This window comes from Rhamphochromis sp. 'chilingali' (assembly GCF_963969265.1).
Source record: "Rhamphochromis sp. 'chilingali' genome assembly, chromosome: 2".
Lineage (NCBI taxonomy): Eukaryota > Metazoa > Chordata > Actinopteri > Cichliformes > Cichlidae > Rhamphochromis > Rhamphochromis sp. 'chilingali'.
In genome coordinates, this window is record NC_137930.1 from 2132373 (window position 1) to 2344518 (window position 212146).

At 44.3% G+C, this 212146-nt stretch overlaps 10 protein-coding genes and 2 pseudogenes across 16 annotated transcripts; 4 read left to right on the forward strand and 8 right to left on the reverse strand.

Annotated features, from left to right (window-relative positions):
* The first annotated feature begins 555 nt into the window (after window positions 1–555).
* Window positions 556–5094, forward strand: pdcd2l (programmed cell death 2-like). Its single transcript, XM_080875111.1, has 2 exons — window positions 556–2235; window positions 4488–5094. Exons 1-2 carry the CDS (start codon window positions 1752–1754, stop codon window positions 5087–5089), a joined length of 1086 nt encoding a protein of 361 aa, XP_080731237.1. The 5' UTR covers window positions 556–1751; the 3' UTR covers window positions 5090–5094.
* A 1049-nt stretch (window positions 5095–6143) lies between these two features.
* Window positions 6144–34692, reverse strand: LOC308392188 (nuclear factor of activated T-cells, cytoplasmic 3-like). The gene is made up of 10 exons (XM_080875110.1): window positions 34195–34692; window positions 21472–22150; window positions 19706–20104; window positions 19463–19622; window positions 15428–15627; window positions 13424–13596; window positions 13110–13250; window positions 12949–13004; window positions 9487–10180; window positions 6144–6282 (listed from the first exon to the last, which is right to left on the reverse strand). The coding sequence occupies exons 1-10, from the start codon at window positions 34265–34267 to the stop codon at window positions 6164–6166; spliced, it is 2694 nt and encodes an 897-aa protein (XP_080731236.1). The 5' UTR covers window positions 34268–34692; the 3' UTR covers window positions 6144–6163.
* A 2513-nt stretch (window positions 34693–37205) lies between these two features.
* Window positions 37206–45470, reverse strand: dus2 (dihydrouridine synthase 2). 2 transcript variants are annotated; one of them, XM_080871267.1, is made up of 17 exons: window positions 45375–45470; window positions 44994–45041; window positions 44611–44748; window positions 43709–43754; window positions 43541–43632; window positions 43176–43219; window positions 42998–43058; window positions 42874–42921; window positions 42735–42800; window positions 42066–42136; window positions 41650–41736; window positions 41268–41436; window positions 41033–41154; window positions 40804–40944; window positions 40165–40252; window positions 39988–40061; window positions 37206–38901 (listed from the first exon to the last, which is right to left on the reverse strand). In XM_080871267.1, exons 3-17 carry the CDS (start codon window positions 44728–44730, stop codon window positions 38634–38636), a joined length of 1497 nt encoding a protein of 498 aa, XP_080727393.1. In that variant the 5' UTR covers window positions 44731–44748; window positions 44994–45041; window positions 45375–45470; the 3' UTR covers window positions 37206–38633. The 2 variants fall into 2 exon arrangements, with proteins under 2 accessions (XP_080727393.1, XP_080727394.1); XM_080871268.1 differs by lacking the exon at window positions 44994–45041 and having other exon boundaries at window positions 45375–45456.
* A 1338-nt stretch (window positions 45471–46808) lies between these two features.
* slc7a10b (solute carrier family 7 member 10b) lies at window positions 46809–65241 on the reverse strand (the record flags this gene model as incomplete). The annotated part of the gene is given in 12 exon segments (XM_080869204.1): window positions 46809–50058; window positions 50137–50314; window positions 50418–50567; window positions 51365–51461; window positions 51541–51644; window positions 52347–52470; window positions 54226–54379; window positions 54466–54591; window positions 59066–59217; window positions 60093–60297; window positions 65024–65169; window positions 65171–65241. Coding segments are annotated over 12 exon segments (1638 nt in total). The 3' UTR covers window positions 46809–49927.
* Window positions 65242–65740: 499 nt separating this feature from the next.
* Window positions 65741–68736, reverse strand: faap24 (FA core complex associated protein 24). Its single transcript, XM_080874558.1, has 4 exons — window positions 68523–68736; window positions 67310–67452; window positions 67075–67230; window positions 65741–66857 (listed from the first exon to the last, which is right to left on the reverse strand). Exons 1-4 carry the CDS (start codon window positions 68623–68625, stop codon window positions 66609–66611), a joined length of 651 nt encoding a protein of 216 aa, XP_080730684.1. The 5' UTR covers window positions 68626–68736; the 3' UTR covers window positions 65741–66608.
* A 1514-nt stretch (window positions 68737–70250) lies between these two features.
* Window positions 70251–105190, forward strand: tdrd12 (tudor domain containing 12). Of its 4 annotated transcripts, none has more exons than XM_080876410.1 (37): window positions 70251–70321; window positions 70541–70596; window positions 71300–71461; window positions 71544–71680; window positions 79266–79385; window positions 79463–79518; window positions 79614–79699; window positions 79786–79948; window positions 80332–80399; window positions 80485–80594; window positions 80671–80736; window positions 80819–80870; window positions 82076–82101; window positions 82194–82262; window positions 83325–83399; window positions 84452–84512; window positions 84692–84799; window positions 86908–87090; window positions 87164–87317; window positions 87421–87548; window positions 89002–89190; window positions 93183–93311; window positions 93983–94100; window positions 94217–94356; window positions 94876–95093; window positions 95359–95440; window positions 95612–95793; window positions 95904–96111; window positions 96804–96896; window positions 97072–97238; window positions 97335–97577; window positions 98129–98193; window positions 98647–98719; window positions 98822–98935; window positions 101536–101689; window positions 101827–101890; window positions 102661–105190. In XM_080876410.1, exons 2-37 carry the CDS (start codon window positions 70573–70575, stop codon window positions 102741–102743), a joined length of 4170 nt encoding a protein of 1389 aa, XP_080732536.1. In that variant the 5' UTR covers window positions 70251–70321; window positions 70541–70572; the 3' UTR covers window positions 102744–105190. The 4 variants fall into 4 exon arrangements, with proteins under 4 accessions (XP_080732536.1, XP_080732537.1, XP_080732538.1 ...); XM_080876411.1 differs by having other exon boundaries at window positions 83328–83399; XM_080876412.1 differs by having other exon boundaries at window positions 82197–82262.
* A 201-nt stretch (window positions 105191–105391) lies between these two features.
* ankrd27 (ankyrin repeat domain 27 (VPS9 domain)) lies at window positions 105392–135861 on the forward strand. The gene is made up of 28 exons (XM_080869663.1): window positions 105392–105668; window positions 112405–112527; window positions 116082–116192; window positions 116333–116641; window positions 117283–117342; window positions 118650–118703; window positions 119045–119110; window positions 119446–119522; window positions 120044–120165; window positions 121576–121654; window positions 122520–122646; window positions 122743–122835; window positions 124291–124412; window positions 125107–125189; window positions 125315–125430; window positions 125926–126018; window positions 126151–126348; window positions 126797–126856; window positions 127222–127338; window positions 129934–129978; window positions 130065–130181; window positions 130252–130446; window positions 131437–131556; window positions 131626–131799; window positions 132408–132501; window positions 132622–132700; window positions 133350–133413; window positions 133509–135861. The coding sequence occupies exons 2-28, from the start codon at window positions 112426–112428 to the stop codon at window positions 134037–134039; spliced, it is 3408 nt and encodes a 1135-aa protein (XP_080725789.1). The 5' UTR covers window positions 105392–105668; window positions 112405–112425; the 3' UTR covers window positions 134040–135861.
* A 162-nt stretch (window positions 135862–136023) lies between these two features.
* Window positions 136024–143653, reverse strand: LOC308388778 (mixed lineage kinase domain-like protein; annotated as a pseudogene). The gene is made up of 11 exons (XR_013974759.1): window positions 143576–143653; window positions 141835–142267; window positions 141587–141664; window positions 141269–141446; window positions 141003–141103; window positions 138640–138775; window positions 137697–137781; window positions 137475–137617; window positions 137170–137219; window positions 136933–137073; window positions 136024–136849 (listed from the first exon to the last, which is right to left on the reverse strand). The product of XR_013974759.1 is annotated as a mixed lineage kinase domain-like protein (transcript).
* Window positions 143654–148304: 4651 nt separating this feature from the next.
* On the forward strand, window positions 148305–158219 carry LOC308391834 (mixed lineage kinase domain-like protein). The gene is made up of 11 exons (XM_080874591.1): window positions 148305–148374; window positions 154674–155106; window positions 155277–155354; window positions 155495–155672; window positions 155838–155938; window positions 156114–156249; window positions 157110–157194; window positions 157274–157416; window positions 157672–157721; window positions 157818–157958; window positions 158059–158219. Exons 2-11 carry the CDS (start codon window positions 154680–154682, stop codon window positions 158112–158114), a joined length of 1395 nt encoding a protein of 464 aa, XP_080730717.1. The 5' UTR covers window positions 148305–148374; window positions 154674–154679; the 3' UTR covers window positions 158115–158219.
* A 17620-nt stretch (window positions 158220–175839) lies between these two features.
* Window positions 175840–177982, reverse strand: LOC308392019 (uncharacterized protein). Its single transcript, XM_080874862.1, has 4 exons — window positions 177449–177982; window positions 177056–177307; window positions 176402–176488; window positions 175840–176227 (listed from the first exon to the last, which is right to left on the reverse strand). Exons 1-4 carry the CDS (start codon window positions 177576–177578, stop codon window positions 176139–176141), a joined length of 558 nt encoding a protein of 185 aa, XP_080730988.1. The 5' UTR covers window positions 177579–177982; the 3' UTR covers window positions 175840–176138.
* A 5311-nt stretch (window positions 177983–183293) lies between these two features.
* On the reverse strand, window positions 183294–188617 carry LOC308392343 (zinc finger protein 277-like; annotated as a pseudogene). The gene is made up of 11 exons (XR_013974760.1): window positions 188575–188617; window positions 187860–188054; window positions 187497–187585; window positions 187301–187383; window positions 186837–186928; window positions 186024–186134; window positions 185876–185945; window positions 185526–185660; window positions 184454–184496; window positions 184194–184368; window positions 183294–183999 (listed from the first exon to the last, which is right to left on the reverse strand). The product of XR_013974760.1 is annotated as a zinc finger protein 277-like (transcript).
* Window positions 188618–197210: 8593 nt separating this feature from the next.
* tmed6 (transmembrane p24 trafficking protein 6) lies at window positions 197211–201155 on the reverse strand. The gene is made up of 4 exons (XM_080875662.1): window positions 200940–201155; window positions 200589–200715; window positions 198627–198799; window positions 197211–198390 (listed from the first exon to the last, which is right to left on the reverse strand). Exons 1-4 carry the CDS (start codon window positions 201150–201152, stop codon window positions 198157–198159), a joined length of 747 nt encoding a protein of 248 aa, XP_080731788.1. The 5' UTR covers window positions 201153–201155; the 3' UTR covers window positions 197211–198156.
* Between the last annotated feature and the right edge of the window lie 10991 nt (window positions 201156–212146).

Genomic DNA, 212146 nt, shown 5'->3' on the forward strand with positions numbered 1-212146 from the left:
GCTTTGCAGTAAATGGGCTAAAACGTGTTGATTCACAGAAACCTCTGCTGTGGTTTCACTAACGGAGGCTCCACTCAGAGGCTCCTCACACTGGAGCTAATTAGCAGAGAAAGGAGAGGACAGAGGCGGTTACACACCATGGGAAATCATTTCACAGCTCCCGCAGCAGCCCTGAGGGGGAAACGGTCAATGTAGAGAAAAATGTATACACGAGGAGGGATTACGTGTAATTACATTAGGCCGTAAATTATGCAGCCAGCCAGCTCTTTACTGCTTTATAGTGAGAAATCGGTCTGTTCTAACTTTGTTTAAATCATTCAGGGACATGTTCTTCAGACTGAAACCAGAACACTCGGCTCGCTCCCAGAGATCATTTTTAAAGGCTCTGGCTGTACGTAGATATTAAAATCCTGTTATTACCAGCTTCTGTCAAATCATTCATTTAATCCCTGAAGGATTTGTGCAGGGTTTCAAAGCCACTGCAGCTGTTTTATCATCTGATCTAAAAAACACAGAAGCTCCAATAATGGTGCAGTGAAGTGAGTTTATTCTTACAGGACAGGGCGCAGACCATCAAACAGCAGCAGAAAAGATAGATAAATTAATAAATAACTCACTAATAATTGAGAATAATAATCAGGTGAGGAAGAGCGAAGAATAGAGAGATGAAAAATATTCTTAAAACCAATTATTTAATGTGTCTAATGTTTGTTTTGTTCTTGAATTTCTGAGTTCATTCTCATAAATTTGCAGATTTTGTTTTCCTTCTAATAAAATTATTGTCAGTTTTCTTGTAAACTGACCATTTTCCTCATAAATGTGTAATTTATTTGAACAAATCTCATAATTTTACTATCTCTCATACATTTAAACATTCTCCTTATAAATTTGCCGGCTTTTATGTTAGAAAGGTTTCGTATCAATTTCCTTTTCATCCTCTAATTTTAGTTTTCATTTTTTTTCTGTTTTATTTCTTGGTTTGCAAGTTTCTCCACACAATATTTTACATTTTCTCGTAAATTTGCCAATTTTTCCTCGTAACATTTTCATATTCTCCTAAATTCTTATAAAGAGTGGAAAGAAAGAGAGCAACTAGTGCTGAACATTTGTTTGAATACACACAGCAGTTTAAAAACTGATGAAATGTATTTATTGGTTAAAAAAAAATCTATAAAACTGTAAATAACTTTGATAAATTCAAGTTGTTTTTTTCTTTTTAGCTTTCACTTTGGAAGCTGCTTTTAATTTGAAAGTGCTACACCCGGAAATTGCTTGTCACGGCGTCGGAAGTCGAGACTTCTATTTATTTATTTATTTTAAAATAACTTTATTGAACACACAATGAGCATACAACATACGGAGACTTCAATTTTTCATCTCTTCGCTGTTTTCACTCTTATTTTCAAAGTCTTGAATTTGGCCCCTCATGAAACACAAGCGCTTATATTTGGACCGATGACTGTTTTCTACAGTAATTTTAAAAGTTAAAATCTTTAAAAGCTGTGAAAATGTAAACTAACGGCGTATATAAATAGTTATATATTATAATAAATATAAAATATTTAGAATATTGATAAAACAATGGTTTCGTTTTATCGTGTAATTTCGTGTATCGTGTGATTTATAGTTCAGTGACACACTTCCCGTGTCTATATTTTCATTTGACTCCAGTCGGTGGTATTTTGGTGAGGGACCTCCCACGCTGAACTCCACTTCCGGTCGGCGTTTTTTTTGTTTTGTTTTTTTAAAAGATGGCCTCACGCGCTCAGGAGGTGTCTCTGCTCGGGCTGTGTGACGGAGAGATCGACTCCAAGAAGCACCGGTGCTCCTATCTGACCAACAAAGTAGGGGGTCGGCCGGACTGGCCGCCGGGCATCGCTGCCCGGTCACCGCGATGCGGCCGCTGCAGAGTCCCGCTAGTCCACGTGGTGCAGGTGTACTGCCCCGTGGACACGTCTCCGCACCACAGGAACCTCCACGTCTTCGCGTGCCCGGGAGCTGAGTGCAGCGGTCGGTCAGAGTGCTGGGCGGTGCTCCGCTCACAGTGCCTGGAGGCAGAGGTGCGGACACCCGGGCCGCCTGCACCGGCTCAGGAGGCTCCTATGCGGGTCACTGACTGGTGTGACACCGCTGACGACTGGGGGATGGGGGGAGAGGAAGATAATGATGGATGGGGAGGAGGTGCGAAGCAGAACACAGCTGTGAAGGAGGAGACAGGAGCTGCAGAGGCAGCAGGTAGGGCTGGACAGAGTTGCATTTTTATCAAAGATTTGACGCTTTTTTTTTCTCTTAAAATGTGAAAGTTTTATTCTAAAGGATGCCATATTTTATATATAGATTATAAATTCATAGCCATTTTTTCATTAATTTAAAGTTTTTCTCCTCGTGCCTTTGAGGTTCTTGTAAATTTGAAGATCTTTTCTCGTTACACTACAAAGGACCAAGGATAGAGGTCGTCTTTCAGCACTACTTCTTAGCCAACAGTTCATCTCAGGGTGGTTCAAACATGCTTCTTAGAGGAGCCCTGCCCAGACGCAGAACAGCCACTATGCAATAAAATAGAGATTTCAGGCCTACCATTCACAGAAACATCAAAGGACATGTATGCTTCAATAGCATCAGCTCCTCTGACAGCATAGTTAATAAAAATGACTGACTTCATTAATCCCATGCAAATCACACCTATGTGGAAGAACCCCGACATACTACAGAACAATAATATGATTAACTCCCCAGATTGGAGTAGTAAAGGAATTAAATACTTGGAACATATATTAGAAGGAACAGACTTTATCCCATTTGACAGACTAGTTTTACTATATGAGATTAACAAGAATAGATTTTCACAATATCAACAAGTCTATAATAAAAGGAAATTTAAGCCTAATAAAGTCAAATTACAAACACCATCGAGTGTGGTACAATTCCTTAATCTCAAAACCTCCAAATTCCTGTCCAAAATATACAAGATGCTCTCCAAAACAGGTGAATCTATATCTCTTCCTATTATGAAATGGGAGGCAGATCTATCAGTCAGCTTGGACCACCTTAACACACAGGTGTACACACAGGTGTACTCACAGATACACACTATGGCTGTCTCCCAATTCAGGGTCTGCAGCCTTAAAGTACGCATTTCAAGGCCGATTACGTCACAGCGGCGCGCCTAAGGCTGTCCCAATTCGAAGGCTGCTCGAAATGCGGCCCTCAAATGCGTCCTTCATTTCCCTGAATTTTAAGGATGTGGCGGTGTAGACTTCGTGGCCCAACATATCCCAGAATGCATAGCGCAGCGATGGGTGTGGATAAATTTGCAGAAAAAAAAACGGCGGATGAGGGGCGGCCGAAGAGTAAACTTTAAGTACTGAATATTATGTCACTTATTTATGTGCAAATGTTTAATAACGAAGAACATTAAACATTACTGTTGGCCACATGTCGGCAAAGTTATGTGACATTAGTGACGTTTGTACTAACTTGGTTTTAAAGCCTTTACTTTAAAATATACGCCGTCCAATAGCTGAGCTTAATCTTACAGAGAATGAGAAAGATTTTCTCCTTCATCTCTGTCAAACACAGCTGTATGACACGTTTCCAGTGGTTAGTATCATGGTTGCTAGGCTACCTGGGCAGCGCGACGGAGGCTTTTTTTTAAAAAACTTTATTGACAAACAACAGTATCAGCGCAACGGAGGCTAGACCGTCCCATTACACAAGCCTCGCACTTCCGGCCTTAGCGGTCTTTTAGTACGCGGCCCTTGAGGATCGTTGAGGCTGCGTACTTTAAGGCTGCAGACCCTGAATTGGGATACAGCCTATCTTGGTCGGCTGCTGTCTTTATCCTGTCTTCCTTCTCTCACACCAACCAATCACAGCAGATGGCCCCGCCCCTCCCTGAGCCTGGTTCTGCTGGAGGTTTCTTCCTTTTAAAAGGGAGTTTTTCCTTCCCACTGTCACCAAAGTGCTGCTCATAGGGGGTCATGATTGTTGGGTTTTTCTCTGTATTATTGTGCGATCTACTGTACAATATAAAGTGCCACAACTGTTGTTGTGATTTGGTGCAACTGAACTGAATTAAAAATCTCTTGTATTGTTAGTTCTGTGTGCTGCTCAGTTACATTTATTATTTGCTGTCATGTTAGCGTTTGCTGTGGTCTCTGTTATTATTTTCCTTCCTCGGCAGGCGTCTCTCTCCATCCCTCTTCTCCTCTATTTTTCCCTCCCCCTCTCTTCCTGTTAACCATCTTCACCTTTATTTATTTTTTTCCTTTTCCCCAGGCCTCTCTGTTATGGTTGTAATAATCCAAAATAAAGTGTATGGAAGTCTGAGACAGTGAGCCTATTGCTCAGCTCATCTCTGGTTCTAATAAATGATAAAGTGAAGCTCCTGTTAGAGTCAGACTGAGAGCAGGGAGCGCTGTAGTGCGAACTACCTTCTGACGGGCAGGTGAGGTCGTCTTATGGTTCTTTTTTTTTTCCCCTGACAGCTGGTGAGACGGACGTCAGCAGCCGTCTTTGTGACCTCAGTCTGGGGGACTCCCAGGAGGACGTGACCGCCTTCTGTCCATTCTTCATCAGCGTGGTGGAGGAGACGGATGTGTGCGGGGAGGACGGCGACCTGGAGCACGCTCAGGAGCTGCTGAGGGAGTACGAGAGGCGGGAGGGCGTGGCAGTGGGGGAGTTAGAGGGAAGCGGAGGAGGCGGGGACGAGAAGTATGAGAAGACCGGAGCCCGACACGGAGACGCCGTCTTCTCCAGGTTCATGAAGATTATCTCGGTGTGTCCGCAGCAGATCCTGCGCTACTGCCGCGGCGGGAAGCCGCTCTTCATCTCTGAGCCGCCGTCCAACGTGGCGCAGCTGGTGCCAGCGTGTGGCTCCTGCGGAGGATCCCGGACATTCGAGCTGCAGCTGATGCCCGCGCTGGTAAGCCTGCTGCAGGGGGAGCGCGGCGGTGCAGGGGTGGAGCTGGAATTTGGGACGGTGCTAGTCTACACCTGCGCCGACAGCTGCTGGACATCCAGGTCGGACTCGGCCGTGGAGGAATTCTGCTTCGTTCAAACCGACCCAGACCAGCAGCTCTTTGTGTGACGGACTAACCTGAAGCTCGCCGTCGCCATCATGGTGGGATCGCGGTTTATTTATACCCGGTCATGATGTCAGAAGATCAAAAATCTGAGGCGAGCTCGTGTTAAAAAAGGACCAAGCAGCAGCTTTTGTTACTTCAAGGCTTTAAAGGTTTTGCCTTAAAATGTGAAAATATAAGATGTGCCTTAGTCATCGGGCCTGGGCAGAGCGTTACAGCTGCTTACGGCCACACGAGGGCGGGACACTGAACCATAGCTGCTCTTATTGGTCCTTCAGACTTCATGGTGCTGAACACAGGAGCTCCAAAGACGACATCAACACGAGTGTTAGAAAAGATTAAAAGTCTCTGCTGCAGCTCGTTTGTTCGTCATCTTTTCTTTTCTAAAATCTTTTACTGCTGCAAACACAGCAGCAGCTGTCGTCATGCGCGAGTCATGCTTTAACTCCAAGCAGCTTCTGGTTGTTCCTGTAGAGAGGAATATTACCAACCGTGACCTCTGACCTCCCTGTAATGAAACGTTGCTGTTTCAGCGCACGTGTTGGTCGTCGGGCTCTGAAATCCTCTGAAAGAAAAGACTCGGACACACAACAAGTTTGTTTTTCTTTTTACTTCAACCGTAAACATGTTTCTAAAACGCCGTGTCACACCACAACAGTTCGGTCGAGAAGCGTCAACGTTAAACCGGGCGAAGGAAATGTAAACGAGTGTAAAACAAAGCTATAAAAATGTAAATCAGCTGAAGGATTTCAGGTTTGAGGATCAGATCCAGAGTATCAAAAATAGATTATTTGTAATTTACTGGCCAATAAATAACAGAATTTTCTTATTTTACGTCTGACGTTACCGATTGTTAGAATTATTATAACAAAGTTAAATTTCAGCCCTTTAATCTTCCTCCAATTCGCTCATGAAAAGTTAAATCTTTGGTTTGTCTGTGAGGTACGAGTCGGTTTCTCTCTAAAATTCCTGAGACAGACGAGGAAACGGTCATCTGACGTTTTCAGGCACTTGAAGATCAGTTTGGAGCACTTTGTGCAAACAGCAGAAGAAAAACGACGTTCCTGAGAGCGCTGGTGCTACTGAGGGCCTCCGCAGAACGGTAAGGTGCCGGCGCCGGATTTTGGCTCCCAGTCGTACCGGTCGGGTTGGTCGCCGCCAACCAGGCCACCGATGTCCCTGTCGATGATCTCGTTCACTGCAAACAAAACAGAAACGTTGTGGTCTGTTTATTCCAATAAAACAAACGTTGCTGAGCACCTGTGTCGGTTTGTTGGTCTCATGCAGCAACTGCGTCACCATTTGCAGACGAGTTGGATTCAGACCTGAGGCTGGACTCTGCAGACCTTTTGCAGATTAAGCAGTTAACTGCTTTGTTATCAGACTGCATGTAATCGCCAACTCGATCCCATTCAACTGCAAACTGAACCCGATCCCTGTCTTTGAAGGAGTGAGACTGCAGCGTGGTCGTGCTGTTTGGGAGGGGCAGCCCCAGCCAATCAGAGGGAAACTTTCTTGGAAGGGGGAGGAGCTAGGATGGCTAGTTTTGAACGATGCTTAACCTCAGGGGTTGCAGTGGGGCTCAGCATAAGAAGGAGGGATTACTCTGAGGTGTGACTCATGCAAAGCTACCCTCAAAGTGTACCCCGCCTCTTGCCCTATGACAGCTGGGATAGGCTCCAGCGCCCCCGCGACCCTGAAAAGGATAAGCGGAAGCGAATGGATGGATGGAATTTCAGCTTCTCTGCTGCTGTGTTGGCAGAGAAGCTGAAATTCACCAGCCATATTTTGATTTTTGGGCTCTTTGAGGGTAAAATTAAAATAACACGACACAGTTTACTGGACAGAGGTCAGTTTGATTTGAAGGCTCTGCAGTCACAATCAGTGCTTCAAGCATGACCTGCACCGATGGTGCTTTCCTTTCATGAAGGATGCTCCAGTCTCCATGAGCACTAAGAAGGAGTTAATAAAGGAAGCACTTAAGCACCTTTCCTTAGGTTTAGTTCTGATTGTGGCTGCAGACTCTAACACTTCACCTTCCCAGTTAGGAACTCTGTTACAGTACCGAGCACGGCCACACGGGGGCACAGCAGGACAAAGTGCTTTAAACGAATTCTCCAAACGCTTTAATCCATCACATTCAGCTCCCTGATTCACTCCAACAGCAACAAATTAAACAAACTGGCTTTCTTTAACTCCTCTGCTCTGCTTTTCTAACCCGTCCATTAAATACCAAACTGTTCCCACATCATGAAGCAGCAGGACTGAAATGTGCTGAGCAGGTGTGGCGGTCACACTGCAGTGCGCTCGTTATGAGCAGCAAAAGATAAAACTGAGTTCATCTGCAGAGCAGCAAACAGCTCGGTCTATTCATAGCTCTGCAGTGAAACCTGAGGCGCGCACACACACACACACACACACTTTAGAGTCACCGATTAACCAAAACAGAGGAAGCCGATATAGCCACGGGGAAACGCTTGCTCCACACAAAGGCAGGTTCTAACCTTTGAACCTCCTGTGATGGTGCTAACCACTGCACCATTGTGCCGCTCCTGCTGCTAGGACCTCAAGGACGACAGAAACCTTAAGCTGGATTTCCAGCATGAATGCAGACAGTAAAAGCAGGGTCCCAGGCTGTGTCCATGGCAACATCACTTTATCAATCTTTTAATGAAAGGTCAGGTCAGGTGTTAAATTCTAATTTAGTATAAAAAAGTACCAAAAGTGTCCATCATGCAGGCACGGAGAACATTCATTATCCAGATTTTCATTTTTAATGTGTTTCAGAATCGTGTAAATACACTTCTATCAGCCACCGCACGCACACAGATATTGTATAACCAGTCATAGTTTTCTTACCGGTGTGCTGATGCGGTGAGCATAACAATGTTTTTGAACATCCTGAACATTAAACTTTATTATGTCGCACTTCTACTCTCTGCACTGACAGACTGATTTAAATATCTGAAATAAATCACATCTCCAAACCAGATCAATCTCTCAGGAGTCACATAACTCAAAAGCCACAAACTCCCTGTGGTGCCCTCCACAAAGAGAATGGGATGCCAGAGAAGCTCCTGTAGGTGCTTCAGTTTGTGAGCAGGCTGCCGTTCCTCTGGGGGGGGGGGGGTTCTGATTTTCGGGGTTTTAAATTCGAGCTGAAAGGCTATGGAGGAAGACAGCGTGAAGATCAGACGCCCCGAGGACAGCTGCTGCCTGTGCCAACAAATTTAACCTCCACCTGCACCATTCAGAGCAGCAAATACAGCTATTATTAACCCAGATCAAACGCAATACGCACGCACACAGCCAACATCACAGAGCGACAGAGTGCACACATGGTGTCACTGACATGAGAAGAACAGACTGAAACAAGCAGGTTTACGAGGTAAAAAGACGAACGCTGCTCATGCTTTGATACTTTGACTCCACCACGGCAGCTTTGCATCATTCAGAGTTCACAATAATCCTTCTTTATCTCATAATGAGTCTTTGTGCAGCCCCTCAGTTCAATCAGAAACAAGCAGTTTTAGCTCCTCCTCCTTTAAGCAAATTGGCTGCCCCTTAAAAAATAGCAAGTAGGTGGAGCTTCTGTGCCTGAGATGACTGTGTCACGAATAACTCGTCAGGCCTGGACTCTGCAGTCTATTCACACCTACAGGCCAGTGGACACTCTTTCAATGATGAGGATGTAACATCCTGGACAGGGAGGAACGCTGGTTTGAGGGCGGAGTCAAGGAGGCCATTTACGTGAAAAGGGAAAGACCGTCTCTGAATCGAGGAGGGGGCCTAAGGGTACATCTGTCACCATCTTACAATGCTGTGATTGCAGCCATTGCCCACCTCTCTGTGAATGGGACTCATGGACATCAGTGGTTGTTGATCAATGTTCATGAGAATTTGCATAATTAAGATGAAGGAACTGACCTCCCAGCCCATTGTTCCTTCAGTGGGCTGGAAACCTGCAGTCAGCTGAGACTGAAGACGTCACCTGATGATGACGAAACATTTCTCCCACAAAACGCTACGTCCAGATAAACAGAATCAACCTTTGGAGGTATCGTTTCATGCATCGGTTAAAACACTGGACTCCAGGTAAAGGACGCGCAGCTGGAAACACTTCACGCAAGTCGAGCTGCCCAAGATTCACAGAATTTACATACAATGTTACCTTTTTGTGATTTATATCGTTGTCAGGACGATAAATGTCTTATATCGGGATATGAGATTTTGGTCCTATCGCACAGCTGTCACTTCCATAATTTAAAATGATTAAAATTACTTTGACCTCACATCTGTATATTATGTTGATAAATATAAATGTATATTATTGTGAAAAAAACAGGAAGAAGCTTTTTTGTTTTTATCAAGAGTAAATCTGGGTCAACATCCAGCTTCCTACCATCATCCAGCGTGATCTCCTGGAGGCCTAAAGATCCCAGAGGCGGCTGCTCCTCCGGCTCCTGCTTGATGATGAGCGCCTCCCCCGGCCCGGCCAGCACAGAGTCCTTCTGGGGGTTGGCGGGTGTCACAAAGGTACTCCTGGGACTCAGAGACAGGTCCCTCTGAGATCCACCAGGGGAGGAGTGTGGAGGGACGGAGAAGGTCTGAAGTGGGACAGAAGAGGCTGGAGGAGGAATCGTGGTGATCTGAGGAGCCATGACGGAGGTCTGAAGGGGAATCAAGGTGGTCTGCGAAGGCAAGGAGACTTGGAGCGGGACCGAGGACGTCTGAGGATACATTAAAGGGGTCTGAAGAGGAGCAGAGGAGTGAGGATGGTGGAGATGGGGGTTGCTTTGGGGACCACACTGCACCAGGAGGTCACAGGAACCATAGTACGCCACGTCAGGACTGAGCGTGCCGTTGCGCGAGGCCGTCAAGCTGAAGCCAGGTGGATTCTGGGAGATGCGATCTGGCTCCCAGCGTTCCTGCTTGACTGTGGCGACAGCGGGAGGACCGTGGTGTCTGACTCCAGGCAGGTAGGTGAAGCTCTGCGTCACACTTTTCCTTCTCTTCCCGTTAGTGACGTAGAACTGGACCTGGACCGGCGACGTCGCCTTCTTATTGTACACAGGAACCTCCACCACGATGCTGGACTGGAACACACACACACGTTTATAAAACATGAGCATTTGTTGCTTTTCTGCTTTACATACTAATGCATTTTGTATTTTGGGCGTTTGGACCTAAATGATGTGGTTTAACACATGCGCTGCACTCTGATCTGCAGCCACACGGAGGCTCTGAGCGCGTCAGCAAAACGCACTTAAAAGGAAGGAGGAGGAGCTTCGGCAAGAAGGCTTCATGGCACTACGAAAAAGGGGAAACAGTATTTATATGAATGTCTGAAATTTATCGTGGTAACGCTGGAGGTTTCAGCTTGTAACTTCCTCTTTCCACTTCCTATAAAGGGAATCTTGGTCCCCATCTTAAGAGACGTTCAAATGCTCAGAGAAAAAACCTGAGCAAAATTCTGTGAGCTCGACACTTCAGGGCCCGAGGGGAGACTACAAATATTAGACCCAAATATTTTCCCTCCGCTCACTGTGCAGCCGGACATCAGGAGGCAAACAAAGAAACATTACAGCTGAAATCACACTCGGACACCGAGAAGCAACAAAAGCACGTCGCTGCATGCACTGACGAAGATCAACGCACCAACACAACTGAGCAGGATCCTGCAATAAAACTAAGATCGCAGTACCGTGCTGCTATGAAGCAAAAGTACTCCGGGCAAAAGTTTCTTCATCCTGAGGTCGAGCTGTTTTCAGTAAGCATCAGTCTGAGTGTAGAAGAAAGACGGCATCTCCACAGTGACACACCTCGCTGTAAAACCTCGGGAGGTTGCAGACGCCTGACTGCTTTCACTGATTTTAATTATGCTTGCAACACCATTTATCACATATTTAACTTAGAAAGACTTTTGTCCTTATTAAGCAGCAGAGGTCAAATCTAATTCAGTCATTAGTGCCACAAACAGATGTTTCTTGTAGTTGGTCACCAGGTTTGTACTCGTCTCAGATGTTGGTCTGCTGCTCTTTACAGAAACTCTGAAGCTCTCTTGGCTGCCACTTCACCTCCCTCCACAGAAAATCTGTGGAGGTCTGGAGGCTGGCCAGGCCACTCCAGGACCCGTCTTCAGCTGCTCTCTGTTGCCTTAGTTTTGGGTCACCGCCATGCTGGAAGACCCATCTTGATTGTTCTGGCTAATGGTTAATTAACGATGCGTGTTCACACACGTCCGTCGAGTTGATGCCAAAGAGCCGCCTCTGACTCATTCACACGTTCACTGGAAACTTGAAACACGCCTGAACATGTGTTCTTGAAGATCTCGGTCCGTTGCAGCGTAGCGCGTTACAGTCGTGTTCTTGGTTCTTCTTCTTCGGATATTTATATAGAGATCCTCCATCTTCAAACTGTATAAATATCCGATAGCAGCTAGGTCCCCTAACGTTCAGAAGCTGTTGAAAGGATAAAGTTGTGCTATATCAGTGGTTAGAAATACCATCATTACTTTAGGATTAGTTTAACACAAAGTCAGGGCTGACCCGGGACCATGGCTGTGAGTCACAGTGCGCAGCATAAAAGTCCTTTCACATCAGAGCAGGATGTGCTGCTAATGCTAACCGCTAACTAAAAGCCAAGGATCCAGAATTTGTTGCTGTCTGCTGGGCTCTGTGGGTTTTTGCAGCAGCTCTGTTTTTTTTTAAGAGTTTTTGGTTTTTTTTGCTAGTTCTTCAAATGTTCAATAAAAACATGTATGCTAATTCATAACGAAGAAAGCTTTGTAAGTATCCCCACTGGAGAAGACTGTCATTTCCACAACACTGGCACTGGCATGTAAAAGGCCATTTATTCCCTTCAAAGACCTGAAGCTCCATAAAGCACCCCTCCAATAGCCAAACCCATCTGTTCTCTGATTGGATAGTTAAATTTGTGATTGACATGACATTGGCCAATCAGATGAAAGGAAGAAAAATGGGGTCAAAATTCGTACTTGTAACTTGAAACTTGAGTGCAGAGTTTCTCACGTATTTTTTGGCTGAGTCCACACACAAATCTGTTTTACACACACACAAATTCTTTTTACACTTACAAATCCTGATTTACAAGTACAAAATATTTATGACCACAATTTGAGCCCATATCGTTCCCTGACTCATACACTCATGTTCTTCTGTGCTTCTAACAGTCACACTCCAGTGGACGCATCGGAGAGCAACTTGGGGTTAGCATCTCACCGTGCAGACGGGATCAAACCACCAACTTCCCAATTAGTAAATACCTCCTGCTCTATGTCAAGGACTTTTGACAAATAAAATTGGACTGATTGATTGGAGCCAACAAACATTTGAGCTGAGCTCTGCCTAAAGCTGACTGAGCGAGAGACGCTCAGACATCTGCAAACATTACTGATCCTTCCTGTCGAAACGTTGCTCATCCGTCCCGATCTCAGATCCAGCTGAACAAACTCAGAGTGAACTTGAGCCTTCAGAGCGGGGTCAAAGCGTACAGCTGTATATGGGAGGGTGCGCTTGATTTACAGCACAAGTCAGAACAAGAACTTTGTTGTGAGAACCCAGTCACTTTGTTTTTTATCATCGCTGGAAGTCAGGATGGTAACTGAACTGAAACATGAAGAGTTCAGTTTCTGTTTGAGGAAAAAAAGAAATAAATGTAAACTTTTTGGTTTTCCCGTGTCTCAAAGATGCCGACGCTGCCTCGATGAGCGTTTGCAGTGATTTACTGCAACAGCTGCTCGAGTTGGAGCTCATTCTCGAGGGAGAACAAAAAGTTTTGGATTCTTAAATCGTTCACTCTTTCTCCGTCTGTGTGCTGCATCACCATCACTCCTCGTACTTACTCCGCTGCATTTTTCAGGCACGACTCTGGCATCGGTTTCCCACAGCGATCTTCCATCTGAGGGGACAAAACACACGAGTTAGACCTTCAGACAAATCATCAGGCTCACAGAAGTTTATGTAACCTTATTAAAGTTGCAGTAAATTAATAAGGCGATCTTACCGGGCCCTCTCTCCATGAAAACAACCCTGGACTGAGCGGAAATGTTGGGTCCGCTGATGAGCAGCTCCTGTCCTCCCTCCACGGAGCCGCTGGCTGGACTGAAGCTGTCCACCTGAGGGAGCTCCTGACCTGAGCGCTGGGCTGAAAAGCAACAGGTTTATTTTAGGACTTTATTACAGATCTCTGTGCTGCAGAGGAAACAGAACGGAGAAGGTAACTCGAGCATTAACAAACATGCAGTATATTTTTGCCTCTGCGTCTTCTTCTACGATCGTGCTTTAAAGGAACACAAGCTTCCTGTTTGCGAGACTCACAGCACTCCACGGGAATCGACGCCGTCTGCAGCCACAGAATCTGGCCGTCCGGCTGAGGGATGGCGACCCTGAACACCACCCGCACCCTCGTGTTCTTCCGCCCGATGTCCGTCTCTCCTTTCTTCAGCTCGATGTCGGCGTTACGCAGCTTCAGGATGCCGGCGCAGTCGATGCTACGAGAAAAAAGGCACCGTTTATCAGAACGCATCGTCTCAACTGCTAACTACCTGTCCACACGTGGACCAGAGCTCGCGCAGTGTGCACTGTGGTTCAGGTCCACATTCCTGCCAGCTGCAGAGAAGACTGTGCAAGGTATGAAGCTGAAGTGTGGGAGCGAGAAACTGGTGAAACAAGATCCACAGAGGAGCGACCCATCTGACTACAAACACCTCCGCTTATTAGTTTTGTTAAATGAGCCTGACGTGCCTGAAAACCACAGCGTGGCTGAAAGTTGCTGACGCGAGAACAAAAGGCCTCAAGGATCTGTACAAACCGTTTTGTGAACACAAGGTCCTTATTCACAGCTCTAACCCAACACCACCATATATGGCTAGTACTACTACTAGTTACTGAATAATTGAGCTCACAGCAAAGCCATCCTGTGGCCATGACCACTTAAAGCTCACTCACGCTGCCTGCAAACAAGCAGCAGACTAACGTTATCGACTTATGTACATGCTTCCTTCTTTAAATGTTTGAGATTACGGTGACATTATTTACATGCTTCCTGCCTCCTCTACAGTGTGTCTAGACTCTGTACCACAGCTCTTTATTTTTTGCTGCGCTTTCTAATCTGGCTTCCTGACCTTCGTTAAGCCTAAAGAGACAGCGGCCGTGTATTTGTATGTTTTTAAAACCATGCTGAGTTCTTATCGATGTTATTTCCTGTCACAAACAGCTGATCTTTGTAATTTCCCCTCCTCTAAAAGGAGGGCTCGAAACCTCGTAGATGCCTCAGTCACGAAACACCTTCAGAACAAACGTCCTGAGTGTTTCCGTCTTTGTGTTCAAAGTAAAATTGCTCTCTCCAGTTTTGGGATCATTTCGATCATTTTTGGGGAAATTGTTACCGTGTTTTGTTGCTCAGATGAAGAAAAAACAGTAACATGAAAGGTTTTCTGGCAGCGAGGCTGGTGTGAAGATCGATATCATTGGGAACGTGATAAAGACTCAGCTACCCAGGGTGTGGGTAGCTGAGCATTAAGTATAATTAGCAGCTGTATGTAAATGGTTTGATATGCTGTGCAAAAGTATTGAGACACCATAATTGCTTAGTAGTGTCATGTAGTCAGTGTAAGAGGTCAACTAACCCTAAGCTGCCGCTGGTTGACCATTTCTCGGGTCCTCAAAATGACTTGCAGGGGGACAGATCGTGTGTAGAACCACCACTCAGACCTGCACCCCTTGCTAACAAACTTGCCTGTACCCCTGTCCTGAAGAAACACCTGAAAACTGTTCCAGTAAGGTCTTCTGACTGCCTGCTCCACATGTGAGGCTCAAAAAAAAGCCCTGGCTATCACATGGGACATTGTTTTGAAGGTCTGGGGCCACCCTCAGTCAGTATTTTGAACCCATTGAGATGGGGTTGGCAGCTTCCACAGGCGATGCCTAACCGTTGCTATGGTGTCTGGTAGGTGGAAAGTTTGTTTCCTTAAATGGTGATAGCGGCTTATCCGTCTCTTTTAGCTGAGCTACTTTAATAAAACTCTTTAATTTAACCCTTTTGCCTCCTTGACTCCTTTTTCTGACCCGGACACTTTTTGTTACTTCCCCCTAACCGCCTAGACCCCTCAGGGGAACGTAACAACACCCGCCCGTTCTTTACACGTTGTTAGGAAAAAATCAGAAATATACATGGAGAAGCAGCAAGTTTAAAAGTCAATATTTGATTTGATCGTCTTTCTTCAGGCTCCTTGAAGGACATTCGAAGCTCTTCTCTGTGCTGAAACAATATGAGGAGCACCTGAGTGACGGTGCATGGCTTATAGGGTTCGTGATCGTTACCTGGCAGACATGTCGTTCTCTGGAAGCAGAGGGATCTCCAGCACTTTGATGGAATCCATAGTTTTCTCCTGACACATGGTGGTGACCGTCTTCCCCGTCACTCGGTGGACCTGGTAGAAGGGGTGAGGACGAATGTATCGGTCGTCCGCGGTGCCGATGAACAGCACCAGACCGACCCGCTGCTCGCTGCATCCGTGCAACTACAGGAAAGGAAGAAAGACGAGCTGATAAGCAGCTGCTCATCCTGACGAACACCTTGACACCACTGCAACCTGAAACGTCACGCTCTGGACTCCAAATTACTTTAAACTGTTGGATGTGAAGCCGACATGTGATATCTCACAGTACAGTTTTACAATGATTCATTTCGTGCTGGCTGGATCAGTGCAGGGAATTTTTCCATGGGGAAAAACACAGATGTGTAGTTTAGCATGAAGGCCACCTGAGGGATAGACGCAAGTGGTCAGACCTTTATTTAAAGAAATGGTTTGATGGTTTTTGGACAATGATGTATTTTTACCACCAAACAAAAGTCCTGCATCAGCTGTTTAGGAAGTACCGTCGCTTTTATACAGAGGCCCATTTTCAGAGGCTCAGAAGTAAGTTTCATGGTCTGGTGAAGCCTACTTCCTAAATATTATCCAAATAATATCCAGGAGAACTTAAGCAGATAAAAGACTTGGAGGTGATTCCATGTGTTAGCCGTTCACTCTCAGCATGAGGTCCAAAGAGATGAAGTGAGGGAGGCCATCACTAGGCTGGTTAACTGGTTTCAGAGAGGAACTAATCCCAGGACATTATTTGGAAATTTCCTGTAATGGGAGAAATGTTTTTTCTCCTTCAGCATCTTCCTGCCTGCCAGCTGTTCTTTCTCCAGCTCGGCTGTTATTTTGGAAAGATTTGTATCCATTTCTTTACTGAACTGGAAACATCTGCCTGCATCTTTGTTCAAAAACCTCTTTCTGGTTTTGTAAAGTTTCGAGAGCTTCCAGTTACTCCTGCTAATGTTGGACCTGAGCTCTACCTGTGACACTGGTGACCATCACATTATGCTCGACAGGTGGAGATACTGGGTGGGTGTATCAGGCTCTGCTTTGGAGAGGTTCTCCTCTCGAGGTTCTCGTCACTTCTATGCTGATGACATCCTGTAAAGCCCCAGGATGTTACAGATCTTGCTTAGATTCTACTAAAACTTAGATCGCTGAGAGTTTTCTCGATTGAAAAAACAAAGAAGTCTGTTTGTGTCCAAGGGTAATGGGAACTCTTGGTCCTCTTGCCACATTTTCTGGAAGATTTGATTGATTTGTTCTACATCAGAGAGTAGTTAACTACCAACGTACTGGGGCGATCGTGGCTCAAGAGTTAGGAGTTCGCCTTGTAATTGGAAGGTTGCCGGTTTGAGCCCCGGCTTGGACAGTCTCGGTCGTTGTGTCCTTGGGCAAGACACTTCACCCGTTGCCTACTGGTGGTGGTCAGAGGGCCTGGTGGCGCCAGTGTCCGGCAGCCTCGCCTCTGTCAGTGCGCCCCAGGGTGGCTGTGGCTACAATGTAGCTGCCATCACCAGTGTGTGCATGTGTGTGTGACTGGATATGTAAAGCACTTTGGGGTCCTTAGGGACGAGTAAAGCGCTATATAAATACAGGCCATTTACATCGTGACCTAAGGTCATGTGATCAGGGCCTGTGCATCAAGGCTGAGAGCTAAAGGAGACAAAGCATTTGTTTTTTAGCATTTTGTTGCAAAGCAATTTGTGATATTTGTCTTGAAAAGGTAGAAAAACAACAACACAAAAACATCTGGACAGATGAAACCAGGAATAACTTACAGAGGAGGAGAGGCCTGATGACAATATCCTCCGAACACGGAGGAGGCAGCATTATGTGCATGTTCAGCTGTAAGTGGCCTTGATCATTGGTGTCACACGTCCTCAGGAAGGGTGTTGATATTAAAAAGGTTATCGCAAAGCAAAAGTGATATCTGAACTGAAAAGCTCCCGGCCACAAATAAAGCTGGAGTGAACACATGAAGCATGTTTGAGACGGAGAGAAAACGACTGTGGTCACATAAGCAGAAGGAAAAGAAGGAGAACTGAAAGAGAAATCTAACAGTTACTATTTTAATCTCTTGCAAATTTCCTTCTTAGCGAGTATTAGAGGGCACTGCAGGGCAACCTGCACGAGGCGAATAAAGCCTTGATTGATTGATTGATTGATTGAGGTGTTATGTGTGTTTTTGACCTTTGGACAGGCGAGCCTGGCTTACATTTATACCTCCAATTGTTATATAAAAAGTCCAAACAAATTTTAGCACGTCTTGCAGCAGGAAGCTTTTCTAGCCTTGGCGGCGGCCTGAGAATGTGCCACCCAGAATAGCCCTGCTGGTGTCCGTTACATGCGAGGCCTTGATGGAGGCTTTACTTGTCTCAGGCCGCCTCTGTTGTCTGATCCACAGGCTCCGCGGGGCCGCTCACTCGACACATCGGCAAAGCACGCAACCTCAGTCGACCTGTGATTCCATCTCCCGTGGGTCACCACAGGCTCGGTGCTTTCAGCTTTTTATTAAAATTATTATTTATGCCACAGACTCACACTTAACTGTTTGAAGAGTACCAAAAACTGAACGAGCAGGCACAGAAGCTTGTTTTCATCTACCTGAACTGTTTTCATTTTCAGAAACCTAAACTTACCACAGCCTAAACAAAAAACGAAGTCAAACCTGCAGTTCCTCTAATGGCCACTAGAGGCCTCAGACGTCCCCATAGACTCCCATGTTAAATTGTTACAGCAGTATTAAACACGTTTATAGCATGAAACAGGGGGAAAAGGTGTTTTGGTCTTTAAAGATAATTTCACCCTTCATAACGACTCACCTGTTTAAACTGTGTGAAGCCTTAAAATTTGCATTATTAGGGGCGTGGCCTCTGACAGGTGGATGGTGACACAGGCAACGTCCACACTGGCCCGGATAGATTTGAAAACTGCGTTTTCGTCTGAAAACGCTCCGCGTCCACACAAGCGTTTTCCGTCGTTTTCCCAGAGTTGTGCGTCCACATTGAAACGGCCGAAAACGCTTACGTTTCAGTACTGTGCAAGCGCAAAACGCAAGAAGATTTGGCCTGCCTCATTTCAGTCTGCAGCTTATTTAATTTCCGGCTCTTTGAAACGTCGCGGAAAAGCACAGAGTTTTTTAAATGGACTCACAATGAGGTGGAGTTGTTGCTGCGAGTAACACAACAGTACAAAGTTGCAAAAGTGAGTGAGAAATAAAGAATTTGAAGAAAAGCTCTCTGAAGCGCGTACAGACTGATATTAATCCTTAACAGGGCTGTCAAACAAAACAACTGCTGTATAATACCCCCGCTATCTTAGTTTAATTGGTCACATGACTGCATCACATGACTACAATGTGTCATCGTTTTCAAAAAGGCTCTGGGTTCGCTGTCCACACTGCGACGCAAAAACTGAATTCAAATGTATCCGCTTTGGAGAGCGTTTTCAAAACGCTGCGTTTTCCTTGACTGAAAACGGCGTCTCAGTGTGGACGGGAGGTCAAAACAGAGAGAAAACGACCCCAGACCGCTGTAGCTGCTAGCTGTCTGTTAGGCGGGATATGTTTGTGCTGTTGAAGCCTTTTGGAGCATTTTAATGGCATTGTCTGACTAACAACATGGCTGTGGTGAGAACAGTGAAAATGCATCCAGTTTTTATTTTAATGTTGACCCATCACATGCACCCTCTTCTATCACACCAACACTGAAAGCTCTTACTTTCATTTCAGCTGGTAATAGCCTTAGTGGCTGTTCTCACTGTAGTTTGCCTCAGTAAACTTTTGCACCAGTGCCCCGAGCGTCCTTATTCTATTGTTTATTAGTTTAAAGACTCCAATATCATTTCAGTTTATTTCTATAATACCCTTGAATCTCACATATTAAGTCAGTGCCAAGGTAACTCACCTTAAAGTAAATCGAGAACAAGCTTAGATTAAACAAACTCGGTGACAAAAAAGGTTAATATGAAAGTGATAGTGAGGACGCACCTTAACGATAGGATGTCCAGCAGCTGCCTTGATGGATCCGCGGCTGCCCTCCGTCTCGTAATGCGCCCTGTGGTAGGACTTGGGCTGGACCTCCACCTTCAGCTCGCACTGGTCATACTGGCTGGGCAGAGGCCAGTCCAAAGGAGGGGGCGATGAGGTCCTGAAGGCAGAGAAAACAGATGTGATCATCAGCTAGTAACCGAACTACACCCAAATCTATTTGCTGAATGCTGTAAGGCCCACCTGAACAGAGGGGCGTTTCCGGGTTTGGGTTTGTTCCAGGTAAAGTGGGAGGGCACCTGAAGGAAGAGCTCGGCCAGGCCCTCTTGTTCCCGCCCCTCTTCTGCGGGAGGATCCTGGAAGGACTCCAGACTGGAGTCTACTTGACCTGCCAGGAGGACCAACTGACTCCCCGACGTCCTCCTAGTCTTGGAGGGAACGTCCAGCTCAGGGAATCCGCACATGAGGAGGGGTCCGAGGGCGCCGGCAGGGCTTCCCACCCAGGTTTCATCTGTCACGCTGCCCCGTGGGGAGGCGCCTGGTGTGGGGCTGGGTGAGTGGTGAGGGGACGGAGAGCGGGCATGAGGGTCGGCGCTGGAGTGGCGTCTCTTACCACAGGGGGAGGTTGGCCTGGATGACGGCCTGAGAAAGCAGAGCGGGATCAACGACTCAGACATGCACATCTGAATGTGTTTAGGCCAGGGGTCACAACCTTTAAGACCCAAACAGCCATTTGGAGCCGGTTTCCACGCAAAAGAAAACAGAGCCGCAAATACTTGTTGACATCTAAAATGAAGATAACACTGTATATATTGTTTTTACCTTTGTGTGAACAACTAAGGTGTGCTGCTTATGAAATCCATGAAGTGCTACAGAGAAAATTACATTTTATTTATGTAATTAACACATTTTGAACTCTTAAAGAAATATAACAAAAGCAAAGCTGAACTAAAATGATCCAGAAACGAAAACTGTTGTATCGCCTTTGGGCTTTTGGAGCCTTGACCTGACTTTTAAAAATAACTTAAAAAAAAAAAAAAAAAAAAAAAAGCACTTTGCTGCTAAAGAAATGAAAAATAAATATTTACAAAATTCTAAATATGTATTTTACCTGGTTAAAAGTGTGGCGGGGCGTGGTCTGCAGCGCCGCTGCAGGGGAGGAGGACGCACCTGAGCAGCACCCGCAATCACGCCTCGCCGCCTTAACGTCTGTGCTGTTGTGTTGGTGTGTGTCGGGCTGTGAGCTGCAAAGCTACAGCCGGCTGTGTGCGTCAGCAACCGTGTGTGAAAAGCGTGTTCATGGAAACATCGTCGGGTCTGCCGTGATATGTTTACAACGGGACTTCTGCTCCTGAACCTCTGCGCACAGCGTCTGCAGGTCGGGGCTGTACGAAGTCACTTTCATCTTTACAGGACTGTAAGCTGTCGTCTGTGAGGCGTGAGCGGCGTTTGTCTTTAACAAAGTTCACGGTGGAGCTGCTGACATAATGTGGATCCGAAGATCCATAATTGGCCTACCTGGGGTTGAAAGTCTCGATAAATGCAGGCGTTTCGGCGGCTACACTGGCTTCCACGAGTGTGACGCTTATTTTGAGCGATGAAAAAATAATAAAATATAATTTTATATTTATATGTCAATATCACAATAATCTTCCAATGTAGAACTACAAGTTAAAAAAAGAACTAATTTAAATATAATACACTTCAGCTAAATACTTTAAATTATTTTCCCAAACCAGGCGGAGCCGCACTATAAGGACTAAAGAGCCGCATGCGGCTCCGGAGCCGTCCCCTGACTCGCTAAACAAGCGCTTCCCAAAATTCACACCTTTAATCACAACTCTGACTATTCAGTTAATTATTAGGAGTTCATTATTTATTAATATATAATAATATGTTTATTTTTTTAATTTTAAAGTATCGATTACTTAAGGGTCCTGTTGTGATTTTATCTTGAAATGGTTGAAATGAACCAAATTAAGACATCTGGTCTCCATGGCGATATCTACCTGGAAGTGGGCCGGCGGTTGAGCCAACTCTCGTCTGTCACGCTGGTGCGAGGAGAGTGGCACGGTGACTGGCGGGGCGACTGGCGAGGTGACTGATGGGGCGAGAGCGCCGGGTTGAAGGCCAAAGGATGCTGGTACTTCTGCTGCCACAACTCTACCCCAAAGGCTCCGCCCCCACAGCCCGGAGAACCAAAAGGCGAGCCGAGGGGGGAACCCATAGCGAGGCGGGCGGCATCAGGTAGCTCCCCCTCCACATCATCGTAGGTATGCGAGAAAGACTCACAAGAGGAGAGGTCGGAGATCCAGCTCCTGGAGGAGAGGCTGCTGCACGGGCTCGGGCACAGAGCCGGATCCCGGTAGCGGGGCTCCAGAGAGAGGTACAGCTGGTCTCTGGACCAGGATGCATCGCTGTAACCCCCCTCTGCCCCGCCCACTGCCAAAACATCCTGGCTACTGTCGGGCTCCAAATGGTTGTTTGGTGCTATGGAGGTAATCTGAATGCTGGGGCAGTCAAAGGCTCTGGGGTTCACCTGGGCACCGTACTGGGGCCCCTGAAGTTGGTATCCAACATGTGGGTCTGAGGTGAAACATGAGGGGGAACTCTGCAGCTCCTGGATGAAGGGCTGCTCGACCAGAGCCTGCGCGGAGGAGGGAAACGTCCTCACATCGAGATCTGGACCTGCGAAGCGGAGTAAAGAAAACAACATGTAAATCAGGCAGGAGATCATTTGCATTGCAAATGTGTGGTTTTCTTTTTATGGTGTAGCTGTCCTGCAGCAGACGACTGCACCTGACAGGTAATATTCATCAGTCGCTGGGAGAGAACCTGCAGGAAAGCGGTGAGGAAATGAAGTCCACAGGGTTTCCTGCAGAGTTTAACAGGATTTCAAAAACAAGACCATCCTCACATCCCAAGAATGTGACCTTCATAGAGCAAAGACTTAGATATCTTCTCTGAGGGCCGTACTGGGAAATGAGTGTTTGGCACGTATAGATTACTCAGAGTTTAGATATTATGTGTGCAGTCACATCCCCGGGGTGCTGCTTTGAGGCTGAAAAACACTCGTCGATATGTTATCATTTAATGTAAAAATGACTGTCATGTCATTTGGCTACAGATGTAACAGCAACATGATTAAGCTTCAATTTTGCTCTTGCACAGTTTCACAATTTCAACATCTTTGAGTATTTTACATGTTTGATGCAGGCTGACTTCCTGTCATTACATCATTCGACATAAAAACCTCCAAAAAAGGCAAAAAGAAACCAACGTGTGTAAAGATCACTACAACAAAACAGAATGTGATAAAACATTGCTTCAGCCCAATTATCACAACTGTGATCACCACATCAGCCCGCCGTGACGCATTTCCTCCTCCTCTGTCGATTCATTTTGATCTTCTGTTCATTTGCTTGATTGAAGCTTCAACTTCATTTCAGTTCTCTCACCAACGATGAGATGCGTCATGATTTCAGGTTAAAAAAAAGGTACAAAAGTGATGAATAGCGTCATTTTTTAAAACTCTCGTTGATTTGTTTCATTGGTTCTGTACGGTGGCCCCTAGAGACAAAGCATGTATAAACTCCAAAACACTTACAAATTCCAAATAGCACGCACAAACTCCTCAACACATACAAAATCCAAAACACATGCAAAATCCAAAACACATGCAAACTCCAAAACACGTACAAAATTCAAAACACATGCAAACTCCAAAACACATGCAAAATCCAAAACACATGCAAACTCCAAATCACAACGGAAGTGCTCCAGGACGCTAGGGGCAGTGTTGAGCTCGATTTGTAAAATAAACGGCAAGTTTGTTGCAAACACATGGGCTCTAGTCTCCGTTGCGCTTCCCAGGTTGCCTAGCAACTATGATACTAACAGCTGGAAACGTGTCATACAACTTTTTTTGACAGAAATGAAGGAGAACATATTTTTTTTCATTTGTTTGTTTGTTTCTACAAGAGCTTTGTGTGATTTGATAAGTATCTGAGGCTGAGACCACAGGACAGTAAAACATGATTTTTGGGCTTCATTTCTGTACTGAACAGTCATTTAAGATTAGCTAGTAAATAACAATTAGCTAATGTTGTTCATGAGACTAAAGTCATATCACTTTGGTAATGTAAATATAATATGGACAATATTATGGTTTATTATATTAGTCATTATTAGGTATTACAGCAGTGAACATGAACTCTTTGTCAAATACTGAGCTTCAGTACAGATTCAAGTTGCAGTTATTTACATGTCTTACCACCTTAAATCTTCACTCAAAGACAAGTATATAGGAATGACTGCCAAATTTATTTGCCACTGAAGCCGAAGGATGGCATCTGAATAAAACCTCTCTTGACATGCCTAGATGACATTAAAGCTTGGTTGGCTCTAAACTTTTTAAATTTGAATGAAAAGAAAACAGATTTGTTGGTGTTTGGACCCAGTGGCCCCTGTGAGTCCTCTTCTTTTCATTTGGAACCCCTGGAGGTTTATTTTAAACCTGTTGTTACTGCCCTTGGTTTTAAGTTGGACCAGTCCATTTTTATCATTTAAGGCGACTGGCAAGAGTGAAATCGTTTCTTTCTAGGCAGCACTTTGAAACCGTGATCCATGCTTTTATTTCTTCCCCTGTGGACTACTGTAACGCACTTTATGTGGGGGTCAGTCAGTTGTTACTCTGACATCTGCAGCTGGTTCAAAATGTATATTGACAGTGCATATATAGGTGTATCATATATAAGAGACAAATGTTGTTCCTTCAGTATGTTGGCATTACTAAATTTGGCTCAAATGCTTACATACATGTGTAAAAAGAAAATGTACAAGCTGTGAGCTGTTTCAAATCAAATCACTTTTATTGTCACATCACATGTGCAGGTACATTGGTACAGCACATGTGAGTGAAATTCTTGTGTGCGAGCTTCACAAGCAACAGAGTTGTGCAAAATACAATAATGTAAACAAGCAAAATACAAGAATGGCTACATCTGAAACTAATAAATATATGTACAATATATAATAGTATATATATGTTTCTGATAAAATGAAGAGTAGACTGATGTATTAAATATTCCTTTATTGGGTGAGAAAATCAGACCATGTCATAACTGCTGTAAGTCACACAGAATAGATATCAGAGCTTTAAACAGGCTGACGTCTGCTAAATGGGTCAAACTGGGCAGAAAGTATACAAACACATAACATCCTTATAGAATATGATGTAACACTATAGATCAACTTAGCTCAGAATATATAAAGCATATAAACAGTTACAGCAATATGATGCAACAAACACAGCAGCTACTGATCCAAAATACTCAAAGCTTCATAGAACTGAAACCAACATTTATTTTAGCTCCATTCTGCTGCTGATACAGACTTTAGGTTTCTGAACATTAAACTTGTTGCTGCCTTTCATAGTGTGTAACTTGAAGGCCCTGAGTACTCTGAGTACTTTCTCCCACACTGGAAACACTGGGATGATCACATTATTTGAACATTACCTAATAAGACTGATTCAGCACAGACAGTTCTGTTAAACTTTCCTAGCAGTCCTTCACAAACAGGGAACAGTCTGTCTATTCTCTCCATCTGTCAGCTGCTGCTGGCTCTTCCTCCTCCTCTTCCTCACACACTGCTGAGATTGTCCTGGTGGATCATCAGGGCTGCAAAGCCTCACAGATGATGTGCAGCAGTGGGTCCCTCAGTCTGTTCTCACTCTGGACACTTGCAGTCGTCACACATAGAAATCAAATGTGTGATAAGCTGCAGGATTCAAACACAAGTGTAACTTATAAACACACGTTCATACTTTTATTCCACAATCAGAGAGAAAGAAACAGAGAGAGAGTGCAGGACAGACAGACAGGTGACAGTCTCAGGTGTACACACTGCTACACAACAGCACAGAGAAGCAGGATTTAGTGTTTGTGTTATTACGAGTGTAAACAAGAAGAGTTCCAGATGGTGCAGTGGACACATGTGTGACTGCTGTGATTGAAGCATCTTTCTTTCAGCTTAAGGAGTGAACCGTCAGCTGACTGACATGACTGACTTTAATTACGCATAAAATCATCACATTCTCTGTAAGATTAAAGTCAGCTATTGAACGGCGAATATTTTGAAGTGAAGGCTTTAAAACCAAGTTAGTACAAATGTCGCTAATGTCACATAACTTTCCCGACATGTTGCCAACAGTAATGTTTTAATGTTCTTCATTATAAAAACATTTGCGCATAAATAAGTGACATAATATTCAGTACTTACTTCTGGAAGTTTACTCTTCGTCCGCTCCGCTTCCGCCGTTTTTTTTCGGCAAAATTATCCAAACCACCGCCGCGCTATGAAGTCTGGGATATGTTGGACCATGAAGGCTACACAGACCCATCCTTAAAATTCAGGGAAATTAAGGACGCATTTGAGGGCCGCATTTCGAGCAGCCTTTGAATTGGGACAGTCTTTGTCGTGTCGCTGTGACATAATCGGCCTTAAAATGCGGCCTTTAAGGCTGCAGACCCCAAATCCGGTCATTGGTACTTCCTGGCTTGTGTAGTTACTAGGTAACAAAAGCTCAACACTGCCCCTAGCGTCCTGGAGCACTTCCGTTGTGTTTTGGATTTTGCACGTGTTTTGGAGTTTGCACGTGTTTTGTATATTGTACGTGTTTTGTATTTTGTACGTGTTTTGTATTTTGCATGTGTTTTTTATTTTGTAAGTGTTTTGGAGTTTGCACGTGTTTTGTATTTTGTACGTGTTTTGGATTTTGTACGTGCTTTGTCTCTAGGGGCCACCGTAGTTCTGCTACTTTTTTTAATGCAATCATTTAACAGCAATTTTATATTTAATTCAAAGCAGAAATTTTCAAGTTTTTCTTTTTAATGTAGTACTTTTAGCCCCGCTGCAGTTCCCTGACAGTTTGGGAACCACTGCTCTTTGCAAATCATTTAAGTGATGAGGCAAACTTTTATGTGAATGGTGAAGTTAACAAACAAAACCAGCGCTATTGGTCTGACACTAACCCACATTGGATGGATCCCTCCAAGACTGTTGGAACAACAAAAGTGATGGTTTGGTGTGGTATATGGAATACAACGATAGTGGGTCCATTCTTCATCAATGGAAACCTCAAGGCCACTGGATATTTGAAATTGCTACATGATGATGTGTTTCCCTCTTCATGCACTGAAGCTGGCACGTTCCCTGAGTTTTTCCAGCAAGATGGTGCACCACCACATTATGGGTGCAGGTCCGAGCATTCCTAGATGAACAGTTTCCTGGAAAGTGGATTGGTCGTCGTGGGCCAGTTGAATGGCCCCCAAGGTCTCCCGATCTGACCCCCTTTAGACTTTTATCTTTGGGGTCATCTGAAGGCAATTGTCTATGATGTGAAGATACGAGATGTGCAGCACCTGAAACTACGGATACTGGATGCCTGTGCTGGCATTTCTCCTGCGGTGTTGCTATCAGTGTGTGAAGAGTGGGAGAAGAGGGTTGCATTGACAATCCAACACAATGGGCAGCACATTGAACACATTTTATAAGTGGTCAGAAACTTGTAAATAAAGAAAGAATAAAGTTACGTTGAAACCAAGCACACCATTGTTTTTCTTGTGACATTACCAATAAGTTTGATGTGTCACATGGCCCTCTTCCTATTGAAAAAACAAAAGTTGTATCCAAGATGGCCGACTTCTAAATGGCCACCATTAGAGATGGCGCGATACCACTTTTTTATGTCCGATACCGATATCATAAATTGGTATATCGGCCGATACCGATATGAATCTGATATAGTGTTTTTTTAATATCTTGCTGCATTTGGTATAAGTTCATACTCAAGTTTAAATAAACAACAACACTAAAGCTATTCTGTTATACCTGTATGTAAAAAATACACTGCACCCAAAATATTTCATAGTTCAGCAAAACTGATCAATCTAATAAACTTAAACCTGCTCCATCCTCCCTATTCTGGTATTTTAAAGAGTAAGCAACCTAACTAATAGGGTTTCAAACTCCCAGCAAAAAAAAAAAAAAATAAAAAAATAATAATAATGATAATAATAATAATAATAATAATAATAATAATAATAATAATAGGGAACCACCCCCCACCTCATGATGCTTAATCGATGTAATCAACTTTAATTTAATGCACAGAAATTAATTATTCTTGAAAAATAATTTAATAGATTCAACATCTTTCTTCAACAGAACTGCAGACTGCACAGATCGTACCTTCCCAAAGGAAAAAGTACTATAGCTTACTAGGGTATATTAGACTTAATAGTTACTATATACAGTAATGGACTTCTATACATTTTACATCAGATTAAAACTTTGGGTGTAAGATTCAGATAATTATTTATTAAAAGCTAGACATTTTAAATGACAATAAGAAAGAAAAGTATGTCTTTGTGCCCCCTTTTCCCAGTTAATGCCCTATCGGCCCCCCTGGCTAAACTTTGCTAGATCCGGCCCTGCACAGTTACCAGCGTCAGCTACGTAGAAAAAGATCCTGGAGTAGAAAGTAATATTAAATAAATTCTAACAACAGCTGATCAAGCTTAAACGTGCTGCTGCTGTTCAGCCGCTGGTTTCCTCTTTCTGGTGCAAAGTGGGCCAAAAACAAAGAAGAGAGAAAAGCCGATCAGCTGATCATTGATCAGTTTCATGATTGAAGTAGCAGCAAGAAGAGGCAGTCGCTCCATATATCTGTTGTTAAGCTTTACAAACATTCAGAGATGAACTTACACACTTGCTTTACTTCTCTCTGGGAAAACTTCCTCGGAGATGAAATGCTGGATTGGTAGCGAGGCTACAAATACACACAGCCGCTCTATCACGTGAGCATACTGCTCCGACGTGCTACGGTAATGAGCCGAGTTACGCCGTGTCGCAAGTTTTGTGAGGTGCTTTTTTGCTATTTAATGGATCGGATTACATTTTTTATTTCTCTCCGATCCAGTAATTTACGTCAGTATCGGACCGATACCGATACGTAATATCGGATCGGCCCATCTCTACCCACCATGGTCACCACCCACCTTGAGGAGTTTGCCCCCTCACATATACTAATGTGCCACAAACAGGACTTTAATATCACCAACCATTCCCATGTTATTACGCTGTATCCATATAAATGGCCCACCCTGTAGTATAAGCCGGGATATTTTCATTTTTTTTGATCAAATTAAAGTTGGCAATAAACCACAAAGGTCTGTGAGAGATGGAAATGAGCATCTTGTGTGACCACAGAGGTCCTGACACACTGATGCTCTGATTTGTGGTTATTTATACTTTTTTAGATGCCCAAAAATGAGATCCAATAAGGGAACTGATACTGAATGTGGTTTAAAAAAGTTTTATGAAATCCCAAACCAGCCAAACAACCTCCAGAGGAGAACCACTTCCTGTCTGCCTGCTGATTGTTTACCATTTGCTGTATAGTGTCTGTGACGACGCGTATTCGTGATGCATTATTCAGCTATTTTCAGTAACGCCGTCTCGGTCCGACTCTACTTGCACCGAGGTAATTATGGTGACAGATTATCTCCAACAGTTGAGTAAATGCATTCACACAGCTGCACACACGCCATACTACAACACTACTATTAATACCCCCCCTTCACCCACCCACACACACACACACCTTGCAGTGTGTATGCAAAAAAGGCATAAAAGCTCCAACTGTGATCTGCTTCAGTAGCTCCACTCGCTGAGTAGAAATAAATGAGATCTGATGCAACAGTTACCCCGTTTGAGTGCAGACAGAGGGGGAGGAGGTGATACCCGCCAGCAGCTGGGTGTCACAGAGCGGTTAAAACAAACAAAAAAAACAAGCAAACCAGGAAGTAAAACCTGCCAGCAGTGATGCACGGCAGCACGCTGCCTGAAGCGCATGCAGACAACGAACACATCTGCAGTAGCCATCTGCTGACCTGTCCGTAATCTATCTGCACATCTAATCACCTCACAGTCTATGCATCCATTCATCCATCAGAGCTGCTGAAGCTGCTTATCTGCCAGTCTTTCAAAGTCAGCCTGCAGGACATTCAGAACAGCTGAAAGAAGCGTCAAGAATTAAAGAGAAACCAGTGAAAACTTTTCAGAGGTGCAGACGATTCCTTCAGTGTCTGTTTGACTAAAGAACCAATGAAAGAGTATAAAAATAGCTGCTCGCTGTTTTTCTGTCCATCTACAAACAAGTGTCTCAACTTTAATTTCATGACCTATGAGCTGCCAATAACATCACATCTGCTCAAAATCACAACTGATTATTCCACCAAGTCCAAGGATTTACTTTAGTTTACTGTGTCAGCAGTCTGATATAAAACTGTCAAAGTAAGAACCGACTGGTGGGAAATAATAAAGTGTTATTACATATAATAGTAGGACAAAATTTGTCAGGAGCAAACCACAGCTTTGTCTTCATTAGTCATTATTGGCTCAAAATACTCCTTCAAACAAACTCTGAGAAACCACAGAGTGAAAAATGGTCCAAATTCTTTCAGCTAAAAACGATCCCCGTGTTCTCCCAAAGCTCCTGCTGAGGGTCCACCGCAAACGCCATCGAACAGCAGGAAGAAGACGCCAAAAACAGACCAAACATCTGAGAACCTCCGTCCACAAGACGAGGTTAATCAATAATATGTTATTAATATTAGGGCTGCCACGATTAGTCGACTAGTCACGATTACGTCGACTATCAAAATTGTCGATGACCTATTTAATAGTCGACGCGTCGTTTGAAGCTTTGTAAGATCACAAAAGACGCAGGAATAAGTAGCAGGATTTAAGAGTGTAATAACGGACTGAAACAGAAGATGGCAGCACTGCATGTACAAGGATGTCAGCTGCCGTTAAACCCCGAAGAAGAAGAAGCTGTGTCCCAGAATTCATAGCGCGGCCCAGCGCAGTTTCCAACAATGGCGGCAGCTAGTTAGTTTTAATATTACTCTTATTATTCTTTCTGGGTCACAAAATAAACGTTTAACATATTTTCAGGCGAGAATGTAGCTGTGTAAACCTCAAATATCGGCTCAGTTTATCAGGACACCACATATTTTCAAAAGCGCTCCGACGTTTTCGGAGACGTCTGTTACCCACTAGCTCGATAGCTAGCCGGGGGCTAGGCTCACTAGCGCCGTGAGAACACCGGACTCCCGGCAAATCGTTTTCAAACCCACCGCCGTCTTTCGCTACTTAGGTTAAATATATATAAGTCACTTAGATAACTTAAAATGTTGTTGTTTGGCTTTTTTCAGTATTTTATTTGTTCCTGAGTAAATCGGTTTAGCTGAGATTAAAGTTATAGTTTTTACACAGCTGAATAAACGTCAAGCAGACAGCTGATTATCAGAAGTGTGAGATGCTGGAGAATTTACTCCGGTGTCCTGTTATATTTTAGATAGCAAGGAGTTTATTAAACTTCACCGAAACAATCTGCAAATTTCATTAAAAATTAATAAACTATCATCTTGTCTTTATTTTTAGTTAGAACATACCTTAAACACTTAAAGCTGTAAGCTAATGATAGTTATATAAGAGCAGATGCTGCTGGTGCAATAAGCTGTACGCTGTACGTCCAATGGATGATGATCTGACTAGTCGACTAATCGCAAAAATAATCGGTGACTAGTCGACTATCAAAACAATCGTTTGTGGCAGCCCTAATTAATATATTATCATTAACCTCAGTTATGATACGGAAAACACTCCGCCAACAGAAACGACACTACATTGAACGACAGACACACAAACAAAGAGCAAACGTCTGGCACAGCAGAAGGAAAGCAGCTTGTTTCTAAAAGCAGAATCGGCCATTATGTGGAAACACTTTGGATTTAGCACAGGTGATGTCAACTAAGAACAAACCTAACATCCAAATGAGACGCAGATGTTACAGATGTTACTGTACAGTGGATCAAATCTGACTTTCATCAGTTTTAACAAAGATCTGCGACAGCACTGGCTGAAACCATGACCGAGCCTCCACCGTGTCTCACAGGCTGGAGCCTCACTGTTGGACCTCTCTCCTGACCTCCTCCATCTATACTGGATCTGGATCCATCGCTCCATCAGACCCATTTCAGTCCAATTCTTGTATACGTTTCATACCTCAGCCTTTCCTCCTGCTTCCCTTAATTAAGAATGGATTCTTCTTTTGACACTTTTCATAGATTTAACTAAAGACACAGGTATTTTTGAAACAGGCTCCTAGTAAAGTGTCTGAAGAGCCAATTTAGACCTTCAGAAAGCTTGAACTATTGATAAAGAAAAGCGAGAGGGTGGGACCTCCAGCAGGTTAAACATCAAACACAGAAAACACTCAGATCAGGAAACGGCGTCAGCACATCAGCAAGCAGATAATCAAAGTTATAGCATGAAGGCAGAAGCTGAGCCAGCTGAAGACCCAGCCCTCTGAAAACAAACATCACTCCTAACTTGACCTGCTGACAGTGTGAAACTGACAAGGAGACAAAGGCAGGTTTGGAGCTTGTTGCAATGCAGAAACATGCCAGTTAGGTGCTTTTAGCTGATGATAAAACTCAGAAGTACCGACAGCACGTCACGCAGGCTTTTCTGCACAGGTATGAGTATGAGGCCTGAAAATATCTCGTCTATGGTGCATCAAATGCATAAATGTTTGAAAAATATGACAATTTAAAGTGACCTCTTCTGCTTCGTTCCAGCTTCATGCTTTTATTCTTGGACTCTACTACAGCAGCTGTGCATCAGTAGAACTTCAATACAATCTTTTTATGTTATTCTATGAAAGGAAGTCGGTTATAATTTTTTATTTTATATCAGGGCTGTCACAGGCAATGCGTTTGTGGAGCTATAGCTACAGACTCTTAATAAATGAAGTTGGAGAAAACCAAACAAAGCGTACTTTCTTCAAGTGTTAGACATATTAGACAGCTAGAGTCTACGCTCCGTCTGTTGTATTCTTTCACATTTTATCCAATTAAATTCAATTTTATTTATACAGTGCCAAATCACAACAACAGTCGCCTAAAGGCGCTGCAATATCTGGCATCATCTATTTCTATGACAGATGCCATACAGAAGTGTATTCCAGTCCCCTTTCTGATTGGTTGCCCCTCAGTAACCAAGCATTTAAACAGCATGCTGTTATGAGTATATCAGCCACGAGAAACTAAAAATACGACTAATTCTCAATTTCCGGAACGTTGCAAAAAGACTTCTTAGTCAGGGGGTTTTTCCATTTAAATCAGAGTTTTTGGGCGACGTCTTTGTTATCATAGTGAAAAGCATCTTCCTGTTATTTCTGACCGTTTGATAAACAAATGTATTTTATGCATGAGTGAATTAAACCCTCCCTTTGTATTTTGGTTTTTAAAATGACGATCTGGTGATTTTCCTTCCAACATGATTGGTGGGGAGTAAATTTTTAACGAGCAGGAAACCACCCGATAGATTTCGGGTTACACACACAAGACTTAAAGCCACAAACACGCCACATACGTTGCTATTCGTGGACATTAATTCAAAACTGCAACTTCCTCTTACTTCGATGTGTTATAAATGTTTGCCCATTGGCTATTTGATGAGTCAACTGATTACCTTTTTTTTTTTCAAATCAAGTTTGAACAAAGTTGATATTTCTGACTTTTACGCTGAAGTCTGGGGTAAAGTGAAGATTCTGTGATTTTTTTCTTCTATTTTCTGAATCTTATTTTCCATAAATTGATTTATTGAAAAATAAAATGAAGATAAGATGTTAAAAAAAAGCCAACATTAAGAGCTTTTGCAGTAAAGGTCAGATGACGTAAATGTTAAAATATCTGTTAATGGTTTTCAGTTCAGACATCATTGATCTGCTGATTAATCGGTAAGTCTATCAATAAGTCAGGCAGGAAGTGAAGAAGCTGGTTTGGCCCTCTATTCACCTCCTGATCCACATTTATCAGCAGACAGCTGATGTGTCACGTCGACCAAAACACAAAATCACAACATCCGGTCGGGATTTTCAAAGTAAATTCGCGCAAAGTATTCGACTATGGTGACGTGTTTCTGGACTGTTTTCGGATTATAAACCGATTACCGACTAAAATAATCATTAATCACTGTCGTAGCTGCTTGAAATACGGGAACTGTAATCCTTGTCATTAGACAAACAGCTACAGGTCATTAAATCTGTCATTTAGACAAACGGCTACAGTTTACACAGTAAATTTAGTAGATTATTACAAAGCTGTTTATTATTACACCATAAAATACAGTTCATGGAGATAAAACTGTGCCAGTCATGCTCATATTTCTATTTTAGCATTTTAACATTTTAAACAATGAATATGTTTTGAGACTATTTCAAATGAGTAGAGTACTTTATAGGAGAAGGAACTGTATATATTTGGCTAACATTTTAAGGAAATGTAAAAGAACATCTCAGATAGTCCAATGTCTACTTGCTACTGGTGGAACATTTATTAAAAAATGTAATGTAATGGCTTGATTATACTGATTTAAACCTTATGGGGAACCCAGCGGGAAAAAAAATCTAGAAATAGTCACCACAAAATAAAAATGAACATCTGACACAAGTTTTGCGGCAGCTTCAAAAGTCTGTCCAGTTTCGTGCCGTGTTTTATTTTGAAGGCCAAAGCCGGTCACCTCCGGTGGCGCCCCCTTTAGCTCTAGCTTGACGCCGCCGACAAATTGCTAACTAACGTCGAGAAAATGACACGTACCTGCCGTTTGCCTGCCGTCGTCCTCAAAGATGAGTCTGAAGTCCAGCTCCTCCGCGCAGTTTACTGTGGACATTGAAGTGAACAGAGCCGAAAATGTCCCCCAGCGGAAGCCGTGCAGCCGACCTGTCTGCCTGCCTGTCTTTAAAAGTGACCTGTCTCACTCACTGACATCCGACTGAAAGCAGAACTCTGTTTTTAACTGACCCGCCGAACGAAACGACGACTGAATCCGAGCTAAAAGTTGGCCGGCGGCATGTGACGGCTCAGTAAACACGCCTGCGGTCTGCCTTGCTGGAGCACAATGGTCCCATTATCCGCGCTAACTTGTTGTCCTCGCGGCTCCTGCTCGCGTTCACTTTTTACGCTCCTCCAGCTTGATCCGTTTGCTGCCTTCATGGCCGCCTCGGAAACCCCAATACATCGTGTTTACGCGTGACCGGGGCTTTTTGAAAACGGTCCCATTCAGCCAAAAGTGAAAATGGGCAGGGTTTATATACTGCCAAAAGTGGAAATAAAGAGTTCGATCTAAACGTTGTTTACTTTTTATGTTTGTTTATTTTTTCTAAATAAACCTTAGCTGTGATATCTTGGTGTGGCATGTCATAAATGGGTGTGGCAAGTATCAAACAGGAAGTTAACCCTGAAAACAAAAAACTTTACCATTTATTTAACAATTTAAAAGAATATATTTTTATTTATCTATTTATTTATTTTGACTGCATGAGGAAGTCAGGAGTAGCAGAGAAGCATATGAAGTGGTGCTGTGTGTGTGATGGGAGGGGATTCCCATTTGGATGGGGTCAAGCATCCAAAGTAACGAAGGAGGAAGGAAAAGAAGGAAGACCTCAGAGGTTCGATGATGTAGTGCAGGACAACATGCAGAGGGATGGAGTGACAGAAGAGCATGCTGGGATAGGAGAAGATGGAGGCAGATGGTCGACTGCGACAACCCCTGAAGAGAGCAGCCAATAGAAGATGATGACTAGTGTCATAACAGGTTTTCAATTCATAAAAATAAAGATTACACCAGTCAGATATTCAGAACCCTCGAATTCCTTTTAAAAACAGCTAATGTGTTTCATCATGTCTGAGCTATAATTTCAAAATAAGATCTTTAAGACATGGTTCATTTGTCTCCAGCTGCTGTAAGAATACATCTGTTTTTGTAAGCAGAGCATTTATTATTACTGCCTCTTTTTATATAAGCCGATAATTGATTCATGAACAGAAATATAACTTAAATATGCTCCCCCCGCTTTTGTAGTCAGAAACTGCTGATCTGTAGCAGTTCCTGTGTTCATATTTAAAGTGCAGCACTGTAGTATCTCTCCATGCACACTGCTGCTAACCTTGCACTTCCTTTTTCAGCTGTGAGACGTTAGTTTCCTGTGTGGCCTCACCCAACTTCATCTTGTTTTCCACTGAGCAGCTGACAGAAAGCTGACATGTGCTTTTAGAAAGCCTCCACAGGGTGTTCCTCTCCTTAATTATGACCATTTTTTCAGACACACAGCTTCACATTGCACCTTCTTTGAGTCCCCTCCCAGAGATCAGCATGCGCCTGGAAACCGTATTTCGCAGCGCCCCTGAAGGCACCATCAGATCGCCCTAATTTGACGTCAGCAGCAGCAGGATGTCTTCACCTCACAGGTTCAGCTCAGGACTTCACGGGACTCGTTAAACACAAGGGGCGGTTTTATTTTAACACCATGCGGCACACCTGTGTAGTGACGCTCGTGTTCTGCGTGCAGAAGCTCTGACCTCACCTGAACTCACCTGAGGTCAGGTGAAGCAAGTACAGGCCCAGGCTACTTGAAACATGTCACACAGGAAGCTAAAGGTTTTAAAACTGCATGAATTTCGAAGGAAAACTCGCACCTGCCGGTTCATGAACCGGACCTCAGGTTCAGGTGTGGGTTGGGTGACCAGGTGACCCTCTTTATGAGGGACTGCCGAGCATTGTTATGCCCGGGCCTCCACATCATACAGCGACACCAGAGATGTGCTGATCTGTGGATGAAGGTCGACACAAATAACAGAAAATTGAGAAATATTTTTTAATAATTATTGATCGCATTCTCCTGAGATTTTCTGAGCACGTCCTGAACCGAAAGTTGATCAAATACGAGTTAATAAAACCACAGAATCTTTCTTTTTTAATGTCATGCTCATGTTTGCTAAAGATCAGAACAGTGAGAAGAGGAGAGGCATAGACTGTATGTGAAAGATGGACACAGCTCACATGTTGGTTCATGAGTGAATATTAAAGCCTCCGTTTTAACATTTTTGGCTGCCACCATGCTGGTTAGTGGGACCCAGAAGTGACCATGTTTAGACAACAGTGTGGAGTATTCATTTATCAGCTAATGAGAACGAGCTGCATTCATAAACAGTATGAGAGCGCCTGCAAATTAGTGCGGAAATAGAATTTCACTCATGACAAAAAAACAAACAAACAAAAAAAAAATGCTCCAAACATCACACGGTCCAGTTCAGGGACTCCAGTTACCAGAGGTGAAGCCTAACAGACAGCTAGCAGCTACAGCTGCCTGTGTCACCATCCGCCTATCAGGCCAGAGAGGCCACGCCCCGAATAGTTCGAACTTTCAGCCTTAATGCACTTTACACAGTGACTCCCCACCTGCACAGGTGTTATATAGAGATCACATCTGTAGAGACCGAAGTTTGTGTATCAGGCTGTAAACGTGTTCATATCTCCAGCAAAGTTTTAACATGGGAGTCTATGGGATGGACTGACTGCGGGAGCCTCTAGTGGATGTTAGAGGAACTGCAGCTTTCTGTGCCTCATCGCTGGATTCAATAATTGTAAAAACAGTCAGTCATGTTTTTGGGTTTAGCTAGTTTGATAATTATTTTTCTTTCATCTGACTGTGCAGAAAGTTCTGAACACGAGCAGAAATCCTGCTGCAACAAAACAAGCGATTAAAGTTCTGGGTTTAAAATCCAATTAAATTCAGATATTACTGAGGGGGAAATGAGCCACATGCACATTTGGTTAACAGAGACGACCTCTTTAATGGAGGCAAACATAGCCTGAGCCAGTGTTAATGAAAAGTGTCCAAAATGTCATTATGAACAGCTGAGCTCTGTGAGGACAGATCCACCAGGCTGCACATGCTTTAATTCAACTTGCAGACAAAGAAAAGCACAGGTTGTTCCTTTGGCATGAACATAAAACATGACATCATTTGGCAGATTTTATACCTTAAGACAAAGAAGATCATGAGATCAAAACAAGTTCACAAAGTGTGACAGTCAGTGTTTACTGAGCGGCGAGAAGCCGCACAAATCACAGACGTCTTCTCCATCAGCACACGGTGCGTTTGAGGCTCTTCCACAAATCATGAACAAAAGACAGAGTAAGGCACCGGGTGTTAAAACGGCTTTCTGCAACGCTCTACAGATTCAACTTTGAACTGAAAAGTTGAGCACCGCCCTCTTCTTTCACCTGTCCAGCACAGAGACATCTACAGGCAGACGCTCTGATGCTCCAGCTGCGCCGCGTCGTCGACTCAGCTCATACCAGGCTGACAGGAATCACTAACGAGCAGCCACAGGATTGCATTTATTCCAGGATCTGACTCAGATTTTAGGCGAGCCCTGAAACCGTCGCTCACCTGCTGCAGGACGCGTGTGTGAAATGTTCGTGTGGCACCTCTGGTGAGGTTTTTCATTAAAGCCTCACATGTAGGAGCTCGATGTTTGTGCCAGCTTTCCTTTATCCAACAGCCGTTTGTCTGTAAATTATAAGGACCCGGGCTGGAGACGAGCAGCTGCAGTGATGAAACTGTAACGGTGAAGCTGCTGATTGTTGTTGTTACCCTCACCTGTGGCTGGGAGAGATCGGGGTTACTAACGGGAGAAATGAGCTTCTTCTGAAGGGGGCGGGGCTCTCCCTCAGAGACAGAGTGGCGCTCCTCCTGGCAGGTGAGGTGTTCTGGACCCAGGAGGAGACCCTTCCTGGAGAGATCTTGCCCTCCCCACCACCCCAGAAGAGAGCTGGAGGAGGTCTGTGTTTAATTTAATCTTCTCTTATCAAACACCCGAGGCTCTCACACTGGATAGCGTCTGTTCTGCAGGTCGGACACCGTGTGATGGCTACGCCACGCGCGAGACGTTTCATATAAAACCCAGCGAGTTCTGATGGGTTTTAACCGCGTGCATTAGGAGGCGTGGCTCCCCGCACACGTGCAGACATCCACAGGACAGAGGCGGATGAGCGGCGTGGTTAACGGGACTAAACGATCAGACCTGAGCTGTGAGACGTATGTCAGCCGTGCTGGGTTTAAAAAATATTTACTTTGAGTTTAAATCAGATGAAGTGATGAATAATAAAAAAATAAAACTGAGCACAAACTCAGAGTTCATTTCTGGGTTAAATGTCTGATCATGCAGGTCACTGCCAGCTGTTAAACTCCTCACAGGCTCTCCCGCTGGCTCGGAGGCGGAGCCTCTTGGTGACTGCCACTGTTCGTTACCACAGCAACCTCTGAGGTTTGTTGCAGGACGTCGTTTACGTGCCGTTTCCTACTCCTCTCTTCCTCTGCGGCGCCGTTCACCTTCCCCTCCCTCTTCCTTTTGCAGACCAGGCCGGAGTCTTCCTCGCCGATCCGTCCCTCTGGTACTCCCAGAACTCGCAGGCAGACGATGGCGGCCGCTTGCTCTGCAAACTTCTTTGACTTTTCCCTGAAAGACGGCGAGATAGTTTTAGCCCAAAGCGCAGCAGACTCAAGAAATCACGACTGCGATCAAATTTTCAATTGCGGCTCATTTCTTGGAGGGTTTCCGCACTCTGAGCTGGAAAAACATCCTCACGATGTCTTTAAATAAACATATTCTAATTCTCTTCAGTTACTTTGTGTCATTTCAAAATGAAATCTGGAGCTGAAATGAGTCACTTGGTGTCAGACGGGGACAACACCGAGTCTACTTTTGATAATCTGTATGAAACTTTCTATTTTCACACTTTCAGTCGTGCCTGTTGTGAGAAGCTAATGTGGTCAGAACAGTAGGAGGGGCGCTCAACCACACGAGACGTCACAATAACCGTAGGAAATGAGCGAGCACAGATATTTGTGAGGAGGCGGGAGCGCTCAGAGGATCAGAGCCGTGCAGTTTATTCCACAAGCTGACATTTATATTTAAATGTTCATTTGCTATTTCACCTAGGGTTTGAGAGTAACGAAATTTCTATTCTCTGTATGTCCTGTACATGTGGCAGAATTGACAAATAAAGTTGACTTGATTTTGTCACTGAGGTGCTTAAAGAGGGCTCAGAGACGCCATTCCTGTCATCTTTCAGCGTTCCCGACTCTTCACAACTTACTTCAGGAGTATAGATTCCCTGTTGGCTGTTCAGCTGCTAAATGACGCAACTATCCAAACAGCCAATCACACGGCAGCAATTCAGTGCATGTAGCAACAGAAAAGAGCATCAATGAAAAAGGTGGAGGCGGGTTGCAAAACGGCTTGCATGCAGGCTAAAAATCAGATTTGAGATTTGTCAGCTGGACATGAAGCAGGACAACAGCTGAGTTCTCCAGGATTGAGCCAAAGCTCGGCACAGTCCACCCGTCCAAAAACAGAAGCCTGAACCACCGCTCAACAACCGGTGAACCCAGGAGACTTTCAGAGCTGCTCAGAAGAACCCAACAAGAAACTTTGCCGGTTGTGTGGAGGGAAAGAGATGAGCCTCGCTGGTGTTTTAGCACATTAGCGGCTCGCTGTGACTGAACACAGCTACAGAGCAGAAGCACTGAAGTTTGTACTCACCACAGTGAAGATCTGTACTTCTTCTGCGCGACGGTCACTGTGGACTGAAAGGCTCGGTCCTGAGCGCGCTGCACCTGAAACACACACACCTCTTAGAACCGCACAAATCATTCACGCCGTCACATTCAGGAACGAAGGCGAACATTTCTGTGGACGTGAAGCTTTGCGTTTGCTCACCGTCTCGTACTGCGGCTGCTCCACTTTCTCCTTACGGCTCCACTCGAGCAGGAACATCTTCGGAGTGATTTGAGGAGGATACTCTCTCCTGCAAACACATCAAATCCACCAAGTTTCACTTTAGTCCACGCAGGCAGACGGGCAGCGGTGTCCAGCCCGCTGTCATACAGCTGCTCGTTTTCTCTCGAGGCGGCGTTTGGTGCATGTAACACTGACACGTTCCCTGAACCTACTGAGTAGTTCTCGGTGCCCAAACATAACCAGCAGGTGGACGTGAACAAGCTGCGTGTCCACACCGCCCGCTGGTCTTCAGGCTGACGGCCAAATCCTGATTTTTAGATAAAAATAAAGCGGTCTGGTTCCTTAAGGTTAAACTGGGGAACAGAAGTTAGAAGAACCCCCAGACCGTGTTTATCAACGGTGGAAAAATCAGCCACAAGCTCATTTCCAGTTAAGAGTCGTGGCATGAATTCATCAAATAACACTACATAAATATTGTGCTGAGGTCTCTGGAAAACCACAACGCCTCTAAAAGCGTGGTGCACTGGCCTTTCACGGCCGGCTCTACGAGCCGCTGCGTCAACCATGAGAATCATCTCCAGCTGCAAACGAGGAGCTGAAAACGTGTTTTTCACTCACCGTTCGAACTTGACGGCCATGGTGGTGACGTCTCCGTCCGTGACGGGTCGCTCCGGCTGGCTGCCGCTCTGCAGGGCGTCCCTCCGAGCCTGCAGCTGTTCCCGAGTCTGCCGGTAAAACTCCTGCAGCCCGTACGCCTCGCTGCAACACGTCAGCACCACATCACACCACACCCACCCTACGTACATACACATCTGACACTGCTGCAAACAAACAAACAGTGCTGCACCTGATCTCAGCGTTGGTCTGCGCCGCCTGCACCTGCTTCCCCAGAGGAGACTCCACCTTGTCTCTGAGCATCTGACACAGACAGTACTTTGTGTTGAAGGCATTGTTGTCGTATTGAATCGCCTGTGAAGCATCAAACAACATCTGTGGTAATCAACAAAACGCCAAACATGCTCAAAGCTTCCCCAAAGATTGAATTTTATTCTGCATCTTCACGAGCTGCACTTCAAACTCACGTATTTGAGGTAGTCCTCCATGACCTTCTCCAAAGGAAGCGCTCCCTGGCTGCGGAACAGTGACGCGTTCCACATGGCGGCGCGGGCCAGCATCACCGACGAGGCGCCCGTCGCCTTTCTGAACTCCTCTATGTCGGCGTTGGTCTTCACGTGATCCAGAGAGCCTCCGCTGAAGGAGACACAGGACAGCGGACGGTTTAATGACTCCAGGTCTTAGTGTTGCGTTTAGGAACGCTGGTACTTAAGATTCTATTTACTGAGGACAGAAACCACACGGCTCTGTCCTCAGAGGAGCTGCCGCTCTCCCCTAACAGGGCCAAACTCTCGATCTCAAGCCGAGAATGGCGTTCAAACACATGAGCGGGAGCTGACTGTTACTCACTTTGCGATGACGGGGATGGAGACGGCCTGAGCGACGGCCTGAATGTAATCACAGTGGACAGGATGTCTGGGACGCTCGTCCTTAAACCTGAACAACAACGAGACAGACGTCCGTCAGCGACAGCCAAAAGAAATCCAACAGGAAGCAGTTCGAGACTTTTCCAGGCTCCTTATTGGCTCCTTCTGTTTGGCACCGTAAACAGATTGTTCGGTTGTTTGGTTTTGTGCAGTAAAAGTTATTTTTAAAAATATTATGAGATGTTTTTCTAACTTTCTCATATTTTAGATGCAAAGCAAAGACAATCAGAGGATGAACTGGCCTCATTATAATTAATTATGTATACGAGTTGAATGACTGCATGAAACTGTACTCTGCTTCTCTGTAACTGAAGTTTTCACACTCCTGACGCAGTTTACCTGCCGTGAACGGCGACCGCAGCGACGCCCGTCCTCTCGATCCTTCGGACCAGACTGACTGTTTCCTCCAGCTGGAACCAAAGAACAGCGAAGATTAAACATCTGCAGTAAGTATTTACCCCCCCCATGTATTCTTCTGCACATGTGGCCCACTGAAGGGACCACAAACACCTGACTTCTCAGTGTCGAGGCTGGAACAGTTATCAGGTTTAGGGGGCAGTTACTTTTGCACACGGGCAGTTAGGTTTGGATAACTTTGTTCTCTTAATGAATGAAACCATCATTTAAAAACTGCGCGTAGCGTGCAGCCAACCACGATCAGACGTCCAAACACACAGAGCTGAGGCGAAACAGAAAGCTGGGCGTCTCTGAGCGAGCACTTTGACTGCACGGTGCAAGGCAGCAAGTAAAACACGCACTTGCAGATTTGCTGCTGCATATTACCGCATGCTGCAACAAACAGGGCAGAGGTGGGGCTGTGTGCATGCAGAGGGTGCAAGGCACATGACATTTCATTTTTTAAGGATGGGGTCTCACAAGACCTTAAAATACGAGGTAAAGGGAACCCCCTCCACAGTGCACAGGGGTGAGCTCACATTAACACTGAAACATACAGCTATGAATAAGATAACAGAGTGAAGGTGAGGAAGTGAAACGTTCACGTCTTACTGAGGGCAGGATTCGGATTTTACACGTCACCGGGATGGAAACTCCTGTCACGAGCGTCCTCAGGATCTGAGGTGAAGACCAAAGTCAGAATTAAAAACATTCCTTTTATCCTGACGTGATCTCTTAGCTCACAGCTCACCGCTTCGATCTTATCAGGATCCGACAGGAGAGCAGCTCCCATCCCGCCCTGCAGGACAGCAGAGGTCAGAGGTCAGCCACAGGGACAGAGGGTCACAGCGTCAGTGGGGGGCGACTGGACTCACCTTGGTGGAATACTCCTTTGGACAGCCCATGTTCACGTCGACAGCAGCCACATCCTTCTCCCTGTGAGGAAGCAGCTTGTTATCACAAAGTTTAAAGTTACTGTGACGAGGAAGGCGGTGCAGAGCTTGACGGCACGAGCACTTCACTCGCAACACAAAGAGTCAACTTTGAACTCACACAAGTCGGGCCACAGCCAACGCTCTGTCCGGGTCAGCGGTTCCCTGAAAGACAAAAGGAAGACTGTTCGAGGTGTCCCCTTACACACTGTTCATATTTCATGTCTTCACAGCACGTTGAACCTCCCCAACAATAAGTGCCAATCCTGAATTTTGAACTACAGATGTCTGACATAATAAATGGAAGATTAATCCTTCAATACTGTTTGGGTCAAACAGTATGTGAGATTGACCCTGTGACCAGTCTCTGCAGAGGACCAATCAGACTTATCGTTTCCATAGCAAACAATAAGCACAAAGCCAATAAAGTAATTTTGTTTCTCCACGTCGATGCCATTCTGCTCGCTCATAAGCTTCCAGTCTCACCATCTGGAAGACGACGTTGCCCTTCTCCCTCTCACAGGTCCTGAACATCACTCGGTCATCCGGAGCCACGAAATCCACCGTCTCCAGCACGTCTGATGCACACACAGTTATGAGAAAGGTCTGAATGAACAGCCGGTATGAAGGGCAGCGAAGGGCACAGATTCTTACCGTTTACCACTCTCTGACACTGGGCCATTTTGATGTCAATCAGCTCCTGCAACAGACACCAAAGGGTCAAGGGGGAACTATTCGGATTTTACTTATTTCTTATCAAACATTTCCCTCTTCTTGTGGTCAACACGTGACCCAAGTTCCGTCAGGTTGCTGTAAACACTCCATCTTAGCAGTTTTTCATTTAAGAAATGTGGCTAAGTTAAGCCCTATTTTATCTCACTCTGAACTGGAGATTGCTATACTTGAGATTGCTTATTTCCTCACGCTTGGACTATTGTAACTCTTTGTTTATGTGTCTAAGCAAAGGTTCCCTGGATCGTCTGCAGGCTGTGCAAAATGCTGCAGCCAGGCTTTTAACAAAGTATTCACATGTGACACCGTTGCTATTTCAGCTACACTGGCTTCCTGTTGAACTTAGAGTTCATTTTAAGACCCTGGTCTTGACATTTAGAGCCTTGCCTGGACTGGCACCAGCCTACATCTCTGATCTGCCACAGCCCGATGTCCCCAGCAGGTCCCTGAGGTCATCTGATCAGGGCTTACTTGCTATAAAACAAGCTAAGATGAGAACTAAGGGTGAAGCTTTTGCCACTGTGGCCCCGAGACTGTGGCCCTCTCCCCCCAAACCTTAAGAACTGTGGACTCAGTAGCTGTTTTTAAAAAAAACAACTCAAAACTCTTTTTAAAACAGTTTTTGGTTAAATTTGTGCCTGTTTTATATTGTCTGTTTTACCTTTGTATTATTTGTCATCTTATGTGCAGCACTTTGTGACTGTCTAGAAAGATGCTGTATAAATATAATTTTATTTATTTTTTCACCACTCTTTGCTCTGTATGATGTCACAGAGAGGGGATAATCCAAATATGGTCACCAAGGATACAGCCTCTGTCCTCACCTCACAGTAAACCACATCAGCCCCGTAGTCCAGAGCGAGCAGCCTCATGGGCAGAGTCCCCACTCGCACCATGGGAGCCAGGGCGGTGATGTTATTGAAGCTCAGCCGGCCTGCTGCCATCGTGGCGGCTCAGTCGTCCTGCCAAGACCACACAGGACCCAACGGTCAGAGACCCTCCTCTTAAACAGCTGGGCTTCAACTATCCAGAGGTGCTGGCATGTTTAGCCGCATTTTCACAACAACACAAAACTCCCTTACAAAAAAAAATCAGCTGATTTAAGGCGGTTTCGGTTCTAACACAACTGGATATAACTGAAAGAAGTATGTTTAATGCATTAATTGACACCACTGAAATAAATCAATACAAATAACAACATTCCTACCTTTTAGTGTTGCTTTGGATCAATTAGCTTCTCCTACAGGTCGACAACCTGGTCAGATTATCAGACCTAAAGTTAGAATTTCACTTGAATATTTTCAATTATCTGCTAACTATCTGCGCCGAATTAACCTTATTGAGATGCTTATTGTAGAAAAGTTAGTTTCATGCTCTCTGGTAGCTTTCCGACAGCGAACAAGCGATAAACGTTTTAACTGCAATTCTTGTGCACAGAGTTTGGCAGAGCGGCTAGCCAAGCTACGTTAGCATTCTAGCTAATTGCTTAACTGTGTTTCCGTCACGAGCTGAAAACAGGCGTTAGTACGGAAGCGACAGCTGCGATCATGCAGAGGTTTTTATCTCTACGTTTAAATCAAATCTTTACCGGCATTTGTTCTCAGGTGCTGACGACAGCGGCTCTCGTGCTCATGTGGGGAAGAATAAAGCGTGCTGCAGTTTAAACTTCCTGTTTAGGTATCTACGTCATCACGTCGTTCATCTTCGCGACACCTTCAGTAGAGCAGAATCTATATTTATAGTTTTCATTTTAAATAAAAATAATAATAAAAATAAAATTCAGCAAAAACAAAAAAACCTCAGAGGTTAAGGAAACAGAAATATATAATATTACAAAAATTACAAATTTAATCAATATATTTAACTTTTTTTTGTTGCTGTTGTTGATTTGCCTCTCTGCTCTCTATTCAGGAATTTTCTCTTGCGTTTTAATCTTATAAAATCAGATTTTTTCCCCACCCAGAATCGCTTTTAATCACCTGCCGCATAATTTCTTGGCTCCACCCCCAGCAGCTGTGACGCATCCACAGCCGGCACAGCTCAGAGAGACAGACACCACCAGTGCAGGTCTGCCTCATTCTGCATTTATTTATAGTTATTTTCTCAAAGTGCAGTAACACACATCCAAGTTAACATCCAGTGTGATGATCCCACTGTAAACACCGAATGCTTTACAAGAAATTTACAACATGAAAATGTGTGTATCAATACGAGTGGAGACACCAGCTATAATTTGCAAAGTGAATACAGCTGGATTTTAGATTTTTTTTTATTGTTGTCTGAACAGAATTAGGCCCCTCTACTGATATACTTCATTCCCTCTTTTTAAGTCCACCCTCAAAACTCACCTGTTTAAAATAGCTTATGTTTAAACCTCTGCATGCTTTTAACTTTTATCTGTTACTCTTATTATTGTGTATTTATTGTACAGTGTCCTTGGGTGCTCTGAAAGGCGCTATTTTTAAATAAAATGCATTATTATTATTATTATTATTATTATTATTATATAGCCAATCTGAAGTTGGGTCTATGGTAAAACCGCCCTCAGCATCCTCTCTCTGTGACTGCAACAAACATGCTCCTGATGACTTCCTGATTTAATCATTAGTTTCAAGTCTCATTCAATAAAAAATGATATTAATTTTGTAATTTCTAGTCCCTCTGTGACTTGCATTGATCTGTTGTGGCTCTTCATCATAACGGAGCGATACAGCGTCTGCATCACTGCAGAGGCTGCGTCAGTCTCTTGCTCTCCTCTTACTCAAGAACAGCACACAAGATACTGCAGCTTCTCATCAGCACAGAGCCCAGCCCTGCGTCTGGATAACAACCATGGCCTCTGACTTGGACGTGTGAATTCTCATCCCTGCTGCTTTACACTGCAAATTGCCATAACCTGAGGGATTAAAAATCATTTGGGATAACTATGACTCATTAAGTGCACAGTGTAGTGGATTATACTATATGGTGTAACAAAAAACACATGAATAAAAGGGCGCACATAGACATGTTAAGGCTTCCTCGTACTGTTATTGTCCAACAGCACAGCTGCTTGAGAGCAAACACAGAAAAACACACAGTCATAAAAAGAAAGTACACTCTCTTTTAATTTTAGGGTAGACATCATAAAAACTCAGCTGGTCCTTAGAAGGTTTTAAAATTAGGTCAGCTTCAGATGAACAGTATTACACATCACACTGTGTCAGTATTTACTGAACAAATGAGGCCAAAACACAGAAGCAGTGTGTGAAAAAGTCCATCCTCACTGCTTCCATAGGAATTAAAAGGTGAGTTAATCAGATGCACCTGAGCAGATGATCCTCAGCCGGTGTAAGCAGCTCTATAAAAGCTGAAGTTGTGGCAGTTTGCTGGTTTGGAGGTGAAAACCCCCCCATCAAGATCTCCATCTCTGACTCTACAGGCTTCAGTAGAGTCAGGGACAGCATCACAGCATGGCTCAGGTTTATGAAGCTGAAATCGAACAAACCTCGAGGCAATGTCCTTTGGACAGGTGGAGATATCTCTCCATAATTTACAAAACTGAACACCCCATAGCAGCTGTCAGCATGGTGGTGGAGGGATGATGATCTGATTAGACCACAAACTCCTCTGTATACCAAAGTATTCTAGAGTCAGTGTGAGGCCGGGTGTCCCACAGCTGAAGCTTGGACCAAACTGGGTCTTCAGCAGGACGATGATCCAAGCACAGCAGCAGAACGGCTGAAGAAGAAAAGCATCGAGCTGCTGCAACGTTTCAAAGTCCAGTCCTCAAAGAGCTTAATGCTGCAAACCTCAATGAGGCAAAGAAACCAAAACTCCTCCACAGTGATGTGAGAGACTGATAAGTCACACAGGAAATCATCACTGCAACTTATTACTGCTAAAGGAGCTTCTCGAAGCTGCTGAATGCATGAGGCCCGTTTCTGCATGCTGCCTCGTGCTGCTGACACAGTGTAATATGTTTAGAACCTGCTAAAGACCAGATGATTTTTTATGTCCTAATCCAGAAAACCTTAGAACTGAAAGAGGGTCTTGTTCACAGTTTCTCAGAATAACACGTTGCATAATCAGAAACTGCACAGAGCAGGAAATTGAAGAAAGATGGTTTTGTACTGTTAGCAAAGGTGAGAAGCTTTGCTAACAGTACAGCTCCAACCTGACCAGCAGATGTGACTGCAAGAAGGGCCAATTCTGTCTCAGTAACATCCTGCATTAGCAACACTTTACATGCACAACATAAAGTGCCACAGCGTGTTAGACTGCTGTGGATTACACAAATCCTATGTCTGAATGCACTCACGGTCACAGCATCATGTGATCCATCCATGAGAGCAGCAGGTAACGTGAGCACAACTAGTTTGTTAGCAACATTTTTTAAGCTTGAGTTTGCCCTCGGTCTTTTGGATGTGCCAGTGCTTTGTGCTCCGTCTGGTTTATTTACAGCAGGTTTCTTTTTATAGTGACACAGAAACAGTCAACAGGACACCAAAGTAATTCTCAGACAATCTATGCAACAAACAAAGCAAAAAGGCACTCACAAATATATTAAAATCTCTAACAGTGAATCAGTTAATACACCACATTTTATACACATTTCACCAAATAAAGAGCTTTTCACACCAAGTCTGAAATTTTCACCAAACACCTGCTCTGACGTCTTGCACACAGTCTGTAATGTCATCCTTTCCTAACGTTACTTTTCTATTTATTTAAAAAGTAAAATCTGTAACTCATTCTGATTAACACATAACAGTTTGGGGGCTGATGTGGTGGTTTAACGTTTGTCTTACACACACAAGCTCCCTGGTTCAAGACCAGGAGGAGGAGCTACAAACCTACAGGGTTAAGATTATACCAATCCCAAACCTGGATTAAATGGGGGGGGGCTGCAGTTTCACCAAATGGAAATATGCAGCTCCATCTGCTGTGGTGGCTCCTTGGGACAACGACAAGGTGTTATTATTAATGTTGCAGCTCCATATTTACATTCAAGGACTCTTCTAGAGGAAAATAATCCTTTATTTTATGCTCGGCCTTGGTGAAGCCCCACATTTCATTCACTGTCTGAAACAAGACAGTAACTTTTTTCTGATTGGCTGCCCCAAATAGAAGGTTTGAACAGAAAGTGGGTGGAGTTTAGGTCTAAGATGGCCACATTAGGAATATCTGTGCTTGCTGACATCATACAGAGCCATGTGTGTGCCATTCCCAAATTTCCCATATTTCATATGAACTTCCAGCACAGCAGATGTATGACTACAAATAAGGAAAAGCAGAATCAGTCCACTTTACTAGAGCAGCAAGGAAAAAAAATCTCTCCCAGGACTCAAACTGTGAGCAGCGAAATGATTAATGCCAACGCCTCCTGCCTCCAAATGTGGATCATTTTCCCCATTTAAACATGTAAAATCTTCATTTTTAATGCATGGGAACTAATCAGCAGATAGTAGATTGGTCTGAAGAAAAATTTTGCTCAGGCAAATGAAAACGAATGGGGCAAATATCCAAGAAGACAGACAAAAAAAACAAAATTTATCACAACAGCTATCTTTGACTTCAGCCTAGGTTCTAAATCTAGCCAAATCTAAAGCATCTAGCCTGCTGTTCCAGTATCACTTCTTTATTGGTGCATCTTAAAAGAGCCCCGTGACACACTGGTGGCATGGATGGATCTGAAAATGAGAAAGGAGTTGGCTGTTTTTAGTGACTTTAACAAACAATGTGCAAGTTTTTTTTGCAGTTTTCCAACTGTAGGAAAAACTTGGTGTGAAAAGACCTGAAGGCACAATAAAATACCAGCAACATTCAGAGAGAGTCACTGTTCTGTCGTGTTACCAAAGGAGGAACAGATGGTTCCAAAGTGGAAATAAAAAGTCCGTCCACGGCGTGAAACTGTTGGCATTAGGATGGTGTACTTGAAGACTTAGTATAAAAGTAGATGGAGAGAAAAAACTGTACGCAGCCCACACAGAACAGCGGGCATTCCACTCAACTTTAGAAAAACAAAAATCAGAGTCTCAAAGGTTCAAAAATCAGACAGAGCTCCCATGACTGGAACAGGGTCTGGACTTGTTTGATGATCAGTAAAAACAGGATAAAAAAAACAAAACCAGAAGATCTTTTTGTTTCCAAATAAGAGTTTTAAGAATTGACAGACACGCTTCCCCTGCCTGATGAGCGGTCAGTCCACTCTGGAGGACTGGCGAGCTCGATGGGGTCGAGCTGAGGAAAGACCACAAAACACAACCTCTGGCCCACATGTGTCGCCCTCTCTGCAGAAAGATAAAATCACAAGTTGTATTAAAACAAGTCAAATTAAACCCTACAAAGTAATTTCTTTAGAAACTCACCAATGAAGTTATAGATACACTTTGGTTTCTCTTTCCAATGCACACCCAGGAAGTAGACAGGTACACCCGTAAGCATGATGACTAGTCCAACACCGCAAACCACTGGCTCAGAGTAAAGACTGAATCCCAGCAGCACTGCCCAGAACATCAAGTAGCACACAGGAACCAGCAGGTTCACCTGTAGAAGACAGCAAGTACATGATGGGAAGTCAGTGAAACCTGACGAGTTGCAGATATGAACAGTTAACAGGTAACAGATGGTAGAAGCCTGCTGGGTTCACCTTGATGGGTCGGTACAAGTTGGGTTTCTTCCAGCGGTAGTACAGCAGGCCTGCGATGGTAACACCGTATGACAGGTAGTTGATGAAGGAGACGTAGTTGATCAGATTGTGTGTCTCTCCAATGCAGAGTATGATGATGGTGGCTGTGCACTGTAACACAAGGTTAGACGTGACTGCGTGAACATGACTGAAGAAGAGTTTTTGAAAGTTTTTCCCACATGCAGACTTTGGTTGGACGGGCCACTTTGGTAACACCCAGCAAAGTCAATCTGGTGACCAACTTTAAGATTTTAAGTCTATATTTGCTGTATGTCCGCTTAAACCAGGATGTGGCTTTATTCTGAGAGTTATAAGAAAAACAAAAAATCAGAAAAATAATAAGAAAAATTTGATCGTTTTCTTTTTGTTTACCTTTGTTTAGCTATTGTAACAGGTTCTCTTGCCATCTATGGACACTTGTTTTAGAAACCATGCCAAGTTGCCAAGTTTTATCACAACACTGTGCCTCCCCAATTCAGCTCCTTTTGTCCTGGACAAACCCCCAAACTGGTTAAAGAAGGGAGTCCACACAAGCAGTTTGTTTAAATTAAAAAAAAAGGTTTTAAAAACCTTTGGTCCCAAATTGGTCACTCTCCTGCAGACTGACACATCTGTTTGTGAAAATCTATTTAACCGTAGCTGTAGGTTCTGGAGGAAAAGAAAATAATTATTTTTTTAAATATGCAAACACTTTTTGACTTTGTTTGATTTTTTAAAAGCTACAAATCTGATACGCTGATAGCGCTGGGTTCAGGGTTAGAGGTAATGGGACTTAAAGCTCACAGAGTTAGGGAGAAATTTTATAAAAATACTTAAAAACAGCACTGTGCAGTTAAAAACAATTAAAATACTGTTTATGTGTAGAAAGCACTGAAACTGAGACTTCTGTAATATCAATGTGTACATACGCAGACGAGCAGGGCGGGGATGGGCGTACATTTCTTATAGTGGATCATGGCCAGCAGGCTGGGGAGGTGACCTTCTCTAGCTCCCGAGAAGCACAACCTGTTGATAGGAAAACCAGCCCGAACTTAGCAGCTGCTTCATTATTCAAAACCACAGAAAAACAGGAAGTCCGGCTCACCTGGAAGACGTGAACAGGTAGCCGTTGATTCCTCCAAAGGTAGACAGAGCCACAGAGATCGGCATGATGACGGAGAACATTCCCAGCAGCTTCTCACCAAACGTCTGGAGAGCAGAACAACAGAAAGATTGACCAACACGCTCAGACCACAGCGGTGTTCTTTTAATCTGTTCCCGCAGACTCTGATTGGCTGAGCTAAGCTGAAATAGATTGCCTCACTTTTAAGCACACTGGAACAACGGGACAGGTACCCATGAGTCTGATTTAGTCAGAATCAACCAAACTTTCTTTTTCATCAGAACGTTGGGATATGAAGACACTTTTTGTTGAGTTTTATTTTCTTGACTTTGAGTCCTCTCCATAACCAAAGCTTAACACTGATTGGTTACTGATTGCATGTATACGTGTAAAGGTTTTACAATGTGTTGTGGGAGGGTTTTCAGTCTGTGTGTGCATATTTGACTACTTTGTCAATCCTAAATGTTAATGTATTTTATAGGGTATTTAGTATGTGGTGCTCTCTCCAACACTGGGGGATATAACTCAGCTGCATAACCAGCACAACATGTCAGAGGAAAAATGTGTAAATCTAGCTGTGGGAGGGCCTACCCCTTTAATAGTGGTTAACTTTACCTGGTTCATCAGGCTAGGTCTCCAAATGCAGGCTTTGTCTGTCTTTGTGTTACACATGACTGCTCCCTTTCTACCTTTCCCCTCGAAACACAATTTAAAAAGCAGTTTGGTTGCATGAACACGTCATTTTCAGCAGAGTTGGACATCGAGACCATGATTTCCATGTTACTCACTACAGCCACAGCATTGGATGACAGCAGCTCCTCAGGCGACATGGAGGAGAAGTAGGCGATGTTGGTGAGCGTGTACACAAAGGTCACCAATGGGATGGAGATGTAGATGGCACGAGGTAGATTCCTGACCGAGGCCACGCACCATGCACAAACGACACAGTCCAAACCAAAACATTTACAACCACATGTGAAGTTGAGGGATGAGCTTTTCAAGCAGGAAGGTCTGGTGGTCAGCTCACTGAAACGAGTGAGCTGACCACCAGACAGCAGACTCCTTTCAAAGTGGAAATATTCGGCTTATTTCCCGTCATATATGGCACGTCCCTGTGGTGCATGTTCGGAATACTTTAATTATCCCCAAGGAAATTATGTGGTTGCTCCAAGACATTAACAGTAACAGACTTAACTAATTAAATAATACAATACTTTACAAAGTTTACAGATTTAAGAAAAAGCACTAATATATTTTAACTCTAACCTGTGAAACTTTTACTGTAGAGCATGAAATTAAAGTTTTAGATCAATGTCTGCACAGGAAGTCCCTGTGAGACAGAATCTCAGGCTTCACAGGTTTTTTTTTACTCCTAGCTCTGTATGATGTCACGGACAGGGCATGTCCCTAATTTGATCATCTCAGGCAAAAAGAGCCCCACCCACTTCTCTTCCAATTTTCCATCAACCGATCAGAAGAAAGTTGATTTAAAAGGGGAGGAGCTAAACATCTCGTTTCAGACAGAGGATGAGCTGAGGGTCTGCAACACAGCCCAGTATGAGACAGAGGAGGATTATTTTGAACTGTGACTCATGCAAAGCTCCTCTAGCAGAGTCCAAGAATGAAAACATGGAAATGAGCAGAAAGGATCCACTTTAAAGGAAGTTGCATATATTTATATTTTACTCACATATTTGGTAACACGTCATAATAACCATCAGTGATAAATGGCAACCTGACAGTTAACTAAACTGTAGTACTGTTCCAAGCAGTGGAAAAATCATAAAATAATAAATAGTTAAATAATTATTTTACATGAAAACTGCTGCGGCCTCACAGGCCTTCAGCATCGGTCCTGTGTGTAATACATGACTTTTTTAAGTAACTCCAACAGTGAAGAGCCGAGGGGCAGACAAAAGGAAACAGAAGTCCCTCTGACTCATCAATGTACACCAGCTGTATGGTTTCCGATCCATTTACCTATTACTGAACATAAAAGTTAATTAACTAGAAATTTTCCATTTATTAACCCTGTCAGGTCTCAGTCATCATCAGCAATGACCTTAAGCCTCATTCTTTCCTACTAGATGTCATTTTTCTGTTGTTCTTGTGTGTCTTAGCAAACAGAAAGCAATAAATAAAGAAATAAAGAAAAGCGTGAACCTGTAAGCCTCACAGCCGGTTTTTATAAAGTGTTACCACGTCTTATTTAACACGGTCGTGGTGAATAAAAACGGAGAAATAATGAGGATCATGGAGCATCACTCTGCTGAAAAAAGAAAGTTGTAGCAGCCAAAAACAAACATTAAAGGAAGTGTTAGACATCATTTGGTTTGATTGACAGAGGATTACAAAAGTGCAAGATTAGTTTTCAGATTATATTTTGGTCTCAGCAGTTGTCGATTAATCTGCAGAACAAAAAAAAATTGCAGCACATTAACAATCTCATTTGCTAAGTAGGACCTTTTGATGAGTTGGTGGTGATCTGGTTACTGTAAGCAGGCTAGTTTCTCACTTTCCAGTCTCCTTGATTTTCCTTGATGTCTGACGTTTCCTTTAAAGTTTCATTTGGATGAAGTTCTCGTGTTTGGGCACTTACATATCTTCAGAACGTTCCCAATAATTTGTGAAAGCAAAACCACGGTGATGAGAAGTGTGAATATTCACCGTCTGGGTTCGACCACCTCCTCTGTCACGTAGTTGAGGAAGTTCCAGCCGCTGAAGGCGAAGGACGCCTGCAGGAAGGCGAGCGCGATCTGCCCAACCGACGGCGTCCTCTCCAGAGAGAAGGCCACCTGAGGCGTCAGCGCCTCGTAGTTTCCTGGTGGTTACATGAGACATCAGAGCTTTTAGCTTTACCTCAGGAAGTGGAAAAGCGTCAGATCTGTTGAGGGCTGGCAGATTTACCATTGAAGATCTGGACCAGACCAACTACAATGATGAGGCCCAACGCCATCAGCTTCCCCACCGTGAAGACGTCCTGGATCCTGGTGGCCATGCGGACGCTGGAGCAGTTCACCCAGGTCAGCAGCACTGAGGCGAGCACAGAACCTCGTTAACGACACACTCGGGAGGACAGAGAGTGCTCAGAACATCTCTACAGTTTAAAGGTCAAACTTGGCACGTCTCCATTAAAGATCAAAAACTATCAGCTGATTCTGAGGGGGGTTTATTACTGCAGAAAGCTCTCCTCAGGAAATGAATGCTTAGGATTTGTTATTTTCTTTCTGCACAGCTAAATAACCTCCACACATTAATGAAACTTTTAAATGAACCACCAATAAGCAGTAACGTGTCTCTAAGCTCAATCCTTCTGGGCTCAGGTGCTCCTGTTCACAGCTGCATGCTGGAGGTCACCGCTCTGTGGAGCCACATCTGGGCTGAGAGTTAAAAAATAATGATGGAAAAAAGTTTAAAATTTAAGCCCTCCTTCACATTTCCCAAAGCCCTATGGTGGGCCCTCGGGGCTTATGTTTGACAGCCCTGATTGGGGGGAAGGACAACTCTGATTTCTTTGAGAGTCAAGGAAAAGGCTATGGAAGTCAATCCAGACAGAAACATCTGGAGTGGAACCTCTAAGCTGCTAGCGATGGCCTTTCCTCAAGGCAAGGAGGAAAGGCCTCCTGGAGTAAGACCTGTCTGGGTAAGAGGACAACACAGGTTTGGATCACCAGTCCCCGTCTGACTGGGACTGAGCTGGACATCACTGGAGACTGACCAAAGGTTGCTGGTCTGGACTGAGATCAACACGTAAAGCCGGTGGAGTGCTCCTTTAATAAGATCAGCAGCAGTATCTGGTCTCCATCAGGCGGTCCCAGTGCGGGTACTCTCACCGGCAGTGGGCGGCAGCAGCCGGTTACCCTGGGAGGCAGGAATGTGGGAAAAGGCCGAGTGAGAGAGGGCGTGATTGTTTCACCTCGTCTATCACTGTCAGCGGCTTTCCCCTGCTCGCTCTCATGGTGGCCTCGCTCTCCGGCACAAAGGCAGGCTGTCAGCCACACAAAACAAACCACTTCCGTTGCGAAGGGCGAACAAAACCGTCTGGGTGCCCCTCGGCCACCCTCCGAGGAGGCCGGATCGAGCTCACGTTTCAGGATCCCGTTCCAAGAACGAGTGTGAAGGAGGGCGTCAGGAGTCCAGCTGTCTCTCTTCAGATTCCAGCTCAGACATTATTTACTCATTGATCAGGCATTTGCAGCCAGTTACAAGACATCAACCAATTAGGCAGCCCGAGGGGTCGTGACCTCTGCTCGGGCTGTCCTCACTGACTGTCCTTAAACGTCTAATGACACTCGCTATCTTTGAATCAATTCTTGATAAAAACAGCTGAATTTTTCGAGTCACACCCTGCTTTTAAGATTTTTTCTCAGATCTAAGAGTTTTTATTTTACCCCACTGGATTAGTGAACTTGCAGAGTTTTTATAGCCAGCCTTTCCAGTCACTCCATAGTGTAGTAGCTTACACATTTACCTAACAAGCCAAGGCCATCAGTCCAAACCCAGGAGGAGACAGTCCCCTCACGGACAACTTCACAGTGAAAGGAATGGGACCAAAGAGTTAGCTTATGTCCTCCATGTTAATGTGTCTAACAGCTTAATTCAGTGCTGACAAGCAGTAACTGTTTGAGACATTCAGACAGTCTTTGCAAAGGTCCAGGTAACATGGAAATGACCCTGTACTGACAGTTTACAGCCATCTATTAGATTCCTGTTGTTATGTGCTGGAGTACAAATGTATATAAAAACTGGCAAGTGTTAAAAGAGCTGCACTTCCTCTGATGTCCAAAGTTCAAACTACAGCAGAAAAACAAATGTTTGCAGCTGATACAAACACAGTTTTGCTCTCTATAGACAGACTTTATTGTCATTGTTCTTGACAATGACAATAAATAAATAAATACTTCGCTCAGCTAACTGGAGCGTCTGTGCTGTTGTCACTTCTACCTCCATAAAACACACACGGTGACCAAAATTTCAGCACTGAGGTTTCATGACTGGACCTCCCAAAACCAATCACGTGTGACTTTAATGCACTTTTATACAGAGTTTATAAATACATGAAACTGCCATGATTTGAACTGTATAACAGAAATGCTGGACAGCCGTGAGAGGGCAGAAAATCTGCAGAGCCGAAGAGCAGAGAAAGCAGCCGGGTCACTTTTCTCGCCGTCTTTCTTCTCGTTCTTTACACAGAGCTCACTTCATGTGTGAACAACTGAGTTTAACAGCATGAAAGCCTTCGACGAGGGTTTGTTCAAAAGTGTGTGCCATTATGCTCATTTCTACCATTCACTGCACTTTGTCGCTCTCTATGAAGGCAGACTTTTGACTCTGCTTTGGAGTGTAGCCTTTCAGAGCAGCTATAAACACTCAGCTTTGTGCAAACTGTTTGCTTTCAAGCAGAATGTGAAACAAACATCCCTCTGCTGCTGCTTCTTCAGTTCATTCACACCCTGAGCACCAAACCGCTCTATAGAAACTGTAAACTGCCACACACATGATGCTGAATAATGGACACACTGACAGACAAAACATGGATAATCTTTGATTCGGAGGGTTTAAATGATTTTAGCTCATCTCATCTCCTGGTCCTGCTCTTCTTCCTCCTCCAGGATTCCAATGCATTTTTTATTAGAAGCATTTTAACACACTTTACTCTCCTCCGACATTCAAGTAATGCTGCATCACTGCTCTCTGGAGCACAGAGGGAAGATGAGCACACAACGAGCAGCACGGCAGACTCGCAAGCCGCAATCTGCAGCTCCATGACGTAATTCTCCACGCTGCATCACACCGAACATGTGATTTTTTTTATTAAAGGCTTTTTTTACACAGAATTTCTGCCTTATTCATTCTTCCCGTTGGCCACTCCAGACAAAATCCCCCAAATCTGGAAACACATTCAAGCTCTGTTAAAAAGAGCAACCAGTATGTTTCTGATCAGCACAACTGTTTCTAAAGATGAATGCTGAGCAGCAGTATCAGCTGAGGTCAGAGGTTTCCATCCACTCGTCACAGGCTTGAACCTCACAGTCATTTTGGGCTTTTAATGATTTCTTTGAACGGTTCTTCTTCCAGCATGGACAGTTTTAAAAAACTTAAAAACAGGATCTGGGTGCTCAAGTCTGAATTGATTTTGATGTTTACGTGCACATGCTGAAAGCTTGTGATAAATGATGTTGGAGGTTCTACAATGTCTTTAAACTTGGCCGAGGCCTGTTAGCTTCTCATTAGTGATCATGGTTAATTACGACTGACAGATTCTCTCTGCAGCATAAAAAGGATTTGTTTGACAGCATTCACTGGATTGACCAATACTGGGAACAATGGGAAAGTCCAGCCATCTCAGTGAAGATCTGAAAAGCAGAACTGCAGATTTACACAAGTTGGGAAAGTCTCTCTGAGCCGTTTCTGAGCAAGGATCCAAGATCACACAAGTACAAGTTACTCAGATCTGTCCCCACTGAGGTCTGGGAGACACCCAGACTGTCCCCCTCAGATGACAGGAAACTGTTAGGATGTTCAGGAACTACCCGGGCCATTATTATGTTATGTTCAGGAACATAGCCTGCCATTGGACTAGAATCTGCTGGAACACCAGTGTCCCTTCCACAGTGAAGCCAGTCTCACATCTCCATGGACCTAGAAAGAAGCTCCTGCTCCAAAATCAACGAGCTCAACTGAAATCTGCCCACGTGGACGAGCCAAACGGCGTCTGGAGAAAAGTTTGATGGTCAGACGAGACAAAGATGGAGCTGATTGGAGGAGCAAAGGTGAGGCTTTCAACCCTGAGAACACTGCAGCTGTGACGCATGGCGGTGGCAGCATCACGCTCTGGGCTGTTTCACTGCCAGTGGTTCTGGTACATTAGACAAAGTGGATGGAATAAAGAAGGAGGACTACCTCCACAATCTTCAACTTCTCCAACCAACAGCTACACGGGTGAAACTTGGACACAGTCTTGGGTTCCAACAGGACAATGATCCCAAACACTGCATTTGGATAAACCAAGTTAGCATTAAGCTTATGGAATGGGCCTCCCAAAGCCTCGACCTCAACGCTGCTGAAAATTTGTGATATAAGCTTAACAGTTGAGTCTGTGACAGGAAACCAAACAATATACATGAACTCTACTGACTTTTCCAAGAAGAATTATACCAGAAGCCTGTTGATGGGTACCAAAAGGATCTTGGTTGAGGTACAACAAATATTAATGCAGGTGTATATTCTGATACGCCACGAAAATCTGCCATTTGAATCAAACAGTCTAAAGGCACCTTTTAGAAAAAGTTTCTGGGACAACGAATTTGGTTGGAAATGTGTTTCATCACTACAGCGTCCGAGGTGTTGCCTGTTATATACATCCCGATTCGTACTGCATCTCCTGTGGGCCTGAAGGATCGACCTTATAGGTTTTCCACAGAAGACAAAACAATGAAGCAATTCTTCTGACTTGATGAACTGGCCTCACACTGATCAAAGTGTGTTTGATAAAGTTATCACTCACGGAGACAGGTGGCAGACAGCATCCGTGTCGCCATGTACGGTGGAACGCAGTTTGGGAAGACCGGCTGCAGTATGTAGCTGGAGAAGGTAAGCGCGATGACGGCCAGCGTGGTCGGATACATGATGAGGACGGCGCTCCACAACAGGAGGAATCTGGAAGAGAGAAGGAGCTTCAGTGACAAACACAGATTCAGAAACTCTCCATAACTCAGCAGGACAGCAAAACACGAGGCAAAGCCCTCGCCGTGGATTTCACTGGTGAATATAAAAAAGACCACGTCCAGTGTGAGTGCAGCTAAAGAACCTCTAGACTTCTGGAGTCTTCATGGCACTCGTAAGACAGTCCAGAATAACCGGGCTCTGTGGCCCAAACTGTTTCCTTTTGTTCGTCATGTCTTTGACAGAAGGACTGTAACGGGTTTCTATTGCAGCGAAATCTCTTTCTGTATCATGACCCACTTTAGGCCATCCTCCAGTTTGATTTGAGGTGTGAAGCGAGCAGCAGCAGCAGCGTCCTGATGGCATCACCTTCATCCACCACAACGAGACGCTTCTGCTACACACATTCGAGTTAATGAGTCTGCGTCCTTCCAACGAAGTGTCGTAACTAGAAAAATTTACATGAACAACAACTCAGAAAGTTTTTGGTACACAACCTGCCTGTATGACGGCAGAACGTAAATGTTCGGTTGATGGTAAGAACCTGCTGGTTAGCTGTGCTAATTCATGTCTTCCATATCTGTCTCCATGTGTAGTATGAAGCTACACCCTTTACCTGTCCATGTAGACTGACCTACATTGGTCAAGAAAGTTATTTACTGGCATTAACCCTGATAAAAAGTCATATTTCTTTATTGTACAGTACTGTGGCAAAGAGTTTGCTCCTTTTCTCTTTTATGTTATTTCCACATTTGAACTTAAAAGCACTTATAGCGGTCTCAGGTTAGTCTCAGGCCCCTGACATTTAGATTTCCATCATCCTAATCCTAATTCAGTGAAGAGTACTGGACACACAAAGGGTCACTCACCCCGTCAGACCTCCAAATATCTCTGTGACGTAGGAGTAGTCGCCCCCAGATTTGGGAATGGTGACGCCCAGTTCAGCATAGCAGAGGGAGCCCAACGCAGCGATGCAGCCTCCCAGCACCCAGACCACTAAAGCCACTCCCACCGAGCCCGAGTGCTCCAGGACACCCTTAGGAGAGATGAAGATCCCGGAGCCGATGATGTTCCCTATCAGACACATTTAACAGGAGTCGAGATCTTTAATATCTTGTATGTTGAATAACCCAGGTCACATGAGGTATGTGTCACTTTGGGGTGCTTTGTTGGTGAGCTGTTATGGTTGCCATGGTTGCCATTAGTTTTTAATCATTCCTTGTGTTTTCTTACTTCTCATGCCTTTTTTCTTGTCCTGTCTATGTCATGTTTCATGTTAGTCTCCTGGTTACTTCCTGGTTTACTTTGTTAGTTTTTTCCTGGTTTTGTTAGGCCTGTGATAGATGGGTGACCTGTCCGGTGTGTGAGCCCTCCCACCTTGCCCTGGGACACCTGAATTTGATAACCAGAAGATGGATGGATGGATAATGTCTCATATTGTCAAACGCCTCAACTCCTCTCTCTTCATCTTTATTTTTGTTGTTGTTGTTGTTGTTGTTTTGGGCCGGGGACACATTGTACATTCATTTGTATTCATGTATTCTGGTGACACAAACATGAGGATCAGGGGTTAGTGTGCCTGTCTGCAAGTCAGGTAGAAGTCAGAATTGATTTTGCAGGGGACGCCCAAAGCATCAGCTCTAAGGAAGGATGAAGAGCTTCAAGCTTTATGAGATACATTCAGGAGAATTTGGCTTTTGCTTGCTGTCAGTCCAGAAATCTGCCAAATACTAAAAAAGAGTAAATGAGACCCAGAAAACAATGCAAAGAATGAAGCTGGAGGTAGAGACCCCACAGGTCCTGATTGTTCTCTTATTGGTCACATAGCACCATCCTTCTTGCACGTGCTTCTCACATGTGACTTCTTTGTCAGAGAACATCCTGAACATTTCTACTGCTCCAAAGTCCAAACTGGTCCCCTCTGAGTTTATATAGAGGACATAAAGACACAAAGAGCTCCATAACAGAGTGAGTTAGAGAAGGACATAAAGGCCATAACTCAGGATGGGAACAATTCCTCCTGCCCAGAGCCTCAGTATGCAGCGTGGAGTACCAGTAGATCCGACACATTCAGTCTACAGCACTACCAGTAGCGTGGCAGAAGGCAGCCAAGTGGCACACACAGCCATTACATAACCAGACATAAATTATCCACTCCAGTCTGCAGAGGTGGGAAGTGACCGACTCACCTTCTGCAGCAGCTCATTCCTGCAGCTTCCTCTCTGAAACATGTCAGCGTTGAAGGGATTAAAAGGTCAAGAAAAAAGATTTGAGTTTGTTTTAATCTACAGAAACATGACTTCAGATGCAGAGCTTCCTGCAGCGTGCAGAGCAGCCAGTTTGTTCCCTCCGTCTCTCTGTGAATGGAAAGGTGTTTCAGCATTCTGCACACAAAACCTTCCTCTTGTTCTGGAGGGAAAAAACATAAAGCCAAGTGTGGATGAGGTCCAGTTAGCCAAGACCTGCACCAACACCCACGGAGGCAGCAGGTTAGCAGCCTGGGTTCAATGCCTTGGAGCACTCCATTTACTCGATAATAAAACCACTGTAGGTCGGCCGTAACAGCTGGAATCCTCATTACACACCGGAAAACTGAACTGATCACTTGTGGTGAAAAAGAAATGAAAGACAGCTGCTTTAAACCACAGAAATGTTTCGTTGTGTGCAGAGTGTCGGCCTATCACAGCAGCTTGTTTAAGCCTATAAAACACATTTTAGTTACTCATTGTGTTTTTACCCTGAGGTGAAACCATGTGAGCTTCTTGGATAATAACATGGATGAGCTCGGTGAACTGAGAGACTCATCATGAGTGTAGTTTGATGTGTTTGATGGAGACATGGCTGCACTCACACCTCACAGACACAGTGTGGGTACCAGGCCTTTGGAGGTTTTGGGTGGACAGGGACGTTAATCCAAGCGGTAAGAAGGAGCTGAGGAACTGGAATAACAGCATGAACCCGGACACGTGACCATGAAGGAACATTGAGGAGACTGTTGTTGTGATTTGGCGTTGTATATAAAAATATAAAATAAAAATCGATTTGAACGTTACTGCTGCTCGGATGTTAAACCTCCGGCTAATGCATCCATATTGTTTGATGAGGGAATTTCCCCCCCATCACTGCTTAGATTCCTCCATCAGCTGATGCAGAGACCATCCACACGACTGTGGTGAACAGCTAGACATACATCTGAATACTTCCTCTAACATCTGTTTCTGCTGCCACAAGGACAGATGAGGAAAATCTTTCCCTGCATCATAAAGATCCTTGTTACAGTTTTTTCTTGGTGAGTTGTTAAAGATTTATTTCATTTCTATTAAATTCTGCTCCTTCTTTTGTGGAGTTTTTACCTTGTTGAGCTATTTTATTTTATTTAAGCTATACTGTTAGAAGGCATTTTGTGCCTGCTAGTAGACCACAAGGTTAAAATAACCCATCGTGATAACTTAGAGTAACTCTGGTAAGACAGCAAATAGAAAAGGAGACTTTCAGGGCTGTGAATGACTCCAGATCTGATTCTTGTCTTTCTTCCTTGGTCAGATCATCTGCCACCATAGTTTGTGCTTACATTCCTATGCTGATGATACACCTCTTTATCTCAGTACCTAACCCTCCACTCAGCTCCTCCCACAATCACTTGCAACTGTCTGCATGAAATCAAAACACGGATGTCATCTAACCTACTCAAACTCAACAGAAATAAAACACAGCTCTTGGTTGTGAGCCCCAGAGTCCGACTCCAGCAGACTAAAAATCTTCTCATTGACATGAACCCCGAGGTTTGCAATCTGGGTGTTGTTCTGGACGCTACGCTCATCATATCTGTCACCACAGCAGCTTTTTTACACCTTTCGATTTTGGCCATTACTCATTGATTCTGTAGCAGACTCTCCTCCGTGCCTCTGTCTCCACCTCGATTATTACAATGAAGTTCTGTTAGTGATTTCCAGCTCCAGTATGTCCAGAACTTATATGCCAGGCTTCTAACTCACGCTGACCTCTGGGAACATATCATCCCCACCTACAAAGCTCCACTAGCAAATCCGTTAATGCTCTGGCCCCTCGTTACCTACTAGGGAAAACCTGCTACTCCATGCTGCTAAGCCGTGGGCCTACTTTCTGTCCCTCACAAGAGAAAGGTCATTTATCCCCATACATCCTAAATGACGTTAATGGGAGTGTAAAATATGGCACAGGTATGTATGGTTGGGTTTATGCACAAAAACAAAATCAGTCTGTTGGTTTGAAAACGGAAAAAAACAACAAAATCCTGTGTTAAAGTCCAAAGTTCTGCCGACATATACACCAACCACAGCCTCCTCCCTGCATTGATCCACTTCACTGTTTTGCTCCTCTGTGCTATCTAAAGCCACCACGGCGGTCCTCTTGAACCTGGCTCCAGCAGTGAGTCCGTCCCCACAGACTCATGTAAAAACTTCACATTTTACAGCACATTTACAGTGATTTTATGTTGTTTTACATTTGACATGTAAAATCACAATTTATTTATGTAGATTTAATGATATTCTAAAATATCATTAAAAGCACACTGTAAAATACTTTTATATTACTTTTTTTTTTTTTTTACAGTGCAGAAATAAACATGTTTGCAGCCAAGAGACTCTCCAGAGAGGCCTGGGTCTGCTCTGGAACTCGTTTCAGAAGCACCTCACCAGGAGGCCTCCAGGTCTGATTATTGAGGGGGCCATAACCCTCCTAACCCCCTGGAAATTACGCCCCTGGAACCACCACAACTGGTTTCTTTCAGCGTGGGCAGTTCCTCGCTCTTCGTCCCTAAAGGAGAGCCCAGAAACCCTGGAGAGGAGGCTCATTTCCATTGCTCGTATCTGTGATGTCATTCTCACAGTCCCCACTCAGAGTTTGTGAGTGTAGACGTAGGTAAGAATGCAGATCGACACCTTTGCTTTCAGACTACGCTCTCATCATCACAGCACACCGTCAATGATCTTGAGGCCACCATAGTGCGCAGCATCCACTTCTTGGCTGTGTCCAACATTCTGTGGATAAAACCTTTGTACAGAAACTTCAGGCTGTAAACAAGTTTATTTCTCTGCGTGTAAAGCTGGACAGTTTAACATGAGAGTATCTGCCTCAAGTGGACATTAGAGGAACTGCACTTTTTGGCACTTCAGCACCAGGCTCAGTCCCTGAAGGATTCTGTCCGCCAGTGCTGAAGGAAACCTACAGCCATGTATGAGGCTCAGTACAATATAAAAGTTCCTCCTTGTGTCTGTGTGCCAAGCAGAAAAACACAGTTTATATATTTTTTAAAAAGTACTCATTTAGCTTAGATAAACTCTTTTTTGTGCACCACAAGCAGTTTGGGTGCTGATTGGCTCACTGCAAACATGCCCAGCATCAAACGGAGGAACAACAAGAGCCCGTTTGAAGCTGACAGTAGTTTTAAGTCAGACTTGAGCTCCTGCAGGCCTCCCCCCTCCATCCACCCTGGATGATGCTCCTCTTTAAAGCTCCCAGCTTCTCCTTCTGCTCCAGCAGACAATGATCTTCTGCTTCACCACAGCCTGCTCCTGGACTTCATGTATTTCAGCCACGTAAGCACTACAACTCAATTTGATGTGAACCCACAACAAATATGGACTCCCTCATTTTTCTACCCCCACAAGCTGTGAGTTTCCTGTGCAGCTTTCAGCTTATAATCAGCCACAGAGGAGCTGGTCCGTTTCAGCACAGCTCTGATAAAGAACGAGTTTCATGTAAAGTTCTGCTGCACTAAATCAAAAGAAGAAGGAATCTCCTTGTTTTTCAGCCTCACCTATGATGATGGTGCAGGCGCTCAGCAGCCCGATCTCCTTCTTCAGAGTCACTCTGTCGGGGATCTTCTTCTCCTCCTTCCTGCCGTGCGTCCCGGTGCCGTGCGGCCGGGAGCAGATGCTGCCGCTGTTCTGTCCATCCATGTCCGCCTACCCGGGTCCGGTCCGATCCTCCCAGTCCCAGTACTCCCAGTGCTCCTGTCCTCTCCTCACTCCGCATTCATGCAGACTGAATGGGCTGCGCTTGCGCAACAACCTGCCGCTGTCCAGGGTAGAATGTTAAATACCCAGGACTCACCAAGAGGCGTTCAAGGACACCGAGAGGAAAACGGCCCGAGCACTCTCACCTTCTCCCGGTCCTGCCGAAAGGGATTAGTGCAAGACGTTTAAGGACCAGAGTCTTCTTTTAGTCTAAGTGACAGAAAGAAACTCCCCAATTCTGTAAGGATTTAAAGACATTTCATATTTTCAAAAGTATTGTCATTAGCTCATTTGAAAATATATAGAAGAACGATGAGGTAATATAAAGTTACAGATATTAATGTAGTCGAGTGTGCCAAATTTCAAAGTGTAACACACACCCCAACATATGCAGTCTGTGCATGTGTTAGTATCCTCCGACTGAAATGAGTCGGTCACACAGGAATAACCTGCAGCTCATTTCATCAGAATAATACTTTCAGGTATTTTTAAAGCAATAAAAAGAAAAAATGCGAAACTTTGTTTTTATTTTTATTTCACAGGCGTAGAAAACAGTTTTGCATGCATTCAAAATCTGGAAACTTTTCTCTGCTCAGGAGGCAAACTGATGTCCGAGTCCGTCCTTTAAAACTGAACCATCATTCAGGTCAAAATAAATAATGCAGAGTAAAAATCGGCACATGAACCGAGTCGTGGAATTAGCTCAGGCTCAGCTCTGTGGCCAGTGACAGTTGGGAACACACTGGGCAACATGTTAGGTTAACGCTGCCTCCAACGCTTCCTGCTCACGCTGAAGGCTGCGCTGCAAACCGTCGTCTCAGAGACACAAATGTGCGAGTAATTCTCGCATCAGCCTGGCGCCTGGTTTAGAGCGACACACGTCAGGCAGTTTGCAGGAAGCCTTCGCTCTCACACATCTCAGGATGCAAACACCGTGAATGTCGATGAAGATGAGGAGCGTGCCTGACCTGAGGCACCACTGTGAAAAGTGCCGTTTGCTGTGCAGGTCATGGTCACCCGGCTCTGATCAGGAGTGATGGCCCTGATCGTCCAGTGACTGTTCTCATTCCTGGGGTGCCAAATAATCCTGATTTACTCGTCAATTTAAACTACGGTTTTTTTCTATTAGTGAGATGGATCAGGATTCCTGCTGCGACGGGGTTATTCTCCCCCAAACGCCAACCTTTACCTCATTTTAACCGTGCAGGTTTTATTGCTTCAACCTAACCAGCAACTGCAAGCCAGAGTAAAAACATTTTCTTCAGCCTCCTCGTGCAGACATCTCAGCTCTGGGAACCAGGACTGTTGTCTCTCAGTGTGAATCGATGCTGCAGGAACTTCAGTCTCAAGGCTGGATTTTGGCCACTGTAATCTGAACTGAGCTGTTCAGGTCCCGGCAGTGTGTTTGTGGAAGAAGCTATGGATCTGCTGAGCGCCAGCCTGGCCCACGATGGGCTCCAGCTCGCCGGGGGAGGCGTTGCAGAGCTGCTGGATGCTGGAGAAGTGCCGCAACAGCACCAGAGCTTTGACCTTGCCCACCCCGGGGATCTGCTGGACCAGAGCCAGGACCAGAGGGTCCAGCAGGCGGGACGAGCTCTTCCTCCTGAAGGGGTTCTCCCGACCCTCCCCGTGAACCTGGAGACAACAAGAACAAGCCTCAAATTCAACAAGAAGGCCAGCTTTGATTGGTCTTTTGTTCTGATTGGTTTGAATCCTTTTTGTTACGCAGGGTTTAATATTTTTATGACACACTTACAAAATGTGACATCATAGAGAAAAACAACGCAAAATGATTTTATGTACCGTAACCCAGAGTTAAGGACTAAAAATCAACACATTCTGGAAATCTTACCATCTGAGCGATGAGCTGTGAGGCGTCGGCCTGCCCGCTGATGGGCAGCAGAGACAGGCCGAGGTCAAACACCACAAACTTCTGCACAGCGGGGAAGTACTGCTCGCTGAGTCTGGTCTTCTCCACCAACACCAGCTCCTGGAAGCTGCTCCCAGCCTGAAAACAAACACGAGGAGCGCCTCCAATATCAACCTGAACATCATCGAGAAGCTTCCAGGTTCCACATCAAACTTACGTTCCTGTAGCGAACCACCTTCCTCTTGTAGCTGCTTCCTGCGATGATGTCACACTCAGAGACGTAGAGGACACTGCTTTTGTTGGGCAGGAGGAAATCTGCCACTCCGAGCTCAGTCTCAAAGATGATTTTCACACCTCCACCTGCAGCAGATGCAAATTCATTGCACTAAATACACAAACACTTTAGCCAGAGCGGGAAGCACTCACTGTGTGTGGATCTGTGGGTGCTAAAAGCATACTGTTACTAGAGCCATCCAGTCCTTCTCTAAAAGCAAACATTACATTTCTTAAAAGTGCTTTAAAAGTCCAAACACCCACAGCTACAAACATCTGACTGACACTGCCCCCTCACTGCATCATTACATGCAACAAGCGGCTTCTGCATTCTACGTTGCGCGTCAGACGACCACAAGGGGGCAGTATATAACGGTGTGCAATTAAAGCCGCTTTAACTGAAACTGAAGAGAAGCTGCCTGCACACAGAACTCACACCGCTGTCTGTATGTGTCGTCATCATTCATTTGATCAGTAATAAAGTGACTGAGGTATTTCACCGTACTGAACCTCAGGAGTGTTGTTGGACAGTTTAAACACAGGGAAATCGAGCTGTTCATGCTGCTGGGTTCTGCACATCGACACGACGCTTTTAAAGCACTGTACTTTATGTCAACTCACCAAATGCTTCCAGTCTGACCACCTCACTGATTCACATCTTAATAAGGGAAAAACTGCCAAGTTGCAGCCCTCTGCTGTTATTGCTCATAAAATACAGATTTTTGTGATGAAATCAAATAGCTATATTTACAGAGCTACGTAAGCTGTCATTCAATTTTAGGCCAAATATCTGATACTATGAGTTTTATGAATATATCATTTAAAAAGTGTAGCTGAAGTTTAATAATAAATTCTGAGAGCATGAATTTGTTTGAAAATATTATTATTATCATATTTGAACATTAACATTAAACTCTGGCATCAAAAAATATGTTCTATTGAAAATAAACTATACTTAACACAGTATAAATAATTCAGGAACTATAAAATAAGGCTTCACATCTACACGCGTTTTGCGTTTCATGCAGAACTCCCCCCCCATAAACACAACCTTAAAAGTATTAAAAGTCAGTACTTTTATAATAAAACGTTAAAGGCGGGTTCTCGTCTGATTTTTGGTGAATATTTATTACTCCGGGTTCGTGGTGCTTATTTACCTTTCAAACCCTGAATGAAGGACGAATTTCTCCATTTGTCGCTGCAGATCATGTGTCCGTAAGGAGGAACCGCGTTAAGCAGCTCAGGCGCTTTGTTCTCCATGCAGCTGAGCGCCACAGCGGGTTAAAGTTGCCTTGGGTGACTGTAGGACGTTAGCTACCAGGGTTCGCTTTTGCCTCCATAAGTTAACTCGCTTCCTCCTTCTTCTTCTTTATAGGGTTTATTGGCAGTTGGCAAACAGCAAAATGGTGCACTACCGCCACCAGCTGGTGTGGAGTGTGGACCGAAATGACAAAAAATTGGACTTTGTAAAACCATCGCCCTTTCCTCTCTTCCTCCGCTTGCTTTTGCCACCTTTCCTTCATTTTGTATCCCATTCTACTCTTGATCTCCGTCCCACTAACACTAATATCCATACCTACCATCGGTCTCCTTGTTGCTTCTTTTGCTGTCCTATTTGCCGTTTCATTTCCTTTAACTTCATGATGTGCTGGTAACCATAAGAATGTGACCACAAGCCCCATCATAATTATTCTGAGTAATGTTTGCTGGATCTCTATCAGAATGTCAGTCTGCATTCTGAGTGACTGTCTTGCAGACCGGCCGGTGATGAGCTCGAGTCTGAACATATCACAGAACTTAGTGGTTTTGTTTCTTCAACCCACTGGACTGCTAACAATAATGAAACCATTTCTCCTGTGCACACTGATAAATCGTCACTGATCCTTTTCCCTACTTTGATATTAAATTCAGGAACAATAAATGCTATCCCGCTTTGGTTGGCTGTATTCTTTGATGCATCTATGTAGATTTTGACATAACTACAATACTGATTAATATATTCCTGCGCTGTATGTGAAGATAAACCCCCTCTCCTTGTTCTTTTTGTTTAACAATGTGAAATATGCTACTGCATCAGGGAGCATCCATGGTGGTATTGTAGGCAACGGTGCTGTTTGACTTATGTTGATCTTGTCCAGATTAAGTTCAGCTGCTTTCTGTCCCACTGTCCACCCAAAGCTCTTCAGTTCACCTTTCTCTTTATCCCAGCACGGTTGGAAAACAGTTTTTGTCGGATGATCTTGACCATGTCCTTGTAAACTTGCCCAGTAATTCAATGCCAGTTTGTAATGTCACAATCCCCCATTTCTTTTCCTCCTTTCCTGCCTGTGTTCAGATGACGGACATACACCTCCACGTCGCCCCCTGGAGGACAGGAGGAAGAGCGCACCTGCACGGCCTAGATAATATAAGAACTTTATTTATCCCGAGGGAAGTTCTTTTGTCATCGGACAGTGTAAAAATGACAAAATGCGTGCTAAAAATATTTGTGTTTTTTTTCTCTCCTAGATCCCCCTCCGCCTCCCCCCCTTTTTTAAAGATTTTTTTCTAACGTTTTTTTGTGGGTTTTTCCTCTTAGGGAATCGGGTTTTATGGCGTTTTTTTCTTTTAAATTAAAATTATTTTATTATATTATATATTATTATTATATTTTAATATATTTTTTATAGGAATTTCTTAATCTTATTTTTATTCTCATTTATTATTTTTATTTTTTCTTGTAAATTATTAACCTTTCTTTCTTGGAATTTATTTGGTAAATTTCCCAGCCTTTTCTTCAATCATGTTTTATACACGAACATATTTTAATGGATAAAATTAATACAAAATAAATAAAATTTTTACAATAAGGAAAAGGCTGGCACCGTAGCGCCCTCTACCGGTCAGACTCGGCACTGACCCCTCCGTCTGCCTTTCTTCGCGCCTTACACTCGCTGCTGCTTTCGCCCACAAACAGGTACGTTCGACCTGCGAATTCGACGCTAAACAGAAACAAGTTACAGGGAAAAAGTTGTTTTAACCGAAGACTGAAAAATGTTTCTTCTTCTTTTTATCATTTGAAATTTCAGTAAAACGGAGCGTAGCTGGCGAGCTAACGTTAGCTAACGGGGCTCAAGTTTAAACAGTTGGCGTTCGAGAAACGGTAAATCTGTTAAATCCGACTGTTTTCTTCCAGTGTCGCTGCTTTCGGACTGACGAAATAAAGAAATGGTGAAAATATCTGTTCTGAAGGTACGTGATCCTTTAATGGCTGTGTTACTGCTTTAATTAGCTAAACGTGGCTCACGGGTTCAGTTTTGATGCCCAGCAGATGTAGTTGGTGTATTTAACCCTTTCACGCACAGTGGTCACTACAGTGGGCAGCTATTCAAAGGCTGTTTTCTTGTATTTGTGTCAGTGTTGATGGTGTATTTGCACATAAAACACTACATTGGACACATGTGTCCCTTCATACTCTGCCACCCACTGGTCAGCCCGTGGAGTGGTAGCCACCTAAGTGGACATGTAAAAAAAACCAACCAAATCTTAGAAAAGTATGTTTAAAAAAAATGAAATTCAAAAACCGTCTTTTCATGCCTAAAGATGAATAAAAAAATCCTGATTGTGGTTGTCATGATTCATGTGCTAAAGGGTTAAACCTTTAAAATATCACTTATCACAAAGGTGTTTCAGGTGTGATTACTTGTCACCTCCATAACAGAAGATAGCCTTTATTAGTTCCCCACGTGGGAAATTTGTCACATGTCACTGGGAGAGGGTGAAACAAAATAAGTGTAATAATGAAATGCAAAGATTGAAGACTTTATTTTCTTTAATTTGTCAAAATGTAAGTTAGTTATTTAAGTGAAGTTCAAGCTGAGCATCAAGAGGTGCAAAACATACCTTTCTATGCAGCACAGTGATGATGATGTGTACTTCAAACTGAACTCTGCAGGTGGAGAACCCATCGTGTCTCTGGGGTGCCATTTTGGGTCTCAGCGGCGATGTGGAGACTTCAGAACATTACAAAAAGCTACATTTTCAGATGAACCTCTTCTACCGCGACACCACGCAGGACGTGTGCACGCTAAAGCCTACGTCGTTGGAGGAAGGACGGGTATCAAGACGTCAGAAACAATGTTGCTCCTGCGTTGGGCGAGGTGATAGAGTAAGGAGATTTGTGTGTGCTTTCCTGTCAGGTGTATGTGGTGTACTGGGCGGTAAAGAAGTCGTGGTTTCGGGCCGTGGTGGAGTCGATCTTCGTGGACTCGGTTTCCTGTCAAGCTTGTTGCTTTCTGGTCGACCACGGAGAGAAAGTCGTCGTCCCCTCAGAGCAGTAAGACCAGAGCAGCTTGGGAAAAACTGCTTCCACCTCATATCACACACACAACAGTCGGGTCAGAATAGTGGACACAATATATCTTTAGGCTTCATGCAAGAACATTTTCAGCCTGTAATCTTAAACCTGTTGGGCCTTCAGTTAGACTTTGCAGCGCCTTTAAAGCTGGTTAGATTTAAGTGCTTCAGAATAAAATATAAGGTTTCAGGTTAAATCTAACTGATAATCCTCATATTTAACACATTTAACATAACTGATACTGCTAAAACATGGCTTCCCACACACAGACTTCAGAATCAGAGAGACTTTATTTATCCCCAAGGGGCAATTAAGATACAACAGAGCAGCATGACATTGAAGATAAGGACAGTGCCTAAACAGGCAAAAAGAGTGAGATAATAAATACACAGGATATACAGTATATACACAGTTTTAAAAGTACACAATTTCAAAATTAAAGTGACTGAAAGGTGAATAAATAACTGTAAGTGACTAAAATGGAGTAAAGTGTCGGCAGTATAAAGAGCGTAGAGTAGTTTATGTTTCTGGTGTTGGAAATGTTCTTATCGGCTGGAGCTAAAAAGCAGAGGGGCTTTGGGGACAAAGGTGGCGCTCCTCCTCTCAGTCCTGCAGGAAATGCAGCGGAGGCGCCGCCCAGAGGGGAGCATTGAAATTACAGGGTTCGTACGGGTGCTTGAAATCATTGAAAATACTTGGATTTTAATGTTGTCTTTTCAAGGTTTGAAAAGTGCTTGAATATCAGATGTGGTGCTTGAAAGTGTAACTGTATTTCATTCACCACAAATAACTATCTGATTGAATAGTTTTCTTATCAGATAGAGAAATAAAATGAGTCGCAAAATGTAGAGGCAAATTTTCCCCGCCTGGCTGCCTTGTGTCTGTTTCAATATGTGACCCCACCCCTCCCTCGGACAGTCGAGGATGAGTGCGCTAACACAGCGGTCCCCGGGCCTCGGACCGGTACCGGGCCGAGAGTTGAGGCTCAGGTGTGAAATGTGTGGTTTTCAGGGTTTTTATCGTTTACTTGGTTTTCCTGGGTCTTTTCACGTGTGTTATGAATAAATCTCCTTTTTTTCGGTACCGGTACTGGTTTTATTTTGTTGTATTTATCCGCGACACCTTAAAGGCCGGTCGGTGAAAATATTGTCGGGCATAAACCGGTCCGTGGCGCAAAAAATGTTGGAGACCGCTGCGCTAACATTCCTGTAGGTCGCTGTTTTAATGAGTGTTTGATGGAAAACAACAATGGCGGAGTTTGCGCTCTCCAGTCGCATGATAGTTGAGTCCTAGTAAATAATTTTCCAGTACGTGTACGTTACACACGCTATTTTTTAAAATTATGATTATTATTTTGCTATCAGACTCGCTGGAGAAATGATTGAAATGCACTGAGTGTGATGCAGTATGGCAGCGCTGTTATGGAATATGCTGTGAACTTAGCTAACATTATTTAGCAGTAATATGAGTTAATTTACTCAAGTGAAAGCTTTAAACATTAGCCTGATACATAACTAGCCAACTTAAGGCTTTCTGGTTAACCCTCTGGGGTCGACGGGCCCAGAGTCTCCATTTCAACTTGGGTCGAACGTGCGGACTTCAAACTGTATACCAGTGTTTAAATTGTGTGATAGGCCACGTAAAACCGATGTTTTTTGTTTTCAATAAAACAGTGGCGTTTACTCCGGGAAGAAACTGTAAAAGATAAGATAAGATAACCTTTATTAGTCCCACACGTGGGAAATTTGTTTTGTCACAGCAGGAAGTGGACAGTGCAAAATTTATGAGGCAAAAATTAGAATACAATAAGAATAAATACAGTACACAACTGTACAGAATAGAATAAAATAAAATACTATATACAGTAGAATAAAATAAAATAAATATACAATAAGATAAAAATAGAATACAAATACAAATACTATATACAACTGAGTAAAAATACAACGATGACAGAAAGGATTATTGCACTTAGTATTATTGCATATGTATGGATGTGTGTGTTTGTTCAGTTAAAGTCTTTATTATGGAGTCTGACAGCAGTGGGGAGGAAAGACCTGCGAAATCTCTCCGTCCCACACCGTGGGTGCCGCAGTCTCCCACTGAAGGAGCTGCTCAGTGCTGTCACAGTCTGCTGCATGGGGTGGGAGATGTTGTCCATCAGGGATGACAGCTTAGCCGCCGTTCTCCTGTCACTCACCACCTCCACTGGGTCCAGAGGGCATCCTAGAACAGAGCTGGCCCTTCGGATCACCCTGTTCAGTCTCTTCCTGTCCCCAGCAGAGATGCTGCCGCCCCAGCAGACCACGCCATAAAAGATAGCAGAAGCCACAACAGAGTCATAGAAGGTCTTCAGGAGTGGGCCCTCCACTCCAAACGACCTGAGTCTCCGCAGCAGGTACAGCCTGCTCTGCCCTTTCCTGTAGAGGGCGTCTGAGTTATGAGTCCAGTCCAGTCTGTTGTTCAGATGAACACCAAGGTACCTGTAGCTGTCCACAGCCTCAATGTCCATACCTTGGATGTTCAGTGGTTGCAGTGGAGAATGCTTGTGCCTGCGGAAGTCTACCACCAGTTCCTTGGTTTTACTGGCGTTGATCTGGAGGTAGTTCTGCTGGCACCAGTCCACAAAGTCTTGGGTCAGACCTCTGTACTCCTTGTCGTCCCCATCAGTGATGAGGCCGACTATTGCAGAGTCATCAGAGAACTTCTGCAGGAAGCACTGGGTGGAATTGTGGGAGAAGTCTGCAGTGTAGAAAACGGCGTTTTCTAAGCGCTAGCAAACACGCTTTGCTTGTGAGTGAAAAACAACAGTTATTGGTGAAAAAAGAAAACAACAACTCCTTCTCTATTGGTGGAAAAATGTACCATGTTGACCAATCAAAAAAATGATATGGCAACATGTGGCATCTGGTTGTTTGGGAAGAGGGGGAAGTTTTAGGAGTGAGCGAAAGAGAGAGACAGTTTTGATACGTGAGAAATTTGTGAGGTTTACCGTGTTTGGAGTCTCAAGTAGGGGTGGGCGATATAAACGATATACGATAGGAACGATATGAATTTGGCCAACAATAGAGATTTTGACTATATCGCGATAGCGCATGTTGATGATGTCATCTAGCTGTGCCTGTTGTGGTCGAAAGCATCGCAGCGGCTACAACCATTATCATTATAAGTGCCTGTTGGTTGAAAACCTGCGCCAGAGTTCTGGCAGGCAGGCCAATGATTTTAGAGCACACTGATGCAGTGTGCTGCAGTCTGTTCTTGTTCTGAAGGCTGAGGGAGTGGAACCAGCAGGTAATGGAGAAGGTCATGATGCTTTCCAGGAAGGCGTAGTAAAGTCATCATGATGGGTGTGCTGACTCCAAAGGAGTTGAGTTTCCTAAGGAGGTATAGCCATCGGTGGCACTTCCTGAGAATCTCCTCTGTCTTGGCAGAGAATTTCAGGAGGTTGTCAAAGATGGTTCCCAGGTATTTGTACTCCTCAACTACTTCCACTGGCTTCCCGTGGATGGTGGTGGTGGCTGCCTACTGGAGAAGGTCACCACCATCTCTTTGGTTTTGCTCACGTTCAGTTCAAGTTTGGATCTGTCACACCACTCTACAAACTCCTGCAGAGTGGGCCCGTGGTGCTGTGAGGGGCCTGACAGGAGAACTGTGTCGTCAGCATATTTCACCAGGTGACAGAGCTGTGTGGATCTGCAGTCATCGGTGTAGATGATGAAGAGCAGGGGGGAGCGCACACAGCCCTGGGGGGAGCCAGTGGAGGTGGAATGGAGACCGGAACGTTTACTGTTTAGAGAAGGATAGAAGGAGCTTCACGGTGTCCTTGGTCGTGTCCAAATTCATGGGCTGCATCCTCCTGGGGCCGCATTTGTAGACCGATTACGTCACAGCGACGCGCCGAAGGCTGTTCAAATTCGTAGACTCCTCCGAATGCAGCCGACGGGTGTGTCCTTCGTGGCCCACCATATCCCAGAATTCATAGCGCGGCCCAGCCAAACTCCAGTTTCCAATAATGGCGGCCGCTACTAAGTTTTAAAATTACTCATACTAATCTTTCTGGGTCACAAAATAAACTTTTAACATATTTTCAGGCGAGAAAGTAGCTGTGTAAACTTCAAATATCTGCTCGGTTTATCAAGATATCACATATTTGCAAAAGTGCTTCGACGTTTTCAGAGGCGTCTGCTACCCACCAGCTCGACAGCTAGCCGGGAGCTCGAGGGTTACTGATGCGGCCGAGAACGGCACAACTCCCGGCACATCATTTTCAGATCACCGCGGACTTTCGCTACTCGGGTTAAACGTGATATATAAGTCACTTAGACAACCTAAAAATGTTATTGTTGGGCTTTTTTCAATGTTTTGTTTGTTTGTGAGTAAATCGGTTTGACTGAGATTAAAGTTATTAGATTAGATAAAATAAAACTTTATTAATCCCCCTCCTCCTTGGTTTTCACACAGCTGAATAAACGTCAAACAGAAAACTGATTAAACGGAAGTGTGAGACGGTCGAGAATTTACGCCAGTGTCCTGACGGCTGAGTTTATTAAACTCCACCGAGACAGCGGTGACGCTAATCTGAAGGCTAGACCGTCCAATTTCACGGCCATTTACTTCCGGCCTACCCGACCCTCTGAGGACCCGGCCCACGTAGACCGCGAAGGCTGGGTCCTCAGGAGGATGCAGCCCATGAATTTGGACACGACCTTTGTGTGCCAAGAGAGGGACTGTGTTAGTGCATGAGAGGGTGGTGCAGACCACCTCCAGCTTATCTGGGGAACACTGAACACTTTGCTGTTACACTCAGCTCTCTCTTTACCACAACGAGCCGGTGCACAGTGTCTGCACCGCCGACCCAATCTGTCAGTTTTAAAATATTCCATAACCATCATCTCATATTATTTTGTCTTAAATGTTCTTGTCTTTCTTTAAAAATGGCTCCTATCATTTCTGGATGTCACTTACATTATAATTTCTTGGCACTATCCTATGGAGAACCTTTATTTCCTTTCTTTTTTTCCTTCTTTGCAGTGAGTGTGGGGTGTCAGATTAAGCTACGTGGTCCTCCACCTGTTTTCTTCCTTTTCTGTTAGTTTCTGTTAGTCTGTTAGTCTTGGTTTATGGGTTTGGAGACAAAAATACAGGAGGCCTATCTGTTACGGAGGAGAATAGGAAGACTTCAGGGGAGTTTTATGAGGACATGCAGACGGTTGGTATGACAGAGGAGGATGCTGGGATAGGAGGAGAGTGAGGTCCATTTTTAGATAATCCGTTACTGATTTATTCCCCTAGGCTCTTATTTTGAAAATCTAAATCTGTGGGGAGCTTTAAAAAAAAAAAGAGGAAAGAAAACTTTTTTTAAAACTGGTTCTGCTGCGTGATTCTAGACATGAAGGTGCAGAGAGCTGCGCTGCATTTACTACCAAATGTTATATGAATGATGAGAGGAAGACTCATGTCAGGGGTGTGTGAAAAAAACAAAACAAAAACAAACACCCAGCACGCCCCTACGGGCGGTTTGTCCTTGAAGCTCGGGTCCTCTACCAGAGGCCTGGGAGCTTGAGGGTCCTGCGCAGTATCTTAGCTGTTCCCAGGACTGCGCTCTTCTGGACAGAGATCTCCGATGTTATTCCCGGGATCTGCTGGAGCCACTCGCCTAGCTTGGGAGTCACCGCACCTAGTGCTCCGATTACCACGGGGACCACCGTTACCTTCACCCTCCACATCCTCTCGAGCTCTTCTCTGAGCCCTTGGTATTTCTCCAGCTTCTCGTGTTCCTTCTTCCTGATATTGCTGTCATTCGGAACCGCTACATCGATCACTACGGCCGTCTTCTTCTGTTTGTCTACCACCACTATGTCCGGTTGGTTAGCCACCACCATTTTGTCCGTCTGTATCTGGAAGTCCCACAGGATCTTAGCTCGGTCATTCTCCACCACCCTTGGGGGCATCTCCCATTTTGACCTCGGGACTTCCAGGTTATACTCGGCACAGATGTTTCTGTACACTATGCCGGCCACTTGGTTATGGCGTTCCATGTATGCCTTGCCTGCTAGCATCTTGCACCCTGCTGTTATGTGCTGGATTGTCTCTGGGGCATCTTTACACAGCCTGCACCTGCATCCTATTCATGTAACCCCGGCGGAAGGGGCTACATGAATAGGATGATGGACCTGTGTGTGTGTGTGTGTGTGTGTGTGTGTGTGTGTGTGTATTAGTGATGGGTCGTTCGCGAACGAAATGGCTCTTAGAGCCGGCTCTTTGACGTGAACGACGCGAGCCGGCTCCTTATCGCGAGCCGTCACGTGGGGTTTTTTTTTTTTTTCTTTCTCTCAGCCTCTCTCTCGCACCTTTTTTCCGCTTCACTCTGCACGCGAGCCTTGTGCTTTACGCTGGGCAGAGGGGGGAGGGGCGGTAGTTACACTCAGTAGCACAGGAACAGAGCCAGAGAGAGAGAAAGAGAGGCAGGGACAACAACATTAGAAAGGTATAGTAATCATCCACAACTATTTTCGGTTGCAGATGATAAAGGATTGAGAAAGTTTATTCATGCAGGTCCATATGACAGAGAATATGCATGTTCTTTTAGTTTTCATATTATAATTTATATTTAATTGTGTTGTGGTTTGCAGTGTTTTGTGTTCTTTTCACTTTAAATTTGTGAAAGGAAAAAGCTGAAAATTTAAATAGTTAAAACTTGAAATGTGAATAGTTGATTTTTGTATTATATGATTTATTTATTACATTTTATGTGGAGTGAATAAATAAAAGTATATTTACGGTGGCCCCTAGAGACAAAGCACATACAAACTTCAAATCACGTACGAACTCTGAAGCATGTACAAACTCCAAAACACGTAAAAACTCCAAAACACGTAAAAACACGTACAAACTCCGAAGCACGTAAAAACTCAGAAGCATTTAAAAACTCAGAAGCACATAAAAACTCAAAACACGTACAAAAGACAACAGAAGTGCTCCAGGATGCTGCGCGCAGTGTTGAGCCTTTGTTATCTTGTGGCTACACAAGCCAGCAAGTACCAACGACCGGATTTGGTGTGTGGTAGTAACAGGTAAATGAACTTTTTTTTTAAATTATTTGAATATATATACGAGTGCCTGTGTATAAATACACAAACAATACACACATGCTTTCAATTGTGTAATTTAAGTGATCTAGTAGCTCTGCTTTGGAAGTTCAGTTCATGCTAGAAATGTGTTTTGGAGTTTGTACGTGTTTTGTCTCTAGGGGCCACCGCATATATTTATATATAAACATATATAAATAAAACCACTTGTTTTTACGTTAGTAATTCCTTTTGTGCATAATTTTATATTATTGTTAATAATAAATTAATTAAAGCAACAAAACAACCTGAAGAGCCGGTTCGGAGCCGAAAGAGCCGGCTCTTTTTAGTGAGCCGAACCTAAAGAGCCGGATCTCTAAAAAGAGCCGGAAATCCCATCACTAGTGTGTGTATATATATATATATATGTGGTTTGTTTTGTTTTTTTGGGGTTTTTTTTGCATCTGTTTGGTTTTTAACTCTATCCCCTCTGAAAGGATCCGGGTGGCAATGGAAAACTTCCTTCAGCTGCCTTTCTGGGTGCAAAAGTTCCACCTGGCGGGAATCAAACCAACAACCCTGCGAGTGTCTCTGCTTGAGGAGAAGGCAGAGCTCAAGTAAGGCGAGCTCATCTCACGTAGTTTGGAGGCTACAACGGAGCACATTTGCAGATATTTATTGTGTTTTTCTGCAGACCGTCAGCTCGGTGGGACAGCTCTGCCACGCTCTTCCTGCACAAGCTGCTGCAAGGTGAGTGTTATTGCTGCTGCTTGAACGCCATTAACATTAGTTTTTATGTTTCGGTGCGATGCATCTCTGAGCTCGACTCGTCTTTCATCTCACAGCATCGACCCTAAAGGAGGCCGTGCTGCTTGAACCTGAGTCAGACTCTACCCCTATCAAGCTTTACGTGACTGTTGGTGACATCAAGGTGAAGTTTGACTAAAAAGCCTTTATTTTGCACGCAGACTTGTTTGGAGACATGTGATCACGTTTGTATTAACCTTTCTTAAACAGATCTGTGTGAATGACGACTTGGTGGCGAAGAGGTTTGCCTACTACAGCACAAAATCAGGCGACGGCCTGGAGGAGGGAGACCGACTTCCTGTGATGCTGTCCTACAGCATCTTAACCCAGAGCGTCTCCCCCAAGCCGACAGCACAAACCCAACCGCCTCCCGGTAAACAGATATATGAACTCTGGCTCACCGCTCTCAACACATGTTGGTTTCATCCATGTTTGATTTGTCTGCAACAAATCAAACATGGATCCATCTGCTGCGGTGGCCCCTCAGGAAACAAAGGAAATAAAATACCTGGTAGTTTGCATTAATGCTTAACAACACCTGCTCTTAACAATTGGCTACTTCTCTACCATCATTTCTGCTCTTATGAGCTTTTCAGTCTGAGCTCTGGATCGCTGCAGTGCCATGATTTGTTCTTTTGCATTCATCTTATTGCTGCCGAGCTTTATTTGTCGGGCTGATGGCCTGAAACATGAAAGAGAGTGCACCTTCTTATTCATATGACTGTATTTGTTCCGGTGCTTGTTTCTGTGTCCCAGATCAGCAGAGTCTGGTTGAAGCTGGGGGGGCAGCTGATTGGCTTACAGCTCCTTCCCTGCTTCCTCAGGTATGCAGCCCTGCTAGCTCACTCACTTTTATCTGTGTTCTAATGAAACAACCACATGTGCTGAACTCTCACGTCTCTGCTTTAGATTGTACAACACAAGCTGGTGAAGGCTGGAGGTGAACATCGGTCAGTGGTCACAAAACAACAGCTGTCTCCAAACAGCCAGTCAGGGAGCGGCTCAGACGCAGCTGAGAGGTGAGCGCCCGTTCAGTTGTTCAGTTCAGCAGAGTTCCGATTAAAAGCAACCAAGTGGCCTCTGTTCACTTTTCAGCAGCTCGTCAGACGACGCAGACTCGTCTCTGGCTGCAGCCCTCACAAAAAACCATCAGCTGTTCAGGTGAGTTGGCCACAGTCTCAGATCGCAGGCACATGATGTTTTATATCATCATGTGTGATGGGCTGTCGCCCCCTCCTCACAGGTTTCTACAGTTTATGAAGCCGGGCAGCAGTTCCGAGCTGGCAGCTCCCCAGGTGAGTGCATTTTCCAACATTGCAGGTGCAGGTTGGACCAACTAGGTTCTAACAGCTGAGCCCGCCGTGTACTCCAGCGGTGTCAGCAGGGGGCGCTCATTAATGTACACGTGTCGTGCAGGCATGAATCCTCCTGAAGGTTTGAGTTGATACTTCATGCAGGAGGAAGCATCTCAGTCAGCAGCTGGTTGTTGTAAATGTCCAGTCGGCTTGACGTGCTGCAGGTTTGCTGCACTCGTACAGAAAAAAGAGCAGCTTTTAGATGATGCGCCCACTCCTGACTGAGATTTGGATTTCCACCCGCTCATAGTAAGAACATTTGAGCCTGTGTGGTACGGCTGTGTCAATGGAAAATTGTATTTAGTAGTCAGTATAATCTTTTAGTGATATAAGTTTGCATATGGTAGAATGCTGCATGTAATCATTTGTGTGTAGAAGTATATAGTTGGTGGCATATTGAAAGAATGTCTCATCCTAGGAGGTCTGTAACATTCTAGAGCAGGGCTGCCCAATCCCGGTCCTCGAGAGCTACTATCCTGCAGCTTTTAGATGCATCCCTACTCCAACACAGCTCAATCAAATGGTTTGATTACCTCTTCAGCATGCCATCGTGTTTGGCAAAGGCCTGATAACAAGCCATTCATTTGATTCGGGTGTGTGGGAACAAGGATGCATCTAAAAGCTGCAGGACGGTAGCTCTCGAGGACCGGGATTGGGCACCCCTGTTCTAGAGTGTTCACCCCCACATCCTAGGAGCATGGGAGAGGTCGTATCTTGTTTTATTGTTTTATGGTAGGATTAACGTAGCTATATTTGTTTTAGTCTAAGTGCCTTTTGTTTTGATGAACTGTTGGACTTTGAGACCAGCAGGTTTAGGGAAGATTTTATGGGGTCACACTCTGACCCCACACACACACACACACACACACACACACACACACACACACACACTCACTCACTGAAGTATAAAATAAAGACAGGGGCAGTTTCTTAGGCGAGTCTCTCAGTCCGGAGGCCGCCCTTGCTAGCAAGAGTTCTGTGTGTTTCTCTTTGCTGAAGAAGTGTTTTAGAATATATTCCTTAACAGGCTGCTATGAGGTCAGACTCAGGACAGACTTGGTGCTGTTAGTGACTAAACTCTGTTCCATCCTGTGATGTTTCTGAAACTAAAATCCAGAATCTTGTTTGGTTTGTTTTCCCTGCAGGAAGCTGAGGTGTTGGATCTGATGAGGTAAAAGACAAAAATTAGCCCAGATAGTAGTCTTTATCTGAGCTGATTGCTTCATTTGTTGGGTTCCCCTCACTGACTGCAGTCTGTCCCAGCAGTGAGAAACCAGGAGCTGAGAATCTTCAGAGCTGTCAGGCTGAATCTTTGGTGGATGAAGAGGCAAGGTAGAGTACTCTGCATGAGGAAAAACCAAACCAAATGGTCATACTAAGTACTCTTAGGGGTATGTTGGAGTGCAACAACAGGACCTGCATTTTACATATATATTAGGGGTGCAACGATACTCGTATCGATATTGAACCGTTCGATACAGTGCTTTCGGTTCGGTACGCATATTTATCGAACAATACAACATTTTTAATTTATTTTATCAACTTTCCTTCTGACGATGCTGTCTGTGTTGAGCGCTCAGTGGATCTGCGTTCGACTACTCTGCCTAGGCTGCACTGTCGACGTGTTGGCCGTCCAGCCCCACGCACGGGGCGATCCGCGGTAGCGCGTTAACAGAGATTTGCCGTGTTGTAGCGTTAACGTCATTTCAGATTAACGCTGACAGCACTAGTGGGAACACAACGAATATGACTGCACATTTACTCCGACAGCATCCTAGTGCAAAGACAAGTGGAAGCAGACAAAAGCAACAAGCACGCATGCTACAAACTTTACCCGAGTCATTTAGACAGCCGTTAGCACAGGATTCTCCTTATGGGGACCTGATATGTTTAATATGCTGCTGAGAATATAGCCCAGAAGAAGCTATAGTATAGCTTTTATTTTGAAAGAGCCACTTCTCTGTAATAAACTCTCTTTTTCAAAGATGAGGGATTCCTCAATCAGATTAATTTTTTTATTACTTTTGTTTCAGCAACATTAAATTTAAAAACTGTACTTTTATAACTTTAATAAATAACAAATTAAAAAGGCATGAACATTTATTTGTATCGAAAAAAATATCGAACCGTGAATCTTTGCACCCGTAATATATTCTTAGATTCTACCAGAGTAAAAATTAGTGTTTCTGTGATGTCGGGCATTTGTGCAGCTCCTTCTCTGTGTAGTTCTTCCATCTTTATCCTTTTATACCTAAACAGAATTCCAGTAGACTGTTCCACATTCCCGGGAAAATCTGATGAGATTAATTAATATTAATAATAATGTGTGCTTTCTCCACATTCAGCATCTTTGTCTTCACTTTAAACGTGTTTCTGATTTTCTCTTTTAATCAGCAGCTCCAGCACATCTGTCGCCTCGGCTCCAGCAGAGGAGACCCAGCGCAGTGAGAAGGACTGGGCCTGTGCACGGTGAGCTGCAGTTTTTCTCTCTCAGGAAGCAACGACACAGGTCAACCTGATAGAAACACGTTACAGGATAGAAGCTCCTGCACACTGTGTTTTAACCATACTGCTCCTGTCTTTGAGCTTTCCTCGATCCCCATAAGACATAAACACTGAGTAAAGACATGAAATGTTTTTCATTTAATTCAATTTTATTTATTTTTTAAATTGTGTTAACTGCACCTGATGATGAAAATACAATTACTGGCTTGGATAAAAGGTGTGTTAATCATTTCTTTGAGTTTGCTTGTAAAATCCACTCACCGGCCACTGTATTAGACACACCTGTATCTAACTGCTTGTTAACAAATATCAGGCCCCGTGTGATTGGCTGATTAGTGAGCAGCAGTTCTCTGGGGAGAAAATGCCTTGTTTAAGGTCAGAGAAGGGCAGAACGGCTTCGAGTTGATAGGAAGGCCAATAGCAAGTCAACCAAGGTGTGCAGAAGAGCATCTCTGTCTTGAAGCAGAAGAGCTACACAGCAGAAACTGAGGCTTCTGTTTACACAGACTCGCCAAAAGTGGACAATAAAAGATAGAAAAACACTGTACGACCTGATGAATCTTTATATCTGCTGCAATGGTTCAGGGTCAAAGTTTGGCATGAACAACATAACAGCATGGATCCATCCTGCCTGTAACTCCACGCCGAGTGTTGTTGCTGACCGTGTCCATCCCTTTATGACCACAGCGTAGCATCCTCTCAGCATCATCTCAGCGGCCTCCACATTCACCAAATCTCACTCCAAAAGAGCATCTTTGAGACGTGGTGAAGCACGCAACAGCTGTGTGATGATGTCCTGTTAACATGGACCAAAATCTCTGAGGAGTGTTTGCAGAAGCTTGTTGAATCTGAGCCATGTAAAATGAAATCGGCTCTAAAGACAAAAGCAGCTCCAACCTGCCACTACCAAGGTGTACCTAATGAAGTGGCTGTGTAGTGTAGTACTATGTCAGGCAGTAATTTGTGTCCAGACTGTTCGACTGAAGTAGTTTCTTCATGTTCTGTCTGTGATGCAGCCTGTTGGAGTTGTTGAATCCACAGGCTCTGAACCCCGATCCCGACGCCCAAGACGCTGTGGTACGTTTACGCAGACAACTCTGATTTAGTTAGAGTGCAAATAAAATTTAAAAAATAATTATTTTACCTCTTAGAAAATATGAAAATGAAAGCCTGTAGATTTATTGGTTGTTACTCATGCAAACACTGCTCATGATGTTATTTAAAGCCTCCTTTGTCCTTTCACCTGGATGTCTCAGGTTTCTCCCCTCGACCCCTGCCGGAGTGGGATTCTGGTGCACGCTACCTCCCCAGCAGAGCCGTGGATCAGTGTGAATGACCCCGCCATCGCAGACACCCTCTGCTGGGTAAACAAGAATACGCCCTGAGTTTGTCATCAGGATCTTTAACATGCTAGGAAACGAGAGTTTAGTGACCTGAACATTCAGGTGTAATTGTAAATGTTGTGAAAGTGGTTTCGTTATTAACAACACAGCATCAGATTCAATTTCAAATTTGAAATGTTCTCAGAAATGGTTCAGAAATACAAATAAAGTTGTTGTTAATTTACTGATTATTTCCTTCATCTAGAGTATTTAAAAGATGGACACACTGCCGCACTTTTTTATTGTTTTTTCAATGAAAGCGTTGAGCATGGGGTTGATTTGAAGTTGAATCTGAGGACGAGTGTGTGCTTACACTTGACTCTGATTGACATAAAGGACATTTTAAATTCAGTAAGATTTTAAACTATCATGTGAGACCATAAGATCACGAGTGCAGGTTTAAGGCACTTGAGCATCAGCTTCCCTTATAGGACACGGGAGTGCTGCTGTCGCCATAATTTTAAAACGCAACGAGGCGCTGTCGCTGTCCATGAGGACCGAGCGATCAGACAGTGAGCGTAGCGATGCTGAGACTCGAGGCATCAGAGCCTGGCCGAAAAAAATCAGCGCCTGGATTTAACTAAGCAAACAGGTAAGAGTGATTCGTAGGTTTCAACTGGCAACAGGTTATTTAACCCTGAAGCAGTAAGTAGCTTCTCATTTCTTAACCTACCGTGTTTGAAGACATGGTCCTGGAGAAGAGAAGCTTTTACTCGAATTGGGATCAAATTATTGTCCTTCATCAAGCAAAGAAATAATGTGGGAGAAACTGAAAGTACAGAAACTGGGTTAAAAAAAAGAGTCCAGCATATTAAAACCTGGGAGGACAGAGGTGAACCATCATCTTTGACGAAGAAACGTGGTCATCATCGTGATCTGACATAACAAATGTTGGTGAAATGTGTACAACGCGAAGAGGACTTGGGACTGAGACTAAACTGCTGTGTTATAGTAACAAAAGCACTTGGTGGTTGGATGGTCTCATGAGTCCAGGTTTAACTGGGGTGGTGCTTCCAGCATTCATACAAACTGTGGAAGATGGTTCTGGAAGTCCAAAAAATGCATCCAACACCACAGAGGTCAGACCGAAGCCCCAGGAAGACTTCACACAGTTCGACTCTTGAATCATCAATTCAAGTTCTTGGTGAAAAATTACTGCAACTCTGGACGGAAGTAGATGTTTATGTGTATGTCAGCTTACCTAAAGGTTATTAGAGGGACAGGAATCCGCACTCATGCCTTTGGTCTCAACAGACTGTAATCCTTCAGTGTCTACAGCTGAAGTAGTTAAATTATAGCCATAAAAAAGAGCAGCTAGGAAGTAACTACTCCGCTAATTACTCATCCTCTGCTGAAAGCCCAGCAGAGGATGTACTTCCTGAGGCAGCTGAAGAAACTCAACCTGCCAACACGGACGATGATGCAATTCTACACTGCAGTCATCAAATCCATCTTCACCTCCTCCATCACCATGTGGTACGTTGGAGCCACTATCAGGGACAAACAGACTGCAGCGTGTTGTGCGCTCTGCTGAGAAGATGATTGACTGCAGGACCTGTACGCCTCCAAGACACTGGGGCGTGCAGCTCGGATCTCAGCTGACCCTTCTCACCCTGGACACAGTCTGTTTAATCTGCTCCCCTCAGGCAGGAGGCTCCGGTCCATCCGCACCAGAACCTCTCGCCATGAGAACAGTTTCTTCCCCTCTGCTGTTGGACTCATGAACCATATATATATACTTAGCACTTTTAATTTTTATTTAAGTGTTGTCTTACAGTATGTTTTCCTAATGTTGTAAACCTGTGCAACATTTGGCAATAAAACCCTTTCTGTATTACTGATCTTATTTGATAACTATCCGTTTCATCCGCGCTCTCATGTGACTGCTCAGTCTTCTCTTGTGTCAGTCCCTCGCCGCTCTTTAACCTCCATCTGAGTTTCAAACAGTCAGTAGAAAAGGTGGACGTAGACACCACGGCTCACGAAGCATCTGTGTTTTTTGAGTCGTAGTACTGAGACAGCATCTAGTGGGCATTAGAGGAAGTGCGGTTTTTTGGTGGTTTCCTCTCACAGTGACCGTTTGTCTCCAGGTGCAGCGGAAGCAGTACAGCACCTTGTCTCCAGCTGACTGTTACAGCTGGCCAGCTGTGGCTCGAGGATACCATACCCTTGTTATCTCCAGCAGCGCAGACCAGCCGCTCAGCTACCTTACCCCACTCCTTACCCACATCATGCTGAACTCCATCTTCACTTCCCACACCTCCAGCTCAGGGGTGAGTGCACACACAGGAGGCAGGAAGCATGGATGAATTCTGCTTTTGTCACTATCAATTCGTATGTTTGTAGCCCATAGCTGTGCTGCTGTGTCCCGGTTGGGAGAAGGTCCAAGCTGTATATGACCTCCTGGGGGTGAGTAAGGTCTCCCAAAAGCTCTACCCCACAACTGTGCTGCTGGGCATCAACAAGGACGAGGCTAAGAGTGTCAAGATCCCCAAAAACTGTGAGTTAAGCATAACGAGCATCATCGCAGTCTGCTAGGTGGTCGATAAATGATTGATTTACATCAGTAACTATTCAGAATCTTCTAATCTGATTAATTCCAGGCCTGCTGTTGGTGACCACTCCTTTCAGTCTGGTCCGTCTGCTGTCCTGCCACTGCTTCCTCTTCCTGCGGCTGTGCCACCTGGTGCTGGACGAAGCTGACCAGCTCTTCAGTCTGGCTCCAGATGAGGTGATGACTTATGATGTACAACTGTAAATGTGCACACATCGCGTCAGTTTTTAGTTCTGTTTTCATTGACGGGCATCAGATAGGATCAATTCAAATAGTAACCTGTAATAAAACTTATCAGAGGGGTTAGAGAGAATTATTTCCAGAAAATGCAATAGCTTACAAACCTGAATCCAAAAGATAAGCAGAGTACAATGTGCAGGGGTACAGAGGACGTGCAGACTGATTGTGGGGGCAGAAGCCTCGGCAGAGAAGCCCAGGTCTCCAGCCTCCAGCTCACTCAGTGTTCCCAGGACATCCTGGAGAGGCTCTGTAGCCCCCTCAGCTGGCTCAGCTGGCGATGTGGAATCATTGAACTCCTCATCCTGCCACTCTTAAAAGGACCTCATTTCCACTGCTTGTATCCACCGTCTCCGAGAGCTTGTGACCATAAGCAAGGGTTGGAAAATAACCAATGATTACATCACTAATGATTCTTCTGCTCCACTCTTGCCTCACTCCTGAACAAAACCCCAAGAGACTTAAAGCATATAATTAGTCTGTGACCCGGAGGCCATGGTCCTGCTCCGGCCTCAGACTTTGAGGTGCTAATTCACACGCAGATGTGAACTGCTCCAGTGTGAGCCTGAGGCTACCTGCTGATGAAGCCAACCGAACCATGCTATCTGTAAAACCCAGAAGTGAGATCCTGAAGCAGAAGCTTTCCACCCCCTGGCTACCCCTGGATGTTCTATCCATGACAGCTATGAACAGAATCTCTGTCAAAGATTCAGGTTTGTGTGTCCTTCGAACAGAGAGTGTTTCAGAATAAGAGTCTTTTATTTTGAAAATAGGCTAGATTCTCCAGGCCCTTCCTGCCCAGCTCACCTGCTCTGTGCAGGTTGATGCAGTTTCTGTAAAATACTACATCTAGTGCTATTTTACGTGACAGTTAGCAGAGAAACTCTTCTGCGATCCATCTGGTGAAATTAATATTGAAACTAGAATGTGCTGCAGTTACATCAATGTTATTCCCCGATAGCTGTGTTTGTTTCAAGGAAAAATATGATCTTCTGTTTTATTTGTGAAGTCGTATTTTGTAGTGACGGGAAGTGCTCATTATTGATGGGAATGAGCAGAACGGACAGGATTAGAAATCAGAGGGACAGCTCAGCTTGAGCTGAGGTTAACAAGAGCAGGTGCAACATGTCTGCACGGCCAGTCACACAGGTGGCAACACAAATGTAGAAAGTACAACACAGCATGACACAAAAGTGGCTTTTGAAACTGGAAACAACAGATTTTCAGGCCTGGTGTTCTTTAGCTACATTAAACCAAAAAAAAGTATTTTTTACCATTGATAATATTTTTAAGAGAGTAAACTGCTATTTTGTAGTTAGACGGTGTTTGTAGTTACAAAGAGTTTGATGGTTGGATTTTACCAAGCCTGAAATATTTTTGTTTCTTCTGTCAGATGACGACCATCTTGCAGCACTTCCAGGTCACCTCTGACAAGGAAAGTGATTCCTGTCCTCCACAGCTGATTGTTGTAGCCAAAAGATGGACAAATCACATGGAGGGTTTGTTATCCACTTACATGCCATGCCCCAGCATCGTCATAAGCGTTCCTGAGGAAGCCGCTCTCTATGGTAACGTTCAGCAGGTCAGTAAAAACTTTCCTGTTCAAATTGGGGTTAAACAGTGGTCTCAGTTACCTTTTTTTAAGTATCTGCATAAAATAAGAGTGAAGGGGAAGGAGCTGGGTGCAGTGTGAAGCTGGGCACACACTGTGTGATTTTTGGCCCAGTTTAAGATGATTTTTTAGTTGTGTTACCGTTTTAGGGATCGGCCCGAGTTTCGCCTTAATCACGTGTCGTGCATCGTGTAGTATAGACGGGGTAATAAGACCAGCTCCTGATAAGCAATAGTATGGTTACAAGAACATCAAACCTGTTTAAAATCCTGGTCACCCCTCGTGAGGCTATCACACAGTCTGCCCCAGGGCAGCTGTGGCTACAACTGTAGCTGCCTCCACCAGTGTGTGAATGGGTGGATGACTGGGTGTGTAAAGCGCTTTGGGGTCCCTAGGGGGGGCTAGTAAAAGCGCTATAGAAATACAGGCCAATTACCATTTTTAGCAGCGTCACAAGCCGATTTAGCGCAACCTCTGATACTGTAGATGCGCAAACACAGAAATGTCAGTGAAAAAGACGAAGCGACGCCACAGTGCAGCGTGTGATCTGGACACAAGCGATGGAGCCACAACTTGTAGAACTTTGGCAAGCTCGTCCGAGCCTTTTCGATGTGGCCTGACAAAATTATCACGACCACAATAACCGTGAAAAGAGTTGGATCGTGTGTGGGTGTGTGTTGTATTGTTGATTTTGTGTTGTATATTAGCCATATAATGTAAGTTTTGGTAACACTTCATGTTACCAAGCTAAAATCTGGACACAGTGTGAGCACTCGGGTCACATCGAGCCGTATAGTGCGAGAACATGCATCGTGACCTACAAACTTCTAACCCCTGCGAGTAGAGCAGGGCGATATGGCCAAAAATATTTATCACGATATATATTTGAAAATTTGCGATAATGATATACAGGGAGTGCAGAATTATTAGGCAAGTTGTATTTCTGAGGAATAATTTTATTATTGAACAACAACCATGTTCTCAATGAACCCAAAAAACTCATTAATATCAAAGCTGAATGTTTTTGGAAGTAGTTTTTAGTTTGTTTTTAGTTTTAGCTATTTTAGGGGGATATCTGTGTGTGCAGGTGACTATTACTGTGCATAATTATTAGGCAACTTATCAAAAACAAATATATACCCATTTCAATGATTTCTTTTTACCAGTGAAACCAATATAACATCTCCACATTCACAAATATACATTTCTGACATTCAAAAACAAAACAAAAACAAATCAGCGACCAATATAGCCACCTTTCTTTGCAAGGACACTCAAAAGCCTGCCATCCATGGATCCTGTCAGTGTTTTGATCTGTTCACCATCAACATTGCGTGCAGCAGCAACCACAGCCTCCCAGACACTGTTCAGAGAGGTGTACTGTTTTCCCTCCTTTAAATCTCACATTTGATGATGGACCACAGGTTCTCAATGGGGTTCAGATCAGGTGAACAAGGAGGCCATGTCATTAGTTTTTCTTCTTTTATACCCTTTCTTGCCAGCCACGCTGTGGAGTACTTGGACGCGTGTGATGGAGCATTGTCCTGCATGAAAATCATGTTTTTCTTGAAGGATGCAGACTTCTTCCTGTACCACTGCTTGAAGAAGGTGTCTTCCAGAAACTGGCAGTAGGACTGGGAGTTGAGCTTGACTCCATCCTCAACCCGAAAAGGCCCCACAAGCTCATCTTTGATGATACCAGCCCAAACCAGTACTCCACCTCCACCTTGCTGGCGTCTGAGTCGGACTGGAGCTCTCTGCCCTTTACCAATCCAGCCACGGGCCCATCCATCTGGCCCATCAAGACTCACTCTCATTTCATCAGTCCATAAAACCTTAGAAAAACCAGTCTTGAGATATTTCTTGGCCCAGTCTTGACGTTTCAGCTTGTGTGTCTTGTTCAGTGGTGGTCGTCTTTCAGCCTTTCTTACCTTGGCCATGTCTCTGAGTATTGCACACCTTGTGCTTTTGGGCACTCCAGTGATGTTGCAGCTCTGAAATATGGCCAAACTGGTGGCAAGTGGCATCTTGGCAGCTGCACGCTTGACTTTTCTCAGTTCATGGGCAGTTATTTTGCGCCTTGGGTTTTCCACACGCTTCTTGCGACCCTGTTGACTATTTTGAATGAAACGCTTGATTGTTCGATGATCACGCTTCAGAAGCTTTGCAATTTTGAGACTGCTGCATCCCTCTGCAAGATATCTCACTATTTTTGACTTTTCTGAGCCTGTCAAGTCCTTCTTTCGACCCATTTTGCCAAAGGAAAGGACGTTGCCTAATAATTATGCACACCTGATATAGGGTGTTGATGTCATTAGACCACACCCCTTCTCATTACAGAGATGCACATCACCTAATATGCTTAATTGGTAGTAGGCTTTCGAGCCTATACAGCTTGGAGTAAGACAACATGCATGAAGAGGATGATGTGGACAAAATACTCATTTGCCTAATAATTCTGCACTCCCTGTAACTGATGTGAGACAAAATACAACTGCACAACTTTACTAGCGCAAAAAAATTTTTTCACTTAAACAAGCAGCTGTTTTTATGTGCATTAAAGTTATATAAACATTTAACAGTGAAAATGCAAAATCCTTGCTGAAAGTTTAACCAAAAAACATTTCCAGTAGAAATGGGCTGACATATCCTGAGCATAACCATGTATAATATCCACTGAAGTTAAAAAGAGGTGCTTTGCAGCATTAAACTGCAGTGTGCCAAATAAAAAAGTCAAATACGGATTTTTCAGACCATAAGGTGCACGGGAATATAAGACACATTAAGCAAAACAAAGCAGTCAGATAAATCTAACTTTATTCAACTCATTCTTCTTGCTTCCTCCACTTCTGTACCATTGATTCATTAATGCTGTATTCTATCACAGCTGCTCTATTCCCATGTTGTTGCAGTATATTAATGACTAACCTTGTGTTGTGGATGGATTATCTCAGTTGTTCTCCTGACTGAAGTTTGATCCGTTCACAGCATCCTGCCATGCGATTGCATTTGTCCCTGACTATCAGGAACCCTCACGGTAACTTTTATCGAGTGGAAAAAAGTTAGCTTGTTTATATTATGCTAACATAGCTGTGTCGCTAGCGGTCACGTAGCACATCATTATATACCAGCTAGCCCAACTTCAGTAACCCTACAAACGTCACTGCTGTTTAGTTTTCAGTCTTCATTCATGTTGGAAGTGATAGCAGAGCTGTACGTTTGAATTTATTTCAGAAATCTCTCAGTCAGAACATGCTACATCATCTTTAGGTGGAAGCTAGCGAGCTAACTTCCTGCTAACTTCTAACTCCGTTAAATGTAATAAATTCTGTTTTCATGGATGCCTGGATGTTAAACTTCATAGTTACACCTGGTAGAGCAGAACGCTGATCATTTTATTAAAGATGAAAGAATTTAGACAGTTTTTAACTCTCAGTGATGCTGCAGTGTTCGTTTGACTTTGGGACCTGAAGTGGACAGAGTTTAGGACCCAGATTACTCGCAGATTTATGAGCACCTCAGTCCGACAGATACGGCAATAACGGCCGCTTGCATGTTCTACAAAAAAAAAGTGCTTTGTTGTGTATCTGACGGACAAACACCAAACCAGTTTCACATCACTGAAGTGGCACCATTTTTACAAACCAGTTCTGGTTCATCTGTTTCACTCAACGATCCGCCTTTCTCATTCTCCGTTACCGCCATGCTTTTTCTGCCATGTGTGTATGAAAACAAAGGCACGTTTTATGCGTTGCGCGTTTTACCCATATTATATCGCGAGATTTCATTTTCTTATCGTTGTCTAGCATTGTACCGGTATTACCGTGAACAGTATGATATGGCCCAGCTCTACCTACGATTCAGTCATACAGTTTGATCAGGAGCTGAATAACGCAACTGAAATAATCGCACAGTACATTAAGCGGAAGTCTCTACTGGCTTGTGTTTTGTTCCCCCTGCAGGTCATCCTCATGACTCTGGATATCAGTAAGATCTCAGTCCTGTTGGGAACGCTTGGCTTCAGCCCCGACGTCGGCCAGAAGACGCTGATCGTAGCAAACTCCTTTCAGGAGGTCGAAGATGTGTTCAAGGTGACACGCGGGCTGCTTTTTACATCCAAGTATATATTTTGTCATAAAGTCAGGACAGGAAGATATCGACTTCATCCTGTCTCTCAAACACAATGATCTCATATAAATGTATGCAGTGAAACACAGATATCCAGTGCCGTAAAATAACAAGTCAATCCTTACTGCTTCAATAATAATAATGGATTGAATTTATATAGCACTTTTCAAGGCACCCAAAGCGCTTTACAATGCCACTATTCATTCACTCTCACATTCACACACTGGTGGAGGCAGCTACGGTTGTAGCCACAGCTGCCCTGGGGCAGACTGACGAGGCCGCCATATCGCGCCATCGGCCCCTCTGGCCAACACCAGTAGGCGGTAGGATAAAGTGTCTTGCCCAAGGACACAACGACCAGGACAGAGACAGGGGATCGAACCGGCGACCGTCCGGTTACAGATGAGCTTCCCAACCCCCTGAACCACGGTCGCCCCGTAGTAATACAATAATATACTCTACAAACAAAACACTAGACACATAAACCTGCTTCACTCACACACACTGATGTTTTATAATCTTCACCTTTTAAAAACAGCTCCAGTTCTCTGTGGCACTCAACTGTGTGCAATTGATCAAACTAAAAGTAATAATTTTAATTTAAATCTGCCCTCCTGACCTTTTCTTCCGTCAGGCTGTGAGCACCAGGTCAGTTTTCTGCCTCAAGATCCACGAGGGGTTAACTCACGACATGGACTTTGTGCTCGAGCAGTGGAAGAAGGACATCGGCCCCGGCACTCACGTTATTCTCGGTAACTGAAAATAGTTCTCAATTTGTTTTGATGGTGACCGTTAACCTGATTACATGAACCTGAACGTGAGCCGTGCAGTTGTCATTTCTTTTTCTTGTTTGACCTTTGACCTCTAGTAACCACCGACGATTGTCTCAAGGGTCTGGATATCAGAGATGCGACCTGCATCGTCCATTACAGTTTCCCCTCCTCTCCTAAGCTCTTTGGCAGCCGACTCTTCTGCATGGCTGAAAACTTCAGGAACTTCTCAAAACGAGTAAGAACGAGTGGCGGATGCACTTTATTAGGAACACCTGTACACCTGCTTATTCAGGTAACACAGGGTCCTGCAGCTACAGAACAAGTGTATGCTCACACAAACATCCAAACAGAAAAACTGTGGTTGTCTATATTTCTTCTGCCGCTGTGCTCTGATCTGACCCAGAATTAAAAGTTTAGTGATCATCTCGTCTCTGCAAAACCTAAAGAACCTCAAGAGGAGCTTGACAATGAGCCCAGCCGTCAGCAAGGCCTCCAAAATACTCATATTCCAAAGTGATCAGACTGTAAATGAAACAAGCTGGTGCAGCAGAGTTCAGGAGATTAAGACCCTGAACACCACCCTACCATTCTCTGGGGCTGACAGTGGAGCTGTGTGGAAAATATGGCTTTCAGAGCAAAGGGAGGCCATATGTATTTTGGTGTTCTTAATAAAGTGCTCAGTATTAAGAAACGTAAGCAGATGTTAACCGTCAATGTTTGAGGTCCTGGATGACTTTTTAATTTTTCTCCTCAGGATCAAACGAGGAGCAGCTCAGCCGTCACCAGGTCGGTGCTGCTGATCTCAGAAAGGAACGCCCGCCACGTCATTGGGATTCTGCGCTACCTGGAAAGGGCAAATGCCCTGCTGCCCCCCGAGCTGCTGACCTTCGCACAGGGGGTACAAATGGCACGCGAGGACCAGAAAACAGACCGCCCCCTCTGCAGATACCTGAAGAGTTTTGGCGTGTGCAGGTCTCCAGATTATACACGACTCTGTGGTTTCAGTCTTGTTCACTGGTCCGGGCCTTATTCTTTAGTCTGCAGATAAGTTTGTCTGTCACATGGATGACTTACTGGCAGCCATCTTTCTCATGCTGGGTTCTTTTGCCAATCAGATTTTTACCTACCCTTTTTTTTTAATTAGCCATATTGTTGCTTGCGTTGTCTATAACATCATGAGTTTCAGACAGTAAAGAGAAAATGACTTGTATGTTATTCTGTGTGCTTTCCCCTGCAGAAACAATGGCATTTGTCCTGAACGCCACCGCTTCGTCTCACAGCTGGATCAGTCCAAACTGCCGGCATCTGGAGTCATAGAAGTGAGGATGATGCTTCTGTTCTCAGAGTGATGTTGTGAATCATGGTGCAGCTGTCAGGATATTACATTGGCTCAGTAGTGGAGTTCTTGGATGAAACCCTGATATTTGTTTAACGATCACTGATTGTACTTAAAACAACACAAACAGTGGATGTGACTCTGTGTATCCGAGGTTGTACCGCTCTACATAAAGACAGCGTCAGTCTTCTACGGCCGTATCGTCGAGGAGGAGGACGGGGGCTTTGAGAAAATGGCCTCTGAGATGGCTTCGTACTACGCAGAGAAGAAGCTTGGAGCCAAGAAGCTGCTGGAAGGAGGACTGTACGCTGTGCAGGAGGACGATGTCTTCCACAGGTCTGACAAATCAAATCTAAACACCACCGTTGGGTGGCGATGATTTCAGCCTCACACTCTGGGACTGCGAGTTCATCACTGTAAGTCGACTCCTGTCTGTTTTCTATCAGGGTGAAGCTCCTCTCTGTGCCCGACAGAGGCGGCCGGCTGTTTTTCAGCGTAGTTGCTTGCTTCATTGACATGGGAAAGGAGGAGGAGGTGAAATCCTATCAGATCCTCGAGCTGCCGGAGCAGTTTCACTCTCTGCCTGGACAGGCCGTAGAGATCGTTGTCTGCCGGGTCAAACCAATTGATTCTGAGATCAGCTGGCACCCCAAGGTTTCCCTTTCTCACTTTGAAGTCATGTACACTCACAGCTACAGCCGCATTGTTATCTAACACAATCATTCATTAAGTTAGGATTAAAAAGGATTACATCAGAGACAAAGTACGGGGCTGAGCAAGCTATCGAAAAGTGTCAACTATAATTAAGCTCCGATTTAAATTCCAATTAATTCCTCTGCTGCTTCCACCACTTCTCTCGCTCTCCTCTCTGATTTATTCTTAGAGCTGATTGGTTGCAGAGTAGGCAGTCATTCATCAGCACTGGCGTTATCTTTCTGCTGCTGTTGCATTTCTGTTTATTCATTATAAGTTGATCTGGGAGCTACTGGCAGCCGTGAATCTTGCTTTGGGCACAAGAGCTTCATATCCTGGATGAGCCCCCAAACGTTTTACAGTCTATGTGCATGATTTAAGATGCCACCATGCTGTTTAAGGTCAACCAGATGTTTAATAATGAAAATATTGTTTTTTACAAAGAACAAACAGAAATAAGGGAGATGGCAGCCTTGACCAAAACAAGCAGCTAAACTGCTAAATGTTCCTCTGAGATCTGGAGGCAATAATTCATGCATTCTCTGACTTTACTTCTGGTAGATAGACATTCTTCACCAGAGGTTCTCTTTCCATCTTAAGAACGGGACGAGGGAAAAAGAGTGTTTAATTTTCTATTTGTTTTGCGCCTGCAGGTTACCAGAGCCATCAGCCAGAAGATCCGCGGACTTCAGCATCGAGCTAGAGTAGTTCTCAGCCTGGGAAACACAGTTTTTGTTGATCCAATGGTGATGTTTTACATTTTAAATCATCTCTCCATACAGCCATCTGTACAAAGCTGTTAATATTTACGGTTTACAAAGCTTAAAAAGTCTCAGTTTTTAAGTGTGTCCTACCTGAGCTGGACTGGTTTTTAGCACCGCCAGTTGTGTCGGGATTCCCTTTTTGTTTTCTTCCTTGAAGGTTCGGGTCACCCAGATTCCAGGAATGAAAACTGTCATCAATGAATACAACGTCCAGGCGGAGATCCTGAAGACCCGGATGGGAATCAGGAACCCGGAGCACGTGGACCTGCTGAGGGCGCTGTGTGAGGAGAACAGCAGCAGCAAGGATGAAGGTCACATGTCCAGGTGAAGGGACAACCAACCAAAGTATTCACTCGAGGTCTGATCAGCCAATTTTCTTAAAAGAAGACTAAAGTAGCAGGTGTTTGTGGATTTTTTCAGGCTTGGAGATAATATTACATCTCTGAAGGATGTCAGGATTACAGCTGAGGAAGAAGTTCTGGCCAACAACCTCAAGGCTCCAGACCTTTCTCCACTAGAGCCAATGAGGTCAGGAAACCAGTCCCTGGTCCCAGCACCTACAGACCACCTGGTCCCAGTGTGTGATCAGAACTCCCAGTCAGAGAGTGAGGGTGGTTTTGGACAAAGAAGCACTGATAAGAAGCCAGCTGAGCAGATGGAGAGGTTTGTATTCTTATGATTCAAAGGACGAAAAAACAGACATTTTCCACCAAGCATCTGTCAGAAGGTTTCAGACGACACAGCACAGGAAATGTCGTTCTCGTATATACACAGCCAAAAAAGACATTTCTGTAGAGCTGCAGCGGTGTTTTTAACACTAAGTTGTGGAAACAGCGGTAGGTGCTGGACTGAATGTGAAACACTTGAAATAAAGACCTAATGAACGCAGGTAGTTTATTTGCAGTAGGATATGCTTGTTGTCTCGGTTAAAAAAAACATTTGGATAAGTAAGAAAAGAACATGCAATCCAAGCTCTGTGCAAAGAAAGCTGTCATCAGGCTCTGTTTTACACAAAGCGCCTGAGAGCAGCTTACACGTGTAGATGAAAACGCATTAAACTCTCACAAAACAACAGAAATAGTCTCAGAGCACAAACCTCACTGTAAATTCCATCCATGGACGAGGTCTTCCAGTTTTCTTTATTACTCAATGCTTTCCTTATTATCCTTCAGATGTTGTGTCTGACTTGATCTTTATCATTCTCCTACACGCAGCACCAGAGCTGGAGACGTTTTCCCATCAACCAGCTACACTGCTGCTCTGAACCTGCATGAAGAAGGTAAAAAGCTTATTCAGTCCAAACTTCAGTAACAACAAAGACATCAGAGCTTTTCCAGGTTTTAGATGGGCGTGGCTGTTACCTTTGCCCATAAGAGACGCGAAAATAATATATGAAATCCATCCTAAATTTTAAATACAGGTCTGTTAGTACAGTAACCTCACAGCAGCCCTATTATTGGTCAGATAATTGCATTACAAAACTCCAACAGCACAAACACGGTCCAGAGGTCCAGTTCAGGTGAAGCCGGGCAGCAAGCTAGCAGCTAGAGCCGCTCATGTTGCCATCCACCTGTCACTCAGAGGCCACGCCCCATAAAAAATTACGTAAATGCAAAAAGTTTTTTTCTTTTTAAATAATCTTTTGGCTACTCAGCGTGTAGTTAAGTGTGTGTGTGTGTGTGTGTGTGTGTGTGTGTGTGTGGGGGGGGGGGGGGGGGGCACGTGTATACAGGTGTGCAGGAAGGTGCTGGTCAAAGCAGTAGGCAGCAGGTCATCAGCACAGGCTCTGATGATGCATCACAAAGGTAAAAGCTGGAAGAACTCCCCACAGCAGCATCAGTACCTAAAGGTGTTGAGTGTCCAGAGCTTTGATTTTCGTCCTAACGTGCATCTCCTGGTTGTTTCAGTTTCCACCCTCTGATCCGCTGGTTCCAGACGCCCGACGCTGCGATTGTCACCGTGAAGCTGGCAAACCCGGAGAAGCAGCGCTGCGACTTCTGCTCGGACCGAGTCATTTATAGGTCTGTGAGATTCAGACCTTCAATGAGCGCTTGCCTATTTGGCATCACATCCAACATTCAGTGGAGGTTGTTATCTAGAGCACTTTACACAGGTGGGAGTGGGTACATGTTCACCATAATTTATTATTAATCCTTTATTTATCCAGGTAAAAAGTCTCATTTCCAAGAGAGACCTGGCATCATGGCAACAAAAGTATAACCAGCCTGCATGTGAATTACACTCGAGTTTAATCGTGAGCTGTGAAAACACTCAGTTCTGTTTGGTATCTGACGCAAAGTTAATCAGTTCTTTGGATTAATGAAGTTATTTTGTAATCTATTCTGAATAATTCTCAGCCATTTAATTAAAAATCCATAATCTAGAGCAGATGTGCAAAATGTTTAGGCAGATACATTGAAACGCTGGTACAAGGAAAAGTCCATCACAGAGTTTATGTCCCGTAATTCAGCAAATAGTTTCTGCTCCTGTTGTTTTGATTTAATTATTCCACCCTCCCAATAAAATCTTTTAATATCAGCGTTTAGTGTCACATTATTACAATTATAATTCTACAATTAGCTTCCATGGTGCTACTTTTAAAAGGCATTCAAAGCTTATTCGTGACACTAGCAGGTCAAATATTCGTCTGCACTGCCTTCACTGTGTCATTAGTCTAATCAGTCAAGTCCAGCTTGTCGTCTTCATGGCCACCAGACATCGCTCCAGCATGTCCTGGCTCTGCCCCGGGGGCTCCTTTCAGTTGAGCATTCCCAAAACACCTCACCTGGCAGGTGTACCGCTCCGATACTGAACCACCTCAGCTGGTTTGTTTGGATGCAGCTCTACTCTGAAGTCCTCCGGAGTGATTTCCATTCTCTGACCTTTCTGCAGCCTGTAGCCAAGATCTCATCTTTTCACTAACTTACCACAGCTCAAGAAGTCCTGTTGTGGCTCCTTGAGCTTGTGCCTTTTGGCACAACCAGGTGAGGTTCTTGATCTTTATGGACCGGTTGCCACTTCCCCAGTGTTTCTGCGTCTGTGATCGTTTAAAGTCTACTCGTTTAAAGTGTTTGTGGCCACAGGTGAGAGTAGGAATCTAAATTGTCCACTAAATGGACAGCGTCACCGTCCACATCACTGCAGACACTGCACCAGTGTGTCATTTCTGCTTGCCTGCACTCGTAAGACATAAACCTCTAAAAGTGCTGTAAACACTTCTGACTCAGTCTTCAGTTTGAAACCTTTCAGATTGTATTTTAGTCCATAAATGATGACACAGCCATACTTTCTGGCTTTCTGATTGGGTATTTTCACATGACCTTTTTTTTTTTTTTTAAAGAAAACCAGCACATGAACCATAACGAATATTTAAAATTAAAAGTAAAAAAAATAAATACAAGATCGGCAGCCTTTGCAAATCTTACTCTGATTTTAAAAGTCAAGGTGCCAGACTGCTTTGCTGTCATGTATAAAAGTCCTGCCCACTCTCATCCCATCAGAAGCAGCTGAGCAGATGGAGAGGTTTGTATTCTTATGATTCAAAGGACGAAAAAACAGACATTTTCCACCAAGCATCTGTCAGAAGGTTTCAGACGACACAGCACAGGAAATGTCGTTCTCGTATATACGCAGCCAAAAAAGACATTTCTGTAGAGCTGCAGCGGTGTTTTTAACACTAAGTTGTGGAAACAGCGGTAGGTGCTGGACTGAATGTGAAACACTTGAAATAAAGACCTAATGAACGCAGGTAGTTTATTTGCAGTAGGATATGCTTGTTGTCTCGGTTAAAAAAAACATTTGGATAAGTAAGAAAAGAACATGCAATCCAAGCTCTGTGCAAAGAAAGCTGTCATCAGGCTCTGTTTTACACAAAGCGCCTGAGAGCAGCTTACACGTGTAGATGAAAACGCATTAAACTCTCACAAAACAACAAAGTCCTGCCCACTCTCATCCCATCATCTTGAAGTTACTTAGCCGGTCATTAAAGTTGCTCCACCTGTCCTCTGGATCACAGGCTGACCGCCTCGGTCAGGTCTTGCCCCCCCTGTGTCATCATGTTTCCATCATCAGTAAATCCTTAGGACCCAGCCTGGCAGTTCTCAAACAGCTGCCGTCTCCTCCATTCTCAAAAAAACGGACATGGCCCTCATAAATACAACAAATGACCTCACTGCTGCAGACTGGGGACACATCAGCATCCTCCTCCTCTGGGACCTTTCAGGAGTTTTTCAGTCTCCTTAGTCCGTCTTTAACTGCTTGTGTAACTACTCTGGCCTCCCTGGTTGTGACTTCAGAGGTCCACAACATGGAATTCATCCACGACTCCACCCTCTCAGTCATCACACATTAAATCCTCTCTAAAACAGACTCCAGCCGCTGAAGCCTCGTTCAGTCCTGGACGCTGCACCTCCTCTTGCTCCCAGTCAAGTCCTGCGTCTTCTGTAAAATCCTTCGCGCCCCGTTTATCTCACCACCACCTCCCTATAAAATCAGACGTACTCTGTCCCTCACAGCAGAGGGCAGTCCTCTGGGGACAGTCCTACTGTATTTACTACAATAGATGACTACACAGAAGAACTGGTCCTTTGCTGATTGCTCTCTCTTTGCTGATTGTGTTCAGTGGCAGCGTGAACGGTCGGTTCTACAGAGCTGACCTGGGGCTTCGCTACGAAATCGCAGCTGACGTTTGCTGCTGGGAAATGAAATCCAATGAACCAGTTCTCAAACTGGTCAAGCAGCAGCCGGGAATCTGGGACAAACTCCTCAGAAACAAGGTACTGATTTAGTTTTCTTTGATTTACAGAAGAAATATAGGATTATCTTCACGTTAACTGTAAGGAAATATAGTAAAAGCAGTAATTGCCCCTTGTTATGAAAAGCAGCAATACTAATAGGATATTTCTTGTCCTAGAATATATTTGTGAGTTATGACATGGAGCACTTTGAGGGTGAGGAAGAGGACGGAGTGCCAAATGGTAAGATCCTGAAAGCCCAACGAAGTCTAAATGTGACTGTTATTGATGGAATCTGAGAACGTGGAACGCTGATGTTAGGGATTCTGGATAATGTGCACAAAAACGGAATGATTTGCAAATCACGTAAGCCCAATATTTAAAACCTTTCTAAATAGTTTGGATGAGGACATCAGAGGTCTGGAGAAACACAATGTTCAAAGCAGCGATGGTTGTAAAGTTGGTGGATTGGAAATGGAAAGCTTTGCCTTTCACCTCGGTGCTCCGCCCCCGCACTGCCATGACTCCCAGCTGTTTCGCCCTCACAGACGAGAAGTCGAACAGTTTATGGAAACATTGTCGGTGTCAAAATGCAAAAGATCATTGGTTTTCACAATAAAAATGGAAATATTGATATAATGCAGAGAAACGTGTGCACAGGCCAGGCTGCAGACCTTAAATGTTCAGGAACACGTTTCTCTGCATGGTTCAGACTGAGTGAAGCGAAGTCCATCGATCTTCTTCCACTGGTCCCATTCAGGGTGACGGGTGTCTTGCTGTGTGCGGCACTACTGTGATGCAACATGTAAAACGAACAGATATTTTCTATCATCCACAGAATTTCTGCGTTTGTGATGTTTGATGCGTTGTCTTTGTACTGGTGGGTTTTTTTTAAACTGATTTTTGAATCATTGAATTGTGTTTTTATTTATTTCCCTTCAGTGTTGCAGCTCTTCAGCTTTCTTAGAAACAGGATTTAATGTTTTTACCCTGTTTTATTTTTTGGTTGTCAGGTCAGTGGTTTGTGGAGAACACGGGTGAAGATGACTGGTACAGGAACTCGGAGAGCAGCAGTGAGAGCGACGACTTTATATAACATCCTCCAACCATCGTCATCCTCGGGGTCGTGGTGTCTGTTCTGTGACCTTTGACCTCAGTAATGTTTGAGGCTTCTGCCTTTTCAATGGGAGCAAATTAACTTCAGCACAGAGTAGGGGTTCCAGATTTACTTCCACGAGAGTCCAGCTGCAGCGTTTCTCGCCGTCATGTCAGTGACAGGAAAAAAAAATTCAGATTCTGTTTTCACTTTGATTTTTTTCCCCCGTTGTTCTGAAACAGTCGTAGTGTGTGTGTGTGTGTGTGTGTGTGTGTGTGGGTCACAGGGAATATTGTCAGGTAAATGTAATGACTTGAGCCAAAACTGCATTTAGATTTTTCTTTATTTCAAATTCTCGTCTGTAATTGGTCGCTTCGCCTCCATAGGAGCTTTTTATTGTGCAGCAGCAACAACAGCAAAGTCTTAAATATAAAGTTTACAATAAGAAGTGTACATGTATAAACTGACGGTGAGAATTTAAACTAGTCTAAGATTTAGAGATTTGAGAGGGAGTTGTTTTAAGTTTGAAATGAAAATGTTCCTTTTTAAGCTTAATTTTACAGATGATTAAAAATATTCAGTGTGAGCTGACGGTGCCGGCTGAGATTCGTGCCCCATGCTTGTTCCATTTCAGATTCAGGTCGTGAGATTCTTGTTCTCATTTGTCGTGTTAAAGGGAGTCTTTACTGCTGTTATTTAGTGTGGGTTGGTTTCATAGTGTTCAGCCTGGGCTTGTTCTTCTCCTTAAAACTCTCTCTTTGAGGAGAAGAACACAGACGAGCAGCTGGAAGATGAAACTGTTTAACTTTTGCCATCGCAGTCGATTTGAATCAAACACTGGATGTGACTGAAGGGCCAACTTAGAGCTTTAATTCAGGTTTTCACACCAGTTCTGTGTTACTGTTTATGAATTACACCCATTTTCCCCACAGTGGCCCACTCTGTAGATGATGATGATGATTCATCTGTAAACTGTTTGCATTTCCATTTGTGAAGGCGTGGCGTGATTGTTGACCTTCACAGTTATACCTCTGCCTCCTCGTCGTGTTCTCGGTTTGTTAGATCTCGTGAAGCATGGAAATACCTCTGTGATCATCCACTGTATTTGTCTCGCAGACACTTTGGTGCTGCTGACGTGCTCGGCGCTTTCCTTCTTTTTAAAGAAAGATCCAGATTGTTTATTTGGCCAGTCCTAAAGGTTTATTTTTCTTTCTTTCTTTTAGCCTCGCTCGCTTCCTTGATGGAATAGTTCTGTGTATTTCATCTGCTCATGTTGTCATGGAAGGAGCTGTCTCATGGTGGTTGACTGTGTGTGTAAATGGCTGTAATTCCTAATCAGTTAATGCAATACTTGAGTCACACTGAAAAGGAGGAGCTGGGACGGAGGCGGGTTGCAAAGTGGCCGTCAGTTAATTTTTTTCTGTTTCCTGTAAAAGTACTCAGTATTTACTGTAAATTCCAGCACTTAAGAATAGCTTTGTTAATTTTGGAAAGTTTCAAACTAAGACATTTGTACACCCAGAAGATCTGCACTCAGCTTTTTTTACTTTCAGCGAATAAAAACACGTGAGACTGAACTGAGGTGACATGAGAGGAAACTAGGAGGAGAGGTTTAGGAAGGATGGGTGTTCTCGTGTATGAGGCACCAAACAGTAGCTGAAGCACCTGGAAAGCGACTCCTCTCACTCGGCACCAATTCCCAGAATGAAATGATCAAAATAGACGAGGGGGAAGAGAAAATGCAGAGGAATGAATCGCCACCACCTTCTTTTGCCCACCACAGCGACTCATCGGCCTCCATCTCCTCCTATCCCAGCGTCGCCCTCTGCATGTCCTCCTTCACTACATCCATGAATCTTCTCTGAGGTCTTCCTCTTTTCCTGCTGCCTGGCAGCTTCATCATCATCATCCTTTGTCCAATAAGAGAGTCAATGAATGGATGATGATGCTGAACTTGCTCTCAAACTGTTCTCATTTCAAGTTTCAGCTACTACATTAAACTTCCTGGGTAAATCTGCCTCCTGCTGGTGAAAGGTGTTTGCAGCAGGTCATTTGTTTCCAGTTCTCTCTCTTGGTTTTACAAAGTGCTGCGTGAAACTTGTTCTTCAGTCTCCTGTACCTCCACCTGCACTAAAAACAGCAAAGTCAAAGAATCTCATGTAATCAAGCATAGGTGAAGTTTCTCAGGCTGGCGTTTGTTCCCAGTGACTCCCGTGCACGCATAAATAAAATTCATTTTGCAAAGTTTGAAGCTGTAACTCGGCTCACTGTTTCTTTAAATGTTGTGTAAAGATTTGATTCTCATCACTTTGAGTTAAAAAAATGATTTGTTCACATAAACTGCTTCTGTCACTGCTATTTAAAATGTATATACATCCTGCAAACTTGGTATAGCATCTTACATGCAGGTTAGTGCATGGAAATTACGGAAATAATTAAATATGGAGACAGCGCTGGGGAAGTAAATAAAATTGAGAACAAGCACAAAATGGATAAAATAAAGTAGTGACATAAAAAATAATGCTTGATGAAATGTGTGGTCTTGAGCTCCGATCCTATCAGAGACCTGGAAGTGTGGGTGTAATGGTGGTGACGGAGAGCTACAGAAGATGGAGGTGCAGTACACCGCGCTGGCCTGTAGGGGTCGGTGTGACCCGGTGCGCTTCTCCCCTTTAATTTGTCCACATCAGATCCCATAAATGAAACGTTCGTGTACATGAACGCGTTTCTTCTTCTGTAAAAGTTTTACTTGGACAGAATCAGACTCAGGACGCTATAATCGGCAAATCGGCTCGTTTTAGCAGCTTATTTATCGCAATTCGTCTCGCAAGGTTGATAAGCTCGTAGGGCTCCTGGCAGGCTGCTGCTGCTGTTTGGCTTTGACATGCTAAACCCTGGATGACCGAAGGGACTCGTTAATAGCAGGTAAAATCAGTCTTCTTCCAAATCATCACATCTGTTGGCTCAATTCCGTGTTTGGAAACGCTAACGTGTCACTACGCTAAGGCAACAGTAAATCCCCAGAAACGCTAATGCTACAGGCTGTATTTTTGGTTTTAGCTAGGAGGCTAATTTAAAAACTTAAAGTCCCCGTTTACTGACAGACGCACAAAACCGAACAAACAATTGTTAGATAACTATGGATAACTTCAAATATTAATTTATCAGCGAGCAGCATAAAACTCCTCCTTGCACCTGTCATGTGAACGGTACCGTGACACAGTTTATTAGCTGCTTCCAGCGCCACGCCAGACTCCATTCACAAAATGTCAAATTTAAGAGTTACGACTTTAGTTTCATTTTAAGTTACCTTCTTGTTTTATGGATATCTATACCACAAAACAGGAAAATACACATTAAATTGTATTTGTTTATATATAATAGCAAATCGAAGAAGAACATCTAGGTGTTTACTCGAAACAGATGGGTTGATAACCCAATATAACACAGTAAAAAAAATCATAATAGAAAGGGAGAGTATGAGTGAACATATGAGATAATAAGACTTAAAAGAGTGGAAGAAAACCCTCAGGCCACCTCTGCTAAGTGTGAAGTGCAAGTGTGCCAGTTTAAAGCTGCATTTCGGAGAAACCTGGAATATAAAATCCAAGTCCTTAGTGATGCGAATCAGTTAAAAAGATAAAACACTCCCGATTTGTCTCCTTGTTTTGTGTTGAAATGATCCTACTTTTCCTTATATTCCTTCATGTCTCCTATTCTAGTGGTGAATATTCATACTAAACATGACCAAAGTTTTACTAAGACCAGTGTGTGCATAAACATCCTACAGCTTGTGAGGGGCAGCCAACCAGAAGGTGGTTGACTTAGAGGGGGCGGAGCTAATACCGCTCATCTTAGACGAAACAACTAAGCATCCACTCAGGAAAGTGAGTCTGTGAGTCATTGTGTCTTCAGATCACAGGACTTTGGTGTGACTGGGGTTTATTATCCTGAGTTTGGACGGTGATCTCGGTGTTTTGTTGGTGATGCTGTTGTTCCCTTCAACCTGAGGCTAAGACATCAGCTGTGAATGTGGCTCAAGCCCGAGTGGATGGACATTCCTCTGTCTGCTGTTTTGCTTCCAGCCTGGGAGGTCACGAGGGTCACGTGATGTTTTTTTCCCAGCATGGAGCTGCTCGGGTGGGGATTTACTGTGTGTGTTGTGCTGAACTGGTTTCCAGTGCGTGTGTGGGAGCTCAGGGAGGATGAAGCTGACCTCTGAGGTGAGTGGATCACCTGCAAGGTGTGAGCGGTCAGTTTAGAGATTTTTAAGAGATCAGAAAATGTTTAAAAACGTATTTTTCTGTCATTAAATAAAAATCTGACTCTTTAATGGGCAGAACTGATCGTGTTTTCTGTAGAATTGATCTGGTTTGTTGTGGTTTTGGCGCGCAGATGAATGAAGTGTTTTTAAATTAAATTTGGCGCTCGTACAGTAACGTTTGTAATCTCATGGATGTGCTGCAGAGTATCATTTCAGTCATGTTTTTATCAGACCTCTCAGACCACTTTCTGTTTTCATTGAGTTTTCTTTGTTGGCATTGTTTCTCCTTTTGATGTTCAGGCTAGAAATGGGAAGAAGAACAGATTACGTGGATCCCACGCCTTTGTTTTATTAGCTGTGCTGACTTTTTAAAAGGTAAATGGTGTTTTAATAGAAAAACCCTCGGACTCAGCAGCCAAACTTCTTAAAAGAACCAAGAAAAGTGAGCACATTACAGCCCTTCTAACGGTTCTGCTGTTTGGATTGATTTTTACAGTCTTATTGTTATATTTTGAAGCCCTGCACGGCCCCTGTAAAGGTACTCGACCTGCTGTTCTTGTTCCAACTGGTGTGCGACTTCTGATGTTAGCGAGAAGGGTTCGAGCTGTTAGGGCTTCTGGATTGTGGAACAACCTGCCTGAGGAAATGTGTGTCTTCTTTACAATCACTGCTAAAGACTCGGTTACGTCTTAAGACTTCATCTCTGACTGTATCGTTATCATTTTTAATGTTAAAGTTTACGGCAGTGCAAATACAAACAGAGTGAGCAAGTATGGCTGTTTGGAAGGTCTGCAGGAGGAAGCCTCTTCTCTCTAAAATACAAACAGCAGCACAGCGTAGCTCCACACTCCTGGAACAGACAAGACCACAGTGGAGATGTTCGTCCATCACGCACAGCAGCACGTCTGGAGGAAACAAACACCTCATACAGCCGTCAGCACGGTGGAGGAGGGACGATGATCTGAGTGGACCATGAGCTCCTCTGTAGAGTCAGTGTGAGGCCGTGTGTCCCACAGCTGAAGCTCGGACCAAACCGGGTCATCAACAGGACAAAGATCCCAGCACAGCAGCAGGTCTGCAACAGAACGACTGAAGAAGAGAAGAACGGAGCTGCTGCAGAGCTCAGAGAGCTGTGCATGAGTCTGAGACCCTTTTGCTTTTCTCTGGTGATCTGTGTTCTCTGGGTGAGGTGTAAGAGCTTCGCCTCAGGCCGAACACATCTGGCTAATTACACATCTGCCGCCTCAGTGAAGGAAATCACACTTTTATAACCTGTGGGAATTTTTAACTTTTCACTTGCAGAAATGTGAGACAGAAAATGGAGCGTGGTGGTTTTTACTTTCCTTATCAACACAACGACAATGAAACACCGCCTTTGCCTCCGCGAACACATCGGACTACAAACACGCACATTACCAACTCCGGAAGACGATCAAAGCAGCCAAACGTGAGTACAGGGACAGGGTGGAGCAACAGTTTGACAACCCGCGGAGTATGTGGCAGGGACTAAACACGATCACAGACTTTAGAGGGAAAACCAGCACACCGCAGACCACGGCCTCTCTGTGTGAGGATCTAAACGTATTCTACGCTAGATTCGACACAGCGAACACCATGAGACCGGACAGTGTGCGCACTGACGTCATCCGCGGTGCGCACACTGTGTCTGAGGAGGATGTGCGGAGGTGCTTCAGGAAGGTGAACGCACGCAAAGCTACTGGTCCGGACGGGATTCCCGGCCGCGTCCTCAGGTCATGCGCGGCTCAGCTGGCTGGAGTGTTCACGCACATCTTCAACCTTTCCCTCTCTCTGTCTGTAGTCCCAGCCTGCTTCAAAATGGCCACTGTCGTCCCTGTACCCAAATCCTCCACCATCTCCTCATTGAACGACTGGCGACCTGTAGCCCTGACCCCCATCGTAAGCAAATGCTTCGAGAAGCTGGTCAGGGACTTCATCTGCTCTGCACTACCCGACTCACTGGACCCTCTACAGTTTGCATACCGCCACAACAGGTCCACTGATGATGCCATAGCCCTGACACTACACACTGCCCTGTCACACCTGGAGAAGAGAGACACGTATGTGAGAATGCTGTTTGTAGATTACAGCTCAGCATTCAATACCATCGTTCCCTCGAAGCTGGACAGGAAACTGCAGGATCTAGGACTGAGCAGCTCCCTCTGCAGCTGGATCCTTAGCTTCCTGTCTGACAGACGCCAGGTGGTCAGACTGGGCAGCATCACCTCATCCCCCATCACACTGAACACTGGTGCTCCACAGGGGTGTGTACTGAGCCCTCTCCTGTACTCACTCTACACCTACGACTGCACAGCCACTAACAGCTCCAACATCATTGTGAAGTTTGCGGACGACACTACAGTGGTGGGTCTTATCACCAACGGTGATGAGACAGCTTACAGGGAGGAGGTCAGCGCCCTGACCCACTGGTGTCAAGACAACCATCTCACCCTCAACGTCGCAAAGACAAAGGAGTTGATAGTGGACTTCCGGAGGTGCAGAGAAGTACACACCCCCATCACCATCAACGGCGCTGCTGTGGAGAGAGTGAGCAGCTTCCGGTTCCTTGGCGTACATCTGGCTGAGGATCTTACGTGGTCAGTACACACAAACAAAACAGTGAAGAAGGCGCAGCAGCGCCTCTTCTTTCTCAGGAGACTGAAAAGATTCGGCATGAGCCCCCGCATCCTCAGGACCTTCTATCACTGTGCCATTGAGAGCATCCTCACTGGATGCATCACCACCTGGTATGGCAACAGCACCGCCTACAACTGCAAAGCTCTCCAGCGAGTAGTGCGGTGCTCTGAACGGATAATTGGAGGTGAGCTTCCCTCCCTCCAAGACATCTACAGGAAGCGGTGCCTGAGGAAAGCGGGGAGGATCATCAAGGACTCCAGTCACCCCAGCCATAAACTGTTCAGACTGCTTCCATCAGGAAGGAGGTTCTGCAGCATCCGGTCCCGTACCAGCAGACTGAGAGACAGCTTCTTCCATCAGGCCATCAGACTGCTGAACACGTCATAGACACCTCAGCTTCACTACTGGAACTTCAACATTATGCACTCCATACTGTACAGTAACGCCACTGTTTTGCACATATTCAACTCTGTATATTTTATATATTTTATTATTATTATTATTATTATTATTATTTTATATATTTTTTTTTTACTATTTAATTTGTAAAAATGTGTATACACACACACACACACACACACACACACACACACACACACACACACACACACGTAGGAAAATATTTAGTATACACATCCAGAAATGCATACACTATTATATATTGTACATATATTTATTAGTTTCAGGTTGGCCATTCTTGTATTTTGCTCGTTTGTGTTGTTGTGTTTGCACATCTCTGTTGCTTGTGGGGCTCGCACACAAGAATTTCACTCGCATGTGCTGTGCCAGTGTGCCTGCACATGTGATGTGACAATAAAAGTGATTTGATTTGATTTGATTTGATTTGATTTGATATACCAGCTAAATGCAGGCAAGGAGATGACCTGCTTTTTTGTGCATTGTTTCCACAAAACTCCGGTTGCAGCTCACTGATGTGTGGGGGGAAGTTGTTTATTATTGAATGCATGAACTGAGATAATCAGTTTAGTCCCAAACACATCATTCAGATCCTCACACTGCAGACGCTACAAACAGGGAACGGCTTTTACTTCAGAACTGGACTAAAATGCCTGTTTATTGAACTAGCTGCTGATTACGTTTCAATCAGTCGAAACAACGAAAAAATAATCGGCTCTGTTACAGTTGGTGCATTCAGTGTTTTACCTTTGAAAGGTTTAGAAAATGTTCCACTTCTTTCAGTAAATCCAGATGCTGTAACAGCAGTTCTAATCAGACAAGCTTGACCAGTGTACACCTCTGACTGGTTCTTTTGAAGAATGGGAACAATTTTAGTTGACACCAGTCTTTTGGTCATCGGTGTGAGTGATGCTGATATGCAATACTTCTGCATTTAGTACAATTTTGAAAACAGTTTGGTGATCAGTGGAAGTGTGCAGGGTTAAAGATCAGAAATTAGAGCCTCTTATTGCAGGGCAGCAGCCCGAGCAGAGAAGATCAGCCCCCCCAGCCACCTCCTCCACGCTCATCTAGGGCTTGTGTGTGTGAATGGGTGAATGTAGTCAGGCGTTCCCGGGAGAGCCAAGAGACATTATCTCTCCAGTGAGTCCTGGGTTTACCCCGCGGCCTCCTCCCAGTAGGACATGCCTGAAATACTTCACTCGGGAGGGATTCATCCTAGCCAGGTCCCCAAACCAGCTCAGCGGACTCCTTTCAAGGTGGAGGAGTAGTGGCTCTGCTCCGAGCTCCTCCTGGATAACTGAACTTCTCGCCCAGTCTCTAAGGAAGAGGCCTCAGAGACTGGGTCAGAAGCAGATAACTTTTAAACTCTTTGAAGCTGGAAGACCGCTCCAGCTTTACAGAAGCTTAAAAGAAGTTAGCTTTGATAGCATGGGTTTTTTCAAAATAAAAGCGCTGTCACACCCAGGTTCAAAACGATGTGTCTTCTGTTGAAGGCATCTACAGTCCTGTAACACCTTCAGAGGACTCGCGGTTTACAGCTGCAGGTAGATGGAGTCAAAAGTTCAAACCACCTAACTGCTCACCTCTTTAGGCTCGGTGAATTGTAATTAGACATTAACGCTCTTATTTGCAGCATTAGTAACTACAGACTCGGGGAGATTTTTCCGAGGCCTCACATCCAGCCTGGCCAGGTTGGAGCCGGTGAAGCTTTGTCTGGATGGAGGATTATTAGATCAATCGTACGGAAATAAACCAGTTCAATAAGAATTGGATCAGCTGAGAGAGAAGCAGCCCTGGTTTCTTCAGATCCAGGCAGCACAGCTTCATACGTGACCGTGAGCGACTTCTGGGGGGCCTGAACACTGCAGATTGACAGAACGAGATGGGAACATAAGCCCCACCCCCACCCACATTAGGCTGGAAACGAGATTGAAAGGGACTTCTTGTCCGGTGGCCTCAAAGACCATAAATGAGCTTGTTTTCAGGTCTTGTCCTAAGATTCAAATTTGGAGGCATTAAGGAATCATGAGATCTTTTGTCGTTGTTGTTGTTGTTGTTGCTTGGCTTTTCTCAAACATCAATGAGCAGTATTGCCACATGCTATCGACAGGAAACCAGCAGCTGCTCTCAGAGAGGCTGATGTGGAAGATTTATTCTCTACAATTATTTATAATCCCCAGAAGATGAGTCCTGACAGGACTGCACCCCACAGTCCTCTCCCCACGAAGGGTTTAACTGGTCACATACTTATAAAAGTCCTTGACACGTACTTGGTTGATAATTAAGGTCTTTCCTCCCATCATCCTCCTGTCCCGTCTGCAGGATCCAGACCTCCAGCTCCTTATGGCTGTATATGATGAGAACATCCTGAAGAATCCTTTCTACCTGGCCTTGGAGAAGCAGAGACCCGACCTTTGCAGCCAAGTGGCAGAGCTCCACGGCATCGTGAGTTTGACCCGTCATCTCATTTATGTCACCAGACAAGCCCACCTGCATGTATGTGAGGATCAGCTACCGGATCACGATATCAGACGGCGATTAATCAGAGAGCGCTCTGTCTGGGTGTCATATAGCTGTGAGTCTGCGGCGTCTATATTCACTTAGATGATCAATGTTTTTTAAAAATGGGTGGAAAATGCTTCAGACTGAGCAGATGTGATTAAATGTAACAGTAGGTAGGGCTGTTCGATATAACGATATATATCGGATGACGATATAAAAACGTCTGTCGTTTGTTTCGTGGTGTCGCAAAATAAACTGTTACAGCAATATTTGTTCATGCTTTGATCACTGCAGTGGCTGTATTCATTTCTTAAAGTTCTCTCTTTCTCTTATATTTAATAAAACCACACTACGGACGGACAAGCGCCTGTTTTTATGCGTTGTTGTCAGCAACAACGACGGTAACGCCATCGCGTGTCCGCTTGTTTATGTTCCACATAAACCTTTCACAATAAACCTCAGGATCCTGTTGAGACTTTTCAAAATAAACTGAATCACGTGAAAGAGCAGAGTGTTTACAGATGAGAAGTAAAAAAGACGCCAGGTGCTAAAAAATAAAGCTTAGACTCAGACGTTAGAGCAGGCTTCTCCCCGCAGCACGCCGTGTAATAAATACTCACAAAGAAACGGCGCCGTTACAACTTATGTCTAAAAATGTATCGTTTCATGCATCGGTTAAAACACTCGACTCCAGCTACACGACGCACAGCTGGAAACACTTCACGCAGGTCGAGCTGCCCGAGATTCACAGACTTTACAGAAAATGTTACATTTTTGATTTATATCGTTACCGGGACGACAGATGTCTTATATCGGGATATGAGATTGTGGTCATATCGCACAGCCCTGATAGTAGGAATTGTGAATGGAGGGAACAAGCAGAAGAATTGAGCTTCGGTGACAGGGTGAGGAGCTCAGGTCCATCTGACCCGGCTGCCTCACGGAGGAAGTGATGTCAGGCATGAGACCGCGAGGCAGATCCAGCACACGCCAGAGAGACGGCGCTGCTCGTCTGTGTTAGGAACACATCAGTGTGCAGCTGGAGACCCTCGTGTTGCTTCGTCTGCAGGTGGCTGGGGGTCTGAGCGTCTGTCTCTGCTCAGGAAGGTTTGCACTAATAAACAACAGGGGGGAGGTGAAAATGAGGAAACGGCACAGAGCTCAAAATAACTGCAGCAGAACCTGAATAAGTCCAGGTGTGAGCCGGCTGCAGAGCTCTGCCAGTTTCTATCACAGAACAGCTTCTCGCTTCCTCCTCAGTGGTTGAAGGCTGCGCCTACAAACAGCTGAGAATCACACCAGCCCCTTAAAGCAGGTTAAAGATCAGAGTCGGGGACGTTATCTCTGTTACAATGTTTGAGGTAAAAGAAGCGCGCTCAGCCGGGGTTTCAAACACAGCGACACCTTTACACCACTTCCTGCCTCACGGTGGGTCAGCGTGGGGTTTCTGGTGGTTTCAACGCGCTCTGCTGCCATCCCTTCACTCTCAGTGAGTTAGAGGAGCATTGTTTTGGTCGGACTGTTAAAGCGGGGTTGATACATTTCATTTGGCTGTCAGTGAAGCGCAGAGATATCAGATGAGCTGACAAGCTGCAAAGCGGCGCTCTAAACCTCGTTTGAGCTTGTTAAAGATGACGATCGGACGCCTGGAGCAGCAGATGAGAATCAGATGTCTGAACGCCGGCCAGTTGGGTCATCTGCACGCCGTCAAAACATCAGTGGGGAAAAAAAATGCGTGTAAGTGCATTAAAGCTGCGGTTCGCAGCAGAGGCGGAAAAATCAGTTCTACATGGCACAGCGTGCACATGCTGTGCATACGTCAGGGCTTCAGCAGCTGCTCTGGCTCGTGACTGCGTCTTCAGATCCTTAATCAAATGCTGCCGATCAGGTCATGTGCATTTATTGACTTCATGTGAACATCTTAAAAACAAATGACGCCTGTTTAATGTCAGTGTTTCTGCGCTATTTTCAGACCATCGGAAATCTAAATCTGTGCTGAGTGCTTAATAAATGGAATTAGGGCTGGGCCATATTATACCGTTCACGGTAGTACCGGTATAATGTTAGGCAACGATAGGAAAATGAAATATCGCGATAGAATGGGAGTAAAACGCGCATGCGCAGTGCCTTTGTTTTCATACGCACATGGCCGATTGTTGAGTGAAACAGATGAACCAGAATTGGTTTGTAAAAATGGTGCAACTTCAGTGATGTGGAACTGGTTTGGTGTTTGTCCGTCAGATACACGACAAAGCACATTTTTTTGCAGAACATGCAAGCGGCCGTCGTTATTGTCGTATTTGTCGGACTAAGATGCTCTTAAATCTGGGAGTAATCTGGGTCCTAAACTCCGTATGCTTCAGGTCAAACAACACTGCAGCATCACTAAGAGTTAAAAACTGTCTAAATTCTTTCATCTTTAATAAAACGATCAGCATTGCTGCTTTACGAGGTGTAACTATAAAGTTTAACTTCCAGGCATCCATGAAAACAAAAGTTATTACATTTAACGGAGTTAGAAGCTAGCAGGAAGCTAGCGGAAGTTAGCTCGCTAGTTTCGCTAGTTACCTAAACATGATATAGCATGTTCTGACTGAGAGATTTCTGAAAAAAATCAAACGTACAGCTCTGCTATCACTTCCAACATAAATGAAGACAGGAAACTAAACAGCAGTGACGTTTGTAGGGTTACTGAAGTTGGGCTAGCTGGTATATAATGATGTGCTACGTGATCGCTAGCGACACAGCTATGTTAGCATAACATAAACAGTGAAGCTGGAGGACGAACACTAACACTTTTCCACTTATAAAAGTTAACGTGAAGGGTCTTCATGGTTAGAGACAAATGCAATCGCATGGCAGGATGCTGTAAACGGACCAAACTTCAGTCAGGAGAACAACTGAGATAATCCATCCACAATACGAGGTTAGTCATTAATATACTGCAACAACATGGGAATAGAGCAGCTGCCGGAGAATTCAACATTAATGAATCAATGGTACAGAAGTGGAGGAAGCAAGAAGAATTAGTTTAATAAAGTTTGATTTATCTGACTGCTTTGTTTCGCTTAATGTGCCTTATAATCCCGTGCACCTTATGGTCCGAAAAATACGTACTGCACACTGCAGTTTAATGTTGCAAAGCACCTCTTTTTAACTTCAGTGGATATTATACATGGTTATGCTCAGGATATGTCAGCCCATTTCTACTGGAAATGCCTTTTGGTTAAACTTTCAGCAAGGAATTTGCATTTGCACTGTTACATTTTTTTATAAAGCTTTAATGTACATAAAAACCAGCTTCTTGTTTAAGTGAAAATAAATGGAAGATTGTCTTTTTGCGCTAGTAATGTTGTGGAGTTGTATTTTGTCTCGCATCAATTATATCGTCAGTTATATCGTTATCGCAAATTTTCAAATATATATCGTGATAAATATTTTTGGCCATATCGCCCTGCTCTAAATGGAATACCCTGCGTGTCGCCTTGAACCTGCAGGTTCTGGTGCCCTGCTGTGGAAGTTTGACCCTCAGCAGCTACTCGGACTCTCACTTCGACAGCTATGTGCTGCAGCCCGTGGAGGACGGTTATAAGACTGCGGACGGGAAGGTCTGTCTTCAACACAAGCCAGTCTGTGCTGCTCGTTGTTGCCAGAGGCTGAGTTTAAACGCACCGCTGTCCTACTTTTACAGTCCTAAAAATACAAAAAGAGGCTGTTTAACAGCTTTTTACCTCTGTGTGTGTTACAGGAGGTCCGGATCCAGGACAGGCAGGTCCTGCTGGGATCCGGGTTCCCGGCTCCAGTGTCGATCCCCATCCTGTTCGAGGAGACCTTCTACAACGACCGGGAGCAAAGCTACAGCATCCTGTGCGTCTCCAGGCCCATGGAGGTGGACCCGAGCCTGTCCGAGGTCAGCACGCCGTCTTCTTACAGCCTGAGGAGCCTGGAGGACGTCAGGGAGTTCCTGGGCCGCCACGCCCAGAAGATGGACAAGCACATCCAGAGCTTCTGTCAGGCCTTCAGGGAGCAGGAGAGGAAGGGACTCCGGCACCACATAGTAGGGATGACAGACACAAAACACAACCCTGGTGATAAACGGACTAGAGTGACAAACGGGGGTCTGAAGGAAACGGAGCTCTGCGCGTGTCTGACCTAAAATAGCACGCCTCACAGGTTTCGTCATTCTTTTACCACAGACAGGTTTGCGCTCCCATGACTCAGATAAGGCAGAAATACTGATGCAATCACAAGGTTTTTCCAGCTGGTTGGGTAATCCGTGTCAGTGTCTGGTGGTTACCAGGGCCACCGACTGATTTGAGCGATGGTTTCCCAGCAGCTACCATCGGTCTCCAGCGTCACTCACAGCTGGTTGGAAATCCTCCCTGTGGTTGCAGATGGTTGCAGACTCGTCTCGAGGCCTGTTATTGGCAGACAAGTTGATGTCACATGTCTACAGAACTTGTCATTGTACAGCTGCAGCTATCGCCCCCCAGTGGCCATCAAAAAGAGTGCAGGTTTAAGGCTCCTCCAGCTAGCTTCACTTTGATTTAATACATGACAACAATACAAACAACACCTCCAGGAGAGCGTGCATCTTTTTAGCGTTAATGTGTTTGAATGTTTTCGAGTCTTTAGGGGATTTTTGCGTTCGATTTTTTTCTTTCCTGCTGAGCTAACAGCTGTTCTGTTTCCTGTCAGGACTCGGTGAACGGTCTTTACACTAAGTGTCTTCAGTGTCTGCTGAGAGACTCTCACCTGGTGAGTAGAAACAATCTTTATTTGTCACGTTAAAACTGGCTGAATGAAAATCCGCCTTTCTCTCCTTGATTTGGAGAATATTTATTTCTGGCTTCTTCACCTGGGGCCAATATTCACTCTTCTATGTCTTTTATTATTCGCGTGCTTCTCTGGTTTGCATGGTGGCTCGGTGCGTTCACGGTTATTCGTGTGATTATCTGACTTTGTTTCGTTTGTCCCTCGGCTGCACGATGACATCAAAGGCGTGAGAAACGTGGTCGAGTAACACGGCCGTGCTTTTTGAGCATGTGACTGTTAAAGCTCTCCGTGTCTCCGCTTCGTTTCTTTTTAATAAAACTGTGAGCTTGTGTTTGAGAGCCGATTCTGCCGGAGGGAAGAGCAGCTGATGGAAAGTGCTGATTACTCACTGAGAGGCTGCTGTTTTAGTTTAACAGCGATCCAGTCCGCTGTGAGCCTGAGCTGGATAAGAGATTTGCACCATACAAAGGACGAGCAGTCCAGTCGGTCAGGATGTTGAATCTGTGGCACCAACTACAGAGGTTTTAGCAAAATCACCTGTATTAAAAGGATTCTTATTCAAATCTCTAAAATAACATAAAAATTGGGAGAAAATGCAGATTTCTGTCACTCATTGTTTCTGCTGTGTGCAAACTTGGTGATTCCCTCACAACGTCCTGTGTTAAGGCAGGAAACACAGATGCTCAGCAGTGTGCTGTGAACAATCATGACAGTCCAACATGCTTTTTACTGCAGAAGAAGCTCATGTGAGCGTTGCATGTAAGCGGGGGCTGTACTGAGTCGGCAGCTGTAGTTCAGAAAAGTCCTGCTTTCGTTGATTCAGGCATCTGTGACCTCGGTGCAGTCGCTTCCCTCTTTGTGGGAAATGAAACGAAACAGCACATAAACCAGAGGAAGCATTCTGGTGAAACATCATCGTTGGTCGTTAATGCTTCGTTAGATCAACCTTGTTGTAAAATGTTGTGTTAATGCGGCCACGTTACGTTCATCTGTTGGCTTTGCACACGTGAGCGTTTTGCTGCTGTCATGTGGGGAGGAATCGTTTCCTCCGGTTCGGAAAGGATCGAACCCCAAACAGTGTCATGTGACCGCCGTAACTAATGCTTCAAATCAGCTTCCTTTAATCAGCGTGACCTCTGACCCGACGCACACACGCAGGATGCTGCGAGTTCCTCTGGACTGGATGATTCGATGATATGTGGCCGCGGCGTCTGCGACTCAGCAGTTTTGGGCCTGATCACATCCTCTAACGCCTTCCTCTTCCCCTGCATGCTTTGTGTTTTCTGCAGAAACTTCTGGCAAAGCAGGAGCTTCAGATGACGCTCCTCAAACAGGCTGTGGAGGTAACGTCTCTGGGTTCAGTGAAGGAGAAAGGTTGACACGTAGACGCAAGTTTAAGTTTGCAAGAAAGTCAGATTTCATCAAACACATGCAGAAGCTCCCACAGCTGTCACACGTAACTTCCTGCTTCATGCCAGTGAAACTGTAAAGGAATCGATTAATAAGCCGAATAACTCAATAAGATATTTACAAAAAATAAGACGGAGCTCAATGTGGGCAAAGCTACATGTGACAGAAGCAGCTTAATAATCCAAACATGCAGCTATTTTGGTGTGAGGTGAGAAACTTTGATGAGCTGTTCCTGACACGTATTAAAATATTGGTTTTCCTCTTCTTTTCCCAGATGTACGTTCATCATGGTATCCATGAATTAATCTTTAACTTTGTGGGAACGCTTGAGGCCAGCCAGGTAGGTCTGAGCTCAGATTTCCTCATTAGACGTAACGAGGGAGCGAATAAACCGTCTGTTCGTCCGCTTTCTTCCACCACCAGATCCTGAGTGATCTGCTCACGTGCCTCCTGCATACACACACATCCCTGTGGTGTTTTTGCTGCGCGCTGCTGCAGATATAACGTCAAACACGCAGCTTGCAGGGATCACTTGTCTTTGCAGAGGGATCGTTGTTTCAGTGATGGAAGCCTTAATATTTCTCCTTCTTGCTCTTTATTACTGTGATGACCCCAAAAAGAGGCTTTGACAGTTTCAAAAGTTCCTCTCCCGTCTCTTGTGCTGCCGGTCGACAGGATGCTGCCTTCAACAAAACCACCAGGAGTCTGCAGGAGCTGCAGCAGAAAGAGCTGGGAGTCAAACCCGAGTTCAGGTCAGTTCCACACCGGAGCGGACTTTGAGACCCAGACCTCTGCAGCGTCAAATCTGGTTCTGCTGACAGGTTTAACCAGCGCTTGCTGTTCTGAACACGTTACAGACGATGTTTAAATGTGCAAAATGCCTTCAACGTTTACACGGACCCAGTTAAGGTGACCTGATCGTGGCAGCGTTCCAGCAGCTCGCATAGACAAACACGATACGTGTTCATGGTTTATGAAGTCAAATTTTATTTCAGACTTGTTTTTAAATACGTCCTGGTCAGTCTGACCCGAGGGACAGCTCAGGGTCCCAACAGTGGAGACCATCCAAGGGTTACTGGTGAAATAGAGCGATCATGAAGACTTGCGTCATGTTTCATTGCACCGTGTGATTGGTTCTGTCTCTGTTTTGTAAATTGAATCTGTTGTTTAGCTGTGTGCCTCCTTCCTTTAGCCCGAGCCACTGAAGCTTTGTGAATGTGTCCGTTCGATGTCTTTGACCCATCGTCTGTCCCCCGTTCTTCTGTCTCTGCAGCATAAACTTGTCTCGGGCTAAAAGAGAGCTGAGCCAGCTCAACCAGCAGACGTCCCCCCTCCTCAAACTGCTCTGCCTGCGTAGAGTCGCGCTGACCGCCACCCAGACCCCGAGACGCACCGGTACTTACTCTGTTGGTTTGTGTGTGCGGAGCTAAAACGAGTGTGTGAGCTCATCGACCTCCTTTGTAGGAGAAGCAGTTTAAATGTGTGTGTGGAGCTTCAGCGCTCGCTTTAATGGAAGTATGTCACAGCTCGCCGTGAGCGGGTCCCTTGCAGCCTCAGATTTGCAACACATTGGAACCAGTTCTAGTCAGTCTGCAGCTGGTCTGTGGTGCACCACATACTGCATGCCAAAGCACCCTCGAGCAAGACGCTGAACCCCGAGTTTCCTCAGGTGGATTCATGGATGTTGGGTCGTGCACAGGTGTGGATGAGGCTTGCAGTAGAAAGTAATTTGTCACAGACACAGAGGTTGCAAGTCCATTGGCATTAATCCATCCATTTATTCATTCGCTTCCACTTATCCTTTTCAGGGTCGCAGCGCTGGAGCCTATCCCAGCTGTCATAGGGTGAGAGGCGGGGTACACCCTGGACAGGTCGCCAGTCTGTCGCAGGGCCGACACACAGGGACAGACAACCATTCACACTCACATTCACACCTAGTGACAATTTGGATTATCCAATTAACCTATCCCCACAAGTTGCATGTCTTTGGACGGTGGGAGGAAGCCGGAGTACCCGGAGGGAACCCACGCAAACACGGGGAGAACATGCAAACTCCACACAGAAAGACCCCGGCCTGATGTTGGAATTGAACTCAGGACCTTCTTGCTGTGCGGCAACAGTGCTAACCACCGTGTTGCCATTAATCCATATTATTGATAATATTAACGTAATATTTGCGATCATGTCGTAGTTTCCATCCTTGGGCTGTGCTGCAAAAACACAAAGTCTGAGAGCTTGGGAGGCCTGCGCTGTTTTCAGCTGTTTCGGTGACACCAGGGGTGACCCAGTGTTAGCCAGCTGATTTAAATGCGGTGCAGATCTAATCGAATTTAACGTCAAATTAAACTTCAGTTTATGTCATTTGGACACGTTTGTAGAAAAAGTCCCAAACAGGACAAAAAAAACTGTAAATATCTAATAGTTTTCAATTGGATCACTCTGAGAAAATCACATTAGATCCAGGAGTCTGACAAATGAGACCATTCCTTTATTTTCTCGCGGTGACATAAGAGAAACCACCTTATTAAACGTGTAATGCAGGGAAATGCGGGACTCATCAGAGAGCGGCTGTGTGACTCTTGTGTTTCCCTAAAGAAAAGGACAGTACCGACTCTGTGAGCTTCCATTTGTGCAGTTTGCTTTGGTAATCCAAGCTTATTGGATCACGGCAACAACCCCGCTGTCAGCCTGCAGCGCCGAGCTGACGAGAAGCCAGTTTACTCATTAGTGCTGAGCTGAGGGAGAGATGAACGGGAAGAATGACTCTTCAGTTTCCACTCACTGACTGTGTGTCTCCCTCCACAGTGAGCATAGAAGCCGTGAGCGCCGACGACCTGCTGTCTGTCGTCCTCTATCTGCTGGTGAAGACGGAAATCCCCAACTGGTGAGCGAAAGGGGAACTGGCTGCGACCTTTGACCTTCTGTCGTGAATAAAATGCAGAGAAATGAGGAAAAAATGAGGCAGTGAAAACAAAAAGACGACTCACAGTTTTACAGTTTTGGGTCAAAGGGATGGTATCGCAGCCCTGCTCGATTCTGCAGGTCTCACATGTGGGCGTGGATAAACTATAACACTGGCTTCACCCACATTTGTGAAATTTGGAACAGTCGGACCAAAAATTAAGTTTTTTAAACTTAACATCTCATTTTGGCAGCGTCTGTGTCCGTTTCATTTATATTTTTAGGTTTTGTGGGTCACACTTTCCTCTTGGAGGTTAAATCAGATCCTTTTGAGCTTTCGATAACGGGCGTGTCCACGATGCCACAGTACAGAAAGTTGCTATAATTGGAATTTATATTTTCTAATGTGCCGCAAACTTCACAACCTGGAGACATTTTAATATTAAAAACATCTCGAGCGGTTCCTGTGTTTGTTCTGCAGCAGAACCTGCTCAGTCTGAACTCTGCAGCGCCCCCTATGAGGCAGGAGGTGAAGTTTTTGCGTTTACTGCACTGTGCAGCTGAGTACACGGACCGGTGGCCTCCAATAGTGACTTTAACAATCAATGTTAATGTTTTATGATCAAATGCATCATTTTTTATTGCAATATTTGATTACTTTATTGAATTCATAATGTTTGTTGACAGTAAACTGTCCACAGCGCGTGATTTTTCCTCTATAAATAAGCACAATTAATCTTCCAGTGAAAGGCAGCCTAACTGGAGGCTGCTGAGGATGATCTATAGTTATGAAACATCATTTGGGTTAATAAGATGTAGCTGGGTGATCTAATTTGTCTTATCTTCAGGATGGCCAACCTGAGCTACATCAGGAACTTCTGCTTCAGCCACTCGAGTAAAGATGAGCTCAGCTACTGTCTGAGCACCTTCGAGGCGGCGGTGGAGTACATCAACCTGGGGAAGCTGCAGAACTCTGTGAGACACAAACACACTGCTGTCGTATCTCAGCAGCTGCTTCACTGTGCTGGAGATCATCCATGTGTTTTCTCCTGTTTTTGCCTCCTTCCTCAGGGCTCTGGTGAGCTCAGCGACAAGGCGCTGTTCAAGGAGAGGATGAGTCTGCTGACTCAGGGTGTAGCCACGCCCATTAATTGTCTGTTTGAGGTGAGCTGCAGCCCGAGACGTTAGCGGATGTCCCATAAAAGATCAGCATGATGTCTAAAACTGCTCCTACATGATGTGTATTTGTTTTTTTTGTACAGTGGGATGTAAAAGCTTCTCCTGATGCTGTGAATGTTTTTACAGATCCTTCGAGGTCCAATTCAGTTTGAAGGAGAAGGAATTTAAGAGAGTGAAATAAAAACTGTTATTTAGCACTTAAAATCTTCAGCTCTGTTCCCTCTGTTGGCATTTCTTCTGTTTATGTTCATTATGTTTCCTGGTGTTTTCCAGGCCATGAAAGTGATTTAAATGTGTAGTAACTATTTTTGGGGGTTATTTTTATATTGTACATAGATCAGAGTAATTACGTCTTCCAAGAAGCTGATACATTCAGATAAACTTATAATTAATCTGTTAAAAATACATAGGAGTGGGTTTGTGGAAGCCGTCATATCCCCTCACCATATTTGAGTACAGTGGCCAGGAAGGACACCCCTCCCCCTTCTAACACCTGAATACAAGCTAACGTATCAGATTGTTAGCTTGAGGGTCCTAAGAAAAACCCACTTTCCCTCAGATAAACAGTATGATTACATTCTCACATGATATGAAAGTTTATTCACTAAGTGTCAGTTATATCCACTTTATAGAAACTTTTGCTGACAGCAGCAAAAACACAATAGCTAACAGCAGCAAAAAAACAGGCTAACAGCCGCTAACGGAGGCTAACAGCAGAAAAACGTAGCAGCTAACGGAGGCTAACAGCAGCAAAAACACAATAGCTAACAGCAGCAAAAACACAGCAGCTAACAGAGGCTAACAGCAGCAAAAACACAGCAGCTAACAGAGGCTAACAGCAGCAAAGACACAATAGCTAACAGCAGCAAAAACACAGCAGCTAACAGAGGCTAACAGCAGCAAAGACACAATAGCTAACAGCAGCAAAAACACAGCAGCTAACAGGGGCTAACAGCAGCAAAAACACAATAGCTAACAGCAGCAGAAAAACAGGCTAACATAGCAGCTAACGGAGGCTAACAGCAGCAAAAACACAGCAGCTAACAGAGGCTAACAGCAGCTTACCAACAGAAAGGTTTACCTCAGTAACACTGTCAGCAGTCAAAAGTGACTCCTGACTCCTCAAGAGTAAATAAAGGTGGATACTTCTCACCCAGCATTGACAGCTGAGGTAAACAGCAGACAGATGTGGAAAACCCCTGGGTTGCATCTGGATGGATCCGCTCCCCAAACAGTGATAGCAACACGCTCGCTGGCTACGGCTGTTATGGGGTGCACTCTGAAAGTCTGAATTTAATGTTTTTGATCTCTCTTGGCTAACATGTTTATCCTATACCCTCCACTATACCGAAGAACACTCATTTGACGGCAATCTACAGTCTTCTGTCATCTAGTGGCGAGATTTTGCTAATGCTCAGTTTGCTCCTGTGTGTTTTGTAGCACATAGCAAATGGAAATGAAGAGGAGGTTGAACGCCTGCTGAGTGATGGAGAGGCCGATGAAGATGTGAAGATGTGTCATCCTCTCTGCTCCTGTGACCTCTGTGACCTCCAGCTGTCCGGGTCAGTGTCCAAACTCACACAGACAAACACGCAGAGGTACAGAGAGTACGTCAAAGCATTCACATGAAAATAACGAAGAATAAAGAAGAGTAAAGGCTCCACGGTACAGATTTGATATGACCTGCCTGGAGTTTATGACACACTGATTATTGACTGTGAAGCTGGAAATTCACTCTAAGGCTGACTTTGCCTTTGCACATATGCAGAGAAAAGCTGATGTGATGCCTTCGACTTGTATTTTCATTGTTCAACTGATCATCACTTCCCCTTTTCTCCATTATTTTTGTGCATCAGAGCTTCGAATCAGGAATAAAAACCATTTGTATTTTCACTTCCCACTGAAACCCCCAGACACACACACACACACACACACACACACACACACACACACGTGTATTTCAGACCGTTATGCAATGGCCCATTAAAAACGAAAATACTCAAAAATGTAGCTGCACCACAAACGCTGTGCAGTCCTGTTAGCTAAAGTGAGGCCTAGCAGAAAGCGCCACCTGTCGGCCACGCCCACCTGTCGCAGCTGAAGCTCTGAAGTAAGAATCAGACCGCAGAGTCTGATTGAGCCTCACTGGTTACTTCCTGAAAGCTCCCTCTAACCTTTGACCAATAAGCTCCTTGTTTGACGCGTTCAGCCATTATTGACCGTAGACTGACTCTGAGTGTTGGCGCCGTGTTTCAGGCGGCTCAACGACCCGTCCATCGTCACGCCGTTCTCCAGAGATGACCGGGGTTACACTCCTCTGCATGTCGCTGCTCACTGCGGTGAGTGGCTGCTAACGCGCAGTGACACAACATGAGTTTGTTTAATACTGCGAGGCACAATTTATATATAAAAAGTATTAACTAACCTGTGTGTGTGTGTGTGTGTGTGTGTGTGTGTGTGGCAGGTCAGTCCCAGCTGATCGACATACTGGTGCATAAAGGAGCTCAGGTGAACGCCACAGACTACCACGCCCTCACACCGCTGCACCTGGCGTGTCAGCGTGGATACCAGGGAGTAACGGTGAGCACGCGCAGAAAACTAAAATCCTGGGATTTAAATTAAAAAAACTGAACTTAGACGGTCTGTTAGTGCAGTGACCTCACAGCAGCCATATTATTGATCAGAAAAAAATGTCATTAAAATGCTCCATAAGGCTCCAGCAGCACAAACACGGTGCAGAGGTCCAGCTCAGAGACTCCAGGTAGCTGAGGTGAAGCTGCAGCTACAGCCGCCTGTGTCTCCACCCACCTGTCAGTCAAAGTCTGGTTATTTTTAACTGGCAGGTTCAAACATCACCTCTACCTTTAAGCTTTAACATAATCCAAACAGATGAGTTATAAGCAAACAAAGTCATTAAACCAGTTTCCAAAGTGAGGACTGAAATGTGTGTTCTGGATCAGCCGCAGCTGTCTGACCTCAGCCAAACAAACTTGTCGTTAAATAAAGACGAATGAACGCTCCAGAGGAGGAGAACATTACAACAAACGATGTCCTTCCTTTGTTTCTGTTGTCCAGCTGCTGCTGCTGCACTACAAGGCCAACACGGAGGCTCAGGACAACAACGGCAACACGCCGCTGCACCTCGCCTGCATGTACGGACACGAGGACGTACGTCGCCGCTCTCTCTGTTATGTCCTCACATTTCATCCTTTAAATGCTCCAGTTGGTTTGAACCCACCGGGTTAGTCTGTTCCAGTAAATAACTCAGCATGTTCATAAATAATAAATGCTGTGTGTCAGTGTGTGAAGGCCTTGGTGTACTACGATGTCCAAACGTGCCGTCTGGACCTGGTGAACGACAAAGGCGACACGGCGCTGCACATGGCGTCGCGCTGGGGCTACGAGGGCATCATCCAGGTGCTCCTGGAGAACGGAGCGAGCACCCACATCCTCAACAAGAACAAGGAGTCGCCGCTGCAGTGCGCCCTGAACTCCAAGGTCAGCGACACTCGATTGTGCCAGAACATGCAGAGGACGCTTCCACTGTGTGGGTGCTGGTTTGAGTCCCTCACCCCACAGCTGTGGTAGCATAATGAGGATAGCAGCTAATCTGATCAGCTGCTGACGGCAGGTCGACTGATCCCCTTTCTCCAGTCTGTCCACTAAACCAGCTTCAGATACACTTTAAAATCAGATGTTTGTTTCATCTCTGCTCCAGGCAGTACCAGAGCCTGGGGCCTGATGCAGACACAGGTCTGCATCAGGCCCCAGGCTCTGGACTTTAGCCCTGCAGAGTCTCTGAGTCATGTTCACTCAGCCTTTCTTGCACGATAAAGGTTTTTCAAATGATGTAAACAGATGCTTCAGGTGCTCCCTGAAAAAGAAACATATTGGTTTCATGGCGCACATACTGTAAAATGAATGTGTTGTTCATGTCTTCCTGCAGATCCTCATGCAGCTGCAGTCCACTCAGAACGGCCGGAAGCGCTGCGGCAGCGGCGTCGACGTGAGTCTCATCTGCACTCACGCTTGCATCGGACAGATCTCCAACATCACAGTGAATATTGTCAAAATCCATGTGACAAAAGTGTAATTGAATACAAAAAGGTTTCCTCACGAGACAGAGCGGCTGCATGTTTAACAGGGGGACTCAGTGAAAAGTAGTTCCAGTGAAACCTGGAACTACTTTTCAACTGGTGAGCGAATGTTCGCAGTTGACTCTGCGTCCTCTCTGGTTTCACCACGTATGTTTGAAACGTTCACCCTGGTGGTCACATTTGACCTGCATTCACACACTAAAGCTAAACTATGTTAGCATTGGGAGTATTTGGAGGCTGGTTGTGTTTTCAGCATCTCTTTTCTGTCTCTCAGTCTCCCAGCCGCTCGCCTCTGGCCTCAGACTGCAGCAGCCGCCGCTCCTCCGTCTCCAGCACCTCCTCCCTGGGCTCGGAGGTCAAACCAGAGGGAGAACGGGTCCGGCACAGAGAGGTGAGCGCTGACCAGGAAACACAACAACATTGCTAGCACCAATCAAGTCAAAGTCAAAGTCAAAGTCAACTTTATTTGTCGATTCTGCCACATGTACAGGACATACAGAGAATAGAAATTGCGTTACTCTCAATCCCTAGATAAATAGCAAATGAACATTTAAATATATTTAAATATAAAAGTGATTAAAAATGCAAGTAAAATAATTAAAAAGTAAAAATTTAAATAAATACAATTTTACATATAACAAGAAAGCTATACAATATACAATATAAGGGTAAGTGACATTGAGTGTAAACCAGGCAGAGTAGTGCAAATAGGCAAATAGTGCAAATGGAGATTTGGTAATGTACGGTAAGAGAAAGTGTAACAACAAAGTCTTATGAGGTAATGGCAGTCCAATGCTCCACAAAGTGACTGGTAACTGGTGCAGGCCAGTGAGTGAGTCAGAGAGTGTGTGTGTGTGAGTGTGTGTGACAGAGTTCAGTGAGACCGTGGAGGAGAGAGGGGAGAGGGGGCAGAATCGGGAGGGAGTTAAGCTTCCTGACAGCCTGATGGATGAAGCTGTCCTTCAGCCTGCTGGTCCTGGCCTGGAGACTCCGCAGTCTCCTCCCCGACGGCAGCAGCTTGAAGAAGCTTTGCATTGGGTGCGTGGGATCAGCCGCTATGCAAAGGGCTTTTTTAGTGAGACGGGTGCTGTAAATGTCCTGGAGGGAGGGGAGAGAGACACCAATGATCCTCTCTGCAGCTCTCACTATGCGTTGGAGGGTCCTATGACAGGACGCATTGCAGGCTCCAAACCACACAGTGATGCAGCTCGACAGGATGCTCTCGATGGTGCCTCTGTAGAAAGTGTGCAAGATGGGGGCTGGAGCTCCTGCTCTTCTTAGTTTGCGGAGAAAGAAGAGACGCTGCTGTGATTTCTTGGCCAGTGCTGTGGTGTTGTACGTCCAGGAGAGATCCTCTGTGATGTGCACACCCAAGAACTTGGTGCTGCTCACTCTCTCCACAGACGCTCCGTCAATGGTCAGAGGAGCATGTTGGGTGTGCATTCTCCTGAAGTCCACAACAATCTCCTTTGTCTTCTCCACATTCAGAGAGAGATTGTTGTCAGCACACCACGTGGCCAGGCGTCTCACCTCACTTCTGTAGTCGGTCTCATCCCTGTTGCTAATGAGACCCACCACCGTTGTGTCGTCCGCAAACTTGATGAAGAGGTTGGAGCTGTATGATGGAGTGCAGTCATGGGTCAGCAGAGTGAAGAGGAGGGGGCTCAGCACACATCCCTGCGGGGCCCCCGTGTTTAAAATGATGGTGCTGGATGTGTTACTGCCGACCCGTACTGTTTGAGGTCTTCCGGTGAGGAAATCCAACAGCCAGTTGCACAGTGAGGTGTTGAGCCCCAGCTGGACCAGTTTTTGAGTGAGCTGTTGGGGGATTATAGTGTTGAATGCTGAACTGAAGTCTATGAACAGCATTCGAACATATGAGTCTTTTTTGTCCAGGTGTGTGAGTGCTGAGTGGAGTGCAGTGGAGATGGCATCATCGGTTGAGCGGTTGGGCCGATACGCAAACTGGAAGGGATCCAGGGAGGGGGGCAGGACCGTCTTGATGTGTTTCATGACTAGTCGTTCGAAGCACTTCATCAGGATGGGAGTAAGTGCAACAGGACGGTAGTCATTAAAGCAGGAGGGAGATGACTTTTTTGGAACCGGAATGATTGTGGTGGCTTTAAAACATGTGGGGACGACAGCCTGGATGAGTGATATGTTGAAGATGTCTGTGAAGACATCAGTGAGTTCCACTGCACAGTCTCTCAGTACACGACCAGGAATGTTGTCAGGACCCGGAGCTTTACGTGCATTGATCCTGCTGAGGGATCTCCTCACGCTGTCCGGGGACAGAGTCATCACCTGGTCACCAGGAGGGGGTGGGGTCTTCTGTGCAGTGGTGCTGTTTTGGACTTCAAAGCGAGCAAAGAAAGTGTTCAGCTCGTTCAGCAGGGGGATAGTGCTATCACAGGTCTGTGGTGGGGGCTTGTAATCTGTGATGGTCTGAATGCCCCGCCACAGGCTCCGTGAGTCTCTGCTGTCTTTGAAGTGATGCGATATTTTCCTGGAGTACTGTCTCTTAGCCTCTCTGATGCCATGGGAAAGGTTGGCCCTAGCTGTCCTCAGGCTTGCCTCATCTCCATCTCTGAAGGCAACATTCCGAGCTTTCAGCAGCCTGTAGACCTCTCCTGTCATCCATGGTTTTTGATTGGCCCGGACAGTTATGGTTTTCGTGACTGTTACATCCTCAATACACTTGTTGATGTAGGCAGTAACAGTCTCTGCGTACTCCTGGAGGTCAGTGGTGTTGTTATAGGTGGCAGCCTGCTTAAACATGTTCCAGTCTGTGGTGTTGAAGCAGTCCTGTAGAGCCTCTGAAGACCCCTCTGGCCACACTTGTATCCGCTTACGAACCGGTTTGGTCACTTAATAATCAATCGGTCAAACGTTATTTCTGAGAAAGCGTTCATGGAGGTCTGTGCAGCTCCGAGTACCAAAGAAGAAGAAAACGTTGGTGTCTGACGCCTCTGTGTTTGACTGACAGGTGGAGAAGCTGCTGCGAGCCGTGGCAGACGCTGACGTGGAGATGGTGAGTCTTCTGCATTTGTGCTGAACGCTCAGGGTCGCGTTCCCTCGATGGGAAACGTGACGACGTCTGCTCATCCTGTTTCTCAGGTGCGTTACCTGTTGGAGTGGATGGATGAGGAAGAGGAGGATCAGGGAGAAGTACGGTCGGAGGCTCCGCTTTGCCACCCTCTGTGTCAGTGCCCAAACTGCGCCCCCACTCAGAAGGTACGCCGGCGGCCCGTGCACCAGCGTGGATGCGACGCCATTTCCATTAAACTCTCTGATCTTCCCGCAGCTATCGGTGCAGCAGGCGGGAACTCTCGGCGTAAACAGCTGCAACGTCGACGGTTTCACGCCTCTCCACGTCGCCGCCCTCCACGGACACTTGCCGCTGGCCACCCTGCTGATCCGCCACGGGGCCAACGTGAACGCCCGCACCAACCAGAGCGCCACGCCACTTCACCTGGCTTGCCAGAACAGCCACATCCCGGTAAGCGATAAGGGAGAAGTGAATGTGTGAGCTTTCCGTGCACAGGATGTAAACATGGAAAACTTGGCCACATTGTCAGGAAGACGTGTCGGAAGTTTTGGCTGATGTTAGTTAGGTTTAAAAGAGTTACTCAAATTTTGATGAACACGTCACATAAGGAGCAGAAAGTCAGGCTCTACAGCAGCAGATTTCCAGGTTACGCTGCTGTTTGGTAAAAACATGCTTAGATTAGCCTGATGTGCACAAGTATTATCAAAATAATCTCACTAGATTCTTCTTGGCTGCAGATCTTCACTGTTTTCCAGAAACAAACTGGTGCCCATCCTGTAACTATTTTATAGCCAATATTAAAGGAAGACAGGCAACATCATCTCTGAGGCAGTGACGTCAGAGACTTCAGGACACCAACAGCTGGCAGATGTTGCCTCAGATTCAGTAAACTGCAGGACACGTGTCCACCAGCAGAGCTTTAGTTCACAGCATCCTCATTGTTGGATGTTCTGGATATCACCCAGAGGAAATAGAAGTTATGCAATGGGCACAAAGACGGACTCAAACGTGAACAATCAGAAAGCCGGACTGCAGAGCACAAAGCTGACTTAAAGTTCATTTGTTGCACGAGTCCGCTCGCTCCTTCGCTCGTGTCGCTGAGCAGAGAAACGGCTCAGAAAGAGGAGTCCAACCCCAAGCGTCAGTTTCAGGTGCCGCTCAGAGGTTTTCTCCTCACTGAGGGGAAATGTGAGCTGTTTATTCTGCACGGTCACTTTCTCTAATTTCACCTTGCAGCCTGTTTCTGCAGGGGTTGTACTTTCTTAGACGCCCGTGTAGAGCTGAGCGGTGGAAACACAGTCTGTCTGTGACTCTGACTGGGACCCGGCTAATTGCTGGTGACCACTACAGTGGTGTGTGTGTGTGTCTGTTGGTAAAAAGTGATTTTATTGTCATCGTTGTGAAGGATGATGTCATTCTGAGTGTCATGGTGATGTTTAGGTGGTGAGGTTTCTGCTGGAGTGCAACGCCAAGCTGAATAAAAAGGATCACTATGGCAACACGCCGCTGATCCACGCCTGCCTGCGTGGAAATCTGGACACAGCCACCATCCTGTTACAGGTGAACACACGCACGCACGCGCGCGCGCACACACACACACATTAACTCTGAAAGTGTGTGTGTTCACAGAGTAATGCGTTGGTGAACGTGGCGAACCTTCAGGGGAACACGGCGCTCCATGAGGCAGTGCGGGGCGGGCATCTGGCGCTGGTGGAGCTGTTGCTGAGGGGCGGAACCTCTCCTGGCATCAGGAACAAGAGGCAGAGGACGCCGCTGGACTGCGCCTACGAGCTGGGCGGAAAGGTCGTGGAGTGCCTCACGCTGAATCTGAGGACCCACAGGGTCCTGATGTCAGCGTCATGGCGTCGCTCCGTCTCAGTGACCAGGCCGACTCCACGGTGCTGACATCAGGGCTCTTTGCAGGTCCCGCCTTTGTAGTCCAGCAGAATGAATTTGAAGCCGATGCTGATGTCTGATACATGATTTTAAAATCATAAAATGTGATGAGCATGAAACTGCACAGCACCTTCCAGTATGTTCAGCTAGCTGTAGCTCCCAAAAAGCTTCAGAGTTCATAGAAAGCATGAAAGTAAACCCGCTCAACTCCAAATGTATGTCTTTGGACTGTGCTAGGGTAGCTTTGTATGATTCACAGCTCAAAATAATCCAAATGTGTGTAACTGTAGCTCAGCGCCAACACAGAGAGCTTAAACGGCTCGCTGACCTTGCAGTGGCCGGTGCACAATTGTATTTATTAAGAATGGGACCATGATCTGCTGAATATGAGAAGTATAAACTTCGTCTTCTTTTACTTTGGAGTCGTTCCTGGGGGGTTCTCCTGGAGCTGTTAGCTCTTCATCGCTGCACCGTCGTGCAGGTCTGAAGACTTATCTTCCTGTTATCTCGTGCAGAACACTGAAATCCTGCGAGCTCTGCAGAAAGCATCTGGACTCTCCCCTGATGATGAACCGATCAAACTCCTCTCCGTCCCCAAAGGAGCTCTGGGTAACTAACACCAGCAATAAATCCTACAAAGCAGGCTTTACTTAAATTTCATTCATTAGAATGGGGACTGTGATCCACAGCCGTGTAATCAGGATCGTTTCTGTGCTTTTGCTCTTTCAGCTCATTCCTTCGTGCAGCGTCTGAGGCTGCAGGATAACTCCAACAGCAGGAAGCAGAAGCTGGCTCAGTCCATCAGCAGGTAGGCCGCAAACAAGCCACGAATCCACACCAGTCACAAGAAACCATCCCACTCATCAAGGGAAAGCAAACCACACGTGCAGTGACTGCTCTGCGCAATCGCAGTAACATTTCTGAATCTTTTCATATTCGTGATGCAAAATTCTTAGAAAGTATTTGAGTGTTTGTTTTTTCCTCGTGAATATTCTCAGAGGATATTCAGTCTTATTTCTCAGGAATATTCTGAGATTAGAACAGAAGAACAAACTGAGGAGGCTGAGCTGAAGATGCTCAGGTCTTCGTTGGGAGGGAGGAGGATGGATCAGAGTCGGAGAGGCTGAGATGGTTTGAGCGTGTGCAGAGGAGGGAGGGTGGAGATGGAGCTCAGAGGAGGTTCATGGATGTAGAGGGCTGGATGACAGGGTGAGATGGAGGCAGATGATGCGCTGTGGCGCCCCCTAGAGGAAGCAGCTGCAGGATTAGATTAAGAGAAAGTTGATTCCTCCTAAATGTGATTTATTCCGCTTTATTTCTGAGTGTATTTCACAGACATTTGCAGCTTTTAGTCTGAGAGAATATCAGAGTTTATTTCTCATGAATGTATGACTTTAACCTTCCACCATCGACCCTCAGCCCCATTTTTCTTTCCTTTTTCCCACCTGCACCTTCAGGATGCAGCAGATGAGGAAGGGTTCTTCAGGTTCTCCACCCAGGTGTTCTCCAAACCTCAGCCAGGTACACGCGTCTTGTTCTCTTATGTATTTTGGTATTTATCGGTGTTTCCGGTCTGGAGCAGGACTGACTTTAGTTCTGCTGCCGTTTCGTTGCAGGTGAATCCGGACAGGTGGAGGCTGAGGCGAGGAGAGACGGTGGCGGTCAGCAGCCCCACAGGAAGCCTCAAAGAGCGGCGCCTGGCTCGCTCTCACACCCTCGACACCGGAGTGCACACGCCGGAGCGAACGCACGCACTGACCGTGGCTGACCCGACAGACGTCGCGTGCGCTCCTGAACTACCCGACGGCGCCGAATCGCTCTCCACCGACGCCTCCAGCTGCAGCACGGGCAGCGAGACCTCGCCGTCCACACCGTCAACTACATCATCGCAGGTCGACAGCTCGGCCGACGTCCCGCTCGCAAACATCCTGTCTGCTCAGTCTGACCCCGAAAGCCAGACCGACCGAGATTTACACGCAGACTCTTCTGACGGCCGCCCTCGGCCTGGCGAGGAAGCTGAAGGCTTACCGTCAGAGCACAGGGATGAAGACTCCACCCCTTATCCCCTTAACCTGCCCTCCCCGACCCAGAGCGAAAGAGTCGAAGAGAGCAACGCCAATCAGCAGCCAGAACCCAGCGCACAGTGATGCAGGGAGCGCGAAGCGCAGACGGCACGAGTAGCAAGAAGACCGCCGAAAGAAAAGCACACGAGACTCCGGATCCTCACGAACCAAACGTCCTCTCACTGCAGCGCGTCGGGTTGTATTTGTCCCGCTCGGAGGTTTCCGCCTCCTCAGGCAAACTGAAAGGGCGTCGGGCACCATCCATGTTTTGCGTCAGTGGGGACGTCAGAGACGGCCCTGACTCAGACACCTGGATCAGGTTTAACCCGCGCAGGCTCGGCGCCGCTCGCGCTCCCTTCTCACTCGTTAACATAAACTAGAAGCTGCATTTTTTCCACTGACAGGTTTCCGAACTTTGTTTTTCAGATGTTTGAAAACTGCTCGGCGCTTTTGTGCGGAGGCGAGCGAGATCCAAACCATCCTCGCACGGGGAACTCTTTACATTGAGCTTCAACACGAACGTCTCAGCTGAGTTTAAAGCGCTTTCCACTTCCAGCCTTCACGGAGAAAAAGGGATGCAAGCTGATTTCATTTCTTGCTGTTTGAACGTCCTCGCTGTAGTTTGTGCTGCTGCTCTGTGCCGCTGACTTTTTTACTTTGGTTTAATCAGGATGATCTTATTTTATTTAGGAGGGTGGAGCTCCGTGTGTCTCCCTGTCCGCTGCTGAACCTCGCTGCGAGCTTTTATCCAGCAGATTTTAATCCAACACCACCGCCGGCTATTTTCCAAATCAAGCTGTTTGAAGGATTTCCGTCTTTTTACCGGCGCTGATGATTTTTGAGCACCAACATTAACACCGCTGACCCCTCGAGTGGAGAGTGAGCCACGTTTATAGTTTGATAGAAAAACTGTATGGAGTGAATTCGTATGACATCCATCTGAATACTGTAACGCTTAACCGATGGGCGTGGCTTCTTTTGCAGAGAAGGATGGGCTTCAGTCACAGTCACTGAACTGGACCTGTGGACTGTTTGTGCTCCTCACAAACTCTCATGTAACACTTGAACCTCATGGCTGAGGCCATAAACTCATCAGGAAGTGTTACTGACTCACGGTTTCCTGTACAGGAAGTCTTTTTGCGTCGCCCCCTGCTGGTCGTTAGAACGAATGCACCTTAACGCGCTTCAGCGTTGACTTTCCTACGGCCATGTTTTTTATGCTATGACGTCCGTGGTGATAATTTAGCATTTCAGCCTCTCGACCAAATCCGTGCACAAAGAAAACGTGACAGCGGCCACAAACGTGGAGTGCGAGCGTTTCTAAACGGTCTTTGGTCCGAAGTCAGAGCTCCATCAGCTCAGGTGGTTTATTAACCTTCAGTAAGGACGTCGAGAACCGAATCAAACTGTCTGAGCTTCCTCTTGATGCCTCATGAAATCATGACATCATCGAACACAAACTGTGAGTCCAAACCCCAAAAACCCGACTCAGACTGTTCAGCCTGATGAATGACTGAAAACTGCAACAAATCAGTCTGATTTTTGTCCCTCTGTCAGGTTAATTTCTAAGTTTCGGTCTCTGTGCTTCATGAAACGGTTGTAGCTACCTGATGAAACGAGCGCGTCTTCAGAGGAAAAAGACAAACTGTGGTATTCCATCACAGCCGACTGTCCTGCTGTTTAATGTTTCATATTTGTGGTTTTGACGGTTTTACTCGAGAGTCGATTTGATGGTTACGAGCAGAGTGCTGCAAACGTGTCTCCCATCAGTGTCACTATTTCCTGTCTCCCTCACACAGGAACCACCTTTATGTTTGAACTTCGTCTGAGCGGATGTCAAAGCCGAGTCTTAATGATGATGTGAATGTGCCTTATTTAATTTAAACCCAAATAAACAAGAATAAACCTGCGATTCAGACAAATGACATTTGGTGTTGTTTTTGTTTCTCAGTGTCGTTGAAGCCGGTCTCTGCTGCTTTTCTGTCATGTTCTCATTAAAATTAGCCGATAATCAAACCAGACGGGACTTCCTGGTCTGAGGGCCAGCCCCGGGGTCCAGTGTAATTATTTTGAATCATTCAGAGCTGCTCGAGCAGGTTTGGATGGTTGGCCTCAAATGTTTAAGGTGGAAATGAGCAGAATCGATTTAATCTGCAGAAAAAGAGTTGGAGATGACTAATGTGAGACTGAGGAATTGTTTGGTTGATGAATTTTAAAAAGCAGAGATGTTTTAAATGAAAGGTGGCAGCTGCACCAGTGTTTTTCATTTAGCAAATGGAACCAAGTTCAGCTTTTGGCACTTTGCACCAAATCATTTTCCTGCAAGTTGTTTCAACAGGTGTCGTTACAGCGATGAAGGGAACGGCTTTGAGCGGGGAGGTCGTTCTTTGGTTTCACGTGAAATCTGAGCTGCAGTGTTCAGGACAGCCGTGAGAAGAGCTGGCGACGTAAGTCTGACTTGACACCGCCACAGGAGGTTGGAGCGACTTGTTTCATACGCTGTGACGCAGATGTTTGAAGGATCTTTGAGGTGTTTGTGAGGTTCTGCCAGAAAAAGGTGGTTTGAGTGTTTTAACACAAAGAACAAAATGTTTCCAAGACTGCAAAGCGTCCAGACTTCCACTCATTTATCTTTGAAACAGTTGAAATTCAGAGACGTGCAGAACAAACAAAGCTAAATCTTCCAGCTGTTTGGGTTGATCACACACAGCACAGAGCGAAGGATGAGCCTTCGAGGCAGCACTCTTTCATTCAACTCCCTGAATTTGGTATTGATTAATGTTTGTTTAACAAAAGTTAAAATCAACACGTTGTGTTTCCTCTTCAGGATGATTCTAATCAGTCTTGTTGTTCCTCCAGTTGTGTCACCACACTGCGCAGTTTATCCAGCAGCACTGCACAGGAGAAAATATCAAGACTGTAATAATGAACAGAAACAGTAATCACATGTACTCAGTCACAGAGTAACTGAACTCACCTCCAGCTGATGGCCTCTGGAAGCAGTCGTAGGCCCGGCACTCGTTGATCAGCTGTCCCAGTTCTGCAGGACAGTCATCAGGAAGCGGCTCTTGATACTTCTCTTCATACACCTTCTGATAAATTTTTTCATCTGAAAAACCTACGAGACATTTGAAGACACGTCAGGAGGAGAAGTCGATGGAGAGGACTCCAAATCTTAGTTTAAATCTGCAGTGAGTGTAGTTTAGACACAAACCTTCAAAAGGATTCTTACAGGTTACAATTTCCCACAGGATGATTCCAAAACTGAAACAAGTTCAAAAGGAAATTTGATCATTTGACAAACCACAGCAGGTCTGAAATCAGTAAAGTGTTCTGAGGTCAGCCAGGAGCTGTTTTCACACAAACCCCCAACCAGAGGAGTCTCGCTCCGATGGCACATGTAAGTCACTTCTACATCAGCTTCACTTTCAGACCCACAAGCTAAGTCCATCTTTTAGAAAGTTTATGAATGAGGGCCTTTGAGCACACCTCTGTGGACCCACAGCCGTGGGGTCTCACCTGTACATCTCCCACTCTTTGCAGTAGCTGAAGCTGGCGTCGTGGAACTTCTCGGGACAGTGGTAGCACAGCGACCTCACGGCTCTGTCCTCCGTCTGCCTTTTCAGAGACGTCTCTGTTTTCGACAGCCTGAAACCTCCCAGCTGGAAACGACAACCAAACCGTCACATGAAGCAAATATGTTCAGCTGCAAGGAATCCCAGCATGCATTGCCTTCAGTACCTTGACGGTGTAGTCTTTAGTCACCAGGAACTTGCTGCTGTTGATGGACCCGTGAACCCTCCATTTTTCCTCTGTGTTGTGCAGTCTAAGATACGACAGGTAAAGTCATCATCACCAACATGACTCTATGAACGACACGGTCACTGTGAAGCTGCCCAACTCTAAAGAAGATGCAATGATTTGCAGACCTCAAACTTTACTCACAGAACTCAGAAAACATATCGAAGGTTTCAGCTGAGAAACTTTACAATGCAAAGAAAAAGTATTGGCTCCTTTTGAACTTGAGGGCAGGAACAGATCTCCTAAAAGTCGGGCCGTGTTTCCCGCTGTGTAGAGTTCCTCTTCTTTTAACAACAGCCTGTAACTTTGTGTGAACTGAGGCTGCCGTACTTCTGGGAGAGGAACACTCCCGGGTCTCCTTCGTTCTGTTTGGTTTCACGATGCTCCAGATGTTCTCAGCTGGTAGGCCGCGTCGCCACCTGCACTCTTCTACTGAGAAGCCGTGCTGTTGGAACGGATGCAGTCTGTGGTTCAGCATCATCCTGCAGAAACATAAAGGCCTTCCCTGGACGGAGCATATGTTGCTCTAAAGCCTGTATATACCTTTCAGCATTGATGGAGCCTCTCCAGATGTGCCAGCTGCCAGTTTCGTTGATACGATCCCCAACCCATCAGAGACTTTGAACGAAGCACTGATAACGAGCGGGATGGTCCCTCGCCTCTTCATTAACCCGATTAGGTGCAAAATGTTCCTCCATCTTTTCCTCGTAGCACCACTTACTGTTCCAGCCTCCAACTTTTTCTGTGTGCTGTTGTAGATAAAATAACTCTGACCCTGATGAGATCTGCAGATCGTTGCCTTCTGTCTTCATTTACATTTTACACAGGGTCCCAACTTGTTTGGAGTTTAGGTTAGAATCTGTAATAAAGCAGACACACTGACCGATAGAGTCCTCGTACTGCATCCAAACACATGTGAGCTTTCCTGATCCAGGTCAGAGTGAGGTCAGAGTCCAGAACCTGGCGAAGACTTCCTTTCTCACAGTACTCCATGATGATGAAGAACTGAGGCTTGGGTCCTACAGGCAGGCACAAGGACAAGTTATTACAGGTTTGTCACTGAGTGTATTTATCTGTGATGTTTTCACGTATTTATATGTGGGGATAGCGTGTAACAGACACTCTGGTCCACCGTGAGGATCCCCCCCTGACGTGGACACGCATGCTTCAGTTGATACTGATAGCAACACCGCAGGAGAAATGCCAGCACAGGCATCCAGTATCCGTAGTTTCAGGTGCTGCACATCTCGTATCTTCACACCATAGACAATTGCCTTCAGATGACCCTAAAGATAAAAGTCTAAGGGGGTGAGATCGGGAGACCTTGGGGGCCATTCAACTGGCCCACGACGACCAATCCACTTTCCAGGAAACTGTTCATCTAGGAATGCTCGGACCTGGCACCCATAATGTGGTGGTGCACTATCTTGCTGGAAGAACTCAGGGAATGTGCCAGCTTCAGTGCATGAAGAGGGAAACACATCATCATGTAGCAATTTCAAATATCCAGTGGCCTTGAGGTTTCCAATAAGTTGGATGTGTCACATGGCTACAGGGGGATCACACTCCTCAGCCTCCCTGGGAAAGTCTATGCCAGGGTGCTGGAAAGGAGAGTTTGTCCGTTAGTCGAACCTCGGATACAGGAGGAACAATGCGATTTTCGTCCTGGTCGCGGAACACTGGACCAGCTCTTTATCCTCTCGAGGATACTTGAGGGTGCATGGGAGTTTGCCCAACCAGTCTACATGTGTTTTATGGATTTGGAGAAGGCATTCGACCGTGTCCCTCGGGGTGTCCTGTGGGAGGTGTTGCGGGAGTATGGGGTGTCTGGCCCATTGCTACGGGCCATTCGTTCCCTATACAACCTTTGCAAGAGCTTGGCGCAGCCAAGTGGCGGAGGGCTTTCGCTTTGGTGGCCTCAGAATCTCATCTCTGATTTTTGCAGGTGATGTGGTTCTGTTGGCTTCATCGGGTGAGGGCCTCCAGCTCGCACTGGAACGGTTCGCAGTCGAGTGTGAAGCAGCGGGAATGAGGATCAGCACCTCCAAATCTGAGGCCATGGTTCTCAGCCGGAAAAGGGTGGAGTGCCCACTCCGGATTGGGGATGAGTTCCTGCCCCAAGTGGAGGAGTTCGAGTATCTCGGGGTCTTGTTCGCGAGTGATGGGAGAAGGGAGCCGGAGATCGACAGACTGATTGGTGCAGTGATGCAGACGCTGCACCGGTCCGTCGTGGTGAAGAGGGAGCTGAGTGTAAAAGTGAAGCTCTCAATTTACCGGTCGATCTACGTCCCTACCCTCACCTATGGCCACGAGCTGTGGGTAGTGACCAAAAGAACGAGATCGCGGATACAAGCTGCAGAAATGAGCTTCCTCCGAAGGGTGGCTGGCCTCTCCCTTAGAGATAGGGTGAGAAGTTCGGCCATCCGGGAGGGGCTCAGAGTAGAGCAGCTGCTGCTCCACATCGAAAGGAGCCAGCTGAGGTGGTTCGGGCATCTGACAAGGATGTCCCCTGGGCGCCTCCTGGGTGAGGTGTTCCAGGCATGTCCCACCGGGAGGAGGCCCCGGGGCAGACCCAGGACACGCTGGAGAGATTATATCTCTCGGCTGGCCTGGGAACGCCTTGGTATTCCCCCGGATAAGATGGAGGAGGTGGCTGGGGAGAGGGAGGTCTGGGCCTCTTTGCTTAGGCTGCTGCCCCCGCGACCCGGCCTCGGATAAAGCGGATGAAGATGGATGGATGGATGGGTGTCACATGGCCCTCTTCCTATTGAAAAAACAAAAGTTGTATCCAAGATGGCCGACTTCTAAATGGCCACCATGGTCACCACCCATCTTGAGGAGTTTGCCCCCTCACATATACTAATGTGCCACAAACAGGACTTTAATATCACCAACCATTCCCATGTTATTACGGTGTATCCATTTAAATGGCCCACCCTGTGGTTCAAGCCAAGAAATCACTGGTGACCAAGCAAGCTATGAAGTCCGTTCCTTCTGTGCCAGGTACGACTAAGCTGATGAAATGTGTTAGTATTGTCTGTCCGTTCCTGTTTTCACTTTAGGGTTAGCCCCTGCTGTGGATTTCTGTTTTCATCTGTCCTTCTTTCTTTTTTTGAACCCTTCTTATCTACGTGTAAAGTCTTGGCTGACGCTCTCGTTTTCATGCACTGCAGTTAATTTTTCAGGTTTGGCTCAAATACAAGTGCTCGTTCCAAAAAATATGCACCTCTGTGTTCACGCGCTCACCGTTCTCATCCTGGATGCAGATTCCAAACATTCGCAGGATGTTGGGCGACTCAAACTGCTTCATGGTGTCGACTTCCTTGTTGAAAATAGACTTCACGTCTCTGGATGTGGAGAAAATGTTTGATGGCAGTGAATGCAGCAGGACACAGAGAGCACTGGGAGCCCGAGCTGGAACAGCATATAAGTGAATGTGTGTGTTATTTTCTAATGGGAAGGACTATTTTCCTGTGTTTCTTCCCAGTATGGGGCTGAACTGTGGCACTGACCATGCACTGGTGTTCATGGGGTCGAGGTATCTCTTGATGGCCACTGGGAATCCCTGATATTCTCCTTTGTAGAGCTCGCAGCTCGCTGTTGTCTTGAAGGGCTTTTTGGGATGTTGATACGTCAGTTCATCTGGTTTAATCTGTCGCACAGCCACGCTGCTGAAACTGGGCTTATTCACTGTGAACAAAGAAGATAAAGACTCCAATGATAAATCCCACTTTCTCAACATAAGATGTGTGTTTTGTCAGTAAGTCACCATTCACAGACTTGTTTATGACACAACTCTGCGCAGGGCCGCTCAGCGATGTCGTACTCACACATCTGCACCACTTTGTCCAGCTGTCTCAGTATGGTGTTGGTTTTCTCCTGCTGCTCTTTCATGTAGTCCATCAGCACTGAAGAACAGAGAGAAACACAAACTCTGAGTCTGGTCCAAACGCTCTAACAGGATTTATTCTAAGTGTGGAAACACTGAGAGGAACAGAATCCGCTTTGGTGAACCAGGATCAAAACACTAAAGAGCTCTGCTTGAACGTCTCTAAAGACAAATTCAGTTTCTCCTCACATTTGGTCATCTCCGTGTCGTCCTCCTTCCCGTCCATTTCGTCTTCTGTCTCTCTCTGTCTAAACACCTCGTACAGCATCTTGCTCTGTTCTGATTGCAGAGCTAGACACAGGGCCTGGTAAGCATCGTTGAGCCGCTCGCTCACCGTATCAAACTCTTCTCCGTGGCTGCCCGATTTCAGGATGCGCTCCACCAAGTTGGCTGCCGTGTATTTTTCAATTAGCCTCTGTGTTGACTCCAGAGTTAGGATCAGCTCCTCGACGGCTTTCTTTACCTCTGGAGAGAACTCTGTGATGGACTTCACCACATCCTCGAGGGCTTTGACTCGGACCAAAATCCGCTGGCAGCGCTTTTTGTTGGCCTTCACGTTTTCAGCCAGGGTGTAAATCCCTGAGAAGGTGGACCAGATGGGCTCTAAAGTGTCCATGATGAGCTGAAGAGACAGAGAGGACAGTTTATAACAGGAAATGCAACACATCGCTCCCTCACCTAGGAAGTGATCGCTTGAATGTTTGGTGAAGTTAAATTGTAAAAAGCAACGGCAGAATTCAGGGTAATGTTCATCAAGGAAAGAGAGTTTTTTTGTCCTGTTTCTCCCCCAACCGGTCGCAGCAGATGGCCCCGCCCCTCCCTCAGCCTGGTTCTGCTGGAGGTTTCTTCCTGTTAAAAGAGTTTTTCCTTCCTGCTGTTGCTAAATGGTCAAACAGCTGTGCAGATGTAAGAAAACCCTCATCATTGAGACTAAAGATGAAAAATCTGTCTTCTGTTTAACTCTGTGTATGCATAGAAAATAAAAACCTTTTTAAACCTTTTTTTGTTCAGCACTAACAGCTTTTAATCAGTCAGTGTTTAACTGGTGATTCTCCACATTTAGTTTTAACTCTTGATGAACACTCGTGGCTCTCTTCTCATTCCCTGCGACACGGCTTCAGCTTCAGAGCCAGAGTTTCTCAACAGGAAGACAGTCTGCAAGCTAAACTACGAAACAGGATGTGAATGAAACACAATTACCAACACGCACAATACAAGGAAACACAAAGGGAGGAGGACATCAGCCTCAAAAAGACCCACCGAGAAATGATTTTTCTAATCAAAGTCCAAGTAGCTCAAAACCAGGGACCATGACAAGGTTCACATGATGTAGAAAGCAGTAGTTTATACCTCCATGCTCTGTTTATCGGTTCTTTCTTTATGTTTGCCCGGCCTCCCCGCGCACTGACAACGCTCCATCGGTTTTATTTTGGTAAGTGTTCAGTTTTACTTTCCCCGGTCTTGTTCCCTGATGTTCCCTTTCTCCCTAGTTTGCTTGTTTGTGTTAATAGCACGTTTCTCTGTAGCTACCCTGTTACCAGCGTTATCCCAGCCTTTGTTATGTGTCTGCCTCAGCTTCAGTGATTACCTCGCCTAGAATAAAAAGCCATTTTCAGTTGATGCCTGCTCGCCCATCAGTCTGCATTTGGGGTCCTCATCCACCATCTAACCTGACACCTTTCCTCTCAAAGGAAAAGTCTGAAATTAAAGTCTCAGCATCATAACCGCTCATGGGTGTATCCTCTGCAGCTACCTCTCAAACACAAAACCTCAGAAAACCTCCACAGGTGATCCACACACAAAAAAATCACCAAGCTCAGGAAATCAGGAAACTTTTTAGGTGAATTTTCAAACGAGTGTCTTAACTGAGTCATCAAATGAAAAAGACCAGCTGTGAGCAAAGAGGAGAAGCAGGAGAAAGACGGTTTACCTGTCAGGTAAAGTCTGCTCTTCTTCACACGGCAGTCTGCTGTTGGAGCAGACTATTCAGCCTGCTGCTCTGCCTCTTTGCTTTCTGTTCCTGTCTGTCAGTTAAAGGCCACGCCCCCAACAGTCAGTTTTATCCAGGAAGCAGAAACTGTGCATAGCTGCACACACACTTCCTCAGTTTTCCATCATGGAAGTGTGTGCATGACACAGGAGGGACATTTTTGACTCGTTTATCAGACCTTCAGTGTGGCTGAATCCAAACAGCTCTGCCAAAACAGAAACCAGACAAAAGCTTCTTCCCCATCTGTCAGTGTGAACGAGTAGATTCACTCTCACTGAAACATTTCTGAACCAAATCTGAATCTGCAACGATGCAGGGGTGCTCTACACTTCCACGTGCATTCATACATACACGTGTAGAGTATCTATGTGTAGTATTTTGCAAGGAAACAGTATTTTACTTCTAAAAAAACTCCACTGCAAGTATAGACTGTATATAAAAGAAGTGAGGCAGATGCAGAAAGGCCTTAACCCTCAAAATGTCCTCCTGATTTCCATACACCTGTGGTCCTCAGGGGACAAAAATGTCCCCATCTGGTTTGATTGATACTTAATTAATATGAAGTGGATTTCCCCCCACTTTTAATTAAAACTTAATTCAAACATTTTTAAACATTTTTTTTATTCCATTTCAAATTTAAATCTGATAAAAACCTCATAAAAATGAATTTTTTCTTTGTTTTCGGGTAAACAATAAATGAAATCATCAGTTATCATGAGGATCGTTTCACAACCAGAGTTGGCTGCTTTAACAGATGGTCACAGACGGCTTTATGTCAAAGTTAATTTAGAAAGCTGTTTTTAAACTACTTCAAGTTTTTTACTGGCAGCACATAATCACACCTGTGGTCCTCAGGGCTCAAAAATGACCCCGTTTGCTTTGAAGCAACAAGTATAAAATATCATCCATCTCTGTGTTTCAAGGTTTTATTCAACTTTATTCCAACTCATTGCCTGACAGTTTTCTATATTTTGGCATGGTAGGAGGGCATGAGTCTGAGTGAAGGCAAACTTTCATGAGGACAAAGGCGTGTCCATATTTGACCCAAGTGCAGGAGGAAGCTCAGGTTTATTCCTCTGCACTGGTCCCATCATGGACAGCATTCTTTCTGCAGTTGCAGGCCAAGGGTCATATACAGTAAACAAGCTGTTACAGGTGATTGTTTTCTTTTGGAAACCTGCAATGTTAGGGACAACTCGTGTCCTGACTGCAGGACAGACGGTTTGCCATCGCACACGAGCATGTTCCATGTACAGCTGGACCTGCATCACATGCTGCCCATGTTTTTGTCTCAAAGTTCCCTGGTTTACTTGGATGTTCTGTTGGAGGGGACAGAGTCCTCTGAAGGGGACTTGGTGCTCATACAGTCACATCAGTACCAGGATCTTACATCACAGCAGGAGGAACACCCACTTGTGTTTCAAGTCAAGTCAACACCAACACACATCATACACCTCAAATGGGAGCACGTTTGTGTCATGAACGACGATCATCTATTGTGTCTTTATCAAGAAATTATGTCCTTTTTGTGCTTCTATGATTAATCTTGTGTCAGCATGAAAACTTCTCTACCAGACTCAGGATGTCATAAACTGGCTGTAGCGACTCTACTGGATGCACGGCAGTAAGAATCAACACACCCACATATGCCTACAGCTGCATTCGGTCCATTTTTCTTCCTCTCTTGTTGTCCCTCCTTGTTCGTCATCGAGTTGGCTGTAGAGCAGGTCATCTGCTAATTGGATGGTTGTTGGTTCAATCTCTGTGTGCTCTAGTCTGGAGTTCTTACCAAGGTGTCCTTGGGCAAGTTACTGAACCACCAACTTGGTCTCTGATGCATCCATTGGCATGTGAACGTTAAAAAGCAGAATACAAGCAGAATACACTGTGTATAATGCTTTCAGTACTCGAGTAGAAAAGCCACTGAAGGAGTATGGGACCTGGCACATGTGCTTGGACTGTGCTAGATCATCTTTCATGAGGCACATGAGAGAGTCAGGCATCGTCTGTCACTGGGAAGGTTAGAAGACCAGATCAGTGTTTCTGTCACGGGGGTGGAACGGACTCAGGCGCAGACTGAGGTAGCACAGTTCAACGACACTTTTTTAATCACACTGGTGCGCTATATACACGTGAAGGGAGGGGGGAAACACGAGGGTCCCGGGGATCAATAGGCTGGGGAGACACACTTCTTCGCACTCGCTCTGCTCCTCATCCAAACAGTCTCCACGCAAGCAGCTCAGCTCACTCTCCTACTCACGGGGTCCAGGAGTCACAAAAGGGCTGATCCAGGTAAACGAGAGTTACTCAATATTCCAGCGACGAATAGCTCAGAGCCCCAGCCTTAAGAGCCAGAGAACTGCAATTCGCTCGAGATCAGCTGCAGGTGCGTGGGCCAAGGGCAGGAGCCCAATCAGAGCTCCGCCCAGGCAGACAGGTAGGAGAGAGAGAGCGAGAGAAAAACAACAAACACTTGTGGCCACACTGGGCTGGCCGGGGACCATGACAGTTTTCCTCACATTACTGCAAATATTCCTCTGTCTCAGCTGATTCCTCTTTCTTGCTTGATTCTTTGTCTTCATCATAATTGAAATGGATGATGTGTAGTCCTCTGACACATCTTCTATTTCAGTTTCACATTCTGAAAATTCAAGAAACTTCAAGAAGCCCAATCATGTTCTTTGATTTCTCCAGTGCCTTCAACACTATTCTTCCCTCGGTTCTAAAGGACAAGCTGGAGAACTCTGGAGTGGACCATCACCTCACTACCTGGATCCTGGACTACCTCACCGACCGACCACAGTATGTGAGGACTCAGGGCTGTGTGTCGGACAGGGTCGTCTGCAGTACGGGGGCCCCACAGGGAACGGTTCTGGCTCCGTTCCTCTTCACCATCTACACTGCAGACTTCTCCCACAATTCCACCCAGTGCTTCCTGCAGAAGTTCTCTGATGACTCTGCAATAGTCGGCCTCATCACTGATGGGGACGACAAGGAGTACAGAGGTCTGACCCAAGACTTTGTGGACTGGTGCCAGCTGAACTACCTCCAGATCAACGCCAGTAAAACCAAGGAACTGGTGGTAGACTTCCGCAGGCACAAGCATTCTCCACTGCAACCACTGAACATCCAGGGTATGGACATTGAGGCTGTGGACAGCTACAGGTACCTTGGTGTTCATCTGAACAAAAGACTGGACTGGACTCATAACTCAGACGCCCTCTACAGGAAAGGGCAGAGCAGGCTGTACCTGCTGCGGAGACTCAGGTCGTTTGGAGTGGAGGGCCCACTCCTGAAGACCTTCTATGACTCTGTGGTGGCTTCTGCTATCTTTTATGGTGTGGTCTGCTGGGGCGGCAGCATCTCTGCTGGGGACAGGAAGAGACTGAACAGGGTGATCCGAAGGGCCAGCTCTGTTCTAGGATGCCCTCTGGACCCAGTGGAGGTGGTGAGTGACAGGAGAACGGCGGCTAAGCTGTCATCCCTGTTGGACAACATCTCCCACCCCATGCAGCAGACTGTGACAGCACTGAGCAGCTCCTTCAGTGGGAGACTGCGGCACCCACGGTGTGGGACGGAGAGATTTCGCAGGTCTTTCCTCCCCACTGCTGTCAGACTCCATAATAAAGACTTTAACTGATCAAGCACACACATCCATACATATGCAATAATACTAAGTGCAATAATCCTTTCTGTCATCGTTGTATTTTTACTCAGTTGTATATAGCATTCGTATTCTATTTTTATCTTATTGTATATTTATTTTATTTTATTCTACTGTATATAGTATTTTATTTTATTCTATTCTGTACAGTTGTGTACTGTATTTATTCTTATTGTATTCTAATTTTTGCGTCATAACTTTTGCACTGTCCACTTCCTGCTGTGACAAAACAAATTTCCCACGTGTGGGACTAATAAAGGTTATCTTATCTTATCTTATCTTATCACTTTCTCTCCAAGATCCTCAGACTACCATGTCCTGGATGCCTGAGAACCTACTTGAACATAGTTCAGATTCTTCATCACTTTTCTTCACTTCATAGCCTTCTTCCACTTCTGCAGGTGGCTGATGTGCTTTTTCAGAGAAAGGGTAGCATGTGCTCTAAATATTGACAATATTTTCTATATCTTCTAACCCTGGATCTTCCTGAACATTGATTCTCCCTCCTCATTATACTAGAGGACAATATGTGCTTTGTCCTACTGGTCATTGCTTTGCACAACATGGTAAAAAAAAGTATGCTCATCAAAGTATGCAAATCTCCAGTGCAATGGAGGCTTGTGAGCTACTTTCTGTGTATGTATTATTGTAGAGTCGACCTTACAGTACGAAGCACCTTGATGCGACTGTTATTGTGTTATATTATTCAACCTTTCAGGTTTGTCCTGGCAGGCTCAGGAAAGCCAGCAGGCTGCCCTGAGTATCCTCTACTTAACTCAAGTGACTCCTGGAGGCAGGCGAGGTTTGCATGAAATAAAAAGCTTTTTGTCTGTTGAGGTCATTTTGTTTAATAGTAACAACAGAAATCCCTCTGGTGTCTTTTCATGAAGACGTTTAAGTGCCGGGCTCGGGTGTGGCTGTGCAGTGTGCTGCTTCTGGGACATAGTGACTCATGCAGGCGTGTTAACCACGGTCGCTTAGCTGGGAGACATAAACAGGAAGCAGGAGCTACTTTCGTTTTCTTGTGGTGCTCTGACAGCAAACTCCTGTGAAGAAGAGCAACTTTAACTCAGAGGTAAACGGTTTTTCTGCATTTTTCTGCTCTTTGCTCACAGCTGGTCTGTTTTTGGACAGTACTCCCCGGATTATGGCGTTTTGCTGTTTGTTTGTTTCAGCCTCTCTCAGTGAAACAGAGGAAAGCACGAAGCCAGAAAGCTCGTGTTTGGTGAAAAAGCGTTTGTCCGTATTTAAACCGCAGAAAGTGGCTTGTTGGCCTTTAATATGCGATGTATTCCGAGCTGAACTGGGACAAAAAAATCCGCGCTGGTGTTTTTGCTCCACGTGGCACAGGGTGACGTAACAAACCAGCAGCTGGATGCTGACGTCTTAACGCTGCTCGCCTGTGGAGCTGAAGGTTGAGGGTTCGACTCCTGACTGTGTTTTACACACTTCATTCTGTTTGCTCACCACGTTACTTTCACCTCCCTCGCCTCTTCCTCACTTCTCCACAGCTGGAGCAGCTACAGCCTGCTGTGACTGGGAGGCCCGGTTACTGGTTGTTGCCAGCTGTTACTGGTTGTTTCTTTTCCTGCTGATCGCGGTGCAGCAGCTAACGGCCGCTAACCTGTCATTCATTCCACACATTCTCAGCATCTATTTTTAGTTTCTATTGTTTTCTCTCAGATTATCAGCTCCATCTTTTCGCCACTTCTTTTGCGAGTGAGTGCACAGCGAAGTTAGGGGTGGGGTCTGTCACATAAAAGAGATTTCATAGGACAATCCAGTGTCAGTAATGAAAATGAACCAACGGGATGCTGTTAGGTGCCCGGTATGCCACATTACCAGTTGAGCTCTGAATGTTTCCCTCATGAATGATATCAGTTCATCTGAGCTCCAAACATTATTCCTGTGAGCAGACGCTGCAATCAGTGTTTGGCAAAGTCACTTTTAAATGTGTTTATTTATCCAGTTAAAGTCTGTAAAGTCTCACTGACATTAAAATGTCTTTCTTAAGAGAGACGTGGCCAAGAGGGCTGCAGAAACTGCAGCAAGTCTAACAACAGTTCTGTAAAGATATTTTAATCCGCCAAAAAGAACCAGGGTGGTTATAATGTAGGTGAAATAACACAGTCATTGTAAAAAAACTAAGGTCATTTCTTTATAACCCCTTTGTAAATCCTGTTCACTAAACTCTACTTACCAAGTAAACACATTACAGATAAAACCTCTGGGACCCCGCGACAGGTGAAAATCCATCAAGTAGAAACCATATGTTAATTTTATTATTTGTAAGCCATAAAAACCCTCTCCACACTCTTAAAAACCCTAATATGTCCCTGTTATTAGTTTTTTAGACTATAAAATGCTTATTTTATCACAAAAATAATTACATTTTAAAAAGGTAAAAGTACCCAGGCCTCCGGGCCACAGAAACCTGGGATATAAGGACATTTCTGCTGCAGCCTATAAATTTACAAGTTCAAGTTCAAAGTTTATTCACCACATGCAGTGGCAGGTTGCCCTGCAGTGGAATGAACCCGCCCCCCCGACCTTACACACACAACACAGACATCACATGGGGATACAAGTCAGAGAATGGTTGCATTACAGAAAACCACTGAAATGTACACTACAATGCAGGGCTGGACTGGGACAAAAAATCAGCCCGGGCATTTTGACTAGAGACCGGCCCACCAAAAATGTGACGTCATTCAGGGGTAAAACCGCAAAGGATTCTGGGAACTTGTGGCAAGAGGTACTAGCACACGCAGGCTTTCAATTGAACTCAGTTACACAGCGATAAAAAGAAACACAAAAAATGGCAAGAAGCTGTTGTATTATTAACTGCAATAGTGATTGCTCGTATTTAAATTGCTATGAGTAACTTGTTGGGCTATAATATGTGAAACATATGTCAAATGCATCCCTCATGGATGACATAAAGTCATCTCTCCATCTCTCCATAGACTTCTCCACTTTTGATAAATCAGCCTGGTGCAACATGTAAGGATTGGCACAATTTGTTAAGATTTTGAAGAGTTTGAGAAACTAACCTTAAGCATAAAATAAAATTTACTATCAGTAACTTCATAGCACCCGCCCAGCAGTATATAAACTCCGTCATGCTAGCTAGTAGCAGTACCAGTTATTCTAAGCGACTGTAAAAAGTCAGCACAACGAAAACAAACTACAACTAAACTTGGTTTATATCTGACACAGATAGACAGCAGGGCCCTATTTCAGGAAGCCGGTTTAGAAAACTCAGAGTGAAAAACGATACTCAGGGTTGAGTAACCCCGAACTGTCCAACTCGGAATATTCGGTTTCAGAAAGGCTGATAACAATTAGTTCAGTCAACGCGGAGTTGCTTTAACCCCAAATTAAGCGCGCGCACGAGGATACATAAAGCCCTGATAAGCGGAGCACAGATTAAGCGAGTCACCATGGAGACGGAGGGAAAGAAGGCGCGGTCAATGTATTTTACAGCACTTGAGGCCGAAATTCTGATGGCAGCATATGCCGATAACATGCAAATTCCGCGGAAAAAAGTAACACAGGCTCAGCTGCAAAAGAAAGGGAGCATGCATGGCAAAACATAGCCGACAGAGTCAATGCGTGAGTGTTAATTTAAACATTGATCGAGGGATTTCCACCCATTTAACACGTTATTTTATTATATTTTATTTTATTTTTTATTTTATACATTTTATTTTGTGATGTGGTGTGAGCGCAGGTGCAACCCAACAGGCCCCAAACGTTCCTGGCAGCAAGTAAAAATGAAATATAAAAATATAGTCCAAACAGGTAAGGTGTAATTGTATTATGAGCCATAGTGCTTGGTCTGTTTGTCCGATGTAAATCAATTGCAGTTAGAGGCTACATTAATTTCCCCTCTGTAAGCACTTATTGAAATTATCTGAGCACATTACAAGTACATATTTGCTTACTCTGTATGCTCAAATGTGACCCGTTATAGCCAACAGAAAAAAAGCGGAGGCCCGAAAAACAGGTGGAGGTCCTCCACCACCACCACTCACAGAGCCTGGCCACTTGGCTTCCACATTTGTGATAATGTTGGCAGCATCACATATGATCTTCACAGTGCAGAGAACACAAATTAGCATCCATTACTATAATGAAATAATTTGTTAGTTTGAAATGCTACAGGGAACTATGTACCTGTACATTAATGCTGTGGAAAGACTTCCTGTTCACATAGTCTCCTTCATTTACTGAAGGAGCAATGATTGGAATGTGAGTGCCATCTATACAGCCAATCACGCCTGGGAACCGTGAAAATAAATGTAAAATTTAAGTAGTAGTTCAAATATCACCACATCATGAATTAAGTTTTGGTCATCCTGATACCTGCAATTTTGTGGCATCCCTCTTTGATAAATCTTGTGGGTCTATGACCGGGGAACACCACAAACGAGTACAGGAGACGTTTCAGTGCAACTGTAACATTCCTGACTGCCCGACAGACGGTAGCCTTGGAAACGTGCTCAGCGTCATCGATATTATACAGAAAGCTCCCGTTTGCAAGAAACCGAAGTGCGATACAAATAATATGTACAGAACTGAGAGGATGTCCGCGATGTGTCACATGAGCAATATTAGGCCTGAGGATGTTATTCAAATAAATTATAGATTGTGCTGAAAAACGGTAACGTTCACACAGGAAATCATCAGGAAATGATAAAATGTCCAAACGCGCTCTGATCACTCTCTCCCGGCGGAGAGCTCTGCGGAGAATTTGGGCTTCAACATCTACTGGCTCTTCAAGGAAGGGGCACGCCATGTCTGACACTTCCTACTGTCAGGTTTCTGACAAAGAGGCGGAGACAGTCAGGGTTAGTTGAAGTAAACCTGCTAGGGGGCAGGTTTACTTCATGGAGTGTGTCGTCATAGTAACTCACTCAGAATTAATCTAAACTCGCTTTGTGAAACCGAAAACCCAGAGTTTCCGTTAACTCAGGGTATACTTACTCAGAGTTTGCACTAAACCGGCTTCCTGAAACAGGGCCCAGGTCATAACTTCTTACCTGAAGTTCAGTTCCTCTGCCACTATGACCGGCGGCCGCCTCGGTCTCTCCTCCTCTTGCCTCCCCTTTCCCTTATCCACCTGCTGGCCTCCACCACTTGCTGATGTTGCTAAATCTGTGGAAGCTATGCCATAGCTACCGCCAAACAATTCAGTTATTTTTACACATTTGGCAGCGTCTGCCTGAAGGGCTTGTTTCTTTTTGGCCCTAATTTTTTCTGCACCTCCTTTCCTTTTTTTGTTCTCCATTTTCTTTAGTTTGTCTATAAGATTGCTAAACAAGGGGGAGGGTGCATCCGACCTCCTCGGCTGTAATTGGTCCAGCCCAGAGTCGATCATGACCAATTGGCCAATCCAACACCTTTCATTATTTATACCCTTCCAAAAAAAAATCGATCGGCCCATAAAAACAAAAAATCGCCAGCGGCCCACCGGGCAGATGCCAGAAACCTCGGGCATACCCGATGGCCAGTCCAGCTGCGCTACAATGGGAAAGTACAAGAGGAAAAAAAGAGACCTCTGCTCATGCTGGGCTATAGGAGGACAGCATGAGAACAGGAAACAAAATAACTCCTCTGCACAGAAAAGCACATAAATGTCCACAGTACAACATTATGGAGCACGTGACCAGCAACAGGGTTGGGTAGGGGGTAAGGAGTTCACCCAGGCAACACAGCAGCCATCCTGCCACTGCGCCGACTCTCCAGCGCGGGCTCAGACCCGCCTCGTGTTCCCAGGAGGCAACAAGCATCGAAGGCATTGGAAGGGGAGGGGGGATATGTGAGTGCTTATCAGTGTAAGTGTGTGTGTGTGCGTGTCCATAGTTCAGCTGAGACAGTGTCCTTCGCCCTATCAGGCTAATTAAACAGTCTGCTAGCCAACCCAGGTGGCCTTGCATGGGATGGGAAGAATAGTCATCACACAGACGTTATCAGGGAGTTGTTGTTCGGCTCCAGCCTTGGGCCTGAGCAGCTGGCGCCGTGGTGTCCGCATGTTGATGTTGTTGATTTTTCTTTTATGTGAGCAGCTGAGAATTTCAAGCTACTCTTTAACACTCTGACACTGGTCTCTCAATCTCCCGTTGTAGAGCTGCGAGCCTCCCCATGATGGTATCAAACTTCTGGTCCGTGGTGTTGTCATTCTTGTGATTCTGAGACCTCACAACTGCAGTGAGCCGTTCTGCGATGTGATCCAACTTTCGCTCAAGGGTCTCATTTTGAGCAGGCCTCTCTTTGATGTATCCCATCAAACGCTCAATGGTGTTATTTTGAGTCTTAACGGCAGCTGTAAGCGTCTCCAAGGTGTTACCCATGCTGGGTTCGTTGTGAGAGGTCGCGCCTCGTCCCATCGCTTCAATCCCAGCGGGCAGCCTTGGGGGGGTTTGAACAGCCGGTTCCGCTCTCTTATTTCTCCGATAGGTCAGGGCCAAGCCAGCTCCGATCAACAAGAACCCTGTTATCATGGTTCCGAATAGGTAGATATCTTCAGCGTCCTCGATCGACAGTCCCGCCAGACACAAGATCCTCCAGGTCTGCCACCCATCCATCGTGTATCCGGCAGGGAAAGTCCCTCCAGGGCACTCAGGCTCTCCCGAGCCCAGACTTCTCGTTGAGAAAAGGGTGTCAATAGCATTCAGAGAACAGTTGATCAAATCCATAATTCTTTTAGGTTTTAGAGAACGACAGTGACAGACTGTTCCAGGGAAACTAATGCACACGAGACAAGACAAGGACACAAGAGGCTAAGCAGGGAAGATAAGGGGAAGGAGGAGAGGAGAAAAAGTGCGACCGCCTTCGCTGAGAGCCAAACGAGCCAAACAGATAAATTCATGATGTAGCGAGTCCACAAAAGCCAAATCTGTGTGGTCTTTGTGTGTGGATCAACACTGGAGAGTAATCCAAGGTCTTGATTTGTCTTTGAGAGGTAGCTGCAAAGACATGAAGGCGTGATGCCAAAGATGAAGGAGCAACAAACTAAGACTTACTGAGACGTGAGAGGAAGGACTAAAAACCTACTTGGTTACACACCATGTAATATTGTCATAGTTGCTGGCTTTGGTCCCAGGCTTTCAGCTACGAGTTTGACTCAAAAGTATCTTTCCTTTTCACAAGTGAGGAGAGAGTGGAGCTGGAGACAGATGGGTTGGTGAGGGGTCTGCAGGACTAAGTGGGTGAGGAGCTCTGAGCAGCTCAGAGCAGAGACACGACTCTTTCACATTAACAGAAGCCAGTTGAGTTCAGTAGGACGCCTCCTGAGCATTGAAGCATTGATGGATGTGCTTTGATTTGTTGCATTTTTCCTGTTATAAACTGTCCTCTCTGTCTCTTCAGCTCATCATGGAAACAGTAAAGCCCTTCTTTTCTGCTGCCACAAACATCTACAAGCTGGCTAAAAAGGTGAAGGCCAACAAAAAGCGCTGCCAGCGGATTTCGGTCCGAGTCAAAGCCCTCGAGGATGTGGTGAAGTCCATCACAGAGTTCTCTCCAGAGGTAAAGAAAGCCGTCGAGGAGCTGATCCTAACTCTGGAGTCAACACAGAGGCTAATTGAAAAATACACGGCAGCCAACTTGGTGGAGCGCATCCTGAAATCGGGCAGCCACGGAGAAGAGTTTGATACGGTGAGCGAGCGGCTCAACGATGCTTACCAGGCCCTGTGTCTAGCTCTGCAATCAGAACAGAGCAAGATGCTGTACGAGGTGTTTAGACAGAGAGAGACAGAAGACGAAATGGACGGGAAGGAGGACGACACGGAGATGACCAAATGTGAGGAGAAACTGAATTTGTCTTTAGAGACGTTCAAGCAGAGCTCTTTAGTGTTTTGATCCTGGTTCACCAAAGCGGATTCTGTTCCTCTCAGTGTTTCCACACTTAGAATAAATCCTGTTAGAGCGTTTGGACCAGACTCAGAGTTTGTGTTTCTCTCTGTTCTTCAGTGCTGATGGACTACATGAAAGAGCAGCAGGAGAAAACCAACACCATACTGAGACAGCTGGACAAAGTGGTGCAGATGTGTGAGTACGACATCGCTGAGCGGCCCTGCGCAGAGTTGTGTCATAAACAAGTCTGTGAATGGTGACTTACTGACAAAACACACATCTTATGTTGAGAAAGTGGGATTTATCATTGGAGTCTTTATCTTCTTTGTTCACAGTGAATAAGCCCAGTTTCAGCAGCGTGGCTGTGCGACAGATTAAACCAGATGAACTGAAGTATCAACATCCCAAAAAGCCCTTCAAGACAACAGCGAGCTGCGAGCTCTACAAAGGAGAATATCAGGGATTCCCAGTGGCCATCAAGAGATACCTCGACCCCATGAACACCAGTGCACGGTCAGTGCCACAGTTCAGCCCCATACTGGGAAGAAACACAGGAAAATAGTCCTTCCCATTAGAAAATAACACACACATTCACTTATATGCTGTTCCAGCTCAGGCTCCCAGTGCTCTCTGTGTCCTGCTGTATTCACTGCCATCAAACATTTTCTCCACATCCAGAGACGTGAAGTCTATTTTCAACAAGGAAGTCGACACCATGAAGCAGTTTGAGTCGCCCAACATCCTGCGAATGTTTGGAATCTGCATCCAGGATGAGAACGGTGAGCGCGTGAACACAGAGGTCTGCGTGTCCACGTCGGGGGGGGGGGGGGGGATCCTCACGGTGGACCAGAGTGTCTGTTACACGCTATCCCCACATATAAATACGTGAAAACATCACAGATAAATACACTCAGTGACAAACCTGTAATAACTTGTCCTTGTGCCTGCCTGTAGGACCCAAGCCTCAGTTCTTCATCATCATGGAGTACTGTGAGAAAGGAAGTCTTCGCCAGGTTCTGGACTCTGACCTCACTCTGACCTGGATCAGGAAAGCTCACATGTGTTTGGATGCAGCACGAGGACTCTATCGGTCAGTGTGTCTGCTTTATTACAGATTCTAACCTAAACTCCAAACAAGTTGGGACCCTGTGTAAAATGTAAATGAAGACAGAAGGCAACGATCTGCAGATCTCATCAGGGTCAGAGTTATTTTATCTACAACAGCACACAGAAAAAGTTGGAGGCTGGAACAGTAAGTGGTGCTACGAGGAAAAGATGGAGGAACATTTTGCACCTAATCGGGTTAATGAAGAGGCGAGGGACCATCCCGCTCGTTATCAGTGCTTCGTTCAAAGTCTCTGATGGGTTGGGGATCGTATCAACGAAACTGGCAGCTGGCACATCTGGAGAGGCTCCATCAATGCTGAAAGGTATATACAGGCTTTAGAGCAACATATGCTCCGTCCAGGGAAGGCCTTTATGTTTCTGCAGGATGATGCTGAACCACAGACTGCATCCGTTCCAACAGCACGGCTTCTCAGTAGAAGAGTGCAGGTGGCGACGCGGCCTACCAGCTGAGAACATCTGGAGCATCGTGAAACCAAACACAGAACGAAGGAGACCCGGGAGTGTTCCTCTCCCAGAAGTACGGCAGCCTCAGTTCACACAAAGTTACAGGCTGTTGTTAAAAGAAGAGGAACTCTACACAGCGGGAAACACGGCCCGACTTTTAGGAGATATGTTCCTGCCCTCAAGTTCAAAAGGAGCCAATACTTTTTCTTTGCATTGTAAAGTTTCTCAGCTGAAACCTTCGATATGTTTTCTGAGTTCTGTGAGTAAAGTTTGAGGTCTGCAAATCATTGCATCTTCTTTAGAGTTGGGCAGCTTCACAGTGACCGTGTCGTTCATAGAGTCATGTTGGTGATGATGACTTTACCTGTCGTATCTTAGACTGCACAACACAGAGGAAAAATGGAGGGTTCACGGGTCCATCAACAGCAGCAAGTTCCTGGTGACTAAAGACTACACCGTCAAGGTACTGAAGGCAATGCATGCTGGGATTCCTTGCAGCTGAACATATTTGCTTCATGTGACGGTTTGGTTGTCGTTTCCAGCTGGGAGGTTTCAGGCTGTCGAAAACAGAGACGTCTCTGAAAAGGCAGACGGAGGACAGAGCCGTGAGGTCGCTGTGCTACCACTGTCCCGAGAAGTTCCACGACGCCAGCTTCAGCTACTGCAAAGAGTGGGAGATGTACAGGTGAGACCCCACGGCTGTGGGTCCACAGAGGTGTGCTCAAAGGCCCTCAATCATAAACTTTCTAAAAGATGGACTTAGCTTGTGGGTCTGAAAGTGAAGCTGATGTAGAAGTGACTTACATGTGCCATCGGAGCGAGACTCCTCTGGTTGGGGGTTTGTGTGAAAACAGCTCCTGGCTGACCTCAGAACACTTTACTGATTTCAGACCTGCTGTGGTTTGTCAAATGATCAAATTTCCTTTTGAACTTGTTTCAGTTTTGGAATCATCCTGTGGGAAATTGTAACCTGTAAGAATCCTTTTGAAGGTTTGTGTCTAAACTACACTCACTGCAGATTTAAACTAAGATTTGGAGTCCTCTCCATCGACTTCTCCTCCTGACGTGTCTTCAAATGTCTCGTAGGTTTTTCAGATGAAAAAATTTATCAGAAGGTGTATGAAGAGAAGTATCAAGAGCCGCTTCCTGATGACTGTCCTGCAGAACTGGGACAGCTGATCAACGAGTGCCGGGCCTACGACTGCTTCCAGAGGCCATCAGCTGGAGGTGAGTTCAGTTACTCTGTGACTGAGTACATGTGATTACTGTCACGGTGAGACTGAAGTTTCTGTTCATTATTACAGTCTTGATATTTTCTCCTGTGCAGTGCTGCTGGATAAACTGCGCAGTGTGGTGACACAACTGGAGGAACAACAAGACTGATTAGAATCATCCTGAAGAGGAAACACAACTCGGAATAAAACAGGAAGATAACTGTCAGGATCCGTGGGCGTTGACGTTAATATTTTAGTTTTTCTCATTATTGTATTTTCTACATATTCTGTTCTTTATCTGGAGTGCCAGAAAGCACTCTTGCCTTCATTCCACAAATGAAGGCAAGAAGCCTTCATGTCCCCAATGTTTTATTAGCTCTAAACCAGTGTTGGTCAAGTTACTTGAAAAAAGTAATCAGTAACCAATTACTGATTACTTCCTCAAAAAGGTAATCCCATTACTTTACTGATTACTTATTTTCAAAAGTAATTAATTACTTAGTTACTTTTTAAAAACACGATTTACAACCTGAATAGGTAATGAAGCGATAGATCTTTCAGCCCAATTCTACTTTTTCTGCATAATCCATCATACAAAATGTAATCAAATGGAAAAGTCTCTTTTTAAAACTTGTTTTATTAGTTTTAATCTTTTAACTTTATGCATCAAGCAAAAATTTAATTATATGCAACATTCTCTGCACGCTCATACTCTCTGCCGCACTCGACATATGATCCATTGTTGATCTGCACACAGCTGTTGTCACGAACGTCGCACTCGCTTACGTCACTGTCATGAGACATTCTCGCAAAAAAACGACGGTTTTAGTAACGCAGCGTTCCTACGGAAAAGTAACGGTAATGTAATTACCGATTTTGTAATAGTAATCCCTTACTTTACTCGTTACTTGAAAAAAGTAATCAGATTACAGTAACGCGTTGCCCATCTCTGCTCTAAACAGAGCGTCCAGGCCAAATCCCCGCCCCTCACTCACCCCGCCTCCAATGTTATTTTAAGGATGTTGAATTGTACATAAAATCAATATCAGACTCCACCAGCAAAAAGTCTCTCAAAACACAACATATATGTGAATTTTTTGTGAATCGTTTTTTTACCCCTGGTTATTTGTATTCATGTTCTATTCTCTTGTATACTTCATCTGTGTGTGTGTTGTAAACTCATTGTTTGTTTAACAAAGTTCTTGTTTTAAAAAAATTGTATCCTGTATCGCAATATTTTGGAATAAAAGGTTTATAGGATGTACTTAAAATAAATAAGAACAATCGACTTTGCCAGCAAAATCTAAATTGTGTTTTTGTTACTATTGATGCTGCTGAGAAATAAACATGGTTCCAATTAAATGTTTGTTGACCCTCTGGGTTTGTTCAAAAATCCCTTCAGCTTGTTCGTGGACAAAAGTGTCAGATTAGGTCTATTTTTTATTAGTTTTATGGGTTTTTTGATACTTTTTCTGCATAAAGTTCTTTTTTCACAAATATAAAATAGTCATTACGTTTTACATTTTTAACCCTTAAAACAACATTTTTTTGGTACAATATGCTTGTTGGAAGAAAACCTCAAAACTCACCATTTCATATATTAGCAGTGTTACTTGTGTTATTAATAGTAGAGTCTGGGACATGTAATTGATTACCATCAACATTGATTATTATGAGAGCAAAAAAGACAAAACTCCCTCTCAGCTTGTTCATGACCACAAATGGCCACCTTTTGTTTACGTTCACAAAATGCTACAAGATTAATATTTATTAAAACATTTTTCTACTTTGACCGAGTTGACTCTTTACATTAGCACCAGTCCTTGCCATCAAAACTTTATCCAAATCCATTTTTTACCCTTTAAATGCCTGTTAGATTATATATTACCAGTAACTTTTCAGATAAAAAAGGTAATAAAGTTCAAATTCTTTCACCATATCATTGATGAAACTAACTTCTTTTCATCTCAGCATCGGGGACAAGGCTGTTAATTGTTAAGGTCACCAGTGTGCGCCCCATTTCTTTGAGGATCACTCTTCAGTTGTAGGTTTTAGAGGACTCCTACTACTGTGAAGTGGTTTTATGGGACAAAGGCATTGTTTTCCACATCATCCAGGAGATTGTAGAAAAGAGCAGTGATGCCCTTCTTGCCTTCTTGCCAGAAAATAAGTGATCTGGAAGCTGTTAGGCTTACTTACAGCAGCGGCCCTTTCTGCACCTGCACACATTTACGAACAGTGTTTGTTGCTGTTTGTGTTGCAGCTTTGATTCTTCTTGTAATTTGGTTTAAAACAACAACAACAACAACAACAACAACAACAACAACAACAAAAAAAAAAAAACCTACAATTTTCATGTGCTGAGTTTACAATGAAAGTAATTTTACCTAAAGTGTCAATAACAGGGAATTTAAAATTGTTATAATGGGTCAATTGGCCAAAAGTTGCCATGATAGATAATATGATGCTTAGTGTATATATTTTTTATGTATTTAAGAAGCTGAAGTTGAACACTATAAACGCTAAAAACAAAATCTAGACCATTGGGAAGTTTAATTCCATTTGCATTAACACAGCAAAAATGGTCAAAAATAGAAAAGTGAGGTGGCTACAAATGGCCAGCATAGAGCCCAGAGGGTTAATGTGTAAAATGTATAAAAATATTATTGATTACAAGGTAATTGTCAGGGCTCTGTGTGCGGGCAGGTGGAGAATGTGGATCCAAGTGCAGAACTCAAACACTAACTTGAAACTCAAAACCACAGCTTTATTGCTGGCACCAATAAAACAGGAACCAAACATGAAACCACTAACTGGAACACACAGGCAGGATCTGAGGGTACGACGCAACAGGGAGCACAGGAAAACACAGGGCTTACATACACAGGGGAGTAATTAGGAAATGGGCAACAGGAGGGAGACACAGCTGGGAGAAAATAGGCTAACGAGACAGGAGAAAGGTAGGCATGAAACAAACACACTAACACATAGCAAACCTAAACAAAAGACAAGGCAGAATAAACAAGAATATAAAGAAACACACAACACCGAGTCCTCAGACTCAGGACCACGACAGTAATACATTACTGTTAATAGCAACAAGCTTTTTATTTTGAAGTATGGACATGGAAACAAGTGAACAACATTTTGAAATAATTTTAATTGGATTTTGTACACTGAAAAAAAAATAACAAGACATAAAGAAACCAAACAGCCAGTGCCTTCATCTGTCCGTTACATGTCAAACATCGCATTGACCCGTAGTCAGCACATGCTTTTAAAAAGAGCTCCATGTCCTCTGCAAACTGAAAAACAAAGAGGAAGAAGTCCCTTGTTCCAGTGTCTCCTTCCTCCGACATGTCTCTTAACCCTCTGCTGGTCCTCTTTATTTAAGGACAGATATTTTGGCATTGTTACGTGTCCACAGAAAAGTGCCTTATTTTGAACAACCTGCTGCACAGCAGGAGGCAGATCTTCAACAACTGCTGGCTCCTGTGTCGGGCAAACGGGGATATAAACTTAGCTATTCTCTGATGCAGGACAGTTATTTTAACAGTGAGTCAAGTCTCACTAACCATGTAATTACACTAGTGTTTAAAGTGAACACTGGCCTGACTGACTTCCTGGAACTTGTGCTTTTATTAGTCTGAAAATGGGCACATGTTGTGCTTCCTCTCTGTGCAAGAAGCTTAACAGAAAATGTTGATATTGTTAATGTGTCTAAACCTTGACACAACATAGTGCAGAAGTCAAAATATAAATTCAATATGAAACATATTTAACAACTTTCAAAAGATTCAAGACTCCATTGCTCTAAAATGAAACAGAATACTTACTACGGTATAATCAAATGGTGCATCCAGTGCCACTGTCACGACGTACAAGGTGGACTCATGCGCAGGACTCCGGGGATGATGTACACAAGAGAATTTATTACAGAACAATGTCCAATGAGTGTATAAACACAGATACGGGGCAGTGCTATGTACAAAAGGTGAGGGGGGCAGGGCTCCGGGGAAGATCCAGGGGAACACGCTCGTCTCTCTCCACACAATCCAGACACGAATCCACTCGCACACCAGGAAAACAGTCCAGGGAATCTGTACACAAAGAGACGCTTGTTAAATGCTGAACACACACTGCATGGGAAAATACTTGCTGGGGCGCTCGACTTTCACTGACGCAATTCTCACAACGATCCAGCGAAGAACAGCCGTTGCTTCCCGTCTTAAATACCACACTGATGAGGCACAGGTGTTTCTTCCTCCGAGGGCGTGAACCCATAATGAGTTCAGCCCTGGTGAGAGAGAGAGAGAGAGAGAGAGAGGGGGAGACAGCTGATCAGCGACCAGCTGAACCCCCACAAAAAACACAAATTTCATTGTTTTGAAGCTTAAATTAAGTTTGTATGAATCTCAAGAAACAGAAGAGAAAAATAACAATTAGCATGAAGCTCCCACAGTCAGTTCCAAAGTCTTGGTCTGTAAAATCCTGTATTACATTGAAAATAAAGACTCATTAATAAAATCCCTTCAAAAAAGACTGGCATAATTAATGTCACCATACACTCAAACTACCTGCAAGTCAAAGCTATTTTCACTGACCACTGCCCGGGAGAGAAGTTAACAGCATCATGACGGGGGTCAAATGTTAATTGCTAATAGCACCAACTTTAAGCCTGAGGACACGACCTCGACGCAAAATGAAAAAGTACAGTCACGTGCTCACAGTTGGTCAGTGTGTTACACACAGCAGTTTCAGCTTTATTTTCAGGTTGGCATAATTTATAAACTAACATTTAATGTTAGTGTTTTATGTTAAACTAGAACATTGTGAAGAGCCTACTTATGTCTGAAACAGCTAAAGACAGCATCACTGACTTGATCAGAGTGTGAAGATGAGACAAAGAATCAAATGGTGATGCATCAGGCTGATATAGTTTATAAGCATGTGAATGCACTCTATGTGTGAACACTCGAGATCAACAGAACATGATGCACTTAACCTGGAACGCTGAACAGGTTCCTGAAAACTGGAACAAACCAAAAGTGCTTATAAACATGTGACCTCATGGCCACCAAATCCTGCCTTTGTGTTTATTGGGTCAAGAAAGAGGATTTCTCTTTTACGTGGCTTCAGTACCTAAAAGACAGTTACTCATGACTTCAAACTTTGTCATTGCGAGTGATCATAAACAGACTTTTGAACACGTGTCACAAAAGTTTGAATACATCTCAGACACAGCAAATTTCTAACAGTTTGTATGTGTCAAAAAACTAAGACTTACACGCCGCTGGAAATGTTGCAGGCTTTGCACAGGTTTCTCATCACTCCAAGCTGAAGTAATTAGGGCAAACTGTACATGGAACGACCCCAGAGCTTTATGTCACGTATTCTGGAAACTACAAAGCAATGTTACCTTTAGCTTGGTGAGTTCGTCAAACAGACGGTCTTCTGTGACACTGCTAAGCTGCTAAGAACTGAAAATAGATTCTTCACACTACCTACAGAAAACGGTATGCTTTGACTTACAGTCTAAATTACTTTAAAACACTGAATAACTGTAAATAAGTTTTTGCAATCACTCACTTGGAAAAACCCCACGGCTTATCATTTCCAGGTGAACAGAGTTCCACAAACCTTCACTGTCATGCTCAGCACCAAAGTCTTCAGGGGGGGGGGGGGGGGCTTTGAGGTCACTCACTACAATAAATGGACTCATTAGGAACATGCACGTAACATACTCCATGAACTATAAACACAAATGTGCATAACACTTACCTACCAAGCTGAACACCCCTTTTCTGTGTAAGTCCATGACTACCACAGGGGGGTGAAATCCACAGTTTATGCAGGTCTACATGTGATCTGTGTCAGTCACAGCCTCAAAATGGCAATAAGCATGAAATACGGTACGGATTGAGTCAATGATCCTTTACATGGTTCTGTAATATAATACAATATAATAACAATAGGGCAAAGAAGACTGTGATTAGGCACCAACACAACATTTTCATACACACAAAAGCATTTTTAAAGAAATCTTCAGGTGAATCTTCTGTGGTTTTGGTTACCTGGGGTGTTTGTACTCTTCTGTTTCATGGTTCATGTTCCTATGTTCTGTGTCCCCCAGTCTGTGTTAAGGTTGTGGGTTATGTCATTACATGTATGTGCTTCCTGTTTTACTTTGAAGATCCGTGTCTGATCTCAGTATGTTCAGTTTACTTTTCCCCTGTCTCGTCAGGTCAGATTACTCCCAGCTGTGCCCTCCTTTTGTGTCTCATTCCCTCGTTATCCTTCTGTGTATTTAAACCTCGTGTCTGCCTCTGTTAAGTGCTGGTTTGTCTGTGTTGTTCCCCTTGGTCTCCCGGCTTATGTCCTCGTACCGCCCTGCATCTTGGTTTCTGGTTAGTTTTTTCCAGTTTAGGTTTTCTTAGTTCATGCTCACCCTCGCCGTTTCTGTTTGTATCCACCTTTTCACCTGCACCAGAGCTGCTGCATTTTGGGTCCTCCTTTCCTCCAACACCACACGGCTCGCCTCGGCAGCCGTGACAGTCTCAGCTTCACAAAGACGTAGGACTTAAATTTGAGCACAACCGTAGAATAACTGCAGATCTCAGGGAAGAGCTCGAAAATAGCAGGAAAGACAACGCAGAACTCATGAAAACTGTGGAAAATAATCGGCGCCTACTTAAAGTAGGTTCGGATCTTGCCACAGCGGCCATTGTTGTTCCTGCAGCTTGCTGGGCCATCTCAAAGCTTTTCGGATGAAGTAAATGATCCCACAGAGCGGGGATCACTCATCAACGATTGTGGTAATTGTAGATGTGGGCCAGTTACCCTTTAAAAACAGAAATGTTTTCGGGCCACAGTCCACCTTCATCCTGGCGTTGAAGGAAAAGGGAGTTTTTCCTGCTCATAGGGGATCATTTGACTGTTGGGGTTAAATTTTTGGAATTCATTTAATTGGCTTGAACTGAAAGACCTAAAAATTCAGGTGAGGGTTTTACATAGTGGAGAGCACTACATTTGTTAACTGCACTTTTTTGTATTTGTAGTTTTTGTAGTGCTTCCTACTACAAAAACTACAAATAAAAACCTAGCAGTTAGCAGCAAATCAAAAAAAAAAGAAAAAAGAAAATCCACTACTGCTCTGTAAGTTTACTTCAATGAACAATTGTATGTTTTTGTGGTAGATTATAGATTGTCCAAATATGTCAGAGTTTTTAAATTAGCACTGCATGAGATTTGCTGTGGCACAGATCAGTTCGTGTGTTGATCTGAGTCCTGTGATTTCCAGTCGTGATTTATTCCCAAGACAAAATCAAATCGTCCTCTGCTGCCGTGTTGTTGCACAATAAAAATGATGGAGGTGTCAGCCCTAGTTATTGTCTCAGATATGATGCTCATCTTATCCTATCTGATCTGTGTCTGTTGGATATGCATATCCACATAATTATGGATTATAGTGTGGATGCTGTAGGCACTATTGAGTTCCTGTTTCTCTTTCTACTTTATTTGTATTATTCAAGTTGCTTCCGTACGCTTTTTGGACTTGAACTACTAAAATTTTTGTGCGATTTTCACCATTCAAGTTTCACAATATTCCGCTATTTCTGGAGATGGGTGCTATGACTTCTGGTAGTTATGACTATTATATTTCTTAAAATATTAAGCTTTTTATGCAATTTTGTCCCATTTAAATGAATGGGAAATTTTTAAAAGTTCTGCCAAAACTTGCTGGTTTTTGAAACTTAACTACTTCCTCATACTTTCACGTAAAAACTCCATTCAAACTTTAAAATGTTCTCAAATTATTGGGCTATTCATGTATGATTCAGCTTTTTCATATCTTTTACTGTTTTTATGTAATTATGGTAATTTCTACCAAATAATATTTCTGCTAAATCATAGTAGCTGATTAGCTGACATGTGGATCCGAAGATCCACATTAGCCTACCTGGGGTTGAAAGTCTTGATAAATGCACGGCGTTTCGGCGGGTATACCGGCTTCCGCCAGTGTGACGCTTATTTTGAGCGATTAAAAAAATAATAGAATATAATTTTATTTTTATATTTCAATATCAAAATAATCTTCCAATTTAGAGCTACAAGTTAAAAAAGAACTAACATAAATAAAATACACTATAGCTAAATACTCCTAATTTATTTTCCCAAAACACGCGGAGCCGCACTATAAGGACTAAAGAGCCGCAGGTTGCTGTCTGTTAATGTCTGTAATATAAGTTCCGCCAGCAGAGGGCCCCGTGTCTTACGCATCAGTAGCCGACACCTCGCTAGCAGAAGAGTGGTGCCGAGCTGGTGCACCGAGTAGTTCCTGTTACTTGTTTGTCTGTTTTTACAGGTAAGCTGGGTTCCAAATAATACATATGTGATAGACAACAGAAGCAATCGAAAAGCTACAGAGCCAGTTCACGAGTTTAAGGGTTGATAACGATGAACCACCACCAGCTGTTGCTAAAAGCACCTTTGTTAGATAGCAAAGTATTTACATATAATTCTCCTGTTCATTGATCTGAGCATGCGCAGAATGATCCACAGCACTCCTTTGATCTTCTCAAACGATCATCGTGACGTCACGGTCGACATCACGTTCTCTGCCACACCCACCAAGACCTTAAATAGAGGATCTTGTTTAACAGTTTACATCAGAAAGAGCCAGTTGTTTTAGACAAAGCTACCCTTTGCATTTAAATCATTCAGAGATTTAACTTTTTGACACTTTTGAGCTTTAAACCTTTAAAGAAATGTCACAGGGAAGTGGAGATCAGTCAGACCCACTGCAGCGTACGAGAGATGAACTCAGGCATGAAAACGCACAACTCAGGGAAGGAAACGCACGACTCAGTGAAATGTGCATAGAATTCAGTCACAATGTCACACAACGCAGTCTAGAAAACACACGACTCAGTCGAGAAAACGCACAACTCCTGTTCATTGATCTGAGCATGCGCAGAATGATCCACAGCGCTCATTTTATCTTCTCAAAGGATCATCGTGACGTCACGGTCGACATCCCATTCTCTGCCACACCCACCAAGGGTTAGGGTTAAATAGAGGAGCTCCTTTAACAGTTTGGACAAAGCTAACTTTTGCATTTAAATACTTCAGAGAACGTATTTAACTTTTTTGACATTTGTTCGAGCTTTAAACCTTTAAAGGAATTGACGGAAGGGCACCACCAGGAGTGGAACCTGCGGCTTAATTTGACTCAACACGGGAAACCTCACCCGGCCCGGACACGGAAAGGATTGACAGATTGATAGCTCTTTCTCGATTCTGTGGGTGGTGGTGCATGCCCGTTCTTAGTTGGTGGAGCGATTTGTCTGGTTAATTCCGATAACGAACGAGACTCCGACATGCTAACTAGTTACTCGACCCCGTGCGGTCCGAGTCCAACTTCTTAGAGGGACAAGTGGCGTTCAGCCACACGAGATTGAGCAATAACAGGTCTGTGATGCCCTTAGATGTCCGGGGCTGCACGCGCGCCACACTGAGTGGATCAGCGTGTGTCTACCCTTCGCCGAGAGGCGTGGGTAACCCGTTGAACCCCACTCGTGATAGGGATTGGGGATTGCAATTATTTCCCATGAACGAGGAATTCCCAGTAAGCGCGGGTCATAAGCTCGCGTTGATTAAGTCCCTGCCCTTTGTACACACCGCCCGTCGCTACTACCGATTGGATGGTTTAGTGAGGTCCTCGGATCGGCCCCTGGCGGAGCGCCGAGAAGACGATCAAACTTGACTATTTAAAGAAATGTCACAGGGAACATTGAATAATCCATCTGGAAGCAGAGATCAGTCAGACCCACTGCAGCGTACGACATTTGAAGTTCTACGTGGTGTTATTAGACAAACCGCAGACCTCGTTGAATTTAACACACAACTCGGTCAAGAAAACACACCAGTCTGTCAGGGTCCTGAGTTGGAGTGACCCAGGGTCCCCGAGCAGTTATGAACTATATTGTGTTATGTATTTGTTATTCTATGCTTCTGTTTGGTGTTCCACTTATTGTGTGTGTAGACAGGGTGTCTGTATGTGTGCGTATATGTGTGTGGATGTCAAGCACCTGCAGGCCTGATGGGTGTGGTCCCACTAGAGGATTGGCCACGCCTGAAGCCCCACACACACCTGCTGCTGATCAGGCTCGTCGGGGAGCTATTTAAGAATCCGATTGAGCTCCCACCAACGCAGGATCATTGTGTGGGACTTCCTGTCAGTTCTCGAGCTGGTCTGTTTGTGAGTGTGAGCTTACCAGTGTAATTGAGGTTGCTAACGAGTTGGGAACACACGGGAATGTATTGTTGTGTATCAGTTTCGTCACTGTAAATAAACGCACTGTTTGCACACAAAGCTCCGCACCTGGGTCCTCATTCCCCTTCATCCCCACGGTCTGTGCTAAATACCGTATTTCTGCTAAATCATACTATTTCTGCTTAATTATAGTCTTTTTGTTAAATTATTCTATTTCTGTTACTTTATAGGATTTGTGATGAATACAGTATTTCTACAAAATCATAGTATTTTTGCTACTTTTAAATTTTTGTGCTAAGTACCGTATTTCTGCTAAAACATACTATTTCTGCTTAATTATAGTTGTTTTTGTTAAATTATTCTATTTCTGTTACTTTATAGGATTTGTGCTAAATATAGGATTTCTACTAAATTAAAGTATTTCTACCAAATCATAGTATTTCTGCTACTTTTTAATGCCTGTGTAAAATACTGTATTTCTGCTGAATAATAGTATTCCTGCTAAATCATAGCATTTCTGCTACTTTAAAATTTTTGTGCTAAATACCGTATTTCTGCTGAAACATACTATTTCTGCTTAATTATAGTGTTTTTGTTAAATTATTCTTATTCTGTTTCCTTAATAGGATTTGTGCTAAATATAGTATTTCTGCTAAATTAAAGTATTTCTACAAAATCATAGTATTCCTGCTAAATCATAGCATTTCTGCTACTTTAAAATTTTTGTGCTAAATACCGTATTTCTGCTGAAACATACTATTTCTGCTTAATTATAGTGTTTTTATTAAATTATTCTATTTCTGTTACACTTTATAGGATTTGTGCTAAATATAGTATTTCTACTTAATACAGTATTTCTGCTAAATCATGGAATTTCTGCTACTTTAAAATTTTTGTGCTAAATACCCTATTTCTGCTAAATCATACTATTTCTGCTTAATTATAGTGTTTCTGTTAAATTATACTATTTCTGTTACTTTATAGGATTTGTGCTAAATATAGTATTTCTACTAAATTAAAGTATTTCGACCAAATCATAGCATTTCTGCTACTTTTATATTTTTGTGCTTAATACCGTATTTCTGCTAAATCATACTACTTCTGCGTAATTATAGTTTCTGCCAAATCATAGCATTTCAGCTACTTTATAGGATTTTTGCTAAATATAGCATTTCTGCTAAATCATAGAATTTCTGCTATTTTTTAATTTTTGTGCTAAATACCGTATTTCTGCTAAATTATACTATTTCTGTTACTTTGTAGGATTTGTGCTAAATATAGTATTTCTGCTTAATTATAGTGTTTCTGCTAAATCATAGTATTTCTGCTACTTTAAAGGATTTGTGCTAAATACCGTATTTCTGCTAAATCATAGTATTTCAACCAAATCATAGTATTTCTGCCAAATAATAGTATTTCTGCTAAGTTATTACGTTTGTCTTAAGTCACAAAATTTTTCCTAACATTTTATGTTAACGCTCCATGTCATGACTTTGCAGACAGCCTGTGTCTCTTTCTGTGTGAGCTCTGACTGAGCAAGGGATGCAGCTGCATTGACAGGAACAACTACACAGCCTGATGAAGCAGACAGAAGCAGCAGCTCTGATTGGTGGATTCAAATTGAGCAAATCCAGGCTGTTTGACTGCCATAGATACAGCTGAAAACATAAAGCTGAAAATAGCTGAAGAAGCTGAAGTCAGTATTTGAAAAAGTTTTTGAACTTCTAATAACTTTACAGAAGCACCTCTTTGTGTGTGTGTGTTTATAATTTTGTGTTTCTGCCGGGTGTTCTTTCTTGTTTTTCTAAAGTTTGTGCCACTTTGCCTTAGTAGCGCAACAAGTAATTTTGAGTGAATTTTACCTTTGGTTAGCTTTTCCAGCTGGGAATATTGATTTTCCAATATTCCTGCTAAGTTACTTCTTTCCTACTCTATGAGGACTGGCACATTCAAATCGACATCTCAGGGCCTGCACGACTTCCCAGGAGCCAATCGTTTGTGAGGGCAGTATTGTGGAAATGACACAGTCTTCACCAGTGGGGATAGTTACAAAGCTTTCTTCGTTATGAATTAGTGATACATGTTTTTATTGAACATTTGAAGATAAAAAATAAAAAAAAACTCTTGTAGAGGACATGAAGTCAGAGATAGAAACGACAAGGAGCAGGTGCATCTAGTACAGGTAGAGCTGCTGCAAAAACCCACTGAGCCCAGCAGCCAGCGTAACAAATTCTGGATTTTTGGCTTTTAGTTAGCAGTTAGCATTAGCAGCACATGCTGCGCACTGTGACTCACAGACATGGTCCCAGGTCAGCCCTGACTTTGTGTTACACTAATCCTAAAGTAGTAATGGTATTTCTAACCACTGATATACCACAACTTTATCCTTTCAACAGCTTCTGAAAGTTAGGGGACCTAGTGTTGCAGCCCCTGGCCAGTGTTGCCAACTCCTCGGTTAGGAAAATCGCTATTGGCTTTCCTAAAAGTCTCTAGAAGTTGCTAAAAGACACCATCGCCTAATTTTTCCACGTTGTAGGTGAGAAAAAAAAAGAAGAGACATAAAGTGAGTAAAAAATGCCCTAAATGCATTTAGAAGTGACTTAGAACTACAAATTAAATTTTTTTTTAGTGATTATTGGTTTTTATTTGGGTTTTTTTTTATGTCACAATTCCATCCCTACTCCTTCATCTGTGTTGGACCGGCAAAAGTGACCCGAAATAGGCACTCTGGTGGAGTTACTTTGTGTGTGTGTGTGTTTTTAAACCTTGTGATCCACAAAACAACATAAGAGTAAAGGAAGAATTGACTGTGTTACAGTCAGTGTGGGAGCAGCGGCTTCGCTCATGCGCGGTTCATTTGCAGTTTGGACGCACAGGTGGGAACTAGTGATGGGATTTCCGGCTCTTTTTAGAGAACCGGCTTTTTCGGCTCGGCTCACTAAAAAGAGCCGGCTCTTTTGGCTCCCAACCGGCTCTTCAGGTTGTTTTGTTGCTTTAAATTATTTATTATTAACAATAATATAAAATTATGCACAAAAGGAGTTACTAATGGTAAACAAAAAAGTGGTTTTATTTATATATGTTTATATATAAATATATGTGGTGGCCCCTAGAGACAAAACACGTACAAACTCCAAAACACATTTTTAGCGTTAACTGAACTTCCAAAACAGAGCTACCTAGATCAGTTAAATTACACAATTGAAAGCATATGTGTATTGTTTGTGTATTTATACACAAGCACTCATTCAGATAATTTAAAACAAATGTTCATTTACCTGTTACTACCACACACCAAATCTGGTCGTTGGTACTTCCTGGCTTGTGTAGCCTCTAGGTAACAAAAGTTCAACACTGCGCACGAGCATCCTGGAGCACTTCTGTTGTCTTTTGTACGTGTTTTTAGTTTTTACGTGCTTCTGAGTTTTTCCTGTGTTTTGGAGTTTGTACGTGCTATGGAGTTTTTACGTTTTTTCGAGTTTTTCCGTGTTTTGGAGTTTGTACATGCTTTGTCTCTAGGGGCCACCGTAAATATACTTTTATTTATTCACTCCACATAAAATGTAATAAATAAATCATATAATACAAAAACCAACATTTCAACTTTTAACTATTTAAATTTTCAGCTTTTTCCTTTTACAAATTTAAAGTGAAACAACACAATATAATTAAATATAAATTAAAATATGAAAACAAAAAGAACATTCACCTTCTCTGTCATATGGGCCCGCATGAATAAACTTTCTGAATCCTTTATCATCTGCAACTGAAAATAGTTGTGGATGATTAGTATTAGTGATGTGCGGATTGATCCTGAAATATATCGATATTTTTTAGTAATTTAGGGTTAATTTGTAGTTTATCATTAACAGCAACGTAGTGGAAAGAAACTATAACATTCGGATTGTCTACATTCAAAGGATCTACTTGCTCTTCCGCCTTTCATAGTCATGTGCGAAATACGGCTGTATAAATGTCTCGCAGCCCCTTGGCGCGCGCACTCACAACAATGGCTGAGCCTAATTGTGCGGACGTATTTTACCTCCACAAACAGCTGAGACGTGGTTTGGATACATGTGGCAAAAAAGTGCTCCACGAGTGAGGTGTTGTGGCTATACTTTCCCAACCTTGAAACCTCAGAATTAGGGAGACAATCAAAAGGGCACATTTTACAGTGTTTATTTATCGGATAAAATACGTTAAATGTCACCATCACCGAAACAGCGGGGGAGTCCAAATTCAGAGGCTGCTTCCACCTGAGGACCCGGCCTTCGCGGTCTAAAGAAAGCCAGGTAGTACGTCACGAGTTCCCTCGATGGAGTGAAACTCTGCCGTCTGTTCCTTGCTATCTAAAATATAACCGGGCGCTGACGTAAACTCTCGACCGTCTCACACTTTCTTTAATTAGTTTTCTGTTTGATGTTTATTCAGCTGTGTGAAAACCCCGGAGGAACCCACCCGAGGGATTAATAAAGTTTAATTTAATCTAATAACTTTAATCTCAGCCAAACAGATTTACTCACGAACAAATAAAACACTGAAAAAGCCAAACAAGAACATTTTTAAGTTATCAAAGTGACTTATATATCATGTTTAACCCGAGTAGCGAAAGACCGCGGGGGTTTGAAGACGATGTGTCGGCTCAGATATTTGAAGTTTACACAGCTACATTCTCACCTGAAAATATGTCAAAAGTTGTTTTTTTCTTTTTGCGACCCAGAAAGAGAAATAAGAGTGATATTAAAACTAAGTAGCTGCCGCCATTGTTGGAAACTGGAATTGGCTCGGCGGCGCTATGAATTCTGCGATATGGTTTTTCAATTTTGTTGTCCAGGTGGAAATTCGGGAGAATGGTGGCTCCGGGATTCTCCCGGAAAAATCGAGAGGGTTGGCATGTATGGTTGTGGCAACATCACTAACCTTGTCAAACACCTCAGAGTAAATCATATCACAGAATATGACGAGTGTATGTTGAGACGAACTGAAGAGGAGGACAGGACAGGTGCTGCTAGGGCGAGACAGACGTCTCTCATGGAGTCCTTTAGTGCTGCAGGCAGGCAACGTGTTCAAATAGCGCACAACTTCAGTTTTTTTATTTCTATATGATGAGCTCTGCATTATTAAGTGATAAGAACAAGTAATCTGATGTCCTGTAATCATTATGACGCTATAATTTGAGATACAATAAATAAAATACGCTGTTTCCGGGCCGGCTAATAATAACGGTGACATTTAACCAGGGCTATGCAGAGAGGTTTAAAGGGGCAGGTGCTCAAAGTTAAAAAGGGGCACATTGAACCAGGCTGAATAACAACAACACACATTCATCAAGAATCTAATATGGGCAACAAGGCAAAGCAAACGTAGCCGATGCTTTACCTGATGGGTACAATGTTGCTGTTGAGGGTGCTGTGGATAGTGCTGGAGGGCAGGGCTGTGTTGATCTGAGACTGTAAACATTAAAAAGTCCATAGGAGAGATGGTAGCTGTGTCATGAGATAATAACAAAATGCAAAGATTGGTGACAGCGCTTGGAACCATAAGGCAACAAAAAACTGTGAGAAATAATTTAGGCTCTGCCTGTGAATCACTCTTTGCTTCTCTTCTTCCTTCCATCCCATCATTTCATATATCACTCTCCACTTGCTGTCTATCTGAGAACAAGGCACAACTTGCTATTGCAATAAACTATAATCTAATTATCCACACCTAACAACTCCAGCACTTAATCTAAAATAAAATGATGACAGAAAAATGTTATAGCACTGCCTTTAGTAGCCTCACACAGCTCTGCTGTTTCCTCCTCATGTCCTTACCAGGCATGTCTGGACAATGTTATATCATGAGTAATATTTTTTTTAAAAATCCATCTAAATAAAACACACACATGCACGCACACACAATGACATTTTAGACCTCCTTCAGAATACTGTATATACTATGGGCATCATGGTGCTGATCCAGAATCCTTACATTATTATTTATTACTAGAGCTACAATAATAAAGCAATGAGGAGGGGGAAGTAATAAATATGAAATAATGTATTTATGATGAGGGCAGCACGGTGGCACAGTGGTTAGCACTGTTGCCGCACAGCAAGAAGGTCCTGAGTTCAATTCCAACATCAGGCCGGGGTCTTTCTGTGTGGAGTTTGCATGTTCTCCCCGTGTTTGTGTGGGTTCTCTCCGGGTACTCCGGCTTCCTCCCACCGTCCAAAGACATGCAGCTTGAGGGGATAGGTTAATTGGATAATCCAAATTGCCACTAGGTGTGAATGTGAGTGCAAATGGTTGTTTGTCCCTGTGTGTCGGCCCTGCGACAGACTGGCGACCTGTCCAGGGTGTACCCCGCCTCTCGCCCTATGACAGCTGGGATAGGCTCCAGCGCCCCCCGCGACCCTGAAAAGGGTAAGCGAAAGGATGGATGGATGGTATTTATGATGATTCCATTTGTTTCACTATCCACTCTGTGCAGGGCAAAGCTTATTACATGTTTAAACTGTAGAGATACAATCATTTTACTGCTGTAAAATCCCAATTTTGTCTTATTTAAAATATAAATCTAATATAATCTGCTTCTTAATGCATGTTCTTTAAAATACAGCGTGTGTTTTAATATATTGTAATAATGCATAATTATGTGGACATGCATATTAGATCGTTTTTTAGTGAAATATAATCCCTCCAGAAAGGCAGGAAAAGCCCGGAAACTTACTTTAAAACGAAATATGTTCCCTAAAACGGTGACAGAGCTACAGACCCATGACAGCCTTACACAGGTAGCCAGCAGCTATGACCAGCACTACCTGTGCAGTTAATAAAAGGACAGGTAATGTTTGTCGCGCTGTTGCACACACAGCACGCTCGTTTGTTTCAGTTCGTCAGTTGCAACAAGACAGCTTACCAACGTGTACGTAATAAGCTGATACTCCTGTGTGCTACACACTACAGTGTACGCTGTACACCTACTTACTGGTTGTGTCGCATCAGTCTGTGTCTCTGAGTTAACTTGTGTTTCTCCTGCAGCTCCGGACCACTAAAAATACGCGTGCTCTTTGTGAGTAAGTAACTTGTCTTCACTATGTTCCTATATACAGTGTGGTGCAAAAGTTTGGGCAACCTTATTAATAGTCATTATTTTCCTTTATGAATCGCTGTTACAGTAAAAAAATGTCACTTGCATATATCATATAGGAGACACACGCATTGATATACACTAAATATTTATTTCATGTCTCTTTTTTTGTGTTGCTAATTTATGCACCTGCTTGATTTAGTTTAAACAGTTATTGCACACTTTCTGTAAATCCAGTGAACTTCATTTCACTTCTCAAATATCACTGTGTGTGTCTCCTATATGATATATTTAACTGACAATTTTTATTGTGACAACCAATGATTTGTACAGGAAAATAATTACTTTTCACAATGTTGCCCAAACTTTTGCATCACACTGTATTAGTATGTTTTGTCATTAGTATAATATGAAATAAATTCTACTTGTGTCAAGTCAGGTGCCAATATTTGCTGTGTAGTAGAACTGAGACATTTGTCATTATAAATGTTTATTTGAAAAAATATATAAATTCAGTAACAAAAACATTCAACATAAATATATGAAATTTAACTATTTACAGAGAGACAGGAATAAAAAGGACCCAGCTTGGAGTGGAAGAGCCTCAGGGAGAAGGAGGAGAAAAATGAGAACATTGTTTCTGCCCTGGAGAGCTGCTGCCTCATCAGAAAACTACTGATCATTAGGGTCCAATGTTTCCAAATTTAACACACCTATGCTGTTTTCAAAAGCTAATTTATAAATTTGAAATTTCACGAATTCTCGTGTCTGAGGCGGCATGCTCTCCAGAGCAGGAACAAGGCTGAGGAGAAAATGCTCTGTTGGAGATGGGCGTGGCCTCTTTAGGGACTCAGGATGGCCAGCTCCACCGCCGATGGACCGTCCTGGGACCCGTCTCTCGCCCGCCTTCGAGCTGTCCTCCTCTGTGGGCCTGTAAAACACAGCACAAAACAACACAAAGAAATGAGAAGGAGGCTGCTACTAGATTTTCATTTTCAAAATTGAAAAAAACCAGGATATAAACAGATTGGTTGTAGATATTTAGTAAAGGTGATCACAAGGAAATCCAAGCAAATAAAAAGCTGTCAGTGCTTGATGTTCATACCTGCGGGTGCAGCAGCAGGAGTGGAGGGACCAGGGACTGGGGAGCCAGGAGAAGCAACAGGGGAGGACTCTGCATGATTACTTGACTCTATCAAGACAATATTAAATGTTAACAGGTTGAAGACAATAATCATAGAGAATATTATATTATTATATACTTATTATTATATACAGTGGTCTCCCATTTATTGCAGCACATGAACAGTAGTCACAGTTCTTACAAGTTGATTCTCAAAGTGCAAACCTTTGTCGATTTTAAAACGTAAAAGTATTATGCCGCGCTTTTTCTCCGTCTGCGGCGCCACTTTCGTGCGCCTTTTTCGCTCCCGGTGCAGGTGTCTATTTCCGAATGAGGGTCATAGTTATGGGTGTTTTTGTGCTGTTTTTTCTATTGGACGTGATGGTTATCAAAACCAAACATGATAAGTTTGACAAGCGCAGGAGACACGACACGGAGGAGATTTGTCATTTGGGCTGCAGAATGCAATGCGCATTGTTGAAAGCTGTACGGTGCAATAAAAAAAATCAGCGAAAAGGCGAAGCGGTGACGGATGAACAGCGGGGCTACTGTATACTGTTTATTAATAAACAAAATATATTCCTGTATGACAACACGCATAAATTAACTGCCTACATTAATTCATTGTAAACATACCTTCTGACTGACACTCCCCTGCTGCCTCTTCGGGCTGTCCCTGGTCCTCGGGGGAGAAGTTCCCCACGGTCTGCACCATATTTCCGCTAGTCTCCCGCGGGGTGAGGAAGGAGTCCAGAAACCCCATGACCGCGAAGAACTTCCATCTCCTCTCCGATCCTGCTGCAGACCCACTCCTCTTCTCCTTCTCTGTCCTCTTCTCCTTATTATAGGTGTCCCTGAGGCTCTTCCACTTTCTCCTGCAGATGTCCTCTGAATAAACGCATTATCTTGTTAGCGGAAAGGTATTTGTACATCAGTGGGAAAATAGCGGGACAGTAGGTGGGCTTGCTAGCTTTTGCGCGGCTTCATCGGGTCAGTCTGAAAATTAAAAAGAAGAATTTATGAACTTACCAGGTTGTCCGATCTCCTCACTTATGTGTCTCCAAGCTAGGTCCTTTTTATTCCTGTCTCGGTAGCAGTAGCAGCTAGCATCATACAGCTCGGGGTGATTAGCCACAGCACTGATTAGCTTTTCCTCCATACTGAATGAAGAATGGAGGGCTTTGGCTGGATCTGCCCCTTTGACCAAGGTCAGAGCCACGTCACCAGGCTCCTGATTGGTTGTCGCGGCGCGATTTGACGCTGGAGTTCAGTTCTTTCAACTGAGCGGTAGACACGAAATGCGCATATGCACAAAATGCAACACAAAAACTCACGCGCCTGGCTTTTTTCGCAAGTCAAACACGCCACACGCGCTACACTGACGCGCATTTCAGGCGTTTTCGCGACGCTTCTGCTTCCGAATTTTTGCGGGACCGCAATCGTGTGTCATCGCGCTTTTCCATTGACTTTACATGTAAACCTGACGCTCGCGTCCATCGTGTTCGGTGTGAACACACCGTTAAGCACAAGACTCGCGTGCGGAGTGAAGCGGAAAAAAAGTGCGAGAGAGAGGGTGAGAGAAAGAAAAAAAAAAACCACGGCTCGCGTCGTTCACGTCAAAGACCCGGCTCTAAGAGCCATTTCGTTCACAACCGACACATCACTAGTGGGAACATTTCCTGTCCTGATAGCAGTGAGCGCTTTGGTGTGGGCGAGGTGCCCACGGCAGCACTGCTGCTTGGTGAGAAGAGCGATACGCCCTTTCACATCAAAACGTTGTCATAAATAAGTCTCCAATAACACCAGAAAAAGTCACCAGATTTGTCGCTAGTTGCTTTTTAGAAAAAAAGTCACTAAAGGGCTCTGAAAACTCACTAAATAAGTAGGCAACACTGCCCCTGGTGTGTGCGCTCACAACAATCCCATATGGAAAAGAAATAGTAAAAACTTATATGATTTACTCATCAAAGTGGCCACTTTCTTATTACTTTCATATATTGTTTTAGTAAGTATCCAAAACATACAAGTTTCATTTATATAATTTTTCAAGGGATCTTATATCTGTTTTCACTCTTGTATGTAGACCGATACAAACTTTATAAGATTTATAAATATCTTTTCCATATGGGATGGCTGAGCCTAAACGGAGTCATGTGAGGATGCATTTTACCTCCACAAACAGCCAAGACGCGATTTGCATGTTTACATGTGGCAAGACAGTGAGGTGCTGTGGCAACATCACTACCCTCGTCAAACACCTCAGAGTAAATCATATCACAGAATATGACGAGCTTATGTTGAGGCGAACTGAAGCGGAGGAGAGGACAGGTGCTGCCAGGGTGAGACACACGTCTGTCGCAGAGTCCTTCAGTGCTGCAGGCAACGTGTTCAAATAGTGCACAACTTCAGGTTTTTTATTTCTATGTGATAATTCTGCATCATTAAGCTATAAGAACAAATAGTCTGATGTCCTGTAATCATTATGAAGCTATTATTATATTGTTTGTTTGCATCCATGTTTGTACACGTTGTTTTCTGGACATGTCTTATGTGTCACTGAGTTACTGAGTGTGTTTCCATATTTGTAAACATTGTTAGGCATGTCAGTTTTGCCTTACCCTTGTGTATTTGCTGGCTTTTCCTTCTGGCTTTTCTAATGTTTCTGCCAATTGTTCACAGTTGAAAAACTAGTAGTTTTGAGAAAACTTTTTTCTGCTGGCCATTTTGCTTTTCTAAAATGTCTGCTTAAGTTATTACTTTTCTGCTAAATCATAGTATTTCTGCTACTATATTACATTTCTACTAAGTTCTACTAAGAGTTTCTATTTCTAAATTATACTACTGTTCTACTGTTACACCATTTCTTCCAAGTTTTCATGTTTGTGCTAAATATGAACATTTCTGCTGAATTACAATACTTCTGCTATGTTGTTATGTTTCAAATTCAAATTTTATTTGTCACACACACACACAACACAGTATGACATGGGGGTGAAATGCTTGTAGCTGTACAATGCCCGACCATTAAATAACACAAAAATGTTTTACAGTATTTACAATTTACAGGTTACTACAAAATTTACAAATTAACTTAGAAATTTACAGTAAAAAAATGTGCAAATAGCAGAAAGAGATTATAAGGATTATAAATTATAGGAAATGTGTGGTGGTGCATGTGGTGATGTGATGTGTGGGAGAGTCCGGTCCTACACCTGGTTCAGGGTCCGAATAGCCTGGGGGAAGAAGCTCCTCCTCATTCTCTCTGTTTTGGCCTTAAGGGAGCGGAAGCGCTTCCCAGACCTCAGCAGTGAGAAGAGAGTTTCTGCTAAGTTATTACCTTTTTTCTAAGTTGTTATGCTTCTGTAAAATTATTAAAAGTTCAACTACTTTTCAAATAATGACTTCAGCTTCTTCAGCTGTTTTCAGCAGACAGCTTCAGCTTTAAAGCATCCACACAGCATTTTTGCAGGAAATGCAAATTTTTCTAGTTATAATTATGATATTTAATAAACACACACTGTATTTTAAAGAACACACATTAAGAAACCAATTGTATTAAATTTTTATTTCAAATATATTTCATTATATTTTCTGTCATCATTTTATTATAGATTAAGTGCAAGAGTTGTTAAGTGTGGATACGCAGCCCTGCCCTCCTGCACTATCAGCAGTGGGAGCAGCAGAAACCCCTCAACAGCAACATTTTACCCCATCAGGTAAAACATAGGCTATGTTTGCTTTGCCTTATTGCCACCTCACAACAGTGATATAGTATGATGCAATCCCATATTAGATACTTGATGAATGTGTGTTGTTGTTATTCAGCCTGGTTCAATGTGCCCCTTTTTAACTTGAGCACCCGCCCCTTTAAACATCTCTGCATGGCCCTGACCAGGAGGGGAGAGAGACACACAAACAACGAGCGCTCCCGTCCATTATTCTTGCTAATGTGACAAGCTGCAAGCCTGCATCAACCACTTCCGTGAGTACAGAACTTTCTGGCTTTTATGGAATCGTGGTTAAACAACAGCGACGACAACAGCACGCTACACACTTTTCACCACGCCTTCATCGACAGAGACCGTGAATGCACTGGGAAGCAACATGGCGGCAGCTGGTGCCCTACAATCACCGTGAGGGCTGTTTCCCTGTGTCCCTACTACCTCCTCAGAGAATTCCCACAGCTTTTCATCATCTTGGCCCTGACAACATCAGCAATCGTTTGATCTATAGTGTTACATCATATTCTATAAGGATGTTATGTGTTTGTAGACTTTCTGCCCAGTTTGACCCATTTAGCAGACGTCAGCCTGTTTAAGGCTCTGATGTCTATTCTGTGTGACTTACAGCAGTTATGACATGGTCTGATTTTCTCACCCAATAAAGGAATATTTCATATATCAGTCTACTCTTCATTCTATCAGACACAGTTATCACAGCTCGTACATTTGCTTTATACACATATGTAAGCATTGAGCCAAATGTAATAATGCCAACGTATTAAACGAACAATATTTGTCTCTTATATATAACACATCTGTATACACACTGTCACAGATACTCGTCTTTGAGTGAAGATTTAAGGTGATAGGACATATAAACAACTGTTCAAGCTCACTGCTGTAATATATCATAATAATCTGACTATAACTTTAATATTGGCCATATTATATTTACATTACCACAGTGAGATGACTTTAGTCTCATGACCAACATCAGCTAATTGTTATTTACTAGCTAATCTTAAATGACTGTTCAGCACAGGAATGAAGCCCAACAATCATGTTTTACGGTCCTTTGGTCTCAAATGAACAAAACATGTTCTCCTTCGTTTCTGTCACACAAAGCTGTATGACACGTTTCTCGCGGTTAGTATCATGGTTGCTAGGCAACCTGAGCAGCGCGACGAAGGCAAGACCGTCCTATTTCACAAGCCTCTCACTTCCGCACTTCTCATACTTATAGTACGCACCGTGCGTAGTGCGCGTACTTCAAGCGTGCAGACCCTGAATTGGGACACAGCCTAGTGGTGCCGAGCTGGCGCACCGAGTAGTTCCTGTTACCTGCTGTGTGTCTGTTTTTACAGGTAAGCTGGGTTCCAAATAATACATATGTGATAGACAGCAGTAGCAATCGAAAAGCTAGAGAGCCAGTTCACGAGTTTAAGGGTTGATAGCGACGAACCACCACCAGCTGTTGCTAAAAGCACCTTTGTTAGCTAGCAAAGTATTTACAAATAGTTCTCCCGTTCATTGATCTGAGCATGCGCAGAATGACCCACAGCGCTCCTTTGATCTTCTCGAACGATCATCGTGACGTCACGGCGACATCACAATGATCCTTTGAGAAGATCAAAGGATCATTGTTTTGTCACAGCGACATCGCATTCTCTGCCACGCCCACCGAGTCTATAAATAGGAGCTCGTTCAACAGTTTACAGCAGAAAGAGCCAGTTGTTTGAGACACAGCTACCCTTTGACACCCTTGAGCCTTAAACCTTTACAAAAATGTCACAGGGAGATCGGTCAAACCCACTGCAGCGTACGAGAGAGCAACTCCGGCATCAAAACGCACGACTCATTGAACAAAACACACGACTCATCGAAGAACTTGCACGAGTGACTGAAATGTGCACAGAATTCAGTCACGATGTCACACAACTCGATCAAGAAAACGCACAACTCAAGCTAGAAAACGCACAACTCAGTCAAAACTACATAGAACTCAGTCAAGAATACACACAACAGAGGCAAGAGATGGCAGAACTCAGACAAACTGTGGAAAATCTTCAGCGCCCAGCGGTACGGGAACAAGAGACAACAGAAAGAGAATCGCCTGGTTCGTGTGGTGTAAACCTACTTAAAGTAGGTTTAACTGTTGCCGGATGTGCCATTGCGTTTCCTGCAGCTTCCTGGGTCGCCTCTAAGATTTTCAGCTGAAGCGAATGTCCCGCTCTGTGGGGTCTGCCTCGAGGCCGGCGTCCATCTGGGTCGATCCTTAATAGTCGTTTTTGCTGAGTTCTCATTGCTTCGAATCACGTGTCCATACCACCTCAGGCGGGATTCGAGCATCTTTTGAACTCGAGCCACAGTCCACCGACCTGTCATAAATATGCTGTGCTCTCCTTTATGTTTGATTTAATTTTGCCCCTCACCCCCCAACCAGTCATGGCAGAAGACCGCCCCTCCCTGAGCCTGGTTCTGCCAGAGGTTCCTTCCTGTTAAAAGGGAGTTTTTCCTCTCCACCGTTGCCAGAGTGCTTGCTCATAGGGGATCATTTGATTGTTGGGGCTGAATTTTTGGATTTCATTTAATTGGCTTAAACTGAAAAATCTAAAAATTCATGTGAGGGCTTCACATAGTGGAGAGCACTACATTTGCTAACTGCTCTTTGTTTATTTGTAGATTTTGTAGTTCTTCCTACTACAAAAACTACAAATGAAAACAAGGCAGTTAGCAGCAAATGAAAATAAATAAAACACTTAAAAAAATCTGCTACTGCTCTGTGTGTTTACTTCAGTGAACACTTGTATGTTTTTGTGTTAGAAGATTATAGATTGTCCAAAATGTCCTACAGCCTGCCAGAGTACGAAATGAGGATAAAACAGGAAGTTTGACAGCAGTGAGTTCCTGCAGCGACCTCTCGTTTCTCTCCTCAGTGCTGCATGTTCGTGAACGTGAGCCTGGACGCGAAGGACGCGGTGAAAACTCTGAGCGCTGCAGTTCGGCTCCACCATACGGCAGGTGTCGCTCAGCAAAGCGATGCAGAAAAACAACAGAAACACCAAATAGGACAGATGTTTCAGTCACGAGACGTCCCTGGGCTTTCTGAGGGGACAACAACAACAATAATAACAACAATGTGCAGTAAAACATACACTCATTCTTTTCATTTATTAAGTTCCTGTGTTGTGTTGTTTGTGTTGTGCGTAGTGCCGACGCGGGACAGTTTGCAATTGTGTAGTGCTGTTGTTCTAAGTGTGACTGTGCAATGACAATAAAGAGTCTCTCGTCTCATCTTGACGATGAGCTCGTCCACCACAGCACTGAATCCAGCTCAGTTACAAGTTACAAAAGAAAATCATTTTTACTCGAGTACTAAAATTCATATTCAAGAAAACGCATGTTTCAGCTTCATTGCACGAGGCAGAGCAATTACGTTTCAGCGGACATCATGGCGTCCGCGTGTCCAGCTGTGGAGAGGACTCTTCTTTTGCCTTTCTTATCTTTACTAAGTAGAGACGTACAGGAAATAGTTGAGAGGGAAAGGGCCGGACTCAAACCCGTGCCGCTGCGTTCCAGCCATGTGGGATGTGGTCACCATGAGCTGAGCTCAGCCGACGTCAGAGACGCCTTTGAGTCAAACGTATGACACGTGTCCGTCTGTGGTCCTAGCTGCTGCCTCCTCGCTCCTTCAGCAGCTGCTTGAGGACACTGGACTGTTTCAGCGCTCTCAGGTTAGAGATGTCCTCCGCGATGACCGGGATCTCCTCGCCGCGATGCTCCTCGTCACCGTCGCCTTCCTCGCTGTCAGAGAGCGTGCACAGGAGAGCGTCGTTCTCGTACGTGGGGAAGTAATACCTGCGGAGCGAGACGACGTTTAGTGCTCAGGCTCAAATTAGTCCCAAAAAGGACGCCATTTTCCTCAGCTGATAAAGATACTCCAAATGAAGTGTAAACATCTGTGGCGTTGACCACGTTCATCAGCAGCTGTACGCCAGCTTTAAAGCCCGCGCTCTCATTGGTTAATTCTGCAGGCGCTTCCTTAAACCTACTGCGGCTGGTCCCAGGCGGACATCTCTGGCAGTTTCATCACGTGACCTTCAGCCGCGATGTGACGCAGGGCGTCCGCCCGGCAGTCGAACATCCGCGTGCAGCCGTAGCAGCGGCTCTGATGGATCTGCCGCCGGATGAAGTTCACCAGTTTGACCTGCTGGTAGAACTTGAGGTCTGAGGGAGGACAGAACATTAGAAACACTCAGAAGGAAGAAATAGAAGCAAACTGCGCTCGAATTACCACGGCGATTTCACCCACTGAGCTCGGTCTTAAGGAGGTGGAGGTCGAAGCCGTGAGCCTCCTGCAAACACAAAACAGAAAGATGTCAGGGTCACGCACGCGACGCCCGTTACAGACTTCATAAATAACAAAACCAGAAAGCAGAGAGAAACTTTTCTGCCTCTCAGGTAAACTCGTCACTCGTGAGCACAAACTTAGAGTCACGTTTGGGAAACTGGTTCTGACTTTAAACCAGAACGTTTAATCAACGACAAAATCGGACTGCAGTCGACGTCCAATCCTAGATTTATTTATTGTTCACGAGTGTTAAGTCTAATTGTTGAATGTTGTCATCGTGTTTCTTAAATTTGTACGGTCTGAGTTCAACCTATAGGATCAAGACGTTCCTTTGTCTCTGACCTCTCCAGCCACTCTGTGCTGGGGGAGCTTTTATTGCAGATGCATCCTGACAGATCTGTTGTGAGCTTCCTGCTTTTATCACACACAGACACACACACACACGTCTTAGAACCATTGGGGGGTTTTACAGTGGGAGGTGCTTGTGTTGTATTGTGTATTGTAACTGCCATGTCAATAAATAGCTACGGGGGAAGCTGCTCTTTGAAGGACTTCGGGCCTGAGACAGGACAGGGGCGTGGGCTCCAAGAGCTGGTTCTTGACCAAAGACTTCCCTCGTTAGCGAGTGAAAAACCGGTTGAAGATGTTCTGTTATGTCTTGTTTCCTTCATGATGAATAAGTCTCTAAACTAGCGGGGCCTGTGGAAACACAGACCCAACAACGAGGAAACATTTTTATTTGCTCGTTAAAGGTTTGACAATCATGTATTTATTTGGAAACTTTTCAAAATAAAAGGCGCTTCATTTTAAAAGCTCTTCAGCTTCGGTCCGTCTGTGTGTGAGGGCACTTTCTGAGTAAAATCCATGTTTTGTGCGAACGATGGATTCATATGTTTGCAGAGACCTCAGGAAGCAGATCGTTTCCTGTTAGTGTGCACTGTCTCCGTTCTCCCAGAAGCCTTTGCAGAATCGTTTCAGGGATGAAAAGCAGAAAACGATATTTTCCTTCTCTGAAACTTCTACGTTCCCGTACCTTCATATGCGCGTAGATCTGCTCCAACGTCTCCGATTGGTGATCACAGAACAGACACACTGCAGAGACCGGATGAGCCTGCCAGTCCGACCAATCACTGCGGACGATACAGAGATGACACGAGCAGACATTTACACAGGATCAGAGGAGGACTAGGAAGTGGACTTGATTGAAACTTTTGCATCCAGGCTGACACAGTAAATAAGAATATTATCAGGAGGGACAATCCAAGGTTCAGTATCTGGGATCGAGCCGGGGATCAAACCTCCAACCTTTCGCTGCACCTCCTGATCCACAGCTACCCCGAGCTCACAGCACCTGGTTCAGCACCTGGTTAGCGCTGGAGATCAATTTTTCCTCATGTGATCCTTCAGCGTGGTTTTATCTCGAAACGTTTTCTCGCAGTACAGACACTGCAGACTGAAGCGAGGGGAGCAAAATGAAAAGGCGCGCGAAACAAAACTTAACGCTGTGAATAAAAAGCAACGATTAGCGTACCTGTCCAGTTTGTCCTGCAGCGTGTCGAGGAACTCGCTGCAGTAGACGATGTTGTCCGGCAGTCCGATGCTGAAGGAATGCTCTCTGGCCATGTGGTTCAGCAGAGACGACCTGGAAACAGCACGTGGAGCCATTTTTAATAAACAAAAGAAAACATCAGCTGACATCATCACTGTTAGCACTGCGCTGCAGTCCTTTGGGCTTCGTCCAGAAGTTCCCATTTGGACAAGACTTCAAGATCCACGCAGCGTGCCCATAGTGGCAGACAGAGGGAAGCAGCCTCTCTCGCCATGGGCCGCTGCATGTCCAAATGTGAGGAGACCCGGAGCGGACGCGGGTTATGTCTCTCGGCGTCCTCCCGCAAGAAGCTGGAGGTGGTGCCTGTGCAGAGGGAGGCCGAGCATCTGCGAACCAACACAGTGACTGAAAATGGATGGATGGAAGCTTAACTGGAGGTAAGACACAGATCCACACAAGAACTGTGGTAAACACCAGTGAGTCACACCTTCATGCCATTCATGAACCAGCGCACACCTGCACAGGTCTCAGACCTGACCCTTAGCAGGAGAGGAAGAAGGGTGAGGAGCTGCACTGGTCTCAGATCAGCTTCTTGGTTCAGGCTCAGACATGTCACTGAATGATGTTTATGGAATTATGGGTCAAAGCAGCTTTTTGGGGGTTGGATCATAAGAGATGACTACAGGAAGCAAAGAAGCTTTTAGTCACATGATTTCAGGAAGCTCTACCTTCTGTCTGCTTTCATCTAACACACGTGAGGTTTCCAGGACTGATGGGAATCCCGCGGCGCGTTACCTGTTTCCCGTGAACTCTTCGCTGCAGAACATGCAGAGACGATGGAAGCTGCTGTCGTCTCGCTCCTTCTGCTGCTGCTCCAGGACCTCCTCCTGTGGGAGCACAGAAGAAGAGCTCAGAGGAATTCTTCAGAAAACTACCTCAGAGTGCTCAGATATTTAAAGTGCAGAGGTTACAACGACACAAAGCGTGTCAAATCACTCAAATCTGCAATTTTTCTGATTTTTCCTGATTTTCAGACTTTGCCTCAAAATAAAGTTTAAAAGAAACGAAACTTCCAGCAGCACAAGATTCACTCAGGATGCTCCGAGTGTCACGTCTCCTCACCAGTCGTTTCTGCTGCAGCTTCTCTCGGAGAACTCTGTCTTCTGGAAGGACGTCACACAGCAGGAAGTAGTCCTCCTGCTTCTCTGTCAGGTCAGCGAGGAAGAAGACAGAGTCCTCCGAGTGTCACGTCTCCTCACCAGTCGTTTCTGCTGCAGCTTCTCTCGGAGGACTCTGTCTTCTGGAAGGACGTCACACAGCAGGAAGTAGTCCTCCTGCTTCTCTGTCAGGTCAGCGAGGAAGAAGAGTTTTTAATGAGTCATTAATCAGAGCTGGAGGAAGTGTGCGTGGTTCACTTTGAAAGGTCAGGTCCTCTGTGGGTTTGAGTGAACTCACCGACTGGGCCCGTGGAGTTGGTTTTGATGACGCTGCAGAAATCTGTGAGCGGCTGCTCGAGGAATCTGCCCTTCCAGTACAGCAAGTACCTGATGGAGGAAACTCGTCAGTAAAAACCGACTCACAGCCAGGTTTACCGGCGCACAGAAACACTTCGTCACGGTTCATAAAAGCAGCACACTAACAGGCGTGGACATGCTGGACTTGTTGTATATATTTATACTTGTAAGGTAAGGGTTTCCCCCCATCACCCCAAATAATTACAGGAAGTCTTTGGTGAAATGATCGAGTTCCAAATGCTAAAAACATCCAAACGTGTTCCCGAGAGTTAAACGAGTGAGCCGGAGCATGTGTGGCTCGTACTTTGGGACGTCGGCGATGACAAGCTTGTGCTCCATCAGCAGGTGTCTGAGGAGGACGTCTTTCCGCGGTGGTGGGACGGACTCAGAGCAGAACAGGCAGACCAGCGGCTCGGAGCCGGGACATTGAACACCGGAGGGCTGGAGGTGTCAGCCGGCTGATCGGGGAAACACAGCGGCTCCAGAATGCTGTCCTTACCTGAGAAAGCAGAAGAGAGACTACACCTTATATACCACACACACTCTACTCCAGACCAGGTGAGTCAAAACCAAGCGGAAGCGAGAATGTACAGCCTGGCATGAAGAAGCATTTCCCTCTGATCTACAAAAATCTGTCTGTATACAATTATTTTCATCACCCGTGGGGACAAAACTATGATCTAAAAGTAAAAAAATAAATAAATTAATGAATTAAATAACTCATTAATCGAACTCAGACTTTACACGCTGTTAAATCCTGAATAAACTTCACAGCTGTCAGACTGAGTACTGACTGAATATAGAGATTGCTGTATAATCACAGTTAGCAGCCCAGCTATTTCCTAGCCTGCTAGCTTAGCCGGGCGGGTTCCCGCCTGCTTTTCTGATTTTTTTTAGCCTTTTTTCTGCTGATTGTGGATTCCCACAGACTCGGAGAGTCACCGACACCCAAACCTTTGCACGCAGACCACCAGATATCAGCATTAAAGCCGCGGACACGTTTAAAAAGTCACACTTACCGTCTTTACTCGGCTCGCTGGCGGCCATGTCTGGTGTCACGTGGTGCAAATAACACAAATCGAACCAATCGGAGGCCGTAAAATGCCAACGAAGCGCCTTCGCGGACCCCCGGTAAAACACGAATTAGAAAAGGTGCATTCAAGTGGTTCAAGGAAATATAAAAACTCAAGTTTCGATAGCTGAAGGTTAATTAATGTGAATGAAGTTGACTAACATGTAACGTTGGACGTTGTTGCATATATATAGCAAAGAATATAAATCACATGAACACTCAGATCCTCAAGATATACCTGAGCGTGTTCTCTGAACATGAAAGTTTAGTGTTCATAAATACCCATTTATTAACATTACATTAGCATATGTGTCCTCCCCTCTATTACAAATTTTTAAATGAAACGTTATTTGTGAATGTGTACCATGTGTACAGGTGTAAGGCTCCCTAAAATAAAAGTCTGAAAATAACATTTGAGTTTCTGTACAGGGGGGCACAAGAAGGCTGGATATGGTGCAAATTCTTAAATAAATGACCCAAGTTTTATACGTGAAGTCAGTTTTAAGGTGGAGTGGCTGCTGATGACACACAGCTTGGATTCGGGAATTCACTGGAAGCACGTTGTGGTCAAAGACCACTGGGGGGCACAAACAGCTCAGTGTTCATCCTGCAGTCTGACTCACTCTGTTATTCTCAACAACAACAAAAAAACTATAGATAAAAGCAATGACAGCAATACTGCAGAAATAATAAACCTTTCTCCCTTTAAGCACAGAATGAAAATATGAAAACACACTGTCAGCTGTTTTTTTTAAATATTGCAAATACATACATGATGTGATGTCATGCCATGGTGATAATCTCATATATGACACGTTATTATGACTCTGTAATCACCGAAAAGTGCTCACAGTCAGTCTTTGTGACTGCAGTTTGTTAGTCCAGCATAAAGAACAAAGTATTTCACAAACACTTTTAACCAGTATATAAAAAAATATTTTGAGTTTTAAAAGTTCATGTTCACTGGCGCACACACTACCAGACACTCCTTCTCCATGCTTCATGGTGGGAACCATGCATGTAGAGACCATCGTTCACCTTTGTGGAACCAAAGATCTCAGATTTGGACTCATCACACCAAAGCACAGATGGTCTAATGTCCATTCCCTGTGTTTCTTGGCCCAAACTAATCTCCTCTGCTTGCTATTTGACCATAAAGGCCTGATTCACACAGTCTCCTCTGAACAGCTGATGTAGAGTGTGTCTGTTACTGGAGCTCTATGTGGCATTTATCTGCGCTCTGATCTGAGTAGCTGTTAACTTGTGATTTCTGAGGCTGGTGGATGAATGTATCCTCAGCAGCAGAGGGGACTCTGGCTCTTGCTTTCCTGGGACGGTCCTCGTGTGAGCCAGTTTCTTTGTAGCGCTTTATGGTTTTTGTGAAGTTTTTGCAATTTCCTGGATTGACTGACCTTCAGTTCTTAAAGAAATGACAGACTGTTGTTTCCTTCGCTGATTGGTTCTTGCCATAATATGAATTCTAACAGTTGTCAAATAGAGCTGTCAGCTGTGTACTAGGCCTGCACAATAAATAAAAAATTTATTGTCATCGGAATATCAGCCTGTGCGATGGGCCCATTGCAAAAGACGGCGCAAACTGCGATAATTGGGTACCTTAAAATGTTTACGCACGTGCTTTAAAGAATTTGCCAATCAAAGAAACCCCTTTACACATTTGACCAGTCGACCAGAGCCCTTCACGGCATTAACCAATCAAATGGATTAGAGGCCCGCCTCCTATGTAGGTGGGGAGCGAACAACGCTGCAGCGACGAGTCGGAGTTGTAATGGCTGAGAGCGAGACGCATGACGAGAACGCTACTGACTATGAACTCGTGGCTAAAAAATAGTACCTCGCTTATTTGGAGGTACTTTGGATTTGGTAAAGACGACGTTCTCCAAACACAGGTGCTCTGCAAAACTTGCCGAACACTCGTGGCAACCACCAGAGGAAACACGACTCCACCATCATCTTCAACACGACCACAGAGAACTGTTTGAAGAGTTCCAGAAAGACAGGGCTAGCTAATGTTGCTAATGTTAAGACAAAGAGCGCCGCAGTCCAACGGCCGTCTCTGTATCCGAGTTTTTCAAGTGGAACTCCTTATGAGAAAACGTGGAAGCGCTACAAAGAAATAACAGAGGCCATTACACATTTTTTGACAAAGACATGATGCCTATAAATACAGTTAGCAGAGGCGGCTTCACCAGTCTGATACATAAAGTGGACCGGAGATACCGCATCCCCTCAGGGAACTACTTTTCCCATGTCGCCATTCCACAAATGTACGAAACATGCCGCAAGACTAGGGTGGGTTTTAATAATCGATTCATCGATTAATATCGATTCTGGCTTGGATAACGTGATATCGATTCATTAAAATCCTGAATTGATTTTTTTAATATAAATGTATTTTGCCTGAAATTCCAGAATCTCAGGTGAAACTTCACAAAATTTTGACAACCACCAAACATTTAAAACAGTGAATGAGAGCAGGAACACAGATTCTGCACAGAGACGTAAACACAAAGCGCCGACGGATCAGGATCAGTGAGATGTGACTTTCTCACCCGACGGCACGGACACGCTCGGGGCTGAAAGCCGACAGCTCGCTGATTCTGATGTTTCGGCGGGTCCGCGCTTTGTGTTCACGCCGTTTTTGCACAGATTCTAAAGCTGTTAGTTTGATCTCTCTCCAAACAATATTGACCGAACCAGCAGCAAAAGAAGATCCAAACGCTTCACATAAACATCGTCATGGATTCACTCTGACTTTTGCTGTTTTGCTTCCACCAGGATAAAATCACACTTCATGCACAGCTCTCTCTCTCTCTCTGTACTTCAAGAACAGTTTCCCGTCTGTCCCCGAAATCTGTTTTCTGCATTATTCGCTTGGTTGTTACGCACAAGTCTACCGTTGTTTACAGGCTGTCGGCCGATGTTTTTTTTACTTACTTCCAAAGAGAAAACCTAATTTCTGCCGTTCAACAGGCTTCTGAACAAATGTAAACTTTTTAAAATTATGCAAAACGCTGTGTCTCTAATAAAACCGCTGTAACTTCAGAGGCAATGTTCATAAGCTGGTTAATGGTTTTCTTTCGTTTTTGATGTACTGCAGAATATTTTTATAAAATCCAGGCCAGGAAAACCACCTTCATGTGTTTCTGTGTTTTATCTTCAGCTACTTTGACACAAAGGCCTCTGCTGTGACGCTCACACCTGTGATAAAGTCTGGAAAGTGTCAGCTTCCTTTTTATAGATACAAAAATATGTAAATGTGCTGATCTGAATTATAATCTGACTGAGGCAAAATTTCCCAGATTTAAATCGAATCGAATCAAATTGAATCGAATCGTGTATCGAATCGATTCAGGACCTTGTGAATCGGATTCGAATCCATTCTAGAAATCATGGACGATACCCAGCCCTACACAAGACCGTCACATTTGAACTGAGCCAAGCTGAAAACTATGCTACAGACCTATGATCAAGTCGTACAACGGAGCCATATATGAGTTTCACAGTGCTCTTCCTCACCGAAGACTTTGAACTGAAAACACGGTGTCTAGAGACTGTGTGTTTTCCAAACTCTCACACTAGTGAAAATATAGCCCGTGTATTACGTGAGGTGCTGGCCAGCTGGGATCTTAAAGAAGACCCAAAAATTTTTATGGGGGCAATGTTTCAATGTTAAAGTGCACTTTGTTGTTGCACTGCTAATACAGCAGCTTTCTTTAAATAAAACTGTTGCAGTAAAACGGAAATTATGTGGTCGGGGTTTTTTGTTTGTTTTGCTATTTATTTTATCGCAAGTCATATCGTTATCGCAATATTGATCGCAGTTATCGCACATCGCAGGGTTTCCTAATATCGTGCAGCCCTACTGCGTGCCAACCTGACTTCTAGTCCCAGATTCAGAAGGCAAGAAATTCCAGGATTCCAGCTTTGGAGTTAACACACCTGTGAAGTGAAACCATGTCAGGTGACTACAGCATGAAGCTCGCTGAGAGAAGGCCGAGGGTTTAATTCCATGTGTTCATCCATAGTTTTGATGCCTCCAGTGAAAATCTGTAAATAGTCATTAAAATAAAGAAGAACCAAATATAAATATTATATATTTGTGATTGTTATTTATGTTTTTGCATATTTCAGTACTTATTTTTGAGAATTTCTTGTTCTATTAATTGTAGTTATTTGTAATGTTTTACTCGTTGTTTGGTAGCATGCTGCAATACTGAGACCTGAGAATGTCACGGTCTGTGTGGCAGACTGTGGGGGAGAAAGGACCTAAATGCTGGACTCTGTGCAGTAAACAGTGCGTTGATTTACAGTGAAGTAAATGTAACACACAACAAATCTCCAGTGCGCTCCCACGACTCCCGTGTCGCGCCTTCTCCCAAGTGTCTGTACTCTGCTCCCGAGTCTCCGCACTCTCCGTGCAAAAACAAAATCCTCTAGCAAACAGAGCCCCTAATCCCAACGGTTTCAAAGTCCGACCGCACGTCCAGCAGCGCTGTCAAAACAGTCCCCAAAAAACTGAAAAAATCAACCACAGTTCTGCCACAGTTTTGGCAGCCGGCCCGATGGACGGTGACGGCAGGAAAACAGCTCGAGCGGCCTGCCACAGGTCTGGCAGCTGTGGCATAGCAGTTCTGGTGGCCGGCCAGTGATCTGATGACAGCCTTGTAGTAGGTCCAGCCACGTAAGAGCTCCGATGGCCCATGGCGAAGCACTGCAGGTGGTTTGTGACACGCAGGCCGTGCTGGTGTGGCAGCTGCAGGCAGTGGAAATGATGGTGGTGTAGCAGCCACTGGGGGTAGATTGGACGGTGATGCAGCAGCAACAGGTAGGTAAAGTGATGGTGGCGTGGTTATGGCAGGCGGTTGAGCAGGTGAGGTCTCCAACATCATAGACACAGGAACAGCAGCACAATGCAGAAACAAACACATATCATATAACAAGAGTCATAAATGCTCATGGACCCTGGGTCGCTCAGACCCAGGTCCTGGACAGAGAATCTGTTTTTCATTCATATCATGTCAAATGGCTGAATGACAGTGAAGCTGAGTCTGAGCTCTCTTCTGCTTTAGTCATTTGTGGCACAAATTTAAAAAGTTTCTGGAAACATCCCTCAGAGGTTTTGGTCCATGTTGACATGACATCATCACACAGCTGCTCCAGATCCATGATGTGAATTTCCTGTTCAACCAAATTACATTCAACTCAGTTCACTTTTATTTATACAGCAAAAACAACAACAGTTGCCTCCAGGTACTTTATATTGTAGAGTAAGAACCTTATGATAATAAAGAGACAAAAGAGAAACTCCAACAATGACATGTGAGCAGCACTTTGGCGACAGTGGGAAGGAAAAACTCCCTTTTAACAGGAAGAAACCTCCAGCAGAACCAGGCTCAGGGAGGGGCGGGGCCATCTGCTGTGATTGGTTGGGGTGAGAGAAGGAAGACAGGATAAAGACATGCTGTGGAAGAGAGACAGAGGTTAATAACAGATATGATTCAGTGTAGAGAGGTCTGTTAATACATAGTGAGTGAAGAAGAAACACCCAGTGCATCATGGGAATCCCCGGCAGCCTACATCTATTGCAACATAACTAAGGGAGGATTCAGGGTCACCTGGTCCAGCCCTAACTATATGCTTTAGCAAAAAGGAAAGTTTGAAGCCTAATCTTGAAAGTAGAGATAGTGTCTGTCTCCTGAATCCAAACTGGAAGCTGGTTCCACAGAAGAGGGGCCTGAAAACTGAAGGCTCTGCCTCCCATTCTACTTTTAAATACTCTAGGAACAACAAGTAGGCCTGCAGAGCGAGAGCGAAGTGCTCTAATAGGGTGATATGGTACTGTGGGGTCATACATACTAAGTATGATTTAGTCTGATGCTTGCAGTGTTGGTGCAAACAAAATGGAAGGAAACAATAATCAAAGCAATCTGGATTCTTCCAGCAGTGTCACTAACACAGATGTAGTGATGGACAGGTGTGACACAGATGTTTCTGATGCCCCTCGTGGTTCTGTCAGGACATCATTAGAGTGACATGAAAACCTTCAGATGTTATGATGTTACTCTTTCAAACCCTTTCACCACCCTCTCTCTCCCTCTGGAGGTGGTGCTCTCTCGGCCTCCCTGCGGCTCCTCGTTCTGCTCGAGCAGGCCGCTCAGGTGCGCTCAGGTGCTGCATTATTCACACCGAGCCCGGGGGCTCTAATTAAACCCTGGAGAGAATTGGAATCGTATGCCCTTTTGTTTAAGTGCGCTTTTCACTTCTCTATGTGCACGGCGCTGTTGTACTACCGTGGCAGTATAATCATGGTCAAAATCGATGGGTTTGTCTTTGACGAGGATCTTCTTCTGCCATGCGTTTCTGAGGACGGTTTCCTTTGTTTTGAATGGAAGAAAACAGACGACAATGGAACGGAGAGCGGCATCAGCACCTGGCTTAGGACCGAGGGATCGGTGAGCCCGTTGTATTTGTGGGTCAGTGCCATCAGGTATTACCCTCTCTCTTCTGATCACATTTTCAACAAAGCTCATTACCGAACTGCCCTCTTCTCCTTCTCCTTCTCGATCTAGACTCAAGGTCTTCTAGCCTTTCGGTTAGTTTCCTTTGCTCCATTAGCGATTGTCTCAGCGCGTCATAGGCCACCGCTGACCAGCTTTCAAGCCCCGCCACTCGTGTTTCGGCTTCCTCGAGTTTCTCGCCGTGTTCTTGGAGCGCTAGCTTGTTAGCCGATAGCTGTTGGTTTGTGTCTTCTTTGAATTTCTTTAGGTCGTCTTTCAACTCACGCCTGAGGTCTTCTTTGAATGCGTCGAAGTCAGCTTTCATCTCCGTCCGGAGGTCAAAGATTTGTTGGCTGATATTTTTAATGCCCTCTTGCAAAGATTCGAGATTGGCCCCCTCGCCATTTTCTTCATCTGACACACAGACACAGTTACTCCTGAGCTCCTAATTGTCCCTCAAACCTGATTCAGGGATCCACTCCTCTACTTCACTGTCCTCACTTTCTGAGGACAGAAAGTGCACATTCCCTTGGTTTCCCTCCATAAAAGGTTTTTTACATCCATGTCCTGTAATTATGAGTAGATTGTAAAGTAATAAACATTGACTATGATCATATAAATGCACACAAACACATCTCTACACGCAAATGCAAATGCATTACTGTATATTGCCTGAAAAAAATTGGGCTAACTGCACAGTGTTGTCTTGAGGCAACAAATGAAAATTAACAGTTTTACTGTATAAATAAATTTTAGTGGCTACAGGAAGAGGGTGATAGACTGTCTGAAGCAGTTAGAACAAGACAAGGCTATTGACCGGACCTCATACCACAGGCTGTACCCAGGGGAATCTACACCAACCACTATGGTTTACCAAAAATACATAAACAGGGTGCACCTTTAAGACCAATTGTCTGCATGATCAACTCAGTCACCTATAACATCTCCAAGTTTCTGGCTTCAATCCTCAACCTGCTGGTGGGCAGCTCTGAACACCACACTCAGAACACCTGGAAGTCAAGGTCAAAACCTTTTTTTAATGTAAAAGTGTTTTCGGAAATATTATTTTGTTGTTGATGTTGTAAATGTGATTTGCACTTCCCAGCCACCGTAGGAATCATACTTGTTATTAATCTCTGTCTCTCTTCCACAGCATGTCTTTATCCTGTCTTCCTTCTCTCACCCCAACAGGTCGCAGCAGATGGCCCCGCCCCTCCCTGAGCCTGGTTCTGCCGGAGGTTTCTTCCTGTTAAAAGGGAGTTTTTCTTCCCACTGTCGCCAAAGTGCTTGCTCACAGGGTCATATGATTTTACCTTACAATATCCTGGGGGCGATCGTGGCTCAAGAGTTGGGAATTCGCCTTGTAACCGGTTTGAGCCCCGGCTCGGACAGTCTCGGTCGTTGTGTCCTTGGGACACTTCACCCACCGGGCCCTCTGCCTACCGCTGGCGCCAGTGTTCGGCAGCCTCGCCTCTATCAGTGCGCCCCAGGCTACAACGTAGCTGCCATCACCAGTGTGTGAATGGGTGGATGACTGGATGTGTAAAGTGCTTTGGGGTCCTTAGGGACTAGTAAAGCGCTATATAAATACAGGCCATTTACCATTTACAATATAAAGCACCTTGAGGTGACTGTTGTTGTGATTTGGTGCTATATAAATAAGATTAAATTGAATTGAATACAGATGCCTGCAAAATACTATCGTCCTCATTTTAGGTTTGACAGCATTTCTAGTAGATAATGGCTTGAGATTGAATTGAGGCTGTGGCTTGGGGAAGGCCTCAGAGGGGACTGGAGGCAGGTCCCAGGCTGTGCAGATACTAATGAGAAGTGAAAGGCTTGAAAAGGCGAGATGGGTGGGGCATGGAAACAATAATGAACAGGTTATAGTGCCTGTTATAGGTTATAGGGCAGGCGACATATATAGACATAGGAGAGGAAGTGACGTGTATGGAGGTGTGGTCCCACTCCTGAAATTCAGATCAATAATAACTGCAGTGTTCAGTCTGGGTCATTATTATGTATAAAGTCTGAAGTCACACATAAATGCTGGATCTGGTAACATTTTAACAGGAAACCACAATTCCAGGTTCTACCAGCACACTTTATCAACAAAGTGACATTAACCACTGATTTCTGGACTTTACAGTTTTTCAAACCTCAACCTTGAAATTTTGTTTTGTTAACATTTAAAGACTAACCACCCCTGCATTTTTAAAACATGCGGTCAGTTTTATTATACTTGGCTTCTAGTCTACTTCCTTAAGCAACATCTGCCTCTAGATGAACTTGTTCTGCTCCTCTGTCTTTCCCATCATATATTTTGTGTTCTGGTGGTGGATGTTCATGTGAAACATGGTTTAACATCTTTTATTTTACATTTTTAATAATAATGCCAGTGCATGTAAGCTAAAAGCTCAGGCTGCTCGAAACACTCAAATTTGCAGTTTATTTGGTCCTTGGAGTTTAATGTCATACAGAGCAGATGTGAACACAGAAGCCCCATAACCTACTGGCAACACAGTCTACTCATATTGTGTCACAAAGGCCCAGAGACCTGTAGGAAACCATTGAACCACCAATCATTCCCAACCCGTTGTAAGTGCTTGGTGATTAGCTGCTATTGCCCCGTCATGCTGGCCTAGAGACCGGTCCTTAACCCCTCGCCAACCGCCCATTGCTATGCCAACGTGTAGATTCTGCAAACAGCTGATGAATGGTTTCTGGAGAGTACTGGTAGCTATCAGTATAATATGTTTACATATTTTTAAAATCACCATCACATATATGTTATTGTTTTTATTTGTTATCAAACTGTATCAATGCAGTATATTGTGAAAAAAAACGTGTTAAGATAACTGATCGAGTCTGTTTGGAAAAGCATCACAAAGTCTCAACATGATTATTTCTAATATTTATTCATTCAAAGAGAAAGAACCATCACTGCTTTTCAATTTGTTCGTGTCTGCCTTTCCTCCACAAAACATCCAGACATTTTTATTTTTAGTCTATCAGCATCGAGGCTTCTCGCCCTCTGTGCCGGTATTGTTGACAAAGAGGCTTTTGAGGAAGAGTAGCTGCAGGTACCCAGAGGTGACGATGAGGAGGCTGAGGGCCATCGACCACCAGGTGATGTACTTTGAGTTGGACTGCAGCAGGAAGTAGTCTACGCTCTTTCTCATCCGACTGAAGCCGTAGTGCCGGAACATGTGAAAGACGTAGGTCTCCACTTTGTGGGTCGTAGTCTGACACAGCAGAACAGACGCAGGTATAAAAATCTGTTTATTCACTTTTGATGTGTCAAACTCCAACAATCCCGCCTCTGCTACCAGTTACTGTTTTTAATTCATTTTGTGAAACACTTTGAACTTAAGTGTGAAGTTTAAATACATTTGACTTGTTTTGGCTCACCAACTGCTGTCAGTACTGCCACAGACACCACAACACTATAACAACTGTAACAGCAGGTAGCTATGTGTACCTCGATGACGCTCAGTGTGTTGTTCAGCTCTTTGCTGATCTCCTCCTTCTTCTTCTCCTCCTCCTCGCTCTTTGAGGGATCTTGGTAGGTGTCATAGTAAACACCAAAGCTGAGGGAAACCTGCATCGAGCCGAAACGGTTGTGGAAGTTGCTGAAGCACATCTGATAGAAACCTGGAAGTAGACAAGTCAAGATGTTTTTCTTTTTTTTTCCATATAGCACAGTTAAAAGTAACACAGCAAACACAAAATGTTTTCCAGTTAAAGCAAACCTATTACGTATCACAGAATCCTGTGAAAATTGAGTTTATCCTTAATGTTTCCATAGGAATTAAAATCAGTTGTATTTGATTGGTGTATCCAACGGCAGATGTGAGAACCTTTGCAAATGCAGACGTTTTTGCAGTTTGCTGGTCTGCAGCATTCAGTTGTGTGTTAACACAATACTACAATCATCTCAGGAGTGGATGTTCCAGCAAATTCAACCTAAGACCATCCAAACGCTCAGAAAAACTGCAAACCCCCAAGAATTCTCATTCTCAGACTCTACAGGCCTCATGTTAAATGTTAAAGTTCATGAGAGTACAAATAGAAACAGACGGAACAAGTGTGACTTGTTTGGAAGGGTTACCAGGAGGAAGCCTCTTCTCTTTAACTGAACATTGCAGCAACGCTCAGGTTCCTTTGGACAGACAAAACCAAAGTGGACATGTTTGTCCATAAAGGAGAAAACGAAACATGTCAGACCAGCTGTCAGCACTGTGGTGGAGGGATGATGATCTGGGCTCCGTGCAGTGACTCAGTAAACCATGAACTCCTCTGTATACAAATGTATTCTAGAGTCAGATGTGAGGCCATCAGCCACAGGACGATGATACCAAGAAGAGTGCCAAACCTCCAAAAGAAAAAGAATCAAAGTGGTGCAATGCTCCAGCCAGTCCAGACCGCAGCCTGACGGAGAAGCTGTGGTGGGACCTTCAGAGAACGGTGCCGAAACCGACTGAAGAGTTGAGTCTCAATGATGAGACTAATAACATCTACAGAAGCGGTCCCCAACCCCCGGGCCTCGGACCGGTACCAGTCCGTGAGTCGTGTGGTACCGGGCCGCGAGAGTTCAGGCTCAGGTGTGAAATGTCTGGTTTTCAGGGTTTTTATCGGTTTTCAGTGTTATTTTGTTATCGTTTTTATCGTTTACTCGGTTTTCCTGGGTCTTTCCACGTGTGTTATGAATAAATTTTCTTTTTTTCGGTACCGGTACTAGTTTTATTTTGTTGTATTTATCCGCGACACCTTAAAGGCCGGTCCGTGAAAATATTGTCGAGCATAAACCGGTCCGTGGCGCAAAAAAGGTTGGAGACCGCTGATCTACAGGGTGCACGCACGAGGCATTGACGATGACGTGACAATGAGCAGAGACAAATAAATAATGACAGGATGAGAAACAGGTGAAAACATGGCTGGAAGAAACTAAAGAAACAGGAAGTACACTCCACATAACGAGCACAGGACAAAAGACTATCATAATAAAACAGGAAACAGACACAGGAAAACTAAACACTAACAAAATGTCCAAACTTAAAACACTGGCACCACCCAGGCACCATTACAGAAAAACATGATGAAAATTAGAAGATTTTATTGAACATTTCTGTAAAACTCCTGCAGGGTGAGATGCAGTGGGACGACCTGTATCATGAGAATAAAAGATGAAATCTCAATGGAAATCTCAAATGCTAATCTACCAGCTAACGCTAACAAGGTGTTTTTGTGTTTTAATAATTATTTGGCTGCTCACCTTTAAAACATGTATCTCTCTGACTTTATATCCTCTACGAGAGTTTGTGTTGTATCAACATTTAATGTTAAAGTGAATATCTAGACATAATTTCCTACAATCTGTTCATCGCATTCAGCTGAAGTGAAATAACAGCATGGAAGAGCTATCCATCAGACAGACAGCTACCTGATTCTGCAGCCTCAAAGTTGATCTGGCCCTTCGCATCATCAACAGTAGACAGCAACAGATCACTCGGAGTGTTGACGGTGACAGACAGGTGTCTGTCATGGCCGACTCCCATCACCCACTGGACCTACAAAACCAATACAGAGTTAAAAACCATACAGAGCGTCCACACACTGCAGGAACGAGCAGCAGCAGCTCTGTCAGTGTAAAATATCCTGTTTGATGTTACCACTGTGAGCTCTTTTCAACAGATGGTACCGATGCTGGTGTCCATGCTAATCTGACATTTGTGGGAAAACAGACTACATGTCAGGTGGCGTCACTTAGCTTGACACAGAGTTTTCTTCTTACCATGAAGTTCAAGTAAAATCTCTCTCCACGGTGAGCAAAGTGCCAGAAACACTCCAACCCAGCAGCAGGAAGCACTATAGCAAAGTCATACTGGTCAGAACCCCAGAACAGCTCCTGGTCTGTGACGTCGGGGCGGGCGTTTGTCTGGGGAACCCCATGAGCTGAGCCCCAAAATAAAAAGCCCAGAAAGAAGCAGGGAATCCAGCACAGCATGTCTAAAACATGGAAGGGTGAGAGTAGAGTCTGTGCTGCAGTTAGATCAAAAATGATTAACCAGCCCTGAAATGTTTCCTCCTCTGCTGGGAAAACTGGACAGGCTGCACAGATGGAAGCACTGCTGATAGAGAGGAAAACCCTGCAGGAGGGAAACTCTCCAGGTGATCCAAACAAATGAACCTTGAAACTTCCACAGACAGATCCCGACATCCTGTGGAGGTTTGGACCACCGGTTCAGTAATATTTGACCATGTGGTGGATGTACATTTAGATTATTCTCATGGCCGTCATTTCAACATTTACATGAATCCATTGATCCACTGGTGAACAGGAAACAGCAGACATATGCCAACAGGAGAGTGGGTGTAGTGCTGAGAAGATGGTCTGATTGATGTTTTACATGATAAAACTTGTTTCCATTCTAGACAAAGATCATAAAGAGAATACAAACAGTATTGTTTAAATGATGGTTTCATTTATAAAGCGAAAAACTCTCCCCAAACCTGCCCTGTGTGCAAAAGTAACTGCCCCCTAAACCTGATCACTGGTTGTTCCACCCTCTGCAGCAGGAAGTGATCAGTGCTGAGCAGTTAAACATAATTAACTATCAATGAAATCATGTATGAATTATGATTCTGTGATTAACATACACTTCATATCACTTCTCATTTTCAAAATCATGTCGTTTAGCTTTGAAATGTCTGCATTTGTGAATAAAACATTCTCTTAGTAACAACATTTATTTAGATCCAACCATGCAAAATATGATTTTTGCCATTTTTCAAGTGGTCTTAAAGCTTTAATCAGGACTGTATCTGATATCACTTCAGTTTAATGTGAAAAAGCTGCATCAGTGTTTTGCTGGGATGCATCTGCTCCTCTGGCTTTCCTGTTAGCAGTGAGTGCATCGATGTCACAGAGGTTTTAGTGCAGCATAAACTCCAGCACATATTTTTGTCACTCTGGAGCACATTTCAGGAAAATAACAAGAAGTAAATGAAGGAAAGCGACAGAAGCCGACAGGATAAGACGAGCGTCATATCTGAGACAATAACCAGGGCCGGACCGTTTCTGACAGCTGCATCATTTTTATTGTGCAACAACACGGCAGCAGAGGACGGTTTGATTTGGTCTTGGGAATAAATCACTACTGGAAATCACAGGACTCAGATCAACACACGTCTGCTCTCCAGAACCAGGACGACGTGCTGAGATCACGGTGGGCGACAAATGTTCATCAGCAGAACGATGAGACAGAAACACAGAAGAGCCGTTTGGAAAGGCAGGAGGTACAGTGCTAACAGGCTGCAAGAAATATAAATACAGACTCACGTCTGTCTCTATCAGTACTTATCATGCAAAAGATACGACACACATGTGTGCAAAGAAGTGTCCAGGTTCATCCTGACCATCAACCTTTCTGACTGAAGGGCATTTCTGCCAGCAGAACTTCAGATATAAGCAGTGACGTGAGCTATAAGACAATAACACTATCAGTCATGGTCTGGCAGTCCCAGAGCACAAAGCTCAGCAGGACATAAACAGCGTGGAGTCATCAACATCATCAACAGAAGGCAGAAGAGCTTTGAATGTCCTTCAAGAAGTCTGGAGAAGTGTTCCTGCAGGTCCTCACAGAGACGCCAGAGAGCTGCTCAGAGAGTTCAGAGTGAGCTGAAGGATGAAGGCCAGACCAAACATTCACGTTCAAGCTCGTTAGAACTGTAAAGACTAGATTTTTGCCTCATATTCTGTATTTTTAATGAATATTTGCACATTTCAGTGAATCGCTGCATCCGTTTCCAATTCTCCTGCAAAATGTAAAGAAACGAGTGAAACGAGGGCTCAAGACTTTTGCACAGTACCGACTATATTAAAGTAAAGCTGGATTCATTCTCATTTAAACACAGTGAAGGCGTTGCTGGTCCATCGGGTAATAAATCACAGAGCTTACAGTGATCACATGGTTTCAGACTCCATCACCTCCCAATCAACTTTAAACAGGGTTCCTTTATCTGGCTCCAATTCAAGCACTTTTTAAGATCTTTCAAGGTCCATGTTCAAGCTTTTCGAGTACATGACCGAAAAAACAAGCGAACAGAAAGCATGTTTCACTTTGCATCACCTCAGTAAGACCATGTGAAAATGTAAACAAAGCCACAATAGAAAAAAATAAGTAGAAACAAAAGGAAAAATTAATAAATACATAAATATTAAAAGGACATTTTATTGTCCAGCAGAGCATTAAGAATATTCAACAGAAACTAAAGTATTGAAGCTCCCTGAAAATCTGCCCACCGATCACTTCAGGCTCTCAGATTTGAACCCACTAAAAAAAGATGTGAAGACAAACAAACTCCAACACCCAGTTTTCATGTACACACAATGAAAAAGCAGCAGAAATCATTTATTAATACATTTTTATGAATTGATTCTGAACCTTGCATGTTTTCCCTCTTTTTTATCCTGAAGTGGCTTTTTGGACTTTCCCTCCTTTGTTCCTTTTCCCTCCTCGTTACTGTCTCGTCGGAGCACCTGAGCCTTGTTATCCTCAGTGTGAGTCAAAAACATAAGCTTATGATAGCAAGGATAAAGACTTGTGGATGTTTTTGCATCTGTGTTGTAACTTGCTGTGATGTATCTACACCAGGTAACCAGTGTTTCCCCTCGCAGCAGCTTCCTCTTCTTTGTTCGTTTCTTTCAGATTTCCTTTCTGTTTAGTTTTGTTGGTTTTTTTCCAAAGTGAGTTTCTCGTGTGGCTTTCTGTGATTTTTCCTTCCCTCTTTTGCAGGAAGACCCTCGTTATTGTCTTGGTTGGGTTCACCTGTGCGTTGTTATCCCGCCTCCTGGAGCCAGTGTATTTAGTGTGGCTTCTCTCTCTGTCAGTCTTCAGCAGGTTGTTGTGTCTGTTGGGTCTTGCTGTTGCTTTGGGCCTTTTAGGCAGTATATAAGTTTGTGTTCTGCAGTGTTTATATAGAGGTTTTAATTTCTAAAGGCTTACCCACGGCCAATCTGCAAGCTGACAGCTGTGTTTCTCCCAAACAAAATAAATCTGCCCGTCCATCATTAGCAGGGACATAAAGACTCATACTGCGTCCTAAAGTTTGTCTTCCAGCATCAGAGTGAATCAAGACTGTTTTACAATACACCATGCAGTAAAAGACAAAACACAAATGTGAGGTGCTGAGATATTAGCCGTAAAGATAAAAATAATCCAACGCTAACTCAGCCACTTCACAACATTAAAACAAGTTGCATGTTTTATTAGGGACTCCCATTTTTGATAAAATTTAAAGCTGATAGCATCTACTCCAGATCTTCCCATCAAACATTGTTAACTTTGCGTCTGCGCTCCATGCAGGGCCACAAACTCTGGTGCTTTCCCCTCAAATACAAGCATTTCAAAGCCAGTGCAATGGTAGACCCTTCCCTCTACTTCGAGGGCCAGTTTCCTGAAACCCTTACGTGTCCCTGCTGCAACACACCTGAATTTAAACTTTAGTAGCTCATAAGCCAGACTCTAGACCTTAACTGCATGTTGAGGTGGCAAATCTAAGGCGTGCCAGAAGGCCTCATCTCGTTGGTGTCACTGGTTCCTAATCGCCCCATGTGCGACATGCAGTAGCGGATTTTCATACGGGCAGTTGCCCGGGGCGGCATCATGGGCATCTGCAAAAAAAAAATCCTCCTACTCATGCTGCCCCGACGTCATGCCAGCGCATAGTGGGAATGTCACAGGCACCGATCGGTTTTCTATCGCCCATTTGCTGGGAGTAAGGGCGCCCTGCGCCTGCTGCTTGCGGCAGGCAGGGAGGAGAGGGCGGGGCGGCGGGGGATTCTCTGGTGGCTGGAGCAGCATCTAATAACCAACTCGCAAAATAAAACAAAATAAAAACAAACACGAAAACACCAGACATCATGATACAGACTTATAATTTGCATCGATGTTTTTTTTGAAATTCTGTACACGAAAAGTGAGCGAGAGCCCTCGGTGCGCGTGCTCGCTGCTGAAGTCAAAGTAAACTTTATTGTCATCTCCGCTACAGACAGTCCAGCATATAGAGACGAGACGACGAGGCTCCAGCTACAGCAGTGCAAGTAAACAAACAATAAATATAAAATGAGTAAGAAAATAAATGTACACTTTAGGACTCGGGGTAAAGGATCAAAGGAACTTGTCTAAAGCAGTTCTTGTTCATTAACTGTTTTAAAAACTACCATCTGCATAACTGACAAAGGCTAACAAGGCCGGGGAAGGACTATATACACAGACTTAAAAATGTATCTAAAGTCAGCTATTTCATTATTTGTGCTCTTGCCTCTACCATTGAGGACACTTTTTGTCCAGTAAAGAGTAGCGCTACCTCGATTTTTAAACTTTTTTTTTTTGTCATTTTGCTCAAAGACTATTGTGATACTCACTCTGAACAATCAGCTCACGTGGAGTTGGCACATACCTGTCTCACTTTGAGATTGTCTGACAGATGTTGAAGGACCTCAGGGACGACTCTGGCCCTTCCTGTAAAGTGCAGTGGTGTTTTTTAACCCAGTCCAGTTTGTCTGTGTACTCAAAGGTCCACGTTGACCCCGTGGATTGAAACAGGGGTCAAGTCTCCTTTGCAACTCAACGTGGCAAAGGAGTCGACTCATCGCCCCTGCTGATGCATCCAACCACCGCAGAGTCATCAGAAAACTTCTGCAGATGGAGGTCTCTGTTCAGTGGCTGAAGTCTGGTGTAGGGGGGCGAGGGGACAGTCCCCTGTGGTGCTCCTGTGTTGCTGATCAACATTGTCTGACAAGGTGAAGACGTACATTGTGGTCTTCCTGTCAGGTAATCAATAATCCAGGACACTAAAGAAGCATCCACCTGCATCGCTGTTAGCTTATCACCCAGGAGAGTCGGCCTGATGTTGTTGAAAGCACTGGAAAAGTCAAAGAGCATGACCCTCACAGTGCTCGCCGGCTGGTCCAGATGGGCGTAGTCATGATTGAGCAGATGGATGATGGCGTCCTCAGCTCCAAGACATGGCTGGTAAGCAAATTGAAGGGGATCCTGATGTGGTCTGACTATGAGTCGGAGCTGGTCCAGGATGAGTCTCTCCAGGGTCTTCATGATGTGGGAGGTCAGTGCCACAGGCCTGTAATCCTGGGGGCCACTGGGATGTGATGTCTTCCACAGCACTGGGACCCTCTGCAGACTCGGCATGAACAGTTTATGGAAGACTCAAAAAAAGCTGGGGGCACAGGACTTGAGGACACAGGGACCCACTCGTCTGATCCAGCAGACTCGCCTGATTGGAGTCTCCTAATCTGCAACTGTACCTGGTCTTGAGTGAAAGTGATGGGTGGGGAGGGGTGTCAGGACTCTGGTGAGGGTGTGAGCAGTCACTGCAGTGTTGAAAATGGTGGTTGGTAACCCATGATGAACTGCCAACTTATCTAGGGTGTACCCTGAGTCCGCTAGGATAGGCTACCTGATAAGGAAATGATGGACAGAGGACATCTCCTCAGCAGGTGTTCATAAAGTTTCCTCATCTTCATGAGGATCTCATGCGCAGCATCTTCCACTGGCTCGATGTGGGTGATCAGGTCTCATACAATATGACCCTTATGGTTATTCTGGCCAAGAAAGAGAATAGGCTGGCAGCCCAGAGAATGTAGTTTTGAAACCTGCAAGAACAACTAGGAAATCTATGCAGCCAGTCTGGTTTGAAAAATTATCTTAGCAGGGGAATAGTTTACAGTGTGGGCATGGCCAGGCTGATCAGTACCAACTCAGGAGGTGCAACAACGTAAATATTAAATCCGTGTGGTTGGTTGGCTTTGATTTGTTACAAGGTTAAGACTGGCCTGAAATGTATCCTCTGGAATTTACAAATCTTGAACAAATGAAGTTGCATATAAGCAAACTGATGCATAACAAACCTTTAAGTTTCACATCTTTGTTATGCTGCTGTAGATTTTTAAAAAGGTTTTGGCATCTCACCTGACAAATTTCTATCTGCTCCTTTTAGGCATCTATGACACGCGCTCTTCCACAAGCATGTACTTTTGTCTGTCGTCACAATCCCCGACATCAGATTGACAGTGAGATGTATCCTGAATAGGGTAAAGAGTTGCTACACTGCTTCCTCACATCTGCTTCATGAATATGAAGGGTTGTAGTGGGAGAAGGTGGTCTAGGGTGAAGAAGGGGGGTGCAGGGTGAAGGTGATGGCTCTGGGGGGGTGAGTGTCCAAAGTGTCTCTATTGTGTGAAGGCTTCTTGATGGCTCATCAAAATGGCAGTTAAAGTCGCTGAGGGCGTTGGCCAAGAGCTTGTGTTGTGTTATTCTGTGTTTGATTCAGTCATTGAAATATCTAACATGAGACAGGTGCTCTTGGATTACTATTGAGACGACAAAGACGGTCATGAACACTATAGAACCAACATCTGTGATGGGCATGATTATCAATAAAAACATATTTTCTTGGCGTGTTAGCCTGCGATCAGGTACCCAATGCGCAGCTTCAAAGACTCCCAGCTATGGCTATTGTAAACACTCACCCTTCTACAGTGCCCGGGGAACACTGGCTGGCTCTTTATTTTGAGAGACAGACGCGGTTATTTTTTTGATAGTTTTGGAAACTCGCTAGACAGTTTTCCACCAGCAATAAAGGTGTTTTTTCTAAACTGTTCCACTATTTTATATTCAGCAGAACGACTCCTCCATCACATGCGGTCAACATTGTGTATTTCATACAGTGTGTGTGTGTGTGTGTGTGTGTATATGTGTGTGTGTATATATATATATATATATATATATATATATATATATATATATATATATATATATATATATATATATATATATATATATATATATATATATATATATATATATATATATATATATATATATATATATATATATATATATATATATATATATATATATTACGGAAACGTAGAGCTGCCACCCAGGCAAAAGAAAAATACAAGTGTATCACGTTATAACGTGAAAGGTTTATTGTTCTAACAAGATACTTTTCCTGTTTGTACAATATACTTTTCACGTTTGAACAACATAATATCACGTTATTACAATATACATAATTATCACGTTCGTACAATATAAATATTATATTGTACGAACGTGATAATTATATTGTTTGAACAATAAAATTTTCACGTTATAACATATATTTTATTGTTCGAGCATGATATATTGCCGTAAAGATACGGAAGTGTAAAACATAGTGAAGTGGGTGACAGTGCAGATCAGAGTGCGAGAAAATGGCTCGTTTATTGGAATTAATTAAGTTCTATTTTATGCTTGGATTGAGGCATGGGGAGATTTTGCTGTTATTGAGCAGTTTGGACAGTATTGTGATAAGCATGCGGACACTTAGAAGAAACCTAAAACGCATGGGACTGTACAGGAGAAAGAATGAGTCCGATCCGATTGAGGTGGCACGATTTCTTATTGATCAACTGGAGGGACATGGGAGGCTCCATGGATACAAACTACATCACCTGAACTGCATTCAGGCAGGTTATGTTGTCACGCAGAGTACTGTGAGACATTTACTGAAATATCTTGACCCTTACGGTGTTGAGCAACGACGCAGAAATCGCCTAATGCGACGCACGTATGTAAATCCTGGACCAAATTTCATGTGGCATGTTGACTCCTATGACAAACTGAAGCCTTTTGGAATCTGTATAAATGGAGCTATTGATGGGTTTTCGAGAGTTATGATTTGGCTTCATGCCTATTCAACAAACAATGATCCCAAAGTCATTGCTGGCTATTTCATAGCAGAAGTTGAAAAGAGGATGGGAACACCTGCTAGGATTCGCTCTGATTTGGGAACAGAAAATGTCATAATGGCCGAGATGCAACGATTCTTGCGCTGGACTATGGATCCGAACGTCAGAAACTGTTTTATTACTGGATCCAGCAATCACAATCAGCGTATTGAAGGCTGGTGGGCCTTTCTGAGACGACATCATGCTCAGCACTGGATAAATCGTCTCCAGGAACTAAAAGATCATGACTGCTTTTCTGGATGTTTTTTGGACAAGCAGTTCATATTGTTTACGTGCCTGAACGTCATCGAGGTATGTAACCATGTTTATATTCTTTTAATGAGTCATTGTGTGTGTGTGTGTGTGTGTGTGTGTGTGTGTGTGTGTGTGTGTGTGTGTGTGTTAGAGAGAAAGAGAGACACGGAGAGAGAATAAAAAGTTTGCTTTAACACCTACCATGCACCATCCCTATTATCACTCCGTTGAGGATATGAAAAAAAATGCATATTTCACTGGCCAGAAACATAAAATCGCACTGTCTAAAACAATTCACGTTTAATAATTACTTAAAATTTTCCAAAGTATCACGTGTCTACCACTGTTATTCTTGTTGTTGAGTATTTTTGATAAACTCTGTTTTTCCGACTGTCATTGTGTGGTGCTTTTGATTGATTGATTGATTGATTGATTGATCGTACTTTATTCATCCCGAGGGAAATTGGGTTAAGGCTGCCAGCCGTGCCAGCGCCGTTTTGGGTAACATGTTGAGCCAAGAGAAATGTGTTCTTTTACTGATATGAGATTTTTTAATTTTTAATATTTAATAGGAAGAGCTGCAGCAAGTTGCACATATGTGGAACACCCACATAATACGCAGAAGCAGAAATGCAGTTGCTCCAAGTGGACGTCCGATTCTCATGTACACCATCCCTCATCTCATTGGAGGACAGGATCATCTGAAAGAGGTTTCTTGGGAGGCAGTGGATGCTTGTAAGCAAGAATGTCAACAGAGAGGACCTTATACCTGTGATGAAACCGTTTTCAGCTTGTGTTGCCTTATAATGTCAGAGAACTTCTTACTTCCACCAAGCACAGCAGATGAATCCATTGAACTGTATCTCTTCCTGAGAGCCTATATACTGAAGGACTTATAAACCTAAATATAATTGGGCTTTGGGAATTTTTACGCATATATTTTTGGGTACAATGTTTTATTTGTGCAATAAACAATAGAAAAGACAATCATTATTATTTTGTTTGGATTTTCGGTTCAAGATAGTAGCAAGCAAGCATGTCTAAATATATTTAACCAAATCTGCGTACTCCAACCTTTTGGCATTTCCAATTATTTTTTAACGGAATTTCTATTATATCTGATTTCTGTTTTAAGACTGTCAAAAAAACATTTTTTAAACTGCTGATCCTATACATTATCATTCATGAAATATTGTTTTCAATTTTACTGAACACATTGTGCAACTGCTATTCATCCACGAACAGTTTCTTGTAAACTGGTAAATGTACAAATTCTGCATTATTTAATAATTAACAAATAGTGTTAGATGTTAACCTCCCTTTTATTTGTGTTCAAGGAGAAGAAAACACGGACTCTTGATAAACACTACAAAACTTAACTTATGTGCCAATTTTCTGTCTTTTATTCCAGTCAACTATTGCATCAAACACATTGCCTTCCAAAGTTATTCCCTTAAAATATGTTCTAAACAAATGACTGGTGGAAAGGTAAAAAAAATATACTTGAAAATAATTAATATTAAGTCTTTTGAATTATTACTAAACAAAACATCCCCTCTAGCAGACATCTTGTATCCTACAAAACTGCACCACAGACCTGTGGAAAAGGACCTTGACACATGATAAGAACTAATAATAAGCATAGTTCACCACTTGCTGCTAACCATATGAACTTATTAAACATAATTAGTTAACATTTAAACTAGTAAAACTTTTAAGTATGAAAATTTAAACTGAAATTTACATTTTTCATGGTGGAAACAAATTGATGTTATCCACAATTTTTGAAAATAAATTCAAATATGAAATAAAACACTTCCCTGAAATTTAAGCTCTTTCTTTTTTTATACAATGATGTGTTCCCTGTTTGTGGGTTTAACAAACTTTAGAGCTTCATAGCCAGTCATTGTTAGTGCAAACCTTTCATTCTTTGGTTTAAACATGATGGACTTTAATCAAGCTATGCTGAACTCATAAGAGCTTTTAGCAGCCAAAACATTGTCCAGTTCATTTCGTAGTTCTGGGTAGGACGTGTATGTCCATGGTAGTTCCAGAAGAGGGCCGCATGTGTGTGCCACAGGTCGTCGTGCCAGTCCATCCACAGGCGTGAACAGTACCTCAACCTTGTCAACACAGATGACATCTGACCCAGTAAGAAACCTGAACATCCTTCTGAGCCCTGTATCGTCAAGTCCTCTGATGTACTGGTGCAGAAATCTGAAGCTCTGCTTCTCTGCTTGAGTGGTGGGAGAGGCAGTAAGCAACTTCAAAAGCTTTCTCGTTGTTGGCTTTTTATCCTCATACATTTGTAGGACATCTTGTGGGCTTTGAAAAGCTTCTTTTAGGAAGTAGCTTGCAACTAAGGACATTTTCTCTGCGGCATATGCTGGTTTTTGGATTAATTGTTTGTGTGCGACTTTCAGAAGAAGGCCTTTTAAGTTCTCTTTGGTTGGAAGCACTGATACATCCAGGCGATCCATGAGATCCAGCACTTCATCCCTGTCTTCATCTGAAAGCTCTTCTTTTAGTGCCCTTGTTATCAGATCCCTATCTGATTGACTTAGGTAAAAGAGAAGACTTTCAAACAGCAGATCATCTGATACTTGATTCTCACCAAAGATGAGTGCCACTGTGAAAACAGGAGCAAGGCGACAAGGGAAATATCCATGGTCTTGAAATCCCTTCAGTAAAATTCTACCCATGGATTTCCACTCTTCTTCCTGCCATTTAGGAGACAGTGATGGCACTCTGAACTCCTCTCCTTCAGCTGTGTTGTCCACAAACTCTGACCAAAATGCAGCATACACATCTCTTGATACGCCATCTGCGTCAGCTCCTTTTTCATCAATGTAGGTGTATTTTAGAGGGTGTATGAGGAGTGTTGGATCTTTGAACTGGCTGATCATCTCCTCCAGAATAGTAACCCTGTGAAGTTTGATGGTAACACA

Bases quoted from the DNA above. Each gene is read 5' to 3' on its own strand.
- LOC308391834 (XM_080874591.1), top strand. From the start codon at position 154,680: ATGGAAACAGTAAAGCCCTTCTTTTCTGCTGCCACAAACATCTACAAG. The intron at 155,107-155,276 runs GTGAGGAGAAAC...TCTGTTCTTCAG, and splicing joins CGACACGGAGATGACCAAAT to TGCTGATGGACTACATGAAA. The intron at 157,959-158,058 runs GTGAGTTCAGTT...TCTCCTGTGCAG, and splicing joins CCAGAGGCCATCAGCTGGAG to TGCTGCTGGATAAACTGCGC.
- pdcd2l (XM_080875111.1), top strand. From the start codon at position 1,752: ATGGCCTCACGCGCTCAGGAGGTGTCTCTGCTCGGGCTGTGTGACGGA. The intron at 2,236-4,487 runs GTAGGGCTGGAC...TTCCCCTGACAG, and splicing joins AGGAGCTGCAGAGGCAGCAG to CTGGTGAGACGGACGTCAGC.
- ankrd27 (XM_080869663.1), top strand. From the start codon at position 112,426: ATGGCTGTATATGATGAGAACATCCTGAAGAATCCTTTCTACCTGGCC. The intron at 120,166-121,575 runs GTACTTACTCTG...CTCCCTCCACAG, and splicing joins CCAGACCCCGAGACGCACCG to TGAGCATAGAAGCCGTGAGC. The intron at 125,190-125,314 runs GTGAGTGGCTGC...TGTGTGTGGCAG, and splicing joins GCATGTCGCTGCTCACTGCG to GTCAGTCCCAGCTGATCGAC.
- LOC308392188 (XM_080875110.1), bottom strand. From the start codon at position 34,267: ATGTCCACAGTAAACTGCGCGGAGGAGCTGGACTTCAGACTCATCTTT. The intron at 13,597-15,427 runs GTAACGATCACG...TTTTTCTCGTAG, and splicing joins GAGAACGACATGTCTGCCAG to CATCGACTGCGCCGGCATCC. The intron at 13,005-13,109 runs GTAAGATCGCCT...TTGTCCCCTCAG, and splicing joins TTTCATGGAGAGAGGGCCCG to ATGGAAGATCGCTGTGGGAA.
- faap24 (XM_080874558.1), bottom strand. From the start codon at position 68,625: ATGGAGAACAAAGCGCCTGAGCTGCTTAACGCGGTTCCTCCTTACGGA. The intron at 67,231-67,309 runs GTAAGTTTGATG...GTTTGTTTTCAG, and splicing joins AGGTGGTTCGCTACAGGAAC to GCTGGGAGCAGCTTCCAGGA. The intron at 66,858-67,074 runs GTAAGATTTCCA...TGTTGTCTCCAG, and splicing joins CACAGCTCATCGCTCAGATG to GTTCACGGGGAGGGTCGGGA.
- LOC308392019 (XM_080874862.1), bottom strand. From the start codon at position 177,578: ATGGAGGAAAAGCTAATCAGTGCTGTGGCTAATCACCCCGAGCTGTAT. The intron at 177,308-177,448 runs GTAAGTTCATAA...GCGTTTATTCAG, and splicing joins TGAGGAGATCGGACAACCTG to AGGACATCTGCAGGAGAAAG. The intron at 176,228-176,401 runs GTATGAACATCA...TGTGTTTTACAG, and splicing joins TCCTGCTGCTGCACCCGCAG to GCCCACAGAGGAGGACAGCT.
- tmed6 (XM_080875662.1), bottom strand. From the start codon at position 201,152: ATGCTGTGCTGGATTCCCTGCTTCTTTCTGGGCTTTTTATTTTGGGGC. The intron at 200,716-200,939 runs GTAAGAAGAAAA...TTGGTTTTGTAG, and splicing joins GATTTTACTTGAACTTCATG to GTCCAGTGGGTGATGGGAGT. The intron at 198,391-198,626 runs GTACACATAGCT...CTGCTGTGTCAG, and splicing joins ACACACTGAGCGTCATCGAG to ACTACGACCCACAAAGTGGA.
- tdrd12 (XM_080876410.1), top strand. From the start codon at position 70,573: ATGGTGAAAATATCTGTTCTGAAG. The intron at 71,462-71,543 runs GTATCAAGACGT...CTTTCCTGTCAG, and splicing joins CGTCGTTGGAGGAAGGACGG to GTGTATGTGGTGTACTGGGC. The intron at 97,578-98,128 runs GTTTGTATTCTT...TCCTACACGCAG, and splicing joins CCAGCTGAGCAGATGGAGAG to CACCAGAGCTGGAGACGTTT.
- dus2 (XM_080871267.1), bottom strand. From the start codon at position 44,730: ATGGCAGCAGGCCGGCTGAGCTTCAATAACATCACCGCCCTGGCTCCC. The intron at 43,633-43,708 runs GTAAGAATCTGT...TGTGTGCATCAG, and splicing joins GTGTCAGAGAGTGGTAAACG to ACGTGCTGGAGACGGTGGAT. The intron at 40,062-40,164 runs GTGAGCAAACGC...TGTGTGTTTCAG, and splicing joins AGCAGCCGCAGTACGAGACG to GTGCAGCGCGCTCAGGACCG.